At 43.8% G+C, this 288,358-nt stretch overlaps 4 protein-coding genes, 2 long non-coding RNA genes and 1 pseudogene across 13 annotated transcripts; 3 read left to right on the top strand and 4 right to left on the bottom strand.

The window, feature by feature from the left end:
* Positions 1 to 36,125: 36,125 nt before the first annotated feature.
* On the bottom strand, positions 36,126 to 41,514 carry LOC143270884 (uncharacterized; annotated as a pseudogene). The gene is made up of 4 exons (XR_013048101.1): positions 41,337 to 41,514; positions 40,735 to 41,161; positions 40,072 to 40,117; positions 36,126 to 38,876 (listed from the first exon to the last, which is right to left on the bottom strand). The product of XR_013048101.1 is annotated as an uncharacterized LOC143270884 (transcript).
* An 88,110-nt stretch (positions 41,515 to 129,624) lies between these two features.
* LOC102912887 (uncharacterized) lies at positions 129,625 to 231,942 on the top strand. Of its 5 annotated transcripts, none has more exons than XM_076561454.1 (4): positions 129,625 to 129,788; positions 129,967 to 130,417; positions 131,027 to 131,072; positions 132,251 to 132,498. In XM_076561454.1, exons 1-4 carry the CDS (start codon positions 129,707 to 129,709, stop codon positions 132,344 to 132,346), a joined length of 675 nt encoding a protein of 224 aa, XP_076417569.1. In that variant the 5' UTR covers positions 129,625 to 129,706; the 3' UTR covers positions 132,347 to 132,498. The 5 variants fall into 5 exon arrangements, with proteins under 5 accessions (XP_076417569.1, XP_076417573.1, XP_076417572.1 ...); XM_076561458.1 differs by having other exon boundaries at positions 129,967 to 130,412; positions 132,251 to 132,340; XM_076561457.1 differs by lacking the exons at positions 129,967 to 130,417; positions 131,027 to 131,072; positions 132,251 to 132,498 and adding exons at positions 229,376 to 229,805; positions 230,444 to 230,489; positions 231,694 to 231,942 and having other exon boundaries at positions 129,640 to 129,788.
* LOC143270664 (uncharacterized) lies at positions 176,281 to 177,351 on the bottom strand. The gene is made up of 3 exons (XR_013047905.1): positions 177,179 to 177,351; positions 176,930 to 177,007; positions 176,281 to 176,529 (listed from the first exon to the last, which is right to left on the bottom strand). It is a non-coding gene; the product is annotated as an uncharacterized LOC143270664 (long non-coding RNA).
* Positions 183,360 to 186,283, bottom strand: LOC143270663 (uncharacterized). 2 transcript variants are annotated; one of them, XM_076561459.1, is made up of 4 exons: positions 186,100 to 186,283; positions 185,495 to 185,927; positions 184,813 to 184,858; positions 183,360 to 183,608 (listed from the first exon to the last, which is right to left on the bottom strand). In XM_076561459.1, the coding sequence occupies exons 1-4, from the start codon at positions 186,179 to 186,181 to the stop codon at positions 183,513 to 183,515; spliced, it is 657 nt and encodes a 218-aa protein (XP_076417574.1). In that variant the 5' UTR covers positions 186,182 to 186,283; the 3' UTR covers positions 183,360 to 183,512. The 2 variants fall into 2 exon arrangements, with proteins under 2 accessions (XP_076417574.1, XP_076417575.1); XM_076561460.1 differs by having other exon boundaries at positions 185,495 to 185,924.
* Positions 231,943 to 254,741: 22,799 nt separating the features above from the next.
* LOC102910231 (uncharacterized) lies at positions 254,742 to 257,667 on the bottom strand. 2 transcript variants are annotated; one of them, XM_076561452.1, is made up of 4 exons: positions 257,481 to 257,665; positions 256,853 to 257,303; positions 256,198 to 256,243; positions 254,742 to 254,989 (listed from the first exon to the last, which is right to left on the bottom strand). In XM_076561452.1, the coding sequence occupies exons 1-4, from the start codon at positions 257,560 to 257,562 to the stop codon at positions 254,894 to 254,896; spliced, it is 675 nt and encodes a 224-aa protein (XP_076417567.1). In that variant the 5' UTR covers positions 257,563 to 257,665; the 3' UTR covers positions 254,742 to 254,893. The 2 variants fall into 2 exon arrangements, with proteins under 2 accessions (XP_076417567.1, XP_076417568.1); XM_076561453.1 differs by having other exon boundaries at positions 254,947 to 254,989; positions 256,858 to 257,303; positions 257,481 to 257,667.
* An 8,957-nt stretch (positions 257,668 to 266,624) lies between these two features.
* Positions 266,625 to 268,628, top strand: LOC143270787 (uncharacterized). The gene is made up of 2 exons (XR_013048025.1): positions 266,625 to 267,172; positions 268,381 to 268,628. It is a non-coding gene; the product is annotated as an uncharacterized LOC143270787 (long non-coding RNA).
* Positions 268,629 to 274,123: 5,495 nt separating this feature from the next.
* LOC102919884 (uncharacterized) lies at positions 274,124 to 287,929 on the top strand. Its single transcript, XM_076562921.1, has 7 exons — positions 274,124 to 274,184; positions 274,353 to 274,609; positions 274,665 to 274,808; positions 281,677 to 281,806; positions 281,950 to 282,295; positions 283,709 to 283,754; positions 287,711 to 287,929. The coding sequence occupies exons 1-7, from the start codon at positions 274,124 to 274,126 to the stop codon at positions 287,759 to 287,761; spliced, it is 1,035 nt and encodes a 344-aa protein (XP_076419036.1). The 3' UTR covers positions 287,762 to 287,929.
* The last annotated feature ends 429 nt before the right edge of the window (positions 287,930 to 288,358 follow it).

Genomic DNA, 288,358 nt, shown 5'->3' with positions numbered 1-288,358 from the left:
CAATGTGAGACACAGCTCCTCTTGTCCCCCCACACTCATTCCAAGACAAAATGAAACTTCAAAATGTAATCTGAACTTTTCAGTAAATGAAGACAAGAAGGACAGCTGCCAGGAGCCAGAGGCCTCTCTGTACCAGCTTGTTCCCTATGAAAGGACTTGAAGCCACACAAGGTGCTTACCCTTCTTCAGCACTGGATCGTGATTTCTCTGGAAAAGGTGTTCCAACTCCTGCAGCTGTAGCCCTGTCACAGAGGCAGTGACAGCACCCGAGCGCTGGCATAGGCTGCATTTTGGGCATGGTAACTGGAATGGACTCTGCACTGGGTGTCAGAACTGACACAGGCTGGACATGGGGTCCTGTAATGGCACAGGCTGTACATGCTCACAGTAACAGGCACAGGCTGTACCTGGGGCACAGTAACAGGCACAGGCTGTACATGCTCACAGTAACAGGCACAGGCTGTACCTGGGGCACAGTAACAGGCACAGGCTGTACCTGGGGCACTGGACCTGGCACAGGCTGTACACCAGGCACTGTTACTGACACACACTGTACTGGGGCACCAGATGTGACATATGCTGTACACAGATCACAAAGCTGCACAGCCTTGGTGCTCCCTATGCTCTCAGGAAATGGCTTCTGAGGTGGATGCTCGTTCTTCTGGCTACTGGGACTGGCACCCTGACTGTGGGTGGGAACAGCCATGAATAGAAGAAACACAGTGTCCTGTACCGGGGACTTGTCCCACCTGACATTAGAAATAATTGTTCCACAGAGGTGGAGTGAGTTGACAAGGCCATGATGAGTGGACAGAGAACCATGTGGAGTCAGCATGAAGCAGCATAGCACCTGAAAATCTTTCTCACTCAGCAAGGCATAGTGACCACAGATTACCAATGTCTCCTCCTGCCATAAATGCCATTTCTGTAATACGTTACTATGGTTCAAATACTTATACCCATATTTTAGTATCCTGAAAAAAATAGAACCAACATGCTTATAATCCACCTCTTTTTTGCCTAGATAATTGCAGGGAAGAAAAGGATGTCATGGCCAGCATGAGTGGCCAAGAAATTGGGGGCAGGGCCAGGTTCCAGGTCATCTGGCTCACAACAGAGGTGGCACTCATGCGCTGCTCCAAAATCTTCAGGGATCGTTGCTTTGTGGACCAGGTGGTGCATCGATCAGCACCACCATTCTATTGCTTCTTCTGAAAATGGCTCTCCTGGTCCTAACCAATCCTTCAAGCAGAAGAAATTGTTCCTTTTGTACACTGAACTGTACCACCACTGAAGAACACATGCTGTAACCATGTATACTGGCTCAATTTTACTAACATTTTAAAACATGTATGGATTCCATCCCTAGGCCAGAGTGTGCTAGGTATGTGCTCCAGGACAGAGCTACTCCCTTAGAAAAGCACCACATTTCTGATTTCCCAGGAACTGTTTATCTATCTAACCCCAAGAAAGACTGAAGACTTACCTCAAGTGTGTACTGATTGTTCAGAATGCTGGAAGCAACAGGTTTTTGTTCTCATGGAAACAGTCAAAACACCCCCATGAAGCCACTGAGGACATGCATCACCACACCCAGTCCTTCAACTATGGGACAGACGTAGTATATTGCCCCTTCTCTCCATCAATTGATATTTTTAATGCATTTGTTCAGAAGAGAATGCAGATATAGCTGGTGGGTTGTTCCTGGTCCCTGCTGTGTGTTGAAAAGTATCAAAAACCCCGGAGAACTATCTCAAGGCTCAAAGCTGTCTGTGAAAGGCTCCATGGTGATAGCCTTTTGTGAGTATTCAGAATGCACATTTTATGAGACAAAGGGCACTTCTTCCTGCTCTATGCTTCCTCCCTAGCCTCCAAGCATACTATCTATATGCCTTTTCCCTTGTGGGCATGTGGTCTGGAAAAGCCAGGGCTGATTGTAATGGTGAGCACAGTTCACATTCATAACCAACAAAAGACTGGTAAAAGGTCTGTGGGACATTTGAGCTTCCTGGTCCCAGTATTGATTGAGAACTAAGCCAAGCATGTGACATTTGCAGACTAGAACAAAAGAAGTCTGAGAAAAGGTTTTCTGTGACACGCAGAGTGAAAGAGTTGAAGGTCGACAAGAACATCTTCTCTTCACTTAAGTGAGGCATGCGGTCTGCACAGCCTTCAGAAGGTCATGGAGAACACACTATGTCTACCAAGGGACAGACAATGCACCTTGGCATCTGAGGTTTCAGGTGTCCAGGTTGGCATTTCCTGCCTGAGAAAATGGAGGTCTTTCATCATCTTGAGCCTAGCCCGGCTGTGGACTTGTCTGGCGTCCTTGGGATACAACTTCAGGGTCCCACTCTTCTGCTATAATTATCTTCTAGACAACAACATCACAAGATGTGGAGTCCTTCCAAAACATTATTTTTTTTAAATACTTGACTGTATTCTCACCTGCCAGAGAGAAAAACACAAAGATAAAAATCTGAGCATCTTGGCCATGGATCATTGGAAAGCCTGGAGAGGGGCCACCGGCAGAGCCTGGTAATCGAAGTGCATGGCCACTGGCCTTTCCAACAGGTTTGTCTCCCAGATTTTGCCCAAGTCCAGTCAGAACCATTTTACTGACCATGCTGTTTTTCCTGATGCTCATCAGCTCCTGGACTCAGCATCCTGTTGAAACACTGGCTGCAGTGCTGGCAAGTCTCTGTGCAGGAAATCCTTCAATCAGACCCGAGTTCCGAAGCTTTATAGCCATGTCCTCACTGTCTGGATCCACAGGTACAGCTGTGACTCTTGACCCGGAAAGCTTGTCTTCTGGACACTCAACGTAATTACAATGTGTCCAATCACATTCTGGCCTGCACAGACTCAGTAGCTGTCGGCTTGTCCTCTGAGGTGTCTAGCCTGAAGCACATTAGGGCTGAAAGAGCGGGAGTACTTTAAAAAACACAGTGAGTGTGTGTGGTGGGGGTGCCCAACCTGTGGCTCTGGTTTTCTCCTTAGCTGACACCTCTAGTTTTGGGTAAGGCTAGACTGTTCAAATTCAGTCACAGGGAGTAACACAAAGACCTTCTCAAACTCAGCAGGCCCTTGAGCTCAGCTAAATTATTTTATTAAATTATGCAAATGTCCTTCAAACAAAATGCCCAAATCTTGGCTGTGCTGTCTTGAAGAGCCCTGTATGATGGCAAATATGTGGGTAGGCCAGGGCAAGATCCTCCTGAGAGACTGTGCTCCCAACAGAGCTGAATTCCACTGGTATTCACAAGCTCAGTCTCATGGAGACCTTGCTCTACCTAGCTGTGCTTGACCAAGGTCCTAGGGTGACCCAGACACCTGAGGACATCAAAGATCAACCCTAGGTACTGGCTCCAAACCTGTCTCACAGCTGTGAAGGTGAAAGACAGGAGGAGTAAGCAATTCTGGATTCAGCTCTACAAAGAATCATTGGAGGAAGGGGCAGAACTGAGGAAAAGTTAGAGAGACTCCTCAGAGTAGGTGACATTCCCAAAATTAAAAAGAGCCACTGAGCTCTGTCATTTCGTGGTTTTTGTTTTTAATAGGATCATGGCAGAGTCTGGACAATGGCTGAGGTAATTGTTAGGAGATGGTTAGTTCTCTGGGATAGCATAGGCTGAGACACTGGAGGCCCACGGTCCAGATGGTCTAGCCACACCAAAGAGATGATCATGATCTGTTCAACTATTGCCCACCTAGTCAGGGATGGCTCAACCCCCTCCCACCACAGGCCCATTTATCCATCCCTCACTAGGGCTTTGTGAGTTGTGAGCTTTGACTGTCTGGTCGCAATTATACACTGGGTGCTCTTGCATCCTCTGACATTTCAGCTGTCCCAGGTGATTTTAAATATACTCAGCTCTCTTTCTTCTCAGTCACCAAGAAACAGCTGCAACTGTCCTTCCTCTTCTCCTTATCTCGTGTGTGGTTATGAAAGGCTCTCCCCCCAAAAAAATTATGAACCCCAAGAAGGAGGTTGGAGCTGGGGTTATCCAGCAGTGCCCAGGAGAGAGCCCACTGAGAAGTCAGAAGACTGTGCAGCAGGAAGAGAGATGCTGTGAGCATGACTGACTGTGCATCAGTACAGAAGTGAGGCAGGCTGCAGGACAGTGCTGGGGATTTCTCATGTAAGTCAGCCTGGTCAACCAGGATCCAGTGTACAGAAGGAAACCTGGGCCTTTGTAAAATCTCCAGGACCCTAAATGTGCCTTTGTGGGGCTCAAAGTCCAGTAAAAATGGTTCTGCTGTGTAGATAGTTGACCACATAAACTCCCCTGGTGCTGTCTGAGAGGGGCCTATTCATTTGCTTTTGGTTACTGCTTAGGAGACCTCCAATTTTAAATGGTTATTTTATGTTCAGGAAAGTTAGGTGTTATTGATGACTCTCTGGTCTCTTACAACCCCAAGCACAAATATGTATGTAGCCTACCTTCTAAATACTGGGTGAATTCATCTACATTTTCCATGTTATTATGGTGTTCATAATTCACTCTGAAGTTACTCATCGTCTCTATTACCACAAAATATTTCCATTCTCCATGCTTTTAGGTTTACTGCACTCTAAATGATTGTTCACACAGAATGTTAAACCCCAGCTACTTGTCAGAGAATTGAACATTGTTTTATGTGTAGTGTGTGCACGTGTATATGTGTGTGTATGTGCACATGCATATGTGTAAATGTAGAGGCAGAAGTAGGGGCCAGAGTTTGACCTAGGATGTCTACCTCGATTGCACTCCACCTCATTTGTGAGACAGAATCTGTCACTGGAGCTCACTGTTTCACTTAGGCTGGCTGGCTGCCTGGCCAGGGAGCTCCAGTATCTGACTGTCTGCACATCTCTTGTCCCAGCCCTGAGAACACAGATGTGTATGTCACCATCCCCAGATTTTACATAGGTAGGAATGTGAACTTCGATCCTCATGCTTGTGTAGAGCACTTCATTCATCACACCATTTCTATATCCCCTGTAGAAAATGTAAGACAAAAAAGTTGACAGGAATTCCCTGTATCAAATCCTCCAATTACTTTTTTTTGGTATTTTTTTATTTTATTTTATCTTACTTTATTATATTTTACATTACTATTCAGTTCTACATAACAGTCACAGATGTAATTTCCATAGACATTTTGGGACAGACAGAGAAGGCCTTTGATTCGCTTGAGAAGATGTGGAATGTGCAAGAAACCCTTGAGCAGATTAGCCAAGTCCCACAGTCTTGTGGTCACATGTGGAAGCCAAGGCCCACAGTCTTGTTGTCACATGTGGAAGTCAATTCCCACAGGCTTGTGGTCACATGTGGAACACTCCAGGGCCTTGTGGTCATATAAATAAGTGAGACTCACCTGAGGAGTACTTTAGCTATTGATGTTTCTTTGGGAGCAGGAGATGATACAAGGTCCCCTTTTGCATTATGGAGAAGGTTGAAACTGTCTTCCTCAGGGGAGATAATACTGACGCCGCTTGATTGGAAGGATCAACTCACAACCTCTTTTTGGTAGACATGAGATGTGCTTGGTCCACTTTATTAGAGGGAGAATATCTAATATTACCATCCTTAGAAGGGATATACTTGAAACCCTCTTGTGTGGATGCAGAAGATCGTAAAGCACCTTGGTTGGATATGGTAGATCCTAGGGCCCTTTGTGAGATGGGGAAGGAAGGGTCTATAGCCTCTTATTAGTTGTGACAGATTTCTAATTCTCTTGAAGGGATTGGAACATTCTCACAACCTCCTGTAAAGTGTGGGGAGGTCCTCTGGGTGCTCATGTACAGGTGGAATCAAAGGAATCCCCTTCTCTAGATGTGAAAGTTGCTACAGACTCTTGTGTACACCTGTCATATGCCATGGTCCCTTGATCACATAGGGATCCAGAACTCTGTGTACAGGTGGACTATGTCCTGGAACATCTTTTGTAGATGTGTTGAATCGGAGAATCATTTCTTAAGGTGGGGATGTGTTTGGAGCCCCTTTTGTAGATGTATCCCTTCCCAAAGTACCTTGATCAGATAAGGTGGAACCCTGAGAAAGCTGGGCAGGTGGGAAATGTTCCGATATCCCTGGGGTATATGAAGAAACTCCAAGAGCCTCTCCTACAGATGTTGAAAGTCTTAGGGACCCCTGGGAAAGTAGGGAAGGATGTGTTGTGTCAGCACCTTGGGCAGATGTGGAACTTGTGTATCACACTTGGAGTGTCTTGGAATATGTTTGGATATTTTGGGCCCCATGACAAGAAAGGAGGGCCATTTTGGCCAGCAGGGGCTATTTGAAGCCCAAAGACCAGTGACGAGACAGGAGGGACTTTTTGGCCAGCAGTGGATGTAAGAATCTCTCCCTCTCCTTTTGCCACAGTAGGAATATGCAGGGTCCTTTTTCTTGGCAGGAGAATGTTTGAAGCTCTTTTTGTGAGAGAGAATAGGTCTTTGACCTCTGCTCTAGATGTCGACAATCCTGGAGTCCCCATGACAGATATGGAAGCATTCATAACCCCTGGGGAAGATGGTGAAGGTGCTAGAGCCCTTGGTGTGTGTTCAGAAGGCCCAAGCGTCCACTTGGCAGACTTGGGAGTTCCTACCACCTCTTATGTATATGTGGAATTCTCTAGGGCACCTTCTGAAGAGGGAACAGGTCCTTGAGTCCTCGGTGTAAATGTGGATAGTTTTGTTTCTGCTTGGGCATGTATAAGTGGTATGATGCTCACTTTGGGCAACAAGGGAAGATCTGAGCCCATTTTTAATAGTGGAGGACATTTAAATCCCTCTTGGTTTAATGGGCAAGCAATGAAATTGTCTTGATCAGAGCAGGCACAACTCAAGGGCGCTTCAGCAGAAATAGATTGCTTAGGGTCCTTTGAGGAGAGGGGGAATATCCTTAACTGTCTGCATTAGAGGGAGTAGCTCTCCAGCTAACTTGAGCGGTTGTCAAAGGTGTTAAAGTCTCCTGAGGAGAGCTGGTGGGACTCAATCCATTTCAGGAAAATGAGAAATCAGAGTCACCCCTTTGGAGAAAGTTTGAAAACTTCTTTGTCTGAGAAGGTTTGTTGGAGACTCCTTTGATCAGAAGAGCCTTGTCTAAAACTCTTTGGGGGAGACCTCTAACAACTGGTGACCCTTGAGTAGAAGATAAACTTCTGTAACCCCTTCGGGAAAGGGAGATATGTTTGATTTTCTTTTCCACACAAGTGGCAGGTCTCTGAAATGCCTGGGCAAAACAGGAATTGCCCATAGCCTCTTGGTCACATTGGGGTCCTCCCAGAAACTCTTTTGTGGATAGAGATAGTTTCTGTGCATCTTGGGAAGAAGGGGAAGATCCCAGAGCTCCATGGGTAGGTGGGGAGGGTTGCAGGGCCCCTTGAATATGTGGGGATTTTTTTTACTTACAATTTTTTCTTTTATTTTATAATACTATTCAGTTCTACATAACAACCACAGATTCCCTTGTTCTCCTACTTCCTGCCCCCTCCCCTTCCCCCAGCCCACCCCCCATTCCCACCTCCTCCAGATCAAGGCCACCCTTGAGGACTGAGATCGAATTGATAGACTCAGTTCGGGCAGGTCCAGTCCCCTCCTCCCAGAATGAACCAAGCGTCCCTGCATAAGGTTTCAAACAGCTATCTCATGCAGCGAGCCCAGGACCTGGTAACACTGCCTAGATGCCTCCCAAACAGATCAAGTCAATCAACTGTCTCACCTATTCAGAGGGCCTGATCCAGTTGGGGACCTTCAGCCTTTGGTTCATAGTTCATGTGTTTCCATTAATTTGGCTATTTGTCCCTGTGCTTTATCCAACCTTGGTTTCAACAATTCTCGCTCATATACACCCTCCTCTTTCTCACTAATTAGACTCCTGGAGCTCCACCCAGGGCCTAGCCGTAGATGTCTGCATCCAGATCCCTCAGTCCTTGGATGGGTTTCTGGCACAACTATTAGCGTGTTTGGCCATCCCATCACCAGAGTAGGTCAGTCCCACCTGTCTCTCGGCCATTGCCAGCAGTCTTTTGTGGGGCATCTTTGTGGATTTCTGTGGGCCTCTTCAGTGAATATGTGGGGATATTACCGGTCCATGTTGGTCACTGGGAGAGTCAGCAGAAGATGGCACAGACACTTTGTTATCTTTGAATGTTTCACTAGCATCTCCAGCACAGTATCCTGAAGATGTTACACTTACTCTGGTGTCCAATTGGTCAATGTCCATAGGTTCTTCAAACACAGTAGACATAGCCAGGCTTCTTTTCACCTTCCCAGGTATGGGCCTGGTGACAGACTGTAAGGCAGATGGTCTGGGTTCCCTGCTCATGGGTAACTCCTGCACTCAGGAACCTCCTGCAAAAGTGTAACTTTTCCTCCCTTGTTCCTCTTTATAGGGTCCAGGGTCTTCTTACTGGATTTGCTCTTTATAGAAGCCCTAAGACTGTTGTCTATCTGTAGTACATGAGTGAGGGAGTTTGATTGTTTTGTCCTCAGAGGGATTCTCGCACCTGAACTTGGGCCCTGTCAGTCGAATCACCCCTGGATGTCTAATGTCTCTTGGGTCTTTGATGCTGGTCAAGTGTTTCCCCCATTTGAGTGAGGTGTCCTCATCCCTTTGGAGGACAATGAAGGGGGTGTCAGGTTGGCGAGCCTGGGAAAACTGTGGTCTATGGTCAGAGGGTAACGTCCATGCTGAAGCTCACTGGCCTCCCTCCACATATCTGGCCATTTAGCCAATAAGGTAGTTGAACAAGGAAAAGGGAAATGGGAAATTACCCCTCTCAATGGGCAGTGAATGTACTTGCCAATGGTGACTCATGGCAAGCGGCATCTAAGTAGTATCCTCTGAGAAAGGCTCTCCTTTCCGAAGAACTGCGGGCATGTCCAGAAGGAGAAGCACACAGAATCTTAGTGACAGTTAGTCTCAGGAATCCAGCAATGCTCCAGAGGTTCCCTTGGAATAGCTGTCCTTGGGCCTCTACTGGCCAGTCCCAAGCTGCCTCATTGCATGCATTAGCAGGGCAAACATCCAAGTTTTCTGAATGAGGAGGGACACTGAGTATCCTCTCCTCTCCCTTAGTAACAAGGACTGTTGAAGGGGCACCATGATTGGGAAAGGCAAGGGGTGCTTGGGAATCTGTACTCTCAGGTTCTTCTTGCACTAGGATGGTACACACTGTCAGGAGGCCATCAGTGTTGCAGTGAGGTCTGCTCAAACCTCCTAACTGAAGGAGAAAGTTTGTAGTTAGTGTTTTCTCCAGTCCTGCTAGGGTCTGCAGCTGCTCAGACCCATGTAAACACACAGAGATTTATATTACTTATAAACTGTATGGTGTAGATGTAACCAACCATCTTATTAAAATAAGAAACACAGAACCAATGTAAAAGAGAAAGCTGAGAGGTCAGAGCTCAGAGCTAAAATCTTACCTCCTGCAGTGCTCCTAGCTTCCCCAAAGAGTGCTACTTTCTGTGTGTCTGTCTTTAAATAGTCTTTTTGTTCTGCTTTCTCATTGGTTGTAAACCCAAACACATGACTGCCTCGTCACTGCCTGTAAGTACTGCCCTCCAGGTCTTAAAGGCGTATGTCTCCAATGCTAGCTGTATCCCTGAACACACAGAGATCTACCTAGCTATTCTACCAAGTGCTGGGATAAAAGGCGTGCACCACCACCATCATGCTCTTGCTGTGGCTCTAATAGCTCTGACATCCGGGCAATTTTATTTATTAACATACAATGAAAATCACATTTCAGAACAAATAAAATACCACTATTGTTTGGCTGTGGCAGGCTTTTTGCTATCTAGTTCTTATATTTTAAATTAACTGATTTCTATAAAACTATACTTTGCCACATGACTTATGGCTTACTGGTATCTTTACATTTTACTTCTCATGGCAGTGGCAGCAGCAGCTATAGGCATCTCCTGACTTAGCCTTCCACTTCCCATAATTCTCACTTCCTGCCTGGCTACTGGCCAATTAGCATTTTATTAACAATCAATCAGAGCAATACATTCACAGCATACAGAAAGATATCCCCAGAGATAGGGTGGTCCAGACCTGACCCTCCCTCCTCAGAGACTGTTCTGGCCAGCCAATCTCTGTTTATTGTGCTAGAAAAATATCAAATAATAGCGTTTGAATAGAACATAGGATGCCTGAGATTGATATTACAAATGGTATTCTTCATTTTACATCTGGCCTGTCCTGGGATTTTTAGGTAAATATATGACAACTTCTGTGAATGTTTTCCTGTATGCTGAAATACACCTCTAGATTGCTTAAAAATACTGTAATGTTATTATTATGGAGGTACCTATTATATATATATATATATATATATATATATATATATATATATATATACACACATATATATATATACATATGTGTGTATGTGTATAGTTAGACAAGAAGGACAAGAAAAATAATCTCCTTTGAGTAAAGTACAAGTTATTTTTCCAATACTCTTATCTTCTTTTGCTTAAGTTCACAGATTCCGAACACACACACACAGTTGGACTCCTGAATGCAGCCCCTGTGGCCTTAAACAATTTCTCTGTCTGTCACGGTTTACATGTTGGGTCCTATAAAATTTACATATTTGGGTTGCTTGTGGAAGGTCATACACTTCCCCTGAAGGCACAATATGGCCAATGGTTCATATTAGTAGCTCTCCATGTGCCATTCACTTTCTTTCCAATGACACAGCTGTGGCAGAGTTGAACAGAATGATTTTTTTGAAACCCTTAGTCAAGTTGATTCTTGGAAAGGTCATGTTTATATGGCTGCTGATATACTCAGAGAGTGTAAATTTAAGGATATAGATGAAGATGTTATCTTACTGATATTGAAACTTGGTTTGCTTGTTGCACCTTTTACCAGTTTTCCTTTGAGCAGTTTTTGTTATTGCTGGATGAAAGGCTTTTGTTTATTTATTTCAGTGTTGTATTTGTTTTTGTGAAGGATTTCTTTCCCTTTGCCTCCACAGACACTCAGGCTTGCATCATTCAGAGGCACTGGGGCACTTTCCTGTCCTCAAATTATCTTCGTGTGCCATTGCCTTAGTGATTTGGCACATGCTTTCTCCTTGGAATTTCTGAATACTTCACAAGGCTTTCCATTGTTTAGCCCCAATTTATGCCACTACTTTCAATTTTAAATGTATCTGTCTCCAGGAAACCCATTCCTTTCCTACAATCTGGGATAAATTGACTTCTTGTCTAATTTTATACCTCACTGTGTTTATCTGAATACTAGCATTTATCTTACCTCTTGTATACCTTTGCCTCACTTATCTGAATTTCCTGTTGTTCTTTTGATGTTCTTGAAAACATTGAATTTACATATCAACATAATGCCGCTGGGCATTAAAAATTTGGTAGGGTAAAATGGACAGAAAATATGAATATCAATCCAGATAACATACACTTTTGAGAATTAGCTTGGCAATTCTAATGTCAGCAAAAGTAGCTTTCTCAATTTAACTTACAATGACCATTTTTAGTTCAGATAATCAGTCAAAGATAAATAGAGCAGTTTATACATACATGAATGACTGTTCTAAAATGGTAATATTTAAAAGAAATTTCAAGTTTTCTCTTTGTAAAAGTTATTCAACTACAATAACTTCTATGCATAGTGCATTTAATAAAGAAAACAGCTGTTTGAATAGTATATTTTGTAGCATTTAACTCATTCATGGATATTTTTTCTAAAGAGTTTTCTGTTTTATTCATTTTGTCAGATCCAGCAAGGGAGAACCATCATTGAGGCTACTGTCTCAGTGGCTGCTGCCTCACATGCCTGCCCTGGCTGCTTTGATAACCAGGAATCCCTGTTACTGGATTCTGTTTTACAGGAATTTGGGTATCTTTTAGATATGGATAATACTGAAATATTGTTTTATGCTGTTCTGCTTTATTAAAAAGCTGACTCTGGAGTTGGAATATGGCTTTCCTTTCCCAAATCCAAGCATGTGTCTAAAACCAAACAACCTTTCCTCTCTGTCCTGAGTCAGAGAAGCTACCAGATTTTATGACAGGGGAAAGAGGGCAAAGCAAAACAGAGAAAAAAATAGACTACTGGTTTCATTGAACTCTCTAAGACTTTTGCAAAAATACAAACTTTATCTCAATAATATGTTAATAATACTTTCACCTTAATAGTTTGTAAAACTAGGTGACCAGTCCCCAGCTGCCATCTGTCCTGGAGCTCCCATCCAGACCAGAGATATCTGTCTGGACCATGAGTGATGATAAGACCAAGAACGAATCTACAAGGAGATGGGAAGAAATCCAGGCAGAAGAACATACAACAAAATAAAGAGCAATACAGCATCACCAGAACCTAGCCCTCCTACAACAGCAGGACCTGAGCATCACAAAATGGAAGAAACAGAAGAAAGCAACCTAAAAAATATGATAATGAAGATGCCAGAGGCCTTTAAAGAAGAAATCAAAAATGAAACTGAGGAAAAGACAAACAAATAATGGGAAGAATGCTATAAAAAACAAGGGGAAAAGACAAATAAATCAGAGGAAAACGATAAATTCCTGAAAGAAAACCATGAAAAAGCAATGAAACAAATAAAGGAAATAGTCCAAGACCTGAAAATGGAAATAGAAAAAAATGAAAAAGACATAAACAGAGGGAATACTGGAAATAGAAAATCTGAGTAAATGAACAGGAACTACAGATGCAAGTATAATCAACAGAATGTAAGAGATGGAAGAGAGAATCTCTGGCGTTGAAGACACAGTAGAAGAAATAGATTCATCAGTCAAAGAAAACACTAAAGCCAACAAAGTCATGACCCCAATTGTCCAGGAAATTTGGGACATCTTGAAAAGACCAAACCTATGAATAACAGGGATACAGGAAGGAGAAGAATACCAACTCAAAGGCACAGAAAATATATTCAACAAGATCATAGAAGAAAACTTTCCCAACTTAAAGATGGAAATGCATATGTAGATACAAGAAGCCTATAGAACACCAGACTAGACCCCCCCAAAAAAGTCCCCTCGCCACATTAAACAACTAAACACACAGAATAAAGATAGAATATAAAGAGCAGCAAAGAAAAAGGCCAAGTGACTTAAAAAGGCAAACCCATCAGAATAACACCCGATTTCCCAATGGAGACTTTGAAAGCCAGAAGGACCTATACAGATGTAATGCAGACACTAAGAGACCATGGATGCCAGCCTAGAGTAATATACCCAACAAAACTTTCCATCATCATACACGGAGTGAACAAGACATTCCAAGACAAAGCCAGGTTTAAATAATACTTATTCACAAACCCAGCCCTACAGAAAGCACTAGAAGGAAAATTCCAACCTAAGGAAGTCAGATACACCCTCGAAAACACAGGCAACAGATAACACCACAGCAGTAAATACTAAAGCAGAGAAGTACACACATACTACCACCAAAACAATAAACAACAACAAACAAACAAAAACCAATAACAGGAATGAACAATCACTGGTCATTAATATCCCTTAATATCAATGGAATTAATTCAACTATAAAAAGACACAGACTAACAGAATGGATACAAAAGCAGACTAATATATCCCAACTCTCTGCTGCATACAAGAAACACATCTCAAATTCAAAGACAGACACTGCCTAAGAATCAAAGTCTGGGAAAGAAACTTCCAATCAAATGGTCTTAAGAAGCAAGAGGGTGTAGCCATCCTAATATCCAGCAAAATAGACTTCAAACTAAAATCAATCAAAAGAGATCAAGAAGGGCATTACATACTCATCACAGGAAAGATCCACCAAGATGAAGTTTCAATTCTGAACATTTATGCCCCAAACACAAGGGCACCCATATATGTAAAAGAAACATTACTAAAGCTTAAATCACATATAAAACCCCACACATTAATAGTGGGAGTCTTCAACACCCCACTTTTACCACTGGACAGATCTGCCAAATCAAAACTTAACAGAGAAATAAAGGACTTAACTGATGTTATGACTTAAATGGACTTAATCCATATCTACAGAACATTCTATCCTAGCAAAAAAGAATATAACTTCTTCTCAGCACCCCATGGAACCTTCTCTAAAATCGACCACATACTTGGCCACAAAGCAAATCTCAACAGATTCAAAACAATTGGAATAACCTCCTGTGTTTTATCAGACCACCATTGTTTAAAGTTATATTTCAACAACAACAAAAACTACAGAAAACCTACAATCTCATGGAAACTGAATAATATTCAACTGAATCACCAATCGGTTAAAGAAGAAATAAAGAAAGAAATTAAAAACTTCCCAGAGTTCAATGAAAATGAATATACCACATAACCAAACTTATGGGACACTATGAAAGCAGTGCTAAGAGGGAAATTCATAGCAGTAAATGCCCACATAAAGAAGTTGGAGAAATCTCACACTAGTGACTTAACAGCACAATTGAAAGCTCTAGAACAAGAAGAAGCAAAGTCACCCAGGGAGAATAGATGCCAGGAAATAATCAAATTGAGAGCTGAAATCTATAAAATAGAAACAAAAAGAAGTATACAAAAAATTAATGAAACAAAGATTTGTTTTTTTGAGAAAGTCAACAAGATAGACAAGACCTAATCCAAATTAACCAAAAGACAGACAGAGGCCTTGATCTGGAGGTGGTGGGAATGAGGGCTGGGCTGGGGGGAAGGGGAGGGGGGCATGAAGGGGTATAACAAGGGAATCTGTGGTTGTTATGTAGAACTGAATAGAATTGTAAAATAAAAAAATGAAAAACAAAACAAAAAAATAAAGAAAACAAAATCAGAAATGAAAAGAGGGACATAACAACAGACAATGAGGAAATCCAGAGAATCATCAGGTCATACTTTCAAATACTCTACTCCATAAAACTGGAAAATCTAAAAGAAATGGATAAATTTCTGGATAGGTACCATATACCTATGTTAAATCAAGACCAGATAAACTATTTAAATAGTCCAGTAATCCTTAAGGAAATAGTATCAGTAATTAAAAGTCTGCCAACCAAAAAAAGTCCAGGACCACATTGTTTCAATGCAGAATTCTACCAGATCTTCAAAGAAGAGTTTATACTAATACTCCTTAAATGGTTCCACACAATAGAAACAGAAGAAACATTACCAAACTCCTTCTATGAGGCTACAATTACCCTGATTCCTAAACCAAACAAAGATACAACAAAAAAAGACAACTACAGACTAATCTCCCTCATGAACATTGAAGCAAAAATACTCAATAAAATTCTGGCAAACAGACTCCAAAAATACATCAAAACAATTATCCACTATGATCAAGTAGGCTTCATCCCAGGGATGCAAGTTTGGTTCAATATACAACAGTCTGTCAATGTAATACACCATATAAACAAACTGAAAGAAAAAAAAACACATGATCTTCTCACTAGATGCGGAAAAGGCGTTTGAAAAAATCCAACACTCCTTCATCATAAATGTATTGGAGAGATCAGGAATACAGGGAACATACCTAAACATAATAAAGGCAATTTACAGCAAGCCAACAGCCAACATCAAATTAAATGGAGAGAAACTCAAAGTGATTCCACTAAAATCAGGAATGAGGCAAGGCTGTCCATGCTCCCCATACTTATTCAATATAGTACTTGAAGTTCTAGCCAGAGCAATAAGACAACATAAGGAGATTAAGGGAATACAAATTGGAAAGGAAGTAGTCAAGCTTTTGCTGTTTGCAGACGACATGAGAGTATACATGAGTGACCCCAAAAATTCAGCCAAGAACTGATAGAGCTTATAAACACCTTCAGTTACACAGCAGGATACAAGATCAACTAAAAAAATCAGTAGCCCTCCTATATACAATTGACAAACAGGCTGAGAAGGAAATCAGAGATACATTACCCTTTACAATAGCCACAAATATTATAAAATGCCTTCGGTAATTCTAACTAAGCAAGTAAAGGACCTATATTACAAGAACTTTAAGTCCATGAAAAAAGAAATTGAAGATGTCAGAAAATGGAAAGATATCCTACGTTCATGGATAGGTAGAATTAACATAGTAAATATGGCAATTTTACCAAAAGCAATCTACAGATTCAATACAATCCCTTAAAAATACCAACACAATTCTTCACAGACCTGGAAAGAATAATACTCAACTTCAGATGGAAAAGCAAAAACCCCAGGATAGCCAAAAGAATCCTGTACATTAAAATAACTCTGGAGGCATCACGATCACTGACCTCAAGTTCTACTATAGAGCTACAGTAATAAAAACAGCTTGGTATTGGCATAAAAACTGACATGTGGACCAATGGAATTGAATTGAATACCCTGACATTAATCTGAACACCTATGAACATACACTTTTTTGACAAAGAAGCCACAACTGTACTATGGAAAAACGAAAGCATCTTCAACAAATAGTGCTGGCATGACTGGATGTCAACATGTAGAAGGCTACAAATAGATCCATGTGATCCACATCTGTCACCGTGCAAAAACTTAAGTCCAAGTGGATCAAAGACCTCAAAATAAATACAGTTACTCTCAACCTGATAGAAGTGAAAGTAGGAAGTATTCCTGAACACATTGGCATGGAGATCACTTCTTAAATAACACCAGTAACATAGACACTGAGAAAAAGAATCAATCAATGGGACCTCTTGAAACTGAGAAGTTTTTGTAGAGCAAAAGACATGGTCAACAAGACATCTTCTCCAATCCCACATCTGACAGAGGGCTGATATCCAGAATATATAAAGAACTCAAGAAATTAGACATCAAAATGCCCAACATTCCAATTAAGAAACGGGGTAGAGCTAAAAATAGAACTCTCAACATAGGAAGCTCAAATAGCTGAAAGACATATAAGGAATTGCTCAAATCCCTAATCATGAGGGAAATGCAAATCAAAATGACTCTGAGATACCACCTATCATCTGTCAGAATGGCTAAAATCAAAAACACGGAAGACAGCTTATGCTGGACAAGATATGGATCAAGGCGAACTGTCCTCCACTGCTGGTGGGAATGCAGCTTGTACAGCCACTTTGGAAAACAATATGGCGCTTTCTTAGAAAATTGGGAAGCAATCTCCCCCAAGACCCAGCTATACCACTCTTTGGCATATACCCAAGGAATGCTCAATCATACCACAAGGGCACATGCTCAGCTATGTTTATAGCAACATTGTTTGTAATATCCAGAATGTGGAAACAACCTAGATGCCCTTCAATGAAGAATGGATAAATAAAATGTGGTACATATACACAATGGAGTACTACTCAGCAGAGAAAAACAATGACATCATGAGGTTTGCAGGCAAATGGATGGATCTAGAAAAAAATCATCCTGAGTGAGGTAACCCAGACTCAGAAAAACAAACATTGTATGTACTAACTCATAGGAGGATACTAGATGTAAAACAAAGGACGACTAGAATGCTACTCACAACTCAAGGGAGGCTCCCTCTAAAACAGGACCCCAAGAAAGATACATGGGTCGCCCAATGACAGAGAAATGGATGAGATCTACATGAGCAAACTGAACGTGGGGGTGTAATGAAGGGCTAAGTTCAAGGGAAAGAGAGCTTATGGAGCGGGAGATCCCAGCTGTATCAAGTACAGAGAGGGGAGAACAAGGAAAAAGGGACCATGATAAATGAAAACCCCATGGGAATAGGAAGAAGCAAAGTGCTAGAGGGGTCCCCAGAAATCCACAAAGATATCTTCACAATAGACTACCGGCAATGGTTGAGAGAAAGCCTGAACGGACATACTCTGGTGATAGGATGGCCAAACACCCTAAGTGTCGTGCTAGAAATCTCATCCAATGACTGATGGAAGCAGATTCAGAGATCCACGCCCATACCCCAGGTGGAGGTCCAGGAATCCAATCAGAGAGAAAGAGGAGGGATTGTATGAGTGAGAATTGTTGAGACCAAGATTGGAAAAAGCACAGGGACAAAGAGCCAAATTAGTGGAAACACATGAACTATGAACCAATAGCTGAGGATCCCTCAACTGGATCAGGCCCTCTAGAAAAGTGAGACAGTTGTTTAGCTTGAACTCTTTGGGAGGTCCCCAGGCAGTGGGACTGGGACCTGTCCTCAGTGCATGAGCTGTCTGTTTGGAACCTGGGGCCTATGCAGGGACACTATGTATGTATGTATGTATGTATGTATGTATGTATGTATGTATGTATGTATATAAGCATGTATGTATTTATTTATTTTGAGTTTTTCAAGACAGGGTTTCTTTGTGTAGTCCTGGTGGTCTTGGAACTTACACTGTAGACCAGGCTGGCCTCGAACTCATAGAGATCTGCCTGCTTCTGCCTCTTGAGGGCTGGGATTAAAGGCATGTACCATAACAGCTTGGCCATTGTTTATTTTATTATTATTCCTTAAATGCCTGTATGTTTTCAACACACACACACACATACACACACACACACACACACACACACACACACACACACACACAATCTTTATTCTTTGTGAATTTCGAATCATGCACCCTAAATCTGTTCATTTCCTAGTCCTCCATATCCTCCCTTCACCCTTACATCATCCCTCCCCCATAATAAAATAAAAAAACCAAACTAAACCAACCACCCAACTAACCAACCATCCAAGCAAACACAAAAGCCCACTTCACTCCTCTGTCTCTCCCGCGTCTTCAACATCAATTTTCATTAAAAGAAAAAAGAAAGAATTGCTGTGACCCTTTCCCAAATAAAAAGTAATCATCACCATCAATAGTTTCTGTGCCCACCTTCTCCTTAGATTCCTTATTTGCAGGGTTACTATTGAATCCCTTGTTCAAAGATCAAGTGAGCCTGAATCAAGAAGGCTTAAGAGATCCACTGTTTCACAACTAACATGTGTAGGGAATAGTCATCTATGCAAGCAATACTAATGACTTAGAAATGTCACCCCCAAAAAACAGAAGTTGACATTTTGTTTAAATGGCCTTTCCGGAAGAGTGTACATCTATATACTACAAAAGACCAGAAAGCATATGAAATTAAATAACTTGGAAATTCATGATTTTATTGTTAACATGAGTGCTGAATTTTAGTGAAGCTGTACATTGAGTACATGCGTCTCCAGATTTCACTCTTGCTCCTCAACAAAGATTGCACTCTAGGGATAGGAGTCCCTATCCCTAAGGATAAGGACCTTTTCAATACAAGGAGGGATGCTCTGTAATACTACACTCTTCTCACTCTTCCTCTCTTCTGCTCTCCGATAGACAAACCATGTCTGAAATCAGAGGAAGACAGGATTGGATTTAGCATTGGCTTCCACCCCAGAGCCAAGAGATAAAAACCCACTTTAAGACACCTAACACTGACTTTCTATTCATATCATAAAAGCAAATATCAGCTGTGTGTCAACTTCTGCAATAGGCCATGATTTTGTCTTTTTCCAGCAGTATAGACACTTCAGTGGTTTCTTTTTTATTGAATGGAAAGCTTAGATTACAACTTGTTCCAGGTGCTTGATGTTAATTCAATATATGGTGACTGGGTAAAGGAAAGTCTTCATTCTGACATTTGACCATCAGCCGTAGAATACCCTCCTCACTAGTGACACATTCCTCTTGTTTGGGCGGAGATTGTAGATCACCAAATGTTAGCACATTTTAAATGCGTATGGAGGGGGAACAGCTTTCTGTTTGTAAAAGCAGTCTTCAGTATGAAGTAGTTAATCAACAGAAACAAGCATGGGAGATTGTTAGAAAGAAAATAGCATTCAAGGGTGTCAACGGGATTGTGGTGCTTGAAATTTCAGGAGAGCGAAAAGGTTGTAGGCAGAGAGGGCCTGGACAATGGTTTGACATTGAAGTCTCCAGTGTTTGTGAAAGTTGACTAACAACCTAAATGACCTACAGGACACTGAAACCTTTGCCATCTCCAGGAGTTCAGCAGAAAGGGTAACTTCCACCCATGGTAAATCTGAACAGTATATTCTTTCATGATATACAAAGTTCTTCAATATCAGGATGAACAATACTATCTCTGCTTCAGCTACATTTCCAGAATCCTGTCCAGCACAGAGGGCACACTAGGTCCTGCTGTGTCACCAGGACATCTAAACCACACCTTTCTTCAAAAGGTAAAGAGTAAGATGGTCCACAACAGTGTGGGGAAAGTAGTCATAAATCAGCTCTTCCTAAATATGGTCTAGCTATGGAAACACAGTCACAGTTACCTGTTAGATTTCACCATCCTCTCAGGCTCCTAGTGAATGAGAGTCCATTGTATTGGGAAGTTCTCAAACTGCACATTTGTGACTCCATATACTTTCCCTCCCTGCATATTATGTGGATTTATAATCTAAAGAAGACCAACCAAAGGACCAGAAGCCCTACTACCATCCTGATGCCTCCATGAACTCAAATAAAGCCCCAGTGGCTGACTCATGTGGGCTCACACTAAGTCAGAGTTCCCCCTGTTTGATTCCTAAAGCCTACTTATTACGTTTGTAAGAGGAAAGGGGAAATCAGAAGTGAGGGTTTTGGAGAGTCACACTCAAGAGTCTGCGAACAGGAGACCGTGGGTGTTTTCTCTTGTGTCTTGTGTCCACCTTCTCTCAGTAGCTGCAGTGCACCAGTCTCTAGAGCTGCAGTTCACCATCTCTAGAGCTGCAGTGTAACATCCTCTCTACAGCTGCAGTACACCAGTCTCTAGAGCTGAAGTGCATCATCCTCTCTACAGCTTCAGTGCACCATCTCTAGAGCTGAAGTGCATCATCCTCTCTACAGCTTCAGTGCACCATCTCTAGAGCTGCAGTGCACCAGACCCTAGAGCTGAAATGCATCATCCTCTCTAGAGCTGCAGTGCATCATCTTCTCTACAGCTGCAGTGCACCATCTCTAGAACTGCAGTGCATCATCCCCTCTAGAGCTGCAGTGTACCAGTCTCAAGCTTCAGTGCCTCATCCTCTCAAGAGCTGCAGTGCATCATCCTCTCTAGAGCTGCAGTGAACCAGTCTTTAGAGCTTCAGTGCATCATCTCTAGAGCAGCAGTGCATCCTCCTCTCTACAGCTGCAGTGCACCAGTCTCTAGAGCTGCAGTGCCTCATCCTCTCAAGAATTGCAGTACATCATCTTCTCTAGAGCTGCAGTGCATCATCCTCTCTAGAGCAGCAGTACACCATCTTCTCTAGAGCTGCAATGTATCAACATCTCTAGAGATGCAGTGCATCAACCTCTCTTGCAAAAAATAATGAGGCTACAATTGACAACCCAAGAGAAGTCAGGTAAAGAGGAGGTCCCAAAGAGGGACATGCATGGATCACCTCCGGAAGAGAAAACAAATATGATCTCTGTAAACTGGGTAGGGGTTAGAATGGAGGGGATGGGAGATAAGAGCATGAGGGATCTGGATGTCCAAGCTGGAGTAGGAATGGAAAGGGAGCACAATGAAAGAAATATCTTGAGAGAGACATTATGAGTTTAGGGAGAAACCTGGTGCTAGGGAAATCCCCCAAAACCCAATGCCTTGTTCAGCCTTGATGCATTGGGGAGGGGCTTGGTCCTGACCCAACTGAATGTGCCAGGTTTGTTGACTCACAATGGAGACCTTACCCACTATGAGGAGTGGATGTGGGAGTTTGGGGAGGAAGTGGGGATGAGAGCAGGAGATGGGGAAGGAGGGGGAACTGTGGTTGGTATGTAAAATAAAAAAACTCTTAAATTAAAAAATGCCTAGGACAAGGCTTCTGAAGACATGAGGAAGGCTGTAGATTGACTATTCAATGTCTTTGCTTGGATTTACTGACCTTCACTTTGACTTCAGGAATATTCAAAACTTGTGCAAGTTCCTTCCTGTGGAAAGAAAACCACAAATGTTTAGCATGCCATGGTTTGCATGAACTGCAAATTCGTAAATGATTTCTATGCTTTTAAAATATTGCTTTCCTCCCTCACACCCCCATTTAACTATCATTCTCAGAACTAGTCTTGCTTTTGCAATGATTTCACCTCTTAGAAAAGTTTCTAAACAATATAGATTTTAATTTTAACACACTATTAAAACTTAACTATAAATGCCAAAGTGTACGGTGAGCAAATTGTACTAGATTAAAAAACAGCACTAGGGGAAGGAAAGGGAAACCGAAAGGAGTTGATGGATAGGGACACAGTCCCTGAAAAGATGACCAGGCTACTGGTGAGGAGGTCACCCAACAAAGTGTAAATCCTTAACACTGGTGAACTTTACACTAGTGAGTATTTTGGCACACTGTACTCATGTTTCTATATTTTACAGAAATTAAAATATGACAGGAAACTCGTGGTGTTGACTATGTACACTTGTTTCAGGTCAACACTACACGCTAATACTGACTTTTACACCTACACAAGGCACCGTCCTGTACCCAACACCGAGGGAGAAGACAGCAGTGGCTTAGGGAGGGATGATAGGAAACCAGGGCCTAGAAGAACAAAAGGACATCTCAACCTGAGACAACAGGGAGGTTGGGGATAGCTCCTGGTGCCAGACACATACCTGGCAAGCGCATGTGGGTACTGGGTTTCTTTGAACATTTTTTCCATTTCCTCCACCTGCCACAATGTGAATTTGAATGTTGTTCGCCGCCGCCTTTGTGAGGAAAGGTGCCTGGGAATCCTAATCACAGGCTCTGTTGAGGGCCTTGGCTCCTCCTGGTGATGCTCTGAGGAAGAGGAGTTCGGGTCCCTACTGCTCTCCTCAGAGTTGTTTTGGCCCTCAAGGACCTGGCGACCCCCGTTATTTAGTTCAAATACGCAGCAGGCGTCACCTCCACTAGGGTTGCCACCCACCATCGCCAAGGCAGCCTCTAAGGTGGGGACCTGAGCTATTTCCTCACCATTCTCATTTCTAACAATGTATATATATCGCCAATGGAGCTTGCGGGCCATGACTAGTAGAGGGCCGAAGCCACAGAGAGAAGTGGGGCCCCAGGAATGCCCACACTCAAGGCCTATTGTTCGGTCAGTCTCTATTACTGACGGGGCATCAAGGGAAGGCCTGAGGAAAGGGTGACGTCAATGCATCCTTCTGCGCATGCTCCACACTTCTCCATGTTCCTCACGGTTGACGTCAACACGCTCCTCTCCAGATGGGCGCCATAGTTTTTTCCCTCCCTGACTGACTGCTCTGGGCTTTATGAACTCCTGCTGAGGTAGGTGGTATTTGCTTTGGTGCACAAATGGTGGTTTTGGCCCAAAGATGAGGAACTGAGGGAGCCACTGTGAACAGGCTTGTGAAAGGTTGTGTGAAGTTAAACCTTGCTTCCAGGGCATGCATGTAGAATGAGTTTTAGCCTGCAATGCACACTGCCTGTGCCTCCTAGGTTGTAAAGATGACACTGAAGGATGAATTGTGTACCATTGCAAGATAATTGGGGAATAGAGTATGGGAGAAAGGTGGGAACACACACAGACCACAGGACCCTTGCGTGAACATGTAGAAAATTTCTGTGGACCTCACCCTCCACCTACCACTGCTGTTCAGAGAATGGGCTTAGAACTAAGTGGACATGATCAGATTAGTGGCTAATAGTTCAAGAGTGCCTGTTAGTACACTGAATGCTGTTGGAGACCGACTCTGGACAGCTATGTCTTGAACCTTGTGTTACCTGCCACGATTTATCAAGCCTCCTGTAAATAAGAGGCTTTTAGTCTAACCTAGGAATGTAGGATTAAATAAACCTCTTTAAATCAGCTAGCTGCAGGGGCCTGGGACCAAAGCGACCTCCTGCTGACCCTCCTTAGGAATTTTCTTTGTCCTCTCCTCACTCCTGCTCCCCCTCCCTACCTGAAGCCCTGTTTATAAGCTCTAACACCAGTCAATAAAGTGAGGCCTTGACGCAACTCAGACTGCTTTGTCTTTCTTCACGCTCTTGGTCTCCTTTCCCTCTCGCCCCCCATTGATTCACAGGTGGTCCCTCCTCGAGACCCTCGAATAACCTGGCCTGCTGGACGGGTCAAGTGGCGCCCGAACGTGGGGCTCGAGGCACAGTGGCTCACTACTGGATGGCAAAGAGAAAACGTGGTCTGGCCAGACTCACTAGGGTAGAGGTGCCCCAACAGCATCACTCGTGCGCCGCGGGCAGCCTTGAGGTAAGTGCCGTTCACTAATCAATGGGTAAAGTACTCTCTAAAGAGGCTGTCTTCATTAAGGAAATGAAGATTTCAGGGAGAGGGAAATAAGAGTCAAAAAGAAAGAAAGAAAAAAAGATTTAATTAAGTTTTTCTATTTTGTGGAAGAAAAATGTCCCTGGCTGGTTATTTAATGGCCCAGGCATCCCCCCTTTGATGTGGAATAAAGTTGGAAAGGATATCAGTAACTTACTTAAGGACTGAGAGAACGTCCTCTATGCATTCTTTAGTTTCTATGGAGTAATCAGAGATGTTTTAAAGGATTCAAAAAAAAATAGTAGGGTGTCATATCTTCTGGCACTTGCTGAGGACCTATTAAACGATATGTCTGTCCCAGAAGATGGTAAGAGTGAGGTTGCCACAAATCACATTGAACAAAAGACCAAAAGACCCCACTGGGACCCTCAAGGGTCCAGAGGTTTATTGACATCTACTGGTAAGAGCGCTCTCTGTCTTGTCTCTGTCTCTGTCGTCTCCTTATGTTTTGTGCCGGTCCACTGATTTGTACTTTGCAGGCTCACTGGGACAGACGTGTCCGGACAGTGATCCTGGGAGGGAAAGAGAGACGTCTCATTCCCTGATTTGGGCAAGGGACCCCCTAGTCCCGAGCCATTTGGGGCCACCTCAGAGGTGACCGTTTGATTTTAGGAGTCTCCTCCAGGGAGTGCTCAGGAGAGGAGCATCTTTGGGTACCTTTCCCCATGGTGGGAGGAAGTGCCACTTTGCATTTTGTCCCGGGAAATTGTTAGAGACATTTTGTGGGGTTTTTTGTATGTTTTATTGTGGACATTGTTACTTTACACTCTGTTTCTCTTCCAATAAATAAGGTACATGTCTGACTGACAGGGATGTGAAAACCCCCTGATGTCTGTTTGATCTGGATTGTTTTTGGTGTGATTGAGCCTGGAGGGTCACTCTCCACAGAGCACATCAGGCTGTCATTGTTCTTGGAGCTTTGTTGGTTGTCTCGTTGGGGTAAAGTTTTTCTTTCGTGTGCCCTTGGTCTTGTGTGTAGTGTGTTAACTGTTCTCATTGTTGACTTGACTGACGGACGCTATGGGACAGTCCCCTTCTTCTACACTAAACCTTTGCCTAGCCCACCAGAAGGATGTGCAAGCCACAATCGAGGGGCTTGCTTGCTGTGAGTGAGGCCATCATCATCTCAGTGCTGATGTGCTGGTACTTGGATTTTCTGTGTAAATGTCATCTGTTTCTGCTACTCATCTCCGTTATTTTCCTGGGGGGAGGAGAGAGAGGCACAGCGAGGGCCACCTCCCTCCCTCCCTAGCTCTCTTGCTATCAGGACTGCAGGCAGCTGGCTGCTCTCACGAGGGTGGGGGTGCGTGCTCTCGGTACAGGAGGGCTAAGATTCTCATGTCCTGCTCTGGACAGGACAATGGCTGCCTACAACTGACAAAACTGTGTGAACACTGAACAGAGAATCTGACATTAGTCAGAGGAGTTAACAAAACTTTTTTTTCAGGAACACTGGCAGCCAAGGACATACTTTATGACCACTGCTCCCCCTCCCTTCCTTTACTGTGATAACTTCAAAGTCTCTTCTGCCAGCCAGGAATTTCTCTTGTTAACCCTTCTCTGTCCTGATTGTGAAACCTCAGTAACCACCCCCCCCCAACTTCATCCCCTACAGACAAAGAGAAGCTAAAACCAGGATTCTTAAATGTAGATAAGAACTTAGACGCCTTTTTCCAGGTGGCTTTATCAACTACAGAAACTTAAGAAAACACAGAGTTAGGATATATGACCATCTGACAGAGACTAAGTGGTCATAAAACATCCCAAACTCCCCAAACTCCCCAAACCCCGGGGACAGCTCTTAAAACCCCTAAACAAGGTTGCTAAACAAATGAGAAATAAAGATAATATAATAAACTACTGATATGAACCTAAAAGAGGGATGTGGGCGGTGGGAGATGAATTATGTGGTCTGTGCTAGCCTCACAAAGAAAGGTGCAAGCTCCTTCCAACCTCCCTGCTGTGTGTGAGAGGTTTGGAATGAGCTCCCCCTGCCTAGGCTTGTAAACTTCATTTGTATAAACCTTGCTTTTGCATTCTGTACCTGAGGTCTCCAGTGGCTTCTTTGGGGATGCTATCTGGGCATAACACTGATATTGCTTGATAAAGAAATGTTAAATTACCAGTTCAAGATACTAGGAAAATTATGCTTTTGTTTCTACAGGAAAAGTAAAAATTTACATGGGTTTTGGTCATTTGAGTTCAATGTGTTACAAATACTTGCCATCATTTAAGAAAATTGGTTTCAAATTATTGTTGGTTAAAATAAAAGTTTAAATAAATAATTTTTTGACTTGAGGAAACAGTTTAAGATGTAAAAATTTAAAGGCTTAAGCATGTCATGAGGGTTTAAAAAATATAATAAAACTTTAAGGTCTAACTTTAAAGTTTAAGTAAACATGTTTCAGATTTCTTTCTCTTGCTATTCTGCTGTTACATGGAGACTCCAAGGGGTCGTAGTTTTAAAAATGTCTGTCTATTCTGCAAGTATGAATGAAAATGTGGCCACATGTATGTTTGATTTTGAATGTCTGCATTTGCATGCATGTCCTTCTGTGTTAAAGAATACAAGTTAATACTAGTCATCTGGCTATCCAGATACTAGTTTAAAGCATAAACGGTTCTATTTAAAATAAAACAAACTGAAAGGTATATTTGACTAATATATCTATAGGAAAACAAATTAGCCTGGTCATTATTACCAAACTTAGAGATATTTTCAAGATTAGGCCTAGATTTGTTTGGCTCAGATACATTTAATAGATAATGGTCCTCAAACCTGTCAATGATCTGATGAATATGACATTTAAATTATTTGATTAAAAACTTACTATCGGAAACAGAGACTCCTAGCTCCCCAGCTCCTAGCAATGACTCCCAAGGTCTCCAAAGAAGATATGGAATGACAAGAAGATGCCACCTGAATAGCGAACGACACTGACCACAGGGCAAGATGCCCCAATGCAACACCTGCCTCCAGGACCCAGCCCAGATTGTGGACAAGTAGTAGGACACTGTCAGTCTTCCGTGTCCCTATTCCACAGAAAAGGTACTCTGCCTTATGGGCTTGATGGTGGTAGAAGATTGATGTTGTTCTGACTGGTACCTCCAACGCTATAGAGACCTTGGTAGGGATTGATCACTGTAATTTATAGGATTGGATGCTTCTTGGTCTGCACTCAGATATAGTTTATCCTTCTCAGATCTTTGATGGCTAGGCTAGCTCTAACTTTGTCAGCATGGCAGCATCAGACAACCAGATCCTTCTGCAAGGCCATAGCTAGCCTTTTAGCTCACTTTAAAAAAATGTTCTAAGATATAAAAATTTAAATAAATCATAAAGGTTCGGGTATGAGTCTAAAATAAGATATGTTTCAGATTACTCTCCTGTTCTATGGTTCAGAGCTTAACATTTAGGAGTCCTGATGAGCTGATAGAGCAATGACCACTTACTGTCCAGTCACAAGCTCAACATTTTGGATTTGTTTTAGATGTCATCTAGATATGTCTAAATGTAAACCTAAAAGTGCTTTTCACCAGGCTTAAAATCTCTGTCCAACTTACACCTGGCTTTCTGGACAGAAGTAAAATGCCCAAATCTGTAGTTCTTGTTGGGATTCAAAGGTATAAGTCTACATCTGCTGTTTTACAGATACCCCTTATCTGCTTTGTCTACAATATGGATTTCAGTACAGATTGGTAATACTAATGTATCTAAAACTTTTATGTCATTCTGCAAAAAGGCCTCAAAGGATTAAAAGAGCCATAAAAACATAGACCCACTCCACAGAGGTTGAAAGAACCCAGATAAGTATTCCTAAAGATGGTATTTTTCCTCTCTCATGGTCTTGGGATTAGTGCTTTTCCTATTACTAAGGGTATAAACCTAAGGGTTCCAAATAAATTCATTAATTTTAACCTCTGTTCCTAGTTTAAATCTGTCTCAACAGATTTCTACTTGGCTGGCAGACACCTCCAAGTTTCAGTTGCTGACTCCACCACTCCAGACGACTGTGGACTCCGGACGTGCTAAAGGCTAACGTGGACCAGCCCAGCTAACACGATTCTTCTCTGTCACTATGGTGTCAGGCAGCTACATGCTACTGACAAATGCCCCCTGCCCAGTCTTTGACCAGCTTTTCAGCCTTTGGGGGGAGGGGCCCTGATAACGACACCCCAATGCCAGCTTGAAGCAGTTCCAGAAAGAAAATACATCGTCCCATTTTCCTTGTTCAAAAAAGGCTGAAATGCTGGGTCAAAAGAAAACTCCCTGGCATAGAGATGGCTATGATGGCTAGTTATACATGAACTATGCGTGGCCATTACAGGCCATGAGTTACTAAAATAGGCCATGAGGTACCAAATGTAATGCCATAATTTTAAGATTAAAATTTGCCAAAAAAAGAAATGGGGGAGTGAAAGACCCTAGCCCTTCAGGCTTACACCCCCAAGCCTCAGGAAAAGAGAAAACTTCAAGCACCAGGAAATGAGAAACTAAAAATCTAGTTCCAAGAGCAACCTGACTTAGCCATTGTTCAATCTCCCCTGCAACCATATAACAATGTAAAGAGATTTCTGTTAAGAGATGTGCTCAACTGTGACTGGGATAGTTGCAGGTGTTTCAGGAAGGACCACTGTGACCTTTGTGTAAACTCCACTCCCGCCTTGATACCCCCCCCCCTTGAGGTTTCAGGAAAAATTTACCTGTTGATGCAAATTACCCGTCTGTGATCACTCTGTTCCCAGACCATGATCTTGTAAAAGAAAATTGTATGGAAATTGTAATCTTGTGGGTTTTTCCTTTATTAGCCATTATGGGGCTGCAGTAAGATGAGGCTCTTGCTCTTAGGAGCAGGGTTTGCCCTTCTATATAGAAGCTTTAAAGAAACCCCTTGGCTTTCTACCCTGATCCCCACCCTCCTGGCCCCCCTGATTATTTTCCTTCTCCTTCTCATTACCTTTGGTCCCTGGACCTTTCAGCGGTTGACTCGGTTTATCAAAAATCAGATTGATTTGGCCTTACCACAACATGTCTCGATACATTATCACAGAGTAGATTCCTAGGAGGCCAGCCAGGAGCCCCATCAAGGACTCAGATTCAGTGTCCTAAAGCCCTAACGTCCCCATGGTCTTGCTAGAGAGTACTCAATGACGGGAATAGTACAGGGCCCACGCAGGAGACAACAGCGTACAGAGGTCGTCAAGACTGTCAAGACCGGCTCAACATGGCACGCTGCCATGCGTGGGAGTCCCCCTGTATAGCCTAAGACAGAGGCTCTCTCGGACCTCTGCAATCCCGATCTTATGGACTTGGTCCATTTTTGAGAAAAGAGGGGGAACTGTTGGAGACCGACTCTGGACAGCTGTGTCTTGAACCTTGTGTTACCTGCCACGATTTATCAAGCCTCCTGTAAATAAGAGGCTTTTAGTCTAACCTAGGAATGTAGGATTAAATAAACCTCTTTAAATCAGCTAGCTGCAGGGGCCTGGGACCAAAGCGACCTCCTGCTGACCCTCCTTAGGAATTTTCTTTGTCCTCTCCTCACTCCTGCTCCCCCTCCCTACCTGAAGCCCTGTTTATAAGCTCTAACACCAGTCAATAAAGTGAGGCCTTGACACAACTCAGACTGCTTTGTCTTTCTTCACGGGCTTGGTCTCCTTTCCCTCTCGCCCCCCATTGATTCACAGGTGGTCCCTCCTCGAGACCCTCGAATAACCTGGCCTGCTGGACGGGTCAGAATGCTGGCTAGCCATTCTTCTTCATGCTCAACATCAAGATCTTGGAACTGGGTTTGAATATAATTCTAGTTAATGGCACTGTCGAAAACCAAACAAAAGACACTTTGTCCTCTCAAAAGACAAATGATCTGCTTAAGAAATAATTACCTCCGATTATAATAGCTTCACAATATCTGTTAAATTCCCCTTGTAATATTTGCCTCAGTTCTTATCACTGAGGATGTTGATGCAGTCCCTTAATCTGAGTCTCTAATATCCTTATCTTTGTCTTTTGATTAGTCTGCCTACTCATACTTTTCAAAGAACCAGCTTCTAGTTACATTGATTCTTTATTGTTATTTTTGTTTCCATTTAAATAATTCCTGCGTTGATCTTGATTTCTGTTCATCTCCTGATTTGGGGTTTGGCTTATCCTTCATTTTCCAGGGCTCTCCTATGTATCATTTATTTGCACTCTCTGGCTTTTTTGTTGTTGTGTTTTGGAACAGGGTTTCTCTGTGTAACAGTCCTGGCTGTCTGGGAAGTCACTTTGTAGACCTGGCTGACCACAAACTCACAGAGATCGCTCTGCCTCTGCCTCCTGGGCGTTGGGATTAAAAGGGTGCGCCACCACCTCCGTAGTTTCATTCCATTGTGATCAGGTAAAGAATTGTTTTTCTGTATTTGTTGAGACTTGCTTTGTCTCAGAATATGTGATCTATTTTGGAGAAGTTTCATGGGAAAAATGTGTATTCTGCAGAGTTTGGATGGAATAGTCTATAGATGTCTGTTAAGGCCATTTGATTTATAATATCTTTTAATTTGCATATTTCTGTTTATTTTTTGTTAGGGTGACATATCAATTGGTGAGAATTAGGTATTAAAGTCACCCACCAGTATTGGCCTATAGTTAATCTGGCTTGAATCTAATATTATTTGTTAGGAAATCAGGTGCACCTGCTTGAGGCATACTTTTAGAATCATAAAGTCCTCTTACATTCCCTTAGTCCATAAGTAGTGACTCTCTTTATATTTTCTCACTAGTTTTGGGTGGAAGTCTCTTTCTTTAGCTATTGGAACAGTGTCACCTGCCTGTTTCCTAGTCCCATTTACTTGGATTTTTTTCCATTCTTTCACCCTAGGGTGACATCTGCCTTTTATTGTGACCTCTGCTCCTTGGAGGTAGCAAGTAGATGTTTCCTGTCTTTTGATGCAATCTACTAGTCTGTGCTCGTTTTTCCAAAGATTAATTTTTATTTTCAATTGTGTGCACCCATGCCTATATGTAGGTCTGTGCATGTGATTGCAGGTGTTCAAAGAGCCCAGGGGTGTGGGAGCCCCTGTAGTTTGGTTGTGGAATTGAGACCATTAGTACTCAGTTATTGTTGAAATGTAGGTGTTAATTCCTGTGATTTGTTGATTTTGTAGGTTTTTTTTTTCTTTTCCCCTCTTGCTTAACTATGATCCTAGTGTGGTTTATTCTTTGCTGTGGATTTGTGGAGGAATTTGTTTTTCTCTTCATTCCAAAAGATTCCTGTAAGTATTTTCTATGGAGCTAGCTTACTGCTCATGCATTCCTTTAGCGTGTTTTTTTTTTAAACCATGGAGTGTGTTTATTTTCCTTTCAGTTACAACAGACAGCATTGCTAGCTATAGTCGTCTGGGTTGGCAACTGAGTCAGAATTGAAATGCATCTGCCCGGGCCTCCTGCCTGTAAAGTTGCAGCTGAATAATCGGCTGCCATTCTGCCAGTCTGCCCTATGGGACATGGCGTGTCTGGCTGCTGCTGAGATGCTGTCTTTGTTCTGTGTCTTTAGTGTTCTAATTGTGAGGAGAGCCAGTTGTTTCCTGGTCTGTCTCCTGGTGTTCTAAGCACTTCACATCTGGATTGACCTCTCTTTTTCCAGCTCTGAGAAGTTTTCTGTTATGATTTGTTTTAAAAACATATTTTGCTTCCAGGTTTTGGCTGTTACAAACAATGCTGATATGAACATAGCTGAACAAATGCTCTTGTTGTATGATTGAGCATTTCTTGGGTATATGCCCAGGAGTGGTATAGCTGGATCTTGGGGGAGATTGATTCCCAATTTTCTAAGAAAGTGCCATATTGATTTCCAAAGTGGTTGTACAAGCTTGCATTCCCACCAGCAGTGGAGGAGAGTTCCCCTAGTTCCACATCCTCTCCAGCATAAAGTGTCTTCAGTGTTTTTGATCTTAGCCACTCTGACAGGCGTAAGGTGGTATCTCAGAGTTGTTTTGATTTGCATTTCCCTGATGATTAGGGATGTTGAGCAATTCCTTAAATGTCTTTCAGCCATTTGGGTTTCCTCTGTTGAGAATTCTCTGTTTAATTCTAAAGCCCATTTCTCAACTGGACTGTTGGTCGTTTTGATGTCTAATTTCTTGAGTTCCTTATATATTCTGGATATCAGCCCTCTGTCACATGTGGGGTTGGTGAAGATCTTTTCCCTTCTGTAGGCTGTCGCTTTGCCTTGTTGACCGTATCCTTTGCTCTACAAAAGCTTCTCAGTTTCAAGAGGTCCCATTGATTGATTGTTTGTCTCAGTGTCTGCGCTACTGGTGTTATATTTAGGAAGTGATCTCCTATGCCAGTGCATTCAAGACTATTTCCTACTTTCTCTTCTAGCAGGTTCAGAGTAGCTGGATTTATGTTGAGGTCTTTGATCCACTTGGACTTAAGTTTGTAATAGCCAAAACCAGGAAACAACCTAGATGCCCTTCAACTGAAGAATGGATAAATAAATTGTGGCACATATACACAATGGAATACTACTCAGCAGAGAAAAACAATGACATCATACGGTTTGCAGGCAAATGGATGGATCTAGAAAAAATCATCCTGAGTGAGGTAACCCAGACTCAGAAAGACAAATATGGTATGTACTCACTCATAGTAAGATGCTAGATGTGGAACAAGGATGACTGGACTGCTACTCACATCACCAGTGAGGCTACCTGGAAAACGGTATCCCAAAAAAAGACAAGGAGAAATGGACGAGATCTACATGAACAGCCTGGTCATGAGTGGGAACAATGAAGGGCTACGTTCGAGGGAAAGAGAGTGGGAGATCCTAGCTGGATCAAGAAAAGAGAGGGAGAACAAGGAATAGGAGACCATGGTAAATGAAGACCACATGAGAAGGTGAGAAGGGGAGGAAGCAGAGAGCTAGGGAGGCTCATGGAGATTCACAAAGATACCCCCGCAAAAGACTGCTGGCAATGGTCGCGAGACGGCAGGAACTGACCTACTCTGGTGATGGAATGGCCAGACACCCTGATAGTTGTGCCATAAACCCCATCCAAGGACTGAGGAATCTGAATGCAGACATCCACAGCTGGGCCCCTGGTGGAGCACTGGGAGTCTAATTAGTGAGAAAGAAGAGGGTTTATATGAGCGAGAATTGTTGAAGCCAAGGTTGGATAAAGCACCGGGACAAATAACCAAATGAATGGTAGCACAGGATCTATGAACCAAAGGCTGAGGGGCCCCCAACTGGATCAGGCCCCCTGAATGCGTGAGACAGTCATTTGGCTTGATCTGTTTGGGAGGCAGCTGTGCATTGGTGCCGGGTCCTGGGCTCGTTGCATGAGTTGGCTGTTTGAATCCTGGGACTTATGCAGGGACACTTGGCTCGGTCTGGGAGGCGGGGAATGGACCTGCCTGGACTGAGTCTACCAGGTCGACCCCGGTCCTCGGGGGAGACCTTGATCTGGAGGAGGTGGGAATGGGGGGTGGGCTGGGGGGAGGGGGGCGGCGAGAGGGGGAGAACAGGGGAATCTGTGGCTATTATGTTGAACTGAATGGTGTTGTAAAATAATAATAAAAAAAGGAATTGAAAAAAAAAGAAAAGAAAACATAGGACATCAACCTCTGACTTCCACACCCATAAAAAAAAAAAAGAAAATCACATATTTCCAGGCTGCTGTCATTAATAAAATATAATTTTATTAAGGGAATTACAAAAGAGAGAGAAACTAGACAATTCAGCTACCATTGCTTAGTACTAAAATATTCTGACTAAGTAACTTCATATACTAACTTTTAATGTACTAACTCTGCTGCTTTGCAAGATCCCTACAATGTCTCCTCCCATGATTTTGCCTTTTAATTTATTATAAGAAAATTTATTATAAGAAATTTATTATAAGAAAATTGAAAGTGTTTGATGAGCTTTTGTAAAAAATATTATTGAACTTTATGGAATAAAATTCATTTAATTTAAAAAAATATTTTGCACCTTTAACTTGATTCTTCTCCTTCTATGCTGTTGTCAGGGATCTCTCAGGGTGTTGAGTGTCTTGGATTCCCACTGATGCATTCTTTGTCTTGTTTTGATTGTTCCAACAACTTAACTGTATTTAATTTCTCAACCATGTTTACATTTTCCCAGAAAGCAGTTTGTGATTAACTTTATTCTGTATGTCTTTTCCTTCTTGTTCTTTGCTTTTGATCTTTAACTATTTATTGCTGATTTAAGGTTGTATTTTCTCTGCCATTTTAGAATGGAAGCAGCATGATATAACACACTTTTTATTAATAGTTAGCTGGTTCATTCAAGTGGATTTCCTGCCCTCCCCTCCAGTGCCAGTAATACCCAACAACAGCTCCAGTTAGTACAACAACGACCAAATATCCAGAGAGGTGTCAGAAGAGACACTCGCAGGTTGGTGGTAACCAACAGGTGTCTATTTGGACTTTTAAGACCCACTCCACAGGAGGGAAATCATCCCTCATCCTAGAAAACTAGACAACGTCCCAGGGCTGGCTAGTGAGGTTATGTATCTTAGAAGAGAATTTACAATTGCCACGATGATAGACTGGAATAATTCAAACCGCATTATTAATCTTATCCTTATATAAGTGTGACTACCACCCCTAATCAGAGAACCCTCTGTCTACAGCAAAGGGAGACCATCAGAGAAGCCACACTTGGGCAGGATGCAGAGAACATTGGCTCATGGGGAGCACAGCCCAAGTGCCTACATCTACATCACAGTTCCTGCATCTATGACTCAGGAAACGCAGGGGAAGAGAGGGGCTGGAAGATTTTAATAGCCTCAATACCAGGATGTCTGCTGTGAAACAGTCACTCACAGAACTGGCTGCATAAATGAGATCTGAACATTTGCCCATATCACCAGACAAGATAATGGAGAGATGGTAAAGTGTCCATGGAAGGAGAGACACTATGTACTGGGATTTTCAGTCTGAGCTTTATTTTGTTCCTAGACAGAGAACTGTGGGCAAGTAGTGACTACAGAGAGAGGGGGAATTGACCTCTCCCAGGGATGAGCCCTCTAAGTGGTTAGTCAAGGCAAAGGAGCAACCCTGAAATCATATACACACAAACAACTAAAGCCGACTTAGCAGGCCGTATTCACACAGTTGTTCATACATATATGTCTATACGTAGAAGAGTAAGTGAAAAGAGGCAATTAATGTGAGAGTAGTGGGGGAAGGCATGGAAGGAGTTGGAAGGAGGGGACTTGGGAGAAATTGAGGGAGGAGAGATTCTATCAGTCCATTTCTTTTATTTAGTTGGCTTTAGTTGGCTTTCTGCTTCTGTAATAAAACATAGGAACTAAAGCAAACCGGGGAGGAAAGGGTTTATTTCCTCTCAGAGCTTACAGTCTATCATTGAGAGAAGTCAGGGTAGGAACTGGAGGCAGGAACTGAGGCAGAAGCTGTGTAGAGGTGTTGCTTAATGGCTTGCTCCTCTTGGCTTCTTCAGCCTGCTTTCCAATACACTCCAGGATGTCCTGAACTGGGGTGGCTCCACCCACAGTGGGAGGGACCCTTCCATGTCAATCATTAATCCAGAAAATGCTCCTCAGAATTGCTTACTGCATGGAGCCTATTTCCAATGGAGAATCCCTCTTTCTAGATGCGTCTAGCTTCTGGCTACTTGACAAAATCTTGTCACCACAACAGACACTTTGTCCACTGGAAAAAGAAAAGAAAAACCAAAACAATATAAAAAGAAAGAGACAAAAATGGTTCTCTCAGATTCTGTGGTTGGTATGAAATCCCAGGTATGGCCAGAACCAGCTCTGTCTGGATAAAGACCACCTCCCTAGAGATTTTCAATGTCCCTCTTGTGGTACAACATGGTCAGGGTGAGGATGAAAAAACTATAATGGAGGACAGGAGAAGTCATGGGTCAATGTAAACACCCCTTGACAAACTCCCTTGACATAAATGGCTACTGATGCTCACTCAGTGATGTCCCCCACAGAAGGAGACCTTGTCATTTTCTTTAAATGGCATTTCCTTGATAACTGTCATACATACCATACTAATGCAGAAGACACATGAAGAAAGACTATTTATTTCAAATACAGGTTCTTAGGGAAGAAAGATGTAACAACATGTGGGTGGAAGACAAAAATGCATCTGCAAGTGGATCCTGGTCAAGGCGGGCACTCTGGGGCTCCGGCAGAATCTTTAGATTAAGGTGGAGTGTGTCCCAGGAGGAGCAATGCTAAGTCCTGGCAGATTCTTCCCTCACCAGATCTGTTCTCTCCTCTTCCTGAACCATCTCTGCATTGAGAGGGAAGAGGGGTTTGTTCAGTAGGGTAATTAGGATATAATCAGAAAAGCCATCCTGAGACATTAGCTGCTCTCTATAATTTAGATTGCACAGAAGAACCTGCTGTCTCCCTATGCTAGTGCTGTGTGAGGCTGAGGGGCTGGGACAGAGTCCACTGCTTGCCTAGAATGTGGGAGGCTCTGGATTCCACCGCAGCAATGCAGAATAGACCCTGGACAAATGTCCAAACATTGCATGGCCTTCCCCCCTCCCTACAATAATACACCCTGTGGGAAGTCAGCAGGATTTTCAGGCAGATGCACCAGCGTGCTTCAGATAATAACAAAGCTGGGTGTCCTTATCTGTGTGGACTCTCCAGATGCTTCAAAACAGCAGAGGGACCAGGCATTTGGAATCTATGCTTTCCCATTCCCTTCAGTCTCTGTTTAACCAAGCTTACATCAACATTATCAGTGCTGGGTTCTGCCTGTCCACCATCCACACACCCAAATTACTCCTGTATGGATAGAATCCATGCTTACTTTTCAGTATTTCAAACATTTTAGGATCATGGAACCCATATTTACACTAATTTGAATCCTGTATTGGCCATAACCCCAAGACTGCTCCATAGAAAATCCAATGGATACCAGCATTGAGGGACTTGAATGTACTCGTACATATATATTGATTTAAATACTGAATGTAAAAATGACATAAAGAAGTAGGAACATGACTTGCACCTAGTTTGGTGGAAGAAAAGTCTATAATAGATTTGTGGGAGAGCCTAAACAGAGGCAGGGACATCTGGGGAGTCCAGAGTAGATGAGAACAGACTGAGCCATGAGAGGAGAGGAGGAGGAAGGGTGGATACAAATGTATCAACATTATAAACAAAGGCAGTGTGGTACCCTGAATTATCCCAACCAAAACTCAGGCTTCTCCAGCAAAACGTTTCTACTTGTTCCACCTAAAAACTACATGAGAACAGCTCCACTCCCAGTTTACAGAGCCCACACTCCTGTGGAACCCTAGGACAGCAAGGCAGGGGTCTTGCAGGCTGGAATGTGTGGGTGGCTTTAGTTCTGCAGGGCAAAATGGAGGCAGACAAAATGGCCAGCAGAAGGACATGCCTGCCAGCCAACCTGAGGTGATGATTTTGAGCCCAGGACCCACTTCCTGCAAGGAGAGAACCAAATCCTTTCAGCTGTCCTCTGACCTCCCAATGTGAGACACAGCTCCTCTTGTCCCCCCCACACTCATTCCAAGACAAAATAAAACTTCAAAATGTAATCTGAACTTTTCAGAGAATGAAGACAAGAAGGAGAGCTGCCAGGGAGCCAGAGGCCTCTCTGTACCAGCTTGTTCCCTATGAAAGGACTTGAAGCCACACAAGGTGTTTACCCTTCTTCAGCACTGGATCATGATTTCTCTGGAAAATTTGTTCCAACTCCTGCAGCTGTATCCCTGTCACAGAGGCAGTGGCAGGACCCCCATGCTGGCACAGGCTGCATTTTGGGCATGGTAACTGGAATGGACTCTGCACTGGGTGTCAGAACTGACACAGGCTGGACATGGGGTCCTGTAATGGCACAGGCTGTACCTGGGGCACAGTAACAGGCACAGGCTGTACCTGGGGCACAGTAACAGGCACAGGCTGTACCTGGGGCACAGTAACAGGCACAGGCTGTACCTGGGGCACTAGACCTGGCACAGGCTGTACACCAGGCATTGTTACTGACACACTGTACTCGGGGCACCAGATGTGACATATGCTGTACACAGATCACAAAGCTGCACAGCCTTGGTGCTCCCTATGCTCTCAGGAAATGGCTTCTGAGGTGGATGCTCGTTCTTCTGGCTATTGGGACTGGCACCCTGACTGTGGGTGGGAACAGCCATGAATAGAAGAAACACAGTGTCCTGTACCGGGGACTTGCCCCACCTGACATTAGAAATAATTGTTCCACAGAGCTGGAGTGAGTTGACGAGGCCATGATGAGGGGACAGAGAACCATGTGGAGTCAGCATGAAGCAGCATAGCACCTGGAAATCTTTCTCACTCAGCAAGGCATAGTGACCACAGATTACCAGTGTCTCCTCCTGCCATAAATGCCATTTCTGTAATACGTTACTATGGTTCAAATACTTATACCCATATTTTAGTATCCTGAAAAAAATAGAACCAACATGCTTATAATCCACCTCTTTTTTGCCTAGATAATTGCAGGGAAGAAAAGGATGTCATGGCCAGCATGAGTGGCCAAGAAATTGGGGGCAGGGCCAGGTTCCAGGTCATCTGGCTCACAACAGAGGTGGCACTCATGCGCTGCTCCAAAATCTTCAAGGATCGTTGCTCTGGGGACCAGGTGGTGCATTGATCAGCACCACCATTCTATTGCTTCTTCTGAAAATGGCTCTCCTGGTCCTAAACCAATCCTTCAAGCAGAAGAAAGGGTTGTTTAGTACACTGAACTGTACCACCACTGAAGAACACATGGTGTAACCATGTATACTGGCTCAATTTTACTAACATTTTAGATCATATATGGATTCCATCCCTGGGCCAGTGTGTGCTATGTATGTGCTCCAGGACAGAGCTACTCCCCTAGAAAAGCACCACATTTCTGATTTCCCAGGAACTGTTTATCTATCTAACCCCAAGAAAGATTGAAGACTTACCTCAAGTGTGTACTGATTGTTCAGAATGTTGGAATCAACAGGTTTCATTCTCATTGAAACATTCAAAACACCCCCATGAACCCCCTGAGGACATGTACCACCACACACAGTCCTTCAGCTATGGGATAGACGTAGAATATTGCCTCTTCTCTCCATCAATTGATATTTTTAATGCATTTGTTCAGAAGAGAATGCAGATCTAGCTAGTGGGTTGTTCCTGGTCCCTGCTGTGTGTTGAAAAGTATCAAAAACCCCGGAGAACTATCTTAAGGCCCAAAGTTGTCTGTGAAAGGCTCCATGGTGATAGCTTTTTGTGAGTATTCAGAATGCACATTTTATGAGACAAAGGGCACTTCTTCCTGCTCTATGCTTCCTCCCTACCCTCCAAGTATACAGTCTATAGGCCTTTTCCCTTGTGGGCATGTGGTCTGGAAATGCCAGGGCTGATTGTAATGGTGAGCACAGTTCACATACGTAACCAACAAAAGACAGGTAAAAGGCCTATGGGACATTTGAGGTTCCTGGTCCCAGTATTGATTGAGAACTAAGCCAGGCATGTGACATTTGCAGACTAGAACAAAAGAAGTCTGAGAAAAGGTTTTCTGACACACACAGAGTGAAAGAATTGAAAGTGGGCAAGAATATGGTCTCTTCACTTAAGTGAGGCATGCGGGCTGCACAGCCTTCAGAAGGTCATGGAGAACACACTATGTCCACCAAAGGGACAGACAAAGCACCTTGGCATCTGAGGTTTCAGGTGTCCAGGTTGGCATTTCCTGCCTGAGAAAATGGAGGTCTTTCATCATCTTGAGCCTAGCCCGGCTGTGGACTTGTCTGGCGTCCTTGGGATACAACTTCAGGGTCCCACTCTTCTGCTATAATTATCCTCTAGACAACAACATCACAAGATGTGGAGCCCTTCCAAAACATTATTTTTTTTTTAAATACTGACCTGCACATCTTCTTCTGTCACACCCATAGATCTTGCAAGAGCCTTCCTGAAGTGAAAAGATTCCAATATTTAGGCCTTGTGGTGGAAACAAACTATATAAGGACATATTCTGATTCCTTTTAAATGTGTGCGTGCTCACACACACAGACACACGCATACATACACACACACAAACACACACTCCAACTGCCCCACATACAGTATTCCTCACAACTATTTTGCGACTTATTTTGTAACATGTTTCTTTCAGATATCAAAATTAAGTGTACCCCCCAAACACAGGTATGTTGCCCATGTACTTAACATGTAAAGCTTCATTAAGAGATCCTCCACGACATAAACTGTTAGTCAAATTTTAATCTGAGCTGGAATCCCTCCTGCATTTTCCCAGCCACACCTCAGGCTTCTCACTCATTCTTACAGAGACTCGTTTAGAAAAAGCACTGTCTAAATTTCCCACTCAAGTGCCACTTAAAGAGGCAACAGAAGACAGTCTTTCCAGTTGGACAAGGGCACATCTTCCTACTCCAGAATCCAATTTCTGCTGGAGGGTCCAGACATGGTGGCTTTGTTTCTAGAGGAAATGAGGGGTTCAGGAAGCACCAAAGGACAGCCTGGATGCACTACCTGAAAACCAGGCACCTAGCAGGGCGTTCTGCTTACCTTACTTGAAAGCTGGGAAAGTGATTCTCTTCGAAAAGACGCTTCAGGTCCTGCAGCTGAGACTGGGTGAATCTGGTGTGGCTCTGGAAATCCCCAGCCTGGAGACTCTTGGTGCCCTCAGACATTGCCACCTCTTGCTGAGGTTACTGTTGAACACTGCTGCCATGGCCACCTTCTGCCTGGATCCCCTTGTCCATGGGGCCAGAACTACCATTGCCAGCATGTGCTCCTTCCATTTCTTCTTCCTTTTCTCCCTCCTCTACCACCCCTGTGGCTTCCTGAGCAAGATCGGACTGAGCAAGATCTTCTTGAGCAGGCTTGCTTGGAGCAAGTTTGCCCTGATCAAGCTGACCCTGAGCAAGCTCGCTCCGTACAAGCCCTCTCTTGCCTCCTTTCTCTCCAGCCTTTAGGACCACTGCATTCTCACCTGCTAGAGATAAAAACACAAAGATAAAGATCTGAGCATCTTGGCCATGGATCATTAGAAAGCCTAGAGAGGGGCCACGGGCAGAGCCGGGTAATCGAAGTGCATGGCCACTGGCCTTTCCAACAGATTTGCTTCCCGGATTTTGCCCTAGTCCAATCAGAACCATTTTACTGACCATGCTGTTGTTCCTGTTGCTCATCACCTCGTGGACTCAGCATCCTGTTGAAACACTGGCTGCAGCCCTGGCGAGTCTCTGTGCGGGGAATCTTTCAATCAGACCCGAGTTCCGAAGCTTTATAACCACGTCCTCACTGTCTGGAGCCACAGGTACAGCTCTGATTCTTGACCCAGAAAACTTGTCTTCTGGACACTCAACGTAATTACAATGTGTCCAATCACATTCTGGCCTGCACAGGCTCAGTGGCTGTGGGCTTGTCCTCTGAGGTGTCTAGCCTGAAGCACATTAGGGCTGAAAGAGCAGGGAGTACTTTAAAAAATGCAGTGAGTGTGTGTGGTGGGGGTGCGGAACCTGTGGCTCTGGTTTTCTCCTTAGCTGACACCTCTAGTTTTGGGTAAGGATGGACTGTTCAAATTCAGTCACAGGGAGTAACACAAAGACCTTCTCAAACTCAGCAGGCCCTTGAGCCCAGCTAAATCATTTTATTAAATTATGGAAAAGTCCTTCAAACAAAATGCCCAAATCTTGGATGTGCTGTCTTGAAGAGCCCAGTATGATGGCAAATATGTGGGTAGGCCAGGGCAAGATCCTGCTGAGAGACTGTGCTCCCAACAGGGCTGAATTCTGCTGGTATTCACAAGCTCATTCTGATGGTGGAGACCTTGCTCTACCTAGCTGTGCTTGACTAAGGTCCTAGGGTGACCCAGATACCTGAGGACATCAAAGATCGACCCTGGGTACTGCTCCAAACCTGTCTCACAGCTGTGAAGGTGAAAGACAGGAGGAGTAAGCAATTCTGGATTCAGCTCTACAAAGCATCATTGCAGGAAGGGGCAGAACTGAGGAAAAGTTAGAGAGACTCCCCAGAGTAGGTGATATTTCCAAAATTTAAAAGAGCCACTGAGCTCTGTCATTTCATGGTTTTTGTTTTTAATAGGATCATGGCAGAGTCTGGACAATGGCTGAGGTAATTGTTAGAAGATGAGTTATTTCTCTGGGATAGCATAGGCTGAGATACTGGAAGGCCCAGGGTCCACATGGTCTATCCCACACCAAGGAGATGATCATGCTCTGTTTACCTATTGCCCACCTAGTCAGGGGTGGCTCAACCACCCCCCTCCACCACAGGCCCCTTTGTCCATCCCTGACTAGGGCTTTGTGAGTTGTGGGCCTTGACTGTCTGGTCACCATTAGACATTGGGTGGTCTTGTGTCCTCTGATATTTCAGCTGTCCCAGGTGCTTTTAATTATCCTCAGGTCTCTTTCTTCTCAGTCACCAAGAAGCAGCTGCAACTGTCCTTCCTCTTCTCCTTATCTCCTGTGTGGTTATGAAAGGCTTCCCTGAAACACTGAAATGGGAGGCTTTCTTAGACACAGACTTTACTCACTCTCACAATTAGCTGCTGTAGAAGCCAGGCTATATAAGGAGACAATAGTGCCATGTGTGCTTTCCTGAAGGACTTGGTGGCCTGGTTGGACTGCCCACACTAGCTGGGAGCCCTGTCTTTATCAGTGTGAGACAGCTTGACTGTCCTACTGATCACAGAAACTCTTTGTGTCTCATGTTCAGTGTTCCTGGCTTGGCTGTTTCAAACCAACCCTCCTTTTAGCCCTCCCATCCCTGCAACATATGTGAGCAACTTAGAAATTTGAACTTGAGTGCTTTTTCTTACTAAGGACAGACACCTGACTTCTGCATCCATACCAACCCCAGTTTCTGAGATAAATTTCCCAATGTGCTGTTCACAGGGTTGGTGTGAAGCAGGTAAGCAATCATGCATTCAGGGTGCCCCAGAGACTCTTCATTTCCTCCCCTTTCTACAGAGCTCACAGGACACTGGGTGTGTTCTTTTATTTCTGGCAGTTTGCTCCCAGGACTTAGCAAAGAGTGATGCAGAGGGATATTCCTCTCTGATGGGTGACTCCGCATCCTTAAAGACGGATGCTTGCTGTGTGACCCAGAGGTGCTGTGGGGTGCACTATGGGAGTAGCTAACACAGGTAAACACCAAGGCCTGCAATGCTCCAATCTGTTATCTGTGTGAGTCTGGAAACCAGCACCCGTCTCTGCCTTTACCCTTGGTCCTCTTGACTCTGCTGTCCCCATCTTGAACCTGGGGAAGGGACTCCACTCTGTTGACTCCTTAGGATGTCTACTGCTTGCCTTCTGATATCTAGTTGCCCATTCCTACATATCTGGGCAATGACAGTGAACCTGTACCCATACGTAGCTTTTGCTGTGGAACAGCAGTGATTCATGAGCCCAATTGCAGCTCTGTGTGATTTTCTTATAAGTTATCTTTTGTGAGCGATTCTCCAGGATTGAAATGCATTAATGAAATCTTGTGGCTCCTTCATGTTTAGTTACATGCTCAATGCTTTAGGTCAGTAATTCTCAACCTTCCTAATGCTGTGGCCCTTTAGTATAGTTGCCCATGCTGTGGTGACCCCAACCATTTTCATTATTACTTCCTAATTGTAATTTTGCTACTGTTATGAGTCATAATACAATATCTTTGTTTAACAATGGTCTTTTAAAGGTCTGTGAACCCCAAAGTTAAAAGGGGCAGCAACCCACAAGTTGAGAACCACTGCTTCAGGTTAAAGAATGTGATTGTGGAGTTTCTACACCATTTTCCCATGGGACTTTGCTCATCATAGTTATTAGATGGGAAACCTACCTGCACACAGATTTTCCTGAGGGATTTCTTTGTCAGCATGTACATATCCACACACAGGTGCATCCACAGTCACAACATTCACAGGCAGAAACGTCTGTAGACAAAGCCCTCCCATCCAATTGTCCCATCCCCTAGAGAGAGTCTAATCTGCAGAATGTAAGAGTAGTTGTAGAAATATGGAAAACATAAAAGGAAAGTGGTCCAAAATGTTTCATAAAGCTAGTTACTGCCTGGAAAAAAAAAACAAAAATGAATTCTAAGTCTGTTTTATAGATGAGCACAATTTTAAAAAAAGCCTGTATCACTGCTTAACTGAAACCCAGGACAATATTAAGTTTACCTTGAAGAGTGTTGAGATAATTCAAATGAGCAATTTTAGAAGCAATTTATCAGCTGTAAGAAGAAACACAATTGTGGGATCAGTATCTATACCTGGTGCCTGTGCGGCTTTTTGGAGCTCATTACCTATGATGGGACACCTTGCACAGCCTTGGTACAGAGGGGAGGGTCTTGGACCTTCCTCAACTGAATGGACCAGGCTCTGCTGACTCCCCATGGGAGCCTTAACTTTTTGGGGGTGGGGATAGGGAGGTAGGTTGGGGGAATGCTGGGGGAAGCGTGAGGCGAGAAGAGACAGGGATCTGTGGTTGGTGTGTAAAATGAACAAAATTTCTTAAAGAAAAAAAGAAGAAACATAATTGACAGAATGAATTCTTTGATGACCTTATATCTGCATATGACATCATGTGACATACAGAAAGAATAATAAATGAGGAAGATTTCCTAGATTTGAGTCATCTTCCACACACCCGTGGTCAGCATTGTTAGGGAAACCTGAAAATCGGTGAGCCAGCCGTGCCCAGGCTGGCTCCCCCATGGGGCCTTTGTGGCTCACAGGACAGGAAACACTGACCCCTGCACTGCCCACTTAGTCACAGCTCACTATGTCTTTTCTCTGCTCAGCCTCCATGGCCTGAGCTTTCAACCCATCAAGTGAAAATCATGGCTTTGGCAGGAAAGTCAGAGGCTGCCACATAGCTCATCTGAACCACAACTGCTGTCTGTCTGTAATTCTGTCTCTCTCTCTCCCTCTCTCTTTTTTGTGTGTATACTGGTGTCTTGTGTAGAAATAATGAAGAGTGAGCCCCGCTCTGAACCAGGAAAGGAGTGGACAGGTCAGGGATCCTCCCCTTCAGTCTTTCAACCAGCCACATGACTTTGGAGTGTTCTTGCTTAACCCCTCTGGTATGCTGTATCCCAGCAACAGGACCTGGAGCATTCTTGCTGTATTCAGGCCTTAGGTCCTGTTTCTGGTTGCAGGTTTCTTCCTACAGGGACTCAGCAAGGACTCTTTCTGCTGTTTGTATGAGACACATGGTCGAGAGAGACAAGGGTTGATATAGACGGAGGCCAGGACTGAAAGCTGGGTGGGAAGACATCTAGAAGGATAGTATCCTGAGGAAGGAGAGGGTGGGAGGCTGAAGTGAGTTCCAGGGAAGTGTAGCTGTGAAAGAGATGGTAGAGGCATGGCCACGAGATGGTCTAGGGACAAGCTGGGCCACTTTTCCAGTACCATTTATGAGAATCCCCAGGCAGTGGTGGAACGGCCTTCAATCCCAGCACTCGAGAAGCAGAGAGAGGCAGATCTCTGTGAGTTTGAGGCCATCCTGGTCTACAGAACGAGATCCATGACAGGCTCCAAAACTACACAGAGGAACTTTGTAAAAACCCAAAAGAAAAATATGATACACAAGAAGGAGTTTGGAGCTGGAGGTCCCCAGCAGTGCCCAGGAGAGAGGCCACTGAGAAGTGAGAAGACTGTGCAGCAGGAAGATGACATCCTGTGAGCATGACTGACTGTGCATCAGTACAGAAGTGAGGCAGGCTGCAGGACAGTGGTGGGTATTTCTCATGTAAGTCAGCTTGGCCAACCAGGGTCCAGTGTACAGAAAGAACTCTGGGCCTTTGTAAAATCTCCAGGACCCTAAATGTGCCTTTGTGGGGCTCAAAGTCCAGTAAAAATGGTTCTGCTGTATGGACAGTTGACCACATAAACTACCCTGGTGACTCTGAGAGGATCCTGTTCTTCCTGGACTCAAGCTTAGGCTGGCATAACCAGCTCTCAGATATCCCCTGGTGGGGTGGTAAGAACGTTCTACTTCTTCAGTGACGCCCATGGAGAATGCAGAACACTTACTAATAGAAATTGTTTATAATGACTTAGTGTGTGTTGATTTGGCTTTGATACTCATATGTCTAAATAAAAGCTAGTAAGGGCCTTGATATCCTTCATTGGAGAATTTACTCCATAGACAAAAGTCTTACCTGAGGATAGATGATTTTACAGACCATGAACATCATGCTCTCACAAGTGCAGTCAGGGTGATCTTTCCAAAACGCCAACCTGACTCTGCTGCTTCTCTGCTCAGACACTGCCCACAGCTGACCTCTGCCCTTCTGACTTTGCCAGAGCCCAACACTGCCCTTCTCTGACCTCATGTTCCATTTGAAGTTGTCACCATCAGTGTTCCTTGGTCCACCTTTCTTCCTTCTGTTTTTATTTCTAATTTAACTCCGAGGCCCTGCCCTGTGCACACTTCCTGGCCTTTCCACCTGTGTGAGCAGGTCTGTACTGCCACTAGTACCTCCTATTACTGAGTTGGGATCCCTGAGGGCTCTGGGGATTGGCCTGTCTAGTTCTGGATGTGTTCCTGTGGCCTGTAGTCTCATGCTGGGAACAAGGAAGCAATTCAGCAGATAGCCTATTCCCATATAGGAGGGAATGCAGGCCACCAATGTACCTGTGCCAACTCCAGTGTACCTGGGGCTCTCCACAAGGCTGAGAGGGTGGGTACTCTGCTGGCTATTGGATAACAGCAGTGTGCCAATATTTTGCTAAGTGAGTGAATGACTGAGGGGTTGGACTTAGGGTTTCTGGCAGGAAAAAAGCACAGGTACACACAGGAACCTTAGCACAACCTTCTCACCAAGCTTCAAGTAGCTCCGTGCACTAACGATCTACGCTCTCCTCCCACAGCTTGCACTACTGGAGGAACCCTCTGGTGTCCACAGCTCTACAGCCTGCTTGACTCCCTTTCTGTTCCCATTTGACTGTCCTGAACCAGCAGTGGGTTCCACCAGTCCTTGCTGTGACCACCCCCAACATCGGTCAGCTGGATGATGATGTTTTACCACTCCATTTCCCTGAGGTGGTCTCTTCTTACCTTTATTCCTTGTTTTTCCCTCCCTCCAGGAATAAAGTGGACAGTCAGTGAAGGGTAAAAACAAAGCAAGACCCAAGAGTGGACACTTGACTAGGGAAGTAGAAAGAGGAAGGTAAGTGATGGAGAGATGTTGTTAGTGTTTCAGCACTAAGTTTTCAGCAGGCTTCAATGTGCCTAGCCAAACACCATCAACCAGTGTCTCAGTAGCAGGGGTCTCAGTATGCCAACTGGGAAGAGTCACTTGCAGAGGAAGTCTACAGGGAGCAGGCCACTGAGGAGCACAAGTGGAAGATCTCCCATGTCAGACATGTCTCAAAGGCTGAAACACCAAGTCTCCAAGGCTGTAGCCCAAACTGTGGATCTCAAAGCAAAAGCAATGACTCTAGGAACAGTAGTGGGACCTGGAAAAAACTCCCCTTATCTGAGGATGATCTCCAGTGAGTCTCTCTCCAACAAGCCTAGCAAGCCTGGGGAGCAATCTTCTCTAATGTCCTTCTAGTACCAAGACCCCTGTCAGAACCAAGAGCTGGTTGAGAACTCAATTCCAGTTGAGAGTTAGATTCTGAAGTCTCTCCAGACCAGAGCAGGAGCCAGCTGCCACTGAGAGTCCATCAAAGAACCTCTGTGGGGTTTTGTTTTGTTGTTGTTGTTGTTGGCTTGGTTTTTTTTTGTTGTTGTTGTTTGGTTGGTTGTTTGGATTTTGTTTTTTGTTTTGTTTTGTTTTGTTTTTGAAATCTGCTTTCTGTGCAGCCCTAGATGTCCTGGAACTCACTCTGTATACTAGGCTGGCCTCAAACTCACAGAGATCAGCCTGCCTCTGCCTCCAAGGGCTCGGAATAAAGGCATGCTCCACCACAGTGCAGTCTGTTTATTTTCTATAGGTGTGGGAATGGGCTCAGATTGGTCAGCAGGTACGCATCAAAGATATGTGTGTGGGTTGTCCCTTCTCCCTTTTGTTCCTTGCCCAGGTTAGGGTTATTATTTGTTTGTTTTGTGTGTTTCTGATTGCCACAATCTTCCCGTGGGCATTGCAATTGACTCACTCTGTGAGCTGTTAATTACAGCCTGCTACTGTTGGTAGGCTGATGCCTTGAAGTGTGGCTTCCTTCAATGGTGTCTAGCCTCAGCTGCTGCTGCTGCTGAATCCAGATCTCTGTTGAGGGTCCTCCTGCTACTGGAAAATAACCCTTGGGGGTCAGTTTTACTCTTAGCAACCCCTTCCAGGCAAGGCATCTGCCAGGGCCTGCTCTCTACCTGAGAGTTCTTCAGAGATCTCTGCCTGTTTTTGTCAGGATTTGGAGCAGGACTTCAGGCTCAAAGGCAATGAGAGGTTCCTGATGCTTCTTCACTGAAAGGAAAGGCAAATTCAGTCCTCATTCTACTCAAGTACCTCTCTTTAATCTGCAGGGCCTACACCAGTTGTGTGACTTTTCCTGAGGAGGGGTGATCAAACTGCTATTGACCACAGATTCACCCATGGTAAACCAAATACACGGCTCCACTCAGTAAACCAGTCAGTGTGTCGGGGTTTTCAAACAGAGGCATATGTGAGTGGTTACAAAAACATGGGTCACTCAAAGGTAGCTGTATCATTAGAAGTCCCTCCACAGCATGAGTGACAGACAGCTCATGATAGCTGTATCCATGGAGCTCCTTGTAAAATTTGCAGGTGCCCAGCCTGGAGGATTGCCTCTCCCCAGAATTCCATTTACTTCTTTGACAACCCTTGGGATGGCTCTTGTGAATGCTGCAACTCTCCTGAATTTTCTGTTTCCTAAGCCATATGAGCCTCTGAGTCCTATCTCTTCAGGAAAGAAAGTTTCAATTCAGAGGAAATAAATAGCTACAAAACTCTGGATATGTAAATGGACCAGACTCTCCATGGCTCCCTTGACAAAAAAGAAGCTCAGAGGACATGAACAAAGGCACTTCCACCATGCCAGCCCAGACAAATCTAACTCCCTCCATGCAGACTGTTTAGCTGGACACCTCCAGTCCCACAGTGGAGGCTTGTGTGGAGTTTCTCTGTCTTTGCCATCAAACTGTGCAGACTTGGCTTTCTTGGTGTCACTGTGTTGTGCCCTGGGTGCAAGAGTCCCAAAGAGACCACCAAAGACACGAATCACCAAAACGTAAAAGCCAGGTTTATAGGAGCAGTTTAAGCAGCACATTAGGGACCTCATCATGTACCCCCACGTAGTGGAGGCTAGAGGAGTTGTCCACCCCTCTGCAAGCTCAGTATTAAAGGCAAAAATCACAAGGTTACACCAGTTAGCGGTGCTACTAGAGATACAATTCTGATTAGCTCAAGTTTTAGGGACTTTCTAAAATTCTTTGTTATCCTAATTTGCAATTTTGACTGGTCGTTTGTCTAACCCTATGGACTACCTCTGGCTTTGGGGCATCCTGTGGTTAATCAATTGCTACCAGATAGTCCTTCAAACATCCTGACTTTGTTCTTTTGACTATCTCTGGTATTGGGACATTCTGTGGTTAATCAGTTGCTACCAGATAGTCCTTCAAACATCTTGACCTGTACTTTTGAGTTCCTGAGAACAATGTCAGCAGCTCTGAGAATTTCAAAACTCAGGCCTATTTCAAGCCATTGTGAGGGGAGTTTTGGTTCTTCAACTGGATTCCACACTGTGTTGTTTTCCTACCCTTGTGCACACCAAGGCAGAGAGGGTAGAGACTGCCAAACACACTAGTCAGCAGGCACCCTCATACTCAGTGTTCACCCACTGCAAGACACTTGGCTGAACAGGTACACCAGGGCATGTTTCTGGGCCTTCTTCTCAATGAAGCCTCCTTGGATATGAGCTGCTTGCATCTCATCATCCCGCCAGCCCGGGGAACCCCAAAAAACAAGCAGACCCCATTATCTTTCTCGATCATCCTCAAGAAGATGTCTCTTTAGGAAGGGACTTCCAAGACAATGGCACTCCCCATGACCAGATGGTATTGGAGTTTTAAGTCTGACCTGAAGGGCAGACTGGCATCACAGGCCTAAGGACAGCACAAAATAGTGTGAACTTTCATGATCTAGTTAAGGTGGCTTATCTCCCCATGGCACTGGACAGGTGTCTTACAGCACCTCTGGAGCAATATTACAATCCGTTGCACAATCACTACTAGTAGTAAGTGTAAGATCTTTAAATGTAGGTAATTTGTACTTGTCTAATGTTCGTTTTCTAGGAAGGAAGCAAAGATGCAGCAACTGCAGGATTCTCCCATACTGCCCAGGCAGCCTTGAACGAATGGACTGTCAGAAAGCCAGGAAGAGTTGCTTCATGCCATGCAGCAGCCTTGAATACTCAAAATACACTGAGAAAACTATGAAAGGAGTATAATGATCTGCCAATTTATTGCCTTCAGCTAGTGGACCAGGCAACTCTGTATGTCCTCTAAGATGCCCAACAAACACAGGATGCTTCCTTGCCCAGATTAATAGTTGAACTTGTTGAAGTTGGCTTTGTACAGTAGAGGGTCGGCCTATGTATGGGGCAGTTTCTATAACCATAATGGCCTTAGCTACATAACAGCTATCAGTATAGATAATAAGGTCTTCTGTAGGAAACATTTGAAGAGCTAGCTGTAAGGCAAATAACTCTGCTTGCTGAGCAGACATATTGGAAGTAGATACTCGTTCAGTAATGTTCTCACTAACCACCACTACATATCCATTCCCAGAGGCATCCATAAAGACATTCCTTGCATTATTAAGAGGGATTTGTGTTATTACCCTGGGAAAAATAAATGAGCAAACTTTAAAACTTTCAATAATTTTATGCTTAGGATAATGATTATCTATCTGGCCACAAAAGGTACAGAGAAACAAACACAAAGATTCATGTTCCTTTTGCAAAGTGTCTAACATTTCCTGTACATAAGGCAATACAAGATTATCAAACATCTTTCCAAAGGTGGCCAAACTGAGTTCCTTAGCTTTCCACAATAATTGAATAACCAATTCAAAGTAAGGATTCAATACCTTAGTAGGTGAAGCAGACAGATGAACCCAATAAATAGGCCCAGTCTGCCAAAACACTCCAGTGGGAGAAAATTTGGAAGGCAAGACTAATAATTGTAAAGGCCAACCATAATCTATCTGCTGAACATGTAAATCTAATAAAGCCTGTTCTACCTGAGCCAATGCCGCTTTTGCTTCTAGGGTTAATTCCCGTAATGATGTAGGTGAAGAATCTCCTTTAAGAATAGCATAAAGAGCCTTTAGATCTCCAGTAGGTATCTGAAATGTAGGTCTAAGCCATTGAATTTCTCCTAAAAAATGCTGCCATCGATGCAAGGTTTGCAATTCTGCAATTTTAAATGGTAACTTTTTGCAATATTTGTTAGCATTCTCATAAGCCAATTGCTTAATAACAGGCATAGCCTGATCAGAGTCCCCAAATATCTTTTCATCTAGTTGTAACAAGCATGAGACAAAGTCAGCATATGGCTCAGAAGGGCCCTGCAGCACTTTTGATATCTGTTCTCCTGCAGCTACAATAGGTAATGATTTCCAGGCTTGCACTGCGGCAGCAGCTATTTGAGCATAGGTACTGGGATCATATAAAATCTGTTGTTGAAGGTTAGCCTACTGTCCTGATCCTGTGAGCATGTCATAATTTCTCTGGGGTTGTCCAGCTCGAGCATTTATGTGAGCCAGTTCTAAGCATTTCTCGTGGTTTTCACTTTTCCATAGTAAATAATCACCCCCAGATAACACAGTTCGGCACAATTGCTGCCAATCACTTGGTGTCAGATGATTAGCAGAAAATGATTCAAACAGTGTCACAGTGAATGGAGCCTGTGGCCCATAACTGCTCACTGCCTCCTTCAACTGCTTCATCTCTTTGAAAGTTTAAGGAACATGCTCCCGGACCACCTGTCCAGCTTGATTCTGCGTTTCAATGACTGGATATGTTTCATGCCAAACCACCCCCTTTTTTGCCTATATCTGTCCTCTGATTCTTTTTCCTCCCCTATCCAATGAGGATTTCTTGGTGGGGGTCGAGACAATAGAGGAGCAGAAGGTGCTGACTGTGCTTTCACCTTTGCACGGCACAATTTCTGTTGTAGTTCTTCTATCTCTTTTTCTAGCTGCTCTTCCTCCTCTACTAAATCTGAGACAGGCAAGATCATCATCTTCTTCCTCATCCATTAAATCTTTCACAAATATCCTTATACGCTCTTTACAAGGGACCTCGACCTCTTCCTTTTCCCCTTTCAAAGATTCATTCATCTCTACCTCCTGAGCATTAGCAAATGCTTGCTCATACTCTGAAAGTTGCTCTTTCACTTTCACTTCATCAGTCAGAAGAGCATCTTTCACAAGTCTCCATAGAGAAAATGCAGCTGTAGGAAATTTATCTGTGCCTTTCTCTTGCAACATCTTTTGTAAATCTCTTTTTACTTTTTCCCAATCTGGAATATTCAAATCTCCTCGCGTCAGAAACCAAGGACTTGCTTCAGCTATGGTGTCCACAAATGTGAGTGTGGTGCTAGACTTAACTCCTCTTCCTTGCTTACTTAACTTAATTCCGGTTCCTTGCTTACTTAACTTAATTCCTGTTCCTCAGTGGCCAACTGAGCTTTTGCAGTAGAATTACCCATGGTATGTACCAATGTTTCAATCCTCCACCCCTTCTTTTAGGGTGAGCCTCTTTCACTTACCCCTCTTTCCAGGTCCCAGTGGAACCTCCACTTGCCATGACCTGAGCAGCTGGAGCACGAAATCTGGCGAAGGACGCCGAGGTTAAACAGCACTCTAGACACCCAATCTCAGTTCGTCAGGGAAGCAGCTCTCTTTATTCGTACCAACATATGCTTATATACCCCTCTAACAGCAGGGGTCAAGGAACAGCTACTCTGTATCCAGAGGCAAGCTGGACACTGCTTTCCAAACAGGAAAAACCACAGGGGAACTAATCTTCAGCACACTCCAGAAACCAACTGCACATTTTTCACACAAACAACTTAACTGGGACAGGACAAAAGAGGGCATTTAAAATTAAGGCAGCTAAGTTATTGCTGCCGACACTTGGAGAAAAATTTATGAATGAAAAAATTTTCTTAATGAAATGGAAAAAAATAGTTGCCATGGTCATGGCATGTACTCACATCAATGAAACCCCGACTAAGACAGATACATATACAGTTGGAAAAGGTAGACTTAGGCATCTAGTTTTCTGGCTTCAAAGTTTGGCTCAGTTATTGAATATTGGTGTTAGTGGGAATGGTTGTATTTCAGACTTCTAAGAGAAATGTAAGCTGAGCATCTAATTAAACTGGGAATTATAGTATTCACCATTAGTGATTATTCTGAGAATGATGATCACAGAGGTCTGAGCATGATGACGGACTAGTCTGAGCCACTCTGACCTATGTAATTGTAGGGATTTTAACAACTAAAGTATAACCAGTAACATACATGTTTCCTTTTCTTCTTGTTTCCTTTAATTCAACAAACAATGGGATTTTGAATTTTAAAGAATAATTAAAATATTTTTAACAATTAAAAAAAAAACATATCCTAACCCTGATTGAAAACCACCTCTCAAGGCAGTACACAACTCAAACAAATAGGAAATTCAAACTCTCACATTTATGTATGTGAGTCCATGAAATGTGGTCTTGGAAAAATAACTTCAGTGAAATATCTAGAAGCAGAACATTCAGGTACCACCAGCTCTTGGGGCAACCTGGCCTGCCGGGGCCCTTGTTGGAGAGATCAATTAACCAGCCGATCCTCTCCTGTCTGAGGAAATTCCTCCAGACCACTTCCCTCTGGCCACCTCCAAGACCCACCCTCCATGTTTGCTTGGTTTCTTCACTCTAAGGTAACCCCAGAACATCTTCTGCAGCAGCTGTCCCCAATGTGGGCACTGAAGAACGGGGAACCTTAAACTGCCACCTGCTTCCCGTTGATTGCAACTTTAAGGCCCATGCACCCTACTGCACCTATGCAGAAGTTCCAGGAGGGGTCCCATGAAGTGCCAAAGCCTAGAGAAATTCTGCAGGGAGACATGGGCCAGACAACTGACTGCATGGAAACCTCAGAAGCAGGCCTAGGAGACCAAACCAGCAGCATTTGTCTCCCTCTGGAGGACGAGAGGGGGTACAACAAGCCCGAACGGGACAAATCAAAAACAAGCCTCAGGAGGTTCCCTGTTGTAGTTAGGGCTCTTCCTCCCCAGTCATAGGGCACATTATCTGAGCCACACTGCAAACAGTGACCTCCTCCAGCTCATAATCCACCATCAGAGAACAGGTGCCTCTCTCCGTTACTCCTTCCTCAGCCCCCATTGAAGCCCGCCAGGGTGAGCATACTCACAGACCAGTGGAGTAAATGGAGATGCTCTACCAAGGCTGGGGTGGGTCCTGAGTGTCCAGTGTCTTTTCCCACTTCTTGTGACTGTGACGCTATGGATGGGAAGCCTGAGCAGGAAGAGAAGCTGCTAGTGTTGCCGAACTAGGAAACCTAGCTTTCCTGTCCTCCTGCTGCCTTTCTGGGGTGTGCCAATGGGAGGGTGTGGCCTCATCCTTTCCCACCTGTACCTCTTCTCTCAGTGTCCTTTAACATCTCCTCTGGGGAGAAGAAAATAGCACTGAGGGCCAGGAAGAAGGTGGAAAGGGTCTTAATTGTTCACGTCCTTTCTCATCTTGCTTTAGAAAAGGTTCCCCCATGTTCCAGGGCTTCAGACAGAAAAAGAAAACAAGGCAGAGGTCTTGAGATAGCTGAGCCAGAACTCCAGCAAATATGATGTGGCTACCCCATCATCATAGGTGGAACAGGAGCTTTGTGTACTAGTGCTGTACCCTAGTAAGTGAACCCTTATTTTATAAGAAGAAACAGCCTGGAGGTGATAGAGGGGACTGGGAGTACTGATTTACAAGTCCTCACTATAGCCTCAGTTAGGGGTCATGGTCATCGGCTAAGCTTCCTTTTGCCTTGTGTGTGTCACATGGCATTGGGCTTTCTGGGCAGCAGATCACGCTGCTGGGTCACCTGGATTGCCAGCGTCTTCTGCCCCTCACTGTGACGTTTGAAGGTTTTGAGGTGGCCTGGGATATGATTTATGGAATCTTGTTCTCTTTTCCTCCTGTATCCTATTGTTTCCAAAGTTTCCTTGTCATCTGTCTGTCCTTGCTTCTTTGCTGTTGATGAATAGAAATAAATCTGATCTTGTAAATCTCCGTTGAAGTTTCATGGCAAGAAGAGGGCCCAGCAGCAAATCTTCTTCCAGGAGAGTGTCCATCATGGAGATTGGGGAAGTATGAATTCAGTCCATCATAGATGGGAAGTAAAGACTCCAGGAGTCTGAAGCATCTGGTCACAGTGCATCCACATTCAGGAACACAATGAGACAAATCCAAGTTAGCACTCAGCTCACATTCTCCACCTTATATATATTCTGAGATGCTCTCCCCAGGAACTGGCACATCCCCTAATTAAGATGAGTCTTCCTATTACTTAGTCCCTTTAGGGAGAAAATTCTCACAACAGATGGTAAAGTTTTGTTACTGTATCTCATGGTATGAAAAATAAAATTAAAGGTAACCAGAAAGTAGGAAAAATAAATGTTTAAAGGATATAAGAATAAAAATATTTTGAGCAAAAAGGAGTTGTGTATAAAGATTAAGATAGCTGGATGTAAGATTGCCATTTTTACTATGTTAACCCTGCCTATCCATGAGCATGGAAGATCTTTCCATTTTTACTATGTTAACCCTGCCTATCCATGAGCATGGAAGATCTTTCCATTTTCTGAGATCTTCTTCAATTTCTTTTTTCAGGGACTTAAAGTTCTTGTCATATAGGTCCTTCACTTGCTTGGTTAGTGTTACCCCAAGGTATTTTATGTCATTTTTGGCTATTGTGAAGGGTGATGTATCTCTAATTGCCTTCTCAGCTTCTTTGTCCATTGTATATAGGAGGGCTACTGATTTTTTTGAGTTGATTTTGTATCCTGCTATGTTGCTGAAGGTGTTTATAAGCTTTATCAATTCCTGGGTGGAATCTTTGGGGTCACTCAAGTATACTATCATGTCGTCTGCAAATAGGGAAAGCTTGACTTCTTCCTTTCCAATTTGAATCCCCTTAATCTCCTTATGTTGTCTTATTGCTCTGGCTAGAACTTCAAGTACTATATTGAATAAGTATGGGGAGAGTGGACAGCCTTGTCTCGTTCCTGATTTTAGTGGAATTGCTTTGAGTTTCTCTCCATTTAATTTGATGTTGGCTGTTGGTTTGCTATATATTGCCTTTATTATGTTTAGGTATGTTCCCTGTATTCCTGATCGCTCCAAGACTTTTATCATGAAGGGGTGTTGGATTTTGTCAAATGCCTTTTCTGCATCTAGTGAGAAGATCATGTGGTTTTTTTCTTTGAGTTTGTTTATATGGTGTATTACATTAATGGACTTTCGTATGTTGAACCACCCTTGCATCCCTGGGATGAAGCCTACAGATTCAATGCAATCCCCATCAAAATACCAACACAATTCTTCACAGATCTGGAAAGAACAATACTCAACTTCATATGGAAAAACAAAAAACCCAGGATAGCTAAAAGAAACCTGTACAATAAAACAACTTCTGGAGGCATCACAATCCCCGACTTCAAGCTCTACTATAGAGCTACAGTAATAAAAACAGCCTGGTATTGGCATAAAAACCGACATGTGGACCAATGGAATCGAATTGAAGACCCTGACATTAACCCACACACCTATGGACATATAATTTTTGACAAAGAAGCCAAAAGTGTACAATGGAAAAAAGAAAGCATCTTCAACAAATGGTGCTGGCATAACTGGATATCAGCGTGTAGAAGGCTGCAAATAGATCCATATCTGTCACCGTGCACAAAACTTAAGTCCAAGTGGATCAAAGACCTCAACATAAATCCAGCTACTCTGAACCTGCTAGAAGAAAAAGTAGGAAATAGTCTTGAACGCCTTGGCATAGGAGATCACTTCCTAAATATAACACCAGTAGCGCAGACACTGAGACAAACAATCAATCAATGGGACCTCTTGAAACTGAGAAGCTTTTGTAGAGCAAAGGATACGGTCAACAAGGCAAAGCGACAGCCTACAGAATGGGAAAAGATCTTCACCAACCCCACATCTGACAGAGGACTGATATCCAGAATATATAAGGAACTCAAGAAATTAGACATCAAAAGGACCAACAGTCCAATTGAGAAATGGGCTTTAGAACTAAACAGAGAATTCTCAACAGAGGAATCCCAAATGGCTGAAAGACATTTAAGGAATTGCTCAACTTCCCTAATCATCAGGGAAATGCAAATCAAGACAACTCTGAGATACCACCTTACGCCTGTCAGAGTGGCTAAGATCAAAAACACTGAAGACACTTTATGCTGGAGAGGATGTGGAACTAGGGGAACTCTCCTCCACTGCTGGTGGGAATGCAAGCTTGTACAACCACTTTGGAAATCAATATGGCGCTTTCTTAGAAAATTGGGAATCAATTTCCCCCAAGATCCAGCTATACCACTCCTGGGCATATACCCAAGAAATGCTCAATCATACCACAAGTGCACTTGCTCAGCTATGTTCATATCAGCATTGTTTGTAATAGCCAAAACCTGGAAACAACCTAGATGCCCTTCAACTGAAGAATGGATAAATAAATTGTGGCACATATACACAATGGAATACTACTCAGCAGAGAAAAACAACGACATCACACGGTTTGCAGGCAAATGGATGGATCTAGAAAAAATCATCCTGAGTGAGGTAACCCAGACTCAGAAAGACAAATATGGTATGTACTCACTCATAGGAAGATGCTAGATGTGGAACAAGGATGACTAGACTGCTACTCACATCACCAGTGAGGCTACCTGGAAAACGGGACCCCAAAAAAGACACGGAGAAATGGACAAGATCTACATGAATAGCCTGGTCATGAGTGGGAACAATGAAGGGCGACAGTCGAGGGAAAGAGTGGGAGATCCTAGCTGGATCAAGAAAAGAGAGGGAGAACAAGGAATAGGAGACCATGGTAAATGAAGACCACATGGGAAGGTGAGAAGGGGAGGAAGCAGAGAGCTAGGGAGGCCCACGGAGATCCACAAAGATACCCCCTCAAAAGACTGCTGGCAATGGTCGCGAGACGGCAGGAACTGACCTACTCTGGTGATGGAATGGCCAGACACCCAAATAGTGATGCCATAAACCCCATCCAAGGACTGAGGAATCTGAAGGCAGACATCCACGGCTGGGCCCCTGGTGGAGCACTGGGAGTCTAATTAGTGAGTATGAAGAGGATTTATATGAGCGAGAATTGTTGAAGCCAAGGTTGGATAAAGCACCGGGATAAATAACCAAATGAATGGAAGCACAGGATCTATGAACCAAAGGCTGAGGGGCCCCCAACTGGATCAGGCCACCTGAACGGGTGAGACAGTCAGTTGGCTTGATCTGTTTGGGAGGCAGCTGTGCATTGGTGCCAGGTCCTGGGCTCGTTGCATGAGTTGGCTGTTTGAATCCTGGGACTTATGCAGGGACACTTGGCTCGGTCTGGGAGGGGGGAATGGACCTGCCTGGACTGAGTCTACCAGGTCAACCCCGGTCCTCGGGGGAGACCTTGATCTGGAGGAGGTGGGAATGGGGGGTGGGCTGGGGGGAGGGGTGGGCGAGAGGGGGAGAACAGGGGATTCTGTGGCTATTATGTTGAACTGAATGGTGTTGTAAAATAATAATAATAATAATAATAATAATAATAATAATAATAATAATAAAAACCAAAAAAAAAAAAAAAAAAAAAAAGATAGCTGGATGTTTCTTCCAGAATGGTGAAAAAAGCATGAAGGACTAAGAGAGTTACAAAGCTCTGAGTATGCTATATAACATACATAAAATGAGATTTAGAGATGATATGTATATGATATTAAATCTAATTCTAAGGACAAAGGTCAAGGCATTGTAATCAAATCTCTACTACTTATATCAATGGAGGAAATTAAGTAGTTTCTTTCTTGGCTAAAGACCATAATTTTCTTGGGCTTTGGGGCAGCCTTTTCCTTTTTGGAGGCCAGAAATGCCAGTAGTGTTTAGGAGATCTGATTACTTATCTGGTTCCTAAATCATTTTAAGGTTACCTCTTCAGAGTGGCGAATGTTAGAGATAAAGGGTCCTTCTGGCAAAGAGAATGGAATCTCTGGCCTGGGTGGATCTAAACTTCCAGCTGGACAGTATGGTTTTTTAAATGAGAATTGTCCCCTACAGGATCATGTATTTCAACAGTTGGTGGTACTCTTTGGAGAGGTTATGGAACTTTAAGAACATATAGCCTTGTGAGAAGAAATGCATCCCTGGAGACTGAGCACAGGCTTTGAGAGTTTACAGCCTTGCTCCACTTCCATTTAGTTCTTACTCTTTCTGAATGTGGACCATCATGTGATCTCTGAGCTTCCCAATCTGTCCATCTGTGAGTATGCTTTCTCAGCTACTATGGACTCTTTCTCTTGAACTTTAATCCAAAATGAACTCTTTCTTTTACAAGTCACTTTTGGTCATGGTATTTATCACAGCAAGCAAAAGTAACTGATACAGTGTCAATGACCTGAATACAGGACTACCCCTCTGGAAGGTGGGTTCTCATTGAGCAACACTACAGAGATAGGAGAATAATAACTCTTCTTTTTAAAGAGTACTGAATTGTTCCTAACCACAATTTCCACACAACTCCTATAACCCTAGAAGCCATGAGCTTTCACTGGGTCTGCTCAACTTTCTGAGTCTCTTAACTTTGCAACTTTTCCTTTTCCTTTATTCTGTCTTCTTTCAGATGCTGATTAAATATCAAAGTGTGCTTTTTCTGATATGTTGGGATCACAATCTTTCTCTGGAGCTTCTCTGTAAACTCTCCACCAGAAGGCTGCCCCATGGTCGACCTTCATGCCAGTAAGTCAAAGAACATGGCTGTTTTCTTCCCCACATCTATTATCTTCCTTTAGACTGATGTTGGTATTCACATCTTGGCAACCCAAGATTTTTCTTTTAAGATATAATAAAACTTTCCTTGAGCGTCAAAAATGTCTCTCTCTACATCAATTAATGAAATCAAAATCAACTGTTACACATGTATACACAGAAGCCCATCTCCAGGATGATTTTAGATCTTGTCAAGTGAAACTCAGTTTCAATCAATTTTAAGTGTATTTCCATATTGTATGTGGTTTAATATTCTTATTAAAGCAGTTTGTTTTCTCTTCACTGGATAGTACTGGATATCAAACCTTCAAGAATAGACTGTGCTAGAAAAATATTTCCCTCTAATTGAATACAAAATAATAAAGAAATTCAAATCAACAGGTGAATAAATCATAACATGGAAACACAAGAAACATGAGAATACAAGTTAACATGACTCTCTCAAACAGTATTAACTCCTCTACTACTGAACCCATACTTACTGAAGTGGATGAAATTCCAGATATACTTTTCAAAAATGTTCTGATGAAAATGGAAAATGGCCTAAAAGAAGATCCATCCAGCCACAGAGACTAAAAATTAAGCAGCATGGATGAGAAGACCAATAATATTCACTATCTTCCCCAGGTGATACAGTACCTTTCCCACCTAACCAGCAAACTCAAGGATCTTTTTTTTTTTTGCTTCACCAGAGGATGTATAACATTCACCATCTGCACCATGTGCTGAGGAACATACTGTAACTATTCTAGGGTCTCTAAGACATTTGCTCTCTTCTAAGGGGCCTATGGAACTCTCCACAGCTGCAGAGGGAACTTTACCCATGCAAAGTTCTTTCAAATCTTTTCAAAGGACTCTAGAACCATTAGTACGTTTCTCTCCGTGTGTCTCAGGTCCTAGAGAGCTTTCCTGTTTTAACAAAGTGCCTAGGGGACTTTCATCAAATGCCCCACATGATCCAGCACCTCTGATCTCTGCTCATTTGCCTCTAGAATTTAGTATGTAGGGTTCTCTGAGTACTTCAGCCTCTTTCAAAAGTGCCTTTTATCTTTCAAGAACTCTAGAGTCTTTGTCTTCTTCTGAAGACATTCTAGGAACACTTCAATCTACACAGAGGTGAAATGGGCAATTGTCACATGTAGGAGAGACTTTGGAGACTTCATCTTCTCCAGGGACTTCTGTGTAGCTACCTTGTGCTTCAAAGCCCCTGGGACTTTCCTCTTTAAAACAAGGGAGTCACACACCTTCTCATTGTGCTCAAGGAGCTATGGGTTCCTGCCTAACTACACAAGGGACTACGGGACTGTCTTCATCTACTCAAAGGACTGCAGGACATCTTCCATTTGCCCAAGGCCTTTCAATCACTTCCTCACACAAACAAGGTACAGCCCCACAGTCCACTTTTGCAGAGCATAGTAGCACATTTACCATCCACCACAGTGTCTCAGGAATATACCCACCATGGTCAAAAGATGGTAGGAACTTTCAAATGTGCCCAAGAGTCTCTGAGAATTTCTATAACTGCACAAGGGTCTCTAGAATCTTTTCCATCTCCCCAGGAGACTCTGATATATTCACCATCTGGAGTAGGCACATGGAAAACTTCTACAACAACCCTAGGACATGTGATATATAATGAAGAGACTCTGGAACTTTCCATATCTACCCAAGCAAACGTGAGTCTTTTCATTTCTTCCCAAAGCCTTTGGGAACCTTCCCTGCCTGTAAAAGGGATTTTGGATCTCTGCACACATGCACAAGGTAGTCTAAGACCTTCTGTTTCTTCCCAGCAACCTGTTGAGTCTTTACAGTCTGCCCAAAGGGTTCAAAAAACAGATCATTCTGCTTCAGACTCTTCAATATCTATGCCTTCTTCAAAAGGTTACATGGTAATTTCTTCACCTGGACAAGGGACATACAGCATTTTCCTTTGCGCCTTTGGTAATTTCCTTATCTGGTCAAGTGAGTGCAGGACTTTTCTTATCTTTCCAAGAAAGCTAGAGGACCTTGCCTGTCTTCACAGGGAACTCTGAAAGTTTCTACAAGTACACATGGTGATCTTAGGATATCCCATACTTCAATAGGGGATTTGGAATCTTCACCATCTACTCCAGTGAATCTAGAATCTTCTCCATCTGTCCAGGGTGTTCTAGGAACATCAACATCTGACCAATTGGCTATGAAACTTTCACCAGCTGGCCAGGGGAATAAAGAACCTTTGCCATATGCCCAAGACAATCTAAGACTCAGATCTCCTTCCCTGGGAACTTGGGAACCTTTCCAATTTTCCCAGGGGAAAGAGTCTCTAGGACATTTATCATTTATTCAAGGGAATCCAGAAACCTCCACATCTTCCCACAAAGTGCTAGGCCCTACTTATGATCAAGGGGATGTAGCACAGTTCCCATCTATCCCATGAGGTGGACTTTCTCCCTCTGCCCAGGGGATGTTGTGAACTTTGCCATCTTCCCACATTAGTCTAGAAACATCACCTTCTGTCGAGAGAAATGTAGATGCTTCTTTAGATGTGCAAGGTACTCTAGCACTTCAGCCTCATTCCTGAGGGTATCTGGGACCTTCCCAATGTATTCCAAAGACATCACAAACTTTACCATCCCCCAAAAATGGTTTCTAAATTTTCTGAAACTTCATCAGGGACTCTAGGAACCTTGCTACCTCTTCCACGTTCTCTGGGACATTTTATATCTGCCCAAAGTGTTGTGTGCCCTTGTGATTCTGACCAGTCAATATAGGGATCATCAAAATCTCTCCAGGAAACTCTTCAATTTTCTCCATTTTCTAAAGGTTCAGTGGAACCTATTCCATCTGTACCAGGGACCTTGGAATCTTTATTATCAGCCCAATTGTGTCCAGAATTGCCTAGATCTACCCAAGGGTCTCTAGGTCCTTCACCATCACAGAACGGGTGTTTAAGAGATTCATTATCTTCGCAAGGGGCTCTGTGCACTTCCATATCAACTCAAGAGTATGTAGGACATTCAAAACCTCATCAATGGTCTCCAGAAATTTTCACATTCTCCTAAAAGGATTATGGCCCTTCTTTAGCCCAAGGGGCTTTAGCATATTCAATCTGCTCCAGGAGATTATAAACTTTCCCAGTCTCCAGAAGGTACTCTAGGAACATCATCATCTACCCAAGGTGCTAGAGAAACACCATCATCTGCCCAAGGGTCTGTAGAGTCTGCATCATCTGCTCAAAGAGTTATAGGAATCTAGGCTCCATTGGACAGGACTCTTAGTCCTTCACAATTTAAACTAGAGACATCAGAACATTTGCCATCTCTCCAAGAGGTTCATAGAACTTTAAAATTGATCTCAAGGTCTCTAGAAACTTTGGCATCTGTCCTAGAGGCACTGAAACTTTCAACAGCTGCCTAAGGTGCTGTGGACCTTTCTATATCTAACCAAGTGATACTGGTATCACCAACATTTTCCCAGGACACTCTGAACCATTCTCCATCTGACCAAGAGTCTGTGAAATCTGCCTTATGTAAAACTGGGCCTATAAGATCTTTGCTAACAGATAAAGGTTAACAGGAAGTGTCTTTGGATGAAAAAGTAACTCCAGAAGATTCACCACCTCAGAAAATCTATTTAGCAAATTTATTGTCTACACAAGGAGCTCTGGTACTATCCTCATCAGTACAAGAATCTCTTGGACATTCATCATCTGCTCCAGGGTCTCCAGATACTTCCTTGTCATCCCAAGAGGCTTCAGGCACTTGTTTGGATCAAGGGCCTTTACAACAGTCATTATCTGACCCAAGAGATCTTGGACTTTCTCAATCTTCCCAGGGGACACTAGGAACATTACCATGTACCCAAAGTACTCCAGAAATACCATCTTCTACCCATGGGACTACAGAAATTTCACCACCTTCCCAAGATTCTCTAGGACTTCCACTTCTTTCTGTGCAGACTCTGAAACTTTGCCCACTTTCTTCAGAGACAATAGAAACTATGTCATCTACCAAAGAGGTTTGTAAAATTTCAGAATCAATGTCAGGCACTCTAGAATCTTTTCTATCTGTGCTAGGGGCTCTGAGACTTTTGAAATGTAACCAAGGTGCTCTCGGTCCTTCAGTATCAGATCAAGGAAATCTAGGACCATTGGCATCTGTCCATGATACTCTGGAAAACCCCAAAGCAGCCCAAGGGCCTCTAGAACCTATGCCATCTACCCAAGAATCTGTGGGACCTTGCTTTTCAACACAGTTTCTGGGACTGTTCATTTGTTTACCTGGGGAGTTCATTCCTATTCTTTCTCATGAAGACTGCCCAAGGCATTCCCCTTATCCAAAAATAAGCCCCAGACTTTCCAATTCTACCAATAGTGTAATGAGACATGTCCCATTTTCTGAAGGGGATATCAGATATTCTCTTTCAGAACTTGATGGGTTAAGATCTATCCTTTCTGCCAAAGGCAGGTTCACATCTACAGTTTATGCTCCAAAGGACTTAAGTCCTACATCCACTCCTCAGAGGAGGGTTCCACTGCCATCATCAGAATTGAGTTTCAGATCTAGTTCCCTTCCTAAAGATCTCAGATGTTCTACCTCTCCCAAGGTGGCTCCAGGCATTCTAAAGGGAAGGAATCAAAATTGTGACATGTTTCTAAAGAAGCAGGCCTCAAATCTGTCCCATCAGAAGATGAAGGCTTGAAACTTTATCATTCTTACAAAGAGGGGGGAAAAGCTTCCATTTCTGGCCAAGAGGGTAGAAAGCTTCAAACTCAGCCCAAAGAGAGCCTCACCATGTCTCCTTCTGCCAAGGGAGATTGCAGATCCTCATAATCTCGTGAGTAGGACTGCAGAAGTGCTCCAGCTCCCCAAGGCTGATTTCATTCAAATCTACAAAAACCAATTTGGAAAAGGCCCCCTCTGACAAAGAAGATGTCCATACTTCCCATTTAGAACACAAGGGCTGTAAACAATCCTCTTTGTCAAAAAGTCAGCTCAGACATTCTTCTTCTGCCAAAAGGGAACAGAAACCAAAGCCTACTCCACAAGAGAACATAGATGCTTTCATCTGTACAGAAGGGAGCTTGGGAACTACTCCCTCTCATGAAGAGAATCTCAGACATTCCACCTCTCCCCATGGGACTTCCAGCCATACTACTTCTACTACTACCAGGACAAAATCCAGAGGTGCCCCTTATACTCAAGAAGTCATCAAAACTTCCCCTGCAGCCCAAGAAAACTTCAACTCATCTACAGATGGTGACAGTCACAATGGGAGTGTCACACCTTCCTCATCACCCAAAAGTGATGATGTCAGATACCCTGTTTCTACCAAGGAAGGCTTTAGACATACTCTTTCTGTGCAAGAGGGACAGAAACGTTCCACCAGTGCCAGAGAGGGGCTCTGGGCTTTGTGTCCTGTCCAATGGGGACTCATATATTCACCAGTTCCTAAAGAGAGTGCTACATCATTCCCTGTTGTCCCAGGGAAATTCAGACATACCCTATCTCAACTAGGGGACCTGAGATCTTCCCTCTCTTACCAAGGGGCAGGCACAGCCTTCCAATATGAATATGGAGCCCCCGTATGTGACCCTTCTGTCCTAGGAGGCCACAGATATTTACATTCAATCTCACACAGTCTTCAAAGAATCCCACTACCAAAACAGAGCTGGAGTTCTAGCCTCTAGCCCCAAGCAAGTATCAGACCTTCTCAATGGGACCAAAGGGACCTCAGGATTTCTGATGGTCACCATGTTCAAGGAAGTCTTAGAATGTTTCAATCTGAAAGAGAGAGCCTCAGGCATGCCCCATCTAACAAGGTGAGCCTCAAACGTGCTCCTTATGACCAAAGGGAATTCAAAGATGTGTCCCCTAAACAAGAGTGGGTAAGAACTTCAACTTTTGCCCTAGGAAGCCCCAGACATCCTGCTTCTGCCCATGGAGGCTTCAGACCTTACATGCCTGCCAAATTGAAGTTCTAAAGATATTCATCTCAATAAGGGAAAGTGGGCCATACTCTCTCTTACCATGACATATTCAGATCTACTCATCCACACGCTGGCCTCATATTTTTTCACTCTGTGCCCCATGTGAACAATGGAAGTTTAGAATGTTTCCTTGTCATCAATCATCTGTCAAACCTTTGACTTCAATTCCTGGCTATGTTAGATGCACATCAAGGCATCAGATAGGCATGTCTGACTATAAACAAGGCAGGTGTTTCCCTTCTGATTAAGAAAAGATCACGGTTTCTATCCAGAACATGCTATACAATCTATTAGCCATTGAGACTAGCATGTGCTCCTTCTGACTAATGTGGTCCTAGACTGACTTCATCTGACCCAGCGGAAGACAGATCAACTCTCTCTGCCTAAGAGGCTCTGAGTGTTTCTTATTCTAATCATCTGACTTCATAACCTCTGTGCAAAAATTAAAGGACCTGATGCCTGAAGTCCCAGAACGTAAGAGTGTGCAGCAGCACCCTAAACCTAGGATATATGCCTTTATCTTGGTCAGCAGAAATAAAGAAGCCATGCCCTTCATGTTCAGAAGTAGGTAGCTGAATTGGTCAGGAGACCTAGCTGGGAACTGCCTCCTAGCATGTTGGAGATTGATCACACTGCTGCCTGCCCTGCATGACATGGATGTCTAGATTCCCATGAAGATTGGATAAGGAAATGTTAAGGCCTTCCTCAATCCCCAAATTTACTCTTGATGCGCCCCTGCTCCCCATCAGACTCTGACATTTCTACTTTCCCCAACATAAAATGAGACTTTGTGCCTCTGAAGAATGGTGTCCTCAAAATTCCCTGTTAGTCTGTGGGTGCCTCAAATGTTCTCACTCTGTCCAAGGGTTCTCCAAATTGTGTTTCTGACAAAGGGGCCTCAGACTTCTTACTCCTTTATAACCAGAAGCAATTAGTGAATGTCTGAGGCCCCTGCATCCTTAAAGGAAAGGTGTGACAATGTCCCCTGAATACTGGGGAATGATTGAAGCTTTTGATGTTGAGGGGGTAGATCCAAATCCCCTTGAGTTACTGGTGAATGTTGTGAGTTATCTTCGTTCTAGACAGATAAGGTTGAGGCAACCTGGGCCATTGTGGAAGATCTGAGAACCCTTGGTTCTGAAGGACAGTTCAGAAGCCCCCTCCGTCCATAGAGCAGTTTGGAAGAACTACGGTTCTGAAGTGCTAGGTCTGAAGCCTTGAGAATTAGTGGAGTGCATTTGGCTTCCTGGTTCATACTTTTCCCAATGTCTGAAGTGGAGTTCAAATTGTTTCATGGGCTCACAGTGTGGTCAGGCACATCTCTCAATCATGAAGCAAAATGCACTCCACTAATTCTGAAACAGGCTTCACAGCAACCACTGCAGAACCATGGGTCTTCAAACTGCAGTATGTACTGAGGGGGCTTCTGATTTGTCCTTCAGAACCAGGGGAATCCCAGATCTTCCCCAACAGCTCAGGTGGCCTCAATCTTATCTGTCTAAAAACAAGGTAACTCACAACTTTCACTAATAACTCAAGGTTTTGGATTTACCTCCTCAACATTAAAAGCTTCAGCCATTCCCCAGTGTTCAGAGGACATTGACACATTGTTTCTTTGAGAAACAGGCAACCTCAGACATTCACTAATTGACAAATGGGCCTCATACTTACCACTTCAGAACAAGAGTGTCACACACATTTTTAATGCCTGAAGTGTGCCTTAGATATGTAACTTGAGAAGCAGGTGGCCCCAGACCTCTTCAATGTCTCAAGAAGGCCACAAATACAACCCCTATAAAAATCAATGCACCACAGAATTTCTGCAAAGTCTCAATGGGGCTTCAGAACTATTCTTCCAGAACCAGGATAATTCATGCCCTCAGCTAATAACTCCATCATGTTGTAGCTGGAGAATTTCTCTCCAGCTCCTGCCAAGTCTTGCCAGTCCCAGAGCCCACTTATAAAATAAACACACATGCTGGGCAGTGGTGGTGCACACCTTTAATCCAAGCACTCGGGAGGCAGAGCCAGGCGGATCTCTGTGAGTTCGAGGCCAGCCTGGGCTACCAAGTGAGTTCCAGGAAAGGCACAAAGCTACACAAGAGAAACCCTGTCTCAAAAAACCAAAAAATAAATAAATAAATAAATAAATAAAATAAAATAAACACACACACTCTTACATTATTTAAACTACTTGGCCATTAGCTCAGGCCTATCATTGTCTAGCTCTTACTCTTATATTTAGCCCATTTCTATTAATCTATACTTTGCCACGTGACTTGTGGCTTACCGGTATCTTACATCTTCCTTGTCCTAGCCATGGCTCCAGGCAGTCTCCCCCTCTGTCTTTCTGTTCCCTCAATTCTCCTCTCTGTTAGTCCCACCTATACTTCCTGTCTGGCTACTGGCCAATCAGTATTTATTTATACAGAGTGATATCCACAGCACATGTCTTAGATATGCCCCCTCAGATGACACCATCCACTAATTCAGGATCTTACAGGTCACTGGAATATCTTCTGAAGAAGGCCTTAGACTTATTTCCTCCAACCATAGTAGCCCCCGACTACGGTGGTATTTTATTTGTACTGAAATGTGATTTTAATTGTATGTTAATAAATAAAGTTGCCCAGGAGGTCAGAGCTATTAGAGCCATAGCAAGAGCGTGGTGGTGGTGGTGGTGCACAACTTTAATTCCAGCACTTGGTAGGCAGAGCTTGGTAAATCTCTGTGTGTTCAAGGATACAGCCAACATTGGAGACACATGCCTTTAATCTTAATACCATAAAAGAACTGGAGGGCTGTACATACAGGCAGTGATGAGGCAGTCGTGTGTTTGGGTTTACAACCAATGAGAAGGCAGAAAAAAAAGTCTATATAAAGATGAGCAGACAGGAAGTAGCTCTCTTTTAGAGAGGTCTCTTGGCTGAAGAGACTAGCTGCAGGCTAAGGCTTCTTAGCTCTGATCTCTTGGCTTTCTTCTTTGCATTGGTTCTGTGTTTCTTATTTAATAAGATGGTTGGTTACATCTACACCTGACTTTCAAGATATGCAAAAGCAGGGCTGCTGTAACACCCTTCTTTGAACAAGAAAATTGTAGTCTTTTTCTGTCTGTACTGGAGGGGTCTGAGACATACCCCTTTGATGAAGAAAGCTACAGAGCTGGCCCTGTGACTGAAGAGTGTGTCTCAAATATTCACAGTGCTGACAGGTACTTGAGACTGAGACCCTAAAACCAAGAAAACACAGGAGCTTCTCCTTGTGTTTATGGCTGACTCTGGTCTATCAAACAACTAAGAGAGACTAAAACTTCTCTCTCAGACCTGAGTGGCTAGGAAATACACATTTGACCACCAAAGAAACCTCATTTAACTCTAGATTGAAGTCACACTGCAGAAGAATAAATACCTGACCTTGAATCCAAGGACATGTTTTTTCAAGCTGTTCACCAGAAAAAGTGACTGTCCTCCATATCCATACCTGTGTAGCTTATCATGTGTTTAAGTAGGGAAACAGACCCAGGGACTGTGACCCACTTGTCAGAAGAACCCTCTGATTGCTGTCAATCCTCAATGAGCCCTGAGATATATAGATTTTCTAGAGTTCACTGAAGATTTGGAAACTAACTAGGGAGTGTCTGGGCCTTCCTTCTCTAGAGAAGGTAAGCAGTGTTGTTCCCCTCTGCCCAACAAGGTCTGGGACTGGTCTCCTTTCCCAAACCTTATTATATTTTGATCTGATAACTTAGGCCTAAAAATTCCCCCTTTGACCCTAATGGCCCTCAGAACATTCCCCTCTGAGCAAGGGCACATGTGATATTTTACCTCTGACCAAGGGGCATTGGTCACTCTGGTTAAAGTTGACAGAAGAAGAGCAAGGAAATCTGGAACCCATGTCACTTCCTTGAGTAAAATCACCTGTCATGGTGTGGAATCATCAGTTCCACCCAATTCTGGTTAGCTGGACACAATTCTTAGGGTCAACCACACTGGGGTTCCTACCCAAGCTGCTAATGTATCCTGGTACTGAAGTTGGTCTCTTGCAGATTCAGTTCCAGATATGGACATCCTAAATGGTGAAGGAGAGTTAGAAGGTGAGGCAATGTTAGCACCTTATGAGGTATGGTAGGCAATTTAAGTTTTGTTCAGAGTTGTATGGGATTTTCATACTCTGACTACATCTCCCCTGTCACATGAGCCTCAGAAACACCTCTATCCCCTAGGGTACTCATCTTTCTCCCTTTAATTAAGGACCCATCTGATCTTCCTCCTGAAACAAAGGGAGACCCACTTTTTCTAGTTTGTTCAAAGGAAACCTAGGCATTCATTTTGTGTGAGGGGGCACATATTTCCTGATATTATGGAGTCGGCCTCAGCAATTCTTGATAAATGGGTCCCAAATTAGTCTTTCAGTCCAAGGTAAACTGAAGGCCCAATACTGATACAGTGGAGAACCTCTGACATGACACCTTTTCAAGGAAGTTGGTTACATTCTTCTTTCCTTGAACAAGAGGACTTTAGACATCACTTCATTTCAAGGGGATGATACAAACTCATATGATTAAGTGAATACAGGCTGGGCCAGTGACATGGAAACTCTCTCAGATGTTCATCTTTTTCTGAAATACACTTCAAATCAACACTCCCTGACAATGGCTTCTTCAGAGAAACCACTTCTATCCACAGAAAACTCAGGTGTATTTCCTCTAACTGAGGTCTCAGTCTATCCCTACTGACATGGGTGGTCAGGCATTCCCAAATGACCAAAGGGATGTCAGATCACTCTGAACTGATACTCTGGGACATGACTGTAAAAATCTGATTCCCAATTAAACATCTTCTACTTTTAAGATTCTCACCAGAATTGGAGCTGTCCCATCTTTTTTGCCCATGCCTGTACTGTAGTTGAAAGGCTGTGGTGGACACAGAGCCAGGGGTTACTGACCAACCTGTAAGAAAAAAATGCTCTGATTGCTGGCAAGCAAGGCTCAGAGTCCAGAACACATGAGTATTCTGTAGTGTGAGGACATTTGGACCTGATAAGAAATTGCCTGCACCTTCACCCAACTCCCAAGGGAACCTGGGAGCTTCATCTTCTGCATGAAGTATTCTAGGACCTTTCTGCTCATTCCTACTAACCTTACCAATCTAAAACTTTCTTCTGTTCATGAATAGGGTCTGACATCTCCCCACATATGGACAAAGGGGTCTCACATTGAACTGATCAGGCATAGGTCTATGAGAGACTCTCTATAAACAAGGGGCACCAGTCCACTTAGTTTGGAGGTCCCATAGAACAAGTTTAGCAATGACAGCAAAGGAACCCATGCCTTTATTCCAGTCAGTAGAAATGGAATGACTTCAAAATCTCTGCCTAGATCTGGACGGCTGAACACAAACTAGAGGAACCACCCTAGCCAGGGACAGTCATTCAGGCCTTTGGAAGAAGACATGAGTTGTTGTGGCCTTGTCTCTTCCAGAATGAACACAAACTATGAAGATACAAAACTCTGAATAAGAGCTGGAAGCTCATGATCAATGCTGGCAACTTTATTCACTGTGTAAGGTACCAGGGATATTCACCTTCAACAGAAGTGTGTATGGTACCTTCACTTTCTGCCCAACGGAGATTCTGTCTTCCTTTTTCAATGGGCCTCAGAGGATTGCTCCTCAGAGGATTGCTCTCTTACATAGGTCTCAGAGCTTCCACTTTTCCAATTATTATTATTATTATTATTATTATTATTATTATTATTATTATTATTAGCTTATGCTTTCTCAATATATGGAATAGGATGCCAGGACTCTCTTAAGAATAAGGTTAGTCTAAACCCCATTTTCCTAATGGGGCCTAAAACATTTATTTTGGGTTACACGGTCCTTATATATTTCCATTCCTACCAAGTGGCTCTGAGCCTTCTTTTCTCATTAAAGGGGTGTCAGACCAAGATTGCACTATACCACTCTGCACAAACAAGAGGCAGAACTTCCTGATCTTCCCAATAGGTTGTGGGCCAATTATATACCTCCATCCAGCAAGAGGATTTCAAACATCCAGTTTCTGTAAAAGGAGATCTGGGAAATCAAACTCTATTGAAAGGGCTCTCAAAACTGTCCCTGTATCCAAGGGATGTCTCAGACCTCTACCCTCTGCTCTTTGGCGTTTCAGGTCAATCCTTATGTCTAATGAACCATCAGAGCTTCCCTTCTTTCCATGATGATGTCACACATTCCCTTATTAACTAAGATTGCTGTAGAGCTGACCCCTCTGATGGAGATAGACATACAAACACATGTGTGACCAATGAGACCTCACAACTTTCTGCTTTTAGATCATAGGCAGCAGATAGAAAGATGAAATCTGTTTTCAAGCCATCTGCCTCAAAAATTCGTGATCAAAAATGCACTATTCCTGTCTTTTATTCACATATATGATCAGCTTAACACAACCTTGAGGAAATATCAGTGTTTGCATAACCACTTATCCTGTTGGATAACTGTTATGAGATTTACCTTAGACTTTCAAAGATTTCACACATGTTATATATGTTTGTATTTGGGAAAAGTAGTTGGAAACTAGTGAAGTGAAGCCAGGATTTTTTTCCACTACTCAGAACAGCCTGGGACCTTCCCCTTCTGACCATGGGTGAGCTGCATATTCCTATTCTATCAAATATGGCTGAGGGCTTCCTCCCTGTGAACAAAGATGTTCAGGATTTCTCCTTTGCAGAAGGTGGTCTCATGACTTCCCATTCCCTAGAAGAGGTTCTCAGAACTCCACTGTTCCCACAGGACCTCATACACTCCTTGTTTATTAAAGTTGTCATGAGATCTACCCTGCGTCATACTGAGCCTCCATCCTTCCCCCCATCCCCATTAACAATGTGGTCTTAGACCTTAGCCACCAGTTCAAGGGGGATAGGAACCACTGTCTTTGACCCAAGGAAACTTATGCATTCCTTTTATTCCCAAGGAGGCATTAAACATGCTCTTTTGAATAATACTGCATCATAGCTTGTATTATTATTTTACAAATCCTCAAGCATCCCCGTAAGTCTCTTAAGTACCTCCAACATATACTACTACAAATAAGAGATTTAAACCTTTCACTTTTGACCTTGGTGCCTAGGGAAATGCATTGCTCCACGCTGGTTTGAGGGTCCAGTTCCTAAGTGTATATTTAGAGACTGGATCCTATGCTATGCTCTTCAATCCATCACTAGAAATCAAGTGGCTCCATCATTGCTGCTGAGATATGGACTATGAAGACAAACTGAAAGAAGAGGCAACCAAGCCAGGGACAGCCATCCAGGCTCTTTGAAGAAGGTGCTGGTTGCTGCCTGAACTCTCTGAGACTCAACAGAAGATTTGGAAATTCTAAAGTAGAGCTGGAAGCTGAAGTACAGTGATGGGACCTTCCTTCATCGAATAAGTTATCAGGGACATTCACCTTCAACAGAACTGTGCATGGGTTTTCCCCTCTCTCTCCAAGCATTTTCCAGTTCATACCTTTGCCCAACCAGGTGTCAAAGTTTTCTCTCTCTGACAAGGGGTCCAGTGCTTCCTCTCTTCTCAAGTTACCTCATTCCTTTTACTTAGTTGAAGAGAATGTCAAACCTCCTTCCTAGGACAAAGCCTACTGTAGAGCTTCCCCCATTTGCCCAAGGTGGTCTCACGTACTCATTTTGTGGAAAAGAGCCTCAAACTTTCAGTTTTTTTGCAAGTAGGCCTAAGTCATTTCCCTCTGACTAAAGAGGGCTCAGACCAAGTATTTCTTACATCACTCCCTCTGTACAAGTGAGAATAAGATCTGCCCACATGCAGTTCAGTGTAGTACAAAAGAGGACTGTGATTATCTCCTTTCAACCACAAAGACTACAGAGATCCCATTTTTGCCTATGAGTGTCTGGCCTAAGCACAATGATGAATGAGACCTCAGAATTGACTCCCATGGCCAAGGGGCTCTCATTCCTTCACTCTATACTCAGTGGAGCTTCAGATCTAGCCACTGACCTTTGGAAGCCCTAGACAATTCCCTGCCTTCAAAATACACCCTACATGCGACCGTTGAACTCATATTAACTTAGTGCCAATCCCTGTAACCAAGATTGCTAGTCAAACATATTTGTCACCAATGGGACCTCACAAGATTCTAGGTTTAGATCAGAGGGCAAAATATATAAAGCTGAAATTAATAGTCATTCCATCTGTCCAGAAGATGGTTGTTAGAAATGTAGTATTCCCATCTTTCATTGATGGATAAGCACAGATCAATGCAACCTCAAGGAAGCATCAAAGTCCAGACAATCATGCATCCTGTTGGACGAGAGTTGTAATTGCTTCTTGTACTCTTCCCAACAGTCAATGTATTATATGGATCATGGAATCTGGGAAGAACAGTTGGAAGCACATGATGCAGAACCACACCATTGTCCCACCACCCAAGGTGAACTAGTCCTTTCCATTCTGCACAATGGAGTGATTGGATCTTGCTATTTGGTTAAACATGGCCAAATATTTTCTGTCTAAGCAAGAAAATTCAGAATAACCTCAGAAGTTTCCCCTCTAAATATGGACTCCTCAAACTGTCCTTATTCTCAAGGCATCACACATCATACCCTTTTGATGAAGGGTTATCAGAACTTTCCTTTGGACAAAGTGGTTGTCAGGCCTTTCTGCTATTACAAGTAATACTTCAGAACTTCCCTCTCTGTCCAAGGAAAGTCATAACAATGGTTGTCTTTTATTATAGCAATTTCTAAATTTCCATTTTGCTTCATGGGACCAGGATCAAAGGGTCCTCAGAGCATCACCCAAGTGCATATGTGCCTCCAAATTATCCTTGTAATGGAGGGCCTTAGATCTTTTCCCTCTAACCATGGCCACTAGGGAAATACATGTGTGACCCAAGGGAATTCACTTTGCTCTGCTTTGAGTTGACAGAGCCTGAAACTTAGGTCATCTGTCCTTCATTCTAGTCACTGAAGTGAAGAGGTTTCATCTTTCATGTACACACAAATGTAATTGATGATAAGAGGACTTAGAGACTGAGGTTGCCAATCATGACCAATAAATAATGCTCAGATTGCTACCAGGCCTTCCAAAGTGTACCTGAAGATGTGAATCTTCTAAAATGTGATGGAGTCCTTCCTCCATTGCACAAGGTAGGCTGGGACACTCCCTACTCCCACCATGGTTTGTGACTTTGCTACTCTACCAACATCTGCTAATCTTCCACTCCTAAACACCACCAATTTCTGCACATTAGACATCAAATGTACACTCTGTAACCAAGAGGGCCTGATATCTAACCTGCATGCCTGAGGGGGCCAGAGAGCACATCTACAATCCCAAGGCCCCAAGGCTTTCCACTTCCAGGGAAAAAAGGCCCTCAAAATTTTCTCTCTCTGACCAAGGATTCAATCATTCCCTCTGAGAAGAAGAAGGGCTTAAACCTTCCACTTCTACTTAAATGTCTCACCTCTAACACCTCATCTGAAAGGGACATTAGAACTAGTCCTTTTGTTTCAGTGGCCCCAAAGTTCTCACCCTCTTTCCAAGAAGTCTGAAAATGTCTTTCTTTCATAGAGGGGATTCATATCCTCTCCCTCCCACAGACACCCCACTTCTACTCATAAAGACTTAGTCTTTCCCCCTGTGTCTAGGGGGAAAAGAAATTTCCTCCCAATCTGCAAATTGGCTTGAGAATGTCCTCATTTTCCAATGGAGGATTCAGGCTCACCACCTCTTGTAAGAGGTCCATAGATCTTGTTCTATTGACTGTGTATGCCTGCTATATTCCCAGCCATCTAGGATTACATCCAGCTTTCTCCCTGCTATGTACAATCTAAGACATGACCACTTTGAACAAAGGAGCCTTGGGCTTATCTCATCTGACCAAAGGCTTCTTAGACTGAGGATAACCATCCAACCTGCTGGAATACAATACAATGATTGTTTCCTGGCATTCCACACAGCCCACAAAAGATACGGACAGTCTAAATACTGAAGAGTTGGAAGCTGACAAGGCAGTTCTGGACATTCATCTGCTCAACAGGGTATTTACATTATGCCCAATGGGAAATGTTCTTTCCTATTTCATTGACGTAGCCAGAGATTTTACTCCTTTGAAAAATAGCAATAGACCTTCACCTTTGCACAAAATGTCTCAGAAGTTCCACTTATGACTAGGGTGCACCTACATTTCCCTTTATTCCCATGGAGTCTGCCATGCTGCTTCTTTGATGGAGGACATAATAGTCCTTCTATTTCTGTCCAAAGTGCCAATGTCCTTCTCCACTCTTACATACAGATATTTAGACATTCCCTTCAATAAAGAGTGCCTCAGTTTTGGCTTCTTTGTCGAAAACCATATGTTCATAAATGTGTGGATTAATATCAGGGTCTTTAATTCAATTCCATTGGTCCACATGTCAGTTTTTATGCCAGTACCAAGTTGTTTTTATTACTATAGCTCTATAGTAGAGCTTGAGGTCAGGGATCATGATGCCTCCAGGATTCTTTTAGCTATTCTAGTTGTTTTTGTTTTTCCATATAAAGTTAAGTATTGTTCTTTCCAAGTCTGTGAAGAACTGTGTTGGGGGCACCCAGGTAGAGGGATCGGGGTCTGTCCCTGGTGCATGGGTAGGCTTCCGGGAATCCGGTGCCTGTGGTGTGATGCCTTGCACAGCCTTGGTGCAGGGAGAAGGGGCTTAGACCTGCCTAGGCTCAGTGTATGAGGCTCTGATGACTCCCCATGGGAGACCTTGATTTGGGAGATGTGAGGATGCGGGGTGACTTGGGAGAGAGGGCTTGAGGGAAGGTGGAGGGAGGAGGGGGGATCTGTGAGTGGTATGTGGAGTGAGTAGAAAATTTCTTAATAAAGAAAAATGAAAAAATGATCTGCTTGAAATCAAGGAAATCTTACATATTCTCCATCTGCCCAGTGGATTTCATACCTACAACTTCTAAGTTGCATTGCCTGGAAAGTACTGTTCTGACCAAAGTGACCTCAGAGCACTCTGGACTGAGGTCCCAGAACACAAAAGCAGCAAGATGATGGTAACTCAGACTACTGTCTTCATTCTGGTCCTTAGAGAAGTCCTGTCCTACATGCAGAGGAATGTGTGGATGGACATAAACTAGACGAAGACACAGAGTCAGAAACTACTGCCATGCAGCCTCTTGGAAGACTTCTAAGAGTGCTGACATTCCTGACATGGACATTGAGAAGATGTGTAATCTAGAGTGTGATTTCAAATTTGGTGCTGATGAAGGAATGAGTGCGTAGAACTTCTTATAATTCTCAAGGTATCATTCAACCAGAAAGTATAGGCAGGGCTGGCAGGCAGAAAGAATAAATAGAAGGAGAAATCTAGAAGAGAGAAAGAAGTAGCCATAGAAGGAGGAGGATTCCAGGGGCCAGGCACCCAGCTACACAGCAAGCCATGGAGTATGAGGAAGATTTACAGAAGTAAGAGAACAGGAAAAACCCAGAGACAAAAGTAGATGGGATAATTTAAGAAAAGCTGACAAGAAACAAGACAAGCTAAGATTGGGCATTCATAATTAAGGATATACCTCTGTGTGTGATTTATTTGGGAGTTGGATGATAATCCCTCTCAAAAGAGCAAAAACAAACAACAGAAGAGTTTCCAGAAATAAGTACCTGAAAATAGCCAGAAACAAAGGAAATCGCAGTTACTAATCAAATGGACATTGAACAAAAAATTCAGTGTTTTGTATATGTTTCTGTAGTTTGAATATCCAGTCTTTATGCCTTTTTTTTAGTTAAACTGTTCTTTTTTAAATTTATTTTTATTAATTAATTTTTCCAGCCTGATTAGTTTCACCTCCTTCCCTCCTCTCCTCCCAGTCACTCACCCCAACCTTCCCTCTTTCCCCCATCCACTCCTCCTTTATCTTCAGAAAAGGGCAGGCCTCCCAAATTGTGGCACAAAACTATGCTCAGTGTGAGTATAAGATGTAAGGACACCATGATTTAGTGTTTATAATTACATCTATCTGTCTCTGCCATCTATCATGTATGTATGTGTGTATGTATATGTGTGTATATGTGTATGCTTCTAATCTATCTATCTATCTATCTGTCTGTCTGTCTGTCTGTCTGTCTGTCCGTCCATCCTTCCATGTGTCCACGTGTCTGTCTGTTTATCTATCTGTCTATCTATCTATCTATCTATCTATCTATCTATCTATCTATCTATCTATCTTCTAGTGTGTTGGTGCAGTGTGCATGTGCCATGACATACATGGAAGTGACAAGTACATGTTGTATAGTCTTGTTATTCTTCTACTATGTGAATCTTGGGGTTCTAACACAGTTTATCTGGAACAGCTGCAATTACCACTGAGCCAAATCACCAATCCTAATGCTGTGTTTAAAAGGTTACTTAAAGGATTATTTAAACTCTTATTGTCAAGTGTACATGACATCAGCACTATTGCCCCTGTTACTCATTGAATGGAATGCTTAAATTCATATTAAGAAATTTGATCCAGGCCGGGCGGTGGTGGCGCACGCCTTTAATCCCAGCACTCGGGAGGCAGAGCCAGGCGGATCTCTGTGAGTTCGAGGCCAGCCTGGACTACCAAGTGAGTCCCAGGAGAGGCGCAAAGCTACACAGAGAAACCCTGTCTTGAAAAACCAAAAAAAAAAAAAAAAAAAAAAAAAAAAAAAAGAAATTTGATCCAGAATGGGGAGTAGGGCTTAATTGGAAGGGAGAGAGTTATGAAGACTCACTTTCAGGAGTGAATTATCACTCTCATCAATGGAGTGGGTTCTGTTGCAGTGCAGTCCCCTCTGGATTTCTGTCTCACTCTTTTGCCTTTGTGGTTTCTGCAACAGCTTTTTTCCAGGATACTGGCTTCTAGCTCTGGTTTTGAATAATTTCATGAAGTTTGTTTCCAGATAGTTTTACAGCTGTTAACAATACATACTGGCCACTCTCACCCTCTAGCTCCTTAAGACACCCTATCCACCCAGCCTTGCCATGATCTTATAACACATTCATGATTATCATTGTTTTGGGACTCACTGAAATTAAGCAGGGTTTTCTGTGTGACCACAGGTTTACAGATATCTGTCAGAGTCTAGTGGGCTCAGCAATGGGCACACAACTGAAGATAGTGGTTCCTCTTACCCAGAATCCACCAGAATCCAGTATTTCAGAGGTAAAATGTGGGGTCCCAGGAGCCACTCTGCCATGGTTAAGTTAATATTGGTGCTGCTTTTCTATGATGTCAGTGCAGTCAATGGAGTTGTGAGTAAATTCAATACTTATATTGAAACTATAAAATGGTTTTTTCATAGCAGTTCACCATATCTTCTGTCCCTTACATGCATCTGGCCCCTTATTCCATAATATTCCCTGAGATTAGAAGGGTGTTGTAAATTCCTTGTTCAGAAATAAGCCCAATATCTTAGCTTTTCCTCTACAACTTGGGCAGCATTTTCTGATTAAGAAAGCCTTTCTGATTAACATCAGCCCTTTGTGGTGAAAGCTGGGAGCAGCTTTCCTTTCTGGGTACAAGTGTGGATATGTATGAGACAATTTGCTTTAGGGTGGAACTGGCTTAAGCCTTCATGGACTGGATGAGCTTTGGGGCATTGAGACCAAGTGGAACAATAATGACGTAGACGCTCTGAACAGAACCAGAGGAGAGAGGTTTGGCAGGTGGAGCTCTAGGTGGGGTGGAAAACTCTTGGATGGTAGAAAGAACAGATCTGGACAGGGTCTCAGAAGGGATCACTGGGGTAAAGATACTGTGTGCAGCTATCATGAGGAAGAATCAGAGGTATGATTTGATAGCCAAGGTCTTGGCAGGAGAAGGGTAAGTTAACTCTACAGGGTTGAGGGACCACTGGATGCTGTGCAGAATCCCTCTTGTGGAGCAGAGTCCAAATGATCCAAATCTCTGTGTGGCTTGGGCTGTCATGAGGGCATAGGGAACTCAGTGCTCATGATAGGGGCATTTTATGCTATGGAAATTTTTGATTTTGCACACCATAGTCAGGGAGTTTTCACTCTTATTAAGGGGAATGAGACCCAAACCTTTGCCCACATACCTCATGGTTTCACCTTGTGACAGAGAGGCCTCAAGGCTTTTAATTTTTACTAAGGGGCCTCTAATATTTCCTCTTTGAAGAAAATGTGTTATATTTTCTTTCTTGGCCTCAGCAATCTCTGAACTGGCCCTTCTACTCAGGATGTGCTCAGAAAATCCTCTTACTTGACATGGCCTTCTTACATCCCCCATCTTCCTAAAAGGCCATCAGACACCCCCCACTTCTGACTGGAAAGTGAAGCTCCTCTGCTTACCTGTGCATAAGGGTTAGGTCTGAGTCATCCTTGGTATGAGGAAGAAGAGAGATGAGTAACCCCCAACACACTGGGGCCTCAAATCTTTCTTTCTGGCCCAAAGAAACTAAAGCTTCCTTTAGTGTGAAGGGATGTCAATGACTTTACCCTTTAAAAAAGTTGGACACAGACTGGGTTCTCTGTCCAGTGAGCTTTGTATAGGCCATGAATCCATGGCCCTATAAACTGTCCTTTGTCCCTAACGCTCTCTGATGAAGGAGTCTATTGAAGTAGACTTCTTTTAAGAAGTAGACCAAACATCTTGTATCTCTGATAAAGGTGGGCTTTAGAGCCAATGGAACCTCAAGATTTCCCATGTTACTAAAGAGTGATGCAGAAATTCCACCTCTGTACAATACGGCCTCTGTAATTATCTCTGTGGATATAAAGGCCCCATGGATCCTCCCAGGCCATGAAGGTCCTCAGGCATTTTGCTTCTGTCCTAGGAAGCTTCTTTTTTGCTAAAGGAATTTCGTAAATAACTCTGATGGCCAGGAATCCACAGATATTTCCCAGCTATATATAAAGTTTCATATACAATCCATATAGACAAGGATGTCTAAAATTTTCTTCCTGTGACCACAGAGACGTAGAATCTTCTCTTCTGACAAACAAATCTTGAGCCACACTAGTTAGAGGTCTTTGGTGCCAAGTTTACTTTCTATGAATAATGAGAAATATAATCACATTATGCAGTGTTCAAGAGTCTCCTTATCTCTGATGAATCCATTCCATGACCCACAGCAGGTGACTGACACCCCATGGCTCTGAGCCCTATTAGACATCATTCTCCAATACTTGCATCCTGATGATAAACTTTAACTAGTTATGTTGGTGCAATGGATGATTATCAGACAGTATCAATCAATAGAACAATTATATTGTAAAAAAAAAAAAAACAGCTAGGATCTCCCACTCTCTTTCCCTCAACCCTCGTCCTTCATTGCTCCCACTCATGTCCAGGCTCAAGAAAAGAGAGGGAGAACAAGGAATAGGAGACCATGGTAAATGAAGACCACATGAGAAAAGGAAGAAACAAAGAGCTAAAAAGGCCCACAGAAATCCACAAAGATACCCCCACAAAAGACTGCTGGCAATGGTCAAGAGACAGCCGGGACTGACCTAATCTGGTGATGGGATGGCCAAACACCCTAATAGTTGTGCCATAAACCCCATCCAAGGACTGAGGAATCTGGATGCAGACATTCATGGCTAGGCCCCGGGTGGAGTGCTGGGAGTCTAATTAGTGAGAAAGAGGAGGGTTTATATGAGCGAGAATTGTTGAAACCAAGGTTGGATAAAGCACAGGGACAAATAACCAAATGAATGGAAACACATGAACTATGAACCAAAGGCTGAGGGACCCCCAACTGGATCAGGCCCTCTAAATAGGTGAGACAGTCGATTGGCTTGATCTGTTTGGGAGGCATCTAGGCAGTGGAACCAGGTCCTGGGCTCATTGCATGAGTTAGCTGTTTGAAACCTGGGACTTATGCAGGGACGCTTGGCTCAACTTGGGAGGAGGGGACTGGACCTGCTTGGACTGAGTCTATCAGGTTGATCCCAGTCCTCGGGGGAGACCTTGATCTGGAGGAGGTGGGAATGGGGGGTTGGCTGGGGGGAAGAGGAGGGGGGCAAGAAGGGAAAGAACAAGGGAATCTGTTGCTATTATGTAGAACTGAATAGTATTGTAAAATAAAAAAAATAAAATAAAAACAAAAGAAAACAAAAAAAATTAAAAAAATTAAAAATAAAAACAGATCTATGTCATATATCAAGTATTTCAAATGAATTGAAACATGAAATATTTTTTTCCACGGCCCATAGGAACACATCAAACACTAGACAGGCCAATCCCCAGAGGCCCTCAGGTATCCCAACTCAGTAATAGGAGATACTAGTGGCAATATAGAACTGCTCACACAGACAGGAAGGCCAGGAAGTATGCACAGGACAGGGCCTTGGAGTTAAATTAGAAAGTAGGACATGACAGAAATAAAAACAGAAGGAAGAAAGGTGGACCAAGGAACACTGATGGTGACAACTTCAAATGGAACATGAGGTCAGAGAAGGGCAGTGTTGGACTCTGGCAGAGTCAGAAGGGCAGAGGTCAGCTGTGGGCAGTGTCTGAGCACAGAAGCAGCAGAGTCAGGTTGGTGTTTTGGAAAGATCACCCTGACTGCACTTGTGAGAGCATGATGTTCATGGTCTGTAAAATCATCTATCATCAGGTCAGACTTTTTGCCTATGGAGTAAATTCTCCAATGAAGGATATCAAGGCCCTTCCCAGCTTTTTGTTTAGACATAATTCTGCAGTGAGTATCACAGCCAAATCAACATACACTAAGTCATTTATAACCAATTTCTACTAGTAAGGATTCTTCATTCTTGATGGGGGTCACTGAAGAAGTTGAATGTTCTTACCACCCCATGAGAGGACTATGTGAGAGCTGGTTATGCCAGCCTAAGCTTGCATCCAGGAAGAACAGGCCCCTCTCAGAGAGCACCAGGGGAGGTTATGTGGTCAACTATCTACACAGTAGAACCATTTTTACTGGTCTTTGAGCCCCACAAAGGCACATTTAGGGTCCTGGAGATTTTACAAGGGCCCAGGTTTCCTTGTGTACAGTGGACCCTGGTTGGCCAGGCTGACTTACATGAGAAATCCCCACCACTGTGCTGCAGCCTGCCTCACTTCTGTACTGATGCACAATCAGTCATGCTCACAGTATCTATCATCCTGCTGTACAGTCTTCTGACTTCTCAGTGGGGTCTCTCCTGGGCAATGCTCGGTACCCCAGCTCCAACCTCCTTCTTGGGACTCATAATTTTTTTTTTGGTTATTGTGTAATTTTGGTGCCTGTCCTGGATCTTGCTCTGTAGAACAGGCAGCCTTGAACTCACAATGATCTGCATGGCTCTGCCCCCAAATGCTAGGATTAAAGGCATGTGCCACCACTGCATACTGAGGCTAATAACTGGTAAATCTTTCTCCCCAACCTTGACGCCTTTCCACTAGAAAATTGCCCCAGCCCAGTTTGTCTCCAGACCATTTCCCAGACATTCCTCTACCATCTCTTTCAGAGCTACCCTTCTCTGGAATTCACTTCAGCCACCCCACCCTATCCTTCCTCAGGATACTATCCTTCTAGATGTCTGCCCACGCAGCTCCCAGTCCTTGCCTCCCTCTATATCAACCCTTGTCTCTCTCGACCATGTGTCTCTTACAAACAGCAGGAAGAGTCCTTACTGAGTCCATGTAGGGAGAGGCCTCTAAGCAGTTACAGGACCCATGGCCTGGATACAGCAAGAATGCAGTAGGGCCTGTTGCTGGGATACAGCATACCAGAGGGGTTCAGCAAGAACACTCCAAAGTGATGTGGCTGGTTGAAAGACTGAAGGGGAGGATCCCTGACCTGTCCACTCCTTTCCTGGTTCAGTGAGGGGCTCACTCTTCATTATTTCTACACAAGACACCAGTATACACACAAAAAGAGAGAGGGAGAGAGGGGAAAGATAGAGAGAGGGAGAGAGAGACAGAGAGAGCTGTTGTGGCTCAGATGAGCTAGGTGGCAGCCTCTGCCTTTCCTGCCAAAGTCATGATTATCACTTGATGGCTTGAAAGCTCAGACCATGGAGTGCTGAGCAGAGAAAGGACATAGTGAGCTGTGACTAAGTGGGCAGTGCAGGGGTCAGTGTTTCCTGTCCTGTGAGCCACAAAGGCCTCATGGGAGAGTGAACCTGGGCACAGCTGGCTCACCGATTGTCAGGTGTCCCTAACAATGCTGACCACGGGTGTGGGGAAGATGACTCAAATCTAGGAAAGCTTCCCCATATATTATTCTCAATGTATGTGACAAGATGTTTCTTCTTTTTTTCTTTAATTTTTTTTATTCTTTTTACATAGCAACAACAGATCCCCATCTCATCCCTCCTCACGCTTCCCCCAGCATTCTCCCCGAACCTACTTCCCAAACCCATTTCCAAAAGGTAAGGCTCCCATGGGGAGTCAGCAGAGCCTGGTACATTCAGTTGAGGAAGGTCCAAGACCCTCCCCTCTGTACCAAGGCTGTGCAAGGTGTCCCATCATAGGTAATGAGCTCCCAAAAGCCTGCTCAGGCACCAGGTATAGATCCTGATCCCATCTAGAAAGATTGTGTTTTGTTGCCTCTTTAAGTGGCATGTGAGTGGGAAATTTAGGTAATGCTTGTTTTAAATACATCTCTGTTAAGTATGATTGAGAAGCTTGAGGTGTGGCTTGAAAAATGGGGGAGGGATTCCAACTCAGATTAAAATTTGACTAACACTTTTCATCATGGAGGCTCTCTTAATGAAACTTCACATGATAAGTGCATCGATGACATATCTGTGTTTGGGGGATTACCCTTAATTTTGGTCCCTGAAAGAAACCTGTTAGTAAAGTAAGACTCAAAGTAGTTGTGAGGAATAGTGTGTGTGTGTTTGTGTGTGAGTGTGTTGTGTGTGTGTGTGTACATGTGTGTACACATAAGCGTGGACATAAACATTTAAAAGCAAACAAGACATGTCCTTATACAGTTTATTTACACCATAAGGCCTAAATGTTGGAATCTTTTCACTTCAGGAAGGATCTTGCAAGATCTATGGGTGTGCAGGAAGTAGATGTGCAGGTGAGTATTTTTTTAAAAAATTAATGTTTTGCAAGGGCTTTACATCTTGTGATATTGCTGTCTAGAAGATTCTTGTAGCAGCAAATTGGGACCCTGAAGTTGCACCCCAAGGACTCCAGACTAGTCCACAGCCAGGCTGGCTCAATATGAAGAAAGACCTCCATTTTCTCTGGCAGGAAATTCCAACCTGGATACCTGAAACCTAAGATGCCAAGATGCTTTGTCTGTCCCTTGGTGGACATAGTGTGTTCTCCATGACCTTCTGAAGGCTGTGCAGCCTGCATGCCTCACTTAAGTGAAGAGACCATGATCTTGCCCACCTTCAACTCGTTCATTCTGTGTGTCTCAGAAAACCTTTTCTCAGACTTCATTTGTTCTAGTCTGTAAATGTCACATGCCTGGCATAGTTCTGAACCAATACTGGGACCAGAGACCTCAAACCGCCCATAGCCCTTTTAGCTGTCTTTTGTTGGTTATGAATGTGAACTCTGCTCAGCATTACAATCAGCCCTGGCTTTTCCAGACCATGTGCACACAAGGGAAAAGGCCTATAGACAGTATCCTTGGAGGCTAGGGAGGAAGCATAGAACAGAAAGAAGTGCCCTTTGTCTCATAAAATGTGCACTCTGGATACTCACAAAAGGCTATCACCATGGATCCTTTCACAGACAGTTTGCACGTTGAGATAGTTCTCTGGTATTCCAAGAGAACAGTTTTTTTATACTTTTCAACACAGAGAAAGGACCAGGAACAACCCAGGAGCTAGATCTGCATCCTTTTCTGAAAGAATGCATTAAAAATATCAATTGATGGAGAGAACAATCAGTACACACTTCAGGTATGTCTTCAACCTTTCTTGGGGTTAGATGGATAAACAAACAGTTTCTGGGCAATCGGAAATTTGGTACTATGTTAGGGGAATAGATCAGGCCTGGAGTAGATTCCTAGAATACACTGGCCCAGGGATGGTTTCCATATACATTCAAAAATGTTAGTAAAACTGAGCTAGTATGCATGGTTACAGCATGTGTTCTTCAGTGGTGGTACAGTTCAGTGTACTAAAGCAACCCTTTCTTCTGCTTGTAGGATTGGTTTAGGACCAGGAGAGCCAGTTTCAGAAGAAGCAATAGAATGGTGATGCTGATCGAAGCACAACCTGGTCCCCAGAACAACGATCCCTGAAGATTTTGGAGCAACACATGAGTGCCACCTCTGTCCATAGCCAGATGACCTGGAACTTGGCCCTACCCCCAAGGTCTCGGCGACCCATGCTGGCCATGACATCCCTTTCTTCCCTGAGATTATATCAGCAATAAAGAGGTGTATTCTAAATATGTTGGTTCCATTGTTTTCAGGTTACTAAAATGTGGGTGTAAGTATTTGAACCACAGTAGCCTATAGATGTAACCAACCGTCTTATTAAATAAGAAACACAGAAACAATGCAAAAGAGAAAGCCGAGAGGTCAGAGCTCAGAGCTAAAATCTCACCCTTCCGCCTGCGGTGTCCCAGCTTCCCGAATGAGGGTTCTATTTCCTGTCTGTTCGTCTATTTAAAGTATTTTGTTCTGCCTTCTCATTGGTTGTAAACCCAAACACGTGACTGCCTCGTCACTGTCTGAATGTACAGCCCCCTAGGTCTTAAAGGCATATGTCTCCAATGCTGGCTATATCCCTGAACACACAGATAACTATGGGATTAAAGGCGTGTGCCACCACCGCCACACTCTTGCTATGGCTCTAATAGCTCTGACCCCCGGGCAACTTTATTTATTAACATACAATCAAAATCACATTTCAGTACAATTAGATTACCACCACATTTCCCCTTTTCTATTTTAATAAAAAGAAAAAAAAGCAAAAGGTTATAACTAACAAAAGAAAAACTATATACAAAAGTACAATAACTATATACAATATATACAAATAATAAATACCTAAACAGGTATTGGACAAATCAGAGAAAATAATTTCATTATCTATCCTATTTTGGTAAATCCAAGATGTATCTAATGCACTTTCTATCCTAATTAATTTTTCAACTTTAAGTAACTAATCTTCAACCATAACTAACTAATCTTCAACTCCCTCAGAGACCCAAGAAGGAAATAATATTAGCTAACAAAAATAAAAAACAGGAAGTGCATGCAATCAACTTCCAAAAATTTTGTGAGTTGACAGAAACAGCCAGCTGCCTGGGCAGTCACCTGAGGTTTCTCCGCAGTGTTGGGGCATCATCTTCAGCCTATAGGCTTAGTGTATCTGACAGACTCATTTGTGAAGTAGGATGTACACAAGGTCAACAGTTCAATCTCACATTGGGTGAGAGCAGTACATGTACCAGAAACACCTGAATTCCACTAGTGTTCTGTCATGATTCAGGATTTTAAATTCTGGAAATTGTTGACAGTTTTTTAATTCAGCTGTCCATTCTTCTTGGCTGTGTATATATGGCTTCATCTCAGCATCCCCTTCTTCTCCACATCCCTCTATTAAATGCCAGTCTACTTTCGAGAGGCATGAACTTTCAGCTGCTGTTCCATTGCACAACAGAAGCCATCGGCCCTCTGCCTGTTAAGATGCCTTCGAAGAAAAGGGCACCGTACCTTTTCCGGATGCGAAGGCCACTTCAGGGATGGGGCCATATTGTCCTGGCCTCAGAAGATGCCTTTTGATAAAGCCATAACCACACTTGTTTTGGCAAGAATCAGTAGTCCCTTGTTTCGTGTTCTGTCTGTCCATTTTGTCCTGTTGATTTGAGGATACTTTGTTGTCCAGTGGCTAACTTTTGCCAGAATGAAAGTTGACTCCATATGCAGTTTCTTCAATGCCCATATTTTCTCTGAAGTAGATTAGTACTGCCAGGAGCTGACATGTCTCAAAAAAGAAAAATTTTCTAAGTTATTAAAACATTTTAAATGCCATATTCTGTAGATCTCTGAAGGGTTTGAAGATGACCTGTCTAAAACATCTCTGCTCAATTTTTAAAACATATCTAATATGACTACAAGTTCTATTGTAATGTCTAACTACTAACTTTCATTTCTTTATATCCTAGTAGTTGGTAATAATAACATTCAAGGATCAGAAATTTGTATTACATTGTTAAATGAATGGTATAAATACAATTAGAAATATACATATAACATTTTCTAACAATATCAGTTTCAAATTTGTATACAATATAAAACAATTCAATCCAATGTAAAGTATTAGTAATTGTCTTTTTCTTTTCTTTCTTTCTTTCTCTCTTTTTTTTTAAACAAGAACCTTAAATCTAATCTCCTTTGCTTAGCCTTTTTCTTAACCCTTGACAATAACTTGTAACCAACCCCCCTAAATACTGAAAATTATCCCAGACCCAAAACCCATTAAAAAGACCAAAAAACCACCCACCCCACTCCACCTCTTTGGGAATGTGGGCGACGTAGTCTTAAAATTGCTCCCTGCTGGGTATGGGCGAAGTTTTCTTTATCCTGAAAGAATGCTCTGAGCACCTTGTAGTTCAAAGCTGATCTGTGGATGATGTTTGTCAACTTAATGATATCATTATTGTCCACGTGGAATTGTTGTTGTTGTGGGGCCCCATCTTCTTTCTGGAGACTTCAGTTGATGTTAGGCCTGGCCATGATTTCCTGCAGAAAACTGATAAGAGACTCGAACACAAAAACATATATATGCAGCTAGCCTTTTTTCTAGAATTAGTTAGTACTCTATATGACCATTCATATCTTAACAAAGTTTAATGGCGTCCAACGTGTTGGCAAGAGTTTCCACCTAAAACCTGAGAAAAAAGATTCTAAAACAGAGCTAAAAACAGCTTCCTAATTGTCTCTCTCAAATGAGCGGCAGCTGCCGGTTTGAGTTACTGGCGGGTTCCTGGCCTGTGCGCTCGATCTGCAGTATGGTGGGAATGAGGCCTCTGCAGGTGGCACATTAAGCTGCATGGTGGATTTAGCCTTTGCTAGTACAAAACAAAAAGAGGTTTCTGGGCTACACGCTGCTTTGATAAGAAGCATAGACCCACTATTTCTGAGAGTTGATGGCTCCCAGAGCTGGCGGAAAACGTACCACCGCCATGTTGGGAAGCTGAAGTGGGCGGAGCCAGCAGCCACAGTGCTAAAAAGGCTGCAGTTTAAAGCAACAGGCTCAAGGTAATATAAAACATAAGCCGCATAAAGATGGCTGCCACACAGAGAATCTGGATTATGTTCTCTTTGATATTCGTAACTGAAGAGAAACATTTGATTGCAAAAGCTGTTGAGTTATGCCAAAATGTGTATTTTAAAGGTACCTTAACTTCAAAATTTGGATGTAAGGATATGTTGCTTTGGAAAGGAGGCTCTGCTTTTGTTTCCACAGAAAGCCAGAGGCTATGGATTTGTTCCAGATTAAGATACATCAGGTTTGACCAGCCAAGACCACCTGAAAGGTCTCCGATGACACCATGGCCCAGATGATCCAACATCCAGAATTGTTTCAAGGCAACTGGCTCAGACGATACGGTCTCAGGGACTACTCCATGATCCTAAAATTTTCTTTGTGTCCCCATAAGATACAGTGCCCCCCTCCAGCAGGAAGTAGTAAGAGAAGCTACGCCCAAATTCCCAAATATACCAAGCTGACTTTGGAGATGTGTAAAAGTTAAAACCTTCCTTTTAAAAAAAAGAAAGGGGAAGTGCTGTGGGATGGTCAGTATGTCAAATTGCTCTGATTGGTCAATAAATAAAACACTGGTTGGCCAGTGGCCAGGCAGGAAGTAGGTGGGACAAGGAGAGAGGCGAATTCTGGGAAGCGGAAGGCTGAGGAGAGACACTGCAGCCACCGCCAGAACAAGCAGCATGTGAAGACGCTGGTAAGCCACCAGCCACGTGGCAAGGTATAGATTCATGGAAATGGATTAATTTAAGCTATAAGAACAGTTAGCAAGAAGCCTGCCACGGCCATACAGTTTGTATGCAATATAAGTCTCTGTGTTTACTTGGTTGGGTCTGAGCGGCTGTGGGACTGGCGGGTGACAAAGATTTGTCCTGACTGTGGGCAAGGCCGGAAAACTCTAGCTACAGTAGCCTATCCCAGAAATGGCATTGATGGCAGGAGGTGACACTGGCAAGCTGTGGTCACTGTGCCTTGACAAGTGAGGAAGATTTCCAGATGTTATGCTGCTTCATACTGACCCCACATGATTCTCTGCCCCCTCATCATGGCCTTGTCAAATCACTCCACCTCTGTGGAACAATTATTTATAATGTCAGGTGGGGCAAGTCCCCAGCACAGGACACTGTGTTTCTAGTCATGGCTGTTCCCACCCACACTCCAGTAAGTCCCACCATAGACCCAGCTGGAAACTTTGAGAGTGGGAGGAAGGGGTACATGATGTGTGGTTTGCACCCTCTCTATGGACATCCAGGGCACTAGGAGACACACTGGCCAGAGTCCTGATGCTTGAGAGGGAGAGGAGAATCCATCCATCCAGGCCACAGGGAGGTTTCTGACTCATTTCTTCCATTCCAGTTCAGGGAGCATATGGTCTCACCCTGGCCTACTCAGAGATCTTGACTAATATGTCTTCTCTCTGCATTTTGTCACCTGCCTTAGAGAACCCTCAGTCGTCAAGATTTTTGGGACCTTTGCTTCATTGCAGCTCTAATTTATCAACAAGTTTGAGCTTCTAGCAATGTTCTGAAACAGTCAGTGCATAGAAAAGTTGTACCGCTTCTTTCCCTAGGTGAAGCTGCAGGTCCAAATACAGAAAGTCCATTTTGGTGAGATGGAGAGCTATGGAGTAGCTGTACAGGCCCAAACTTGCTGCATGGTGTTGTCCCAATACCCTGCCCTTGCAATCCGTAGTCTATTTTCAGTCTCTTTTTCATCTGTAGTCTATTTTCAGCCCTCCCCCCACTTCTGCAGCTGCCACTAGCAACAGGGCCTCTATTCCTAACTGACTTGTGGATGGTATTTTGCAATCACCTTTATCTTAGGATAATCTTGAAGGGCTCTCATTGGGGACCATACGTGGAGCAGCAGCAGCAATAGCCGCAGCAGCAGCAGGAGAGAGAGAGAGAGAGAGAGAGAGAGAGAGAGAGAGAGAGAGAGAGAGAGAGAGAGAGAGAGAGAGATGTGTTCACTGGGGACCTGGAGGCATCAGGAGGAAGAGTCCTGAGGCTCCACATTGGATGTTGCAGCAAGAGATGTCTTCTTTGAGTTCTATTCAGGCCCTTTCCATCAATCTTCCAGGTACAGAGTGTTATCTGCTGACCTGCTCTAGTACTTGGCTGCCACATTCGGTGGCTTCAGTCTTTTCACTGGGTCTGATGCTCCATGAACTGAACCCGCAGATGGCATCTTGTGTCTCAGCTGACTGCAGAATCTCATCCTGTGCTCTTTGCTTGTGTGGAACTGAGATGTGCTGTTGATACTCTTCCTGGGGACACAGGAAGAATTGGGAACAAACATCTACTAAGCCCAGTTAGAGATATAAGGCATTTTATATCCTGTGTCTTAACATCTCTCCCATACTATGAAATGTTTCACCTCCATTTGGAAAGTCTTATGTCTTCAGGAGCTTTCCTTCAAATAGAATGTCTTATCTTAGAGGAAACTGCTACACAAAATGTGTGTCCAGATGCAGGGCCAGATTCTGTTGAGGCATTCTCTAGGTGACCACATGTCTGGCTCAGGTTCTGAGTGGCCTTCCTATCAATTAGATGAGGCTTTCCTTTTCTGTAGCTTTCATTCCTGTGCAAGGGACCAGTTGTGTGTCTGTGAGAGGGCACCTTCATAAAACATGTACAGAGACTGTGGGGAGACCAGGTAAATATGCGTGAAAAAGCATCTGTGTTTCTGATCAGCTGACTACACATGACTGGCTAGGATCTGTGTCTAAGGGAAAGAGCTTTAATTGACACTTTAAAGACTTTCTGCTCTTCATTGAGGACATTTTGTAAACACCCCTTCCCTCAGATATCCCAAATCCATACACAACTTCTTCCTGAAATCACAAGGCTTGGATTCTATGACTTCCCTTGGGTATTTGGACTTACTAAAGTCAGAGAACCCACTACAGGGACTCTGAAATCCTTGTCTTACTGCTGGGTTTACCATGCTCTTAAAGAACTTTCCACCCACAGAGAACACTCTGAGCATAACCACCATGGAGGGTCAATCATTACCTTCCAGATCTTTTTCTCAATCCCTTTCAGTAAAAAGTAGCAATGATCTATGTTTCCTCCTTCAGTGAAAGGCTGGATATTTCCTCCAAAACAATGACCTGTTTGATTTAGCTAATATCCAGCATAATTTGACAAGGTTTTCTTATTTCTAGGCATGGTGTTCACATTTATAGGTTTAGATGTTTGCCCTACAATAAAATTAGAATTCCTGGGGGCTGTCCAGCCATGCTGCAGCTCTATATACAGCTAAGCCTCCAGTTCTAATACCTCTTTTTTATAATTAGTTAATTAACCAAAAGCCAGACATTTCTATGCACAGCAGTGACCAGTGGGAGGATATAACACAAGGAAGTACAGCACTGGTTCAGGCTAGACTGGGTTACAGAAACAAACCAAAGGAAAATACTGTATTTTCTCTCTCAGGTCCTATTAACAGCCCACTGTAGCTAGAGTTTTCTCTCAGGGTCCTACCAAGACCCAGCAGCCCGGCAGACCACTTATAAAATAAACACACAGAGACTTATATTATTTAAACTTTTTGGCCTAATAGCTCAGGATTCTTGTTATCTAGTACTAGTATCTTAAATTAACACATATCTATTAGTCTATAAGTTGCCACATGGCTCATGGCTTACAAATATCTTACATATCGCTCACCATGGCAGCAGCTGTCAGCATCTCCCTGTCTCAGCCTTCTTGTTCCCAGAAATCTTCTCTCTTTTTGTCCCCCCTATACTTCCTGCCTGGTTACTGGCCAATCAGTGTTTTATTTATTAACCAATCAGAGCAACACATTTAACATACAGAACATCCCACAGCACCTCACCCCAACCCCAGCACTCTGAAACACCATCAATGAGAGCAGTCTCTCTACCACAAGAACTGCACACACCCTCTCCTTTGTTTATGGCCTTCGAGAGTCTGTGGCCCTTACTCTGTCCAGGTTTTTGTGCAAATGCACCCTCAGCCCTCAGCAGTTTGTACTGCAACACAAAGGGTGCAGTTGGTGCAGTGTCTGAACTTGCAGAGCTGAGAAGCACTGGACAGGACCTTCTATAAGCATTCTAATGCAGACTCTTAACCCACTGTCTGGAATCTGTTAACTTTCCAAGGGTTGCACTGGCTTTTTTGCAGTGCTGCACAACACACTGTAAACATAGGACCAAAATGCCACTGCTGAAGGTGGAGGTCAGAGACTGGCCTGTGCTTTCAGAGTCCTTGAAGACTCTTGAACAGACATGAACAGAGTTGACCCTGTCCACTCAATGTTCATTTCATGTGTCATAGAGACTCTGAAATGTGGGGTCGGGGATGATGAGAAATTCTTCTGTCTTCACCCAAGCCTCATGTGCTCATTGTGAGTTTTTCCCCTTTCCCCATTCTCCATGCTAAAATCAGCCTGCAATGTCCCATAGCCCCATTCCTAAGGTGTTCTTTCAGGTCCAAGAGCATGGACCAGAGCAGTCAGTTAGATCTGAGCTGGTCTCCTAAAGGTAAAATTCAGTGTCCTTCCCCCATCCCATGCTTGGGACACACCCTAGCCCATGCTCACTTCTGAGATGCATCCACTAATGTAGGAGGCACACAGAAAGCCAATAGCAATCTTGAAAGAGGAGCACCTGGTTCTTTGTGGCAGCAAACTTCTGAAAGCCCCCAGGCCAAGGCTCCTGCCAAAGACCACAGTGAGGGTGCCAGTCACTAGGCTTCTGAGGAGCAGTAGCCATGCAGCACCTCCACAATTACAAAAACAACTTCTACTATCATCTGGAGGACTATGAGGACAACAGTGGGCCCCCACCCTAAACAGGAGGGAGCAGTCGAAGCAGGTGGCAGGGTCTATGAAGGAGCTTTAAGCATGGATGGCAGTGAGAACCAACAAGGCAACTTCAACCAGGGAGGCCACATGAGCAAAGAGGAGGTGCAGGAAATGTCCATGTGCAGATTCATTGGTGAGGGAGTAACCAGAACTGTAAGGCAAGTCTTTTGATTCAAGGAAAACTCCTACTAACGCACCAGGGCTCCCAAATATTCCCACACAAAAAGAGGAACTGCCTGGTCATATGCTACTTGTTTAGTGCCCTTCTAGTCTCAGAAGGACCAGAACAATTTTGAAAAAAGTGACTGCCATGGGCTCAGTCTGGCCACATGACAGTGAAGGGGCTGCTTGCCTGCTATTTTGAGGTGAAGACCAGGGCTTAAAAGCCTGCTCTTGAATCTTGAACTATTCTAAGAAATTGGAAGTGTGTGTGTGAGTGTGTGTTTGTATATGTGTGTGCTTGTGTGTGTGTGTGTGTTTGTGTGTTCGAGAGAAAGGTTGGGAACCTCAGCACAAGTATGACAATTCTCACAGCTTTTGCCAGCACTCATGAAGGCTGAACAGTACTACTAAACTCCTCCCCAGTAGCCCTGGTGAAGATGAGTCTCACGAATTGATAGGTCTCCCTAACAAAAAATAAACAGAAATATGCAAATTAAAAGATATTATAGATCAAATGGACTTAACAGACATCTATAGACTATTCCATCCAAACTCTGCAGAATACACATTATTCCCATGGAAATTTCTTCAAAATAGATCACATATTCTGAGACAAAGCAAGTCTCAACAAATACAGGAAAACAATTCCTTGTAGTTTACCTGATCACAATGGAATGAAACTACGGAGGTGGTGGCGCACCCTTTTAATCCCAACACCCAAGAGGCAGAGGCAGAGGGATCTCTGTGAGTTTGTGATCAGCCTGGTCTACAAAGTGATTTCCCAGACAGCCAGGACTGTTACACAGAGAAATCCCATCCCAAAACACAACAACAAAAAGCCAGAGAGTGCAAATAAATGATACATAAGAGAGCCCTCAAAAATGAAGGATAAGTCAAACCCCAAATCAGGAGATGAAAAGAAATCAAGATCAATGCAGGAATTATTTAAACGGAAACAAAAATAACAATAAAGAATCCATGTAACTTGAAGTTGGTTCTTTGAAAAGTATGATTAGGCAGACTATCAAAAGACAAAGATAAGAATATTAGAGACTCAGATTAATAAAATTAAAGATAAAAGGAGAGCCACTGCAACAGATTCCAACAAAATTCAGAAAATCATTACGTTTTATCTTGTAAATAGGAATCATAAATTTAAAAAAATACAAATAAAAAATAACCCCAAATTTGCCAGTTAATTTTTTTGAGACATTGTCTCTCTATGCATTCTGGAGCATATTGACCAGGCTGGCCTTGAACTCATAGAGATCTACCTGCCTCTGCCTCCCAAGTGCTGGGATTCAAGATATGTGCCACTGCTGCCACCACCACCTGGCAGTTAGCTTTAAAAACAAAACAAAACAACAACAAAACTCACAGTGTCAACCTGGAACAACAGCCTAAGAAAGATCACACACTTGGACCCTTCTTTCTCTCCTCCAACTATGAGAAAATTCACCTCCAAGTGGCTGTGAGCATCACTCCCACAGTGCAGCACTTAGAGCCTCAGCTGACTGGTACTCCCGACTAACCCCACCCTCCCTCTCTCCTTTATGCCTGAGGACTACAGAGGCTTACATAGGGCCTTTAGCCCTCCAAGTACAAATACTGACTCTACCACAGTGCAGATAAACTTCTGTTCTTGGAGTCTGAGGGGAAGAGCAGATATAAATAGCTCATAAACTCAGGGTTGCCCCAATGTTCTCCAAAGCAGAGGACATGACTTGGGCACCAGTTTACTGAAATACTCTTTTCCTCCTTGTGCTTCTTGGAGAGAAAACCCGGGACTTGGAAATGATTTAACAATTTCTGACCGAACTGAGAACAGAACCTTGGGAACCTCCTATGTTGCAGATGACGGCTCTCAAGCTACAGCCCCAGTCCTTCAAAAAATGTCTTCATTTCTTTGTATTAAAACAAAAACTAGGGACTGGAGAGATGGCTCAGTGTTAAGAGCACTGGCTGGTCTTCCAGAGGACCCGGGTTCAATTCCTAGCACCCATATGGTAGCTCACAGTTGTCTGTAATCTAGCTCAAAGTGATCTACATTCACACAGACAGACATGCAGGCAAAGCACCAATGCACATAAAATAAAAATAAATGTATCATTTAAAAACAAAAACAAAACCTAAGAGTTGGGCAGAGGTGGTGCCTGTCTTTAATCTAATCGATTGCTCAAGAAGTAGAGGCAACCAGATCTCTGTGAGTTCAAGGACAGCCTGGTCTAGAGTGACTTCCAGGGCAGCCAGGGTTACAGAGAAAAAAAAAACCTTTCTAGAAAAACAAACAAACAAAAACTTGGAACCAGTGAGATAACTCAGCTAGCTGGTAAAGACTCAAGCCTGATAGCCTCAGTGTGACAGAGGGACACATATAGACGTAAAGAAAGAACCCAGTACACAAAGTTATTCCATGATTGTCACGTGGTGCTAGAGTTTACATGCATCCATACCCGCACAAAATAATATTGACAATGCATTTTTCTTAAATTACATTTTAAAATTAAATCCAGGCATGACAGTGCAAATCTGTAATCACAGAACCCAGGGGGCAAAGAGAGGGGAATCAGGAACTCAAAGTCTGGCTCTACTACATAGTTAATTCAAAGCCAGTCTGAGCTATAGGAGACCCTGTCTCAAACAAACAAACAAAAAAAAACGAACAACAACATTAAAAAAAATGAATACACCAAAATCTGAAATCTAATTGTTTACTAAGTTTAACAACAAGCTATGCTGACTAGGTCTTGTGGTTATATGTGTCTAGAAGACCTAACCCAAACACTGCTATTTCTGAATCTTCAAACAGCTATGCATTTCAAGGCCTAAATATATGGGAACGAGAATATATATAACACTAGCAAATGCCCATTAACAAACAATCTGCCTAAATAGGTACTGTCAGTGCCAGCAAGATGACTCTGATGGTAAAGGTACTTGCTGCTAATGTCTGTCAGCCTGGGTTCAAACCCCGGATGCAGTGGAAGGAGAGAAACAACTCCTCCACGTTATCTTCTGACCCTCACACATGGCTCATGCACTGACATACACAATTAGGAACTTAAAGGAAATTTTAAAAAATCTCAACTAAAAACTGTCTCAGTCACTCCCCCCATAGTCATTTCTTTCATCAATCACTCCCCCATCAGTCACTCCCCATCAGTCATTTCTTCTATCAATCACTCCCCTATCAGTTACTCCCCATCAATCACTCCCCCATAGTCATTTCTTTTATCAATCACTCCCCCGTCAGTCACTCCCCTATCAGTCATTTCTTCTATGAATCACTCCATCAGTCACTCCCCATCAGTCACTCCCCCCATAGTCATTTCTTCTATCAATCACTCCCCCATCAGTCACTCCCCATCAATCACTCCCCCATCAGTCATTTCTTCTATCAATCACTTCCCCATCAGTCACTCCCCATCAATCACTCCCCCATCAGTCATTTCTTCTATCAATCACTCCCCCATCAGTCACTCCCCATCAGTCACTCCCCTATCAGTCATTTCTTCTGTCAATCACTCCCCCATCAGTCACTCCCCATCAGTCACTCCCCTATCAGTCATTTCTTCTATCAATCACTCCCCCATCAGTCACTCCCCATCAATCACTCCCCCATCAGTCATTTCTTCTATCAATCACTTCCCCATCAGTCACTCCCCCATCAGTCACTCCCCTATCAGTCATTTCTTCTATCAATCACTCCCCCATCAGTCACTCCCCCATCAGTCATTTCTTCTATCAATCACTCCCCCATCAGTCACTCCCCATCAGTCACTCCCCCATCAGTCATTTCTTCTATCAATCACTCCCCCATCAGTCACTCCCCATCAGTCACTCCCCTATCAGTCATTTCTTCTATCAATCACTCCCCCATCAGTCACTCCCCATCAGTCACTCCCCTATCAGTCATTTCTTCTATCAATCACTCCCCCATCAGTCACTCCCCCATCAGTCACTCCCCTATCAGTCATTTCTTCTATCAATCACTCCCCCATCAGTCACTCCCCTATCAGTCATTTCTTCTATCAATCACTCCCCCATCAGTCACTCCCCATCAGTCACTCCCCTATCAGTCATTTCTTCTATCAATCACTCCCCCATCAGTCACTCCCCATCAGTCACTCCCCCATCAGTCATTTCTTCTATCAATCACTCCCCCATCAGTCACTCCCCATCAGTCATTCCCCTATCAGTCATTTCTTCTATCAATCACTCCCCCATCAGTCACTCCCCATCAATCACTCCCCCATCAGTCATTTCTTCTATCAATCACTCCCCATCAGTTACTCCCCCATGAGTTACTCCCCACCAGTCACTCGCCCATCAACCATTCCCCATCAGTCAGTCACCCCCATCAATCACTTCCTCCATCAATCAGTCCTCATCAGTCACTCCCCCCCCCAGTCACTCCACCCCTCAGTTGCTCTCTTATGCTGTGATAAAATACTTTGAAAAAGCAACTTAGGGGAGAAAAGAGTGTGTTCTGTCTCAGAGTTCAAATGTGCATCTATATCTCATGGTGGGAAGCAGGTGGTGGCACCACATCCACACTCAGAGAGAAATCAATGAATGTGTCTTTAGGTTCCTTTTCTCCATTCATTACAGTACATCCCTCATCTCACTAAGCCTCGCCTCAGACTTTTAACACTGCTAACAAATTTTAGCTATATTTAGAACAAAGGAAAAAAGACCTTCACCTGAACTTCCTACCAGTTTTTTTTAATTTTCTTTGCTATCATCGTGCATTTCCAATTAGAGGACACGCACATGCTTCAGCACATGTGGAAGTCAGAGCACAACACTATGCAGTAATCTATTTCTGGGGTGTTTTGTTACCCCTTTCTATTTATTTCGCATATCCGTTAGAGTTTGATTTGAACTTTTTACTACTGCTTTCTCTGAAGGATTATGTGGTATACCTGTAATATGCTTTATATTGTCATAAACAAAACAATGTTACATTTTATCAGCTGGAGCATTGCCAGTTTTAATTTGTGCTGGTACATCCATGGTGTTGATAACTTCTAGCAAATTCATGATCACAGAATCAGCTTTTTCAAAACTCAGAGCAGTTGCCATTGAAATCCTGAATAAAGATCAATGGTGTGATTTACATATTTCAATTATCCAAATTCTGCAAAGTAAAACACGTCCATCTGCCAGATTTAATTCCTCTGAGTAACTTTTGGGTTATATCCTGCTGGTAATAGAGTCTGATTATAAAAAGAACAAGTAGGACATTTCCTTATAATTTCCTTGGCTTCTTGGCAGGTTATGGAAAAAACTTTTGTTAGACCTTACTATCGACATGATGTTTTTTATGAAATTCTGAGGCCTCCAGCACATTTCCTATCAATAATTTATCAATCTCATCATTACCTTGTGCTAGAGAGCCTGGTAGACACATATGAGATCGGATGTGAGGTATATATAAGGGATGCTTTGTATTCCTGATTATATCTTGTAACTGAATAAATAGTGAAGTTAATTCTGACTCATCAGGGATAAATTCTGCAGTCTCAATATGTAATACCACACTTTCAGCATACTGAGAGTCAGTAACTATGTTGAGAGGTTCCAAAAAAAATCCATTAATACCAACAAAATAGCATACAATTCCTATTTTTGAACTGAATTATAAGGACTTTGAACCACTTTACTTAAATTTCGTGATTTGTGACCTTCCTTTCCTTGTTTGTTTGCATCTGTATAAAATGTACAAGGTAGAGATATGGGTGTTTCCCATACAATATGAGGCAGAATCCAATCAGCTCTCTTTATAAGTTGAACTGGATCACTTTTGGATTGTTAGTGTTAATCTCTCATAAAAATTACTGCAGACTCTTTGCCAAGGTTCACTTTCTGCCCATAATTTGTCAATGCCATTCTTAGTTGAAGGTACTACAATTTCTGCTGGGTCGATTCCTGCTAATTGAAAAAGTCTCAATTTTCCTTTTAAAATCAACTCAGAGATCTTCTCCACCAATAAAGATTGGGTATGTGTGTTTGTATATTTGTGTGTGTGTGTATGTGTGTGTGTGTGTGTGTGTGTGTGTGAAAACATAGAGGCTTCTAAGGAATAATAATAAAATAGCTTTAGCCAAGCTGTTGTGGTACATGCCTTTAACCCCGCCCTCGGGAGGCAGAGGCAGGCAGATCTGTGTGAGGTTAAGGCCAGCCTGGTCTACAGTGTGAGTTCCAAGACCACCAGGGCTCCACAAAGAAATCCTGTCTTGAAAAATCTAAAATACATACATACATACATACATACATTCATACATACATACATACATACATACATACATACGTAAAACAAAAAACTAACATGTTAGAATAGAACAAAATGTAGTGTGTCTGGGGTCACTCAGAGATTCATTATGATCATGAATAAATTTAAATTAGCACAGGCTATATTAAATAAGAACTTGTGCCAGACGCTCATGACACCAAGACTGCAACTGAGATCACTCCCAAGTTGCAGCCCCTGGTCATATTAATCCAAGGCTTATAAAGTCAAAACCACAAGATTACAAGTATTCTGTCTACACGTAAGCATGGTCTAATTTTAACATATATGTCTTGCAGTTGTCCCGGTCATTGAGCAGAGTAAGCAAGTTGGATTACAAAAACAGAAACAGTAGTTAGTCCTATGAGCTATTGTCTTGCTAGATCAGCAGATTTTACAGGATCAGTCAATTTAAGAACAGTCTTCAATGTCTTGGACAAACGGGGGGAGGATGAGCTGCTAGGGCACAACTTGTACAAGCTAGGAGCTTGCATGTTGGAGGCATTTTTGTTTTGGGTCTCTCAAGCATAGTAAGTCTAAACTTTCAATGTAATAATAACTATTACATTCCCCCCTGAGTAGTTTCATGAGTCAACTATCAGACTCTGTGAAGGATACCTGTTATTTCTAAAGCTTTTTGGTAGAGGGAAACCAGTTTCCTTTAGACCAGTATTCCAGCCTTTGGTTGAGGATAAAGGGTGAGGAACTCTCTTCTGTAACTGCTTCTCAGCTGATATTAGGATGTTCTTGTCAGAACCTGTGAAGGCTGGAATGCAAATCAAAGGCCAATGTTAGGTGTTCAGGAAGTGGGGCGCATTCATCAGAAGCATCTGGTTTGCTGTGGAGACAGGGAGAAATCACATTGGCTGGACTGGTTCACATAAGCTTTCAGCAAGTCCAGGGCTCATGGCCTTTGAAGCAGTTTGTTGTCTGCAGCCCACTCCTGATGTCTGTTGGCTGAGTGGAAATCTGGTGGTACAGATGTAGACTGGGGACAGAAGTTAAAGTTTAGGAATTTAAGGAGAATCTTAGATGTGAACTTTCCCCTCAGTAATAAAAAGCAGGTAGGGAAGCTTAGGCTATTGATTGACAGGAGTACCTATCTGGAGTCCATTTGATGTGTGACATGTGGATCCAAGTTGTGTCTTTTTATAGCTTATATGGATTATTAAAATTTACAACAGAAAATTTTAGATACATTACTATTAATGTTGTTTCTAATATGTACAGAAATCCAAAATGTAAAAAATGTAGTAGACTCATGCCTTTGACTCATAGTAAAAGCTTGAGGACTCAAAAGATACAAAATTAAACATATGAACACCTTTTCCCAGAGGGCTGAAATTTTGTATATATAAAAAAAGAGATGTTTTAGCACAAAAAAGCATCTTTAAGTCTATTCTTAGAAGAAATCTTGACCAAGATGATGGTAAAATTACATGGCTGTTATCTTTTTTTAATCCTTTTGTTTTAACAAGTGTTGAATATATTGTAGTAAATTAAGGATACTCACACACATATTTTTAATTATTAAGCCTTTTTGTAATAAATTTTTAAGTTAACCCTTTTTGTTGTAGATTTTATAGATCTTTAACCATAATCAATAAACTTAAAAATGTTAAAATACAGAAAATGTACTGAATAGTTTTACAAACTGTTTTTTTAAAAATTGACATGTTTATTTATTTTTTAATTTTATAATTTGATTTAATTTTACATATCAGACACGTATTCCCCTGTCCTCCCCAGCCACCCCCCGTTGTAAGCCAAGCCCACACCCCATTCCCATCTCCTCCAGGGCAAGGACACCTCTCTGGATTCAGCTCCACCTGGTAGATTCAGTCCAGGCAGGTCTAGTTCCCTCCTACCAGACTGAGCATAGTGTTCCTGCATAGGCCCCAGGTTCCAAACAGCCAGCTCATGCACTGAGGACAGGTCCCAGTCCCACTGCCTGGGGGCCTCCCAAAGAGTTCAAGCTAAACAACTGTCTCACTTTTCCAGAGGGCCTGAACCAGTTGGGGGATCCTCAGCTATTGGTTCATAGTTCATGTGTTTCCACTTAGTTTGGCTCTTTGTCCCTGTGCTTTTTCCAATCTTGGTCTCAACAATTCTCACTCATACAATCCCTCCTCTTTCTCTCTGATTGGATTCCTGGGGGATGGGCGTGGATCTCTGAATCTGCTTCCATCAGTCATTGGATGAGATTTCTAGCATGACACTTAGGGTGTTTGGCCATCCTATCACCAGAGTAGGTCCATTCGGGCTTTCTCTAAACCATTGCCGGTAGTCTATTGTGAAGATATCTTTGTGGATTTCTGGGGACCCCTCTAGCACTTTGCTTCTTCCTATTCCCATGGGTTTTCATTTATCATGGTCTCTTTTTCCTTGTTCTCCAAACTCTGTTCTTGATCCAGCTGGGATCTCCTGCTCCCCTAAGCTCTCTTTCCCTTGAACTTTGCCCTTCATTACACCCCCATGTTCAGTTTGCTCATGTAGATCTCATCCATTTCTCTGTCATTGGGCGACCCATGTATCTTTCTTGGGGTCCTGTTTTCAAGGGAGCCTCCCTTGAGTTGTGAGTAGCAGTCTAGTCGTTCTTTGTTTTACATCTAGTATCCTCCTATGAGTGAGTACATACAATGTTTGTCTTTCTGAGTCTGGGTTACCTCACTCAGGATGATTTTTTTCTAGATCCATCCATTTGCCTGCAAAACTCATGATGTCATTGTTTTTCTCTGCTGAGTAGTACACCATTGTGTATATGTACCACATTTTATTTATCCATTTTTCAGTTGAAGGGCATCTAGTTTGTTTCCACATTCTGGCTATTACAAACAATGCTGCTATAAACATAGTTGAGCATGTTTTCTTGTGGTATGATTGAGCATTCCTTGGGTATATGCCCAAGAGTGGTATAGCTGGGTCTTGGGGGCGATTAATTCCCAATTTTCTAAGAAAGCGCCATATTGATTTCCAAAGTGGATGTACAAGCTTGCAATTCCCACCAACAGTGGAGGACAGTTCCCCTTGTTCCACATCTTCTCCAGCATAAGCTGTCTTCCGTGTTTTTGATCTTAGCCATTCTGACAGCTGATAGGTGGTATCTCAGAGTCATTTTGATTTGCATTTCCCTGATGATTAGGGATTTGAGCAATTCCTTATATATCTTTCAGCTATTTGAGCTTCCTATGTTGAGAGTTCTATTTTTAGCTCTAGCCCATTTCGTAATTGGAATGTTGGGCATTTTGATGTCTAATTTCTTGAGTTCTTTATATATTCTGCATATCAGCCCTCTGTCAGATGCAGGATTGGAGAAGATGTTTTCCCACTCTCTAGGCTGTCGCTTTGTCTTGTTGTCCATGTCCTTTGCTCTACAAAAACTTCTCAGTTTCAAGAGGTCCCATTGATTGATTTTTTTCTCAGTGTCTATGTTACTGGTGTTATTTAAGAAGTGATCTCCCATGCCAATGTGTTCTGGACTACTTCCTACTTTCTCTTCTATCAGGTTGAGAGTAACTGTATTTATTTAGAGGTCTTTGATCCACTTGGACTTAAGTTTTGTGCACGATGACAGATATGGCTCATATGAATCTATTTGTAGCCTTCTACATGTTGACATCCAGTTATGCCAGCACCATTTGTTGAAGATGCTTTTCTTTTTCCATAGTATAGTTTTGGCTTCTTTGTCAGAAAGTGTATGTTCATAGGTGTGCAGATTAATGTCAGGGTATTCAATTCGATTCCATTTTTCCACATGTCTGTTTTTATGCCAGGACCAAGCTGTTTTTATTACTGTAGCTCTATAGTAGAGCTTGAGGTCAGTGATCGTGATGCCTCCAGAGTTATTTTATTGTACAGGATTCTTTTAGCTATCCTGGGGTTTTTGCTTTTCCATATGAAGTTGAGTATTATTCTTTCCAGGTCTGTGAAGAATTGTGTTGGTATTTTTAAGGGATTGTATTGAATCTGTAGATTGCTTTTGGTAAGATTGCCATATTTACTATGTTAATTCTGCCTATCCATGAACATAGGATATCTTTCAATTTTCTGACATCTTCAATTTCTTTTTTCATAGCCTTAAAGTTCTTGTAATATAGGTCCTTTACTTGCTTAGTTAGAATTACCGAAGGTATTTTATAATATTTGTGGCTATTGCAAAGGGTAATGTATCCCTGGTTTCCTTCTCAGCCTGTTTGTCAATTGTATATAGGAGGTCTACTGATTTTTTTAGTTGATCTTGTGTCCTGCTATGTTACTGAAGGTGTTTATAAGCTCTATCAGTTCTTGGTTGAATTTTTGGGGTCACTCATGTATACTCTCATGTCGTCTGCAAGTAGCAAAAGCTTGACTACTTCCTTTCCAATTTGTATCCCCTTAATCTCCTTATGTTGTCTTATTGCTCTGGCTAGAACTTCAAGTACTATATTGAATAAGTATGGGGCGCACAGATAGCCTTGCCTCATTCCTGATTTTAGTGGAATCACATTGTGTTTCTCTCCATTTAATTTAATGTTGGCTGTTGGCTTGCTGTAAATTGTCTTTATTATGTTTAGGTGTGTTCCCAGTATTCCTGACCTCTCCAAGACATTTATCATGAAGGGGTGTTGGATTTTGTCAAATGCCTTTTCTACATCTAGTGAGAAGATCATGTTTTTTTTTTCTTTCAAATTGTTTATATGGTGTATTACATTGATGGACTTTCGTATGTTGTACCACCCTTGCATTTCTGGGATGAAGCCTACTTGATCATGTTGGATAAATGTTTTGATGTATTTTTGGAGTCTGTTTGCCAGTATTTTATTGAGTATTTTTGCTTCAATGTTCATGAGGGAGATTGGTCTGTAGTTCTCATTCTTTGTTGTATCTTTGATTGTTTTAGAAATCAGGGAAATTGTAGCCTCATAGAAGGAGTTTGATAATGTTACTTCTGTCTCTACTGTGCGGAACAATTTAAAGAGTATTATTAGTATTAACTCTTCTTTGAATTTCTGGTAGAATTATGCATTGAAACCATCTGGTCCTGGACTTTTTTTTTGGTTGGGAGACTTTTAATTACTGATTCTATTTCCTTAGGGATTATTGGACTATTTAAATAGTTGATTTGGCCTTGATTTAACTTAGGTATATGGTACCTATCCAGAAAATTATCCATTTCTTTTAGATTTTCCAGTTTTATGGAGTAGAGGTTTTTGAAGTATGACCTGATGATTCTCTGGATTTCCTCATTGTCTGTTGTCATGCCCCCTTTTCCTTTCTGATTTTGTTGATTTGGATTCTATCTCTCTGTCTTTTGATTAGTTTGGATAAGGGCTTGTCTATCTTGTTAACTTTCTCAAAGAACCAAATCTTTGTTTCATTAATTTTTTGAACTGTTCAATTTGTTTCTATTTTATTGATTTCAGCTTTCAATTTGATTATTTCCTGGCATCTATTCTTCCTGAGTGACTTTGCTTCTTCTTGTTCTACAGCTTTCAAGTGTGCTGTTAAGTCACTAGTGTGAGATTTCTCCAACTTCTTTATGTGGGCATTTAGTGCTATGGATTTCTCTCTTAGCACTGCTTTCATAGTGTCCCATAAGTTTGGTTATGTGGTATATTCATTTTCATTGATCTCTAGGAAGTCTTTAATTTCTTTCTTTATTTCTTCCTTAACCAATTGGTGAGTCAGTTGAATATTATTCAGTTTCCATGACATTGTAGGCTTTCTGTAGTTTTTGTTGTTGTTGAAATCTAACTTTAAGCCATGGTGGTCTGATAGAATGCAGGAGGTTATTCCAATTGTTTTGTATCTGCTGAGATTTGCTTTGTGGCCAAGTATGTGGTCGATTTTAGAGAAGGTTCCATGGGGTGCTGAGAAGAAGTTATATTCTTTTTTGTTAGGATGGAATGTTCTTTAGATATTAAGACCATTTAAGTCATAACATCAGTTAAGTCCTTTATTTCTCTGCTAAGTTTCGATTTGGCAGATCTGTCCAGTGGTGAAAGTGGGGTGTTGAAGTCTCCCACTATTAATGTGTGGGGTTTTATATGTGAGTTAAGCTTTAGTAATGTTTCTTTTACATATGTGGATGCTCTTGTGTTTGGGGGCATAAATGTTCAGAATTGAAACTTCATCTTGTTGGATCTTTCCTGTGATGGGTATGTAATGCCCTTCTTCATCTATTTTGATTGATTTTAGTTTGAAGTCTATTTTCCTGTATATGAGGATGGCTACACCCTCTTGCTTCTTAAGACCATTTGATTGGAAAGTTTTTTCCGAGCCTTTGATTCTAAGGTAGTGTCTGTCTTTGAGTTTGAGTTGTGTTTCTTGTATGCAGCAGAGAGATGGGTCCTGCTTTCATATCCATTCTGTTTGCCTGTATCTTTTTTTGTTTGTTTTGGGTTTTTTTAATGTATTTTTTTTTATTTTATTTTATTTTATTTTATTTTATTTTATTTTATTTTACAATACCATTCAGTTCTACATATCAGCCATGGGTTCCCCTATTCTCCCCCTCCCATCCCCTCACCTTACCCCCAACCTACCCCCCATTCACACCTCCTCCATGGCAAATCCTCCCCCGAGGACTGCATTCAAACTGGTAGACTCAGTCCAGGCAGGTCCAGTCCCTTCCTCCCAGACTGAGCCAAGTGTCCCTGCATAAGCTCCAGGTTTCAAACAGCCAATTCATGCAATGAGCACAGGCCTTGGTCCCACTGCCTAGTTGCCTCCCAAACTGATCAAGCCATTCAACTGTCTCATCTATTCAGAGGGCCTGATCCAGCTGGGGGCCCCTCAGCCTTTTTTTGATAGTTCATGTGTTTCCCTTCATTTGCCTATTTTTATCAATAATTGAGTAAAACGGAAATTTATTATAAGCCACAGTCATCCTAGGGACCTCCATGCTCTCTCTCTCTCTCTCTCTCTCTATATATATATATATATATATATATCCTCCATGGTTCTATGGGTAGTGGTCTGATTGTTCTTTATTTTATATCTAGAATCCACTTATGAGTGAGTACATACCATGACTGTCTTTCTGGGTTTGGGTTACCTCACTCAGGATGATTTTTTTCTAGTTCCATCAATTTCCCTGCTAATTTCATGCTTTCATTGTTTTTCTCTGCTGAGTAGTACTCCATTGTGTATATGTACCACATTTTTTTTCATCCATTCTTCCGTTGACGGGCATCTAGGTTGTTTTCAGGTTCTGGCTATTACAAATAGTGCTGCTATGAACATAGCTGAGCATGTATTCTTTATGGTATGAATCAGCATTCCTTGGGTATATGCCCAAGAGTGGGATGGCTGTGTCTTGAGGTAGTTTGATTCCTAATTTTCTGAGAAACCACCATACTGATTTCCACAGTGGTTGTACAAGTTTACATTCCCACCAACAATGGAGGAGTGTTCCCTTTGCTCCACATCCTCTCCAACATTGACTATCATTGGTGTTTTTGATCATAGCCATTCTGATAGGTGTAAGGTGGTATCTCAGAGTCATTTTGATTTGCATTTCTCTGATGATTAAGGATGTTGAGAATTTCTATAAATGTCTTTCAGCCATTTGTGATTCTTGTTTTGTGAATTCTCTGTTTAGCTCTTTAGCCCATTTTTTAATTGGACTGTTCAGTATTTTGATGTCTAGTTTCTTGAGTTCTTTATTACTGTGGAGATCAATCCTCTGTCAGATGTGGGGTTGGTAAAGATCTTTTCCCATTCTGTTGGCTGTCTTTTTGTCTTATTGTCTTTTTGTCTTATTGACTGTGTCTTTTGCCCTGCAAAAGCTTCTCAACTTCGAGAGGTCCCATTTGTTAATTGTTGTGCTCAGCGTCTGTGCTGTTGGTGTTTTATTTAGGAAATGGTCTCCGGTGCCAATGCGTTCAAGAGTGCTTCCTACTTTCTTTTCTATTAAGTTTAATGTAACTGGATTTATGTTCAGGTCTTTGATCCACTTGGACTTGAGTTTTGTGCATGGTGACAGATATGGATCTATTTGTAATATTTTACATATTGACATCCAGTTATGCCAACACCATTTGTTGAAGATACTTTCTTTTTTCCATTGTATAGTTTTGGCTCCTTTGTCAAAAACCAGGTGTTCATATGTGCATGAATTAATGTCAGGGTCTTCAATTCGATTCCATTGTTCCATATGTCGGTTTTTATACCAGTGCCAAGCTGTTTTTATTACTATAGCTCTATAGTAGAATTTGAGGTCAGGGATGGTGATGCCTCCAAAGATTGCTTTATCGTATAGGATTCTTTTAGCTATCCTGGGTCTTTTGTTTTTCCATATGAAGTTGAGTATTTTTCTTTCCAAGTCTGTGAAGAATTGTGTTGGGATTTTGATGGGGATTGCACTGAATCTGTAGATTGCTTTTGGTAAGATTGCCATTTTTACTATATTAATCCTACCTATCCATGAGCATGGGAGATCCTTCCATTTTCTGATATCTTCTTCAATTTCTTTCTCTAGAGATTTAAAGTTCTTATCAAAAAGTTCCTTCACTTGTTTAGTTAGTGTTATCCCAAGGTATTTTATATTATTTGTGGCTATTGTAAAGGGTGATGTTTCTCTGACTGCTTTCTCAGCCCTCTTATCATTTGTGCATAGGAGGGCTACTGATTTTTTGAGTTGATCTTGTATTCTGCCACTTTACTGAAGGAGTTTATCAGCTGTAGGAGTTCCCTGGTAGAGTTTTTGGGTACTTATGTATACTATCATATCATCTGCAAATAGTGAAAGTTTGGCTTCTTCCTTGCCAATTTGTATCCCTTTGATCTCCTTTTGTTGTCTTATTGCTCTAGCTAGAACTTCTAGTTCTATATTGAATAAAAATGGGGAGAGTGGTCAGCCTTGTCTTGTTCCTGAGTTCAGTGTTATCGCTTTGAGTTTCTCTCCATTTAATTTGATGTTTGCTGTTGGCTTGCTATAAATTGCTTTTATTATGTTTAGAAATGTTCCTTGTATTCCTGATCTTTCTAAGACATTTATCATGAAGGGGTGTTGGATTTTGTCCAATGATATTAAGGTATAATAATGACCAGTGATTGTTCATTCCCGGTATTGGTTTTTGATTTTTGTTTTTTGTTTTTTGTTTTTTTGGTGGAAGTGTATGTGTATTTCTCTTCTTTGGGGTTTACTGCTATGGTGTTATCTGTTGCCTGTGGTTTTGAGGGTGTATCTGACTTCCTTAGGTTGGAATTTTCCTTCTAGTGCTTTCTGTTGGGCTGGGTTTGTGGATAACAATTATTTAAATCTGACTTTGTCTTGGAATGTCTTGTTCACTCCGTCTATGATGATGGAAAGTTTTGCTGAGTATATTACTCTAGGCTGGCATCCATGGTCTCTTAGAGTCTGTATTATGTCTGTCCAGGTCCTTCTGGCTTTCAAAGTCTCCATTGAGAAATCGTGGATTATTCTGAAGGTTTTGCCTTTATAAGTCACTTGGCCTTTTTTCTTTGCTGTTCTTAATATTCTATCTTTATTCTGTACGTTTAGTTGTTTAATGTGGCGAGGGGGCTTTTTTGGGGGGGTCTAGTCTGGTGTTCTATAGGTTTCTTGTATCTTCATAGGCATTTCCTTCTTTAAGTTGGGAAAGTTTTCTTCTATGATCTTGTTGAATATATTTTCTGTGTCTTTGAGTTGATATCCTTCTCCTTCCTCTATCCCTGTTATTCATAGGTTTGGTCTTTACAAGGTGTCCCAAATTTCCTGGACATTTTTTTTTGTCATGACTTTGTGTTTTCTTTGACTGATGAGTCTATTTCTTCTACCTTATCTTCAACACCAGAGATTCTCTCTTCCATCTCTTGCATTCTGTTGGTTATACTTGCATCTGTAGTTCCTGTTCGTTTACTCAGATTTTCTATTTCCAGCATTCCCTCTGTTTGTGTCTTCTTCATTTTTTTTCAATTCCCTTTTCAGGTCTTGCACTGTTTCCCTCATCTGTTTCGCTGCTTTTTCATGCTTTACTTTCAGGGATTTATTGTTTTCTTCTGCTTTATTTGTCTTTTCCTCTAGTTTTTTTTATAGCATTCTTCTCATTTTTTGTTTGTCTTTTCCACAGTTTCATTTCATTCATTCCTTCTTTAAAGGTCTCTAGCATCTTCCTGATGTTATTCTTAAGGTTGCTTTCTTCTGTTTCTTCCATTTTCTGATACTCAGGTCTTTCTGTTGGAGGAGGGGCCTTGTAAGCTTCTGCACTTACCCATGGAGCTCTGAATCTTCCCCAAGATGCTCAGCAACTATCTCTATCCACCCAAGAGTTTCTGGGAGGACCCCAATATGACCAAGAGCCTATGGGCCATTCCATGTTTGCCCAGGCATTCCAGAGACCTGCCACTTGTATTGAAAAAAAAATCAAACATGTCTCCTCTACCAGAAGGGGTTTCAGAAGTTTGTACTCTACCCAAGGTATCACCAATTGTTACAGGTCTCCCCCAAAAAGTTTTAGACAAGCCCCTTCTCATAAAATGGTCCTCCAACAAAGCTCATGAGACAAAGAGGGTTTCAAACTTTCTCCAAAAGAGGGACTCAGTGATTTCTCATTTTCTTGAAATGGATTGAGTCCCACCAGCTCTCCTCAGGGGACTTTAGCACCTTTGACAGCCTCTCAAGGTGGCTGGAGAGCTACTTCCTCTAATGAAGACAGTTGAGGACATCCCCCTCTCCTCAAAAGTACCTAAGCACTCTACTTCTGCTCTTGAGTCGTGCCTGCTCTGATCAAGGCAATTTCATTGCTTGCCTATTAAACTAAGAGGGCTTTAAATGTCCTCCACTATTAAACAATGGGCTCAGATATTCCCTTACTGCCCAAAGGGGCCTAAGCCAGACCACTAATTCCCAAATGAGCCTCATAACACCCATACATGACCAAGAAGATATGATATTATCCACATCGATACCAGGGGCTCAAGGACCTTTTCTCTCTTCAGAAGGGCCCCTAGAGAAATCCATATATACACAAGAGGTGGTAGGAACTCCCAAGACTGCCCAGTGCACTCTTGGGCCTTCTCAACACACACCAAGGGCTCAAGCACCTTCACCAACTTTCCCAGGGGTTATGAATGCTTCCATATCTGTCATGGAAACTCCAATATTGTCCACTTCTAGATCAGAGGGTCAAAGACCTAGTCTCTCTCACAGAGCTTCAAACATTCTCCTGCTATGAAAAGGGACCCTGCATATTCCCACTGTGGCAAAACGAGATGGAGAGATCCTCCCTCTGAACAAGGGGATTTCACGATGTGCCTATCAGATGCAGTGGGCTTCACATATCCACTGCTGGCCAAAATGGCCCTCCTGTCTTGTCATGGGGCCCAAAATAAACAAACATATTCCGAGACACTTCAAGTGTGACACACAAGTTCCAAATCTGCCCAAGGTCCTGACACAAGACAACCTTCCCTACTTTCCCAGGGGTCTGTAAAACTTTCAACATCTGTAGGAGAGGCTCTTGGAATTTCTCCATATACACCAGGGATATCAGGACATTCCCCACCTGCCCAGCTTTCTCAGGTTTCTACATTATCTGATCAAGGTACTTTGGGAAGGGATACATCTACAAAAGGGGCTCCAGCCACATCCCCACCTTAAGAAATGGTTCTCTGATTCAACACATCTATAAAAGATATTTCAGGACATAGTCAACCTGTACACAGAGTTCTGGATCCAACCCCTATGTGATCAAGGTGCCATGGCATATGACTGGTGTACACAAGAGTCTGTAGCAACTTTCACATCTAGAGAAGGGAATTCCTTTGATTCCATCTGTACATGAGCACCCAGAGGACCTCCCCACAATTTACAGGAGGTTCTGAGAATGTTCCAATCCCTTCAAGAGTATCAGAAATCTGCCACAACTATGTAAGAGGCTATAGACCCTTCCTTCCCCATCTCACAAAGGGCCCTAGGATCTACCATATCCAACCAAGGTGCTTTAGGATCTTCTGCATCCACACAAGAAGGTTTCAAGTATACCCCTTCTAAGGATGGAAATATTAGATATTCTCCCTCTAACAAAGTTGACCCAGTGCATCTCATGCCTATCAAAAAGAGGTTGAGAGTTGATCCTTCTGATCAAGGGGACGTCAGTATTTCCTTGTTTGTTGAAGACAGTTTCAACCTTCTTCCTAATACAAAAGGGGGACCTTGTATCGTCTCCTGCTCTCAAAGAAACTTCAATAGCTACAAGTACTTCTCAGGTGAGTCTCACATCTTCTTTATCTGACCAAAAGGCCCTGGAGTGTTCCACATGTGACCACAAGACTGTGGGACTTGGCTAATCTGCTCAAGGGTCTCTTGCAAATTCCACATCTTCTCAAGAGACTCAAAGCCCTTCTCTGTCTGTCCAAAGGATCTATGGAGATCATATCTGCTCCAGGGCTTCAGGGACAGTCTCAATCTCTTTTAAGGGCTCCACCAAATTTTCCCTATGCCCAACGGGCTTTGTTGCTTTCAAAATCTAAACTAGGAACTGTGAAAACATTCCTCTCTGCCCAAGAGTGTGAGGGAAAGTCCACATATGTACAAAGAACTCTAGGACTTGCACCATTAGCCCAAGAGGAACTGACACCTTCCATGTCTTCCAAAGCATCTAAAGATCCTTCTACTTCCTGCCTTCTTTCTGCAGAACACTTGCCTTCCCCTCCAGGTTCCCTGGTACCATCACCATCTAAGAAGGGGTAACTAGGAACATCACCACCTGGCAAAGGATCTCTAGTACATTCACCATCTGCCCCAGGAGCTCTGTGTTGTTTCCAGTCTGCCCAGGGAACAGTAGAACTTTTGCCATTTGCCCAATGGACTGGGGAAAGTTTTCTATCTTCAACACGTTATTCAAGCACCATTCTCCACCACATCATTGTGCAGGCTTTGGCTTCTCAGTCTAATGAAACAATACTTATTGTTTTACTTTTTAATGGTGATTAAGTACAACCACTGTGGAAATCAGTATGGCGGTTTCTCAGAAAATTAGGAATCAAACTACCTCAAGACACAGCCATCCCACTCTTGGGCATATACCCAAAGAATGCTGATACATACCATAAAGATACATGCTCAGCTATGTTCATAGCAGCACTATTTGTAATAGCCAGAACCTGGAAACAACCTAGATGCCCATCAACGGAAGAATGGATGAAAAAAATGTGGTACATATACACAATGGAGTACTACTCAGCAGAGAAAAACAATGAAAGCATGAAATTTGCAGGCAAATGGATGGAACTAGAAAAAATCATCCTGAGTGAGGTAACCCAAACCCAGAAAGACAGTTATGGTATGTACTCATTCATTGGTGGATTCTAGATATAAAATGAACAATCAGACCACAACCCATAGAACCATAGAGGCTATATATATAGCATGGAGGTCCCTAGGATGACTGTGGCATATAATCAATTTCAGTTTTACTCAATTATTGAAAAAAAAATAGCCAAATGAATGGAAACACATGAACTATGAACCAAAGGATGAGGGGCTCCCAGCTGGATCAGGCCCTCTGAATAGGTGAGACAGTTGATTGGCTTGATCAGTTTGGGAGGCATCTAGGCAGTGGGACCAAGTCCTGTGCTCATTCCATGAGTTGGCTGTTTGAAACCAGGAACTTATGCAGGGACACTTGGCTCAGTCTGGGAGGAAGGGACTGGACCTCCCTGGACTGAGTCTACCAAGTCGATCACAGTCCTCGGGGGAGGACTTGTCCTGGAGGAGGTGGGAATGGAGGGTGGGCTGGGGGTAAGGGGAGGGCGTGGGAGGGGGGAGAATAGGGGAACCCATGGCTGATATGTAGAACTGAATGGTATTGTAAAATAAAAAATATATATCACAAAAAAAAGATTTATATTTCCTTTCTTCTTCTAATTTGTTTGCCCTTTCCTCTAGTTGTTTATAGCGTTCTTCCCATTTTTTGTCTTTTCCTCTAAACAAGCCTCTATCTTCTTCATGATGTTATTCATATGGCTGTTTTCTTCTGCTTCTTCCAATTATTGATATTCAGGTCTAGATGTTGGAGGCGGGCTAGGTTCTGGTGATGCTGTATTGCTCTTCATTTTGTTGTATGTACTTCTGCCTTGAAGTCTGCCCATCTCCTTGTGGTTCATTCTTGGTCTTATCAGTGTACTTTGTTCAGACAGAGCTGACAGATTCAGGAAGTCTCTCTCTCTTGTCCAGATGGGAGCTCTCTTGTCCAAATGGAAACTCCAGAGCAGGATGGGCGCTCTTGTCCAGAAGGGAAGTCCAGGGCAGGATGGGAGCTCTTGTCCAGAAGGGAAGACCAGGGCAGAATGGGAGCTCTCTCTGGTCCAGAAGGGAAGTTCGGGGCAGGATGGGAGCTCTTGTTCAGAAGTGAAGTCCGGGGCAGGATGGGAGCCCTCTCTGGTCCAGAAGGGAAGTCCAGGGCTGGATGGGAACGCTTTCTCTCTGTTCCAGAAGGGAAGTCTGGGGCAGGATGGGAGCTGGCAGCCGGTCTCTAAGTCTCAGGAAGTGGCTGGGGTCTCGGGCAGATGGGCTTGGGGGATAAAAAATTATGGCACATATACACAATGGAATACTACTCAGCAGAGAAAAACAATGACATCATGAGGTTTGCAGGCAAATGGATGGATCTAGAAAAAAATCATCCTGAGTGAGGTAACCCAGACTCAGAAAGACAAATATGGTATGTCCTCACTCATGGGAGGATGCTAGATGTGGAACAAGGATGACTAGACTGCTACTCACATCACCAGGGAGGCTACCTGGAAAACAGGACCCCAAGAAAGACACAGGGATTGCCCAATGATGGAGAAATGGCTGAGATCTACATGAACAACCTGGACATGAGTGGGAGTAATGAAGGGCAAGGGTCGAGGGAAAGAGAACCTGTGGGAGCGGGAGATCCCAGCTGGATCAAGAACAGAGAGGGAGAACAAGGAATAGAAGACCATGGTAAATGAAAAACACATGAGAAAAGGAAGAAACAAAGTGCTAGAGAGGCCCACAGAAAGCCACAAAGATACCCCCCCCCCAAATAGAATGCTGGCAATGGTTGAGAGACAGCCGTGACTGACCTACTCTGGTGATGGGATGGCCAAACACCCTAATAGTCATGCCAGAAACCCCATCCAAAGGCTAAGGAATCTGGATGCAGAGATCCACCTTCAGACCACAGGTGGAGCTCCAGGAGTCCAATAGGTGAGAAAGTGGAGTATTTGTATGAGTGAGAATTGTTGAGACCAAGGTTGGAAAATGCACAGGGACAAATATACAAACAAAAGGAAACACATGAACTATGAATCAATAGCTGAGGAGCCCCCAACTGGATCAGACCCTCCAGATAAATAAGACATTTGATTAGCTTGATCTGCTTGGGATGCATCCAGACAGTGGGATCTGGTCCTGTCCTCAGTGCATGTACTAGCAGTTTGGAACCTGGGGCTTATACAGGCATACTTGGCTCAGCCTGGGAGGAGGGGACTACACCTGCTGGACTGAATCTAACAGGTTGAATTCAATCCTCAGGGGAGTCTTTTCCCTGGAGGAGATGGGAATAGGGGGTGGGCTGGGGGGAAGGCGGGTGTGTGGCGTGTGGGAAGAAGGTGGAGAACAAGGGAATCCGTGGCTGATATGTAAAATTAAATATAATAAATAAATTTAAGGAATGAAAAAAATCATGAAAAAAATTTATATTTGCTATTATTATCATCATAATGACCAGTGGGATGGATGTTCTTGGTTTTCAACTTAACTACATCCTGAATTAACTAAAACTGAAGTGGTTGGGTAAATTGGTGAGGGATTTTTCTTTATTAAATCATTTGAAGTGTGAAGACCTACCGTAATTTCAGATCTTTTGGGATAGGAATATTCACCTTAAATCTGGACCACACCTTCTGGTGGCAGTCTCTATGAAGGACATGGAATAAGGTAGCTCTTGTTCCTTCTCTGCTTGCCCTCTTTCTCACTAGCAAGTTCATTCTTTCACTGGCATTAGAGCCTGCTTCTTCGGGATTCCAGTGTATACTGAAGACCAGCTGAGTCATCCAGCCTCATGGATGAACAAGAACAAGAATCCAGTAGATTCCCGGACTTTCCAACAGGATAAATCCATTGTTGGAATTGTTGGACCACAACCTGTAAGCCACTCTAATAAATGGCATATAAATATATCATATATTTGTGTGTATGTGTATATATAGCCATTCTGTCAGTTATGTTTCTCTGATGAACCCTGACTAATACATTCAATGTAGGCATTTTTTAAATGTCTATATTACTATAGTATAAAATAAAAATACAACCCAAGAGATAAAGTAAATGAGGTAATTCATCTTATTTTTTTAATTCATCTTAATTTTTAATACAAATTAACTTGTACAACTATAATTCATAATGTATAATAACTAGAAAACTGCTAAATGCTGATGATATGAGGCCTTGGAAATGCAGAAATGAGTAGGACACCAAGGGCATCTTCTTTTCTTTAAGGAATTTGCCTGAGTGTTAAGAAGTAATTGGAGGATTTGATACAGGGAATTCCTGTCAATTTTTTTGTCTTACATTTTGTACAAGGGCTAAAGAGATGGTGTGATGAATGAAATGCTCTACACAAGCATGAGGATCGAAGTTCAGATCCCTACCTATGTAAAATCTAGGGAATGTGACATACACGTCTGTGTTCTCAGGGCTGGGACAAGAGATGTGCAGACAGTCAGATCCTGGAGCTCCCTAGCCAGGCAGCCAGCCAGCCTAAGTGGAACAGTGAGCTCCAGTGAGAGATTCTGTGCTGTGGATATCACTCTATATAAATAAAACACTGATGGCCAGTGACCAGACAGGAAGTATATGCAAGACAAGGAGAGAGGAGAATTGGGAAACAGGAAGAAGGAGGGGGAGACACTGCAGCCACAGCCAGGACAAGCAACATGTAAAGACGCCGGTGAGCCATCAGCCACGTGGCAAGGTATAGATTTATAGAAATAGGTTTAATTTAAGATATAAGAATAGTTAGCAAGAAGCCTGCCATGGCCATACAGTTTATAAGTAATATAAGCATTTGAGTGATTATTTTATAAGTGGATTGTGTCTGACTCATTATTTTATACTTGGATTGTTGGACTGGGGGGCTTGGTGGAACCTGGGGAGAAGCTCTCCAGCAACAAATGGCGCCCAACGTGGAAGTTTGTGGCACACCCCTCTGACAGTGACTGAGGTAGTTGTTCCTACTGTTGGGAAGCTCAAGTTGGCAGAGCTAGCAGCCACAGCACCATTTCAGTCTTAGAATGCTGCAGTTTAAAGCAATAGGCTCACAATAAGACTGATTCAGATAAAATAGTTTACAATGTGTGTAAAATACACGTAGGCTTGAAAGAGACAAAAAAAGATAAATTAATATAAAAAAGCCACATAAAGATGAATATTACACAGAAAATCTGGATTGTGTTGTCTTTGGGATTTTTAACTGCAAAAAAACATTTGATCGAAAAACATGTTGAATTAAACCAATATGTATATTTTAAAGGTAACTTGCCTTCAAAATTTGGATGCAAGGATATGTTGCTTTGGAAAAGATGTTCTGCTTTTGTTTCCACAGGAAGTCAGAGGCTATGGATTTGTTCCAGATTAAGATACATCAGGTTTCACCAGCCAAGACCCCCTGAAAGGTCTCCCATGACACCCTGGCCCAGATAATCTAACATCCAGAAAGGTTTCAAGGCAACTGGCTCACACAATACAGCCTCACGGACTACCCCATAAGCCTAAAATTATCTTTGCATCCCCATAAGATACAGCACTCCCCCTCCAGCAGGAAGTAGTAGGAGATGCTATGCCCAATTTCCCAAATATACCAAGCTGGCTTTAGAGGTGGAATTGGCTCAATCCCCTTCTAAACACCGACATATTGCTTTAAAAAAATGGTTAAGAGATTCTTGTGTCCCAAATAGGAAGAGCCCTCTGTTGTGGGACAGAGAAAAATCAATATTATTATTTGAAACAGGTTGATTATAAATGCAATCTCTTTCTAAAAAAGAAAAGGGGAAGCCGGGGGGGGGGTGCACGCCTTTAATCCCAGCACTCAGGAGGCAGAGCCAGGCAGATCTCTGTGAGTTCAAGGCCAGCCTGGGCTACCAAGTGAGTTCCAGGAAAGGCGCAAAGCTACACAGAGAAACCCTGTCTCGAAAAACCAAAAAAAAAAAAAAAGAAAGAAAAGGAGATATGATATAGATATATAGGATATAGAGATGATAAGAAAAAAGCGTAGATTAATGAACCTACTTTTAAAGAACAACTTGTTTAAAAGGTTTTACATTGGTATAGATTTTTAGTTTATGCTTAAAATGTTTTACATTGGTATAAATTTTAGTTTATTGATACAAACTTGAAGTTAATTTTGTTATATTGTATATATATATTTCTATTCTTATTTGAGGTATTATGTTTAGGTAACTCATTTATAATTGTAATGGATAATTAAGAAATATATTAATAATTAGTCATCTATGATAATCATATTCATAGCCATGTTATTTAAGTCTTCTGGGTATACATAGATATATTTCAGATAGATAGGTAGTCTTTAAACACTTCAAAGACCTACAGAATATGGCATTTAAAATGTTTTAAAAATTTAGACATTCTGGACAGTGAGACATGTCTGCTCCTGACAGTACTAGATTTACTTCAAAGAGGAGGATGGGCATTGAAGACACTCCATATGGAGTTTATCTTCACCTTGGCAAAGATAGCCTTTCGGGCAAGAAACTGTTCTTGCCTGGACTGCTTGATTGACTGGACATGCAAAACCCATGGAAGGATGATCACTGAACTTTGCTTGACAAGATGGTCCTTCAGGTTCTTGCTTTGCAGAGAAAACTGCCAGACATTCTACAGGACACTGAAAAAAATGACGGAGAGACTCTAGCCCTGTGAGCTAAAGACAGATGCCCCAACTTTACAAAGGAACATTAGGTGACTGTCCAGGCTGCCATCTCTCTCTCTCTACCCTGCAAGACTCCTGAAAGTTACGTACATCCTTCTCCCATTTCTCAGGTAATATTATATACTTCTGAGGGCTTTGATGTGGTTAAAGACTAGATAGCTGTAATTTCCTCAGTTATGATAAAAGATAAGTTAGATATAAAACCTTAAACTCACAAATATATGACAGACAGGACATCTTCTTTAATATTGTAACTGTAATTATTGCTTGATAATTGTTTTGTTATATGTAATTTTACCATGTTAAAGTTAAAATCTTCCTTTTTAAAAAAAGAAGAAAAGGGGAAGTGCTTTGGATATCACTCTATATAAATAAAACACTGATGGCCAGTGACCAGACAGGAAGTATAGGCGGGACAAGGCGAGAGGAGAATTGGGAAACAGGAAGAAGGAGGGGGAGACACTGCAGCCAAGGCCAGGACAAGCAACATGTAAAGATGCTGGTGAGCCACGTAGCAAGGTATAGATTTATAGAAATGGGTTAATTTAAGATATAGGAATAGTTAGCAAGAAGCCTGCCACAGCCATACAGTTTATAAGTAATATAAGTGTCTGAATGATTATTTTATACTTGGACTGTGGGATTGCGGGGCTTGGTGGAACCTGGAGAGAAGCTCACCAGCAACAATTCTGTCTCACAAATGAGGTGGAGTGCAATCGAGGTAGACATCCTATGTCAACCTCTGGCCCCTAATTCTGCCTCTACAGTTACACATGTGCACGTGCACATGCACACACATATACACGTACACACACTACACATAGAACAATGTTTAATTCTCTGACAAGTAGCTGGGGTTTAACATTCTCTGTGAAGGATCATTTGGAGTGCAGTAAACCCAGAAGCAGGGAGAATGAAAATATTTTGCAGAAATAGAGACGATGAGTAATGTCAGAGCGAATTATGAACACCACAATAACATAGAAAAAGTAGATGAATTCACCCAGTATTTAGAAGGTAGGCTACATACATATTTGTGCTTGGGGTTGTAAGAGACAAGAGAGTCATGAATAACACCTAACTTTCCTGAACATAAAATAACCATTTAAAATTGCAGGTCCCCTAAGCAGTTACCAAAAGCAAATGAATTAGATTTGCAATCTTCTGTATGTTGACATCCAGTTAGGCCAGCTCTATTTGTTGAAGATGCTTTCCTTTTTCCATGGTACAGTTTTAGCTTTATTGTAGAAAATCATATGTTCATAGGTGTGCGGATTAATGTCAGGTCTTCAATTCGATTCCATTGGTCTGCATGTCGGGTTTTTTTTGTTTGTTTGTTTTGTTTTGTTTTGTTTTTGTTTTGCCAGTACCAAGTTGTTTGTATTACTGTAGCCCTGTAGTAGAGCTTGAAGTCAGGGGTAGTGATGTTTCAAGAGGTTGCTTTATTGTACAGGATTCGTTTAGCTATCCTGGGTTTTTTGTTTTTCCATTTGAAGTTGAGTATTGTTCTTTACAAGTCTGTGAAGAATTGTGATTGGATTTGTTGGGGATTGCATTGAATCTGTAGATTGCTTTTGGTAAGATTGCCATTTTTACTATGTTAATTCTACCATCCATGAGTATGGGTGATCTTTCAGTTTTCTGATATCTTCTTCAATTTCTTTCTTCAGAGATTTAAAGTTCTTATCACACAGGTCTTTCACTTGCTCAGGTAGAGTTACCCCAAGGTATTTTATATCATTTGTGGCTATTGTAAAGGGTGATGTTTCTCTGATTTCTTTCTCAGTCCATTTATCATTTGTATATAGGAGGGCTACTGATTTTTGAGTTAATCTTCTATCCTATGACCTTACTGAAGTAGTTTATCAGCTGTAGGAGTCCTGGGGTGAATTTTTGAGGTCATGTATAGTGGCTCTACATGAGCTAACTTTTAAGAGAGGGAGGTCCTAACACCTCATACTTTCATCATCTTTTCACTCCATAATTTGCTCATCAATATGTCTCAGTGTAGGGCAGACTTGTATGCCACATAATTGTCTGAGTGAACTTTGGGAAGAGGTTTGTAATCTGAACTGCAGACAATTCCTCTAGCCCATCAAATCTTGTTGATATATTTAATTTTATTATGTTTTGAATATCTTGTTCCTGTGTAAGTACAGGGACAGATGTTTCAAGAATGTCTCATAGCCTCATGAAGAGACCTCTGGCAGACTGCTATTATCTGGTAGCCAGTAGAGTGTCCACCCTCTCAGCCTTGTGGAGAGGCCCAGGTACACTGGAGTTGGCCCAGGTACATTGGTGGGCTGTATTCCCTCCTACATGGGAGCAGGCTATCTGCCTAATTGCTTCCTTGTTCCCAGCGTGAGTCCAGGGCCCACAGGAACAAATCTAACACTAGACAGGCCAATCCACAGAGGCCCTCAGGCATAACAACTCAGTAATAGTGGGAGACTTCAACACCCCACTTTTACCACTGGACAGATCTGCCAAATAGAAACTTAACAGAGAAATAAAGGACTTAACTGATGTCATGACCCAAATGGACCTAATAGATATCTACAGAACATTCCATCCTAACAAGAAAGTATATACCTTCTTCTCAGCACCCCATGGAACTTTCTCTAAAATTAACCACATACTTGGCCACAAAGCAAATCTCAACAGATACAAAACAATTGGAATAACCTCCTGTGTTCTATCAGACCACCGTGGTTTAAAGTTAGATTTCAACAACAAAAAAAACTACAGAAAGCCTTCAATCTCATAGAAACTAAAAATGCTCAACTGAATCACCAATGGGTTAAGGAAGAAATAATGAAAGAAATTAAAGACTTCCAAGAGATCAATGAAAATGAAGACACCACATACCCAAACTAATGGGACACTATGAAAGCAGTGCTAAGAGGGAAATTCATAGCAACAAATGCACACATAAAGAAGGTGGATAAATTTCACACTAGCGACTTAACAGCACACCTGAAAGCTCTAGAACAAGAAGAAGCAAAGTCTCCCAGGAAGAATAGATGCCAGGAAATTCTCAAAGTGAGAGGTGAAATTAATAAAATAGAAACTAAGAGAACTATACAAAAAATTAATGAAACAAAGAGTTGGTTCTTTGAGAAAATCAACAAGATAGACAAGCCCTTACCCAAACACACAGAGAGAATCCAAATCAACAAAATCAGAGATAAAAAGGGGGACATAACAACAGACATTGAGGAAATCCAGAGAATTATCAGGTTACATTTCAAAAACCTCTACTGAACAAAACTGGAAAACCTAAAAGAAATGGACAATTTTCTGGATAGGTACCACATACCTAAGTTAAATCAAGACCAGATAAACTATTTAAATTGTCCAATAACCGCTAAGGAAATAGAAACAGTCACTAAAAGTCTCCCAACCAAAAAAAAAGCCCAGGACCAGATGGTTTCAGCGCAGAATTCTACCAGATCTTCAAAGAAGCGTTAATATCAATACTCTCTAAATGGTTCCATACAATAGAAACAGAAGGAACATTACCAAACTCCTTCTATGAGGCTACTATTACCCTGATTCCTAAACCAAACAGAGCAACAAAATTTCATTAATACATTTCAATCCTGGAGAGTCCCTCACAGAAGATAACTTATAAGAAAATCACAGAGAGAAGTTATTGGGCTCAGGAATCACTGCAGTTCTGTAGAAAAGGTCCTTAGGGTACAGGTTTCCTGTCATTGCAGGGATATGTAGAATTGTGCTACTAGATAGCAGCAGGCAAGCAGCAGACATCCTAAGAAGTCAGCAGAGTGGAGTCCCTTCCCCAGGTCCAAGATGGGACACCAGAGTCAAGATGGTCAAGGGTAAAGGCAGAGATGGGTGCTGGTTTCCAGACTCACACAGATAACAGAATGGAATATAGCAGGCCTTGGTGTTTACCTGTGTTATCTACTCCCATAGTGCACCCCACAGCTCCTCTGGGTTACACAGCAAGCATCCATCTTTTAGGGTGCTGAGTCACCCATCAGAGAAGGATATTCCTCTGCATCACTCTCTGCTAGGTCCTGGGAGCAAACTGCCAGAAATAAAAGAATACACCCAGTATACTGTGAGCTCTATAGAAAGGGGAGGAAATGAAGAGTCTCTGGGGCACCCTGAATGCATGATTGCTTACCTGCTTCAAACCAACCCTGTGAACAGCATCTTGGGAAATTTATCTCAGAATCTGGGCTTAGTATGGATGCAGAAGTTAGGTCTCTGTCCTTAGAAAGGAAAAAGCACCCACGTTCAAATTTGTAAGTTGCTCACATATGTTGCAGGGATGGGAGGGCTAAAAGGAGGGTTGGTTTGAAACAGCCAAGCCAGGAACACTGAAGATGAGACACAAAGAGGTTCTGCGATCAGTAGGACAGTCAAGCTGTCTCAAACTGATAAAGACAGGGCTCCTGACTAGTGTGGACCGTCCAACCAGGCCACCAAGTCCTTCAGGAAAGCACACCTGGCACTATTGTCTCCTTATATAGCCTGGCTTCTCCAGCAGCTAATTGTGAGTGTGAGCAAAGTCTGTGTCTAAGAAAGCCTCCCATTTCAGTGTTTCAGGGAAGCCTTTCACAACCACACAGGAGATAAGGAGAAGAGGAAGGACAGTTGCAGCTGCTTCTTGGTGATTCTGAGAAGAAAGAGAGCTGAGGATAATTAAAAGCACCTGGGACAGCTGAAATGTCAGCGGACTCAAGACCACCCAGTGGCTAATGGTGTCCAGATAGTCAAGGCTCACAGGAACACATCCAGCACAAGACAGGCCAATCCCCAGAGGGGCTCAGGGATGCCAATTCAGTAATAGGAGGTACTAGTGGCAGTACAGACCCATTCACACAGGTGTGAAGGGAAGGAAATGTGCACAGGACAGGGCATTGGAGTAAAAATAGAAAGTACGGTATGTCAGAAATAAAACCACAAGGAAAAAGGTGGACCAAGGAACAATGATGGTGACAACTTCAAATGGAACATGAGGTCAGAGAAGGGCAGTGTTGGGATCTGGCAGAGTCAGAAGGGCAGTGGGCAGCTGTGGGCAGTGTCTGAGCAGAGAAGCAGCAGAGTCAGGTTGGTGTTTTGGAAAGATCACCCTGACTGCACTTGTGAGAGCATGATGTTCATGGTCTGTAAAATCATCTATCCTCAGGTGAGATTTTGTCTATGGAGTAAATTCTCCAATGAAGGATACCAAGGCCCTTCCCAGCTTTTTGTTGAAACATAATTCTGCAGTGAGTATCACAGCCAAATAAAAACACACTAAGTCATTATAACCAATGTCTACTAGTAAGTGTTCACTCTTCATGGGTGTCACTGAAGAAGTTGAATGTTCTTACCACACCACCCGGGGACTATCTGAGAGCTGGTTATGCCAGCCTAAGCTTGCATCCAGGAAGAATAGGCCCCTCTCAGAAAGCACCAGGGGAGTTTATGTAGTAAGCTATCTACACAGCAGAACCATTTTTACTGGTCTTTGAGCCTCACAAAGGCACATTTAGGGTCCTGGAGATTTTACAAGGGTCTAGGTTTCCTTCTGTACACTGGACCCTGGTTGGTCAGGCTAATTTACCTGAGAAATCCCCACCACTGTCCTGCAGCCTGCCTCACTTCTGTACTGATGCACAGTCAATCATGCTCACAGCATGCTCTCATCCTGCTGCATAGTCTTCTGACTTCTCAGTGGCCACTCTCCTAGGCACTGCTGGATAACCCCAGCTCCAACTTCCTTCTTTGGGCTCATAATTATTGTTTGGTTTTTACCAACAGGGTTTCATTGTATAGTTTTGGATTCTGTCCTGGATCTCACTCTGTAGATTAGGATGGCCTCAAACTCACAGTATCTGCCTCGCTCTTCTTCTGAAGTGCTGGGATTAAAGGCATGTGCTACCACTGCCAGGCAAGGCTCATAACTGGTACATCTTTCTCCCCAACCTTGACTACTTTCCACTGGAAAACTGGCCCAGTTTGTCTCCAGACCATCTCCTGGCCATAACTCTACCATCTCTATCAGAGCTTCCCTTCCCTAGAGTTCATTTCAGCCACCCCACCCTCTCCTTCATCAGGATACTATCCTTCTAGATGTCTTCCCACCCAGCTCCCAGTCATGGCCTCCCTCTAAATCAACCCTTGTCTCTCTCGATCATGTGTCTCTAACAAAGAGCAGGAAGAGTCCTTACTGAGTCCTTGTAGGGTGAGTCCTGTAACCATGGATAGGACCTAAGGCCTGGATACAGCAAGAATGTTCCAGGACCTGTTGCTGAGATACAGCATACCCGAGGAGTTAAGCAAGAACTTTCTAAAGTCATGTGGCTGGTTGAAAGACTGAAGGGAGGATCCCTGACCTGTCCACTCCTTTCCTGGTTCAGAGAGGGGCTCACTCTTCATTATTTCTACACAAGACACCAGTATAACACACAAAAAAGAGAGGGCCATAGGGGAGAGAGAGATGGAGAATCAGAGAGGGGGGGAGTGAGGGAGGGCAGATCCAGTTCAGATGAGTTAGGTAGAAGCCTCTGACTTTCCTGACAAAGACATGATTATCACTTGATGACTTGAAAGCTCAGGCCATGGAGTGCTGAGCAGAGAAAGGGCATAGTGAGCTATGACTGAGTGGGCAGTGCAGGGGTCAGTGTATCCTATCCTGTGAGCCACAAAGGCCTCATGAGAGAGACAACCTGGGCACAGCTGGCTCACAGATTGTCAGTGTCCCTAACAATGCTGACCACGGGTGTGTGGAAGATGATTCAAATCTAGGAAAGCTTCCCCATTTATTATTCTTTCTGTATGTGATGTCATATGCAGATAAAATCTAGTCAAAGAATTCATTCTGTCAATTATGTTTCTTCTTTTTTTCTTTAAGAAATTTTTATTCATTTTACAAACCAACCAAAGATCCCATTCTCATGACTCCTCATGCTTCAGCCAGCATTCCACCCCAACCTACATCCCTATCCCTACCTCCAAAAAGGTACGTCTACCATGGGGATTCAGCAGAGCCTGATACATTCAGTTGAAGCAGGTCCAAGACCCTCCCTTCTGTACCAAGGCTGTGCAAGGTGTCCCATCATAGGTAATGAGCTCCAAAAAGCTGCACAGGCACCAGGTATAGATCCTGATCCCACAATTATGTTTCTTCTTAGAGCTGATAAATTTCTTCTAAAATTGCTCATTTGAATTATCTCAACACTCATCAAGGTTCACATAATATTTTCTTGGGTTATAGTTAAACAGTGATCCAATTTTTTTTATTTGTGCTCATCAATAAAACAAACTTTGAATTCATTTTTGTTTCCTTTCCTGGCAGTAACTAGGTTTATGAAACATTTTGGACCACTTTCCTTTTATGCTTTCCATATTTCTAGAACTACTCTTACATTCTGCAGATTAGCCTTCCTCTAAGGGATGGGTCAATGTGATGGGAGGGCTTTTTCTACAGATGTTTCTTTATGTGAATATTGTGACTGTGAATGCACCTGTGGGTGGACATGTGCATGATGACCAAGAAATCCGTCAGGAAAATCTGTGTGCAGGTAAGTTTCCCATCTAATAACTATGATGAGCAAAGTCCCATGGGAAAATGGTGTAGAAACTCCACAATCATATTCTTTAACCTAAATCCGTGGTTCTCAACCTATGGGTTGCAGCCCCTTTTACCTTTTGGGTCTGCAGACCTTTAAAAGAACATTGAAAAACAAAGATATTATATTATGACTCATAAGAGTAGCAAAATTACAATTAGGAAGCAACAACAAAAATGGTTGGTGTCACCACAGCAGGGGAAACAATATTAAAGGGCCACAGCATTAGGAAGGTTGAGAATCACTGACCTAAAACATTGAGCATGTAACTAAACATGAAGGATTCACAAGATTTCATTAAAGCATTTCAATCCTGAAGAGTACCTCACAGAAGGTAACTTATAAGAAAATCATACAGAGCAGTAATTGGGTTCATGAATCACTGCTGTTCTACAGCAAAAGTTGCTTATGGATACAGGTTTCCTGTCATTGCAGGGATATGTAAGATTGTGCTACTATATAGCAGCAAGCAAGCAGTAGATATCCTGAGGAGTCAGCAGAGGAGAGTCCCTTCCCCAGGTAAAATAGGGGACAGCAGAGTCAAGAGGATCAAGGGTAAAGGCAGAGACGGGTGCTGGTTTCCAGACTCACACAGATAACAGATTGGAGCATTGCAGGCCTTGGTGTTTACCTGTGTTATCTACTCCCATAGTGCACCCCACAGCTCCTCTGGGTTACACAGCAAGCATCCATCTTTTAGGGTGTGGTGTCACCCATCAGAGAGGGATAACCCTCTGCAACACTCTCTGCTAAGTCCTGGGAGCAAACTGCCAGAAATAAAAGAATACATCGAGTGTCCTGTGAGCTCTGTAGAAAAGGGAGGAAATGAAGAGTCTCTGGGGCACCCTGAATGCATGATTGCTTACCTCCTTCACACCAACCCTGTGAACAGCACATTGGGAAATTTATCTCAGAATCCGGGGTTGGTATGGATGCAGGAGCTAGGTATTTGTCCTTAGTGAGGAAAAAGCACTCACGTTCAAATTTCTAATTGCTCGCCTATGTTGCAGGGATGCTAGGGCTAAAAGGAGGGTTGGTTTGAAACAGCCAAGCCAGGAACACTGAAGATGAGACACAAAGGGTTTCTGCGATCAGTAGAACAGTCAAGCTGTCTCACACTGATAAAGACAGGGCTCCCAGCTAGTGTGGGCAGTCCAACCAGGCCACCAAGTCCTTCAGGAAAGCACACATGACACTATTGTCTCCTTATATAGCCTGGCTTCTACAGCAGCTAATTGTGAGAGGGAGTAAAGTCTGTGTCTAAGAGAGCCTCCCATTTCAGTGTTTCAGGGAAGCCTTTCATAACCACACAGGAGATAAGGAGAGGAGGAAGGACAGTTGCAGCTGCTTCTTGGTGACTGAGAAGAAAGAGAGCTGAGGATAATTAAAAGCACCTGGGACAGCTGAACTATCACAGGATGCAAGAGTACCCAGTGTCTAATGGAGACATGAAAGTCAAAACCCACAACTTCCAAAGCCCTCCTCAGGGATGGCCAAAGGGGTCTGTGGTTTGAGGGGGTCGAGCCACCACTCACTAGGTTGGCAATAGGTGAGCAGACCATGATCATCTCCTTGGTGTGGGCTAGACCATGTGGACCATGGGACCTCCAGTGTTTCTGCCTATGCTAACCCAGAGAACTAACCCATCTTCTAACAATTACCTCAGCCATTGTCCAGACTCTGCCATGATCCTATTAAAAACAAAAACCATGAAATGACAGAGCTCAGTGGCTCTTCTAAATTTTGGGAATGTCACCTACTCTAGGGAGTCTCTCTAACTTTTCCTCAATTCTGCCCCTTCCTGCAATAAGTATTTGTAGAGCTTGCATCCAGATTGGCTTACTCCTCCTGTCTTTCACCTTCACAGCTGTGAGACAGGTTTGGAGCCATTACCCCGGGTAGATATTTGATATCCTCGGGTATCTGCATCACCCTAGGACCTTGGTCAATCACAGCTAGGTAGAGCAAGGTCTCCATCAGAATGAGCTTGTGAATACCAGTGGAATTCAGCCCTGTTGGGAGCACAGTCTCTCAGCAGGATCTTGCCCTGGCCTACCCACATATTTGCCATCATACTGGGCTCTTCAAGACAGCACATCCAAGATTGGGGCATTTTGTTTGAAGGACTTTTCCTTAATTTAATAAAATGATTTACCTGGGCTCAAGGGCCTGCTGAGTTTGAGGTCTTTGTGTTACTCCCTGTGACTGAAATTGAACAGTCCAGCCTTACCCAAAACGAGAGGTGTCAGCTAAGGAGCAAACCAGAGCCACAGGTTTCGCACCCCCAGCCCATACACACTCACTGCCTTTCTTTTTTAAAGAACTCCTTGCCCTTTGCAGGCCTAAAGTGCTTCAGGCTAGATACCTCAGCGGACAAGCCCACAGCCAGTGAGTCTGTGCAGTCCAGCAGGTGTGATTGGACACATTGTAATTACGTTGAGTGTCCAGAAGACAAGCCTTCCAGGTCAAGAGTCAGAGCTGTACCTGTGGCTCCAGACAGTGAGGACGTGGCTTTAAAGCTTCGGAACTAGTTACTGATTGAACGATTTCTGGCATGGAGAATCACAAGGGCTGCTGCCACAGATTCAGAAGGATGCTGTGTCTAGGAGCTAATGAGGACCAGGAACAACAGCATGGTCAGTAAAATTTTTCTGACTGGACTTGGGCGAAGTCCTGGAAGCAAATTGGGTGGAACGGCCAATGGCCAGGAACTTCGATTACCCCAAATCTGCCAGTGGCCCTTCTCTAGGCTTTCCCAATGATCCACGGGCCACGATGCTCAGATCTTTATCTTTGTGTTTTTCTCTCTTGCAGATGAGAATGCAGTAGTCCTGGAGGCTGGAGAGGAAGGAGGTAAGAGACGGCTTGTACAAAGCGTGCTTGCTCAGGGTGAGCTTGATCAGGGCGAACTTGCTCTGAGCGAACTTGCCCCAAGCAAGCCTGCTCAAGAAGAGCTTGCTCAGTCCGATCTTGCTCAAGAATCCACAGGAATGGTCGAGGGAGAAAACAAAGAAGAAGAAATGGAAGGAGCACATGCTGGCGATGGTAGTTCTGGCCCCATGGACAAGGGGATCCAGGCAGAAGGTGGTCATGGCAGTAGTGTACAACAGCAGCCTCAGCAAGAGGCGGCAATGCCTGAGGGCACCAAGAGTCTCCAGGCTGGGGACAGGCAGCCTTTACGGCGCTACACCAGATTTACCCAGTCTCAGCTGCAGGAACTGGAGCGTCTTTTTGAAGAGACTCGCTACCCCAGCTTTCAAGTAAGGTAAACAGAAGGCCCTGCTAGGCACCTGGCTTTCAGGCAGTGCATCCAGGCTGTCCTTTGGTGCTCCCTGGATCCCCGATTTCCTCTAGAAACAAAGCCACCATGTCTGGACAGTCCAGCAGAAATTGGCTTCTAGAGTAAGGGGATGTGCCCTAGTCTAACTGGAAAAATTGTGTTTTGTTGCCTGTTTAAGTGGCACATTAGTGGGAAATTTAGACAGTGCTTGTTCTAAATAAGTCCCTGTACATATCAGTTAGAAGCCTGACGTATAGCTGGGAAAATGCAGGAGGGATTCCACCTCAGATTGAAATCTGGCTAATACTTTTCATCGTGGAGGTTCGCTTAATGAAGCTTTATATGTTAAGTACATGGAAGACATACCTGTGTTTGGGGGATTTCCCTTAATTTTGGTCCCTGAAAGAAACTTCTTAGTAAAGTAAGTTGCAAAGTAAATGTGAGGAATAGTGTATGTGTGTGTTTCTGTGTGTGTGTATGTGTACGTGTGCACACAGATAAGTGTGGACACAACCATTTAAAAGCAGACAGGACATGTTCTTATACAGTTTATTTCCACCACAAGGCTTAAATGTTGTAATCTTTTCACTTCAGGAAGGAACTTGCAATATCTATGGGTGTGCCAGAAGCAGATGTGCAGGTCAGTGTTTTTAAAAAAAATTAATGTTTTGGAAGGGTTCCACATCTTGTGATATTGCTGTCTAGAAGAGAGGTGTAGCAGCAAATTGGGATCTTGAAGTTGCATCCCAAAGATGCCAGACCACTCCACACCCAGGCTAGGCTCAAGATGACGAAAGACCTCCATTTCCTCTGGCAGGAAATGCAAACCTGGACACCTGAAACCTAAGATGCCAAGGTGCTTTGTCTAACCCTCTGGGAACATAGTGTGTTCTCCATGACCTTCTGAAGGCTGTGTAGCCCGCATGCCTCACTTAAGTGAAGAGACCATGTTATTGCCCACCTTCAATTCTTTCATGCTTCGGGTCTCAGAAAACCTTTTATCAGACTTCCCTTGTTCTAGTCTGTAAATGTCAAATGCCTGGCATAGTTCTCAATCAATACTGTGACCAGGAAGCTCAAATGGTCCTGAGCCCTTTTAACTGTATTTGTTGGTTATGTACGTGAACTCTGCTCAGCATTACAATCATCCTTGGCTTTTCTAGACCACATGCCCACAAAGGAAAAGGCCTATAGATAGTATGCTTGGAGGCTAGGGATGAAGCATAGAGCAGGAAAAAGTGTCCTTTGTCTCATAAAATGTGCATTCTGGATACTAACAAAAGGCTATCACCATGGAGCCTTTCACAGACAGCTTTGGGCCTTGAGATAGTTCTCCCGGGTTCCAAAATAACTCTTTTTGATACTTTTCAACATGTAGCAATGATCAGAAAATCATTTACTGAAAGAAAGCATTAAAAATATCAATTGATGGAGAGAACAGGCAATATTCTGGGTCTGTCAAATAGCTAAATGCCTGGGTGTGGTGGTACATGTCCTCAGGGGCTTAATGGGCGTGTTTTGACTGTTTCAATGAGAATGAAATCTGTTGCTTCCAGCATTCTGAACAATCAGTACACACTTGAGGAACTTTCTTATGGTTAGATCGATAAATATTTTCTGGGTAATCAGAAATATGGTATTTTGCTAGGGGAGTAGCTCAGGCCTGGAGCACATACCTAGCACACACTGGCCCAGGGATGGAATCCATATATGTTCTAAAATGTTAGTAAAAATTGAGCTAGTATACATGGTTACAGCATGTGTTCTTCCGTGGTGGTACAGTTCAGTGTACTAAACAACCCTTTCTTCTGCTTGAAGGATTGGTTTAGGACCAGGAGAGCCATTTTCAGGAGAAGCAATAGAATGGTGGTGCTGATTGATGCACAACCTGTTCCCAAGAACAACGATCCTTGAAGATTTTGGAGCAGCACATGAGTGCCACCTCTGTTGTGAGCCAGATGACCTGGAACCTGGTCCTGCCCCCAGAATCTCAGCCACCCATGCTGGCCATGACATTTTTTTCTTCCCTGCAATTATATCAGCAATAAAGATGTATATTCAATGTATGTTGGTTCTATTGTTTTCAGGTTACTAAAATATGGGAATCAGTATTTGAACCATAGTAGCCTATTCCAGAAATGGCATTTATGGCAGGAGGAGACACTGGCAAGCTGTGGTCACTGTGATTTTCCAAGTGAAGATGGTTTCCAGTTTCTTTGCTGATTCATGCTGACCCCACATGACTCTCTGCCCCCTCATTGTGGCCTTGTCAACACAATTCACCTCTGGGGAACAATTATTTGTAAAGTCAGCTGCGGCAAGTCCCCAGCAGAGGACACTGTTTTTCTATTCATGGCTGTTCCCACCTGCACTCCTGTAAGTCCCCCCCTGGGCCCAGCTGGTTAAGACACAGGAAGTAAAAGGCTGGATAGCTCCAACTGGGCTTAGTATATATTTGTTTCCGTTTCCTCCTTTGTCCCTAGGAAGAGTATCAACAGCACATATCAGTTCCACACAACTGAGGAGAACAGGATGTGAATCCACAGTCCACTGAGACACAAGATGCCATCCTCAGGTTTGGTTCATGGAGCATCAGGCCCAGTGAGAAGACTGAAGCCACAGGATGTGGCAGCCAGTTACTTGAGCAGGTCAGCTGATAACACTTTGTACCTGGAAGATTGGTGGCAAGGGCCTGAATGGAACTCAAGAAAGTCATCTCTTGCTTGAACATCCAATGTGGAGCCTCAGGACCCTTCCTCCTGATGCCTCCAGGGCCCCAGTTGATCCCATCTCTCTATCTCGCTGGTTCTCCAAGTGTGGTCCCCACCATGAGCCATTGGGATTTATCCTATGATAAAAATGATTGCAAAATATCATCCAGAAGTCAGTTAGGAGCAGGGGTTTTGGTGGTTGTGACAGCTGCAGCAGTGTGTGTGTGTGTGTGTGTGTGTGTGTGTGTGTGTGTGTGTGTGTGTGTGTGTGTGGTCAGACTGGGGGGGTCAGGAAGGAAGAGGGGGCCCATGGGTGTGGGAACTCTTCTTCCTACAGAGAAACAGAGGAAGCCAGAAGCAGCCAGGAACTCAGGCTCCCTAGAGACAATCTGAGGCCCCTGGAAACCACTGCTTTCACTCCACCTTTACAAGACAGAGAACAGTTTTCAAACTATTCCAAACCCCATGGGACTGTAGAATAAGCACTGAGCTCCATGGGGTCTACACAGCCTGGGACCAGAGGCTGTGCTCAGACTTCATTCCTCCTTCTAGAGTCCCTTCCTGCTCTTCCTGACCAAAGACAAACAGGGGATCCATAGCTGCTGGGCCTGTCAGCTTGCACATCACCATGTACATCATATCTCCTGGAGAGCTCAGCGTGGATTTTCTTTGCAGAAGGTGATGGTTAGTACAGAGACCCACAGTTGGTCCATGTGCAACAACACACAAGAGAAGGTGGAACACTCAGGTCTAATGGGACATCTCTGTCATACCCCTTGTTCACAAGCATAGGGGCTATGAGGATGACTGGTGGAAGATTCTTAAAGCCAGGGGAACTAGTTATTTGTACTGAAATATTATTTGCTAGACCTGAAAAGGGGAGACCTCAGGTTCATAGCCATAGATGCTGCCCTAGTGAAATTCTGATACCTGTTACTACAGCAAGGGCTCTCAAATCAGCGTGCTGGGAGACATCATAAAGACTCAAAAGCAAACTCGCAAGTACCTGCAGCAGGCAAGGTCCCTGGAGCACTCACATTCCCAGAGACTGAAAATAGACTAAGGATTGCAATGGCAGGAGAGCACGGTATTGGGACAACACCATGCAGTAAGTTTGAGGCTGTACACCTAGGTCACAGCTCTCCATCTCACTAAGATGGACTTTGTTTATTTGGACCTGCAGCTTCACATATGCAAAGAAGCAGTACTGCTCTATTCACAGACTGACTGTTTCAGAACAATACCAGGGTCTCAACAATGCTTACAGCAGCTATGAAGCAAAGGTCTCCGAAATCTTGATTACTGAGGTTCTCCAAGGCAGGTGACAAAAAGCAGAGAGAAGACATATTAGTCAAGATCTCTGAGCAGACAAGGGTGAGACCATATGCTCCCTGAGCTGGAATAAAATAAATGAGTCAGAAACCCCCCTTGTGGCCTGGATGGATGGATTCTCCTCTCCCTCTCAAGCATCAGGACTCTGGCCAGTGTAGCTCCTAGTGCCCTGGACATCCACAGAGAGGGTGCAAACCACACATCATGTACCCCTTCCTCCCCCTGTCAAACCTGGGACAAGTATCTGGGAATTTCCCAGCTGGGCCCAGGGGGGGGACTTAAGGGAGTGTGGGTGGGAACAGCCATGAATAGAAATACAGTGTCCTCTGCTGGTGACTTGCCCCAGCTGATAGTATAAATAATTGTTCCCCAGAGGTGGAGTGTGTTGACAAGGCCATGATGAGGGGGCGGAGAGTCATGTGGGGTCAGCATGAATCAGCATAGCACCTGGAAATCTTCCTCACTTGGAAAGGCACAGTGACCACAGCGTGCCAGTGTCTCCTCCTGCCATAAATGCCATTTCTGGAATAGACTACTATGGTTCAAATACTTATACCCATATTTTAGTAACCTGAAAACAATGGAACCAACATACATTGAATACACATCTTTATTGCTGATATAATTGTAAGGAAGAAAAGGATGTCATGGCCAGCATGGGTTGCCGAGACACTGGGGGCAGGGCCAGGTTCCAGGTCATCTGGCTCACAACAGAGGTGGCACTCATGTGCTGCTCCAAAATCTTCAGGGATCGTTGTTCTTGGGACCAGGTTGTGCATCAATCAGCACCACCATTCTATTGCTTCTCCTGAAAATGGCTCTCCTGGTCCTAAACCAATCCTTCAAGCAGAAGAAGCATTCCTTTAGTACAATGAACTGTACCACCACTGAAGAACACATGCTGTAACCATGTATACTAGCTCATTTTTTTTTCCTCTTTTTTTATTTTATTTTATTTTACAATACCATTCAGTTCTACATATCAGCCATGGGTTGCCCTGTTCTCCCCCTCCCACACCCTCCCCTTCTTCCCAGCTTACCCCCCATTCCCACCTCCTCCAGGGCAAATCCTCCCCCGAGGACTGCAATCAACCTGGTAGACTCAGTCCAGGCAGGTCCAGTCCCTTCCTCCCAGACTGAGCCAAGTGTCCCTGCATAAGCTCCAGGTTTCAAACAGCCAACTCATGCAATGAACACAGGACTTGGTCCCACTGCCTAGTTGCCTCCCAAACTGATCAAGCCAATCAACTGTCTCATCTATTCAGAGGGACTGATCCAGCTAGGGGCCCCTCAGCCTTTGGTTCATAATTCACGTGTTTCCATTCATTTGGCTATTTTTTTTTTTCAATAAAATACTAGCTCAATTTTACTCACATTTTAGAACATATGGAACCCCTCATGGGCCAGTGTGTGTTAGGTATGTGCTCCAGTTACTCCCCTAGCAAAGTACCACATTTCTGATTGCAGAAACTGTTTATTGATCCAACCCTAAGAAAGATTGAAGACTTACCTCAAGTGTGTAGTGATTGTTCAGAATGCTGGAAGCAACAGGTTTCATTCTCATGGAAACAGTCAAAACACCCCCACGAAGCCCCTGAGGACATGGACCACCACACCCAATCCTTCAGATATGGGACAGACGTAGAATATTGCCCTTCTCTGCATCAATTGATATTTTTAATGCATTTGTTCAGGAGAGAATGCAGATCTAGCTGGTGGGTTGTTCCTGGTCCCTGCTGTGTGCTGAAAAGTATCAAAAACCCTGGAGAACTATCTCAAGGCCCAAAGCTGTCTGTGAAAGGCTCCATGGTGATAGCCTTTTGTGAGTATCCAGAATGCACATTTTATGAGACAAAGGGCACTTCTTCCTGCTCTATGCTTCCTCCCTAGCCTCCAAGCATACAGTCTATAGGCCTTTTCCCTTGTGGGCATGTGGTCTGGAAAAGCCAGGGCTGATTGTATTGCTGAGCACAGTTCACATTCATAACCAACAAAAGACTGGTAAAAGGGCTCTGGGACGTTTGAGGTTCCAGGTCCCAGTATTGATTGAGAACTAAGACAGGCATGTGCCATTTACAGACTAGAACAAAACAAGTCTGAGAAAAGGTTTTCTGTGACACGCAGAGTGAACGAGTTGAAGGTGGACAGAATGAATTCTTTGATGAGCTTTTATCTGCGTAAGACATCATGTCACATACAGAGAGAATAATAAATGGGGAAGCTTTCATCGATTTGAGACATCTTCCAAACACCCGTGGTCAGCATTGTTAGGGACACCTGACAATCGGTGAGCCAGCTGTGCCCAGGTTGGCTCTCCCATGGGGCCTCTGTTGCTCACTGGACAGGATACACTGACCCCTGCACTGCCCACTTAGTCAGAGCTCACTATGTCCTTTCTCTGCTCAGCACTCCATGGCCTGAGCTTTCAAGCCATCAAGTGATAATCATGACTTTGGCAGGAAAATCAGAGGCTGCCACCTAGTTCATCTGAACCACAACTGCTCTCTCTGTCTGTCTCTCCCTCTCTCTATCTTTCCCCTCTTCCTCTCTTTTATTGTGTGTATACTGGTGTCTTGTGTAGAAATAATGAAGAGTGAGCCCCTCTCTGAACCAGGAAAGGAGTGGACAGGTCAGGGATCCTCCCTTCAGTCTTTCAACCAGCCACATGACTTTGGAGGGTTCTTGCTGAACCCCTCTGGTATGCTGTATCCCAGCAACAGGCGCTGGAGCATTCTTGTTGTATCCAGGCCTTAGGTCCTGTTTCTGGTTGCAGGTCTCTTCCTACAGGGACTCAGTAAGGACTCTTTCTGCTGTTTGTTAGAGACACATGGTCGAGAGAGACAAGTGTTGATTTAGAGGGAGGCCAGGACTGAAAGCTGTTTTGGAAGACATCTAGAAGAATTGTATCCTGAGGAAGAAGAGGGTGGGAGGCTGAAGTGAGCTCCAGGGAAGGGTAGCTCTGAAAGAGATGGTAGAGGCATGGCCAGGAGATGGTCTAGGGACAAGCTGGGCTAGTTTTCCAGTACCAATTATGAGCCTCGCCAGGCAGTGGTGGCACATGACTTCAATACCAGCACTAGAGAAGCAAAGAGAGGCAGATCTCTGTGAGTTTGAGGCCATCCTGGTCTATAGAACAAGATCCATGACAGGCTCCAAAACTACACAGAGAAACTTTGTAAAAAACCCAAAAGAAAAATATGATCCCAAAGAAGGAGGTTGGAGCTGGGGTACCCAGCAGTGCCCAGGAGAGAGGCCACTGAGAAGTGAGAAGACTGTGCAGCAGGAAGATGACATGCTGTGAGCATGACTGACTGTGCATCAGTACAGAAGTGAGGCAGGCTGCAGGACAGTGGTGGGTATTTCTCATGTAAGTCAGCCTGGCCAACCAGGGTCCAGTGTACAGAAAGAACTCTGGGCCTTTGTAAAATCTCCATGACCCTATATGTGCCTTTGTGGGGCTCAAATTCCAGTAAAAATGGTTCTGCTGTATGGACAGTTGACCACATAAATTACCCTGGTGACTCTGAGAGGGTCCTGTTCTTCCTGGATGCAAGCTAAGGCTGGCATAACAAGCTCTCAGATAGTCCCCTGGTGGGGTGGTAAGAATGTTCAACTTCTTCAGTGACCCCCATGGAGAATGAAGAAACATACTAGTAGAAATTGTTTATAATGACTTAGTATATGTTGATTTGGCTGTGATACTCATATGTCTAAATAAAAAGCTAGGAAGGGCCTTGATATCCTTCATTGGAGAATTTACTCCATAGGCAAAAGTCTTACCTAAGGATAGATGATTTTACAGACCATGAACATCATGCTCTCACAAGTGCAGTCAGGGTGATCTTTCCAAAACGCCAACCTGACTCTGCTGCTTCTCTGCTCAGACACTGCCCACAGCTGACCTCTGCCCTTCTGACTTTGCCAGAGCCCAACATTGTCCTTCTCTGACCTCATGTTCCATTTGAATTTGTCACCATCAGTGTTCCTTGGTCCACCTTTGTGCCTTCTGGTTTTATTTCTGACTTGTCCTACTTTCTAATTCAACTGCGAGGCCGTGTCCTGTGCTCACTTCCTGCCCTTCACACCTGTGTGAGCAGGTCTGTACTGCCACTAGTACCTCCTATTGCTGAGTTGGGATCCCTGAGGGCTCTGGGGATTGGCCTGTCTAGTACTGAATGTGTTCCTGTGGGCCCTGGACTCATGCTGGGAACAAGGAAGCAATTAGGCAGGTAGCCTATTCCCATATAGGAGGGAATGCAGCCCACCAATGTCCCTGTGCCAACTCCAGTGTACCTGGGCCTCTCCACAAGGCTGAGAGGGTGGGCACTCTGCTGGCTACCGGATAACAGCAGTGTGCCAATATTTTGCTAAGTGAGTGAATGACTTAGGGGTTGGACTTAGGGTTTCTGGCAGGAAAAAAGCACAGGTACCCACATGAACCCTAGCACAACCTTCTCACCAAGCTTCAAGGAGGTCAGTGCACTAAGGATCTACGCTCTCCTCCCACAGCTTGCACTACTGGAGGAACCCTCTGGTGTCCATAGCTCTACAGCCTGCTTGACTCCCTTCCTGTTCCCATTTGTCTGTCCTGAAGCAGCAGTGGGATCCACCAGTCCTTGCTGTGACCATCCCCAACATCGGTCAGCTGGATCATGATGCTTCACCACTCCATTTCCATGAGGTGGTCTATTCTTACCTTTATTTCTTGTTTATACCTCCCTCCAGGAATAAAGTGGGCAGTCAGTGAAGAATAAAAACAAAGCAAGACCCAAGAGTGGACACTTGACTAGGGAAGAAGAAAGGATGCTAAGTGATGGAGAGATGTTGGTAGTGTTTCAGCACTAAGTTTTCAGCAGGCTTCAGGGTGCCTAGCCAAGCACCATCAACCAGTGTCCCAGTAGCAGGGATCTCGGTATGCCAACTGGGAAGAGGCCCTTGCAGAGCAAGTCTGCAGAGAGCAGGTCACTGAGGAGCACAAGTGGAAGATCTCCCATGTCAGGCATGTCTCAAAGGCCGGGGGAGTTTCCCTGCCTGTGTCTGAAACACCAAGTCTCCAAAGCTATGGCCCAAACTGGATCAAAGCAAAAGCAATTACTCTGGGAGCAGTATTGGGAACTGGTAAAACTCCCCTTATCTGAGGATGATCTCCAGTGAGTCTGTCTCCAACAGGCCTAGCAGGCCTGGGGAGCAATCTTCTCTAATGAACTTCTAGGAGCCAAGACCCCTGTCAGGGCCTTCCTTCCAGGCTTCCTGGTATGATTGACAGTTGCTATGGACTGAGCCCCTGAGGTCCAAAACCAACAGCAGTTTGGAGCTTCAGTGAGCAGGTTGTGTTTACAGGGAAGGTGTGGCCCTTGGGAAAGTAGAGTGTAGAAGGAGCCTTCCAAGTTGCGTCTCAGCTGAGACCCTGGCCTTGGTGAATGATCTTCCTAGGAAAGTTGTGGGGTCAACTATAGGAACCAATTTGCTGCAAGTAAGAAAAATGCTTCCATGCTCTGCCTTTCCAGGAGCTTGGTCAGGGTTGCAGGGCCTGCTGGTCCTTCAGCAGGCAGATCAGAGGGCTCATCTTCACCAGGGCTACTGGGGAGGAGATTAGTAGTACTGTTCAGCCTTCATGAGTGCTGGCAAAAGCTGTGAGAATGTTCATACCTGTGCTCAGGTTCCTCACCTTCCTCTTGTTACCCCCACACACACACACACTTCTAGTGTCTTCTCTGAATGGTCAAAGTGTCAAGAGCAGGCCTTTACACCCTGGTCTCCATCCCAGAACTGTCAGTCAAGCAGCCCCTTCGCTGGCATGTGGTCAGACTGGTTCTAAGGCAGCCAACTATTCCCAACATGTTCTGGTCACTCTTAGAATAGAAGGGGCCCTGGAGTACTAGCATGTGTCCAGGAAGTTCCTGTTTTGGGGTGGAAATATTCTGGAGTCCTGGTGCTGGATTTCTTCTCCCAGAAAAGACTTACTTCACAGTTCTAATTACCACCTCACCACTGTCTGTACTTGTATGTTTCCTGTTCTTTATCTTTGCTGTATATCATCTGAATCTGCTGTTGATGAATGTTGGAGACCGACTCTGGACAGCAGTGTCTTGAACCTGTGTTACCTGCCACGATTTATCAAGCCTCGTGTAAATAAGAGGCTTTTAGTCTAACCTAGGAATGTAGGATTAAATAAACCTCTTTAAATCAGCTAGCTGCAGGGGCCTGGGACCAAAGCGACCTCCTGCTGACCCTCCTTAGGAATTTTCTTTGTCCTCTCCTCACTCCTGCTCCCCCTCCCTACCTGAAGCCCTGTTTATAAGCTCTAACACCCAGTCAATAAACGAGGCCTTGACGCAACTCAGACTGCTTTGTCTTTCTTCACGCGCTTGGTCTCCTTTCCCTCTCGCCCCCCATTGATTCACAGGTGGTCCCTCCTCGAGACCCTCGAATAACCTGGCCTGCTGGACGGGTCAAGTGGCGCCCGAACGTGGGGCTCGAGGCATGGCGGCTCACTACTGGACGGCAAAGAGAAATCGTGGTCTGGCCAGACTCACTAGGGTAGAGGTGCCCCAACAGCATCACTCATTCGCCGCGGGCAGCCTTGAGGTAAGTGCCGTTCACTAATCAATGGGTAAAGTGCTCTCTAAAGAGGCTGTCTTCATTAAAGAAATGAAGATTTCAGGGAGAGGGGAATAAGAGTCAAAAAGAAAGAAAGAAAAAAAGATTTAATTAAGTTTTTCTATTTTGTGGAAGAAAAATATCCCTGGCTGGTTATTAATGGCCCAGGCATCCACCCTTTGACGTGGAATAAAGTTGGAAAGGATATCAGTAACTTACTTAAGGACTGAGAGAACGTCCTCGATGCATTCTTTAGTTTCTATGGAGTAATCAGAGATGTTTTAAAGGATTCAAAAAAAAATAGTAGGGTGTCATATCTTCTGGCACTTGCTGAGGACCTATTAAATGATGTGTCTGTCCCAGAAGATGGTAAGAGTGACGTTGCCACAAATCACATTGAACAAAAGACCAAAAGACCCCACCGGGACCCTCAAGGGTCCAGAGGTTTATTGACATCTACCGGTAAGAGCGCTCTCTGTCTTGTCTCTGTCTCTGTCTTGTCTCGCTACGTTTTGTGCCAGTCGACTGATTTGTGCTTTGCAGGCTCACTGGGACAGACATGTCCGGACAGTGATCCTGGGAGGGAAAGAGAGACGTCTCATTCCCTGATTTGGGCAAGGGACCCCCTAGTCCCGAGCCATTTGGGGCCACCTCAGAGGTGATCATTCGATTTTAGGAGTCTCCTCCAGGGAGTGCTCAGGAGAGGAGCATCTTTGGGTACCTTTCCCCATGGTGGGAGGAAGTGCCACTTTGTATTTTGTCCCGGGAAATTGTTAGAGACATTTTGTGGGGTTTTTTGTATGTTTTATTGTGGTCATTGTTACTTTACACTCTGTTTCTCTTCCAAGAAATAAGGTACAAGTCTGACTGACAGGGATGTGAAAGCCCCCTGATGTCTGTTTGATCAAGGACAGAGATCCTCGAGTCTCGATTGTTTTTGGTGTGATTGAGCCTGGAGGGTAAACTCTCCACAGAGCACATCAGGCTGTCATTGTTCTTGGAGCTTTGTTGGTTGTCTCGTTGGGGCAAAGTTTTTCTTTCGTGTGCCCTTGGTCTTGTGTGTAGTGTGTTAACTGTTCTCATTGTTGACTTGACTGTGACGGACACTATGGGACAGTCCCCTTCTTCTCCACTAGATCTTTGCCTAGCCCACCAGAAGGATGTGCGAGCCACAGTCGAGGGGCTTGCTTGCTGTGAGTGAGGCCATCATCGTCTCAGTGCTGATGTGCTGGTACTTGGATTGTCTGTGTAAATGTCATCTGTTTCTGCTACTCATCTCCCTTATTTTCCTGGGGGGAGGAGAGAGAGGCACAGCGAGGGCCACCTCCCTCCCTCCCTAGCTCTCTTGCTATCAGGACTGCAGGCAGCTGGCTGCTCTCACGAAGGTGGGGGTGCGTGCTCTGGGTACAGGCGGGCTAAGATTCTCATGTCCTGCTCTGAACAGGGCAATGGCTGCCTGCAACTGACAAAACTGTGTGAACACTGAACAGAGAATCTGACTTTAGTCAGAGGAGTTAACAAAAACTTTTTTTTCAGGAACACTGGCAGCCAAGGACATACTTTATGACCACTGCTCTCCCTCCCTTCCTTTACTGTGATAACTTCAAAGTCTCTTCTGCCAGCCAGGAATTTCTCTTGTTAACCCTTCTCTGTCCTGATTGTGAAACCTCAGTAACCACCCCCGCAACTTCATCCCCTACAGACAAAGAGAAGCTAAAACCAGGATTCTTAAATGTAGATAAGAACTTAGACGCCTTTTTCCAGGTGGCTTTATCAACTACAGAAACTTAAGAAAACACAGAGTTAGGATATATGACCATCTGACAGAGACTAAGTGGTCATAAAACATCCCAAACTCCCCAAACTCCCCAAACTCCCCAAACCCGGGAGACAGCTCATAAAACTCCTAAACACGGTTGGTGGACAAATGAGAAATAAAGATAACATAAAAAACTACTGATATGAACCTAAAGAGGGATGCGGTGGTGGGAGATGAATTATGTGGTCTGTATTAGCCTCACAAAGAAAGGCATGTGCTCCTTCCAACCTCCCTGCTGTGTGTGAGAGGTTTGGAACTAGCCCCCCTGCCGAGGCTTGTAAACTTCATTTGTATAAACCTTGCTTTTGCATTCTGTACCTGAGGTCTCCAGTGGCTTCTTTGGGGATGCGATCTGGACATAACACTGATATTGCTTGATAAAGAAATGTTAAATTACCAGTTCAAGATACTAGGAAAATTATGCTTTTGTTTCCACAGGAAAAGTAAAAATTTACATGGGTTTTGGTCATTTGAGTTCAATGTGTTACAAATACTTGCCATCATTTAAGAAAATTGGTTTCAAATTATTGTTGGTTAAAATAAAAGTTTAAATAAATGATTTTTTGACTTGAGGAAACAGTTTAAGATGTAAAAATTTAAAGGCTTAAGCATGTCATGAGGGTTTAAAAAATATAATAAAACTTTAAGGTCTAACTTTAAAGTTTAAGTAAACATGTTTCAGATTTTTTTCTCTTGCTTTTCTGCTGTTACATGGAGACTCCAAAGGGTCATAGTTTTAAAAATGTCTGTCTATTCTGCAGGTATGAATGAAAATGTGGCCACATGTATGTTTGGTTTTGAATGTCTGAGTTTGCATGCATGTCCTTCTGTGTTAAGGAATACAAATTAATACTAGTTATCTGGCTATCCAGATACTAGTTTAAAGCATAAAACGGTTCTATTTAAATAAAAACAAACTGAGAGGTATACTTGACTAATATATCTATAGGAGAACAAATTAGCCTGGTCATTATTACCAAACTTAGAGATATTTTCAAGATTAGGCCTAGATTTGTTTGGCTCAGATACATTTAATAGATAATGGTCCTCAAACCTGTCAATGATCTGATGAATATGACATTTAAATTATTTGATTAAAAACTTACTATCGGAAACAGAGACTCCCAGCTCCCCAGCTCCTAGCAATGACTCCCAAGGTCTCCAAAGAAGATATGGAATGACAAGAAGATGCCACCTGAATTGCGAACGACACTGACCACAGGGCAAGATGCCCCAATGCAACGCCTGCCTCCAGGACCCAGCCCAGACTGTGGACAAGTAGTAGGACACTGTCAGTCTTCCATGTCCCTATTCCACAGAAAAGGTACTCTGCCTTATGGGCTTGATGGTGATAGAAGATTGATGTTGTTCTGACTGGTACCTCCAATGCTATAGAGACCTGGGTAGGGATTGATCACTGTAATTTATAGGATTGGAAGCTTCTTGGTCTGCACTCAGATATAGTTTATCCTTCTCAGATTTCTGATAGTACTGATGGCTAGGCTAGCTCTAACTTTGTCAGCATGGCAGCATCAACCAGATCTTTCTGCAAGGCCATAGCTAGCTTGTAAGCTCACTTAAAAAAATGTTCTAAGATGTAAAAATTTAAATAAATCATAAAGGTTCGGATATGAGTCTAAAATAAGATATGTTTCAGATTACTCTCCTGTTCTATGGTTCAGAGCTTAACATTTAGGAGTCCTGATGAGCTGGTAGAGCAATGACCACTTACTGTTCAGTCACAAGCTCAACATTTTGGATTTGTTTTAGATGTCATATAGATATGTCTAATGTAAGCCTAAAAGTGCTTTTCACCAGGCTTAAAATCTCTGTCCAACTTACACCTGGCTTTCTGGACAGAAGTAAAATGCCCAAATCTGTAGTTCTTGTTGGGACTCAAAGGTATAAGTCTACTTCTGCTGTTTTACAGATACCCTTTATCTGCTTTGTCTACAATATGGATTTCAGTACAGATTGGTAATACTAATGTATCTAAAACTTTTATGTCATTCTGCAAAAAGGCCTCAAAGGATCAAAAGAGTCATAAAAACATAGACCCACTCCACAGAGGTCGAAAGAACCCAGATAAGTATTCCTAAAGATGGTATTTTTCCTCTCTCATGGTCTTGGGATTAGTGCTTTTCCTATTACTAAGGGTATAAACCTAAGGGTTCCAAATAAATTCATAAATTTTAACCTCTGTTCCTAGTTCAAATCTGTCTCAACAGATTTCTACTTGGCTGGCAGATACCTCCAAGTTTCAGTTGCTGACTCCACCACTCCAGACAACTGTGGACTCCAGACGTGCTATAGGCTAACGTGGACCAGCCCAGCTAACATGATTCTTCTCTGTCCCTATGGGGTCAGGCAGCTACATGCTACTGACAAATGCCCCCTGCCCAGTTTTTGACCAGCTTTTCAGCCTTTTGGGGGAGGGGCCCTGATAACGACGCCCCAATGCCAGCTTGAAGCAGTTCCAGAAAGAGAATACATCGTCCCATTTTCCTTGTTCAAAAAAGGCTGAAATGCTGGGTCAAAAGAAAACTCCCTGGCATAGAGACCAGATGGCTAATTGTACATGAACCATGCATGGCCATTACAGGCCATGAGTTACTAAAATAGGCCATGAGGTACCAAATGTAATGCCATAATTTTAAGATTAAAATTTGCCAAAAAGAAAACGGGGGAGTGAAAGACCCTAGCCCTTCAGGCTTACACCCCCAAGCCTCAGTAATAGAGAAAACTTCAAGCACCAGGAAATGAGAAACTAAAAATCTAGTTCCAAGAACAACCTGACTTAGCCGTTGTTCAATCTCCCCTGCAACCATATAACAATGTAAAGGGATTTCTGTTAAGAGATGTGCTCAACTGTGACTGGGATAGTTGCAGGTGTTCCAGGAAGGACCACTGTGACCTTTGTCTAAACTCCACTCCTGCCCTACTACCCCCCCCCGCCTTGGGGTTTCAGGAAGAATGTACCTGTCAACGTAACTGTACCCCCTCTGTGATCACTCTGTACCCAGACCTCCCCAAACCCTACACCAAGCACCGTGACTACCACCATAGACTCCAGTAACAGCACTCTCCTTATTCCTTTTGGGGAAAAAAGAGATAGATTGTTTGATTTGGTCCAGGGAGCCTATCTGGCCCTAAACGCCACAAATCCAGACCAAACTTGCGGTTGCTGGCTCTGCCTTACCTCCGGTCCTCCCTATTATGAAGGAATCGCCTTTCAGTCTGCTGCCAGTAACCTCACTTCCCCGAGCAGTAGGTGTCAGACTAGGCCACATAAATTGACACTCCCTGAGGTCTCTGGACAAGGTTTCTGTTTGGGTAGGGTCCCACTGACCCATCGCCACCTCTGTACCCAAACACTGACACCCTATAAAGGAAGCTCTTATCTCAAGGCACCCAATGGGTCCTACTGGGCCTGCAACACAGGATTGACCCCTTGCGTGTCTGCTCAGATATTTAATGATTCTCATGAATTTTGTGTGATGGTCCAGCTATGGCCTCATGTCACCTATCATGAAGAGAGCTCAGTGATGGAATTCTTTGAGCAGAGAGGCAGATACACTCAAGAACCTGTGTCTATGGCTATAGCCTTCTTGCTAGGTATTGGGGGCATTGCTGCAGGAATTGGTACAGGAACTACTGCCCTCATACAAAGCAACCACCTTATGCAGTTACAAATGGCTATGACTACTGACTTAGAGGCCATAGAGAGACCCATTTCTGCTCTTGAGAAATCTTTAACCTTGCTGTCAGAGGTTGTGTTACAAAACAGAAGAGGTCTGGATTTGCTATTTTTAAAGGAAGGAGGCTTGTGCAAAGCCTTAAAGGAGGAATACTGCTTTTACGCAGATCATACTGGGATAGTCAGAGAATCAATGGATAAACTAAGAGAAAGATTGGCACAAAAAATGTGATTTTGAAAATCAGCACAATTGGTTTGAGGGCTGTCTAAAAGAATCCCCATGGCTTTCTACCCTGATCCCCACCCTCCTGGCCCCCCTGATTATTTTCCTTCTCCTCCTCACCTTTGGTCCTTGGGCTTTTCAACGGCTAACACAATTCATAAAAAATCAGATTGAATTGGCTCTATCAAAAACTGTCTCAGTACTTTACCATCATTTAGAATCTCAAGATCAAACTATCGAAACAGGTGAAAGGCTCAGGTTCAGCATCCTACGACCCTAAAAACCCCCTACAACTAAAGGCTAGAGGGTACTCAATGACGGGACTAGTATGGGGCCTGTGGTGGGGGCACAATATACAGAGGTCATCAGAGACCGGCTCAACATGGCACGTTGCCAGACATGGGACGCCCCCCATATGGCCTAAGACAGGGGCCCTCTAGAGTTATGACCAAAGCCCACTTTGGTCATTTTAAAGACAGAAGGGGAAATTGTTGGGAGCCTAAATTTGGATGACTGCACTCTGACCTTTTTGCTTGGGTGATCTGACATAACTACACCCTTGACAACCGTTACTAAGTTACAAAAAACAGTAACTCCCGGAAAAAAAAACACAAAATGTACCTTTATATTAATATACTTTTAGATTAACTTCCTGGAGTATGTTTGGTTGGTCAGTTGCATAAGCAGTGGACCAAAGAGACCTCACCCTGACTCTTTGTCTTCAAAGAGACCTCACCCTGATCCTATTCTTCTATTCTTCAAACTTTCATCCCCCCCTTTTCCCCTATTCATTTCTCCTATCTACCAGCATATATAAACCTGCTTCCCCTTGCAATAAATGAGACCTTGACACAACACAGACTCACTCTGTTCTTTTACAGGCTTGGTCTCCTTTCTCTCTTGCCCACATTGGTCTTTCAGGAGGTGCTTCCTCAAGTCACACCTAATAACCTGGCCTGCTGGACGGGTCAGGAAATTACTCCTCTCAAGGGGCAGTGAATGTACTTGCCAATGATGACTCATGGCAAGCAGCATCTAATTAGTAACCTCTGAGAAAGGCTCTCCTTTCCCAAGAGTTTTGGACATGTCCAGAAGGAGAAGCACACAGAATCTGAGTGACAGTTAGTCTCAGGAATCCAGCAATGCTCCAGAGGGGCCTTTGGAATGGCTGTCCTCGGGCCTGCACTGGCCAGTCCCAAGATGCCTCACTGGGCCATTCTGCTTGCATTAGCAGGGCAAACATCCAAGTTTTCTGAATGAGGAGGGACAATGAGTACCCTCTCTTCTCCCTTAGTAACAAAGACTGTTGAAGGGGCACCATGATTGGGAAAGGCAAGGGGTGCTTGGGAATCTGTGCTCTCGGGTTCTTCTTGCACTAGGATGGTACACACTGTCAGGAGGCCATCAGTGTTGCAGTGAGGTCTGCTCAAACCTCCTAAGTGAATGAGAAAGAGTGTAGTTGGAGTTTTTTCCAGTCCTGCTAGGGCCCGCAGCTGCTCAGACCCATGTAAACACACAGAGACTTATATTACTTATAAACTGTATGGCTGTGGCATGCTTTTTGCTATCTAGTTCTTATATTTCAAATTAACCCATTTCTATAAATCTATACTTTGCCACATGGCTCATGGCTTACCAGTATCTTTACATTTTACTTCTCATGGCAGTGGCAGCAGCAGCTGCAGGCATCTCCTGACTCAGCCTTCCACTTCCCATAATTCTCCTCTCTCTTTATCCCAGCTACACTTCCTGCCTGGGTACTGGCCAATCAGCATTTTATTTATCAATCAATCAGAGCAACACATTCACAGCATACAGAAAGACATCCCCAGCAATAGGGTGATCCAGACCTGACCCTCCCTCCTCAGAGACTGTGCCAGCCTGCCAATCTCTGCTTATTGTGCTAGAAAAATAACAAATAATAGCATTTGAATAGAATAGAGGATGCCTGAAATTGATTTTACAAATGGTATTCTGCATTTTAAACATGGTCTGTCCTGGGATTTTTTAGGTAAATATATGACAACTGCTGTGAACATCTTCCTGTAATGTTATTATTATGGAAGTACATATATATATATATATATATATATATATATATATATATATATATATATATATATATATATATTATATATATGTGTGTGTGTGTGTGTATAGTTAGACAAGAAGGACAAGAAAAATAATCCTTTGAGTACAGATGCAAGTTATGTTTCCAATACTCTTATATGCTTTGCTAAAGTTCACAGATTCAGAACATACACACACACACACACACACACACACACACACACACACACACACATAGTTGGACTCCTGAATGCAGCCCTTTTGGCTTTAAACAATTGCTCTGTCTGTCACATTTTATATGTTGGTTCCTATAACATTTACGTATTTGGATTGCTTTGAGAAGGTAATACACTTCCCCTGAAGGCACAATATGGCCAATGGTTCATATTAGTGGATCTCCATGTGTCATTCACTTTCCTTCCAATGACACAGCTGTGACAGAGTTGAACAGAATGATTTTTTGAAACCCTTAGTCAAGTTGATTATTGGAAAGTTCATGTTTATACGGCCGCTGACATACTCAGAGAGTGTAAATTTAAGGATATAGATGAAGAAGTTATCTTACTGATAGAGAAACTTGGTTTGCTTGTTGCACCTTTTACCAGTTATCCTTTGAGCAGTTTTTGTTGTTGCTGGATGAAAGGCTTTTGTTTATTTATTTCAGTGCTGTATTTGTTTTGTGAAGGGCTTCTGTTTCCCTGTGCCTCCACAGACACTCAGGCTTGCATCATTCAGAAGCACTGGGGCACTTTCCTGTCCTCAAATTATCTCCCTCTGCCATTGCCTTCGTGATTTGGCACATGCTTTCTCCTTGGAATTTCTGAATACTTCACAATTCTTTCCATTGTTTATCCCCAATTTATGCAACTACTTTCAATTTTAAATGTATCTGTCTCCAGGAAACCCATTCCTTTCCTACAATCTGGGATAAATTGACTACTTGTCTAATTTTATACATCATTGTGTTTATCTGAATACTAGCATATATCTTACCGTTTGTATACCTTTGACTCATCTGAATTTCCTGTTGTTCTTTTGATGTCCTTCAAAACATTGAATTTACGTATCAACATAATGCTACTAGGCATTATAAACTTGGTGTAGGGTAAAATGGACAGAAAATATGAATTTCAATTCAGATAAGATACACTTTTTGAGAATTAGCTTGGAATTCTAATGTCAGCACAAAGTAGCTTTCTCAATTTAACTTACAATGACCATTTTTAGTTCAGATAATCAGTCAAAGATGAATAAAGTAGTTTATAAATACATGAATGACTGTTCTAAAATGGTAATATTTAAAAGAAATTTCAAGTTTTCACTTTGTTAAAGTTGTTCAACTACAATAACTTCTATGCATAGTGCATTTAATAAAGAAAACAGCTGTTTGAATAGTATATTTTGTAGCATTTAACTCATTCACTAATATTTTTTCTAAAGAGTTTTATATTTTATTCATTTTATCAGATCCAACAAGGGAGAACCATCATTGAGGCTACTGTCTCATTGGCTGCTGCCTCACATGCCTGCCCTGGCTGCTTTGATAACCAGGAATCCCCCTGTTACTGGATTCTGTTTTACAGGAATTTGGGTATCTTTTAGATATGGGTAATACTGAAATATTGTTTTATGCTGTTCTGCTTTATTAAAAAGCTGGCTCTGGAGTTGGATTATGGCTCTCCTTTCCCAAATCCAAGCATGTGTCTAAAACCAAACAACATTTCCTCTCTGTCCTGAGTCAGAGAAGCTACCAGATTTTATGACAGGGGAAAGAGGGCAAAGCAAAACAGACAAAAAAACAGACTACTGGTTTCATTGAACTCTCTAAGACTTTTGCAAAAATATAAACTTTATCTCAATAATACCTAAATAATACCTTCAATTTAATAGTTTCTAAAACTAGGTGACCAGTCCCCAGCTACAATCTGGCCTGGAGCTCCCATCCAGACCAGATAGCTCTGTCTGGACCAAGAGTGCTGATAAGACCAAAAGCAAATCTACAAGGAGATGGGAAGACGTCCAGGTGGAAGCACATACAACAAAATAAAGAGCAATACAGCATCAACAGAACCTAGCCCTCCTCCAACAGCAAGACCTGAACATCACAAAATGGAAGAAACAGAAGAAAGCAACCTTAAGAATAACATCAGGAAGATGTTAGAGACCTCTAAAGAAGAAATCAAAAATGAAACTGAGGAAAAGACAAACAAAAAATGGGAAGAACACTATAAAAAACTAGAAGAAAAGACAAACAAAGCAGAAGAAAACAATAAATCTCTGAAAGTAAAGCATGAAAAAGCAGCAAAGCACATGAGGGAAACAGTCCTAGACCTGAAAAGGGAAATGAAAAAAATGAAGTAGACACAAATAGAGAGAAAGCTGGAAATACATTATCTGAGTAAACAAACAGGAACTACAGATGCAAGTATAACCAACAGAATACAAGAGATGGAAGAGAGAATCTCTGGCATTGAAGATACGGTAGAAGAAATAGATTCATCAGTCAAAGAAAACACTAAAGCAAACAAAGTCATGACCCAAATTGTCCAGGAAATTTGGGACACCTTGAAAAGACCAAACCTATGAATAACAGGGATACAGGAAGGAGAAGAATACCAACTCAAAGGCACAGAAAATATATTCAACAAGGTCATAGAAGAAAACTTTCCCAACTTAAAGAAGAAAATGCCTATGAAGATACAAGAAGCCTATAGAACACCAGACTAGACCCCCCCCCCAAAAAAAAGTCCCCTTGCCACATTAAACAACTAAACGTACAGAATAAAGATAGAATATTAAGAGCAGCAAAGGGAAAAGGCCAAGTGACTTATAAAGGCAAACCCATCAGAATAACAACGATTTCTCAATGGAGACTTTGAAAGCCAGAAGGACTTGGACAGACGTAATGCAGACTCTGAGACCATGGATACTAGCCTAGACTAATATATCCAGCAAAACTTTCAATCATCATAGATGGAGTGAACAAGACATTCCAAGACAAAGCCAGATTTAAATAATACTTATCCACAAACGCAGCCCTACAGAAAGAACTAGAAGGAAAATTCCAACATAAGGAAGTCAGATACATCCTCAAAAACACAGGCAACAGAAAACACCATAGCAGTAAACCCCAAAGAAGAGAAGTACACACACACTACCACCAAAAAAAAAATAAAACCAAAACAATTACAGGAATGAACAATCACTGGTCATTATTATACCTTAATATCAATGGACTTAATTCAACTATAAAAAGATACAGGCAAACAGAATGGATATGAAAGCAGGACCCATCTCTCTGCTGCATACAAGAAACACACCTCAAACTTAAAGACAGGCACTACCTAAGATCAAAGGCTGGGAAAAAAACTTTCCCATCAAATGGTCTTAAGAAGCAAGAGGGTGTAGCCATCCTAATATCCAGCAAAATAGACTTCAAACTAAAATCAATCAAAATAGATCAAGAAGGGCATTACATACTCATCACAGCAAAGATCCAACAAGATGAAGTTTCAATTCTGAACATTTATGCCCCAAACACAAGGGCACAGACATATGTAAAAGAAACATTACTAAACCTTAACTCACATATAAAACCCCACACATTAATAGTGGGAGACTTCAACACCCCACTTTCACCACTGGACAGATCTGACAAATCAAATCTTAACAGAGAAATAAATGACTTAACTGATGTTATGACTCAAATGGACTTAATATCTAAGGAATATTCCATCCTAACAAAAAAAAGAATATAACTTCTTCTCAGCACCCCATGGAACCTTCTCTAAAATCGACCACATACTTGGCCACAAAGCAAATCTCAACAGATACAAAACAATTGGAATAACCTCCTGCGTTCTATCAGACCACCACAGCTTAAAGTTAGATTTCAACAACAACAAAAACTACAGAAAGCCTACAATCTCATGGAAACTGAATAATATTGAGCTGAATAACCAATGGGTTAAGGAAGAAATAAAGAAAGAAATTAGAAAGTTCCTAGAGTTCAATGAAAATGAATATACCACATAACCAAACTTATGGGACACTATGAAAGCAGCGATAAGAGGGGAATTCATAGGACTAAATGCCTACATAAAGAAGTTGGAGAAATCTCTCACTAGTGACTTAACAGCACACCTGAAAGCTCTAGAACAGGAAGAAGCAAAGTCACCCAGGAAGAATATATGCCAGGAAATAATCAAATTGAGAGCTAAAATCAATAAAATAGAAACAAATTGAACAGTACAAAAAATTAATAAAACAAAGAGTTGGTTCTTTGAGAAAGTCAACAAGATAGAAAAGCCCTTATCCAAACTAACCAAAAGACAGACAGAGAGCATCCAAATCAACAAAATCAGAAATGAAAAGGGGGGCATGACAACAGACAATGAGGAAATCCAGAGAATCATCAGGTCATACTTCAAAAACCTCTACTCCATAAAACTGGAAAATCTAAAAGAAATGGATAATTTTCTGGATGGGTAAGATATACCTAAGTTAAATCAAGACCAAATAAACTATTTAAATAGTCCAATAACCCTTAAGGAAATAGAATCAGTAATTAAAATCTCCCAACCAAAAAACGTCCAGGACCAGAATGTTTCAATGCAGAATTCTACCAGATCTTCAAAGAAGAGTTAATACTAATAATACTCTTTAAATTGTTCCGCACTGTAGAAACAGAAGGAACATTACCAAACTCCTTCTATGAGGCTACAATTACCCTGATTCCTAAACCAAACAAAGATACAACAAAGAATGAGAACTACAGACCGATCTCCCTCATGAACTTTGATGCAAAAATACTCAATAACATACTGGCAAACTTACTCCAAGAACACATCAAAACAAATATCCACCATGATCAAGTAGGCTTCATCCTAGGGATCCAAGGGGGGTTCAACATACAAAAGTCCATCAATGTAATGCACCATATAAACAAACTGAAAGAAAAAAAGAAACACATGATCTTCTCAGTAGATGCAGAAAAGGCATTTTACAAAATCCAACACCCCTTCATGATAAAGGTCTTGGAAAGATCAGGAATACAGGGAACACACCTAAACATAATAAAGGCAATTTACAGCAAGCCAACAGCCAACATCAAATTAAATGGAGAGAAACTCAAAGCTATTACACTGAAATCAGGAATGAGGCAAGGCTGTCCACTCTCCCCATATTTATTCAATATAGTACTTGATGTTCTAGCTAGAGCAATAAGACAACATAAGGAGATTAAGGGGATACAAATTGGAAAGGAAGTAGTCAAGCTTTTGCTATTTGCAGATGACATGATAGTATACATGAGTGACCCCAAAATTTCAACCAAGCACTGATACAGCTTATAAACACCATCAGCAATATAACAGGATACAAGATCAACTGAAAAAAATCAGTAGTCGTCCTATATACAATTGACAAACAGGCTGAGAATGAAATCAGAGATACATTACCTTTTACAATAGCCACAAATGTTATAAAATACCTTGGGGTAACTCTAACTAAGCAAGTGAAGGACCTATATGACAAGAACTTTAAGTCCCTGAAAAAAGAAATTGAAGAAGATGTCAGAAAATGGAAAGATCTCCCATGTTCATGGATAGGCAGGATTAACATAGTAAAAATGACAATCTTACCAAAAACAATCTACAGATTCAATACAATCCCCATCAACATACCAACACAATTTTTCACAGACCTAGAAAGAATAATACCCAACCTCAGATGGAAAAACAAAAAACCCAGGAAAGCCAAAAAAATCCTGTACAATAAAATAACTCTGGAGGCATCACGATCACTGACCTCAAACTCTACTATAGAGCTACAGTAATAAAAACAGCTTGGTCCTGGCATAAAAACAGACATGTGGACCAATGGAATTGAATTGAAAACCCTGACATTAGTCTGAACAGCTATGAACATATAACTTTGACAAAGAAGACAAAACTCTACAATGGAAAAAAAGAAAGCATCTTCAACAAATGGTGCTGGCATAACTGGATGTCAACATGTCAAAGGCTACAAATAGAATCATATGATCCATATCTGTCACCGTGCATAAAACTTACATCCAAGTGGATCAAAGAACTCAACATAAATCCAGTTACTCTCAACTTGATAGAAGAGAAATTAGGAAGTAGTCCTAAACACATTGGCATGGGAGATCACTTCTTAAATAACACCAGTAGCATAGACACTGAGAAAAAGAATCAATCAATGGGACCTCTTGAAACTGAGAAGTTTTTGTAGAGCAAAGGACATCGTCAACAAGACAAAGCGACAGCCTAGAGAGCAGGAAAAGGTCTTCTCCAACCCCACATCTGACAGAGGGCTGATATCTAGAATATATAAAGAACTCAAGAAATTGGACATCAAAATGCCCAACATTCCAATTACGAAATGGGCTAGAGCTTAAAATAGAACTCTCAACAGAGGAAGCTCAAATGGCTGAAAGACATTTAAGGAATTGCTCAACATCCCTAATCATCAGGGAAATGCAAATCAAAATGGCTCTGAGACACAACCTTAGGCCTGTCAGAATGACTAAGATCAAAAACATGGAAGACAGCTTATGCTGGAGAGGATGTGGAGTAAGGGGAACTGTCCTCCGTGTTGGTGGGAATGCAAGCTTGTACATCCACTTTGGAAAACAATATGGCGCTTTCTTAGAAAATTGGGAATCAATCTCTCCCAAGACCCAGCTATACCACTCTTGGGCATATACCCAAGGAATGCTCAATCATAACACAAGGGCACATGCTCAGCTATGTTTATAACAGCATTGTTTGTAATAGCCAGAATGTGGAAACAACCTAGATGCCCTTCAACTGAAGAATGGATAAATAAAATGTGGTATATATATACAATGGCGTACTACTCAGCAGAGAAAAACAATGACATTATGAGGTTTGCAGTCAAATGGATGGATCTCGAAAAAAATCATTCTGAGTGAGGTAACCCAGACTCAGAAAGACAAACATTGTATGTACTCACTCATAGAGGATACTAGATGTAAAACAATGGAAGACTAGACTGCTACTCACAACTCAAGGGAGGCTCCCTAGAAATCAGGACCCCAAGAAAGACACATGGGTCACCGAATGACAGAGAAATGGATGAGATCTACATGAGCAAACTGGATGTGTGTGTGTGTGTGGGGGGGGTAATGAAGGGCAAAGTTCACGGGAAAGAGAGCTTACGGGAGCAGGAGATCCCAGCTCGATCAAGAACAGAGAGGGAGAACAAGGAAAAAAGAGACCATGATAAATGAAAACCCAATGGGAATAGGAAGAAGCAAAGTGCTAGAGAGGTCCCCAGAAATCCACAAATATATCTTCACAATAGACTACTGGCAATGGTTGAGAGAAAGCCCGAACTGACCTACTCTGGTGATAGGATGGCCAAACAACCTAATGTCCTGCTGGAAATCTCAGCCAATGACTGAGGGAAGCAGATTTAGAGATCAAAGGACATGCCCCAGGAGGAGTTCCAGGAATCCAATTGGAGAGAGAGAAGGGATTGTATGTGTGAGAATAGTTGAGACCAAGATTGGAAAAAGCACAGGGACAAAGAGCCAAACTAGTGGAAACACATGAACTTTGAACCAATAGCTGAGGAGCCCCCAAGTGGATCAAGCCCTCTGGATAAGTGAGACAGTTGTTTAGTTTGAACTGTTTGGGAGGATCCCAGGCAGTATGACCGGGACCAGTCCTCAGTGCATGAGCTGGCTGTTTGGAACCTGGGGCCTATGCAGGGACACTTCGCTCAGTCTGGGAGGAGGGGGCTGGACCTGCCTGGACTGAATCTATCAGGTAGAGCTGAATCCAGAGAGGAATCCTTGCCCTGGAGGAGATGGGAATGGGGTGTGGGTTGGGGTATGGCAGGGTTGGGGAGAGGCGGGACAGGGGAATCCGTGGCTGATATATAAAATAAATCAAATTATAAAATTGAAAAAATAAATAAACATGTCAATTTCTAAAAAAACAGCTAGTAAAACTATTCAGTACATTTTCTGTATTTTAAGATTTTTAATTTTATTGAGTGTGGTTAAAGATCTACAATGAAATCTACAATAAAATGGTCAACTTAAAAATTTATGACAAAAAGACTTAATAATTAAAAATATGTGTGTGAGTATCCTTAATTTAGTACAATATATTCAATACTTGTTAGAAAAAAAGGATTAAGAAACGCTAACAGCCATGTAATATTACCATCATCTTGGTCAAGTTGTCTTCTAACAATAGACTTAAAGATGCATTTTATTGTGCTAAAAACATCTCTTTCTTTTATATATACAAAATTTCAGCCCTCTGGGAAAAGGTGTTCATATGTTTGATTTTGTATCTTTCGAGTCCTCAAGCTTTTACTATGAGTCAAAGGCATGAGTCTACTACTTTTTTTACAGTTCAGATTTCTGTACATATTAGAAACAACATTAATAGTAATGTATCTAAAATTTCATCTGTTGTAAATTATAAAAATCCATATAAGCTATAAAAAGACATAACTTGTATCCACATGTAACACATCAAATGGACTCCAGATAGGTACTCCTGTCAATCAATAGCCTAAGCTTTCCTACCTGCTGCTTATTACTGAGGGGAAAGTTCACATCTAAGATTCTCCTTCAATTCCTAAACTTTAACTTCTGTCCCCAGTCTACATCTGTACCACCAGATTTCCACTCAGCCAACAGACATCAGGAATCGGCTGCAGACAACAAACTGCTTCAAAGGCCATGAGCCCTGGACTTGCTGAAAGCTTATGTGAACCAGTCCAGCCAATGTGATTTCTCCCTGTCTCCACAGCAAACCAGATGCTTCTGATGAATGCTGCCCACTTCCTGAATGCCTCATATTGGTCTTTGATTTGCTTTACAGCCTTCAGGGTTCCTGAACAGAACATCCTAATATCAACTGAGAAGCAGTTACAGAAGAGAATTTAGTTCCTCACCCTTTGTCCTCAACCAAAGGCTGGAATACTTGTCTAAAGGAAACTGGTTTCCCTCTATCAAAATCTTTAGAAATAACAGGTATCCATCACAGAGTCAGATATTTGACTCATGAAACTACTCAAGGGGGGAATGTAATGGTTATCATTACATTGAAAGTTTAGACTTACTATGCTTGAGAGACCCAAAACAAAAATGCCTCCAACATGCAAGCTCCTAGCTTGTACAAGCTGTGTCCTAGCAGCTCCTTCTTCCCCCGTTTGTCCAAGACACTTAAACTGACTGATCCTGTAAAATCTGCTGTTCTAGCAAGCCAATAGATCATAGGAATAACTACTATTTCTGTTTTTGTAATCCAACGTGCTTACTCTGCTCAATGACCGGGACAACTGCAAGACATATATGTTAAAATTAGACCATGCTTACATGTAGACAGAATACATGTAATCTTGTGGTTTTGATTTTATAAGCCTTGGATTAATATGACCAGGGGCTACAACTTGGGAGGGATCTCAGTTTCAGTCTTGGTGTCATGAGCATCTGGCACAAGTTCTTATTTAATACAGCCTGTGCTAATTTAAATTTATTCATGGTCACAGTGAATCTCTGAGTGACCCCTGACCCACAACATTTTGTTCTATTCTAACATGTCAGTTTTTTGTTTTACATATGTATCTATGTATGTATGTATCTATGTATGTGTGTATTTATTTATTTATTTTGGGTTTTTCAAGACAGGGTTAGTTTGTGTAGCCCTGGCATTCTTGGAACTCACACTGTAGACCAGGCTGGCCTCGAACTCACAGAGATCTGCCTGACTCTGCCTCCCGAGGGCTAGGATTAAAGACATGTACCATAACAGCTTGGCTATAGCTATTTTATTATCATTCCTTAGATGCCTGTATGTATACACACACACACACACACACACACACACACACACACACGCACGCACGCACGCACTCACGCATGCACGCACACACCCACAAACACACTCTTTATTCTTTGTGAATTTCACATCATGCGCCCCCAATCTGCTCATTTCCCAGTCCTTCCATATCTTCCCTTCACACTTGCAGCATACCTCCCCCATAATAAAGTTAAAAAATATACCAAACTAAACCAACCAACCAACTAACCAACCAAACAAACAAACAAAAAAGCCTACTTCACTCCTCTGTCTCTCCTGCCTCAACATCTCTTCATTCATTTGAGTGGAACTGGGATCCTCAGTTTGTCCTGCAGTGTACCCTTTTGTTCAATCAGCCCCACCCAAAAATAAAAATTGCAATGAGTCATTGGTCTGGATCAAGGCCTCTGGTTTCTGGTCCACCGTCATCACTTGACCCTCACTGAAACTCCTCTCTGTTATCCCTCGGCTGCCCCTAGTCATGGAGATCTGCAGAACCAGTCCCTTCACATGCTCCAGCAGGTCCGAGATTGGGTAGATGTTAGGGTGGGCCAATCCAAGCACCGGGATATGGACCTGGGTGGTAGTTGAGCTGGTCAGTCCTGGATAGTAGAGCTGCACCCCTCGGGTGAGCGGTGGAATCAGCTCTCTTATGCTCATGGCATCAGGGCCAGCTCTCTCATGCCTATGTTGAGGGGTGGGGCCAACTCTCCTAAGTATAGGGGGCCAGCTCTCCATGCCCGAGCCATTGGGACCAGCTCTCCTGTGAGGGTCAGGGTCAGCACTCTTGCTGCAGTGCCTAGTGGGGAACAGGGCCAGCTTTGCTAGGGCCCACACAGGGCAGGGCTGGCTCAGCTCTGCCCTTGGATTTCATCATGCATGCCCCCTATGGTTACATGGGCCATAGATGTCAACACAGACCCCAGTGGCAGCAGGACCACAGATCCAGAGGTGGCCATCCAGAGCATCTCGGGCCCAGATGTTACCATGTCCCCTGTGGCAGCTCAGGTCACTCAGAGCAGTTCGGCCCCAGTAGCAAGTAGCATGGCTCTCAGACACCAACATGGTCTGAGGTGGCTAACCAGACCCTGGGCATCTGCATGGCCCATGGTGACAACAGATGCCACGGACATCAACTCAGACCCTCGTGCTGTGGTGCCATGGACCCAGAGATGGCCCTAGACGGCAGCTTGGGCCCTGACATACCATGGCCCCAGGTGGTGGCACAGGCCAACCAGATCAGTAGCATGGCTGAGGGACACCAACATGGTCTCAGGTGGCAAACCAGACCTAGGACATCTTCTTGTCCCTTGGTGGTAACAGGAGGCATGGATATCAACTCTGACCATGGCTGCTATAGGGACATGGACCTAGAAATGGCCCTCAGCATCTACTTGGGACCGGATAACACCTAGGCCCTAGGTGATAGCATAGGCTATTCAGATCAGCAAGGCTCTGGAGATTTGGACAACAACAAGTCCACAGGTTGTGCCACAGACCCTGGGCATCCATGTGGTTTTGGTGACAACACAGGACACAGACTTTAACACAGTCACTGGATGCAGTAGGACATGGACCCAGACATTGTCCTAGGCAGCAACATGGTCTGGATGTCACCAAGGCCCTGGGTAGCAGCACAGGCACTCAGATTGTCATGGCCCCAGAGGCAGCATGATCCAGGGACACCAACACAGTCCCAGGTGACAGCCCAGACCCCAGACATATGCATCGCTTTCAATGGTAGCAGGAGCCATGGACATCAACATATAGACCCCAGCTGCAGTAAGGCCATGGACCCAGACATGACGCCTCCCGCAACCCAGGCATGTGAATCATCACTTCCATGGGTGACAAGCAGGCCATCTACCTCAGCGGATCCTCACTACCTTTGCTTCTTCTGTTCCACATCTTTCTACAGCACATGAACCATTCTGCCTCTCTTTTTCTCCCATTTCTCCACCACACATTTCCTCATTATAATGGCACCCCCACTCCCGTTAACTTCTTTAGGCAGTCAGATCTTGAGGACTCAGGATGGGCTGTGAGTGGATTCCACCCACCTGAGCTGTTTTCTAATGACAGACAGAAAGGTAGATATGTCCAGATGGAAGGGTAAATGAGAAAGAATTGGGAGGAGTAGGGGGAAGGGAAACTATAATCGGGATATATTATTGACAAAAAAGTCTATTTTCATTAAAGGATAAAAGAAAGAATTGTTGTGACCCCTCCCCAAGTAAAAAGTAATCATCACCATCAATACTTTCTGTGCCCACCTTCTCCTTAGATTCCTTATTTGCAGGGTTACTATTGCTCAAAGGATCAAGTGAGCCTGAATCAAGAAGGCTTAAGTGATCCACTGTTTCACAACTAACATGTAAAGGGAATAGTGATCTGTGCAAGCAATACTCATGACTTAGAAATGCCACCCCCCAAAACCCAGAACTTGTCATTTTGTTTAAATGGCATTTCCTGAAGAGTGTACATCCATATCCTACAAAACCCCAGAAAGCATATGAAATTAAATAACTTGGAAATTCATGATTTTATTGTTAACATGAGTGCTGAATTTTAGTTAAGCTGTACATTTAGTACACGTGTCTCCAAATTCCCCTCTTGCTCCTGAACATAGATTGCACTCTAGCAATTTTCATCCCTTTCCCTAAGGAGAAGGACCTTTTCAATACGAGGAGGTATGCTCTGTAATACTACAGGCCTCTCTCTCTTCCTCTCTTCTGCACTCCGATGGATGAACCATGTCTGAAATCAGAGGAAGACAGGATTGGATTTAGCATAGATGACGAGACTACTGGTGAGGAGGTTACCCAACAAAGTGTAAATCCTTAACACTGGTGAACTTTACACTAGTGAGTATTTTGGCACACTACACGCATGTCTCTATATTTTACAGAAATTAAAATATGACAGGAAACTCGTGGTGTTGACTATGTACACTTGTTTCGGGTCAACACTACACACTAATACTGACTTTTACACCTACACAAGGCACCCTCCTGTACCCACCACCGAGGGAGAAGACAGCAGTGGCTTAGGGAGGGATGATAGGAAACCAGGGCCTGGAAGAACAAAAGGACACCTCAATCTGTGACAACAGGGAGGTTGGGGATAGCTCCTGGTGCCAGACACATACCTGGCCAGCGCATCTGTGTACTGGGTTTCTTGAACATTTTTTCCATTTCCTCGACCTGCCCCAGTGCCAACTGCAATGTGGTCCGCAGCTGCCTTCGTGAGGAATGGCGCCTTGGATCTGAATCACAGGCTCGACTGAGGGCCTTGGCTCCTCCTGGTGAAGCTTCAAGGAAGAGGAGTTCGGGTCCCTACTGTTCTCCTCAGAGTCGTTTTGGCCCTCACAGACCTGGCAGCTCCCGTTATTTAGTGCCATTACGCAGCCCAGGTCACCTCCACTAGGGTTGCCACCCACCATCGCCAAGGCAGCCTCTAAGGTGGGGACCTTAGCTATCTCCTCACCATTCTCATTCCTTACAACGTACATATATTGCCAATAGAGCTTGCAGGCCATAACTAGTAGTGGGCCGAAGCCACAGAGAGAAGTGGGGCCCCAGGAATGCCCACACTCAAGGCCTATTGTTCGGTCAGTCTCTGCTACTGACGGGGCGTCAAGAGAAGGCCTGAGGAAAGGGTGACGTCAATGTGTCCTTCTGCGCATGCTCCACACTTCTCCATGTTCCTCACGGTTGACGTCAACACGCTCCTCTCCAGATGGGCGCCATAGGCTTTTCCCTCCCTGACTGACTGCTCTGGGCTTTATGACCTCTTGCTGAGGTAAGTGGTATTTGTTTTGATGCACAAATGGTGGGTGTGGCCCAAAGATCAGGAACTGAGGGAGCCACTGTGAACAGGCATGTGAAAGGTCGTGTGAAGTTAAACCTTGCTTCCAGGGCATGTAGAATGAGTTTTAGCTTGCATTTGCATGCATGTGCATGCTGCCTGTTCCTCCTAGGTTGTAGAGTTGACACTGAAGGATGAATTGTGTAGCATTGCAAGATAATTGGGGGAGAGAGTATGGGAGAACGGTGGGAACAGACACTGACCACAGGACCCTTGCGTGAACATGTAGAAAGTTTCTGTGGACCTCACCCTCCACCTACCACTGCTGCTCAGAGAATGGCATTAGAACTAAGCTGACAAGATCAGATTAGTGGCTAATAGTTCAAGAGTGTCTGTTAGTACACTGAATGCTAGCTAGCCATTCTTCTTCATGCTCAACATCAAGATCTTGGAACTGGGTTTGAATATAATTCTAGTTAATGGCACTGTTGACAACCAAACAGAGGTCCCTCCCTCCCCTAAAAAGAGAAATGATCTGCTAAGAAATATTTACCCCCGATTATACAAGCTTCATAATATCTGTTAAATTCCCCATGTAATATTTGCCTCAGTTCTTATCACTGAGGATGTTGATGCAGTCCCTTAATCTGAGTTTCTAATTTTCTTATCTTTGTCGTTTGATTAGTCTGCCTACTCATACTATTCAAAGAACCAACTTCTGGTTACATTGATTCTTTATTGTTATTTTTGTTTCCATTTAAACAATCCCTGTGTTGATCTTGATTTCTTTTCATCTCCTGATTTGGGGTTGGGCTTATCCTTCATTTTCGAGGGCTCTCATGTGTATCATTTATTTGCACTCTCTGGCTATTTGGTTGTTGTGTTTTGGGACAGGGTTTCTCTGTGTAATAGTCCTGGCTGTCTGGGAAGTCACTTTGTAGACAAGGCTGACCACAAACTCACAGAGATTGCTCTGCCTCTGTCTCCTGGGTGTTGGGAATAAAAGGGTGCGCCACCACCTCTGTAGTTTCATTCCATTGTGATCAGGTAAACTACAAGGAATTGCTTTCCTGTAGTTGTTGAGACTTGCTTTGTCTCAGAATATGTCATCTATTTTGGAGAAAGTTCCATGGGAAAAATGTGTATTCTGCAGAGTTTGGATGGAATAGTCTATAGATGTCTGTTAAGTCCATTTGATTTATAATATCTTTTAATTTGCATATTTCTGTTTATTTTTCGTTAGGGAGACATATCAATTGGTGAGAGTTAGGTATTAAAGTCACCCACTAGTATTGGGCTAGAGTTAATCTGGCTTGAATCTAATATTATTTGTTAGGAAATCAGGTGCACCTACTTGAGGCATACTTTTAGTATCATTTTAAAGTCCTCTTACATTCCGTTAGTCCATATGTAGTGACTCTCTTTATATTTTCTCACTAGTTTTGGAGGGAAGTGTCTTTCTTTAGCTATTGGAACAGTGTCACCTGCCTGTTTCCTAGTCCCATTTACTTGGATTTTTTCCATTCTTTCACCCTAAGGTGACATCTGTCTTTTATTGTGACATCTGCTTCTTGGAGGCAGCAAGTAGATGTTTCCTGTCACTTGATGCAATCTACTAGTTTGTGCTCATTTTCCTGATGATTTATTTTTATTTTCAATTGTGTGTGCCCATGCCTATATGTAGGTCTGTGCATGTGATTGCAGGTGTTCAAAGAGCCCTGTAGTTTGGTTGTGGAATTGAGACCATTAGTACTCAGTTATTGTTGAAAAGTAGGTGTTAATTCCTGTGATTTGTTGATTTTGTAGGTTTTTTTCTTTTCCCCTCTTGCTTAACTATTATCCTAGTGTGGTTTATTCTTTGCTGTGGATTTGTGGAGCAATTTGGTTTCCTCTTCAGTCCAAAAGATTCCTGTAAGTATTTTCTATGGAGCTAGCTTAGTGCTCATGCATTCCTTTAGCCTGTTTTTTAAAACCATGGAGTGTGTTTATTTTCCTTTCAGTTACAACAGACAGGATTGCTAGCTATAGTCGTCTGGGTTAACATTTGTGTCAGAATTGAAATTCATCTGCCCGCGCCTCCTGCCTGTAAAGTTGCAGCTGAATAATCGGCTGCCATTCTGCCAGTCTGCTCTATGGGGCATGGTATGTCTGGCTGCTGCTGAGATGCTGTCTTTGTTCTGTGTCTTTAATGTTCTAATTGTGAGGAGAGCCAATTCTTCCCTGGTCTGTCTCTTGGTGTTCTAAGCACTTCACATCTGGATTGACCTTGCTTTTTCCAGCTCTGAGAAGTTTTCTGTTATGAGTTTTTTTAAAACATATTTTGCACCTTTAGAACTTGATTCTTCTCCTTCTTCTATGCTGTCGTCATGGATCTCTCAGGATGTTTTGTGTTCTTGCAGCCAAGAAGAGTTGTACAGGTTACACTATGAAATCAGGAATCCAACTGATGCCTTCTTTGTCTTGTTTTGATTGTTCCAGCAACTTAACTGTATGTAATTTCTCAACCATGTTTACATTTTCCCAGAAATCATTTTGTGATTAACTTTATTCTGTATGTCTTTTCCTTCTTGTTCTTTGCTTCTGATTCTTAACTATTTATGGCTGATTTAAGTTTGTATTTTCACTCCGTTTTAGAATGGAAGCAGCATGATATAACACACTTTTTATTTATAGTGAGCTGGTTCATTCATGTAGATTTCCTGGTCTTCCCTCCAGTGCCAGAAATCACACCCAGGCCCTTGTGTGTGCTGGGCAAAGGCATTCCCACTGGACCCCAACCTCAGCCTATGGATTCTGAACCCTAGTGAGGTACTGTGTGTCCTGTGTGGATAATGCAGCCTGGGAGGGATTCTGATTATTTTCTTTATTTTTTCTTCTGTATAGTGCTTGGAATTGGACCCACAAGCTCAAGTTTATATAACATTTAGTTTATAAATGACCAATATTCCCACTCTAGCCTAGAAAATCTGAGCATTTGTGTTTATATGCAGGGATTGTTTGGGTACTGGGGTGATAATTGCTTAATCAATGTGCTCCAGGAGTGACTATGAAGAGAAAGAAAAATGGTTCTTATAACGCATTTTTATTTTTATTTATGTGTCTATGTGTATTTTTATGAATGTGTGCCATGTGTGTGAAGGTACCTGCAGAGACAAGAGAGCATGGATTCTGTGGAGCATAGGTAGTTGTGTGCTGGCAGCTGAACTTGCAGCCTTTGGAAGAGCAGCATGCACTCTTAACTGCTGAGCCATCTCTCCAGTTGTTATTTTTTTATTTTTTTTTGCTTGTTGTCTTTTTTGAGATGGGGTTTCTCTGTGTAGTTCTGTAGATCTCACTGCAGCCCAAGCTAGCCATGAACTCACAGATTTCTGCCTGCATTTGCCTCCCAAGTTATGGGATTAAAGTTGCACACCACCACCTCCGGCCAGTGCTGACTTTTAAATGTATTTCCACTTTTGCATTTATTCTTTTGGTGGAGGACTCTGCAGTGCTTGTATGGGAGTGAGAGGACAGCATGCAGGTGTTCTCTTTCTCTTGGAGCTGGGGCTGGAAGTGCCTTAACCACTGACCCAGCAGTCTCACCAGCCAAGAAGAGTTTCTAAGGTTACAGTATGAAATAATGCTAAGTTTTCAGGTTAGGAAAAGCACCAACAGCATTTAGAAGAGGATGGACTTTCTTTGTTAATTCAGATTTTAGTCTTTGGCTTGTATACTTTCTTTGTCCTGAAAAATATAAGAAGTAGCTATGGTGTTCCTAAAGTGAGGATGAACTTGATGTTTTAAGCTGGGATATATAGACAGCTTGCTTGCTTCAGCAAGAATTTCTGAGCAAGAAGTTCCTGAAGTTCCCAGGGACAGTACACTGAAGAATTGTATTACAGAGTGGTAGCCTGCCTGCGGTCTCTTGCCCGTCCTTTGTTGGTCGTGGAAGAGCTAGGAATTCATCAGTCTTGTAGTCACTAGGATCTTGATGCTCCTCTACCTCAGCTTCTGTGAGCTGGTTCACCCTGACTGTTGGCTGTTGTCCAAATATCCAGAGAGGTTTCAGGAGAGACACTCCCATGTTGGTGGTAACCAACAGCTGTCTATTTGGACTTTTAAGATCCACTCCACAGGAGGGAAATCATCCCTCATCCTAGAAACCTGGACAACATCCCAGGACTAGTGAGGTTATGTATCTTAGAAGAGAATTTACAATTGCCATGATGATAGACTGGAATAATTCAAACCGCATTATTAATCTTATCCTTATATAAGTGTGACTACCACCCCTAATCAGAGAACCCTCTGTTTTCAGCAAATGGAGACCATCAGAGAAGCCACAACTGGACAGGATGCAGAGAACAATGGCTCATGGGGAGGACAGCCCCACTGCAAACATCTACATCACAGTTCATGCATCTATGACTCAGGAAATGAAGGGTAAGAGGTGAGCTGAAAGATTTTAAGAGCCTCAATACCAGGATGTCTGCTGTGAAACAGTCACTCACAAAACTGGCTGCGTAAATGCGATGTGAACACTGGCCATATCACCAGACAAGATAATGGAGAGATGGTAAAGTCTGAATGGAAGAAGAAACGCTATGTACTGGGATTTTAGGCCAGGACTATATTTTGTTCCTAGACAGAGAACAATGGGCAGCTAGTGATTACAGAGAGAGGGGGAATTGACACACTGAGGCTCCCAATAGCACCAGGGTGAATAAAGTGATGTTGCAGAGCTGTGAAAATTAGAGCAACAAAGATGACCCATTTGATTTGTATATTTTGTTTTTGTTTTTGTTTTTTTTTTTCATTTGTTTTCTTGTATTGTTTTGTTGGTTTGATGATTAGAAATTTCCTTTTGGGTGGCACTGCAGGGGTGAGGGAAAGATGTGGAGAGACTGTCAGGTGAGCTTAATTAGGGTACAAGTTGTCAAATTTACAAATATTCAATAAATAAATTATGTTAAATGAAATAAGTAAAAGAAAGAAAGAAAAACGTTTGCATGGATTCTATCGATCCATTTCCTTAATTGAGTTGGCTTTAGTTGGCTTTCTGCTTCTGTAATAAAACACAGAGCTAAAGCAAACCAGGGAGGAAAGGGTTTATTTCCTCTCTGAGCTTACAGTTTATCATTGAGAGAAGTCAGGTTAGGAACTGAAGGCAGGAACTGAGGCAGAGGCTCTGTAGAGATGTTGCTTACTGGCTTGCTCCTCTTGGCTTCTTCAGCCTGCTTTCTAATACACTCCAGGAAGACCTGTTCTGGGGTGGTTCCACCCACAGTGGGAGTCATTACTGAGTCATTAATCAAGAAAACGCTCCTCAGAATGGCTTACAGGATGGAGCCATTTTCCATTCCAGGTGTGTCTAGCTTCTATCTACTTGACAAAACCTTGTCACCACAACAGACACTTTGTCCAATGGAAAAAAAAAACAAAACCAAAACATTTTAAAAGAAACAGACAAAAATGGTTCTTTGAGATACTATGGTTGATATGAAATCCAAGGTATGGCCAGAACCAGCTCTATCTCGATAAACACCAACTCCCTAGAGATTTTCAATGTCCCTCTTGCCCATGTGTGGTACAACATGGTCAGGGTGAGGATGAAAACACTATGATGGAGGACAGGAGAAGTCATGGTTCAATTTAAACACCCCTTGACAAATCCCTTGACATAAAAGGCTACTGATGCTCACTCAGTGATGTCCCCCACAGAAGGAGACCTTGTCATTTTCTTTAAATGGCATTTCCTTGATAATTGTCATACATACCATACTAATGCAGAAGACACATGAAGAAACACTATTTATTTCAAATACAAGTTCTTAGGGAAGAAAGATGTATCTACATGTGGGTGGAAGACAAAAATGTATCTGCAGGTGGATCCTGGTCAAGGGCGGCACAGTGGGGTACCTGCACAATCTTTAGATTGAGGTGGAGCATGTCCCAGGAGGAGCACTGCTAAGTCCTGGCAGATTCTTCCCTCACCAGATCTGTTCTCTCCTCTTCCTGAACCATCTCTGCAATGACAGGGAGAGGGATTTGTTCAGTAGGGTAATCAGGATATAATCAGAAAAGACATCCTGTGACATTAGCTGCTCTCTATAATTTAGATTGCACAGAGGTACCTGCTCTCTCCCTACTCTAACGCTGTGTGAGGCTGAGGGGCTGGAACAGAGTCCACTGCTTGCCTAGAATGTGGGAGGCTCTGGTTTCCACCCCAGTACTGCAGAACAGTCCCTGGACAAATGTCCAAACGTTGCATGCCCTTCCCCCCTCCCAACAGTAATTCACTCTTGGGGAAGTCAGCAGGATTTTCAGACAGATGCACCAGCTTACTTCAGATAATTATAAAGCTGGGTGTCCTTATGTGTGTGGCCTCACCAGATGCTTCAAAACAGCAAAGGGACCAAGCATTTGGACTCTATGCTTTCCCATTCCCTTCAGTCTCTCTTTAACCAAGTTTACTTCAGAATTATCAGTGCTGGGTTCTTGCTGTCCACTATCCACACACCCAAATTACTCCTGTAAGATTAGAATCTCTGCTTACTTTTCAGTATTTCACACATTTAGGATCATAGAACACCTAGATACACTAATTTCAATCCTTTATTGGTTATAACCCCAGGACTACTCCACAGAGAAAACCTACCCAAAGGATACCAGCATTAAAGAACATGAATATACGTGTGTGTGTGTGTGTGTGTGTGTGTGTGTGTGTGTGTGTGTGTGTGTACAATTCTTTAAATACTGAATGTAAAAATGACATAAAGAATTAGGAACATTACTTGCACCTAGTATGGTGGAAGAAAAGTCTATAATTGATTTGTGGGAGAGCATAGCCAGAGGCAGGAATATCTGGGAGAGTCCAGAGTAGATGAGACCAGACTGATCCATGTGAGGACGGGGGAGGAAGGGGGATACAAATGTATCGACATTATAAACAAAGGCAGTGTGGTACCCTGAATTATCCCAACCACACCTCAGGCTTCTCCAGCAAAACATTTCTACTTGTTCCACCTAAAAACTACATGAGAACAGCTCCACTCCCAGTTTACAGGGCTCCCACTCCTGTGTGGAACCCTAGGACAGCAAGGCAGGGGTCTTGCAGGCTGGAATGTGTGGGTGGCTTTAGTTCTGGAAGGCAAAATGGAGGCAGACAAAATGGCCATTAGATGAACATGCCTGCCAGCCAGCCTGAGGAGATGATTTTGAGCCCAGGACCCACATCCTGCAAGGAGAGAACCAAGTCCTTCCAGCTGTCCTCTGACCTCCCAATGTGAGACACAGCTCCTCTTGTCCCCCCACACTCATTCCAAGACAAAATAAAACTTCAAAATGTAATCTGAACTTTTCAGTGAATGAAGACAAGAAGGACAGCTGCCAGGGAGCCAGAGTCCTCTCTGTACCAGCCTGTTCCACATGAAAGGACTTGAATCCACAGAAGGTGCTTACCCTTCTTCAGCACTGGATCGTGATTTCTCTGGAAAAGGTGTTCCAACTCCTGCAGCTGTAGCCCTGTCACAGAGGCAGCAGCAGGACCCCAGCGCTGGCACAGGCTGCATTTTGTGCACAGTAACTGGAATGGATTGTGCACTGGGCATCAGAACTGACTCAGGCTGGACATGCGATCATGTAATGGCACAGGCTGCTCATTGGGGGACACTGTACTTGGCATAGACTGCACAGTGGGTACTGTAATTGGTATGGCTGTACACAACCCACCTGGAGTGGCGTAGGGTGTGCAATAGGAACTGCCATAGGTGGTGTGCTAGATACCTTAACTGGCATATGCTGTACATTGGACATAGAAACTGGGATAGACTATACATGAGGAACAGAAACAGGCATTGGCAGTATCTGGGCCTCAGTGATTGACACAGGCTGTACCTGGGGCAAAGGAACAGGCACAGGTTGTACATGGGCCACATTAACTGGCACAGGCTGTACCTGGGGTACAGTAACAGGCACAGGCTGTACCTGGGGCACAGGAACAGACACAGGCTGTACACCAGGCACTGTTACTGATACACACTGTACTCGGGACACCAGATGTGACATATGCTGTACACAGGTTACAAAGCTGCACAGCCTCGTTGCCCCCTTTGCTCTCAGGAACTGGCTTCTGAGATGGACGCTCGTTCTCCTGGCTCTTGGGACTGGCACCCTGTAGGTCATCCATGAGGCCTGAAGGTAGAGCAGCAGAGGGACCTTCTCCACTCTGCCCTGTTTTTCTGTTCTCCTCCTCTCCTTTCTGCTGTTGGGGCTCCTGACCCAGGGTGGTCCCTTCCACTGTCTTCCTCGTTTTTCCCCTCTTTACATGGTCAGAGAATGGGTGTCTCAGCACCTGCAAGTGGGAAACAGAAAGAAGAGACGACAGGGCCCGGCGTGGTGCAAAGTTGCTATGACATCACAGCAGGTGAAGCCCTCAGTGTCCCACGCCTCTCCAGTCACCTCTGAGGAACAGCATCCCCTCATGGACATGGCCAACCCACCACTCCTAGCATGCACTGACCTTTCCATTTTTCCTGGTCAGGTCCCTCAAGAGGCAGGTGGTTGATGTTTCCATGATCCATGACAGGAATGCTGTCAAAGTCGCTTGAGGTTTGTCTTCCTCTGAGTCTCTTCACATACGGAGGGGGAGCCCCCTATAGTTCTGGCAGGAGAACTACTCCACCAGGAAGGCTTCTTTCTCTTCTGGACCTAAGGACCTGACATCCAGGTTATCTTAACCAATCAGAAGCCTTCCTTCCTGGCTTCCTGGTATGATTGACAGTTGCTATGGACTGAGACCCTGAGGTCCAAAACCAACAACAATTTGGAGCTTCAGTGAGCAGGATGTGTTTACAGGGAAGGTGTGCCCCTTGGGCAAGTAGAGTGTAGAAGGAGCCTTCCAAGTTGTGTCTCAGCTGAGATCCTGTCCTTAGTGAATTATCTTCCTAGGAAATTTGTGGGGTCACCTATGGGATGAAATCTGCAGTGAGTAAGAAAAAACAATAATTCTGAGGCCTTGTGGAAATGTGTGGACCACATCTGTTGGTCTAGTACTCCACACTGGGCCCCTGGTATTTGGCAGAGAACGGTTATTAAGCTAATGTGTTTATCTGGGAGGTTCTTCTTTAGGATTTCACACAAAGTGAAGTTAGAGGCTGTCATGCTTCCATGCTCGGCCTTTCCAGGAGCTTGGGCGGGGTGGAAAGGCCTGCTGGTCCTTCAGCAGGCAGAGCAGAGGGCTCATCTTCACCAGGGATACTGGGGAGGAGTTTAGTAGTACTGTTCAGCCTTCATGAGTGCTGGCAAAAGCTGTGAGAATTGTCATACCTGTGCTCAGGTTCCTCACCTTTCTCTTGAACACACTCACAAACACACACACACACACACACACACACACACACACACACACACACACACATACTTGCAATTTCCAGGCTTTTAATCCCTGGTCTCCACCCCAAAATAGTCAGTCAAGTAGCCCCTTCCCTGGCATGTGGCCACACTGAGCCCATGCCTGTCACTTTTTTCCAAATTGTTCTGGTCACTCTGAGACAAGAAAGACAAAAAAGAAGTATCATATGACCAGGTAGTTCCTCTTTTTGTGTAGGAATATTTGGGAGCCCTGGTGCCTGAGTAGGAGTTTTCCTTCTATCAAAAGACTTGCCTCACAGTTCTGGTTACTCACTCACCAATAAACCATGGCTGGCTCCTCTAGGTCATCCTCCATGGAAACCTGATTGCTGTGGTCACCTTCAGGACCCAGGCTGTTGTAAGGGCTCATGTGGCCTCCCTGGTTGAGGTTTTCATGTTGGTAATGCCCTGTGGTCTTTCAGCAGGTTGCTGCCACAAAGGTTCAGGCCCTCCTCTGCTATTGACTTTCTGTGTGCCTCCTACATAGTGGATGAGTCTCTGAAGTGTGAATGAGCTAGGTTGTGGCCCCAGCATGGGATGGGGGAAGGACACTGATTCTTACCTTTAGGAGACCTGCTTAGACCGGGCTGCCTGCCCTGGCCCATGGTCTTGGACCTCACACAACACCTTAGGAATGGTTTTATGGGAGATTGCAGGCTGATTTTAGCATGGAGAGTGGGGAAGGGGGGGGACTCACAATGAGCACATGAGGCTTGGGTGTAGCCTGGATAATTTCTGAACGTCCCAGACCCCATATTTCCTAGTCTCTATGACACATGAGATGAACATTGAGTGGACAGCATCAGCTCTGTGCGTGTCTGCTTCAAGAGTCTTCAGGAACTCTGAAAGCACAGGCCAGTCTCTGACCTCTACCTTCAGCAGTGACATTTTGGTCCTATGTTTACAGTGTGCTGTGCAGCTCTGCAAAAATGCCATTGCAACCCTTGGAAAGTTAACAGACTCCAGACAACCTGTGAAGAGTCTGCATTAGAATGTTTATAGAAGGCCCTGTCCAGTGCTTCTCAGCTCTGCAAGTTCAGACACTGCACCAACTGCACCCTTTGTGTTGCAGTACAAACTACTGAGTGTTGACGGTGCATTCGCACAAAAACCTGGACAGAGTAAGGGCCACAGATTCTGGAAGGCCATAAACAGAGGAGAGGTTGTGTGCAGTTCCTGTGGTAGAGAGATTGCTCTCATTGACGGTGTTTCAGAGTGCTGGGGTTGGGGTGGGGTGTTAATAGGACCTAAGGGAAAAAAATGCAGTGGTTTGTTTCTTCACTTTGTGTTTGTGTCAGTCTCTCACGTGTCCCAGGAAAACCTGAAACCAACCTGTCCCATACCGTGTACATCAGGATGACCACTGCTGTACTTCCTCACGTTACACCCACCCAACGGTCAGAGGTGTGCATAGAAATGTCTAGCTTTTGGTTTATTAAGTAATTATTTATAAAGTGGTACTAGAACTGGAGGCCTAGCTGTGTATAGAACTACAACATATCTGGACAGACTCCAGTAATTCTAATTATATTGTAGGGCAAACACCTAAACCTATAAACGTGAATACCATACCTAGAAATAAGAAAGCCTCGTCAAATAATACTGGTCAATAGCTAAAAAAAACAGGTCATTGTTTTTGATGAAATATCCAGCCTTTTCCTGGATGCGGGGCAGGGGGGGGGGGACATAGAGCATTGCTTCTTTTGTTTGAAAGGCCTTGAGAGAAAGATGCGGAAGGTTAGGATTGATGCTGCATGGTGGTTATGCTCAGAGTGTTCTCTGTGAGTAGAAAGATCTTTAAGAACATGGTAAAACCAGCAGTAATACAGGAACCTCAGAGTCCCTAACAGTGGGGGTTCTGATTTTAGTAAGTTCAAATACCCAAGGGAAGTCATAGAAACTGAGCCCCATGAATTTAGGAAGAAGCTGTGTATGGATATGGGATTTCTGAGGGAAGGAGGGAAGGGATGTTTACAAAATGTCCTCAATGAACAGCACAGTCTTTTCTTCTAAAGTGTCAGTGCACACTCTTTCCCTTAGACACAGATCTCAGCCAGTTATGTGTAGTCAGCCAATCAGAAACACAGATCCCTTTTCACACATTTTCCTGGTCTCCCCACAGTCACTGTCCATGTTTTATGAAGGTGCCCTCTCACAAACACACAACTGGTCCCTTGCACAGCAGTGTAAGCTACAGAAAAGGAAAGCCTCATCTAATTGATAGGAAGGCCAGTCAGATCCTGAGCCTGGCATGTGGTCACCTAGAGGATGCCTCAAAAAGATCTGGCCCTGCAGCTGTATACACATTTTGTGTAGCAGTTTTCCTCCAAGATAAGACATTCCATCTGGAGGAAAGCTCCTGAAGACATAAGACATTCCAAATGGAGTTGAAACATTTCGTAACATGGAGGAGATGGTTAAGAAACAGGGAAGTAAAAGGCTGGATATCTCCAACTGGGCTTAGTAGATATTTGTTCCCAGTTTCTCCCGTCTCACCAGGAAGACTGTCAACAGCACATCTCAGTTCCCCATAACCGATGAGCAAAGTATGAGAATCCACAGTCAGCTGAGATACCGGATGCCATCAGATGGTTCAGGTCATGGAGCATCAGCCCCAGTGTGGAGACTGAGGCCACTGGATGTGGCAGCCAGGTACTGGAGCAGGTCAGCAGATAACATTCTGTATCTGATAGATTGGTGGCAAGGGCCTGAACGGAACTCAAGAAAGTTATCTCTTGCTGGAACATCCAATGTGGAGCCACAGGATGTCCTGATGCCTCCAGCGCCCCAGTGAACCCATCTCTCTCTCTCTCTCTCTCTCTCTCTCTCTCTCTCTCTCTCTCTCTCTCTCTCTCTCTCTCTCCTTCTCCAAGTGTGGTCTCCCATGAGCCTTTGGGGATTATCCTAAGATAAAGCTGATTGCAAATATCATCCAGAAGTCAATTAGGAGCAGAGGCCATGGTGGTAGTGGCAGCTGCAGCAGTGTGTATGTATGGAGGCCTGGGGGTGGTCAGGAAGGAAGATTGGGCCTCACTAGTGTAGAAAATCTTCTTCCATCATAGAAACAGTGGAAGCCAGAAGCAGCCAGTAACTCAGGCTCCCTGGAGGCAATCTGAGGTGATGGTTAGTACAGAGACCCACAGTTGGTCCATGTGCACCAGCACACAAGAGAAGGTGGAGCACTCAGGTCTAAATGGGACATCTCTGTCATACCCGTTGCTCACAGGCATAGGGACCATGACTGGTGGAAGATTCTTAAAGCCAGGGGAACTGGTTATCGGTACTGGTATACTATTTGCTAGACCTGAAAAGGGGAGACCTCCGGTTCAGGGCCATAGATGCTGCCCTAGTGAAATTCTAATACAGCAAGGGCTTGAAATCATCATTCTGGGAGATATCATAGGGACTCACAAGCAAACTCGCAAGTACCTGCAGCAGGCAAGGTCCCTGGAGCACTCACATTCCCAGAGACTGAAAATAGACTATGGATTGCAAGGGTAGGAGAGCCTGGTATTGAGACAACACCATGCAGTAAGTTTGGGTCTGTACACCTAGGTCACACCTCTCCATCTCACAAAGATGGACTTTGTTTATTTGGACTTGCAGCTTCACATATGCAAAGAAGCAATATTACTCTCTGCATTGACTGACTGTTTCAGAACATTTCTAGGGACTCAATCTTTTTTACAAATTATAGCTGCTATGAAGTAAAGGTCCCCGAAATCTTGATTACTGAGGGTTCTCCAAGGCAGGTGACAAAATGCAGGGAGAAGGCATATTATTCAAGATCTCTGAGCAGGTGAGGGTGAGACCATATGCTCCCTGACCTGGAATGTAAGAAATGAGGCAGAAACCCCCTTGTGGCCTGGATGGATGGATTCTCCTCTCCCTCTCAAGCATCAGGACTCTGGCCAGTGTGGCTCCTAGTGCCCTGGATGTCCACAGAGAGGGTGCAAACCACACATCATGTACCCCTTCCTCCCACTGTCAAAGTTTCCAGCTGGGTCTATGGCGAGGCTTACTGGAGTGTGGGTGTGAACAGCCATGACTAGAAACACAGTGTCCTGTACTGGGGACTTGCTCCACCTGACATTACAAATAATTGTTCCACATAGATGGGGTGAGTACAAGGCCATGATAAGGGGGCAGAGAGTCATGTGGGGTCAGCATGAAGCAGCATAGCATCTGGAAATCTTCCTCACTTGTCAAGGCACAGTGACCACAGCTTGCCAGGGTCACCTCCTGCCATAAGTGCCATTCCTGGAATAGGCTGCTATGATTCAAATACTGATACCCATATTTTAGTAACCTGAAAACAATGGAACCAACATACTTAGAATCCAGCACTTTATTACTGAGATAATTGCAGGGAAGAAAAGGATGTCATGGCCAGCATGTCTGGCTGAGACACTGGGGGCAGGGCCAGGTTCCATGACATCTGGTTCTTGGACAGAGTTGGCAGTAAAGTGCTGCTCTAAAATCTTCAGGGATCGTTGTTCTGAGGACCAGGTGGTGCATCAATCAGCACCACCATTCTATTGCTTCTCCTGAAAATGGCTCTCCTGGTCCTAAACCAATCCTACAAGCAGAAGAAAGGGTTGCTTTAGTACACTGAACTGTACCACCACCGAAGAACACATGCTGTAACCATGTATATTGGCTCAATTTTACTAACATTTTAGAAGACATATGGAACCCATCTCTGGGCCAGTGTGTGTTAGGTGTGTGCTCCAGACCTGAGCTACTCCCCTAGCAAAATACCATATTTCTGATTGCCCAGGAACTGTTTATCGATCTAACCCTAAGAAAGATTGAAGACATACCTCAAGTGTGTACTGATTGTTCAGAATGCTGGAAGCAACAGATTTCATTCTCATTGAAACCGTGAAAACCCCAACATTAAGCCCCTGAGGAAATGTACCACCAAACCCAGGCCTTTATCTATGGGACAGACCCAAGTTTTCCCTGATCAAGCTCACCCTGAGCAAGCTCGATCTGTACAAGCCCTCTCGTGCCTCCTTTCTCTTCAGCCTTCAGGAACACTGCATTCTCATCTGCTAGAGAGAAAAACACAAAGAAAAGATCTGAACATCGTGGCCATGGATTATTGGAAAGCCTGGAGAGGGGCCATGGGCAGAGCCGGGTAATCGAAGTGCATGGCCACTGGCCTTTCCAACAGATTTGCTTCCCGGACTTTGCCCAACTCCAGTCAGAATCATTTTACTGACCATGCTGTTGTTCCTGGTCCTCATCAGCTCTGGGACACAGCATCCTGTTGAAACTGTGGCTTTCGTCCTGGCAAGGCTCCATGTGGGGAATCTTTTGATCAAACCCGAGTTCTGAAGCTTAAAGCCCTGTCCACACTGTTGGGGCCAGAGGTTCAGCTCTGACTCTTGATCTGGAAGGCTTGTCTTCTGGAGACTCAACGTAATTACAATGTGTCCAATCACAGATTCTGGCCTGCACAGACTCAGTGGCTGTGGGCTTGTCCTCGGAGGTATCTAGCCTGAAGCACTTTAGGGCTGCAAAGAGCAGGGAATACTTTAAAAAACGCAGTGAGTGTGTGTGGTGGGGGTGCAGAACCTGTGGCTCTGGTTTTCTCCTTATCTGACACCTCTAGTTTTGGGTAAGGATGGACTGTTCAAATTTAGTCACAGGGAGTAACAAAAAGACCTTCTCAAACTCAGCAGGCCCTTGAGACCAGATAAATCACTTTTTTAAATTATGGAAATGTCCTTCAAACAAAATAACCCAATTTTGGTTGTGATGCACTGAAGAGCCATGTATGATGACAAATATGTAGGTAAGCCAGGGCAAGATCCTCCTGAGAGACTGTACTCCCAACAGAGCTGAATTCCACTGGTATTCACAAGCTCATTCTGATGGAGAGCTTTCTCAACGTAACTGTGCTTGACCAAGGTCCTAGGGTGACCCAGATACCTGAGGACATCAAAGATCAACCCTGGGTACTGGCTCCAAACCTGTCTCACAGCTGTGAAGGTGAAAGACAGGAGGAGTAAGCAATTCTGGATTCAGCTCTACAAAGAATCATTGCAGGAAAGGGCAGGATGAGGAAAAGTTAGAGAGACTCCCCACAGTATGTGACATTCCCCAAATTTAAAAGAGCCACTGAGCTCTGTCATTTCGTGGTTTTTGTTTTTAATAGGATCATGGCAGAGTCTTGACAATGGCTGAGGTAATTGTTAGGAGATGGGTTATTTATCTGGTATAGCATAGGCTGAGACTCTGGAGGCCCAGGGTCCACATGGTCTAGCACACACCAAGGAGATGATCATGCTCTGTTCAACTATTGCCCACCTTGTCAGGGGTGGCTCAACCCCCTCCCACCACAGGACCATTTATCCATCTCTGACCAGGGCTTTGTGAGTTGTGGGCCTTGACTGTCCTGTCACCATTAGACACTGGGTGGTCTTCTGTCCTCTGACATTTCAGCTGTCCCAGGTGATTTTATCTATACTCAGCTCTCTTTCTTCTCAGTCACCAAGAAGCAGCTGCAACTGTCCTTCCTCCTCTCCTTATCTCCTGTGTGGTTATGAAAGGCTTCCCTGAAACACTGAAATGGGAGGCTTTTTTAGACACAGACTTTGCTCACTCTCACAATTAGCTGCTGGAGAAGCTAGGCTATATAAGGAGACAATAGTGCCATGTGTGCTTTCCTGAGGGACTTGGTGGCCTGGTTGGACTGCCCACACTAGTCGGGAGCCCTGTCTTTATCAGTGTGAGACAGCTTGACTGTCCTACTGATGGCAAAAAACCTTTGTGTCTCATCTTTAGTGTTCCTGGTTTGGCTGTTTCAAACCAACCCTCCTTTTAGCCCTAGCATCCCTGCAATAATTGCGAGCAACTTACAAATTTGAACGTGAGTGCTTTTTCAACTGAACATACCAGGCTCTGCTGACTCCCCATGGGAGCCTTATCTTTTTGGAGGTGGGGACAGGGAGGTAGGTCTGGGGGTGGGGGAAATGCTGGCTGAAGCATGAGGAGAGATGAGAATGGGATCTGTGGTTGGTGTATAAAATGAATAAAAATTTATTAAAGAAAAAAATAAGAAACATAATTGACAGAATGAATTCTTTGATGAGCTTTTATCTGTGTATGAATCACATACAGAAAGAATAATAAATGGGGAAGCTTTCCTAGATTTGAGACATCTTCCAAACACCCGTGGTCAGCATTGTTAGGGACACCTGATAATCGGTGATCCAGCTGTGCCCAGGTTGGCTCTGCCATGGGGCCTTTGTGGCTCACAGGACAGGATACACTGACCCCTGCACTGCCCACTTAGTCACAGCTCACTATGTCTTTTCTCTGCTCAGCCTCCATGGCCTAAGCTTTCAAGCCATCAAGTGAAAATCATGGCTTTGTCAGGAAAGTCAGAGGCTGCCACATAGCTCATCTGAACCACAACTGCTGTCTGTCTGTCATTCTGTCTCTCTCTCTCCCTCTCTCTTTTTTGTGTGTATACTGGTGTCTTGTGTAGAAATAATGAAGAGTGAGCCCCGCTCTGAACCAGGAAAGGAGTGGACAGGTCAGGGATCCTCCCCTTCAGTCTTTCAACCAGCCACATGACTTTGGAGTGTTCTTGCTTAACCCTTCTGGTATGCTGTATCCCAGCAACAGGACCTGCAGCATTCTTGCTGTATTCAGGCTTTAGGTCCTGTTTCTGGTTGCAGGTCTCTTCCTACAGGGACTCAGTAAGGACTCTTCCTGCAGTTTGTATGAGACACATGGTCGAGAGAGACAAGTGTTGATTTAGAGAGAGGCCAAGATTGTGAGCTGGGTGGGAAGACATCTAGAAGGATAGTTTCCTGAGGAAGGAGAGGGTGGGAGGCTGAAGTGAGCTCCATGGAAGTGTAGCTCTGAAAGAGATGTTAGAAGCATGGCTAGGAGATGGTCTGGAGACAAGCTGGGCCAGTTTTCCCGGGGAAAGGAATCAAGGTTGGAGAGAATGATGTACCAATTATGAGCCTTGCCAGGCAGTGTTGGCACATGCCTTTAATCCCAGCACTGAGAAGCAGAGTGAGGCAGATCTCTGTAAGTTTGAGGCCATCCTGATCAACAGAGCAGGATACAGGATGGGCACCCAAAGTACACAATAAACAAAAAAATAAGTATGAGCCCCAAGAAAGAGGTTGGACCTGGGGATCTCCAGCAGTGCCTAGGAAAGAGGCCATTGAGAAGTCAGAAAACTGTACAGCAGGATGACAGCATGCTGTGAGCATGACTGACTGTGCATCAGTACATAAATGAGGCAGGCTGCAGGACAGTGGTGGGGATTTCTCATGTAAGTCAGCCTGGACAACCAGGGTCCAGTGTACAGAAGGAAACCTGGGCCCTTGTAAAATCTCCCGGACCTTCAATGTGCCTTTGTGGGGCTCAAAGTCCAGTAAATACTGTTCTGCTGTGTAGACAGTTGACCACATAAAATCCACTGGTGCTCTCTGAGAGGGTCCTCTTCTTCCTGGATACAAGCTTAGGCTGGCATAACAAGCTCTCAGATAATCCCCTGGTGGGGTGCTGAGAACATTCAACTTCTTCAGTGACCCCCCCATGTAGAATGAAGAAGACTTACTAGTAGAAATTGGTTATAATGACTTAGTGTGTGTTGATTTGGCTGTGATACTCACTGCAGAATTATGTCTAAACAAAAAGCTGGGAAGGGCCTTGATATCCTTCATTGGAGAATTTACTCCATAGACAAAAGTCTTACCTGAGGATAGATGATTTTACAGACCATAAACATCATGCTCTCACAAGTGCAGTCAGGGTGATCTTTCCAAAACACCAACCTGACTCTGCTGCTTCTCTGCTCAGACACTGCCCACAGCTGCCCACTGCCCTTCTGACTTTGCCAGAGCCCAACATTGTCCTTCTCTGACCTCATGTTCCATTTGAAGTTGTCACCATCAGTGTTCCTTGGTCCACCTTTGTGCCTTCTGGTTTTATTTCTGGCATGTACTACTTTCTAATTTAACTATGAGGCCCTGTCCTGTGCACACTTCCTTGCCTTCCTGTCTGTGTGAGCAGGTCTGTACTGCCACTAGTACCTCTTTTTACTGAGTTGGGATCCCTGAGGGCCTCTGGGGATTGGCCTGTCTAGTGCTGGATGTGCTCCTGTGAGCCGTGAACATATGCTGGGAACAAGGAATGAAGGAATGTATGAGGGAATGCAGGCCACCAATGTCCCTGTGCCAACTCCAGTGTTCCTGGGCCTCTCCACAAGGCTGAGAGAGTGGGCACTCTGCTGGCTACCGGATAACAGCAGTGTGCCAATATTTTGCTAAGTGAGTGAATGACTGAGGGGTTGGATCGAGGGTTTCTGGCAGGAAAAAAGCACAGGGAACCCACAGGAACCCAAGCAAAACTTTCTCACCAAGCTTCAAGGAGGTCAGTGCACTAAGGATCCACGCTCTCCTCCCACAGCTTGTACTACTGGTGGAACCCTCAGGTCAGCAGATAACATTCTGTATCTGGAAGGTTGGTGGCAATGGCCCAAATGGAACTCAGGAAAGACATGTCTTGCTGGAACATCCAATGTGGAGCCTTAGGACCTTTCCTCCTGATTCCTCCATGGCCCCAGTGAACCCATCTCTCTCTCTCTCTCTCTCTCTCTCTCTCTCTCTCTCTCTCTCTCTCTCTCTCTCTCTCTCTCTCCTTTTCTAAGTGTGGTCCCACCTGAGCCCTTGGGGATTATCCTAAGATAAAGTTGATTGCAAATATCATCCGGAAGTCAATTAGGAGTCAATTAGGAGCAGAGGCCATGGTGGTAGTGGCAGATGCAGCAGTTTGTGTGTGTGTAGGACTGGGGGTGTGGTAAGGAAGGATGAATGGGGCTCACTGGTGTAGGAACTCTTCTTCCTACAGAGAAACAGTGGAAGCCAGAAGCAGCCAGGAACTCAGGCTCCCTGGAGACAATCTGAGGCCCATGGAAACCACTGCTTTCACTCCACCCTTACAAGACAGGGAACAGTTTTCAGACTATTCCAAACCCCATGGGACTGTAGAATAAGAACTGAGCTCAATGCAGCCTACACAGCCTGGGGCCAGGGCCTGTGCTCAGATTCGTTCTTCCTTCTAGAGACTCTTCATACTCTTCCTGACCAAAGACAAACTGGGGATCCAAGGCTCCCAACTCTGGAGAGCTCAGAGTTGATTTTCTTTGCAGTAGGTGATGGTTATTACAGAGACCCACAGTTGGTCCATGTGCACCAGCACACAAGAGAAGGTGGAGCCCTCAGGTCTAATGGGACATCTCTGTCAGACCCCTTGCTCACAGGCATAGGGACCATGAGGATGACTGGTGGAAGATTCTTAAAGCCAGGGGAACTGGTTATTTGTACTGAATTATTAATTGCTACACCTGAAAAGGGGAGACCTCCGGTTCAGGGCCATAGATGCTGCCCTAGTGAAATTCTACTACAGCAAGGGCTTGAAATCATGATTCTGGAAGACATCATAGGGACTCAAAAACAAACTAGCATGTACTGGCAGGAGGCAAGGTCCCTGGAGTACTCACATTCCCAGAGACTGAAAATAGACTATGGATTGCAATGGCAGGAGAGCATGGTATTGGGACAACACCATGCAGTAAGTTTGGGGCTGTACACCTAGGCCATAGCTCTCCATCTCAATAAGATGGACTTTCTTATTTGGACCTGTAGCTTTGCATATGCAAAGAAGCAGTACAACTTTTCTATGCACTGACTGACTGTTCCAGAACATTTCTAGGGACTCAATCTTGTTTACAAATTAGAGCTGCTATGAAGCAAAGGTCCCCTAAATCTTGAGTACTGAGGGTTCTCCAAGGCAGGTGACAAAATGCAGGGAGAAGGCATATTAGTCAAGATCTCTGAGCAGGTGAGGGTGAGACCATATGCTCCCTGACCTGGAATGGAAGAAAGGAGGCAGAAACCCTGTTGTGGCCAGGATAGATGGATTCTCCTCTCCCTCTCAAGCATCAGGACTCTGGCCAGTGTGGTTCCTAGTGCCCTGGACATCCACAGAGAGGGTGCAAACCACACATCATGTACCCCTTCCTCCCACTGTCAAAGTTTCCTCCTGGATCTAGGGTGGGACTTACTGGAGTGTGGGTGGGAACAGCCATGACTAGAAACACAATGTCCTTTGCTGGGGACTTGCCCCACCTGACATTATAAATAATTGTTCCACCGAGGTGGAGTGAGTTGACAAGGCCATGATGAGGGGACAGAACAATGTGGGGTCAGCATGAAGCAGGATAGCACCGGGAAATCTTCCTTACTCAGCAAGGCACAGTGACCACAGTTTGCCAGTGTCTCCTCCTGCCATAAATTCCATTTCTGGAATAGACTACTATGGTTCAAATACTTACACCCACATTTTAGTAACCTGAAAACAATGGAACCAACATACTTAGAATCCAGCACTTTATTACTGATAAAATTGCAGGGAAGAAAATGATGTCATGGCCAGCATGTCTGGCTGAGACATTGGGGGCATGGCCAGGTTCCATGACATCTGGTTCTTGGACAGAGTTGGCAGTAAAGTGCTGCTCTAAAATCTTCAGGGATCGTTGTTCTGAGGACCAGGTGGTGCATCAATCAGCACCACCATTCTATTGCTTCTCCTGAAAATGGCTCTCCTGGTCCTAAACCATTCCTACAAGCAGAAGAAAGGGTTGCGTTAGTACACTGGACTGTACCACCACTGATGAACACATGCTGAATCCATGTATACTGGCTCAATTTTACTAACATTTTAGAACATATATGGATTCCATCCCTGGGTCAGTGTGTGCTAGGTATGTGCTCCAGGACAGAGCTACTCCCCTAGAAAAGCACTACATTTCTGATTGCCCAGGAACTGTTTATCTATCTAACCCTAAGAAAGATTGAAGACTTACCTCAAGTGTGTACTGATTGTTCAGAATGCTGGAAGCAACAGGGTTCATTCTCATTGAAATAGTCAAAACACCCCCATGAAGAACCTTAGGACATGTACCAGCACAACCAGTCCTTCAGCTATGGGACAGACGTAGAATATTGCTCCTTCTCTGCATCAATTGATATTTTTAATGCATTTGTTCAGGAAAGGATGCGGATCTAGCTCGTGTGTTGTTCCTGGTTACTGCTGTGTTTTGAAGTATCAAATGAGTTCTCTTGGAACCCCAGAGAACTATCTCAAGGCTCAAAGCTATCTGTGAAAGGATCCATGGTGATAGCCTTTTGTGAGTACCCAGAATGCACATTGTATGAGACAAAGGGCACTTCTTCCTGTTCTATGCTTCCTCCCTAGCCTCCAAGCATACTATCTATAGGCCTTTTCCCTTGTGGGCATGTGGTCTGGAAAAGCCAAGGATGATTGTAATGCTGAGCAGAGTTCACATTCATAATCAATAAAAAAGGTAAAAGGGCTCTGGGCATTTGAGGTTCCTGGTCCCAGTATTGATTCAGAACTAAGCCAGGCATGTGACATTTGCAGACTAGATCAAAACAAGTCTGAGAAAAGTTTTTCTGACACACACAGAGTGAAAGTATTGGAAGTGGGCAAGAACATGGTCTCTTCACTTAAGTGAGGCATGCAGGCTGCACAGCCTTCAGAAGGTCATGGAGAACACACTATGTTCACCGAGGGTCAGACAAAACACCTTGGCATCTTATGTTTTCAGGTGTCCAAGTTGGCATTTCTTGCCTGAGGAAATGGAGGTCTTTCATCATATTGAGCATTGCCTGGGTGTGGACTGGTCTGGCATCCTTGGGATGCAACTTCAGGGTTCCAAATTGCTCCTACACCTCTCTTCTAGCCAGCAACAACCCAAGATGTGGAACCCGTCCAAAACATTAATTTTTTTTAAAATACTGACCTGCACATCTTCTTCTGCCACACCCATAGATCTTGCAAGAGCCTTCCTGAAGTGAAAAGTTTTCGACAATTAGACCTTGTGCTGTAAACAAACTGTATAAGGACATGTCCTGTTTCCTTTTCAATGTTTGTGTCCACACTTGTGCACGCGCGTGCGCACACACACACACACACACTCACAGAGAGATTGAGAGAGAGACTTGTACAGCCACACAAACAGTATTCCTCACACCTATTTTGGGACTTACTTTAGTAACACGTTTCTTTCAGGGATTAAAATTAAGGGTACCCCCCAAACACAGGTATGTTGTCCATGTACTTAACATGTAAACCTTCATTAAGAGAGCCTCCACGATATAAAATGTTAGTCAAATTTTCATCTGAGGTGGAATCCCTCCTGCATTTTCCCAGCCACACCTCAGGCTTCTCACTCATACTTACAGAGACTCATTTAGAACAAGCACTGTCTAAATGTCCCACTCAAGTACCACTTAAACAGGCAACAGAACACATTCTTTCCAGTTGGACTAGGGCACAAGTCCCTACTCCAGAATCCAATTTCTAATGGAGGGTCCAGACATGGTGGCTTTGTTTCTAGAGGAAATGAGGGGTTCAGGAAGCACCAAAGGACAGCCTGATTGCAATGCCAGAAAACCAGGAGCCTAGCAGGGCATTCTGCTTACCTTACTTGAAAGCTGGGGAAGTGATTATCTTCGAAAAGACGCTCCAGTTCCTGCAGCTGAGACTGGGTGAATCTGGTGTGGCTCTGGAATTCCCCAGCCTGGAGATTCTTGGTGCCCTCAGGCATTGCCGCCTCTTGCTGAGGTTGCTGTTGAATACTGCCGCCATGGCCACCTTCTGCCTGGATCCCCTTGTCCATGGGGCCAGAACTACCATCGCCAGCATGTGCTCCTTCCATTTCTTCTTCTTCCTTTTCTCCCTCCTCTACCACTCCTGTGGCTTCCTGAGCAAGACCGGACTGATCTAGCTCTTCTTGAGCATGCTTGCTTGGAGCAAGTTTGCCCTGAGCAAGCTCACCCTGAGCAAGCTCGCTCTGTACAAGCCCTCTCTTGCCTCCTTTCTCTCCAGCCTTCAGGACCACTGCATTCTCACCTGCTAGAGAGAAAAACACAAAGATAAAGAACTGCGCATCTTGGCCATGGATCATTGGAAAGCCTAGAGAGGGGCCACGGGCAGAGCCGGGTAATCGAAGTGCATGGCCACTGGCCTTTCCAACAGATTTGCTTCCCGGACTTTGCCCAACTCCAGTCAGAATCATTTTACTGACCATGCTGTTGTTCCTGGTCCTCATCAGCTCTGGGACACAGCATCCTGTTGAAACTGTGGCTTTCGTCCTGGCAAGGCTCCATGTGGGGAATCTTTTGATCAAACCTGAGTTCCGAAGCTTTAAAGCCACGTCCTCACTTTCTGGAGCCAGAGGTACAGCTCTGACTCTTGGCCTGGAAGGCTTGTCTTCTGGAGACTCAACGTAATTACAATGTGACCAATCACAGATTCTGGCCTGCACAGACTCAGTAGCTGTGGGCTTGTCCTCTCAGGTGTCTTGCCTGAAGCATGTTAGAGCTGAAAGAGCAGGGAGTACTTTAAAAAATGCAGTGAGTGTGTGTGGTGGGCTTGCAGAACCTGTGTCTCTGGTTTGCTCCTTAGCAGACACCTCTAGTTTTGGGTAAGGCTGGACTGTTCAAATTCAGTCACAGGGAGTAACACAAAGACCTTCTCAAACTCAGCAGGCCCTTGAAACCAACTAAATCACAGGACTTGGTGGTCTGCTTGGACTGCCCACACTAGCTGGGAGCCCTGTCTTTATCAGTGTGAGACAGCTTGACTGTCCTACTGATCACAGAAACTCTTTGTGTCTCATCTTCAGTGTTCCTGGCTTGGCTGTTTCAAACCAACCCTCCTTTTAGCCCTAGCATCCCTGCAACATATGCGAGCAACTTAGAAATTTGAACACAAGTGCTTTTTCCTCACTAAGGACAGAGACCTAGCTCCTGCATCCATACCAACCCCAGATTCTGAGATATGTTTCCCAAGATGCTGTTCACAGGGTTGGAGTGAAGCAGATAATCAATCATGCAATCAGGGTGCCCCAGAGACTGTTCATTTCCTCCACTTTCTAAAGAGATCACAGGACACTGGGTGTATTCTTTTATTTCTGGCAGTTCGCTCCCAGGGCTTAGCAAAGAATGATGCAGTGGAATATTGCTATCTGATGGGTGACTCAGCACCCATAAAGATGAATGCTTGCTGTGTAACCAAGAGGAGATGTAGGGTGCACTCTGGGAGTAGCTAACACAGGTAAACACCAAGGCCTGCTATGTTCCAATCTGTTATCTATGTGAGTCTGGAAACCAGCACCTGTCTCTGCCTTTACCCTTGATCCTCTTGACTCTGCTGTCCCCATCTTGGACGTGGGGAAGGGACTCCACTCTGCTGATTCCTGAGGATGTCTACTGCTAGCTTGCTGCTATCTAGTTGCCGAATCCAATATAACCAGGCAATGACAGAAAATTTGTACCCATAAGCAGCTTTTGCTGTGGAACAGCAGTGATTCATAAGCCCTGCTCTGAATGATTTTTTACTGCTCTGTGTGATTTTTTCATAAATTATCTTCTGTGAGGTACTCTCCAGGATTGAAATGCATTAAAGAAATCTTGTGGGGCCAGGCGGTGGTGGCGCACGCCCTTAATCCCAGCACTCGGGAGGCAGAGGCAGGCGGATCTTTGTGAGTTCGAGGCCAGCCTAGGCTACCAAGTGAGTTCCAGGAAAGGCGCGAAGCTACACAGAGAAACCCTGTCTCGAAAAACCAAAAAAAAAAAAAAAAAAAAAAAAAAAAAAAAAAAGAAATCTTGTGGCTCCTTCTTGTTTAGTTACATGCTCAATGCTTTAGGTCAGTGATTCTCACCCTTCCTAATGCTTTGGCCCTTTAATATTGTTATGCTGTGGTGACCCCAACCATTTTTGTTGTTGCTTCATAATTATAATTTTGCTACTGTTATGTGTCATAATATAATATCATTGTTTTCTAATGCTTTTAGTAAAGTTCTGTAGACCCCAAAGGTAAAAGGGGCAGCAACCCACACCTTGAGAACCACTGCTTCAGGTTAATGCTTGTGATTGTGGAGTTTCTACACCATTTTGCCATGGGACTCTGCTCATCATAGTTATTAGATAGGAAACCTACCTGCACACAGATTGTACTGAGGGATTCACAGTCACAACATTCACAGGCAGAATCATCTGTAGCCAAACCCTCCCATCTCATTGTCCCATACCCTAGAGAGTGTCTAATCTTCAGAATGTAAGAGTAGTTCCAGAAATATGGAAAGAAAAAAAGAAAAGTGGTTGAAAACCTTTCATTATGCTAGTTAAGGCTGGGAAAGGAAACACAAATGAGTTCTAAGTCTGTTTTATTCGTGCACAATTAAAAAAAAAACCCTGGATCACTGCTTAACGGAAACCCAGGACAATATTAAGTTTACCTTGAAGAGTGTTGATATAATTCAAATGAGCAATTTTAGAAGCAATTTATCAGCTTGTGGGATCAGGATATATACCTGGTGCCTGTGCGGCTTTTTGGAGCTCATTATCTATGATGCCACACCTTGCACAGCCGTGGTACAGAGGGGAGGGTCTTGGACCTTCCTCAACTGAATGTACCAGGCTCTGCTGACTCCTCATGGGAGCCTTAACTTTTTGGGGGTGGGGATAGGGAGGTAGGTCCGGGCGGGAATGCTGGCTGAAGCGTGAGGAGAGATGAGACGGGGATCTGTTGTTGGTGTATAAAATGAATAAAAATTTCTTAAAGAAAAATAGAAGAAACACAATTGACAGAATGAATTCTTTGATGAGTTTTTATCTGCATATGACATCATGCAACATACAGAAAGAATAATAATTGGGGAAGCTTTTCTAGATTAGAGACATCTTCCACACACCCTTCTTCAGCATTGTTAGGGACACCTGACAATCAATGAGCCAGCTGTGCCCAGGTTGGCTCTCCCATGGGGCCTTTGTGGCTCACAGGACAGGATACACTGACCCCTGCACTGCCCACTTAGTCAGAGCTCACTATGTCCTTTCTCTGCTCAGCACTCCATGGCCTGAGCTTTCAAGCCATCAAGTGATAATCATGTCTTTGTCAGGAATGTCAGAGGCTGCCACTTAGTTCATCTGAGCCACAACTGCTCTCTCTCTCTCTCTCTGTCTTCCTCTCTCTATCTTTCCCCTCTCTCCCTCTCCCTTTTTTGGTGTATACTGGTGTCTTGTGTAGAAATAATGAAGAGTGAGCCCCTCTCTGAACCAGGAAAGGAATGGACAGGTCAGGGATCCTCCCTTCAGTCTTTCAACCAGCCACATGACTTTGGAGGGTTCTTGCTTAACCCCTCTGGTATGCTGTATCCCAGCAACAGGCCCTGGAGCATTCTTGCTGTATCCAGGCCTTAGGTCCTGTTTCTGGTTGCAGGTTTCTTCATATAGGGACTCAGTAAGGACTCTTCCTGCTTTTTGTAAGAGACACATGGTCAAGAGAGAGAAGAGATGATTTAGAGAGAGGCCAAGATTGTGAGCTGGGTGGGAAGACATCTAGAAGGATAGTTTCCTGAGGAAGGAGAGGGTGGGAGGCTGAAGTGAGCTCCATGGAAGAGTAGTTCTGAAAGAGATGGTAGAAGCATGGCCAGGAGATGGTGGGGAGACAATCTACGCCAATTTTCCCATGAAAAGGAGTCAAGGTAGGGGAGAATGATGTACCAATTATGAGCCTCGCCAGGCAGTGTTGGCACATGCCTTTAATCCCAGCACTGAGAAACAGAGTGAGGCAGAACTTTGTGAGTTTGAGGCCATCCTGATCAACAGAGCAGGATCTAGGACGGGCACACAAAATACACAATAACCAAAAAAATAAGTATGATGCCCAAGAAAGAGTTTGGAGCTGGGGTTCTTCAGCAGTGCCCAGGAGAGAGGCCACTGAGAAGTCAGAAGACTGAGCAGCAGGATGAGAGCATGCTGTCAGCATGCCTGACTGTGCATCAGTACAGAATTGAGGCAGGCTGCAGGACAGTGGTGGGGGATTTCTCATGTAAGTCAGCATGGCCAACCAGGTTCCACTGTACACAAGGAAACCTGATCACTTGTAAAATCTCCAGGACCCTAAATGTGCCTTTGTGGGGCTCAAAGTCCAGTAAAAATTGTTCTGCTTTATGGACAGTTGACCACATAAACTTCCCTGGTGCTCTCTGAGAGGGGCCTGTTCTTCCTGGGTGCAAGCTTAGGCTGGCATAACAAGCTCTCATATAGTCCCCTGGTGGGGAGGTAAGAACATTCAACTTCTTCAGTGACACCCATGTAGAATGAAGAACACTTACTAGTAGACATTATTTATAATGACTTAGTGTGTGTTGATTTGGCTGTGATACTCACTGCAGAATTATGTCGAAACAAAAAGCTGGGAAGGGCCTTGATATCCTTCACGGGAGAATTTACTCCAAAGGCAAAAATCTGACCCGAGGATAGATGATTTTACAGACCATGAGCATCATGCAATCATAAGTGCAGTCAGGGTGATCTTTCCAAAACGCCAACCTGACTCTGCTGCTTCTCTGCTCAGACACTGCCCACAGCTGCCCACTGCCCTTCTGACTTTGCCAGAGCCCAACACTGCCCTTCTCTGACCTCATGTTCCATTTGAAGTTGTCACCATCAGTGTTCCTTGGTCCACCTTTGTGCCTTCTGCTTTTATTTCTGGCATGTCCTACTTTCTAATTTAACTCTGAGGCCCTGTCCTGTGCACACTTCCTGGCCTTCCTGTCTGTGTGAGCAGGTCTGTACTGCCACTAGTACCTCTTATTACTGAGTTGGGATCCCTGAGGGCCTCTGGGGATTGGCCTGTCTAGTGCTAGATGTGCTCCTATGAGCCGTGAACATATGCTGGGAACAAGGAATGAAGGAATGTATGAGGGAATGCAGGCCACCAATATCCCTGTACCAACTCCAGTGTACCCGGGCCTCTCCACAAGGCTGAGAGAGTGGGCACTCTGCTGGCTACCGGATAACAGCAGTGTGCCAATATTTTGCTAAGTAAGTGAATGACTTAGGGGTTGGACTTAGGGTTTCGGGCAGGAAAAAAAGCACAGGTACACACAGGAACCCTAGCACAACCTTCTCACCAAGCTTCAAGGAGGTCAGTGCACTAAGGATCTACGCTCTCCTCCCACAGCTTGCACTACTGGAGGAACTCTCTGGTGTCCACAGGTCTACAGCCTGCTTGACTCCCTTCCTGTTCCCATTTGACTGTCCTGAAGCAGCAGTAGGATCCACCAGTCCCTGCTGTGACCATCCCCAACATCGGTCAGCTGGATCATGATGTTTCACCACTCCATTTCCATGAGGTGGTCTATTCTTACCTTTATTTCTTATTTATACCTCCCTACAGGAATGAAGTGGGCAGTCAGTGAAGAATAAAAACAAAGCCAGACCCAAGAGTGGACACTTGACTAGGGAAGTAGAAAGAGGAAGGTAAGTGATGGAGAGATGTTGGTAGTGTTTCAGCACTAAGTTTTCAGCAGGCTTCAGGGTGCCTAGCCAAACACCATCAACCAGTGTCCCAGTAGCAGGGATCTCGGTATGCCAACTGGGAAGAGGCCCTTGCAGAGCAAGTCTGCAGAGAGCAGGCCACTGAGGAGCTCAAGTGGAAGATCTCCCATGTCGGGCATGTCTCAAAGGCTGGAGGAGTTTCCCTGCCTGTGTCTGAAGCACCAAGTCTCCAAGGCTGTGACCCTAACTGGATCTCAAAGCAAAAGCAATGACTCTGGGAGCAGTAGTGGGAACTGGAAAAACTCCCCTTATCTGAGGATGATCTCCAGTGAGTATGTCTCCAGAAGGCTGAGCAGGCCTGGGGAGCAATCTTCTCTAATGGCCTTCTAGGAGCCAAGAACCCTGTCAGGGCCTTCCGTCCTGGCTTCCTGGTATGATTGACAGTTGCTATGGACTGAGCCCCTGAGGTCCAAAACCAACAGCAGTTTGGAGCTTCAGTGAGCAGGATGTGTTTACAGGGAAGGTGTGGCCCTTGGGAAAGTCGAGTGTAGAAGGAGCCTTCCAAGTTGTGTCTCAGCTGAGACCCTGGCCTTGGTGAATTATCTTCCTAGGAAATGGGTGGGGATCAACTATGGGATGAAATCTGCAGTGAGTAAGAAAAAACAGAGGCCTTGTGGAAATGTGTGGACCACATCTGTTGGTCTAGTACTCTACACTGGGCCCCTGGTATTTGGCAGAGCACGGTTATTAAGCTAATGTGTTTATCTGGGAGGTTCTTCTTTAGGATTTCACACAAAGTGAAGTTAGAGGCTGTCATGCTTCCATGCTCGGCCTTTCCAGGAGCTTGGGCGGGGTGGAAAGGCCTGCTGGTCCTTCAGCAGGCAGAGCAGAGGGCTCATCTTCACCAGGGCTACTGGGGAGGATTTTAGTAGTACTGTTCAGCCTTCTCTTGTCCCTACCCCCGACTTCTAGTGTCTCCTCTGAATGGTCAAAGTGTCAAGAGCAGGCCTTTACACCCTGGTCTCCATCCCAGAACTGTCAGTCAAGCAGCCCCTTCGCTGGCATGTGGTCAGACTGGTTCCAAGGCAGCCAGCTATTCCCAACATGTTCTGGCCACTCTTAGAATAGAAGGGGCCCTGGAGTACTAGCATGTGTCCAGGAAGTTCCTGTTTTGTAATGGGAATATTCTGGAGTCCTGGTGCTGGATTTCTTCTCCCAGAAAAGACCTACTTCACAGTTCTAATAACCACCTCACCACTGTCTTTACGTGCATGTTTCCTGCTCTTTGTCTTTGCTGTATAATCTGAATCTGATGTTGGTGAAGTGTCCGGGGCCTTTAGAATTATTTTCTCTGTGTCTTGTTGTGATTATAAAGACACTCATTTCTGGGATGGGGCTGTAGCTCATTGTGCCAAGTCTTTGTGTAGCATGCATAAAAACCTGGAATAGAGTCCCCCAAATTCCATAAGTGGCAGGGTATCCCAGTCTGACATACTTGTGACACAGGAATATCATAACTTCAAAGTCATTCTTGGTGAGCTCTGTCTGGGGCATTTTTTTTCAAAAAAAAAATAAATATATAAAAGGAAGGAAGGAAGGAAATAAAGATATATATATATATATATATATATATATATATATATATATATTGATTTCATATTTATCTTATCAATTTCATGTCTCACTCCTCATTTTCCTGTCGAGCAGTGAGCAATAAGCAGGAATTTGGTTTTTAAAATTTACTCATGTTTGTTTAAAAAAACTGTGTGAATGTACAGTTTTGTCCTAAAAGCCTCCTTGGGATCCAGGTGTTTGCATCCCATCTCTAGTGGCATTGTGTTTTAGGTCCTTAGGGGGGAACTCCACTCCAAGTCCCCCTCTGCTCCCCTGAGCTGCTGGTGCCCCTCTTGCAGGTCTCCTGTTCCATGTGAGGGGTCAGAACATAGCAATAGTTCAGAGGGCTTGGGGAGCCTTTCTGATCAGTAACCTCCTGAGGAATTCCAGCCCTATGGAGGAGAACATGGCCACTTCTATATCTATAGAAAGCATGGGGGGCTAAGACCTTTGGAAGTATTGAAATCCAACTTCTATTCAGTGTCCCTCTGTACCATGTGTGATCCTGGAAGATCCCAGGCAGTCTCATGAATGCCACAAATAGCTAAAATGGTAGATACACCAAGTGTTTCTTGAATTTTTAATGTCATCTCTAGTTTTTTATTAATATTGTATATTATGTTTTTAACTTTTTTCTTGATTCTTTTAGAATTTCACATCATGCATCCTAATCTCAATCATCTCCCTGTGTCCTCAATTCTGCCCTGTGCCCTTGCAACCTGCCCCCCAAAACAAAATTTAAAAGTAAATCTAAAAAACCAAAACCAAAAAAAAAAACACACAAAGAAATCAATCAACCCCAGCTCCCCAAATCTCCATGTGGAAGCTATAGTGTATCACAATATACCCTTTAGTCCATCCATCTTTACTTGCAAGTGTTTATTGCAAGTAGTCATTGGTCTGGTTGAGTCCCTTGGCTTCTGCTGCACTCTCGATGCTGGGCCCTCACTGGAGCTCCTCTTAGATATCTTGATGTTGCCTTGTGTCATGGAGATCCTGCAGTTTTGGGTCTGCAGGACCGGCCCCCTCACATGCTCCAGAAGTTCATAGATGAGGTGGATGTGGCGGTGGACTACCTTGTTATCCTGGGACTGGGTGGTAGCTGGGTTGGTTCAGCCTGCCAGCTTTACCTCCATTTCACCACCCAGGCAAAGCTCTCCATGTCTGGGTCTGTGGCCCTACTGCACCCTGAGTCTGTGCTGATGTCCATGGCCCATGTCGCCACCAAATAGCACACTGATGCCCAGGCTCTGGGCTTCCACTGGTGGCCTTCTTGGTGCCTGAGGTCTGTGCTGCTGCCAGGCCCATACAGACCTGAGTGACATGTGCTGCCACCCAGGGTCAGGGCATCATACAGGCCAAGCTGCAGGAAAGGCCAAGTCTGGCTCAGTGGCCCTGCCACAGCCAGGGTCTGCACTGATGTCTGAGACTCCTGTGTAGATGTCCAGGATCTGGGCTTACACCTGGGCCCATGTGGGTGTTCAAGGGCCATGCTGCCAATGGCTCCATGCATATCAGAGGGACCTGCATTGCCAACTAGTTCCATGGTGACATCAGGCATAAGCTTCTGCAAAGGACTGTGTCTAGGTCCATTGTCCAACCACAGCTGGGGTCTGAAATTGATATCCGTGGCCCATATTGCCACTAAAGGCCACTCAGATGTCAGGGGTCTGGGCCACCACTTAGGGCCATATTAGTGTCCAAGGGTTGACCCTCTGTTGGAGCCATGTAGATCTGAGTGGCCTGTCCTGGCACCAAGAGCAAGGGTTTCATTGGGGCCTGGACTGTGGCCAGAAGCCATGTCTGGGTCTGTGACCCTGCTGCAGCTGTAGGCTGTGATGATGTCCCTGGTTCCTGTTACCCCTGAAAACAGTGAGGATAGGCCTGCACAGAGTTGGTCCTGCCCCTCACTGTCTGCAGCACTAGGGACAACTGGCCCTGCCCCCCACCAACTGCAGCAATCAGAAGAGTGGGCCCTACACTTTGGGCAGCACAGTAGAGTTTTCCCTGCTGGTGGAGGTGGGATGAGCCAGCCCTGAAGAGTGAGAGTGGGAGAGCTAGCCCCATGGTCTGTCACATGGTAGCATGATCAAAGGAGAGATGCCCCTTTTCCCCTCAACCCTCTTCCCTTGCCCACAGCCCTCCCTTACCTACTTCAGGCAAGAAAAGCAGGTCCCGGGTTCACAAGAGTGGAAGACGTGATCCTGCCCCTCACAGACTGCAGCACTCAGGAGAGTGGGCCCTCCCAGGCAGCACAGTAGAGCTGACCCCCCATGATGGGGGTGCAAGTGATGAGGCCATGTGAATGCAGGGGGAGATTAGGCCCCACCACTCATCTGCCATGTGGTGGAGTGGGCAAGACAGAGATGACCTCCTCCTTCTCTCACGCCTTGTCACCTGTGGTGGGTTAGTGAGCTAGCCCTGAGGCCAAGGCAGTTGGAGAACAGGCACTGCCCCCAACTGGCAGTGCTGGGAATCAAACCAGAGTCTTAACCCTTAATATCAACCAGTGGTCTTAACCCCTGAGCTATTTCTCTGGCTTTCTGGTTTCACCTCTTAAAAAAATCATTTACACATTAAAAATGAGATGGGATTCCTTCTTTTTAAAAATATTTCAAAAGATAATAAAAATTTATATCATAGTTAATAAAAATACTTCTCTAAATTGTGTAAGAAGTATGGCTTGGACCTCTGATAGACACGGTGTATGTTTAATCCCACTTGATTTCCTTTCTAACAAAAGTATTGCAATTTTATTTTAAATTTCACAATTACTTATTTCATATACTTGAGCCAATAAAAATCTCATATATATTCATATATATATATATATATATATGAATACAAAGATTAATAAAGTAATCTAGGTACTGTATACAATGAAAGATCCTGTAACAGTATATATTTTCAAGGCAAATTTATTTTTCACAACACAGGGAAAAATGTAACTCCATGTCAACATACAAAGGAAAATATATAGTATTTAAGGACTTCAATTTTCTCTTTATGTGTTCACTTAACGTTAAAAATCCAGATCCAATGCAGCAAACATATTTCATTTATAAATCCCACCATTCACAGAAGTTCTGTGCAGGATCTTCATGGTACTGGCTGATAGCACTTGGGAGGCAATGATAGTCAGAACTCTGTGAGTGTGAGGGCAGCTTGGTCTACAGAGCTAGTTTCAGGACAGCCAAGGCTGTTATACAGAGAAACCATGTCTTGGAAACAAAAGAAAACAACAAAACAAACAACAACAACAACAACAACAAAAAGGCAGCTGGTGGTGGTACACACCTTTAATCCCGGCACTCTGGAGTCATAGGCAGATGGATCCCTGTGAGTTCAAGGCCAGGCTGCTCTCCAGAACGATATCCAGGAAAGCAGGTGGTACACAGAGTAACTCTGTCTCAACACCCCCAATTCCCCCAAAAAGTCACCTGGAAAGAGGAATTGCCTCCTTCAGATTGGCCCGTGGACATGTCAATGGGGCATTTTCTCATCAATGATTGCTGTGGGAGGGCCCAGCCCAATTGTATGTCAGTGGGGGTGCCCAGCCAAATGTTCCCAGAGAAACCGTGTCTTGAAAGAAAAGTAGAATGAGAAAACCATGGGGAACAAGGCAGTAAGCAGCACTCACCCAGGGCCTCTGCATCAACTCCTGCCTCCAGCTTCCTGCCTTAGATTCCCCAGAGGACGGATGGACTGTAACCCGTAAGCCAAGTAAGTCAACCCTTTCCTTCTCCAAGTTGCTTTTGATTTGTGTTTTATCACAGCATCAGAAAGCAGACCGGGTTGATCACTTAAGACATTTTCCAGGTTAGGATCACTACAAAATTTGAATATTTGGTTAAAGACATGGGAAGGCCAGGCAGTATACAGTGAGTATATATGCATACTCCACAAGGTGGCACCCTTTGTATTAAGAGAAAAGTAGCTAAGCTCCACCATAAGGCAGAGCCATACTCTGGCTTGCTGTGGGCCCTGGTTTTCTGCAGTTGGAAGACACAAGCCCAGTAGGGTTGGGTCTCTTACAAGATTCCCTTCCCAATTCATTAGCAGTTTCATTGTCTTCTTTAACTTCTATTTGAAGCCTTGATTCAGCAGTTTGCCTGGGTGATCAGGAGGTGGCCGCTTCTTTCACATAAGGCTTCAGTGTGGGCAGGAAAATATTTACAAACTCTACACATTGCTTTTCTTTCTTTGGCATTGTATCCATGAACAGATTTTTTTCCAGTCAGGGTTTCTCAGTAACAGCCTTGGCTATACTGCAACTCACTTTGTAGACTTTGCTGGCCCCGAACTCACAGAGATCCACCTGCCTGGTATAAAAGGCATGCACTACCATTGCCCAGCTACCAGGGATGGATTCTTATGAAGGGAGAGACTGGCCAGGAGTGTATCTGAAGCAATTGATTGTTCCCACTGCAGTTCTTTTCTTTTAAAAAATTAAGAAAAGTTTGTCTCTCCCCCTTTCTGAGGTGGGAGTCTAACATTTCTTTGGCACCAGCAGTCAGCACACATTTCTGAGGAGGTTTAGGTATGGTTAAATCCACCAGCAGCACCTCCCACCTCTTATTGAGTACAAGTACTTCAATTTTATTCTCACTTTCATACTTCAGCATGACATAGTTTTGTTCCACATTTTAATTTGTGAGTGTGTGTGTGTGTGTGTGTGTGTGTGTGTGTGTGTGTGTGTGTGCATGTGAGCTCACTCATGTGGAGGGCAACTTGCAGAAGGTTCTGTCCTTTCACCATATGGTTCCTGGGGATGAAACTCAGATCCTCAGCTTTGGCACAAGTACCTTCTCCCAATGACTGAGGCATGGTGCCTGCCCTGGGGTGCTTTCATTTTTTTTTGTTTGAGTTGAATTCATGAAACATCAGCACAAATAAATCTGTATAATAGCTGTTATCTTCGGAACACAAGAGAGAGTTGGATGGAGTGGAGGCTTAAACTTCACACTATCAGGACCTGAGAGATGGCTCACTGCTTAAGAGAACTGGCTGCTCTTCCAGAAGACTGGGGCTTGATTCCCAAAATCCACATGGTGACTGACAGTGGTCTATAACTCCCATTCCAGAGGATCTGATCTCCTCTTCTGCCTTCCATGGGCAATGCATGCACATGGTACACAGACATACATGTAGGCAAAACACACATGCACAGAAAATAAAGATAATAAATAAATCTTTAAAAAATCTTCCATGTTTTTCATCAAAAATCTTAAAATTTCCCAGATCGCTAACATTTTGCTGGGATGATGAAATATGTCACCATTCTTCTGTTCAAACACACAAACCATTTCTGCTGCTCAAATTCAGTTGGAGATCTTTTCATCCTTAGCAATGTAACTTCATAACTTCTCCCCATGCCTTCACTGTTATATGCATTTTGCTTCTTTAGTGCCTGGTACTCTACCTTTCTACTGTTAAATTGTTGTTGTGTCATTGCCCTTCCACCTTCTACCTCTTTCTACTATTCACTCTTTCCAGATGCTGTTGCTGAGGGCCCATCCAGGAAACACAGCATGTCCAGAACCATTACACTATACATACCCTGCCAGAGAACCACCTCACTATTCCTTCTGCTAGACTGCCAGTAAACAACAGAGCTCTTTGAATGAAGCTCCTGTTAAGACTCATACTCCAAATGTGTGGTTCTCTCTTTTCTCCTTCATCAGAGGCCAGACCTTCCTCATTTTCAACACTTTTAGGGTCCTGACCAAATATGGAAGAAATTATTTATGAGGCTACAAAAGTTAATTAAATAAAATACCTACATCTGTTTCTGAAACTACTAGAAACATATACTTAAAGAAAAATCTAAAGTGAGCTTCTGAGCCGGGGAAGGTGGGCAATATCTTGCATGCTCTGGGCTGGGTGGCAGGAGAGAAGCCTAAGCCTCCCTCCAACCTGGAATGTTCGGAGTCTCCTGTTTCTTTTGAAGCAGCAGGACCTCTGTCTACTGTGGCTCCTAGGGCCATGCTTGCTGCACAGAAGACAGGTCAGGTGAGCAGAGACCTGTATTCCCACAGTGAAGACGAGTGCTGCCCGATCCAGTGAGTCCTGTGACTGGCCTTTGGAAGATTCAGGTGTGTACTGAACTCATGAGTGTGGGCAGGAGGCTGTGCTGTCTGAAAACGCACTGACCACCTACTGGGGACAATGAGAATCCTTGAACATGTTTCTACTCCTACGCATTCAGAATGGGGGTCAGGAGTGAGAGACAGAGAACAAGCCACTTTCTGTGCAAATCCAGAGAGACCAGAGAAACAACTGTGAATCTCAGGGGCTACTGAAGGTGACACAGGCTTGTCACCTCATGAAAGAAGACCTCTTTGCCAATCTGTTTGAATCTTGTGTACAGAGACCTTTTTGCATCTACATTCTACAAAGCAGAAGAAAATATTGTGAAAATCTGTCTTTATTGGTACTGTTATTCCAATGCCAACGATATAGAGACACATAATTTTCAACAGCCCATCTCCATGTGGCTCCTGGACAAGGATGGCATCCTAGGGCTCCTCCACGTCCTTCATGGAAATGTGGTCTTGGATCCCAGGTGGTGCACTCCTGAGCATCGCTTTCTTCTCACTGGCCCTCTGTTTGGCTCTCCTGTTGTTAAACCAAGTCTGAAAGCAGAGGAGAACAGGAAATGTCTCAGCATGCTGGGCACTTTGATGCAAAGAGGCACATCATTGGGACACTGGCATTCTGAACTGCCCATCAGCAGCTGTTTTCCAAATGCTCAGCCACCCAGGGCAGAAGCAGGCAGGGTGTGTTCAGTGTTGGAGGCCATGGATAGACTCCAGTTAACCCTGCCTTCTTCACAGGAAACTGAAAACAGTACCAGCAATCACTATTTCTGAAAAGTCATAGTATGCCTGCTCCTTCTGATCACACAATAAGAGCAGCAGCCCTGTGCTAAGCTCTGGAAGAGACTCAGTGCAAGACAAGTGCACATTTAATGTGATTTCCAAGGTGCAGGTTTATGGGTGTCTTATTCACCAATGCTGGGTCATCTCTAATGAATTAACTGGTTTTGACTGTTTCATCCCTTAGACAAGGTTTCAATAGCATTAATCCCCCCCAAGCCCAGCTTCCTCCGCCCTTGGGACAGTTTGGAAATTGTGTTAGGATGGAGGCAACATCTGAATTGAAAACAATCCCCCAGATTAAAATTGAGTGCTGCTATCTTATGCACATTCATAGAGGATGAGGAGCAACCACTTGGACTATGAAGCTCTCTTCCCACATCAGTCTCATCATACCATTCATGAGTTGGTCCATGTGGATTCCATGGGCAGATTGGTAACTTGCCCCGATAGCTACTAGATTATCCTTTAGCTAAGTGTGCACAACTAATTTTGTGTAATTTAATGCAACTGAATCCTTTGATAGCCCTGTTTGATCCTGCATCAACTTGAGTCTCTACAGCAGCATCCTCAGCCCCGAATGACTCCACATTCGTTTCCTGTAAAGGACAATGGTGGTGAAGGAATTAAACATGAGTACTGGGTAAATAACCATGCACTAACAGGTATGTGTTCTACATGTATATAATTATAGAGCCCTTGCTGTGTAAAGACCTTGGCTTTGCACACAGAACATGGGCAGCAAGTGGCTGCTTTAGATTTCTGTTTCCACCAGGAAGTCACTTTACTTCCAGGAATAGGCAAGAAGCACTAGCTGAAGTATAGTTCTTCCACCTTCCAATGAAGAAGCCAGTGAGTGCCATCATAGGAAAACAGAAATCATACACCTACTTAAAAAGACCCAGGACACTGGTCCAAGACCTGAAGTGCTCCAGATGGCCTGCCCCACCCCATGATTTCTCAGATTTACTGTCCTGCACTTTGGCTTCGGGCACATTCATGTTTCTGGCAAGCACCGTCTGTGTAGAGAAAGCCACAGAGGTCAGTAGTCAAGGTTATGAGAAACATCACAGGCTGGAAACAGTGTGTACTTGTGAAAATCTTTGTCTTCCTGCTAAACTCCTCAAGGACTTGTCATTGATAAAGAGACATGTTTTTCAAAGGTTTCATATCATCACAACATTTAAAGTGTTGTGTTGTAGATTGATGGTCAAGATGACTCTAATTAGCTTTCACAAATAATTTCAATGCAGTATTTTATAAATGAGTACAAAAGCAGAAGTCTATGATAGAGATATTATGTAAAATTTAAGCATAGGAATAGGTAGGAAACATGTGAAAGGCTGCATGATGACAGGATCTTATTCTCCTGACTCCATTTCCTGTAAATTTTGTTTAGTATCTAATGCAAAGACCAGGAAGGAGTCAGGTGGGGGGTAGAGGGGTGGGTGGGGAGAAAATGAGATAAAATAGAGCACATCAAAAATATAAGCTTCCGTGTATCATAGGACACAACCAATAGTGTGTAGCCAGAACTGATAGTGGACATCTGTAAGTCCAGCTACTTGGGAATCTAAGGCAGAAGGGTCACAATATAAGGCCTGTGTGGGCTCTAGTTTAAGTTCAAGGTCAACCTAGGGAATGTAGAAAGACCCTATCTCAATCAGAAAGAGGAGGCTCGTAGCCCAGGCAGGGAGTGTACCCTTTAGTCCATCCATTTTTACTTGCAAGTGTTCTCAGTCGGTTTGTCATTACTATATAGGTGGGCTACTGACTTTTTGTGTTATCTTGTATGCTACCACATTACTGAGGGTGTTTATCAGCTATAAGAATTCTTAGTTCAAATTTTTGGGGTCACTTAAATATACTATCATATCATCAGCAAAATGTGAAAGTTTGACTTCTTCCTTTCCAATTTCTATTCCTTTGATTTTCCTTTTGTTGTCATATTGCTCTAGCTAGAACTTCAAGTACTATTTTAAATAAATATGGGGAGAGTGGACAGCCTTGTCTTGTTCCTGACTTTAGTGGGATCGCTTTGAGTTTCTCTCCGTTTAATTTGATGTTGGCTGTTGGCTTGCTGTAAACTGTGTTTATTATGTTTACGTATGTTCCCTGCATTCCTGATCTCTCCAAGAACTTTATCATGAAGGGGTGTTGTATTTTGTCAAAGGCCTTTTCAGCATCTAATGAAATAATCATGTGTTTTTGTTTCAGTTTGTTTATATGGTGTATTACATTGACAGATTTTCGTATGTTGAACCAAACTCGCATCTCTGGGATGAAGCCCACTTTATCCTGGGGGATAATTGTTTTGATGTGTTCTTGGAGTCTGTTTGCCAATATTTTATTGAGTATATTTGCATCAATGTTCATGAGGGGGATCAGTATGTAGTTCTCTTTCTTTGTTGTATCTTTGTGTGGTTTGAATACTAGGGTAACTGTAACCTCATAAAAGGAGTTTGGTAATGTTCTTTCTGTTTCTATTGTGTGGACCAATTTAAAGAGTATTGGTATTATCTCTTCTTTGAAGATCTGTTAGAATTCTGCACTGCATCCATCTGGTCCTGGGCTTTTTTTGTTGGGAGACTTTTAATGACTGTTTCTATTTCCTTAGGGGTTACTGGTCTTTTTAAATAGTTTATCTGATTTAATTTAGGTATGTGGTACCTATCCAGTACATTGTCCATTTCTTTTAGATTTTCCAATTTTGTGGAGTACAGGTTTTTGAAGTGTGATCTGATGATTCTCTGGTTTTTCTCATTGTCAGTTATGTCTCCCATTTCATTTATGATTTTCTTGATTTGGATGCTCTCTCTGCCTTTAAGTTAGCCTGGATAAGGGCTTGCCTATCTTGTTGATTTTCTCAGAGAACCAAGTCTTTGTTTCAATGATTCTTTGAATTGTTCTTTGTTTCTATTGTATTGATTTCAGCTCTCAATTTGATTATTTCCTGGCATCTATTCCTCCTGGGTGACTTTGCTTCTTCTTGTTCTACAGCTTTCAGTTGTGCTGTTAAGTCACTAGTGTGAGATTTCTCCAACTTCTTTATGTGGACATTTAGTGCTATGAATTTTCCTCATAGCACTGCTTTCATTGTGTCCCATAAGTTTGGGTATGTAGTACATTCATTTTCATTGATCTCTAGGAAATCTTTAATTTCTTTCTTTATTTCTTGCTTGACCCATTGGTGATTCAGTTGGGCATTATTCAGTTTCCAGGAAATTGTAAGCTTTCTGTAATTTTTGTTGTTGTTGAAATCTAACTTTAAACCATGGTGGTCTGATAGAGTACAGGAGGTTATTCCAATTTTTTTTGTATCTGTTGAGGTTTGTTTTGTGACCAAGTATGTGGTCAATTTTAGAGAAGGTTCCATGGGGTGCCGAGAAGAAGGTATATTCTTTTTTGTTAGTGTGGAATGTTCTGTAGATATCAATGAAGTCCATTTTAGTCATAACATCAGTTAAGTCCCTTATTTCTCTGTTACGTTTTCATCTGGCAGATCTCTCCAGTGGTGAGAGTGGGGTGTTGAAGTCTTCCACTATTTAATGTGTGGGGTTTTATGTGTGATTTAAGCTTGAGTAATGTTTCTTCCACATATGTGGGTGACCTTGTATTTGGGGCATAAATGTTCAAAATGTTCAGATGAAACTTCATCTTGCTGTATCTTTCCTGTGATGAGTATGTAATGTCCTTTTTTTAAATTTAATTTAATTTTATTTTACAATACCATTCAAGTCTACATAACAGCCACAGATTCCCTTGTTCTCCCCCTTCCTGCTCCCCCTTCCCCCCAGCCCACCCCCCATACCCACCTCCTCCAGGGCAAATCCTCCCCCGAGGAATTTTTTGATCCCTTTTGATTGATTCTAGTTTGATGTCTACTTTGTTGGATATTAGGATAGCTACACCTGCTTGCTAAAGACCATTTGATTGGAAAGCCATTTCCCAGCCTTTTATTCTGAGGTAGTGTCTATCTTTTAACTTGAAGTGTGTATATTGTATGTAACAGAAAGATGGGTCCTGCTTTCGTATCCATTCTGTAAGCCTGTGTCTTTTTATAGGTGAATTAAGTCCACTGATATTAAGAGACATTAATGACCAGTGATCATTAATTCCTGTTATCTTTTGGTGGTAGTTTGTGTGTATTTCTCTTCTTTGGGATTTATTGCTGTGGGGTTATCTATTGCCTGTGTTTTCGTGGGTGTATCTGACTTCCTTAGGTTGGAATTTTCCTTCTAGTGCTTTCTGTAGGGCTGGATTTGTGGATAGGTAATATTTAAATCTGGTTTTGTCTTGGAATGTCTTGTTCTCTCCATTTATGGTGATTGATAGTTTTGCTGGGTATATTAGTCTAGGCTGGCATCCATGGTCTCTTAGTGTATGCATTATATCTGTCCAGGTCCTTCTGGGTTTCAGTGTCTTCATTGCGAATTCGGGTGCTATTCTGATGGGTTTGCCTTTATAAGTCACTTGGTCTTTTTCCTTTGCTGCTCTTAATATTCTTTCTTTATTCTGTATGTTTAGTTGTTTAATTATTATGTGATGAGGGGAATTTCCGGGGGGTCTCGTCTGTTTGGTGTTCTATAGGCTTCTTGTATCTTCATAGGTATTTCCTTCTTTAAGTTGGGAAAGTTTTCTTCTATGATCTTGTTGAATATATTTTCCGTGCCTTTGAGTTTGTGTTCTCCTTTTTCTATCCCTATTATTCTTAGGTTTGGCCTTTTCGTGGTTTCCCAGATTTCCTAGACATTTTGTGTCATGACATTTTTGGCTTTGGTATTTTCTTTGACTGATGAAACTGTTCCCTCTATTGTATCCTCTACACCAGAGATTCTCTCTTCCATCTCTTGTATTCTGTTGGTTATGCTTGCATCTGTGTTTCCTGTTCGTTTTCTCAGATTTTCTATTTCCAGCATTCCCTCTGTTTGTGTCTTCTTCATTGTTTCTATATCAATAGGATGATCATTGATGGCACATGTTTGTGGAGAGCTTTTTTGTTTTTGTTTTTTCAAGACAGGGTTTCTCTGTGTAGCCCTGGCTGTCCTGGAACTCATTCTGTAGACCAGGCTTGCCTGGAACTCAGAGATTTGCCTGCCTCTGCCTCTGGAATGCTGGGATTAAAGGCATGCGCCACCACTGCCCATCTATGGAGAGTTTTTAAAACACCCTAGAATGATTATCCATTCACCTCTGCTGTTAACCTTCGTGCACTCATCCCCATACACAGACATATTATTCATAGTTCCACCTTCTGTTTTGTTTCTGTCTTCCTTACATTCAAGTGAATGAAATCATACAGTAAACATTCATCTTTGTCATGTATCTTTAGCTCGGTGTTTTTTAAGAAATGCATACATCTACTGTTGAATATCAGTTCTTTGTGTAATAATATTATTATGCATAGCAATAGGATGTTACAAGCTTGCTCCCCATGGCTTACTCAGCCTGCTTTCTTACACACCTCAGGACCACCTGCCCAAGAGTGGCACCACCCACAATGGGTAGGGCCTGCACATATCAATCATTAAAAAGTGCTCTATGCATTTTGATTTACATTTAAAATAATTCTTGATAGGAAAGTTCATACTATTGCCAATTGGTTGTATGTATCCTGTCTTGTGGTCCCTATTGTTTGTTAACAATCTTCCTGTTTCTCTGATTTTTTGTAGTGATATTTTAAATCTTAAAAAAAATTCTTTTGAATATTCTCCATAGATATTTTTTGGTGATCACTATGAAATCCACAACACTGGGTCACTTCAACTGTGTAAAGAGATAACAACTTAGTTAATCACAACTTACTTAAAACTTTTTTAAGAAATCTTTTTTTATTTTTGAAATTACAATTACATAATCCCCCTTCCTTTTTTTTCTTCCATCCCCTATGTACCCTCTTCCTTCTCTCTCAGATGCATGGCCCCTTTTACTTTGTTGTGTGTGTATTCCTAAATATACAAATACAACATGCTCAGTCCGTGTAATGTTACTTGTATGTATACATTTTCAGGCTGACCATTTGGGACTGGATAGCAAACTGAGGTCTATTCCTTGAAGAACACTCTTGGCTCTCAGCATTACTTAGTTCCCTGTAGTTCTTTGTCTAGGGATGAGGCCTCATGAGCTCCCTGCTTCCATGTTAGTATATCTACTGGCATCAAATTTATTTTCTCTCTCTCTCTCTCTCTCTCTCTCTTCACTTAAATGAGTATGCATGTGCAGACCAGAGGACAAAGATGAGTCTCCCTCCACCTCCCTCTGCCTTATAGTTTTATTTAATCATATATTTATTATTAATTTATTTGTATGTGTTTGGTGCACATGCACATGTACATGTGTCTGTGGTGGATGCATTAGCCCATGCAAACACTGTGCAGAGGCCGGAGTTTGACACTGTAACTGTCTCCCCTAACCACTCTCCCCCTTAGTTTTTCAGACAGGCTCTATTACTGAACACAGTGTATGGATTGGATGGTACTGGCTAGTCTCCGGGCTCCAAGGACTGCCTTGCTATTGGGAGCCAGAAAATGGATGACTATGCTCTGGCCTTTCTTGCTGGGATGATCTGACATAACTACACCCTTGACAACCGTTACTGAGTTACAAAAAACAATAACTCCCGGAAAAAAAACACAAAATGTACCTTTTGATTAATATACTTTTAGAATAACTTCCTTGAACATGTTCAAGTTGGTTGGTTGCACAAGCTTTGGACCAAGGAGACCTTGCTCCGTCTCTTTGTCTTCAAAGAGACCTCACCTGGACCCCATTCTTCAAACTTTCATTCCCCCCTTTTTTCCCTATTCACTTCTCCTATACATCAGTGTATATAAGCCTACTTCCCCTTGCAATAAACGAGACCTTGACGCAACTCAGACTGTTTTCTTTACGTGCTTGGTCTCCTCACCCACATTGGTCTTTCAGGAGGTGCCTCCTTGAGTCACACCTAATAACCTGGCCTGCTGGATGGGTCACCTTGCCTCCCTTAGCACTGTGGTATTGGCAGGTACTACTGTGTCTGCTGGCTCTTTCATGGGCTGCTGAGCATCTGAACTTATGCTTTCGCGGCAGGCATTTTACTGACTGGAAACATCTCTCTGGGCTCTCTCATCTCTTCATTTTTAAAGAATGTTTTGCCAGTTATATTGTTCTTGTTTTGCTTCTTTCCCCTTTACAAGACTTTCAGCATTTCATCCCAATTCCTTTTAGCAGGTGGTAACCTTGTGGAGGTGCTATCATACACCACAAGTAACTTTGGCTCTTTTTAAATTTATCTCTCTCTCTCTGGTTTTTGAAAATTTGATAACATGTGTGTCATACGCAGATGTTTATACATGATGCAATGCAGGTGAAGGTTGAAGCTCTTGGCGTGAAGAGTTAAACATCCTGCCTCCATAGTCACTCACAACCATCACTTCCATTTCCCTCTGTAGAGTCTGTGGTATGATGCCTGCCTCAGTGATGAATGTCAATTCTATCTACCTCCTGGTGACCTTTATCTCTGAAAGCAATGGTACAGGATTTGATATCAAGTCCTGTACCAGGCCAGTGGATGTAAGAGCTGTGTTCATGAAGAATCCTTCTATAACTAGCTCATCTGCCTGCTGTCTGACTCAGTATGTGAGAGTTTTGCTAACTACAATGTTGGCAGTGATGAGAGCATCTTCAGTGCCAAGTTCTTAGAGTGGTCTTCCTTTCTCCAGAGGGCACTGTCTACTTCCAGCTGCTACATCAGTCCCCTGCCATATCCAAGTTTTGCACCTGCCATATCCAAGTGCCTGCCAGATAGGATACAGAAATATTGTCTCACAGCTTCTGCTTAGAAGCTCAAGAAGATAAATGTAAAAAGAAAAGGGACATGTCTATCACAAACCCTCTCTCCCAAGGCTCAGGGTTCATTAAGATGTTGGGGTAAGAAGAAGAGACGGAGATAGTGGGTGACTACAAGAACACTGTGTTTCCTCACAGCTGGACACTTGCACATATAAATCCACAGCAGTTGGGACAGCATAGCAAATGTCCGCACAAGCTCAAGTCAAAATCATTTAAATTAGGCATGAAGTCACTTCCAGCTGATGAGTTCCTTGTGATCGACATCTGCCGGGAGAGGCAGAGTCAGTTTCTTTTAAGGTGCAGTCCCTGCCAGGTTGACCATGTTCCAGTGGATAGCTTCACAAACAAGAGTGCAAGGCAGCACAAATAAGACTTGATGAGTTGTTTCTTTAAAGGTCACAAAGTAGGGTGTGTAGAGAGCTGTGAGTGGTTCTCAGAAGTGTTGGTAAAGGGTGGGGGGTGGGTGAACATGATCAAAATACCTTACCACAATTATCAAGGAACTAACAATGACCCCAATACCAGGCCCAGTAGTCCAAGTGACTCCCAAAATGCAGACAATTGCTGCTGCCCTAGGATGCCTCTCAGCAGAAGGACATGAGCCTCTATTGGCAAAGATACTGTAAAGCAGAGGGATGTAGCCAGAAAGCCACCTTCCTGTGTTTCTGGCTTCCATGCTACAAGAAATTGCTATGCAAGCTGCCAAGGGAGGGAAGCAATTAACAGTAATACCCAACAACAGCTCCCAGTTAGTACAACAACGACCAAATATCCAGAGAGGTGTCAGAAGAGACACTCCCATATTGGTGGTAACCAACAGCTGTCTATTTGGACTTTTAAGATCCACTCCACAGGAGGGAAATCATCCCTCAGCCTAGAAACCTAGACAACATCCCAGGGCTGGCTAGTGAGGTTATGTATCTTAGAAGAGAATTTACAATTGCCACAATGATAGACTGGAATGATTCAAACCGCATTACTAATCTTATCCTTATATAAGTGTGACTACCACCCTTAATCAGAGAACCCTCTGTGTTCAGCAAAGGGAGACCATCAGAGATGCCACAACTGGACAGGATGCAGAGAACAATAGCTCATGGGGAGGACAGCCCCAGTGCATACATCTACATCACAGTTCCTGCATCCATGACTCAGGAAACGCAGGGGAAGAGAGGGGCTGAAAGATTTTAATAGCCTCAATACCAGGATGTCTGCTGTGAAACAGTCACTCACAGAACTGGCTGCATAAATGAGATCTGAACACTGGCCATATCACCAGACAAGATAATGGAGAGATGGTAAACTGTCCATGGAAGTAGAGACACTTTGTACTGGGATTTTAGGCATGGGCTTTATTTTGTTCCTAGACAGAGAACTGTGGGCAGCTAGTGACTACAGTGGGCAGCTAGTGACTACAGAGAGAGGGGGAATTGACCTCTCCCAGGGATGAGCCCTCTAAGTGGTTAGTCAAGGCAAAGGAGCAGCCCAGAAATCACATACATGGAAACAACAGAAGCAGACTCAGCAGGCCATATTCACACATTTATTGATACATATATGTCCATATGTAGAAGAGTAATTGAAAAGAGGCAATTAATGTGAGAGTAGTGGGGAAGACATGGGAGGAGTTGGAAGGAGGGGACTTGGGAGAAATTTAGGGAGGAGGGAAGGGGAAAAGTGATATAATTATATGTTAATTAAGATGCATAAAATAAGAAAACTAATAATAATATAGACAATTCTTACTTAAAATGTCCCTAATGGAACTGATTTTTCTGAATGCACACATTCAAACACAATAAATGTAAATGTATTTTGTTTGCATTTAAATATATGTGTAAAAACAAGCTGGTTATAGTGGTGCCCATCTGAAATCACAGTCCTTGGGAAATGGAGGAAGGTAGATCAGAAATCCAAAGTCATGCTCAGCCTTGTCTTCATGAGCCCCTTTGTACTGTGATTTCTAGTTGTTTATACAGTATTCAATCCCTCTGCCAAGGCCAGTGGGATTTGCACAGAGGTCTTTGACTCAGCCTACCTCATGGTAGGAATTCAGGACTGTACAGCCAGCATTGTGACATTAAAAAATAAGCACCTTTACTTTGTGCCTGGTGTGGTTTTATATCTCGTTTCCTGGGATGGAGAGATGCACAGTAGACGACGTACCTTGCCACCAAGACTGATGGCCCATATGACTGCCAATATACACACAGTGGAAGGAGAGAATCAATTATATAAGCTATCCTCTGCCATCCACATATGCACACCCTATCACTATATATATATATATGTATGTATATATATACGTATATATACATATATAATATATATATAATATATATATGGATATTATGTACACATATACATAATATAGATTGTTAGGTCTCAAACAGGGGACAAAAGGATGAGGTGGCAACATGTGAAAGTGGAGAATGGCTGCAAGGTTCTCCCTGCATCTCTCAGTCCCTACCTGTTACAGGGCCCTCTGACTGGCATACCGCTCTCCTACCCTAACCTTCTCTGGCCCAGAGCCTGGGCTGCTCTGATCCCAGCTGCCCTTCCCTTTATAAAAACTCATTTGTTCATCTGGTCTTTATTTTGTCTATTCTCTTGGCCCTTCTCTTGGCCCAGGCAGCTGCTCTCTCCTCACCCCTCCCTTCCTTTCCTCACATGGCTCAGGCTCATGTCCACTCTGGACTCTCTGAGATGTCCCTGCCCCACAGCTCTGCTATGCTTTATCTACAATAAACTTCCTCCCCTACCATACCTAGGAGCAGTCATGTCCTTACTTTTTTATTTCTTTTTTTTCCATTCTACTGCTGCTGAAACCTGGGACCAGTCATGTACTTTCCTTTTTGTGTCTTTTTCAATCAGAAAGAAAATAAATAAGAATAAAAATAAATAAATATTTAATTTACCTAATGATCAGTAAGTTGGACATCCTTACTTGCTAACTGAACATTAGAAATCCTTGGATGAGCTGCTGCCAAAAACTATTTCTGGGTCCTACTGCAGCTGGGGTCTGTGTTGAAGTCTATGGCCCATGTCATCACAGAGGGCCACAGGAACCAGGCATGATGAAATCTGAGGTAATGTTTAGAGGGCCCTGCCATTCTCTGGTCCTACCCTTCAATGGAACTGCAGTAAGAGAGCTGGCCTCCACACTCATGGGAGAGATGCAATAGCACTTGGGAGAGATGGCTCCAGCCCTGAGCACAGCCAAGGGAGAACTACCCTGCTGTCATGGGCATAGGAAAGCAGGCTCTGCCCTTTGCCCAAAGCAGGCAGCCACACTGGCCAGAACTGACCCCTTCAAATACCACTCAGGCCCAAAACCAGGCCTGGTGTTGGCCCACACTCCCATCTGTAACATCTAGGACCTGCTAGAGAAGGTGAAGGCACTGGTCATGGAAAAACGATACCCACAGAATCTGCATGACTTTGGGTGGTAACAAGATATCCCAGAGGAGTTTCAGTGAGGGTCCAGTGATGATGGTGTACCAGAAATTGAGTCCTTGAACCAGACCAATGACACACTGCAAAAGAACATTTGCAAGTAAAACTGATTGGAGAAAAAGTTCACTGTGTGACACACTGAGGCTCCTTATGCCACCAGGGTAAATAAAGAGATGTTGCAGAACTGAGAAAATTAGATCTACAAAGATGACTCATTTAATTCGTATATTTTGTTTTTGTTTTTTTTTCATTTGTTTTCTTGTATTGTTTTGTTGGTTTGATGATTTGACATTTCCTTTTGGGTGGCACTGCAGGGGTGAGGGAAGGATATGGAGAGACTGTCAGGTGAGCTTAATTAGGGTACAAGTTGTCAAATTCACAAATATTCAATAAAGAAATTATGTTAAATAAAATACGTAAAAGAAAGAAAGAAAAACGTTTGCATGGATTCTATCAGTCCATTTCTTTAAATGAGTTGGCTTTAGTTGGCTTTCTGCTTCTGTAATAAAACACAGGAACTAAAGCAAACCGGGGAGGAAAGGGTTTATTTCCTCTCAGAGGTTACAGTCTATCATTGAGAGAAGTCAGGTTAGGAACTGGAGGCAGGAACTGAGGCAGCGGCTGTGTAGAGATGTTGCTTACTGGCTTTCTCCTCTTGGCTTCTTCAGCCAGCTTTCTAATACACTCCAGGAAGACCTGTTCTGGGGTGGCTCCACCCACAGTGGGAGGGACCCTTCCATATGACTCATTAATCAGAAAATGCTCCTCAGAATGGCTTACAGGATGGAGCCATTTTCCAAAGGAGATTCCACCGTTCTAGGTGTGTCTAGCTTTTGTCTACTTGAGAAAAAACCTTGTCACCACAACAGACAACTTGTCCACTGGAAAAAGAAAACAAAAACGAAAAAAATTTAAAAGGAAACAAACAAAAATGGTTCTTTCAGATTCTATGGTTGATTTCAAATCCCAGGTATGGCCAGAACCATCTCTGTCTGGATAAACACCATCTCCCTAGAGATTTTCAATGTCCTTCTTGCCCATGTGTGGTACAACATGGTCAGGGTGAGGATGAAAACACTATGATGGAGGACAGGAGAACTCATGGGCCAATGTATACACCCCTTGACAAACTCCCATAACATAAAAGGCTACTGATGCTCACTCAGTGATGTCCCCCACAGAAGGAGACCTTGTCATTTTCTTTAAATGACATTTCCTTGATAACTGTCATACATACCAAACTAGTGCAGAAGACACATGAAGAAAGCAAAATGAGAATCCATTTATTTCAAATACAGGTTCTTAGGGAAGAAAAATGTAACAACATGTGGGTGGAAGGCAAAAATGCATCTGCAAGTGGATCCTGGTCAAGGCTGGGCCTCCTGCACAATCTTTAGATTGAGGTGAAACATGTCCACACACCCAAATTACTCCTGTAAAGATAGAAACTATGTGTACTTTTCAGTATTTCAAACATTTTAGGATCATGGAACACCTAGATACACTAATTTCAATACTTTATTGGTCATATCCCAGGACTACTCCACAGAGAAAACCTACCCAAAGAATACCAGCATTACAGGACATGAATATACTCGTGTGTGTGTGTGTGTGTGTGTGTGTGTGTGTGTGTGTGTGTATGTGTGTGTATATATATATATTGCTTTAAATACTGAATGTAAAAAGGACATAAAGAATTAGGAACATGACTTGCAGCTAGTATGGTGGAAGAAAAGTCTATAATGGATTTGTGGGAGAGCATAGCCAGAGGCAGAGACATCTGGGAGAGTCCAGAGTGGATGAGACCAGACTGATCCATGTGAGGACGGGGGTGGAAGGGTGGATACAAATGTATCGACATTATAAACAAAGGCAGTGTGGTACCCTGAATTATCCCAACCACACCTCAGGCTTCTCCAGCAAAACATTTCTACTTGTTCCACCTAAAAACTACATGAGAACAGCTCCACTCCCAGTTTACATGGCTCCCACTCCTGTGTGGAACCCTAGGGCAGCAAGCCAGGAGTCTTGCAGGCTGGAATGTGTGGGTGGCTTTAGTTCTGGAAGGCAAAATGGAGGCAGACAAAATGGCCAGCAGATGAACATGCCTGCCAGCCAACCTGAGGAGATGATTTTGAGACCAGGACCCACATCCTGCAAGGAGAGAACCAAGTCCTTCCAGCTGTCCTCTGATCTCCAAATGTGAGACACAGATCCTCTTGTCCCCCCACACACTCATGCCAAGACAAAATAAAACTTTAAAATGTGATCTGAACTTTTCAGTGAATGAAGACAAGAAGGACAGCTGCCAGGGAGCCAGAGTCCTCTCTGTACCAGCTTGTTCCCTATGAAAGGACTTGAAGCCACACAAAGTGCTAACCCTTCTTCAGCACTGGATCGTGATTTCTCTGGAAAAGGTGTTCTAACTCCTGCAGCTGTAGCCCTGTCACAGAGGCAGCAGCAGGACCCGAGCGCTGGCACAGGCTGCATTTTGGTACGGTAACTGGATTGGACTGTGCACTGGGCGTCAGAACTGACACAGGCTGGACATGCGGTCCTGTAATGGCACAGGCTGTACATGCTCACAGTAACAGGCACAGGCTGTACCTGGGGCACAGTAACAGGCACAGGCTGTACCTGGGGCACAGGAACAGACACAGGCTGTACACCAGGCACTGTTACTGACACACACTGTATGCGGGACACCAGATGTGACATATGCTGTACACAGGTCACAAAGCTGCACAGCCTCGGTGCCCCCTTTGCTCTCAGGAACTGGCTTCTGAGATGGACGCTCGTTCTCCTCACTATTGGGACTGGCACCCTGTAGGTCATCCATGAGGCCTGAAGGTACAGCAGCAGAGGGACCTTCTCCACTCTGCCCTGTTTTTCTGTTCTCCTCCTCGCCATTCTGCTGTTGGGGCTCCCGACCCAGGGTGGTCCCTTCCACTGTCTTCCTCGTTTTTCCCTCTTCATGTGGTGATAGCATGGGTGTCTCAGCACCTGAAAGTGGGAAACAGAAAGAAGAGATGACAGGACCCAGTGTGGTGCAAAGTCGCAATGAGATCACAGCAGGTGAAGCCCTCAGTGTCCCACGCCTCTCCAGTCACCTCTGAGGAACAGATTCCCCTCACGGACATGGCCAACCCACCACTCTTAGCATGCACTGACCTTTCCATTTTTCCTGGTCAGGTCCCTCAAGAGGCAGGTGGTTGATGTTTCCATGATCCATGACAGGAATGCTGTCAAAGTCGCTTGAGGTTTGTCTTCCTCTGAGTCTCTTCACATTCTGAGGGGGAGCCCCCTATAGTTCTGGAACTACTCTACCAGGAAGACTTCTTTCTCTTCTGGACCTAAGGACCTGACATCCAGGTTCTCTTAACCAATGAGAATCCTTCTTTCCTGGCTTCCTGGTATGATTGACAGTTGCTATGGACTGAGCCCCTGAGGTCCAAAACCAACAGCAGTTTGGAGCTTCAGTGAGCAGGATGTGTTTAAAGGGAAGGTGTGCCCCTTGGGCAAGTAGAGTGTAGAAGGAGCCTTCCAAGTTGTGTCTTAGCTGAGATCCTGTTCTTAGTGAATTATCTTCCTAGGAAATGGGTGGGGTCACCTATGGGAAGAAATCTGCAGTGAGTAAGAAAAATGCTTCCATGCTCTGCCTTTCCAGGAGCTTGGTCAGGGTTGCAGGGCCTGCTGGTCCTTCAGCAGGCAGATCAGAGGGCTCATCTTCACCAGGGCTACTGGGGAGGAGTTTAGTAGTACTGTTCAACCTTCATGAGTGCTGGCAAAAGCTGTGAGAATTGTCATACCTGTGCTCAGATTCCTCACATTTCTCTTGTACACACACACACACACAGACACACACACACACACACACAAACACACACACTTCCAATTTGTTAGAATATTTAAAGGTTCAAGAGCAGGCTTTTAAGCCCTGGTCTCCACCCCAAAATAGTCAGCCAAGCAAACCCTTGGCATGTGGCCTGACTGAGCCCATGGCAGTCACTTTTTTCCAACTTGTTCTGGTCACTCTGAGACTAGAAGGGCACTAAGGAAGTATCATATGACCAGGCAGTTCCTCTTTTCATGTGGGAATATTTGGGAGCCCTGGTGCCTGAGTAGGAGTTTTCCTTCTATCAACAGAGTTGCCTCACAGTTCTGATTACTCCCTCACCAATAAACCATGGCTGGCTCTCTAGGTCATCCTCCATGGAACCCTGGTTGCTGTGGTCACCTTCAGGATCCAGGCTGTTGTACGGGCTCATGTGGCCTCCCTGGTTGAGGTTTTCGTGTTGGTAATGCCCTGGTGGCTTTCAGCGGGTTGCTGCCACAAAGGTTCAGGCCCTTCTCTGCTATTGGCATTCTGTGTGCCTCCTACATAGTGGATGAGTCTCTGCAGTGAGAATGGGCTAGGCTGTGGCCCCAGCATGGGATGGGGGAAGGACACTGATTCTTACCTTTAGGAGACCTGCTCAGACCTGGCTGCCTACCCTGGCCAGTGGTCTTGGACCTCACAGAACACCTTAGGAATGGTTCTATGGGAGATTGCAGGCTGATTTTAGCATGGAGAGTGGGGAATGGGGGAATCACAATAAGTACATGAGGCTTGGGTGAAGACTGGAGAATTTCTCATCATCCCAGACCCCACATTTCCTAGTCTCTATGACACATGAGATGAACATTGAGTGGACAGGGTCAGCTCTGTGCTTGTCTGCTTCAATAGTCTTCAAGGACTCTGAAAGCACAGGCCAGTCTCTGACCTCTACCTTCAGCAGTGGCATTTTGGTCCTATGTTTACAGTGTGTTGTGCAGCACTGCAAAAAAGCCAGTGCAACCCTTGGAAAGTTAACAGACTCCAGACAGTGGGTGAAGAGTCTGCATTAGAATGCTTATAGAAGGTCCTGTCCAGTGCTTCTCAGCTCTGCAAGTTCAGACACTGCATCAACTGCACCCTTTGTGTTGCAGTACAAACTGCTGAGGGCTGAGGGTGCATTCCTATAATAACCTGGACAGAGTAAGGGCCACAGACTCTGGAAGGCCATAAACAGAGGAGAGGTTGTGTGCAGTTCCTGTGGTAGAGAGATTGCTCTCATTGACGGTGTTTCAGAGTGCTGGGGTTGGGGTGGGCTGTTCATAGGACCTAAGGGAAAAAAATGCAGTGGTTTGTTTCTTCACTTGGTGTTTGTGTCAGTCTCTCATGTGTCCCAGGGAAGCCTGAAACCAACCTGTCCCATACCGTGTACATCAGGATGACCACTGCTGTACTTCTTCATATTACACCCTCCCAACCGTCAGAGGTGTGCATAGAAATGTCTAGCTTTTTGTTTATTAAGTAATTATTTATAAAGTGGTACTAGAACTGGAGGCCTAGCTGTGTATAAAGCTGCAGCGTGTCTGGACAGACTCCAGAAATTCTAAATTTATATTAGGGCAAACACCTAAACCAATAAACATGAATACCATGCCTAGAAATAAGAAAACCTCGTCAAATAATGCTGGACAGTAGCTAAATAAAACAGGTCATTGTTTTTGATGAGATATCCAGCCTTTCTTGGAAGGTGGGGGGGACGACGACGACGACGACATAGAGCACTGCTTCTTTTGTTAGAAAGGCCTTGAGAGAAAGATCTGGAAGGTAAAAATTGATGCTGCATGGTGGTTATGCTCAGAGTGTTCTCTGTGAGTAGAAAGATCTTTAAGAACATGGTAAAACCAGCAGTAAGACAGGAATCCCAGAGTCCCTAAAAATGGGGGTTCTGTCTTTAGTAAGTTCAAATACACAAGGGAAGTCATAGAAACTGAGCCCCATGATTTCAGGAAGAAGCTGTGTATGGATATGGGATATCTGAGGGAAGGGATGTTTACAAAATGTCCTCAATGAACAGCAGAATGTCTTTAAAGTGTCAATGAAAGCTCTTTCTCTTAGACAGATCCCAGCCAGTCATGTGTAGTCAGCCAATCAGGAACACAGATTCCTTTTCACACATTTTCCTGGTCTCCCCACAGTCACTGTCCATGTTTTATGAAGGTGCCCTCTCACAGACACACAACTAGTCCCTTGCACAGCAGTGTAAGCTACAGAAAAGTGGAGCCTCATCTAATTGATAGGAAGGCCAGTCAGAACCTGAGCCAGGCATGTGGTCACCTAGAGGATGCCTCAAAATGATCTGGCCCTGCAGCTGTATACACATTTTGTGTAGCAGTTTCCTCCAAGAAAAGACATTCCAAATGGAGGTGAAACATTTCATAATATGGAATAGATGTTTAAGAAACAGGGAAGTAAAAGCTGGGTAGCTCCAACTGGTCTTAGTAGATATTTGTTTCTGATTCCTCCTGTGTCCCCAGGAAGACTGTCAGCAGCACATCTCACTTCCCCATAACCGAGGAGCACAGGATGAGAATCCACAGTCAGCTGATTCCACAGAGAATCCACAGTCAGTATGCCATCCGCTGATTCAGGTAATGGAGCATCAGCCCCAGTGTGGAGACTGAAGCCACTGGATGTGGCAGCCAGGTACTGGAGCAGGTCAGCAGATAACACTCTGTACCTGGAAGATTGCTGACAAGTGCCGGAATGGAACACAACTAGGTCATCTCTTGCTGGAACATCCAATGTGGAGTCTCAGGACCCTTCTTCCTGTTGCCTCCAGGGCCCCAGTTAACCCATCTCTCTCTCTCTCTCTCTCTCTCTCTCTCTCTCTCTCTCTCTCTCTCTCTCTCTCTCTCTCTCTCTCTCTCTCTCTCTCTCTCTCTCTCTCTCTCTCTCTCTCTCTCTCTCTCTCTCTCTCTCTCTCTCTCTCTCTCTCTCTCTCTCTCTCTCTCTCTCTCTCTCTCTCTCTCTCTCTCTGCTTCTCCAAGTGTGGTCCCCCATGAGCCCTTAGGATTATCCTAAGAAAACGCTGATTGCAATATACCACCCAAAAGTCAGTTAGGAGCAGAGGCCATGGTGGTAGTGTGTGTGTGTGTGTATGTGTGTGTGTGTGTGTGTGTGTGTGTGTGTGTGTGTGTGTGTGTGTGTGTGTGTGTGTAGGCCTCGGGGTGGTCAGGAAGGAGGGGGGGGGCTCACTGGTGTAGGAACTCTTCTTCCTACAGAGAAACAGTGGAAGCCAGAAGCAGCCAGGAAATCAGGCTCCCTGGAGACAATCTGAGCCTCCTGAAAACCACTGCTTTCACTCCACCCTTACAAGACAGAGAACAGTTTTCAGACTATTCCAAAACCCCTTGGGACTGTAGAATAAGAACTGAGCTCAATGAGATCTGCATAGCCTGTGGCCAGGGCTGTGCTCAGATTCATTCCTCCTTCTAGAGTCTCTTCCTCCTCTTCCTGACGAAAGAAAAACAGGAGATCCAAGGCTGCTGGGCCTGTCAGCTTGCACATCACCATGTACATCATATCTCCTGGAGAGCTCAGGGTGGAATTTCTTTGCAGAAGGTGATGGTTAGTACAGAGACCCACAGTTGGTCCATGTGCAACAGCACACAAGAGAAGGTGGAGCACTCAGGTCTAATGGAACATCTCTGTCATACCCCTTGCTCTCAGTCATAGGGGCCATGAGGTTGACTGGTGGAAGATTCTTAAAGCCAGGGGAACTGGTTATCTGTACTGACATATTATTTGCTAGACCTGAAAAGGGGTTACCTCAGTTTCAGGGCCATAGACACACCCTAGTGAAATTCTGATACCTGTTACTACAGCAAGGGCTCTCAAATCAGCATGCTGGGAGACATCATAAAGACTCAAATGCAAACCAGCATGTACCTGCAGCAGGCAACATTCCTGGAGCACTCCCATTTCCAGAGACTGAAAATAGACTATGGATTGCAATGGCAGGAGAGCACGGTATTGAGACAACACCATGGAGTAAGTTTGGGTCTGTACACCTAGGCCATAGCTCTCCATCTCACTAAGATGGACTTTGTTTATTTGGACCTGCAGCTTCACATATGCAAAGAAGAAGCACAATTTCTCTATGCACTGACTGTTCCAGGACATTGCCAGGGACTCAAACTTGTTTAAATTTAGAGCTGCTGTGAAGCAAAGGTCCCTGAAATCTTGTGTACTGAGGGCCTTGAAAATATATACTATTACAGGATCTTTCATTGTTTACAACTCGTAAATTACTCTATTAATCTTTGTGTTCATATATATATATATATATGAATAAATATGAGCTTTTTATTGGCTCAAGTATATGAAATAAGTAGTTATGAAATTTAAAATAAAATTGCAATACTTTTGTTAGAAAGGAAATCAAGTGGGATTAGCCATACACCGTGTCTATCAGAGGTCCAAGCCATACTTCTTGTACAATTCAGAGAAGTATTTTTATTAACTATGATATAAATTTTTATTATCTTTTGAAATATTTTTAAAAAGAAGGAATCCCATCTCATTTTTAAAGTGTAAAGGATTTTTTTAAGAGGTGAAACCAGAAAGCCAGAGAAATAGCTCAGGGGTTAAGACCCCTGGTTGATCTTCCAGGTGACTCTGGTTTGATTCCCAGCACTGCCAGTTGGGGGCAGTGCCTGTTCTCCAACTGCCTTGGCCTCAGGGCTAGCTCACTCACCCACCACAGGTGACAAGGGGTGAGAGAAGGAGGAAGTCATCTCTGTCTTGCCCACTCCACCACATGGCAGATGCGGGGTGGGGCCTAATCTCCCCCTGCATTCACATGGCCTGATCACTTGCATTCCATCATGGGGATTAGCTCTACTGTGCTGCCTGGGAGGACCCACACTCCTGAGTGCTGCAGTCTGTGAGGGGCAGGATCAGGTCTTCCACTCTTGTAAACCTGGGACCTGCTTTTCTTGCCTGAAGTAGGTAAGGGAGGGCTGTGGGCAAGGGACGAGTGTTGAGGGGAAAAGGGGCGTCTCTCCCTTGATCATGCTACCATGTGACAGATCATGGGGCTAGCTCTCCCACTCTCACTCTTCAGGGCCGGCTCATCCCACCTCCACCAGCAGGGAAAACTCTACTGTACCGCCCAGACAAAGTACAGGGCCCTTTCTTCTGAGTGCTCTAGTTGGTGGGGGGCAGAGCCAGTTGTCCCTAGTGCTGCAGACAGTGAGGGGCAGGACCAACTCTGTGCAGGCCTATCCTCACTGTTTTCAGGGGTAACAGGAACCAGGGACATCATCACAGCCTACAGCTGCAGCAGGGTCACAGACCCAGACATGGCCCCTGGCAACAGCCCAGGCTCCAATGAAACCCTCGCCCTTGGTGGAGGCACAGTCTACTTAGATCTGCATGGCCCCAACAGAGGGTCAACCCTTGGACACTAATACGAACCTAAGTGGTGGCCCAGACACCTGACATCTGAGTGGCTTTTAATGGCAATATGGGCCACAGATATCAATACAGACCCCAGCTGTAGTTGGACCATGGACCCAGGCACGGTCCTTCGCAGCAGCTTAGGCCTGATGTCACCATGGCCCTAGTTGGCAATGCAGGTCCATCTGATCAGCATGGAGCCATTGGCAGCATGGCCCTTGAACACCCACATGGGCCCAGGTGTAAGCCCAGATCCTGGGCATTCACACAGGTGTATCAGACATCAGTGCAGACCCTGGCTGTGGCAGAGCCACTGACCCAGACATGGCCTCTGCTGCAGCTTGGCCTGTATGATGCCCTGACCCTGGGTGGCAGCACATGTCACTCAGATCTGTATGGGCCTGGCAGCAGCACAGACCTCAGGCACCAAGAAGGCCACTGGTGGAAACCCAGACCCTGGGAATCAGTGTGCTTCTTGGTGGCTACATGGGACATGGACATCAGCACAGACTCAGGGTGCAGTAGGGCCACAGACCCAGACATGGAGAGCTTTGCCTGGATGGTGAAATGGAGGTAAAGCTGGCAGGCTGAACCAACCCAGCTACCACCCAGTCCCAGAACCAGGATAACAAGGTAGTCCACCGCCACATCCACCTCATCTATGAACTTCTGGAGCATGTGAGGGGGCCGGTCCTGCAGACCCAAAGCTGCAGGACCTCCATGACACAAGGCAACATCAAGATATCCAAGAGGAGCTCCAGTGAGGGCCCAGCATCGAGAGTGCAGCAGAAGCCAAGGGACTCAACCAGACCAATGACTACTTGCAATAAACATTTGCAAGTAAAGATAAATGGACTAAAGGGTATACTGTGATACACTGTAGCTTCCACATGGAGATTTGGGGAGCTGGGGTTGTTGTTTGATTTTTTTGTGTGTGTGTGTGTTTTGGTTTTTTTTTTTAGTTTTACTTTTAAATATTGTTTAGGGGACAGGTTGCAAGGGCACAAGGCAGAATTGAGAACAGCGAGATGAGTGAGATTAGGATGCTTGATGTGAAATTCACAAAGAATCAGGAAAAAAAGTTAAAAAATAAAACACAATAGTAATAAAAGACTAGAGATGACATTAAAAATTCAAGAAACACTCAGTGTTTTCCAGTGTTGTATCTACCCTTTTAGCTCTTTGTGGCATTCATGAGACTGCCTGGGATCTTCCAGGATCACACATGGTACAGAGGGACACTGAATAGTAGCTGGATTTCCATACTTCCATAGGCCTTACCCCCAGTGCTTTCTATAGATATAGAAGTGGCCATGTTCTCCTCCATAGGGCTGGAATTCCTCAGGAGGTTACTGATTGGAAAGGCTCCCCAAGCCCTCTGAACTACTGCTATGTTCTGACCCCTCACCTGGAACAGGAGACATGCAAGAGGGGCACCAGCAGCTCAGGGGAGCAGAGGGGGAGCTGGAGTGGAGTTCCCCCCTAAGGACCTAAAACACAATGCCACTATAGATGGGATGCAAACACCTGGATCCCAAGGAGGCTTTTAGGTCAAAACTGTACATTCACACAGGTTTTTAAACAAACATGAGTAAATTTTAAAAACCAAATTCCTGCTTATTGCTCACTGCTCGACAGGAAAATGAGGAGTGAGACATGAAATTGATAAGATAAATATGAAATCAATATATATATATATATATATATATATATATATATATATATATATCTTTATTTCCTTCCTTCCTTCCTTCCTTTTATATATTTATTTATTTTTTCTTTTTTTGGTTTTTCGAGACAGGGTTTGTCTGTGTAGCTTTGCGCCTTTCCTGGAACTCATTTGGTAGCCCAGTCTGGCCTCGAACTCCCAGAGATCCTCCTGCCTCTGCCTCCCGAGTGCTGGTATTAAAGGCGTGCGCCACCACCACCCGGCTTATATATTTATTGTTTTTTAAAAAAATGCCCCAGACAGAGCTCACCAAGAATGACTTTGAAGTTATGATATTCCTGTGTCACAAGTATGTCAGACTGGGACACCCTGCCACTTTATGGAATTTGGGGGACTCTATTCCAGGTTTTTATGCATGTTACACAAAGACTTGGCACAATGAGCTACATCCCCATCCCAGAAATGAGTGTCTTTATAATCACAACAAGACACAGAGAAAATAATTCTAAGGGCCCTGGACAATTCACCAACATCAGATTCAGATTATACAGCAAAGACAAAGAGCAGGAAACATGCACGTAAAGACAGTGGTGAGGTGGTTATTAGAACTGTGAAGTAGGTCTTTTCTGGGAGAAGAAATCCAGCACCAGGACTCCAGAATATTCCCATTACAAAACAGGAACTTCCTGGACACATGCTAGTACTCCAGGGCCCCTTCTATTCTAAGAGTGGCCAGAACATGTTGGGAATAGCTGGCTGCCTTGGAACCAGTCTGACCACATGCCAGCGAAGGGGCTGCTTGACTGACAGTTCTGGGATGGAGACCAGGGTGTAAAGGCCTGCTCTTGACACTTTGACCATTCAGAGGAGACACTAGAAGTCGGGGGTAGGGACAAGAGAAGGCTGAACAGTACTACTAAAATCCTCCCCAGTAGCCCTGGTGAAGATGAGCCCTCTGCTCTGCCTGCTGAAGGACCAGCAGGCCTTTCCACCCCGCCCAAGCTCCTGGAAAGGCCGAGCATGGAAGCATGACAGCCTCTAACTTCACTTTGTGTGAAATCCTAAAGAAGAACCTCCCAGATAAACACATTAGCTTAATAACCGTGCTCTGCCAAATACCAGGGGCCCAGTGTAGAGTACTAGACCAACAGATGTGGTCCACACATTTCCACAAGGCCTCAGAATTATTGTTTTTTCTTACTCACTGCAGATTTCATCCCATAGTTGATCCCCACCCATTTCCTAGGAAGATAATTCACCAAGGCCAGGGTCTCAGCTGAGACACAACTTGGAAGGCTCCTTCTACACTCGACTTTCCCAAGGGCCACACCTTCCCTGTAAACACATCCTGCTCACTGAAGCTCCAAACTGCTGTTGGTTTTGGACCTCAGGGGCTCAGTCCATAGCAACTGTCAATCATACCAGGAAGCCAGGACGGAAGGCCCTGACAGGGTTCTTGGCTCCTAGAAGGCCATTAGAGAAGATTGCTCCCCAGGCCTGCTCAGCCTTCTGGAGACATACTCACTGGAGATCATCCTCAGATAAGGGGAGTTTTTCCAGTTCCCACTACTGCTCCCAGAGTCATTGCTTTTGCTTTGAGATCCAGTTAGGGTCACAGCCTTGGAGACTTGGTGCTTCAGACACAGGCAGGGAAACTCCTCCAGCCTTTGAGACATGCCCGACATGGGAGATCTTCCACTTGAGCTCCTCAGTGGCCTGCTCTCTGCAGACTTGCTCTGCAAGGGCCTCTTCCCAGTTGGCATACCGAGATCCCTGCTACTGGGACACTGGTTGATGGTGTTTGGCTAGGCACCCTGAAGCCTGCTGAAAACTTAGTGCTGAAACACTACCAACATCTCTCCATCACTTACCTTCCTCTTTCTACTTCCCTAGTCAAGTGTCCACTCTTGGGTCTGGCTTTGTTTTTATTCTTCACTGACTGCCCACTTCATTCCTGTAGGGAGGTATAAATAAGAAATAAAGGTAAGAATAGACCACCTCATGGAAATGGAGTGGTGAAACATCATGATCCAGCTGACCGATGTTGGGGATGGTCACAGCAGGGACTGGTGGATCCTACTGCTGCTTCAGGACAGTCAAATGGGAACAGGAAGGGAGTCAAGCAGGCTGTAGACCTGTGGACACCAGAGAGTTCCTCCAGTAGTGCAAGCTGTGGGAGGAGAGCGTAGATCCTTAGTGCACTGACCTCCTTGAAGCTTGGTGAGAAGGTTGTGCTAGGGTTCCTGTGTGTACCTGTGCTTTTTTTCCTGCCCGAAACCCTAAGTCCAACCCCTAAGTCATTCACTTACTTAGCAAAATATTGGCACACTGCTGTTATCCGGTAGCCAGCAGAGTGCCCACTCTCTCAGCCTTGTGGAGAGGCCCGGGTACACTGGAGTTGGTACAGGGATATTGGTGGCCTGCATTCCCTCATACATTCCTTCATTCCTTGTTCCCAGCATATGTTCACGGCTCATAGGAGCACATCTAGCACTAGACAGGCCAATCCCCAGAGGCCCTCAGGGATCCCAACTCAGTAATAAGAGGTACTAGTGGCAGTACAGACCTGCTCACACAGACAGGAAGGCCAGGAAGTGTGCACAGGACAGGGCCTCAGAGTTAAATTAGAAAGTAGGACATGCCAGAAATAAAAGCAGAAGGCACAAAGGTGGACCAAGGAACACTGATGGTGACAACTTCAAATGGAACATGAGGTCAGAGAAGGGCAGTGTTGGGCTCTGGCAAAGTCAGAAGGGCAGTGGGCAGCTGTGGGCAGTGTCTGAGCAGAGAAGCAGCAGAGTCAGGTTGGCGTTTTGGAAAGATCACCCTGACTGCACTTATGATTGCATGATGCTCATGGTCTGTAAAATCATCTATCCTCGGGTCAGATTTTTGCCTTTGGAGTAAATTCTCCCGTGAAGGATATCAAGGCCCTTCCCAGCTTTTTGTTTCGACATAATTCTGCAGTGAGTATCACAGCCAAATCAACACACACTAAGTCATTATAAATAATGTCTACTAGTAAGTGTTCTTCATTCTACATGGGTGTCACTGAAGAAGTTGAATGTTCTTACCTCCCCACCAGGGGACTATCTGAGAGCTTGTTATGCCAGCCTAAGCTTGCACCCAGGAAGAACAGGCCCCTCTCAGAGAGCACCAGGGAAGTTTATGTGGTCAACTGTCCATAAAGCAGAACAATTTTTACTGGACTTTGAGCCCCACAAAGGCACATTTAGGGTCCTGGAGATTTTACAAGTGATCAGGTTTCCTTGTGTACAGTGGAACCTGGTTGGCCATGCTGACTTACATGAGAAATCCCCCACCACTGTCCTGCAGCCTGCCTCAATTCTGTACTGATGCACAGTCAGGCATGCTGACAGCATGCTCTCATCCTGCTGCTCAGTCTTCTGACTTCTCAGTGGCCTCTCTCCTGGGCACTGCTGAAGAACCCCAGCTCCAAACTCTTTCTTGGGCATCATACTTATTTTTTTGGTTATTGTGTATTTTGTGTGCCCGTCCTAGATCCTGCTCTGTTGATCAGGATGGCCTCAAACTCACAAAGTTCTGCCTCACTCTGTTTCTCAGTGCTGGGATTAAAGGCATGTGCCAACACTGCCTGGCGAGGCTCATAATTGGTACATCATTCTCCCCTACCTTGACTCCTTTTCATGGGAAAATTGGCGTAGATTGTCTCCCCACCATCTCCTGGCCATGCTTCTACCATCTCTTTCAGAACTACTCTTCCATGGAGCTCACTTCAGCCTCCCACCCTCTCCTTCCTCAGGAAACTATCCTTCTAGATGTCTTCCCACCCAGCTCACAATCTTGGCCTCTCTCTAAATCATCTCTTCTCTCTCTTGACCATGTGTCTCTTACAAAAAGCAGGAAGAGTCCTTACTGAGTCCCTATATGAAGAAACCTGCAACCAGAAACAGGACCTAAGGCCTGGATACAGCAAGAATGCTCCAGGGCCTGTTGCTGGGATACAGCATACCAGAGGGGTTAAGCAAGAACCCTCCAAAGTCATGTGGCTGGTTGAAGGACTGAAGGGAGGATCCCTGACCTGTCCATTCCTTTCCTGGTTCAGAGCGGGGCTCACCCTTCATTATTTCTACACAAGACACCAGTATACACCAAAAAAGGGAGAGGGAGAGAGGGGAAAGATAGAGAGAGGAAGACAGAGAGAGAGAGAGAGCAGTTGTGGCTCAGATGAACTAAGTGGCAGCCTCTGACATTCCTGACAAAGACATGATTATCACTTGATGGCTTGAAAGCTCAGGCCATGGAGTGCTGAGCAGAGAAAGGACATAGTGAGCTCTGACTAAGTGGGCAGTGCAGGGGTCAGTGTATCCTGTCCTGTGAGCCACAAAGGCCCCATGGGAGAGCCAACCTGGGCACAGCTGGCTCATTGATTGTCAGGTGTCCCTAACAATGCTGAAGAAGGGTGTGTGGAAGATGTCTCTAATCTAGAAAAGCTTCCCCAATTATTATTCTTTCTGTATGTTGCATGATGTCATATGCAGATAAAAACTCATCAAAGAATTCATTCTGTCAATTGTGTTTCTTCTATTTTTCTTTAAGAAATTTTTATTCATTTTATACACCAACAACAGATCCCCGTCTCATCTCTCCTCACGCTTCAGCCAGCATTCCCGCCCGGACCTACCTCCCTATCCCCACCCCCAAAAAGTTAAGGCTCCCATGAGGAGTCAGCAGAGCCTGGTACATTCAGTTGAGGAAGGTCCAAGACCCTCCCCTCTGTACCACGGCTGTGCAAGGTGTGGCATCATAGATAATGAGCTCCAAAAAGCCGCACAGGCACCAGGTATATATCCTGATCCCACAAGCTGATAAATTGCTTCTAAAATTGCTCATTTGAATTATATCAACACTCTTCAAGGTAAACTTAATATTGTCCTGGGTTTCCGTTAAGCAGTGATCCAGGGTTTTTTTTTTAATTGTGCACGAATAAAACAGACTTAGAACTCATTTGTGTTTCCTTTCCCAGCCTTAACTAGCATAATGAAAGGTTTTCAACCACTTTTCTTTTTTTCTTTCCATATTTCTGGAACTACTCTTACATTCTGAAGATTAGACACTCTCTAGGGTATGGGACAATGAGATGGGAGGGTTTGGCTACAGATGATTCTGCCTGTGAATGTTGTGACTGTGAATCCCTCAGTACAATCTGTGTGCAGGTAGGTTTCCTATCTAATAACTATGATGAGCAGAGTCCCATGGCAAAATGGTGTAGAAACTCCACAATCACAAGCATTAACCTGAAGCAGTGGTTCTCAAGGTGTGGGTTGCTGCCCCTTTTACCTTTGGGGTCTACAGAACTTTACTAAAAGCATTAGAAAACAATGATATTATATTATGACACATAACAGTAGCAAAATTATAATTATGAAGCAACAACAAAAATGGTTGGGGTCACCACAGCATAACAATATTAAAGGGCCAAAGCATTAGGAAGGGTGAGAATCACTGACCTAAAGCATTGAGCATGTAACTAAACAAGAAGGAGCCACAAGATTTCTTTTTTTTTTTTTTTTTTTTTTTTTTTTTTTTTTGGTTTTTCGAGACAGGGTTTCTCTGTGTAGCTTCGCGCCTTTCCTGGAACTCACTTGGTAGCCTAGGCTGGCCTCGAACTCACAAAGATCCGCCTGCCTCTGCCTCCCGAGTGCTGGGATTAAGGGCGTGCGCCACCACCGCCTGGCCCCACAAGATTTCTTTAATGCATTTCAATCCTGGAGAGTACCTCACAGAAGATAATTTATGAAAAAATCACACAGAGCAGTAAAAAATCATTCAGAGCAGGGCTTATGAATCACTGCTGTTCCACAGCAAAAGCTGCTTATGGGTACAAATTTTCTGTCATTGCCTGGTTATATTGGATTCGGCAACTAGATAGCAGCAAGCTAGCAGTAGACATCCTCAGGAATCAGCAGAGTGGAGTCCCTTCCCCATGTCCAAGATGGGGACAGCAGAGTCAAGAGGATCAAGGGTAAAGGCAGAGACAGGTGCTGGTTTCCAGACTCACATAGATAACAGATTGGAACATAGCAGGCCTTGGTGTTTACCTGTGTTAGCTACTCCCAGAGTGCACCCTACATCTCCTCTTGGTTACACAGCAAGCATTCATCTTTATGGGTGCTGAGTCACCCATCAGATAGCAATATTCCACTGCATCATTCTTTGCTAAGCCCTGGGAGCGAACTGCCAGAAATAAAAGAATACACCCAGTGTCCTGTGATCTCTTTAGAAAGGGGAGGAAATGAACAGTCTCTGGGGCACCCTGATTGCATGATTGATTATCTGCTTCACTCCAACCCTGTGAACAGCATCTTGGGAAATTTATCTCAGAATCTGGGGTTGGTATGGATGCAGGAGCTAGGTCTCTGTCCTTAGTGAGGAAAAAGCACTTGTGTTCAAATTTCTAATTGCTCACATATGTTGCAGGGATGCTAGGGCTAAAAGGAGGGTTGGTTTGAAACAGCCAAGCCAGGAATACTGAAGATGAGACACAAAGAGTTTCTGCGATCAGTAGGACAGTCAAGCTGTCTCACACTGATAAAGACAGGGCTCCCAGCTAGTGTGGGCAGTCCAACCAGACCACCAAGTCCTGTGATTTAGTTGGTTTCAAGGGCCTGCTGAGTTTGAGAAGGTCTTTGTGTTACTCCCTGTGACTGAATTTGAACAGTCCAGCCTTACCCAAAACTAGAGGTGTCTGCTAAGGAGCAAACCAGAGACACAGGTTCTGCAAGCCCACCACACACACTCACTGCATTTTTTAAAGTACTCCCTGCTCTTTCAGCTCTAACATGCTTCAGGCAAGACACCTGAGAGGACAAGCCCACAGCTACTGAGTCTGTGCAGGCCAGAATCTGTGATTGGTCACATTGTAATTACGTTGAGTCTCCAGAAGACAAGCCTTCCAGGCCAAGAGTCAGAGCTGTACCTCTGGCTCCAGACAGTGAGGACGTGGCTTTAAAGCTTCGGAACTCAGGTTTGATCAAAGGATTCCCCACATGGAGCCTTGCCAGGACGAAAGCCACAGTTTCAACAGGATGCTGTGTCCCAGAGCTGATGAGGACCAGGAACAACAGCATGGTCAATAAAATGATTCTGACTGGAGTTGGGCAAAGTCCGGGAAGCAAATCTGTTGGAAAGGCCAGTGGCCATGCACTTCGATTACCCGGCTCTGCCCGTGGCCCCTCTCTAGGCTTTCCAATGATCCATGGCCAAGATGCGCAGTTCTTTATCTTTGTGTTTTTCTCTCTAGCAGGTGAGAATGCAGTGGTCCTGAAGGCTGGAGAGAAAGGAGGCAAGAGAGGGCTTGTACAGAGCGAGCTTGCTCAGGGTGAGCTTGCTCAGGGCAAACTTGCTCCAAGCAAGCATGCTCAAGAAGAGCTTGATCAGTCCGGTCTTGCTCAGGAAGCCACAGGAGTGGTAGAGGAGGGAGAAAAGGAAGAAGAAGAAATGGAAGGAGCACATGCTGGCGATGGTAGTTCTGGCCCCATGGACAAGGGGATCCAGGCAGAAGGTGGCCATGGCGGCAGTATTCAACAGCAACCTCAGCAAGAGGCGGCAATGCCTGAGGGCACCAAGAATCTCCAGGCTGGGGAATTCCAGAGCCACACCAGATTCACCCAGTCTCAGCTGCAGGAACTGGAGCGTCTTTTCGAAGACAATCACTTCCCCAGCTTTCAAGTAAGGTAAGCAGAATGCCCTGCTAGGCTCCTGGTTTTCTGGCATTGCAATCAGGCTGTCCTTTGGTGCTTCCTGAACCCCTCATTTCCTCTAGAAACAAAGCCACCATGTCTGGACCCTCCAATAGAAATTGGATTCTGGAGTAGGGACTTGTGCCCTAGTCCAACTGGAAAGAATGTGTTCTGTTGCCTGTTTAAGTGGTACTTGAGTGGGACATTTAGACAGTGCTTGTTCTAAATGAGTCTCTGTAAGTATGAGTGAGAAGCCTGAGGTGTGGCTGGGAAAATGCAGGAGGGATTCCACCTCAGATGAAAATTTGACTAACATTTTATATCGTGGAGGCTCTCTTAATGAAGGTTTACATGTTAAGTACATGGACAACATACCTGTGTTTGGGGTGTACCCTTAATTTTGATCCCTGAAAGAAACGTGTTACTAAAGTAAGTCCCAAAATAGGTGTGAGGAATACTGTTTGTGTGGCTGTACAAGTCTCTCTCTCAATCTCTCTGTGAGTGTGTGTGTGTGTGTGTGCGCGCACGCGCGTGCACAAGTGTGGACACAAACATTGAAAAGGAAACAGGACATGTCCTTATACAGTTTGTTTACAGCACAAGGTCTAATTGTCGAAAACTTTTCACTTCAGGAAGGCTCTTGCAAGATCTATGGGTGTGGCAGAAGAAGATGTGCAGGTCAGTATTTTAAAAAAAATTAATGTTTTGGACGGGTTCCACATCTTGGGTTGTTGCTGGCTAGAAGAGAGGTGTAGGAGCAATTTGGAACCCTGAAGTTGCATCCCAAGGATGCCAGACCAGTCCACACCCAGGCAATGCTCAATATGATGAAAGACCTCCATTTCCTCAGGCAAGAAATGCCAACTTGGACACCTGAAAACATAAGATGCCAAGGTGTTTTGTCTGACCCTCGGTGAACATAGTGTGTTCTCCATGACCTTCTGAAGGCTGTGCAGCCTGCATGCCTCACTTAAGTGAAGAGACCATGTTCTTGCCCACTTTCAATACTTTCACTCTGTGTGTGTCAGAAAAACTTTTCTCAGACTTGTTTTGATCTAGTCTGCAAATGTCACATGCCTGGCTTAGTTCTGAATCAATACTGGGACCAGGAACCTCAAATGCCCAGAGCCCTTTTACCTTTTTTATTGATTATGAATGTGAACTCTGCTCAGCATTACAATCATCCTTGGCTTTTCCAGACCACATGCCCACAAGGGAAAAGGCCTATAGATAGTATGCTTGGAGGCTAGGGAGGAAGCATAGAACAGGAAGAAGTGCCCTTTGTCTCATACAATGTGCATTCTGGGTACTCACAAAAGGCTATCACCATGGATCCTTTCACAGATAGCTTTGAGCCTTGAGATAGTTCTCTGGGGTTCCAAGAGAACTCATTTGATACTTCAAAACACAGCAGTAACCAGGAACAACACACGAGCTAGATCCGCATCCTTTCCTGAACAAATGCATTAAAAATATCAATTGATGCAGAGAAGGAGCAATATTCTACGTCTGTCCCATAGCTGAAGGACTGGTTGTGCTGGTACATGTCCTAAGGTTCTTCATGGGGGTGTTTTGACTATTTCAATGAGAATGAACCCTGTTGCTTCCAGCATTCTGAACAATCAGTACACACTTGAGGTAAGTCTTCAATCTTTCTTAGGGTTAGATAGATAAACAGTTCCTGGGCAATCAGAAATGTAGTGCTTTTCTAGGGGAGTAGCTCTGTCCTGGAGCACATACCTAGCACACACTGACCCAGGGATGGAATCCATATATGTTCTAAAATGTTAGTAAAATTGAGCCAGTATACATGGATTCAGCATGTGTTCATCAGTGGTGGTACAGTCCAGTGTACTAACGCAACCCTTTCTTCTGCTTGTAGGAATGGTTTAGGACCAGGAGAGCCATTTTCAGGAGAAGCAATAGAATGGTGGTGCTGATTGATGCACCACCTGGTCCTCAGAACAACGATCCCTGAAGATTTTAGAGCAGCACTTTACTGCCAACTCTGTCCAAGAACCAGATGTCATGGAACCTGGCCATGCCCCCAATGTCTCAGCCAGACATGCTGGCCATGACATCATTTTCTTCCCTGCAATTTTATCAGTAATAAAGTGCTGGATTCTAAGTATGTTGGTTCCATTGTTTTCAGGTTACTAAAATGTGGGTGTAAGTATTTGAACCATAGTAGTCTATTCCAGAAATGGAATTTATGGCAGGAGGAGACACTGGCAAACTGTGGTCACTGTGCCTTGCTGAGTAAGGAAGATTTCCCGGTGCTATCCTGCTTCATGCTGACCCCACATTGTTCTGTCCCCTCATCATGGCCTTGTCAACTCACTCCACCTCGGTGGAACAATTATTTATAATGTCAGGTGGGGCAAGTCCCCAGCAAAGGACATTGTGTTTCTAGTCATGGCTGTTCCCACCCACACTCCAGTAAGTCCCACCCTAGATCCAGGAGGAAACTTTGACAGTGGGAGGAAGGGGTACATGATGTGTGGTTTGCACCCTCTCTGTGGATGTCCAGGGCACTAGGAACCACACTGGCCAGAGTCCTGATGCTTGAGAGGGAGAGGAGAATCCATCTATCCTGGCCACAACAGGGTTTCTGCCTCCTTTCTTCCATTCCAGGTCAGGGAGCATATGGTCTCACCCTCACCTGCTCAGAGATCTTGACTAATATGCCTTCTCCCTGCATTTTGTCACCTGCCTTGGAGAACCCTCAGTACTCAAGATTTAGGGGACCTTTGCTTCATAGCAGCTCTAATTTGTAAACAAGATTGAGTCCCTAGAAATGTTCTGGAACAGTCAGTCAGTGCATAGAAAAGTTGTACTGCTTCTTTGCATATGCAAAGCTACAGGTCCAAATAAGAAAGTCCATCTTATTGAGATGGAGAGCTATGGCCTAGGTGTACAGCCCCAAACTTACTGCATGGTGTTGTCCCAATACCATGCTCTCCTGCCATTGCAATCCATAGTCTATTTTCAGTCTCTGGGAATGTGAGTACTCCAGGGACCTTGCCTGCTGCCAGTACATGCTAGTTTGTTTTTGAGTCCCTATGATGTCTTCCAGAATCATGATTTCAAGCCCTTGCTGTAGTAGAATTTCACTAGGGCAGCATCTATGGCCCTGAACCGGAGGTCTCCCCTTTTCAGGTGTAGCAATTAATAATTCAGTACAAATAACCAGTTCCCCTGGCTTTAAGAATCTTCCACCAGTCATCCTCATGGTCCCTATGCCTGTGAGCAAGGGGTCTGACAGAGATGTCCCATTAGACCTGAGGGCTCCACCTTCTCTTGTGTGCTGGTGCACATGGACCAACTGTGGGTCTCTGTAATAACCATCACCTACTGCAAAGAAAATCAACTCTGAGCTCTCCAGAGTTGGGAGCCTTGGATCCCCAGTTTGTCTTTGGTCAGGAAGAGTATGAAGAGTCTCTAGAAGGAAGAACGAATCTGAGCACAGGCCCTGGCCCCAGGCTGTGTAGGCTGCATTGAGCTCAGTTCTTATTCTACAGTCCCATGGGGTTTGGAATAGTCTGAAAACTGTTCCCTGTCTTGTAAGGGTGGAGTGAAAGCAGTGGTTTCCATGGGCCTCAGATTGTCTCCAGGGAGCCTGAGTTCCTGGCTGCTTCTGGCTTCCACTGTTTCTCTGTAGGAAGAAGAGTTCCTACACCAGTGAGCCCCATTCATCCTTCCTTACCACACCCCCAGTCCTACACACACACAAACTGCTGCATCTGCCACTACCACCATGGCCTCTGCTCCTAATTGACTCCTAATTGACTTCCGGATGATATTTGCAATCAACTTTATCTTAGGATAATCCCCAAGGGCTCAGGTGGGACCACACTTAGAAAAGGAGAGAGAGAGAGAGAGAGAGAGAGAGAGAGAGAGAGAGAGAGAGAGAGAGAGAGAGATGGGTTCACTGGGGCCATGGAGGAATCAGGAGGAAAGGTCCTAAGGCTCCACATTGGATGTTCCAGCAAGACATGTCTTTCCTGAGTTCCATTTGGGCCATTGCCACCAACCTTCCAGATACAGAATGTTATCTGCTGACCTGAGGGTTCCACCAGTAGTACAAGCTGTGGGAGGAGAGCGTGGATCCTTAGTGCACTGACCTCCTTGAAGCTTGGTGAGAAAGTTTTGCTTGGGTTCCTGTGGGTTCCCTGTGCTTTTTTCCTGCCAGAAACCCTCGATCCAACCCCTCAGTCATTCACTCACTTAGCAAAATATTGGCACACTGCTGTTATCCGGTAGCCAGCAGAGTGCCCACTCTCTCAGCCTTGTGGAGAGGCCCAGGAACACTGGAGTTGGCACAGGGACATTGGTGGCCTGCATTCCCTCATACATTCCTTCATTCCTTGTTCCCAGCATATGTTCACGGCTCACAGGAGCACATCCAGCACTAGACAGGCCAATCCCCAGAGGCCCTCAGGGATCCCAACTCAGTAATAAGAGGTACTAGTGGCAGTACAGACCTGCTCACACAGACAGGAAGGCAAGGAAGTGTGCACAGGACAGGGCCTCATAGTTAAATTAGAAAGTAGTACATGCCAGAAATAAAACCAGAAGGCACAAAGGTGGACCAAGGAACACTGATGGTGACAACTTCAAATGGAACATGAGGTCAGAGAAGGACAATGTTGGGCTCTGGCAAAGTCAGAAGGGCAGTGGGCAGCTGTGGGCAGTGTCTGAGCAGAGAAGCAGCAGAGTCAGGTTGGTGTTTTGGAAAGATCACCCTGACTGCACTTGTGAGAGCATGATGTTTATGGTCTGTAAAATCATCTATCCTCAGGTAAGACTTTTGTCTATGGAGTAAATTCTCCAATGAAGGATATCAAGGCCCTTCCCAGCTTTTTGTTTAGACATAATTCTGCAGTGAGTATCACAGCCAAATCAACACACACTAAGTCATTATAACCAATTTCTACTAGTAAGTCTTCTTCATTCTACATGGGGGGGTCACTGAAGAAGTTGAATGTTCTCAGCACCCCACCAGGGGATTATCTGAGAGCTTGTTATGCCAGCCTAAGCTTGTATCCAGGAAGAAGAGGACCCTCTCAGAGAGCACCAGTGGATTTTATGTGGTCAACTGTCTACACAGCAGAACAGTATTTACTGGACTTTGAGCCCCACAAAGGCACATTGAAGGTCCGGGAGATTTTACAAGGGCCCAGGTTTCCTTCTGTACACTGGACCCTGGTTGTCCAGGCTGACTTACATGAGAAATCCCCACCACTGTCCTGCAGCCTGCCTCATTTATGTACTGATGCACAGTCAGTCATGCTCACAGCATGCTGTCATCCTGCTGTACAGTTTTCTGACTTCTCAATGGCCTCTTTCCTAGGCACTGCTGGAGATCCCCAGGTCCAACCTCTTTCTTGGGGCTCATACTTATTTTTTTGTTTATTGTGTACTTTGGGTGCCCATCCTGTATCCTGCTCTGTTGATCAGGATGGCCTCAAACTTACAGAGATCTGCCTCACTCTGCTTCTCAGTGCTGGGATTAAAGGCATGTGCCAACACTGCCTGGCAAGGCTCATAATTGGTACATCATTCTCTCCAACCTTGATTCCTTTCCCCGGGAAAACTGGCCCAGCTTGTCTCCAGACCATCTCCTAGCCATGCTTCTAACATCTCTTTCAGAGCTACACTTCCATGGAGCTCACTTCAGCCTCCCACCCTCTCCTTCCTCAGGAAACTATCCTTCTAGATGTCTTCCCACCCAGCTCACCCTTTCCTCAGGCTCTCTCTTGATGGCCCGTCAGTAGTAGAGACTGACCGAACAATAGGCCTTGAGGTTGGTCATTCCTGGAGCCTCACTTCTCTAGGTGGCTTCGGCCCACTACTAGTCATGGCTTGCAAGCTCTATTGGCTATATATATATACGTTGTAAGGAATGAGAATGGTGAGGAGATATCTGAGGTCCCCACCTTAGAGGCTGCCTTGGAGATGGTGGGTAGGAACCCTAGTGGAGGTGACGCCTGCTGCGTAATGGCACTAAATAATGGTGGCCACCAGGTTGGTGAGAGCCAAAACAACTCTGAGTAGAGCAGTAGGAACCTGAACTCCTCTTCCTGGGAGCCTCACCAGGAGGAGCCAAGCCCTCAGCGGAGCCTGTGATTTGGACTCTGAGGCGCTGTTCCTCAAGAAGGCTGGGGTGAACCACATTCCAGTTCACACTGGGGCAGGTCGAGGAAATGGAAAAAATGTTCAAAGAAACCCAGTATCCAGATGCGCTTGCCAGGTATGTGTCTCGCCCAAGGAGCTATCCCCAACCTCCCTGTTGTCTCAGGTTGAGATGTCCTTTTGTTCTTCCAGGCCCTGGTTTCCTATCATCCCACCCAAAGCCACTGCTGTCTTATCCCTCGGTGGTGGGTACAGGAGGGTGCTTTGTGTAGGTGTAAAAGTCAGTATTAGCTTGTAGTGTTCACCCGAAACAAGTGTACATAGTCAACACCACTCATTTTGAGTCATATTTTAATTTCTGTAAAATATAGAGACATGTGTGTAGTGTGCCAAAATACTCACTAGTGTAAAGTTCACCAGTGTTAAGGATTTACACTTTGTTGGGTGACCTCCTCACCAGTAGCCTGGTCATCTTTTCAGGGACTGTGTACCTATCCATCAACTCCTTTTGGTTTCCATTTCCCTTCCCCTGGTGCTGTTTTTTAATTTAGTACAATTTGCTCTGTGTACACTTTGGCATTTATTTTTAAGTTTTAATAGTGTGTTCAAAATAAAATCTTTATTGTTTAGAAACTTTTGTAAGAGGTGAAACCATTGCAAAAGCTAGACTAGTTCTGAGAATGAAAGTTAAATGGGGGTGTGAGGGAGGATAGCCATATTTAAAAAGCATAGAAATCATTTATGATTTTGCAGTTCATGCAAACCATGGCAGGCTAAACATTTGTGGTTTTCTTTCCACAGGAAGGAACTTGCACAAGTTTTGAATATTCCTGATGTCAAAGTGATGGTCAGTAAATCCATGCAAAGACATTGAACAGACAATCTACAGCCTTCCTCATGTCTTGGGAAGCCTTGTCCTAGGCATTTTTTTTATTTAAGTTTTTTTTTCATTTTACATACCAACCACAGTTTCCCCCTCCTTCCCCATCTCCTGCTCTCATCCCCACTTCCTCCCCAAACTCCCACATCCACTCCTCATAGGGGGTAAGGTCTCCATTGTGAGTCAACAAACCTGGCACATTCAGTTGGGGCAGGACCAAGCCCCTCCTCAATGCATCAAGGCTGAACAAGGCATTGGGTTCTTGGGGATTTCCCTAGCACCAGGTTTCTCCCTAAACCCATAATGGCTCTCTCAAGATATCTCTTTCATTGTGCTCCCTTTCCATTCCTACTCCAACTTGTCCATCCAGATCCCTCATGCTCTTATCTCCCATCCTCTCCATTCTAAGCCCTACCCAGTTTACAGAGATCATATTCTTTTTCTCTTCCTGAGGTGATCCATGCATGTCCCTCTTTGGGACCTCCTCTTTACCTGACTAAGGGTTTCAAAAAAATCATTCTGTTCAACTCTGTCTGCCACAGCTGGGTCACTGGAATGAAAGTGAGTGGCACATGCAGAGCCACTAACATGAACTCAAGATGGCCTGTGAGTGGCTTCCACCTACCTGAGCTGTTTTCTAATGACAGACAGAAAGGTAATTATGTCCAGATGGAAGGGTAAGTGAGAGGGAATTGGGAGTAGGAGTTTGGGGAAGGGTAACCATCATCAGGATATATTATGTGACAAAAATTCTATTTTCATTAAAAGAAAAAAGAAAGAATTGGTATGACCCCTCACCAAATAAAAAGTAATCATCACCATCAATACTTTCTGTGCCCACCTTCTCCTTAGATTCCTTATTTGCAGGGTTACTATTGAATTCCTTGCTCAAAGGATCAAGTGAGCCTGAATCAAGAAGGCTTAAGTGATCCACTGTTTCAAAACTATCATGTAAAGGGAATAGTGATCTGTGCAAGCAATACTCATGACTTAGAAATGCCACCCCTTAAAATAATAACTTGTCATTTTGTTTAAATGGAATTTCGTGAAGAGTGTACATCCATACACTACAAAACCCCAAAAAGCATATGGAATTAAATAACTTGGAAATTCATGTGTGTATAGTTAGACAAGAAGGACAAGAAAAATAATCTCCTTTGAGTAAAATCAAGTTATTTTTCCAATACTCTTATCTGCTTTTGCTTAACTTCACAGATTCAGAACACATACACACATAGTTGGACTCCTGAATGCACCCCTATGGCCTTAAACATTTGCTCTGTCATGGTTTACATGTTGGGTCCTATAACATTTACATACTTGGATTGCTTTTGGAAGGTCATACACTTCCCCTGAAGGCACAATATGGCCAATGGTTCATATTAGTGGCTCTCCATGTGCCACTGACTTTCATTCCAATGACCCAGCTGTGGCAGACAGAGTTGAACAGAATGATTTTTTTGAAACCCTTAGTCAAGTTGATTCGTGGAAAGGTCATGTTTATATGGCCGCTGACATACTCAGAGAGTGTATATTTAAGGATATAGATGAAGATGTTATCTTATTGATAGAGAAACTTGGTTTGCTTGTTGCACCTTTTACCAGTTATCCTTTGAGCTGTTTTGGTTGTTGCTGGATGAAAGGCTTTTGTTTATTTATTTCAGTGCTGTATTTGTTTTTGTGAAGGCTTTCTGTTTCCCTTTGGCTCCACAGACACTCAGGCTTGCATCATTCAGAAGCACTGGGGCACTTTCCTATCCTCAAATTATCTCCCTCTGCCATTGCCTTAGTGATTTGGCACATGCTTTCTCCTTGGAATTTCTGAATACTTCACAATTCTTTCCATTGTTTAGCCCCAATTTATGCCACTACTTTCAATTTTAAATGTATCTGTCTCCAGGAAACCCATTCCTTTCCTACAATCTGGGATAAATTGACTACTTGTCTAATTTTATACCTCATTGTGTTTATCTGAATACTAGCATATATCTTACCTCTTGTATACCTTTGACTCACTTATCTGAATTTCCTGTTGTTCTTTTGATGTCCTTCAAAACATTGAATTTACATATCAACATAATGCCGCTAGGCATTAAAAACTTGGTGTAGGTTAAAATGGACAGAAAATATGAATATCAATTCAGATAACATACACTTTTGAGAATTAGCTTGGCAATTCTAATGTCAGCACAAAGTATCTTTCTCAATTTAACTTACAATGACCATTTTTAGTTCAGATAATCAGTCAAAGATGAATAAAGTAGTTTATACATACATGAATGAATGTTCTAAAATGGTAATATTTAAAAGAAATTTCAAGTTTTCACTTTGTTAAAGATGTTCAACTACAATAACTTCTATGCATAGTGCATTTAATAAAGAAAACAGCTGTTTGAATAGTATGTTTTGTAGCATTTAACTCATTCACTAATATTTTTTCTAAAGAGTTTTCTGTTTTATTCATTTTGTCAGATTCAGCAAGGGAGGACCATCATTGAGGCTACTGTCTCAGTGGCTGCTGCCTCACTTGCCTGCCCTGGCTGCTTTGATAACCAGGAATCCCCCTGTTACTGGATTCTGTTTTACAGGATTTTGGGTACCTTTTAGATATGGATAATACTGAAATATTGTTTTATGCCGTTCTGCTTCATTAAAAAGCTGGCTCTGGAGTTGGATTATGGCTCTCATTTCCCAAATCCAAGCATGTGTCTAAAACCAAACAACCTTTCCTCTCTGTCCTGAGTCAGAGAAGCTACCAGATTCTATGACAGGGGAAAGAGAGCAAAGCAAAACAGAGGAAAAAATAGACTACTGGTTTTATTGAACTCTCTAAGGCCCTTTGCAAAAATATAAACTTTATCACAAAAATACCTAAATTATATCTTCAATTTAATAGTTTGTAAAACTAGGTGACCAGCCCCCAGCTGCAATCTGGCCTGGAGCTCCCATCCAGACCAGATAGCTCTGTCTGGACCAAGAGTACTGATAAGTCAAGAATGAATCTACAAGGAGATGGGCAGACGTACAGGTGGAAGTACATACAACAAAATAAAGAGCAATACAGCATCACCAGAACCTAGCCCTCCTTAAAAAGCAAGACCTGAACATCACAAAATGGAAGAAACAGAAGAAAGCAACCTTAAGAATAACATCAGGAAGATGATAGAGACCTTTAAAGAAGAAATCAAAAATGAAACTGAGGAAAAGACAAACAAAAAATGGGAAGAACACTATAAAAAAAACTAGGGGAAAAGACAAATAAAGCAGAAGAAAACAATAAATCTCTGAAAGTAAACCATGAAAAAGCAGTGAAACAGATGAGGGAAACAGTACAAGACCTGAAAAGGGAAATGGAAAAAAATGAAGAAGACACAAACAGATGGAATGCTGGAAATAGAATATCTGAATAAATGAACAGGAACTACAGATGCAAGAATAACCAACATAATGCAAGAGATGGAAGAGACAGTCTCTGGCATTGAAGATACAGTAGAAGAAATAGATTCATCAGTCAAAGAAAACACTAAAGCCAACAAAGTCATGACACAAAATGTCCAGGAAATTTGGGATGCTATTCAAACATATGAATAACAGGGATACAGGAAGGAGAAAAATACAAACTCAAAGGCACAGAAAATATATTCAACAAGATCATAGAAGAAAACTTTCCAAACTTAAGGAAGGAAATGCCTATGAAGATACAAGAAGCCTATAGAACACCAGACTAGATCCCCCAAAATAGTCCCCTCGCCACATTAAACAACTAAACCTACAGAATAAAGATAGAATATTAAGAGCAGCAAAGGAAAAAGCCCAAGTGACCTATAAAGGCAAACCCATCAGAATAACACCCCATTTCCCAATGGGACGTTGAAAGCCAGGAGTACCTGGACAGACATAATGCAGATTCTAAGAAACCATGGATGCCAGCCTAGGCTAATATATCCAGCAAAATTTTCAATCATCATAGACAGAGTGAACAAGACATTCCAAGACAAAGCCAGATTTAAATAATACTTATCCACAAACCCAGCCATACAGAAAGCACTAGAAGGAAAATTCCAACCTAAGGAATTCAGATACACCCTCAAAAACACAGGCAACAGATAACACCATGGCAGTAAACCCCAAAGAACAGAGGTACATACACACTACCACCACCAAAAAAAACAACAACAGGAACAATCACTGGTCATTAATATACCTTAATATCAATGGATTTAATTCAACTATAAAAAGACACAGGCAAACAGAATGGATATGAAAGCAGGACCCATCTCTCTGCTGCATACAAGAAACACACCTCAAACTCAAAGACAGACACTACCTAAGAATCACAGGCTGGGAAAAAACTTTCCAATCAAATGGTCTTAAGAAGCAAGAGGGTGTAGCCATTCTGATATCCAGCAAAATAGACATCAAACTAAAATCAATCAAATGAGATCAAGAAGGGCATTACACACTCATCACAGGAAAGATCCACCAAGATGAAGTTTCAATTCTGAACATTTATGCCCCAAACACAAGGGGACCCACATATGTAAAAGAAACATTACTAAACCTTAACTCACATATAAAACCCCACACATTAATAGTGGGAGACTTCAACACCTCACTTTCACCACTGGACAGATCTGCCAAATCGAAACTTAACAGAGAAATAAAGGACTTAACTAATGTTATGACTCAAATGGACTTAATATTTAAGGAACATTCCATCCTAAGAAAAAAGAATATAACTTCTCAGCACCCCATGGAACCTTCTGAAAATCGACTACATGCTTGGCCACAAAGCAAATCTCAACAGATTCAAAACAATTGGGATAACCTCCTGCATTCTATCTGACCACCAAGGCTTAAAGTAAAATTCCAACAACAACAAATACTACAGAAAGCCTACAATCTCATGGAAACTGAATAATATTGAGCTGAATCACCAATGGGTTAAGGAAGAAATAAAGGAAGAAATTAAAAACTTCTTAGAGTTCAATGAAAATGAATATACCACATAACCAAACTTATGGGACACTATGAAAGCAGTGCTAAAAGGGAAATTCATAGCACTAAAAGCCCACATAAAGAAGTTGGAGAAATCTCACACTAGTGACTTAAAAGCACACCTGAAAGCTCTAGAACAAGAAGGAGCAATGACACCCATGAAGAATAGATGCCAGGAAATAATCAAATTGAGAGCTGAAATCAATAAAATAGAAACAGAGAGAACAATACAAAAAATTACTGAAACAAAGAGTTGGTTCTTTGAGAAAGTCAACAAGATAGACAAGTCCTTATCCAAACTAACCAAAAGACAGAGAGCATCCAAATTAACAAAATCAGATATGAAAAGGGGGACACAACAACAGACAATGAGGAAATCGAGAGAATCATCAGGTCATATTTCAAAAACCTCTACTCCATAAAACTGGAAAATCTATAAGAAATGGATAATTTTCTGGATAGGTACCATATACCTAAGTTAAATCAAGACCAGATAAACTATTCAAATATTCCAATAACCCCTAAGGAAATAGAATCAGTAATTAAACATCTCCTAACTAAAAAAAGTCCAGGACCAGATGGTTTCAATGCAGATTTCTACCAGATCTTCAAAGAAGAGTTAATACTAATAATACTCTTTAAATTTTTCCCCACAGTAGAAACAGAAGGAACATTACCAAACTCCTTCTATGAGGCTACAATTACCCTGATTCCTAAACCAATCAAAGATACCACAAAGAATGAGAACTACAGACCGATCTCCCTCATAATATTTGATGCAAACATACTCAATAAAATACTGGCAAACAGACTCCAAGAACACATCAAAACAAGTATCCACCAAGATCAAGTAGGCTTCATCCCAGGCATGCAAGGATGGTTCAACATACAAAAGTCTGTCAATGTAGTATACCATATAAACAAACTGAAAGAAAAAAAAACACATGATTGTCTCACTAGATGCTGAAAAGGCATTTGACAAACTCCAAGACCCTTTCATGATAAAGCTCTTAGAGAGATAATGAATACAGGCAACACACCAAACATAATAAAGGCAATTTACAGCAAGCCAAAAGCCAACATCAAATTAAATGGAGAGAAACTCAAAGTGATTCCACCAAAATCAGGAATGAGGCAAGGCTATCTGTGTGCCCCATACTTATTCAATATCGTACTTGAAGTTCTAGCCAGAGCACTAAGACAACATAAGGAGATTAAGGGGATACAAATTTGAAAGGAAGTATTCAAGCTTTTGCTATTTGAAGATGACATGATAGTGTACATGAATGACCCCAAAAATTCAACCAAGACCTAATACAGTTTATAAACACCTTCAGCAACATAGCAGGATACAAGATCAGCTCAAAAAAATCGATAGCCCTCCAATATACAATTGACAAACAGGCTTAGAAGGATATCAGAGATAAATTACCCTTTACAATAGCCACAAATGTTATAAAATACCTTGGGGTAACTCTAACTAAGCAAGTGAAGGACCTATATGACAAGAACTTTAAGTCCCTGAAAAAAGAAATTGAAGAGATGTCAGAAAAAGGAAAGATCTCCCATGTTCATGGATAGGCAGAATAATATAGTAAAAATGGCAATCTTACCAAAAGCAATCTACAGATTCAATACAATCTCCTAAAAACACCAACACAATTCTTCACAGACCTGGAAAGAATAATTCTCAACTTCAGATGGAAAAAACAAAAACCCCAGGATAGCCAAAAGAATCCTGTACAATAAAATAACTCTGGAGGCATCACGATCACTGACCTCAAGCTGTACTATAGAGCTACAGTAATAACAACAGCTTGGTCCTGGCATAAAAACTGACATGTGGAACAATGGAATCGAATTAAATACCCTGACATTAATATGCACACTTATAAACATATTTTTTTTTAACAATGAAGCCAAAACTGTACAATGGAAAAAAAGCATCTTCAACAAATGGTGCTGGCATAACTGGATGTCAACATATAGAAGGCTACAAATAGATCCATATGATCCATATCTGTCACTGTGCACATAACTTAAATCCAAGTGGATCAAATAACTCAACATAAATACAGTTACTCTCAACCTGATAGAAGAGAAAGTAGGAAGTAGTCCTGAACACATTGGCATGGGAGATCACTTCTTAAATAACACCAGTAGCACAGACACTGAGAAAAACAATCAATCAATGGGAACTCTTGAAACTGAGAAGTTTTGTAGAGCAAAGGACATGGTCAACAAGACAAAGCGACAGCCTAGAGAGTGGGAAAACATCTTCTCCAATCCCACATCTGACAGAGGGCTGATATCCAGAATATATAAAGAACTCAAGAAATTAGACATCAAAATGCTCAACATTCCAATTACGAAACGGGCTAGAGCTGAAAAGAGAATTCTCAACATAGGAAGCTCAAATAGCTGAAAGACATATAAGGAATTGCTCAAATCCCTAATCATCAGGGAAATGCAAATCAAAATGACTCTGAGATACCACCTATCAGCTGTCAGAATGGCTAAGATCAAAAACACGGAAGACAGCTTATGATGGAGAATATATGGAGTAAGGGGAACTGTCCTCCACTGTTGGTGGGAATGCAAGCTTGTACAGCCACTTTGGAAAACAATATGGCGCTTTCTTAGAAAATTGGGAATCAATCTCCCCCAAGACCCAGCTATACCACTCTTGGGCATATACCCACGAAATGCTCAATCATACCACAACGGCACATGCTCAACTATGTTTATAGCAGCATTGTTTGTAATAGCCAGAATGTGGAAACAACCTAGATGCCCTTCAACTGAATAATGGATAAATAAAATGTGGTACATATACACAATGGAATACTACTCAGCAGAGGAAAAAAAATGACATCATGACGTTTGTGGGCAAATGGATGGATCTAGAAAAAAATCACCCCGAATGAGGTAACCCAGACTCAGAAAGACAAACATTGTATGTACTCACTCATAGGAGGATACTAGATGTAAAACAACGGAAGACTAGACTGCTACTCACAACTCAATGGAGGCTCCCTAGAAAACAAGACCCTAAGAAAGACACATGGGTCGCCCAATGACAGAGAAATGGATGAGATCTACATGAGCAAACTGGATGTGGGGGTGTAATGAAGGGCAAAGTTCAAGGGAAAGAGAGCTTAGGGGAGCGGGAGATCTCAGCTGGATCAAGAACAGAGAGGGAGAACAAGGTAAATGAGACTATCATAAATGAAGACACCATGGGAATAGGAAGAAGCAAAGTACTAGAGAGGTCTCCAGAAATCCACAAAGATGTCTTCACAATAGACTACTGGCAATGGTTGAGAGAAAGCCAGAACTGACCTACTCTGGTGATAGGATGGCCAAACAACCTAACTTTCCTACTAGAAATCTCAGCCAATGACTGATGGAAGCAGATTCAGAGATTCATGGCCATGCCCCAGGTGGAGGTCCAGGAATCCAATCAGAGAGAAAAAGGAGGGATTGTATTAGTGAGAATTTTTGAGACCAAGATTGGAAAAAGCACAGGGACAAAGAGCCAAACAAGTGGAAACACGTGAATTATGAACCAATACCTAAGGAGCCCCCAAGTGGATCAGGCCCTCTGGATAAGTGAGACAGTTGTTTAGCTTGAACTGCTTGGGAGGCTCCCAGGCAGTGTGACCGGGACCTGTCCTCAGTGCATGAGCTGGCTGTTTGGAACCTGGGGCCTATGCAGGGACACTTTGCTCAGTCTGGGAGGAGAGGACTGGAACTGCCTGGACTGAATTTACCAGGTAAAGCTGAATCCAGAGAGGAGTCCTTGCCCTCCTGGAGAAGATGGGAATGGGGTGTGGGCTGGGGGTACGGCCGGGGGGCGCAAAGAGGGAGGTTATGGGAATCCAAGGCTGATATGTAAAATTAAATCAAATTATAAAATTAAAAAAATAAATAAGCATGTCAATTTCTAAAAAAAGAGTTTGTAAAACTATTCAGTACATTTTCTGTATTTTAAGATTTTTAAGTTATTAAGTGTGGTTAAAGATCTATAAAATCTACAATAAAATGATTAATTTAAAAATTTATGACAAAAAGGCTTAATAATTAAAAATATATGTGTGAGTATCCTTAATGTAGTAAAATATATTCAACACTTGTTAGAAAAAAAGGATTAAAAATAGATAATAGCCATGTAATTTCACCATCATCTTTGTCAAGATGTCTTCTAACAATAGACTTAAAGATGCATTTTATTGTGCTAAAAACATCTCTTTCTTTTATATATACAAAATTTCAGCCCTCTGGGAAAAGGTGTTCATATGTTTGATTTTGTATCTTTCGAGTCCTCAAGCTTTTACTATGAGTCAAAGGCATGAGTTTACTGTATTTTTTGAATTTCAGATTTCTGTACATATTAGAAACAACGTTAAAATTAATGTATCTAAAATTTTATCTGTTGTAAATTTTAAAAATCCATATAAGCTATAAAAAGACACAACTTGGATCCACGTGTCACACGTCAAATGGACTCCAGATAGGTACTCCTGTCAATCAATAGCCTAAGCTTTCCTACCTACTGCTTATTACTGAGGAGAAAGTTCAATACTAAGATTCTCCTTTAAGTTCCTAAACTTTAACTTCTGTCCCCAGTCTACATCTGTACCACCAGATTTCCACTCAGCTGACAGAGATCAGGTGTCAGCTGCAGACAACAAACTGCTTCAAAAGGCCATAAGCCCTGGACTTGCTGAAAGCTTATGTGCACCAGTCCAGCCAATGTGATTTCTCCCTGTCTCCACAGAAAACCAGATGCTTCTGATGAATGCTGTCCACTTCCTGAATGTCTCATATTGGCCTTTGATTTGCATTCCAGCCTTCAGGGGTCCTAACAAGAACATCCTAATCTCAGCTGAGAAGCAGTTACAGAAGAGTGTTCCTCACCCTTTATCCACAACCAAAGGCTGGAATACTGGTCTAAAGGAAACTGGTTTCCCTCTACCAAAAAGCTTTAGAAATAACAGGTATCCTTCACAGAGTCTGATAGTTGACTCATGAAACTACTCAAGGGGGGAATGTAATGGTTTTCATTACATTGAAAGTTTAGACTTACTATGCTTGAGAGACCCAAAACAAAAATGCCTCCAACAGGCAAGCCCCTAGCTTGTACAAGCTGTGCCCTAGCAGCTCCTTCTTCCCCCGTTTGTCCAAGACATTGAAGACTGTTCTTAAATTGACTGATCCTGTAAAATCTGCTGTTTTAGCAAGACAATAGCTCATAGGACTAACTACTGTTTCTGTTTTTGTAATCCAACTTGCTTACTCTGCTCAATGACTGGGACAACTGCAAGACATATATGTTAAAATTAGACCATGCTTATGTGTAGACAGAATACTTGTAATCTTGTGGTTTTGACTTTATAAGCCTTGGATTAATATGCTCAGGGGCTGCAACTTGGGAGGGATCTCAGTTGCAATCTTGGTGTCATGAGCCTCTGGCACAAGTTCTTATTTAATACAGCCTGTGCTAATTTAAACTTATTTGTGCTCACAGTGAATCTCTGAGTGACCCCTGACACACAACATTTTGTTCTATTCTAACATGTTAGTTTTTGTTTTAAGTATGTGTGTGTGTGTGTGTGTGTGTGTGTGTGTGTGTGTGTGTGTGTATTTATTCATTTATTTTGAGATTTTCAAGACAGGGTTTTATTGTGTAGCCCTGGCTGTCTTGGAACTCACACTGTACACCAGGCTGGCCTTGAACTCACAGAGATCTGCCTGCCTCTGCCTCCCAAAGACTGGGCTAAAGGCATGTACCATAACAGCTTGGCTATAGCTATTTTATTATTATTCCTTAGAAGCCTCTATGTTTTCACACACACACACACACACACACACACACACACACACACACACACACGTGGTGGCATCATCTTCAGCCTATAGGCTTAGTGTATCTGACAGACTCATTTGTGAAGTAGGATGTACACAAGGTCAACAGTTCAATCTCACATTGGGTGAGAGCAGTCCATGTACCAGAAACACCTGAATTCCACTAGTGTCCTGTCATGATTTAGGATTTTAATTACTGGAAATTGTTGACAGTTTTTTATAGTATTTTGTTCTGCCTTCTCATTGGTTGTAAACCCAAACACGTGACTGCCTCATCACTGTCTGTATGGACAGCCCCCCAGGTCTTAAAGGCATATGTCTCCAATGCTGCCTGTATCCCTGAACACACAGAGATCTATAGGATTAAAGGCGTGTTCCACCACTGCCACACGCTTGCTATGGCTCTAATAGCTCTGACCCCCGGGTAACTTTATTTATTAACATACAATCAAAATACTATAAAAAGACGGACAGACAGGCTATAGCTCTCTTTCGGGAAGCTGGGACACCACAGGAGGAAGGGTGAGATTTTAACTCTGAGCTCTGACCTCTCGGCTTTCTCTTTAATAAAATAAATAAATAAATAAATAAATAAAATTTAAAAAAAGTCTGCATGGAACCATGACCACACCTAGCAGCAACTTTGAAATCTTCAAAAGTACTATGGTAAAGCCATTAAGCTGATTAACACCTCGGAAAGATCTGCTTTGGACTACAAACTGCTTAGGACAATTTTGAGATGGCTAGCTGAGATGATCCAGCCTGACAGACTACTTGAACAAGGACTTGAAACAAGCCCTGAACTTTCCTTTTATGCAGAGACTGGACAAATGATACAGGACTTGACAATTAACTCAAAATTTTCTTTTCAGGATTCCCTAAAGATATCTTCACCCCTAGAAAGCAAAAAGAAAAAGAGAATAAGATATGAGATAGATCATTGAATCTACTCTGAGAAAAAAGATAAAGAAATAATAGGATAAATAGGTATATCATTGAATCTACACTGAAGAAAAAGGGGAAGATATAAAAATGACAAAAGGTAGACTACTGAATGTATTATGAAAAGAAAAAAGAGAGAATATGGATATAATAAAATTAAAAAGGGAGATTATGGAATCTACTTTTAAAAAGGAACTACTTGTTTTAAATAAGATAAGTAATAAAAATTTTTTGGTCTGAGTTTATCATGTTACTGGACTGGACATTGTTAATATATATAATGGAGTTTTTATCTGAATCTGTCAAATGTTAATGGACTAGACATCATTAATGTAATTTCGGCTGTATATATTGTATATACTTATTGGATAGTTTTTCTTGTATTAGTTATAAGTTTTCTTTAATTATAGACAAAAAGAGAGGAAATGTGGTATTGTGTTCCCCAAAATATTGTGTACCTTAATAAACCTATCTGGGGTCAGAGAACAGAAAAGCCACTAGTTAGGCAGTGATAGCACATGCCTTTAATCCTTGCATTCCAGAGACAGAAATCCATGTGGATCTCTGTGAGTTCAAGGCCACATTGGAAAGAGCCAGGCATGGTGACTCACTCCTTTAATCCCAGGAAGTAAGGCTTTAATCCTAGGGAGTGATGGTAGAAAGCAGAAATGTATATAAGGCGTGAGGACCAGAAACTAGTAGCATTTTGACTGGTTCAGCATTTGGCTGGTTAAGCATTCAGGCTTTTAAGCAGCAGTTCAGGTGAGAGCCATTGGGATGAGGACACAGAAGCTTCCAGTCTGAAGAAACAGGACCAGCTAAGGAATTGGCAAGGTGAGATAGCTGTGGCTTGTTCTGTCTCTCTGATCTACCAGCATTGACCCCAATAACTGGCCTCGGATTTGATTTTATTAATAAGAACTTTGAAGATTCATGCAACACTCTTTATATTTTCTCACTAGTTTTGGTTGGAAGTCTCTTTCATTAGATATTGGAACAGTGTCACCTGCCTGTTTCCTAGGCCCATTTACTTGGATCTTTTTCCATTTTTTCACCCTAGGGTGACATCTGTGATATCTGTTTCTTGGAGGCAGCAAGTAGATGTTTCCTGTCATTTGAATCAATCTTCTAGTCTGTGCTCTTTTTTCCAAAGATTTATTTTTATTTTCAATTGTGTGTACCCATGTCTATATGTAGGTCTGTGTGTATGATTGCAGGTGTTCAAAGAGCCCAGTGGTGTGGGAGCCCCTGTAGTTTGGTTGTGGAATTGAGACCATTAGTACTCAGTTATTGTTGAATAGTGGGTGTTAATTCCTGCCATTTGATGATTTTGTAGGGTTTTTTTTTTTTCTTTTCCCCTCTTGCTTTACCATTATCGTAGTGTGGTTTATTCTTTGCTGTGGATTTGTGGAGGAATTTGTTTTTCTCTTCATTCCAAAAGTTTCCTGTAAGCATTTTCTATGGAGCTAGCTTAGTGCTCATGCAACAGACAGTATTGCTAGCTATAGTCGTCTGGGTTGGCAATTGAGTCAGAATTGAAATTCATCTGCCCGGGCCTCCAGCCTGTAAAGTTGCAGCTGAATAATCGGCTGCCATTCTGCCAGTCTGCCCTATGGGACATGGTAAGTCTGGCTGCTGCTGAGATGCTGTCTTTGTTCTGTGTCTTTAGTGTTCTAATTGTGAGGAGGGCCAATTCTTCCCTGGTCTGTCTCTTGGTGTTCTAAGCACTTCACATCTGGATTGACCTTGCTTTTTCCAGCCCTGAGAAGTTTTCTGTTATGAGTTTTTTAAAAAAAAAACATATTTTGCACTTTTACAACTTGATTCTTCTCCTTCTATGCTGTTGTCATGGATCTCTCAGGGTGTTGAGTGTCTTGGATTCCCACTGATGCATTCTTTGTCTTGTTTTGATTGTTCCAGCAACTTAACTGTATGTAATTTCTCAACCATGTTTACATTTTCCCAGAAAGCTATTTGTGATTAACTTTATTCTGTATGTCTTTTCCTTCTTTTTCTTTGCTTCTGATTCTTAACTATTTATGGCTGATTTAAGTTTGTGTTTTCCCTCCGTTTTAGAATGGAAGCAGCATGATATAACACACTTTTTATTAATAGTGAGCTGGTTCATTCATGTAGATTTCCTGGCCTTCCCTCCAGTGCCAGAAATCACACCCAGGCCCTTGTGTGTGCTGGGCAAAGGCTCTCCCACTGGAACCCAGCCTCAGACTCAGCCTATGGATTCTGAAACCTAGTGAGGTACTGAGTGTCCTGTGTGGATAATGTAGCCTGGGAGGGATTCTGATTATTATCTTTATTTTTCCTTCTCTATAGTATTTGGAATTGGACCCAGGCGCTCAAGTTTATATAACATTTAGTTTTTTACCTGACCTATATTCCCACACAAGCTTAGGAAATCTGAGTATTTGTGTTTATATGCAGGGATTGTGTTGGGGACTGGGGTGATAATGGCTGAATCATTGAGCTCCAGGAATGACTATGAAGAGAAAGAAAAATGGTTCTTTTAAAAGCATTTTTATTTTTATTTATGTGTCTATGTGTGTTTTTATGAGTGTGTGCCATGTGTGTGCAGGTACGTGCAGAGACAAGAGAGCATGGATTCTGTGGAGCATAGGCAGTTGTGTGCTGGCAGCTGAACTTGCAGCCTTTGGAAGAGCAGCATGTACTCTTAACTGCTCAGCCATCTCTCCAGTTGTTATTTTTTTTATTATTTTTTTTGTTTGTTGTCTTTTTTGAGATGGGGTTTCTCTGTGTAGTTCTGTAGATCTCACTGTAGACCAGGCTGGCCATGAACTCACAGATTTCTGCCTGCATTTGCCTCCCAAGTTATGGGATTAAAGGTGCACACCACCACCTCCGGCCAGTGCTGACTTTTAAATGTATTTCCACTTTTGCATTTATTCTTTTGGTGGAGGACTCTGCAGTGCTTGTATGGGAGTGAGAGGACAGCATGCAGGTGTTCTCTTTCTCTTGGAGCTGGGGCTGGAAGTGCCTTAACCACTGACCCAGCAGTCTCACCAGCCAAGAAGAGTTTCTAAGGTTACAGTATGAAATAATGCTAAGTTTTCAGGTTAGGAAAAGCACCAACAGCATTTAGAAGAGGATGGACTTTCTTTGTTAATTCAGATTTTAGTCTTTGGCTTGTATACTTTCTTTGTCCTGAAAAATATAAGAAGTAGCTATGGTGTTCCTAAAGTGAGGATGAACTTGATGTTTTAAGCTGGGATATATAGACAGCTTGCTTGCTTCAGCAAGAATTTCTGAGCAAGAAGTTCCTGAAGTTCCCAGGGACAGTACACTGAAGAATTGTATTACAGAGTGGTAGCCTGCCTGCGGTCTCTTGCCCGTCCTTTGTTGGTCGTGGAAGAGCTAGGAATTCATCAGTCTTGTAGTCACTAGGATCTTGATGCTCCTCTACCTCAGCTTCTGTGAGCTGGTTCACCCTGACTGTTGGCTGTTGTCCAAATATCCAGAGAGGTTTCAGGAGAGACACTCCCATGTTGGTGGTAACCAACAGCTGTCTATTTGGACTTTTAAGATCCACTCCACAGGAGGGAAATCATCCCTCATCCTAGAAACCTAGACAACATCCCAGGACTAGTGAGGTTATGTATCTTAGAAGAGAATTTACAATTGCCATGATGATAGACTGGAATAATTCAAACCGCATTATTAATCTTATCCTTATATAAGTGTGACTACCACCCCTAATCAGAGAACCCTCTGTTTTCAGCAAATGGAGACCATCAGAGAAGCCACAACTGGACAGGATGCAGAGAACAATGGCTCATGGGGAGCACAGCCCCAGTGCCTACATCTACATCACAGTCCATTCATCTATGACTCAGGAAACGCAGGGGAAGAGGTGAGCTGAAAGATTTTAAGAGCCTCAATACCAGGAGCACAGGATGAGAATCTACAGTCAGCTGAGGCACAGGATGCCATCCACAGGTTCCGTTCATGGAGTATCTGCCCGACAGAGAAGTCTAAAGGCACTGGATGTGGCAGCCAGGTGCTGGAGTAGGTCAGCAGATAACATTCTGTATCTGGAAGATTGGTGGCAATGGCACAAATGGAACTCAAGAAAGACATCTGTTGCTGGAACATCCAATGTGGAGCCTCAGGACCCTTCCTCATGATGCCTCCATGGCCCCAGTGAACTCATCTCTCTCTCTCTCTCTCTCTCTCTCTCTCTCTCTCTCTCTCTCTCTCTCCCTCTCCCTCTCCCTCTCCCTCTCCCTCTCCCTCTCCCTCTCCCTCTCCCTCTCCCTCTCCCTCTCCCTCTCCCTCTCCCTCTCCCTCTCTCTCTCTCTCTCTCTCTCTCTCTCTCTCTCTCTCTCTCTCTCTCTGTCTTTCTCTAAGTGGGGTTCCCCATGAGCCCTTGGGGATTGTCCTAAGATAAAGCTGATTGCAAATATCATCCAGAAGTCAATTAAGAGCAGAAGCCGTGGTGGTAGTGGCAGCTGCAGCAGTTTGTGTGTGTGGAGGACTGGGGGGGGTCAGGAAGGATGAGTGGGCCACACTGGTGTAGGAACTCTTCTTCCTACAGAGAAACAGTGGAAGCCAGAAGCAGCCAGGAACTCAGGCTCCCTGGCGACCATCTGAGACCACTGGAAACCACTGCTTTCACTCCACCCTTACAAGACAGAGAACAGTTTTCAGACTATTCTAAAGCCCCATGGGACTGTAGAATAAGCACTGAGCTCAATGCAGCCTACACAGCCTGGGGCCAGGGCCTGTGCTCAGATTCATTCCCCCTTCTAGAGTCCCTTCCTGCTCTTCCTGACCAAAGACAAATTGGGGATCCAAGGCTGCCTGGCCTGTCAGCTTGCATATCACCTTGTACATCATATCTCCTGGAGAGCTCAGGGAGGATTTTCTTTGCAGTAGATGATGCTTATTACAGAGACACACTGTTGGTCCATGTGCACCAGCACACAAGAGAAGGTGAAACACTCAGGTCTAATGTCATATCCCTTGCTCTCCATCATAGGGACCATGAGGATGACTGGTGGAAGATTCTTAAAGCCAGGGGAACTGGTTATCCGTACTGAAATAATATTTCCTAGACCTGAAATGGGGAGACCTCAGGTTCAGTGCCTTAGATGCTGCCCTATTGAAATTCTACTACAGCAAGGGCTTGAAATCATCTTTCTGGGAGACATCATAGAGACTCAAAAGCAAAGTGGCAGGAGGCAAGGTCCCTGGCACACTCACATTCTCAGAAATTGAAAATAGACTATGGATTGCAATGGCAGGAGAGCACGGTATTGGGACAACACCTTGCAGTAAATTTGAGGCTGTACACCTAGGTCACAGCTCTCCATCTCAATAAGATGGACTTTTTTTATTTGGATCTTCAGTTTCACATATGCAAAGAAGAAGTCCAACTTTTCTATGCACTGACTGACTGTTCCAGAACAATGCTAGAGGCTCAATCTTGCTTACAAATTAGAGCTGCTATGAAGCAAAGGTCCCCTAAATCTTGATTACTGAGGGTTCTCCAAGGCAGATGACAAAATGCAGGGATAAGACACATTAGTCAAGATCTCTGAGTAGGCAATGATGAGACCATATGCTTCCTGACCTGGAATGGAAGAACTGAGGCAGAAACCCCCTTGTGGCCTGGATGGATGGATTCTCCTCTCCCCCTCACGCATCAGGACTCTGGCCAGTGTGGCTCCTAGTGCCCTAGACATCCACAGAGAGGGTGCAAACTACACATCATGTACCCCTTCCTCCCACTGTCAAAGTTTCCTCCTGGATCTAGGGTGGGACTTACTGGATGTGGGTGTGAACAGCCATGACTAGAAACACAATGTCCAGTGCTGGGGACTTGCCCTAACTGACATTATCAATAATTGTTCCACAGAGTTGGAGTGATTGGACAAGGCCATGATGAGGGGACAGAACAAAGTGGGGTCAGCATGAAGCAGCATAGCACCTGGAAATCTTCCTCACTCAGCAAGGCACAGTGACCACAGCTTGCCAGTGTCTCCTCCCACCATCAATTCTATTTCTGGAATAGACTACTATGGTTCAAATACTTATACCCATATTTTAGTAACCTGAAAACAATGGAACCAACATACTAAGAATACACCTCTTTATTGCTGATATTATTACAGGGAAGGAAAGGATGTCATGGCCAGCATGGGTGGCCAAGACACTGGGGGCAGGAGCAGGTTCCAGGTCATCTGGCTCACAACAGAGTTGGCACTCATGTGCTGCTCCAACATCTTCAGAGATCGTTGTTCTGAGGACCAGGTTGTGCATCAATCAACACTACCATTCTATTGTTTCTCCTGAAAATGGCTCTCCTGGTCCTAAACCAATCCTACAAGCAGAAGAAGGGGTTGCTTTAGTACACTGAACTGTATCACCACTGAAGAACATATGCTGTAACCATGTATACTTGCTCAATATTACTAACATTTTAGAACATATATGGATTCCATCCCTGGGCCAATGTGTGCTAGGTATGTGCTCCAGGCCTGATCCATTCCCCTAGCAAAATACCATATTTATGATTGCCCAGAAACTGTTTATCGGTCTAATCCTAAGAAAGATTGAAGACTTACCTCAAGTGTGTACTGATTGTTCAGAATGTTGGAAGCAACAAATTTCATTCTCATTGAAACAGTCAAAACACTCCCATTAAGCCCCTGAGGACATGTACCACCACACCCAGGCATTTAGCTATGGGACAGACCCAGATATTGCCTCTTCTCTCCATCAATTGATATTTTTAATGCTTTCTTTCAGTAAATGATGCAGATGTAGTTCGTTGGTGGTTCCTGGTCATTGATACATGTTGAAAAGTATCAAAAAGAGTTCTCTTGGAACCCAGGAGAACTATCTCAAGGCCCAAAGCTGTCTGTGAAAGGATCCATGGTGATAGCCGTTTATGAGTATACAGAATGCATATTTTATGAGACAAAGGACACTTCTTCCTGCTCTATGCTTCCTCCCTAGCCTCCAAGCATACTATCTATAGTCCTTTTACCTTGTGGGCATGTGGTCTGGAAAAGTCAGGGCTGATTGTAATGGTGAGCACAGTTCACATAGGTAACCAACAAAAGACAGGTAAAAGGTCTATGGGACGTTTGAACTTCCTGGTCCCAGTATTGATTGAGAACTAAGCCAGGCATGTGACATTTACAGACTAGAACAAAAGAAGTCTGAGAAAAGGTTTTCTTAGACATGCAGAGTGAAGGAGTTGAAGGTGGGCAATAACATGGTCTCTTCACTTAAGTGAGGCTTGCGAGTTGCACAGCCTTCAGAAGGTCATGGAGAACACACTATCTTCACTGAGGGTTAGACAAAGCACATTGGCATCTTAGGTTTTAGGTGTCCAGGTTTGCATTTCCTGACAGAGGAAATGGAAGTCTTTCGTCATCTTGAGCCTAGCCTGGGTGTGGACTTGTCTGGCGTCCTTGGGATACAACTTCAAAGTCCCAATTTGCTGCTAGACCTCTCTTTTAGACAGCAATATCACAAGATGTGGAGCCCTTCCAAAACACTATTTTTTTTAAAAACACTGACCTGCACATCTGCTTCCGGCACACCCATAGATATTGCAAGTTCCTTCCTGAAGTGAAAAGATTACAACATTTAAGCCTTGTGGTGGAAATAAACTGTATAAGAACATGTCCTGTCTGCTTTTAAATGGTTGTGTCCACACTTATCTGTGTGCACACGTACACATACACACACACAGAAACACACACATACACTATTCCTCACAGCTACTTTGCAACTTACTTTACTAACAGGTTTCTTTCAGGGACCAAAATTAAGGGTAATCCCCCAAACACAGGTATGTCTTCCATGTACTTAACATGTAAAGCTTCATTAAGCGAACCTCCACAAAAAAAAGTGTTAGCCAGATTTCAATCTGAGGTGGAATCCCTCCTGCATTTTCCCAGCTATACCTCAGGCTTCTAACTGATATGTACAGGGACTTATTTAGAACAAGCATTGTCTAAATTTCCCACTAACGTGCCACTTAAACAGGCAACAAAACACAATCTTTCCAGTTAGACTAGGGCACATCCCCTTACTCTAGAAGCCAATTTCTACTGGATGGTCCAGACATGGTGGCTTTGTTTCTTGAGGAAATCACGGGTTCAGGGAGCACCAAAGGACAGCCTGGGTGCACTGCCTGAAAGCCAGGTGCCTTGCAGGGCGTTCCGTTTACCTTACTTGAAAGCTGGGGAAGCGAGTCTCTTCAAAAAGACGCTCCAGTTCCTGCAGCTGAGACTGGGTGAATCTGGTGCGTCTCTGGAAAGGCAGCCTGTCCCCAGCCTGGAGACTCTTGGTGCCCTCAGGCATTGCCGCCTCTTGCTGAGGCTGCTTTTGAACACTGCTGCCATGGCCACCTTCTGCCTGGATCCCCTTGTCCATGGGGCCAGAACTACCATCGCCAGCATGTGCTCCTTCCATTTCTTCTTCTTTGTTTTCTTCCTCGACCATTCCTGTGGATTCTTGAGCAAGATCGGACTCAGCAAGCTCTTCTTGAACAGGCTTGCTTGGGGGAAGTTCGCTCAGAGCAAGTTCGCCCTGATCAAGCTCACCCTGCGCAAGCTCGCTCTGTACAAGCCCTTTCTTGCCTCCTTCCTCTCCAGCCTTCAGGACCACTGCATTCTCATCTGCAAGAGAGAAAAACACAAAGATAAGGATCTGAGCATCGTGGCCTGTGGATCATTGGAAAGCCTAGAGAAGGGCTACTGGCAGATTTGGGGTAATCGAAGTTCCTGGCCATTGGCCTTTCCACCAAATTTACTTCCCGGATTTCGCCCAAGTCCAGTGAGAACAATTTTACTGACCACACTGTTGTTCCTGGTCCTCATTAGCTCCTAGACACAGCATCCTCCTGAATCTGTGGCAGCAGCCCTTGCGAGTCTCCATGCCAGGAATCTTTCAATCAGTCCCTAGTTCTGAAGTTTTAAAGCCACGTCCTCACTGTCTGGAGCCAGAGGTACAGCTCTGACTCTTGACCTGGAAGGCTTGTCTTCTGGACACTCAACGTAATTACAATGTGTCCAATCACACCTGCTGGACTGCACAGACTCAGTGGCTGTGGGCTTGTCCTCTGAGGTATTTAGCCAGAAGCACTTTAGGGCTGCAAAGGGCATGGAGTTCTTTAAAAAAAAAAAAGGCAGTGAGTGTGTTTGAAGTGGGAGTGAGGAACCTGTGGCTCTGGGTTGCTCCTTAGCTGACACCTCTAGTTTTGGGTAAGGATGGACTGTTTAATTTTAGTCACAGTGAATAACACAAAGACTATCTCAAACTCAGCAGGCCCTTGAGACCAACTAAGACATTTTATTAAATTATGCAAATGTCCATCAAACAAAATGCCCCAATCTTGGATGTGCTGTCTTGAAGAGCTCTGTGTGATGGCAAATATGTGGGTAGGCCAGGGCAAGATCCTCCTGAGAGACTGTGCTCCCAAAAGGGCTGAATTCCACTGGTATTCACAAGCTCATTCTCATGGAGACATTTCTCTACCTGGCTGTGCTTGAACAAGGGTCTAGGGTGATTCAGATACCTGAGGCCATCAAAGATCGACCCTGGGTACTGGCTCCAAACCTGTCTCACAGCTATGAAGGTGAAAGACAGGAGGAGTAAGCAATTCTGGATTCAGCTCTACAAAGAATCATTGCAGAAAGGGGCAGAACTGAGGAAAAGTTAGAGAGACTCCCCAGAGTAGGTGACATTCCCAAAATTTAAAAGAGCCACTGAGCTCTGTCATTTCGTGGTTTTTGTTTTTCATAGGATCATGGCAGAGTCTGGACAATGGCTGAGGTAATTGTTAGGAGATGGTTAGTTCTCTGGGATAGCATAGGCTGAGACTCTGGAGGGCCCACGGTCCACATGGTCTAGCCCACACCAAGGAGATGATCATGCTCTGGTCACCTATTTCCCATCTAGTCAGGGGTGGCTCAACCCCCTCCCACCACAGGCCCCTTTGTCCATAACTGACCAGGGCTTTGGGAGTTGTGAGGCTTGACTTTCTTGTCTCCATTAGACACTGGGTGCTCTTGCGTCCTGTGATATTTCAGCTGTCCCACGTGGTTTTATTTATCCCCAGCTCTCTTTCTTCTCAGTCACCAAGAAGCAGCTGCAACTGTCCTTCCTCCTCTCCTTATCTCCTGTGTGGTTATGAAAGGCTTCCCTGAAACACTGAAATGGGAGGCTCTCTTAGACACAGACTTTACTCCCTCTCACAATTAGCTGCTGGAGAAGCCAGGCTATATAAGGAGACAATAGTGCCATGTCTGCTTTCCTGAAGGACTTGGTGGCCTGGTTGGACTGCCCACACTAGCTGGGAGCCCTGTCTTTATCAGTGTGAGACAGCTTGACTGTCCTACTGATCGCAGAAACTCTTTGTGTCTCATCTTCAGTGTTCCTGGCTTGGCTGTTTCAAACCAACCCTCCTTTTAGCCCTAGCATCCCTGCAACATATGTGAGCAACTTAGAAATTTGAACACAAGTGCTTTTTCCTCACTAAGGACAGAGACCTAGCTCCTGCATTCATACCAACCCCAGATTCTGAGATAAATTTTCCAAGATGCTGTTCACAGGGTTGGTTTGAAGCAGGTAAGCAATCATGCATTCAGGGTGCTTCAGAAACTGTTCATTTCCTCCCTTTTCTACAGAGCTCACAGGACACTAGGTGTATTCTTTTATTTCTGGCAGTTTGCTCCCAGGACTTAGCAAAGAGTGATGCAAAGGGATATTCCTCTCTGATGGGTGACTCAGCACACTAAAAGATGGATGCTTGATGTGTAACCCAGAGGAGCTGTGGGGTGCACTATGGGAGTAGCTAACACAGGTAAACACCAAGGCCTGCAATGTTCCAATCTGTTGTCTATGTGAGTCTGGAAACCAGCACCTGTCTCTGCCTTTTTCTTTGATCCTCTTGACTCTGCTGTCCCCATCTTGGACCTGGGGAAGGGACTCCACTCTGCTAACTCCTTAGGATGTCTGTGTTCACCCGCAGCTATCTAGTAGCCCAATCCTACATATCCCTGCAATGACACGAAACCTGTACCCATAAGCAGCTTTGCTGTCGAAAGCAGTGATTCATGAACCCAATTACTGCTTTGTGTGATTTTCTTATAAGTTATCTTCTGTGAGTGACTCTCCAGGATTGAAATACTTTAATGATATCTTGTGGCTCCTTCATGTTTAGTTACATGCTTAATTCTTTAGGTCAGTAATTCTCAACCTTCCCAATGCTGTGGCCCTTTAATATAGTTGCCCATGCTGTGGTGACCCCAATCATTTTCCTTGTTGTTTCCTAATTGTGATTTTGCTACTATTATGAGTCATAATATAATATGTTTGTTTTCCAGTGGTCTTAGTAAATGTCTGCAGTCCCCAAAGTAAAGGGGGCTGCAACCCACAAGTTGAGAACCACTGCTTTAGGTAAGGCTTGTGATTGTGGAGTTTCTACACAATTTTCCCATGGGACTCTGCTCATCATAGTTATTAGATGGGAAACCTACCTGTACACAGATTTTCCTGAGGGATTTCTTGGTCAGCATGAACACGTCCACACACAGGTGCATTCACAGTCACAACAGTCACATGCAGAAACGTCTATAGCCAAAGCCCTCTCATCCCATTGTTCCATCCCCTAGAGAGAAGCTAATCTGCAGAATGTAAGAGTAGTTTTAGAAATATGGAAAGCAAAAAAGGAAAGTGGTCCAAAATGTTTCATAAACCTAGTGACTGCCAGAAAAGGAAACACAAATGAATTCTAAGTCTGTTTTTTACGTGCACAATTAAAAAAAAACCAACCCTGGATCACTGCTTAACTAAAACCCAACACAATATTAAGTATACCTTAAGAATGATAAGATAATCAAATTAGCAATTTTAGAAGCAATTTATCAGCTCTAAAAAGAAAAATAATTGTGGGATCAGTATCTATACCTGGTGACTGTGCGCCATTTTGGAGCTCATTACCTATGGTGGGACACCTTGCACAGCCTTGGTACACGGGGGAGGGTCTTGGTCCTTCCTCAACTGAATTTACCAGGCTCTGCTGATTCCCCATGGGAGCCTTACCTTTTTGGAGGTGGGGATAGGGAGGTAGGTTGGGGGAAATGCTGGCTGAAGCGTTAGGAGAGATGAGACTGGGATCTGTGGTTGGTGTGTAAAATGAATGAAAATTTCTTAAAGAACAAAAGAAGAAACACAATTGACAGAATGAATTCTTTGATGAGCATTTATCTGCGTATGACATCACATACAGAAAGAATAATAAATGGGGAAGCTTTCCTAGATTTGAGTCATCTTCCACACACCCGTCTTCAGCATTGTTAGGGACACCTGAAAATCGGTGAGCCAGCTGTGCCCAGGTTGGCTCTCCCAGGAGGCCTTTGTGGCTCAGAAGACAGGATACATAGACCCCTGCACTGCCCACTTAGTCACAGCTCACTATGTCCTTTCTCTGCTCAGCACTCCATGGCCTGAGCTTTCAAGCCATCAAGTGATAATCATGTCTTTGTCAGGAAAGTCAGAGGCTGCCACTTAGCTCATCTGAACCGGAGATGCTTGCCCTCCCTCCCTCCTTCTCTCTCTCTGCCTCTCTCTGTCTGTCTCTCTGTCTCTGTCTCTGTCTCTGTCTCTGTCTCTGTCTCTGTCTCTCTCTCTCTCTCTCTCTCTCTCTGATTCTCCCCTATCTCCCTCTCTTTTTAGTGTGTATACTGGTGTCTTGTGTAGAAATAATGAAGAGTGAGCCCCTCTCTGAACCAGGAAAGGATTGGACAGCTCAGGTGTCATACTTTCAGTCTTTCAACCAGCCACATGACTTTGGAGTGTTCTTACTTAACCCCTCTGGTATGCTGTATCCCAGCAACAAGTCCTGGAGCATTCTTGCTTTATCCAGGCCGTAGGTCCTATCCCTGGTTACAGGATTCACTCTACAAGGACTCAGTAAGGACTCTTCCTGCTCTTTGTTAGAGACACATGATCGAGAGAGACAAGGGTTGATTTAGAGGGAGGCCATGACTGGGAGCTGTGTGGGAAGACATCTAGAAGGATAGTATCCTAATGAAGGAGAGGGTGGGGTAGCTGAAATGAAGTCCAGGGAAGGGTAGCTCTGATAGAGATGGTAGAGGTATGGCCAGTAGATGGTCTGGAGACAAGATGGGCTACTTTTCCAGTGGAAAGGTGTCAAGGTTGGGGAGAAAGATGCACCAATTATGAGCCTTGACTGGCAGTGGTAGCACATGCCTTTAATCCCAGCACTTGAGAAGAAGAGCGAGGCAGATCTCTCTGAGTTTGAGGCCATCCTGATCTACAGAGTGAGATCCAGGACAGGCTCCAAAACTACACAATGAAACCCTGTAGGGAAAAACCAAACAATAATTATGAGCTCCAAGAAGAAGGTTGGAGCTGGGGATCTTCAGCAGTGCCCAGGAGAGAGGCCACTGAGAAGTCAGAAGACTGTGAAGCAGGAAGAGAGATGATGTGAGCATGACTGACTGTGCATCAGTACAGAAGTGAGGCAGGCTGAGGACAGTGGTGGGGATTTCTCATGTAAGTCAGCCTGGCCAACCAGGGTCCACTGTACACAAGGAAACCTGGGCCCTTGTAAAATCTCCAGGACTCTAAATGTGCCTTTGTGGGGCTCAAAGACCAGTAAAAATGGTTCTGCTGTGTAGATAGCTTACCACATAAACTCCCCTGGTGCTCTCTGAGAGGGGCCTGTTCTTCCTGGACTCAAGCTTAGGCTGGCATAACAAGCTCTCAGATATCCCCTGGTGGGGAGGTAAGAACATTCAACTTCTTCAGTGACACCCATGGAGAGTGAAGAACACTTACTAGTAGAAATTGTTTATAATGACTTAGTGTGTGTTGATTTGGCTGTGATACTTACTGCAGAATTATGTGTAAACAAAAAGCTGGGAAGGGCCTTGATATCATTCATTGGAGAATTTACTCCGTAGCCAAAATTCTGACCTGAGGATAGATGATTTTACAGACCATGAACATCATGCTCTCACAAGTGCAGTCAGGGTGATCTTTCCAAAACACCAACCTGACTCTGCTGCTTCTCTGCTCAGACACTGCCCACACCTGACCTATGCCCTTCTGACTTTGCCAGAGCCCAACATTGTCCTTCTCTGACCTCATGTTCCATTTGAAGTTGTCACCATCAGTGTTCCTTGGTCCACCTTTGTGCCTTCTGTTTTTATTTCTGGCATGTCCTACTTTCTAATTTAACTCCAAAGCCCTGTCCTGTGCATATTTCCTTCCCTTCACGCCTGTGTGAAAGGGTCTATACTGCCACTAGTACCTCCTATTACTGAGTTGGCATCCCTGAACGCCTCTGGGGATTGGCCTGTCTTGTGCTGGAGGTGTTCCTGTGGGCCTTGACTGTCTGGTCAACATTAGCCACTGGGTGGTCCTGAGTCCTTTTTCATTTCAGCTGTTCCAAGGTGCTTTTAATTATTCTCAGCTCTCTTTCTTCTCAGTCACCAAGAAGCAGCTGCAACTGTCCTTCCTCTTCTCCTTATCTCCTGGGTCGTTGTGAAAGGCTTCCCTGAAACACTGAAATGGGAGGCTTTCTTAGACACAGACATTACTCACACTCACAATTAGCTGCTGGAGAAGCCAGACTATATTAGCAGGCAATTGTGCCATGTCTGCTTTCCTGAAGGACTTGGTGGCCTGGTTGGACTGCCCACACTAGCTGGGAGCCCTGTCTTTATCATTGTGAGACAGCTTGACTGTCCTACTGATCGCAGAAACTCTTTGTGTCTCATCTTCAGTGTTCCTGGCTTGGCTGTTTCAAACCAACCCTCCTTTTAGCCCTCCCATCCCTGTAACATATGCGAGCAACTTAGAAATTTGAACGTGAGTGCTTTTTCCTCACTAAGGACAGAGACCTAGCTCTTGCATCCATACCAACCCCAGATTCTGAGATAAATTTCCCATATACTGTTCCCAGGGTTGGTTTGAAGCAGGTAAGCAATCATGCATTCAGGGTGCCCCAGAGACTGTTCATTTCCTCCCCTTTCTACAGAGCTCACAGGACACTCAATGTATTCTTTTATTTCTGGGAGTTTACTCACAGAGCTTAGCAGAGAGTGATGCAGAGGGATATCCCTCTGATGAGTGACTCAGCACTCTAAAAGATGGATGCTTGCTGTGTAACCCAGAGGAGCTGTGGGGTGCACTATGGGAGTAGCTAACACAGGTAAACACAAAGGCCTGCAATGTTCCAATCTGTTATCTATGTGAGTCTGGAAACCAGCACCCATCTCTGCCTTTACCCTTGACCATCTTGACTCTGCTGTCCCCATCTTGGACCTGGGGAAGGGACTCCACTCTGCCGACTCCTTAGGATGTCTACTGCTTGCCTGCTGATATCTAGTAGCCCAATCCTACATATCCAGGCAGTGACAGGAAACCTCTACCCATAAGCAGCTTTTTCTGTGGAACAGCAGTGATTCATGAGCCCAATTACTGCTCTGTGTGATTTTCTTATAAGTTATCTTCTGTGAGCGACTCTTCAGGATTGAAATGCATTAATGAAATCTTGTTGCGCATTCTTGTTTATTTACATGCTCAATGCTTTAGGTCAGTAATTCTCAACATTCCTAATGCTGTGGCCATTTAATATAGTTGCCCATGCTGTGGTGACCACAACCATTTTTATTGTTGCTTCCTAATTGTGATTTTGCTACTGTTATGAGTCATAATATAATATCATTGTTTTCTAATGGTCTTAGTAAAGGTCTGTAGTCCCCAAAATTAAAAGAGCCTGCAACTCCCAAGTAGAGAGCCACTGCTTTAGGTGGAGTTTCTACACCATTTTGCCATGGAACTCTGCTCATCATAGTTATTAGATGGGAAACCTACCTGTACACAGATTTTCCTGAGGGATTTCTTTGTCAGCATGCACATGTCCACACACAGGTGCATTCACAGTCACAACATTCACATGCAGAAACATCTGTAGCCAAACCCCTCCCATCCCATTGGTCCATCCCCTAGAGAGTGTCTAATCTGCAGAACGTAAGATTAGTTGTAGAAATATGGAAAGCATAAAAGGAAAGTGGTCCAAAACTTTTCATAAAGTAGTTACTGCCAGGAAAGGAAACACAAATGAATTCTAAGTCTATTTTATTGATGAGCACAATTAAAAAAAAAAACCCTGGATCACTGCTTATCTGAAATCCAAGACAATATTAAGTTTACCTAGAAGAGTTTTGAGATAATTCAAATGAGCAATTTCAGAAGCAATTTTTCAGCTCTAAAAAGAAACATAATTGTGGGATCAGGATCTATACCTGGTGCCTGTGCGGCTTTTTGGAGCTCATTACCTATGATGCCACACCTTGCACAGCCTTGGTACAGAGGGGAGGGTCTTGGACCTTCCTCAACTGAATGTACCAGGCTCTGCTGACTCCCCATGGGAGCCTTACCTTTTTGGAGATGGGGATAGGGAGGTAGGTCCGGGCGGGAATGCTGGCTGAAGCGTGAGGAGAGATGAGAATGGGATCTGTGGTTGGTGTGTAAAATGAATAAAAAATTTCTTAAAGAAAAAAGATGAACCATAGTAGCTTCTTCCAGGAATGGAATTTATGGCAGGAGGTGACATTGGCAAGCTGTGGTCACTGTGCCTTGCTGTGTGAGGAAGATTTCCAGGTACTATGCTGCTTCATGCTGACCCCACTTTTTTCTGTCCCCTCATCATGGCCTTGTCACCATAGTCCACTACTGTGGAACAATTATTTATAATGTCAGGTTGGTTAAGTCCCCGGTACAGGACACTGTGTTTCTAGTAATGGCTGTTCCCACCCACACTCCAGTAAGTCCCACCCTAGATCCAGGAGGAAACTTTGACAGTGGGAGGAAGGGGTACATGATGTGTGGATTGCACCCTCTTGGTCAACATCCAGGGCACTAGGGGCCACACTGGCCAGAGTCCTGATGCTTGAGAGGGAGAGGAGAATCCATCCATCCAGGCCACAAGGGGGTTTCTGCCTCATTTCTTCCATTCCAGCTCAGGGAGCATATGGTCTCACCATTGCCTACTCAGAGATCTTGACTAATGTGTCTTATCCCTGCATTTTGTCACCTGCCTTGGAGAACTCTCCGTACTCAAGATTTCAGGGACCTTTCCTTCATAGCAGCTCTAATTTGTAAGCAAGATTGAGCCTCTAGCAATGTTCTGAAACAGTCAGTGCATAGAAAAGTTGTACTGCTTCTCTTCATATGCGAAGCTGCAGGTCCAAATAAAAAAGTCCATCTTATTGAGATGGAGAACTGTGACCTAGGTGTACAGCCCCAAACTTACTGCATGGTGTTGTCTCAATACCGTGCTCTCCTGCCCTTGCAATCCATAGTCTATTTTCAGTCTCTGGGAATGTGAGTGCTCCAGGGACCTTACCTCCTGCCAGTACATGCTAGTTTGTTTTTGAGTCCCTATGATGTCTCCCAGAATGATGATTTCAAGCCCTTGCTGTAGTAGAATTTCACTAGGGCAGCATCTATGGCCCTGAACCTGAGGTCTCCCCTTTTCAGGTGTAGCAATTAATAATTCAGTACAAATAACTAGTTCCCCTGGCTTTAAGAATCTTCCACCAGTCATCCTCATGGTCCCTATGCCTGTGAGCAAGGGGTCTAACAGAGATGTCCCATTAGACCTGAGGGCTCCACCTTCTCTTGTGTGCTGGTGCACATGGACCAACTGTGGGTCTCTGTAATAACCATCACCTACTGCAAAGAAAATCCACCCTGAGCTCTCCAGAAGATAGGATGTACATGGTGATGTGCAAGCTGACAGGCCCAGCAGCCTTGGAGCCACAGTTTGTCTTTGGTCAGGAAGAGTATGAAGAGACTCTAGAAGGAAGAATGAATCTGAGACAGGCCCTGGCCCCAGGCTATGTAGACCTCATAGAGCTTAGTTCTTATTCTACAGTCCCAAGAAACAAAGCCACCATGTCTGGACCATCCAGTAGAAATTGGCTTCTAGAGTAAGGGGATGTGCCCTAGTCTAACTGGAAAGATTGTGTTTTGTTGCCTGTTTAAGTGGCACGTTAGTGGGAAATTTAGACAATGCTTGTTCTAAATAAGTCCCTGTACATATCAGTTAGAAGCCTGAGGTATAGCTGGGAAAATGCAGGAGGGATTCCACCTCAGATTGAAATCTGGCTAACACTTTTTTTTGTGGAGGTTCGCTTAATGAAGCTTTACATGTTAAGTACATGGAAGACATACCTGTGTTTGGGGGATTACCCTTAATTTTGGTCCCTGAAAGAAACCTGTTAGTAAAGTAAGTTGCAAAGTAGCTGTGAGGAATAGTGTATGTGTGTGTTTCTGTGTGTGTGTATGTGTACGTGTGCACACAGATAAGTGTGGACACAACCATTTAAAAGCAGACAGGACATGTTCTTATACAGTTTATTTCCACCACAAGGCTTAAATGTTGTAATCTTTTCACTTCAGGAAGGAACTTGCAATATCTATGGGTGTGCCGGAAGCAGATGTGCAGGTCAGTGTTTTTAAAAAAAATAGTGTTTTGGAAGGGCTCCACATCTTGTGATATTGCTGTCTAAAAGAGAGGTCTAGCAGCAAATTGGGACTTTGAAGTTGTATCCCAAGGACGCCAGACAAGTCCACACCCAGGCTAGGCTCAAGATGACGAAAGACTTCCATTTCCTCTGTCAGGAAATGCAAACCTGGACACCTAAAACCTAAGATGCCAATGTGCTTTGTCTAACCCTCAGTGAAGATAGTGTGTTCTCCATGACCTTCTGAAGGCTGTGCAACTCGCAAGCCTCACTTAAGTGAAGAGACCATGTTATTGCCCACCTTCAACTCCTTCACTCTGCATGTCTAAGAAAACCTTTTCTCAGACTTCTTTTGTTCTAGTCTGTAAATGTCACATGCCTGGCTTAGTTCTCAATCAATACTGGGACCAGGAAGTTCAAACGTCCCATAGACCTTTTACCTGTCTTTTGTTGGTTACCTATGTGAACTGTGCTCACCATTACAATCAGCCCTGACTTTTCCAGACCACATGCCCACAAGGTAAAAGGACTATAGATAGTATGCTTGGAGGCTAGGGAGGAAGCATAGAGCAGGAAGAAGTGTCCTTTGTCTCATAAAATATGCATTCTGTATACTCATAAACGGCTATCACCATGGATCCTTTCACAGACAGCTTTGGGCCTTGAGATAGTTCTCCTGGGTTCCAAGAGAACTCTTTTTGATACTTTTCAACATGTATCAATGACCAGGAACCACCAACGAACTACATCTGCATCATTTACTGAAAGAAAGCATTAAAAATATCAATTGATGGAGAGAAGAGGCAATATCTGGGTCTGTCCCATAGCTAAATGCCTGGGTGTGGTGGTACATGTCCTCAGGGGCTTAATGGGAGTGTTTTGACTGTTTCAATGAGAATGAAATTTGTTGCTTCCAACATTCTGAACAATCAGTACACACTTGAGGTAAGTCTTCAATCTTTCTTAGGATTAGACCGATAAACAGTTTCTGGGCAATCATAAATATGGTATTTTGCTAGGGGAATGGATCAGGCCTGGAGCACATACCTAGCACACATTGGCCCAGGGATGGAATCCATATATGTTCTAAAATGTTAGTAATATTGAGCAAGTATACATGGTTACAGCATATGTTCTTCAGTGGTGATACAGTTCAGTGTACTAAAGCAACCCCTTCTTCTGCTTGTAGGATTGGTTTAGGACCAGGAGAGCCATTTTCAGGAGAAACAATAGAATGGTAGTGTTGATTGATGCACAACCTGGTCCTCAGAACAACGATCTCTGAAGATGTTGGAGCAGCACATGAGTGCCAACTCTGTTGTGAGCCAGATGACCTGGAACCTGCTCCTGCCCCCAGTGTCTTGGCCACCCATGCTGGCCATGACATCCTTTCCTTCCCTGTAATAATATCAGCAATAAAGAGGTGTATTCTTAGTATGTTGGTTCCATTGTTTTCAGGTTACTAAAATATGGGTATAAGTATTTGAACCATAGTAGTCTATTCCAGAAATAGAATTGATGGTGGGAGGAGACACTGGCAAGCTGTGGTCACTGTGCCTTGCTGAGTGAGGAAGATTTCCAGGTGCTATGCTGCTTCATGCTGACCCCACTTTGTTCTGTCCCCTCATCATGGCCTTGTCCAATCACTCCAACTCTGTGGAACAATTATTGATAATGTCAGTTAGGGCAAGTCCCCAGCACTGGACATTGTGTTTCTAGTCATGGCTGTTCACACCCACATCCAGTAAGTCCCACCCTAGATCCAGGAGGAAACTTTGACAGTGGGAGGAAGGGGTACATGATGTGTAGTTTGCACCCTCTCTGTGGATGTCTAGGGCACTAGGAGCCACACTGGCCAGAGTCCTGATGCGTGAGGGGGAGAGGAGAATCCATCCATCCAGGCCACAAGGGGGTTTCTGCCTCAGTTCTTCCATTCCAGGTCAGGAAGCATATGGTCTCATCATTGCCTACTCAGAGATCTTGACTAATGTGTCTTATCCCTGCATTTTGTCATCTGCCTTGGAGAACCCTCAGTAATCAAGATTTAGGGGACCTTTGCTTCATAGCAGCTCTAATTTGTAAGCAAGATTGAGCCTCTAGCATTGTTCTGGAACAGTCAGTCAGTGCATAGAAAAGTTGGACTTCTTCTTTGCATATGTGAAACTGAAGATCCAAATAAAAAAAGTCCATCTTATTGAGATGGAGAGCTGTGACCTAGGTGTACAGCCTCAAATTTACTGCAAGGTGTTGTCCCAATACCGTGCTCTCCTGCCATTGCAATCCATAGTCTATTTTCAATTTCTGAGAATGTGAGTGTGCCAGGGACCTTGCCTCCTGCCACTTTGCTTTTGAGTCTCTATGATGTCTCCCAGAAAGATGATTTCAAGCCCTTGCTGTAGTAGAATTTCAATAGGGCAGCATCTAAGGCACTGAACCTGAGGTCTCCCCATTTCAGGTCTAGGAAATATTATTTCAGTACGGATAACCAGTTCCCCTGGCTTTAAGAATCTTCCACCAGTCATCCTCATGGTCCCTATGATGGAGAGCAAGGGATATGACATTAGACCTGAGTGTTTCACCTTCTCTTGTGTGCTGGTGCACATGGACCAACAGTGTGTCTCTGTAATAAGCATCATCTACTGCAAAGAAAATCCTCCCTGAGCTCTCCAGGAGATATGATGTACAAGGTGATATGCAAGCTGACAGGCCAGGCAGCCTTGGATCCCCAATTTGTCTTTGGTCAGGAAGAGCAGGAAGGGACTCTAGAAGGGGGAATGAATCTGAGCACAGGCCCTGGCCCCAGGCTGTGTAGGCTGCATTGAGCTCAGTTCTTATTCTACAGTCCCATGGGGTTTTAGAATAGTCTGAAAACTGTTCTCGGTCTTGTAAGGGTGGAGTGAAAGCAGTGGTTTCCATGGGTCTCAGATTGTCTCCAGGGAGCCTGAGTTCCTGGCTGCTTCTGGCTTCCTCTGTTTCTCTGTAGGAAGAAGAGTTCCTACACCAGTGAGGCCCCCTCCTCCTTCCTCACTAGCCTCCCATGCCTCCACACACACAAACTGCTGCAGCTGCCACTACCACCACGGCCTCTGCCCCTAACTGACTTCTGGATGATATTTGCAATTGGCTTTATCTTAAAGTAATCCCCAAGGGCTCATGGTGGGGATCACACATGGAGAAGGAGAGAGAGAGATGGGTTCACTGGGGCCCTGGAGGCATCAGGAGGAAAGGTCCTGAGGCTCCACATTGGATGTTCCAGCAAGAGATGTCTTTCCTGAATTCCATTTGGTCCGTTGCCACCAATCGCCCAGATACAGAGTGTTATCTGCTGACCTGTTCCAGCACCTGGCTTCCACATCCAGTGGCTTCAGTCTTCTCACGAGGCCAATGCTCCATGAACTGAACCTGTATCTCAGCTGACTGTGGATTCTCATCCTTTGCTCCTCGGTTATGGGGAACTGAGATGTGCTGTTGACAGTCTTCCTGGGGAGACAGGAGAAACTGGGAACAAACATCTACTAAGCCCAGTTGGAGCTACCCAGCCTTTTACTTCCCTGATTCTTAACCATCTCCTCCATATTATGAAAGGTTTCACCTCCATTTGGAACGTCTTATGTCTTCATGAGCTTTCCTCCAAATGGAATGTCTTATCTTGGAGGAAACTGCTACACAAAATGTGTATCCAGCTGCAAGGCCAGATCATTTTGAGGCATCCTCTAGGTGACCACATGCCTGGCTCAGGTTCTGACTGGCCTTCCTATCAATTAGTTGAGGCTCTGCATTTCTGTAGCTTGCATTGCTGTACAAGGGACGAGTTATTAGCCGGGCGGTGGTGGCGCACGCCTTTAATCCCAGCACTTGGGAGGCAGAGCCAGGCGGATTTCTGTGAGTTCGAGGCCAGGCTGGGCTACCAAGTGAGTGCCAGGAAAGGCGCAAAGCTACACAGAGAAACCCTGTCTCGAAAAACCAAAAAAAAAAAAAAAAAACAAGGGACGAGTTATGTGTCTGTGAGAGGGCACCTTCATAAAACATGGACAGTGACTGTGGGGAGACCAGGTAAATGTGTGAAAGGGATCTGTGTTTCTGATTGGCTGACTACACATGACTGGCTGAGATCTGTGTCTAAGGGAAAGAGTGTGCATTGACACTTTAGAAGAAAAGACTGTGCTGTTCATTGAGGACATTTTGTAAACATCCCTTCCCTCCTTCCCTCAGAAATCCCATATCCATACACAGCTTCTTCCTAAATTCATGGGGCTCAGTTTCTATGACTTCCCTTGGGTATTTGAACTTACTAAAGTCAGAACCCCCACTGTTAGGGACTCTGAGGTTCCTGTATTACTGCTGGGTTTACCATGTTCTTAAAGATCTTTCTACTCACAGAGAACACTCTGAGCATAACCACCATGCAGCATCAATCCTAACCTTCCGGATCTTTCTCTCAAGGCCTTTCAAACAAAAGAAGCAATGCTCTATGTCCCCCCCCCTGCCCCGCATTCAGTGAAAGGCTGGATATTTCCTCAAAAACAATGACCTGTTTTTTTTAGCTATTGTCCAGCATTATTTGACGAGGTTTTCTTATTTCTAGGCATGGTATTCATGTTTATTGGTTTAGGTGTTTGCCCTACAATAAATTTAGAATTTCTGGAGTCTGTCCAGACACGCTGCAGCTCTATACACAGCTAGGCCTCCAGTTCTAGTACCACTTTATAAATAATTACTTAATAAACCAAAAGCTAGACATTTCTATGCACACCTCTGACCGTTGGGAGGGTGTAACACGAAGAAGTACAGCAGTGGTCATCCTGATGTACACGGTATGGGACAGGTTGGTTTCAGGCTTCCCTGGGACACATGAGAGACTGACACAAACACCAAGTGAAGAAACAAACCACTGCATTTTTTCCCTTAGGTCCTATGAACAGCCCACCCCAACCCCAGCACTCTGAAACACTATCAATGAGAGCAGTCTCTCTACCACAAGAACTGCACACACCCTCTCCTTTGTTTATGGCCTTCGAGAGGCTGTGGCCCTTACTCTGTCCAGGTTTTTGTGCAAATGCACCCTCAGCCCTCAGCAGTTTGTACTGCAACACAAAGGGTGCAGTTGGTGCAGTGTCTGAACTTGCAGAGCTGAGAAGCACTGGACAGGACCTTCTATAAGCATTCTAATGCAGACTCTTCACCCACTGTCTGGAGTCTGTTAACTTTCCAAGGGTTGCACTGGCTTTTTTGCAGTGCTGCACAACACACTGTAAACATAGGACCAAAATGTCACTGCTGAAGGTGGAGGTCAGAGACTGGCCTGTGCTTTCAGAGTCCTTGAAGACTCTTGAACAGACACGCACAGAGCTGACCCTGTCCACTTAATGCTCATCTCATGTGTCATAGAGACTAGGAAATGTGGGGTCTGGGATGATGAGAAATTCTTCTGTCTTCACCCAAGCCTCATGTACTTATTGTGATTCCCCACTTCCCAACTCTCCTTGCTAAAATCAGCCTGCAATCTCCCATAGAACCATTCCTAAGGTGTTCTGTGAGGTCCAAGACCACAGGCCAGGGCAGGCAGCCAGGTCTGAACAGGTCTCCTAAAGGTAAGAATCAGTGTCCTTCCCCCATCTCATGCTGGGGCCACACCCTAGCCCATTCTCACTGCAGAGACTCATCCACTATGTAGGAGGCACACAGAAAGTCAATAGCAGAGGAGGGCCTAAACCTTTGTGGCAGCAAACTGCCGAAAGCCGCCAGGGCATTACCAACACGACAATCACAACCAGTGAGGCCACATGAGCCCTTACAACAGCCTGGGTCCTGAAGGTGACCACAGCAATCAGGTTTCCATGGAGGCTGATCCAGAGGAGCCGGCCATGGTTTATTGGTGAGTGAGTAACCAGAACTGTGAGGCAAGTCTTTTGATAGAAGGAAAACTCCTATTCAGGCACCAGGGCTCCCAAATATTCCCACATGAAAAGAGGAACTGCCTGGTCATATGCTTCTTCTTTAGTGCCATTCTAGTCTCAGAGTGACCAGAACAAGTTGGAAAAAAGTAAAATGTGACTGCCATGTGCTCAGTCTGGCCATGTGCCAGTGAAGGGGCTGCTTGGCTGACTATTTTGGTGTGGAGTGTTTGTGTGTGTGGTTGTGTGTGTGTGTGTGTTCAAGAGAAAGGTTAGGAACCTGAGCACAGGTATGACAATTCTCACAGCTTTTGCCAGCACTCATGAAGGCTGAACAGTACTACTAATCTCCTCCCCAGTAGCCCTGGTGAAGATGAACCCTCTGCTCTGCCTGCTGTAGGACTAGCAGGCCCTGCAACCCTGACCAAGCTCCTGGAAAGGCCGAGCATGGAAGCATGACAGGCTCTAAATTCACTTTGTGTGAAATCCTAAAAAAGAACCTCCCAGATAAACACATTAGCTTAATAACCATTTTCTGCCAAGTACCAGGAACACAGTATGGAGTATTATACCAACAGATGTGGTCCACACATTTCCACAAGGCCTCAGAATTATTATTTTTTTCTTACTCACTGCAGATTTCTTCCCATAGTTGATCCCCACTCATTTCCTAGGAAGATAATTCACCAAAGCCAGGGAACTCAGTTGAGACGCCACTTGGATGGTTCCTTCTACACTCTAATTGCCAAAGGGCCACACCTTCCCTTTAAACACATCCTGCACACTGATGCTCCAAATTGTTGTTGGTTTTTGACCTCAGGGTCTCAGTCCATAGCAACTGTCAATCATCCCAGGAAGCCAGGAAGGAAGGCTTCTGATTGGTTAAGATAACCTGGATGTCAGGTCCTTAGGTCCAGAAGAGAAAGAAGCCTTCCTGGTGGAGTAGTTCTCCTGCCAGAACTATAGGGGGCTCCCCCTCAGAATGTGAAGAGACTCAGAGGAAGACAAACCTCAAGCGACTTTGACAGCATTCCTGTCATGGATCATGGAAACATCAACCACCTGCCTCTTGAGGGTCCTGACCAGGAAAAATGGAAAGGTTAGTGCATGCTAGGAGTGGTGGGTTGGCCATGTCCATGAGGGGATGCTGTCCCTCAGAGGTGACTGGAGAGGCCTGGGGCACTGAGGGCTTCACCTGCTGTGATCTCATAGCGACTTTGCACCACGCCGGGCCCTGTTGTCTCTTCTTTCTGTTTCCCACTTTCAGGTGCTGAGACACCCATGCTATCACCATATGAAGAGGGAAAAACGAGGAAGACAGTGGAAGGGACCACCCTGGGTCGGGAGCCCCAACAGCAGAATGGCGAGGAGGAGAACAGAAAAACAGGGCAGAGTGGAGAAGGTCCCTCTGCTGCTGTACCTTCAGGCCTCATGGATGACCCACAGGGTACCAGTCCCAAGAGCCAGGAGAATGAGCGTCCATCTCAGAAGCCAGTTCCTGAGAGCAAAGGGGGCACCGAGGCTGTGCAGCTTTGTGACCTGTGTACAGCATATGTCACATCTGGTGTCCCGCGTACAGTGTGTGTCAGTAACAGTGCCTGGTGTACAGCCTGTGCCTGTTACTGTGCCCCAGGTACAGCCTGTGCCTGTTACTGTGCCCCAGGTACAGCCTGTGTCAATCACTGAGGCCCAGAAAGAGCCAATGCCTGTTTCTGTTCCTCATGTATAGTCTATGCCAGTTTCTATGTCCAATGTACAGCATATGCCAGTTAAGGTATCTAGCACACCACCTATGGCAGTTCCTATTGCACACCCTATGCCATTCCAGGTGGGTTGTGTACAACCATACCAATTACAGTACCCAGTGTGCAGTCTATGCCAAGTACAGTGTCCCCCAATGAGCAGCCTGTGCCATTACAGGACCCCATGTCCAGCCTGAGTCAGTTCTGACGCCCAGTGCACAGACCATTCCAGTTACCGTGCCCAAAATGCAGCCTGTGCCAGCGCTGGGGTCCTGCCGCTGCCTCTGTGACAGGGCTACAGCTGCAGGAGTTGGAACACCTTTTCCAGAGAAATCACGATCCAGTGCTGAAGAAGGGTTAGCACCTTGTGTGGCTTCAAGTCCTTTCATAGGGAACAAGCTGGTACAGAGAGGCCTCTGGCTCCTGGCAGCTGTCCTTCTTGTCTTCATTCACTGAAAAGTTCAGATCACATTTTAAAGTTTTGTTTTGTCTTGCATGAGTGTGTGGGGGGACAAGAGGATCTGTGTCTCACATTGGGAGATCAGAGGACAGCTGGAAGGACTTGGTTCTCTCCTTCCAGGATGTGGGTCCTGGGCTCAAAATCATCACCTCAGGTTGGCTGGCAGGCATGTTCATCTGCTGGCCATTTTGTCTGCCTCCATTTTGCCTTCCAGAACTAAAGCCACCCACACATTCCAGCCTGCAAGACCCCTGCCTTGCTGTCCTAGGGTTCCAAAAGGGAATGGTAACTCTGTAAACTGGGAGTGGAGCTCCTCTCATGTACTATTTAGGTGGAACAAGTAGAAATGTTTGTCCAGTGCCTGTTGATCTAAGTAAGGTCCTGTTAGGACAGGCCTGAGAACCCTGAGGTGTGTTGGGATAATTCAGGGTACCACACTGCCTTTGTTTATAATATTGATACATTTGTTTCCCCCCTCCCTCCTCCTCTCCTCACATGGATCAGTCTCCTCTCATCCACTCTGGACTCTCCCAGATGTCCCTGCCTCTGGCTATGCTCTCCCACAAATCTATTATAGACTTTTCTTCCACCACACTAGGTGCAAGTCATGTTCCTTTTTGTCTTTTTTACATTCAGTATTCATTATATATATATGTGTGTGTGTGTGTGTGTGTGTGTGTGTGTGTGTGTGTGTGTGTGTGTGTGTGTGTATGTGTATGTACAGGTACATTCAAGTCCTTTAATGTTGGTATTCTTTAGGTAGGGCTTCTCTGTAGAGTAGTCCTAGGGTCATAGTATATAAAGGATTCAAATTAGTGTAGCTAAGGGTTCCATGATCCTAAACAATTAGAAATACTGAAAACTAAGTATAGATTCTATCCTTACAGGGCAATTTGGGTGTGTGGGTAGTTGACAGGCCGAACCCAGCACTGATAATGCTAATGTAAGCTTGGTTAAAGAGAGTGTGATAAGAATGGGAAAGCATAGAGTCCAAATGCCTGGTCCTTCTGTTGTTTTGAGGCATCTGGTGATGCCAAACAGATAAGGATACCCAGCCTTATAATTATCCGAAGCACGCTGGCGCATCTGCCTTAAAAATGCTGCTGACTTCCCCAAGAGTGAATTACTGTAGGGAGGGGGCAGTAATTCAGGCAAAATGCAATGTTTGGACATTTGACTTGTGACTGTTCTGCAGTACTGGGGTGGAAACCAGGGCCTCCCACATTCTAGGCAAACACTGGACTCTGTCCCAGCCCCTCAGCCTCACACAGCATTAGAGTAGGGAGACAGCAGGTTCTTCTGTGAAATCTAAATTATAGAGAGCAGCTAATGTCACAGGATGTCTTTTCTGATTATATCCTGATTACCCTACTGAACAAATCCCTCTCCCTCTCATTGCAGAGAAGGTTCAGGAAGAGGAGAGAATAGATCTGCACTTAATCTTAGCCAAAAGGCCGAGAAGCGATGAGAGAACAGATCTGGTGAGGGAAGAATCTCTCAGGACTTAGCAGTGCTCCTCCTGGGACACGCTCCTCCTCAATCTAAAGATTGTGCAGGCGCCCCAGTGTGCCAGCCTTGACCAGGTTCCACTTGTAGATACATTTGTCTTCCACCCACATGTTGATACATCTTTCTTCCCTAAGAACCTGTATTTAAAATAGTCTTTCTTCATGTGTCTTCTGCATTAGTATGGTATGTATGACAGTTATTAAGGAAATGACATTTAAAGAAAATGACAAGGTCTCCTTCTATGGGGGGACATCACTGAGTGAGCATCAGTAGCCTTTTATATAATGGGAATTTGTCAAGTAGGGTAGTGTGTTTACATTTGCCCATAAATTATCCTGTCCTCCATCATGGTGTTTTAATCCTCATCCTGAACATGTACCATTGAATGGAACATTGAAAATCTCTAGGAAGATGGTGTTTATCCAGACAGAGCTGGTTCTGGCCATTCCTGGGATTTCATGCCCAACATGGACTCCAAGAGAACCTTTCAAAAAAGGTTTCTTTTTAAATTGTTTTGGTTTTTCTTTCCTTTTTCCAGTGTCTGTTGTGGTGACAAGTTTTTTTGTCAAGTAGACAGAAGCTAGACACATCTGTAAAGAGGTAATATCCATTGGAAAATGGCTCCATCCTGTAAGCCATTCTGAGGAGCGTTTTCTTGATTAATGATTCATATGTAAGGGTCCCTTCCACTGTGGATGGAGCCACCTCAGAGCAGGTCATCCTGGAGTGTATTAGAAAGCTGGCTGAAGAAGCCAAGAGGAGCAAGCCAGTAAGCAACATCTCTACACAGCTTCTGCCTCAGTTCCTGCCTCCAGTTCCTACCCTGACTTCTCTCAATGATAGACTGTAAGCTCTGAGAGGAAATAAACCCTTTCCTCCCCAGTTTGCTTTAGTTCTTGTGTTTTATTACAGAAGCAGAAAGCCAACTAAAGCCAACTCAAATAACGAAATGGACTGATAGAATCTCTCCTGCCTCAAATTCTCCCAAGTCCCCTCCTTCCAACTCCTCCATGTCTTCCCCCACTACTCTCACATTAATTGCCTCTTTTCACTTACTCTTCTACATATAGACATATAAGTACGAACAACTGTGTGAATACGGACTGCTGAGTCTGCTTCTGTTGTTTATGTGTATGTGATTTCTGGGCTGCTCCTTTGCCTTGACTAACCACTTAGAGGGCTCATTCCTGGGAGACGTCAATTCCTCCTCTCTCTGTAGTCACTAGCTGCCCATAGTTCTCTGTCTAGGAACAAAATAAAGCCCTGGCCTAAAATCCCAGTACATAGTGTCTCTCCTTCCATGGAGACTTTACCATCTCTCCATTATCTTGTCTGTTGATATGGCCAGTGTTCAGATCTCATTTATGCAGCCAGTTCTGTGAGTGACTGTTTCACAGCAGACATCCTCGAATTGAAGCTCCCCATGAGCCATTGTTCTCTGCATCCTGTCCATTTGTGGCTTCTCTGATGGTCTCCCTTTGCTGTAGACAGAGGGTTCTCTGATTAGGGGTGGTAGTCACACTGATATAAGGATGAATCCGGTTTGAATTATTCCAGTCTATCATCATCCACAATTATAATTTCTCTTCTAAGATGCATAACCTCACTAGTCCTGAGATGTTGTCTAGGTTTCTAGGATGAGGGATGATTTCCCTCCTGTGGATTGGATCTTAAAAGTTCAAATAGACAGCTGTTGGTTACCACCAACATGGGAGTGTCTCTCTGACACCTCTCTGGATATTTGGACATTATTGTGCTTCATGGGTGTTGTTGCTGGGTAGTACTGTTAATTGCTTCCCTCCCTTGGCAGCTTGCATAGCAATTTCTTGTCAGATGGAAGCAAAACACACAGGAAGGTGGCTTTCAGGCTACATCCCTCTGCTGTACAGTGTCTTAGCCAACAGAGGCTCATGTCCATCTGCTGAGAGGCATCCTGGGGCAGCAGCAATTGTCTGTATTTTGGGAGTCACTTGGATTACTGGGCCTGATACTGGGGTCATTGTTAGTTCCTTGATAATTGTGGATAATGTATTTTGATCTTTTTCACCCCCCACCTTCTGAGAACCACTCACAGCTCTCTACCCACCCTACTTTGTACCCTTTAAAGAAACAACCCATCAAGTCTATTTGTGCTGCCTTGCACTCTTGTTTGTGAAGCTATCCACTGGAACATGGTCGACCTATCAGGGACTGCACCTTAAAAGAAAACTGACTCTGCCTGTCCCGGCAGCTGTCAATCATGAGGAACTCATCAGGTGGAAGTGACTTCATGCCTAACTTAAAGGATTTTGACTTGAGCTTGTGCAGACCTTTGCTAAGCTGTCCCAACTGCTGTGGATTTATATGTCCAGCTGTGTGAGAAAACACTGTTTTCTTGTAGTCACCCACCATCTCCATCTCTTCTTCTCACCCCAAAATCTCAATGAACCCTGAGCCTTGGGAGGGAGGGTTTGTGGTAGATATGTCCCATTTATGGCCTAGTGTTCCACAGTCTGTTACCTTGATCAGTTAAGTGTCAAAGACATTGGAAAGACAATACCTACATATGCTCAAACCAGAACACAATCCCAGCAGGGGCAGGGGAGGTGGGCCAGAAGTCCCACCTCTAGCTGAGGAGCTAGTGACAAATGATAGCTGCTGGGAGAGGGAGGTTCGTTTTTTTTTTTTCAAGAGTATATCCCTTGCCAGATTGACCACTCTCTAGAGGATGGCCTCATACCCAAATCTACTTGGGCAGCACATATGGAACTAGGTGGACTTCATAAACAAAGAGGACATGAAGTTCAAGTTGAGTGACTAGGATGTGGGAGAGGTGTAGAGGGGGATGAGCTTGTGGATGCGATGTGTTTGTGGGAATATGGTCAAAACACATTTGATGAAATATTCAATGAAGTATTATGAAAACACAGATTAATGTATACAATCCTTCTTTACCAGTTACCTTGTAAGCATTCCTGAGACCACTGAACACACCTTTGAAAATTCACTTACCTCCCATTAAACTACTTTGTCATGTCCACCCTTTTTCTCGCTCTAGCTAGCAGTTGTATGCCAGCCCTTGGTCTGGAGATAGCTCATTTGGTAAAGTGCTCAACCTTGAGGACCTGAGCTAGATACCCATACCCAAGTAGAAATTGCAGGGATGCTTGCTCTCATTTGTAATCTCCGCACTGATGGGGTCGAGGCAGGTAAGTTCCCAGGACTTGCTGACTAGTACAATTCTAGCCTAATTTGTGACCTCTAGGCAATTGAGAAACTATGTCAAAGGAGATGGTCAGAGTTCCCAAAGATGCGCCTGCATTTGCACATGTGTACACACATACATAGTCACACTTTTAAAAGACTATGTAGATAAAAGGCATATCTTAACACATTCACTTAGTCCTATAAAGTCTTATCAAGGATTTTACATCAAGGACTTAAGGGAATTTCAGCAGACAACAGATAATTGTATTCGGTTGTAACCAATCTTTTTTTTTAATCATATTTTTTTTATTTATTTTACAATACTATTCAGTTCTACATAATAGCCACAGATTCCCTTGTTCTCTCCCTTCCTGCCCCCCTCCCCTTCCCCCCAGCACACCCCCCATTCCCTCCTCCTCCAGATCAAGGTCTCCCCCGAGGACTGGGATCGACCTGATAGACTCAGTCCAGGCAGATCCATTCCCCTCCTTCCAGATTGAGCCAAGCGTCCCTGCATAAGTCCCAGGTTTCAAACAGCTAACTCATGCAACGAGCCCAGGACCTGGTACCACTGCCTAGATGCCTCCCAAACAAATCAAGCCAATCGACTGTCTCACCTATTCAGAGGACCTGGTCCAGTTGGGGGTCCCTCAGCCTTTGGTTCATAGTTCATGTGTTTCCATTCATTTGGTTATTTGTCCCTGTGCTTTATCCAACTTTGGTTTCAACAATTCTCACTCATATAAACCCTCCTCTTTCTCACTAATTAGACTCCCATAGTAAATGAAGACCACATGAGAAAAGGAAGAAACAAAGAGCTAAAGAGGCCCACAGAAATCCACAAAGATACCCCCACAAAAGACTGCTGGTAATGGTCGAGAGACAGCCGGGACTGACCTACTCTGGTGATGGGATGGCCAAGCACCCTAATAGTTGTGCCAGAAACCCCATCCAAGGACTGAGGAATATGGATGCAGACATCCATGGCTAGGCCCCTGGTGGAGCGCTGGTTGTAACCAATCTTAACAGTATTAATCAATGCTAAACAGTGTAAATTGCCCCAGTGCTCCAGGGAGATGTGGGTCACTGTGATAGGTCTCCTGAGCCTTCAGCACCCTCTGTATACACTTTTCAATATCCTACAGCTAGAGACCCTGGAAGCATGCCAGGCTCTAGCTTCTGTCTTTGTGAACGTTCAGAGGCAGAGATCTTCTATATGATCATATTTGCTTTATTTATGTCAAGTCCCAGCTCTCAGATGTAGAATTCTAGGCCAAGAGGTGTTCACTGACATTTCTCAACCAGACTCCAGAGCTACTGGGAGAACTGTGTCTTATTCCCTTCAAATCTGTCAGCACAGTTGAGCATGTCCTCTTCCCTGGGATGATACCTCATCACCAAGGCCACACTAATCAGCAGGATTGTGTCTTAGAAGCCCAAATGTACACCCCCGCATTCCCATGGGTTGTGCCATTCTGTTCTCACAAGCACATTCTGCTCATTGCAACCCTAAACTGCTGTCACTGGTTGAATCTGAAGAGGCTCAACCCACAGTAAATGACATTGAGAAAGCAGGCAGAACAGGATGCCTGTGACTGACCAGATACATTGTAATCTGGACCAGTCCAGAAGAGAACACTTTCTTTCAGGTCATGGGTCAATGCTTTTGTTCCCTTCCAAGCGCTTGGACTTAGACACTCTGCAGGAGCATGAGTACCATCAACAGCATTCAGGGAATGGAACCTCAAGACATCACCCATTTGCTTCATCTGGGAATTGATGAGGTTGAAGAAGAAAGAAATGATCAGTATATGGTTGGGCCAGGTGCTCTAATTATCTCTGTTTCTTTGCAGATGAAAGTGGACAGATGCTTGCCAGCTCAGTCTGCAGCCCTTCCCTTTGCTTACCCATTCACCCTGGATTCTGATTCCCTCTCTGATCATTCTCTTTTTGTTTCCTCCGTCCAGGAGCAAGTGAATGGACAACATTGCAGAATGTGAAAGGATGTCAGGAGAAAGAGGGTGATCAGGGTGGCCTTGTGTTGGGGGCTGCAGCAGCAGGAAAAGGTGCAAAAGAAGAGGTCAGAGATGAAGTTCCTGTTGGCAGTGCAGCTCTCGTGGATGGCAAGCCCAGCAGCAATAGCCAAGATAAGGGCCAACGAGAGGAGCAGATCCCTGGGAGGACAAAAGGCCATCAGCTTCTACCAGGTCCACCAGGCCGGCTGCACCGCCTCCGCCACAGGTTCACTGAGTTCCAGCTGCAGAAGCTGGAGCGTGTTTTTGAACGCAATCACTACCCCAGTGCTGAAGCAAGGTAAGAACAGTGTCTGGCTTGTACTGGGAACAGAAAGTACTCAAGGGAGGCCTCTGATCTTTCCCAGGTCCTTCTCTAACCGCTCTTAAAATAAAATCGGCCTACAGACTCCAGGCTACGAGACCCCAGTCTTCTGCACTTGGGTTCTGGGGTAAAGGGGAGTGGGAAAGCAGGAACAAAGATATTTTCATGAAGTATTTAAATGACTTGAAACAAGGTTAGAGCAGGAGTGAGAAGTCTGAGGGTGGCTGAGGAAATGCATGTTGGTGTTTGCTTAAAATTTCACTAAATTGTGCATCATGCAGTTTCTGCATTAAGTTATATTTTTATAAGTGCTTTGGGACATTTGTCTTAAATCACTGATTTCATTATTACTGTTGAGTATTTTGCAGGGTGGGAGAGGGAGTATTCTTCCCCTTAAAATTTCTACTCAAGAAAAAAAAAACTGTCCCTAAAAGCAAGATAAAGTGCTGAGTATAGTGACTTGCGGCCCGAGCAACACAGCTCAGGCAAAAGGCTCCCTGCAAATTCCAGGACATCTTGGGCTATAGCCTGAAACGTGATCTCAATCAATCAATCAAATCCGTGCTGCTAGTCCTGGTTTGCAATCTCTCCACTTGGGCACTTGGCAGGTGGCAGCATGAGGGTAAGAAGTTCAAGGTCATCCTCAGCTCCTTGGCTCCAGGAGGCCTGTGCCAGGAGAACAACAAAAGCAAACCCCAGAAGAGCCAAGAGCGCAACACCACAGTCTGGCTTTTCCTCTCTCCTCCCTCAAACCCTTCTCCTTTCTCCCCCCTCCCTTCCCCTTCCACTTACCTATCTCCTCTCCTTCCCCACCCCTCCTTTTCTCCTGATTCTCTTACTGATACAGAAACTCACTTTCCAGCCCAGGCTGGCCTGCAACTTCCAGAGAGCTTGGTTCAGATCCCTCATTCTGGTAGTACAAGCTTGTGCTGCTAGCATTGTGAGACTTTTAAACAGTGTTTTTGTACCTGTTGTGGCTTTAGTATTTTCTTTCCCTGATAATCAGCAGGTTGAACATTTTCGCATGGTAATTGAACATTAGGAATTCCATTTTAATTAATCCATTTTCTTTTATTTGAATTTCTCTTTCCAGTCTGACAAAGTTCCCAAAACCTTTCCTCCGTGTGATTATGTTCACAGCTCTGTTGTATCAACACGTGTTGATGTCAGTAACATTTTGTATCATGTTTTGTTTTCTGTTTTAGTGATTTTCAAATTGTATCTGAGTGTCTTAGGGACTTATTCAGTTTTTTTCACATATCTATCACTAGCACATAGAAAATAAAATATCGTTGGTAGAAATACATTTTAAAAGCCTCAAAGTCCTCAAAGTGAATGTCACAAAACAGATGATGCCAAATACCGAACATTTGCAACTTTTGCCCACAGAAAGGAACTTGCAAGATGGATAGGTGTGACAGAATCCAGAGTGCAGGTCAGTAACTAGAAAAAAAAACAGCCATTCTAGAACTTGTGTCAGGTCCTGGATACCTTTGTCCTATGGGTGAAGTTGTTGTGAAGATTTTACTTCTCTCTACTTGGTAAATGAGGGTTTTTGTTTTGAGGCAAGGGTCTCTCTACATGGCCCTGGATCTTGTGGAACTCACTTTGTAGACCAGGATGGCTTCCCTCACAGAGATCTGATTGCCTCTACCTCCAGAGTGCTGAGATTAAAGGCATGTGCCACCACCATGCCCAGCTGGGAAATGAGTTTTGAACTTTGTCGGTTTTATACATGGGAAACGGAATAAGCAAGTTCCACAATACCATAATGTCTCATTTTCAGAGAGAACATGACTTCCTAAATAAAAAAAAAATACTATTGAACAGTTATAGAGCTCATGACCCCCCGGGGAGGGGGAACACAGGCTCAGTTTGGATTATAATTAGCTAAATGTTTTAAAGCTGCTAGCAAGACAATAATCTCTGAGCTAAATTTGAGTTTGCCATGTGAAGGAGAGTGAGGGGAGGATTTTTAAGGGTGAAAAGCACAAGAAGACTCTGAACACAAGTAAGCCAGGAGCTGTTCTGCTCTGCCAGGACTAGGTAGTCAAGTCAACCTCATACTAGTCCTTGGATGTGTGCATAAGCAGGCTAGAAAAGCTGAAGTGCAGTTAGTCACCTGATAGCAAGCAGATAGTCACGGCTGTACATTTTTGTGGGGGAGGGTCACTAAGTCAGGGTTACTCATCTTCCAGTGTCTGGAGTCAGCAACAAATGGCTAGTGGGTACCAAGATGGATGCCGAACACAAAATGGAGTTTCTTTAGCCTTCACAGAACCAGTTTTATTCCTTAAACATAAGGAGACTCTGTGTTATTTATTTTTATGAATAAATTATTAATACATATTCTGAGTTACAAAAATGCACATTCATTCAGTCTATGTGCAAATAATTGTACAAATTATGTAGAAATGTATAGGTTATAGATGCATATAAAGTTATATTTAATTCTGGAGTCCTTTTAGGTAGCATTTGTGTGTAGAGTCATATTAAGCTTAAGGTTAACATATAAGTCACTCAAATTAGTGCAGTGTAGGGATTCAGGACAATGAATTGTTTTAAAAATAAACTATATTAACACTCTATACTTATGGAGGGAATTTATAAACATTCAGGTATTAGAGTGCAAAATCATTTAATTAAACAGAGACTGGTCAGAATGAGGGATGCCTCAAGTCCTGATGCTTAGTTTTCCTGGAAAAACCATTCATGAGCTTTAATTTTCTGAACCACACTGATGTGCTCTGAATACACCACTAACAAACTAGATTGTACATTGTAGTAGAGATAGATGAAGGTGAGCAGTCTTTGGAAATTTGTCCAAAAAGCTAAGCAACCTAAAAGAAACAAATTTGGATGGTTTTCAGCTGATCTGAGGAAATGTTAGGAAAGAATGATGTACAAACTTGCACCATGCTCACCCTACACACTGGGGCTGTTGGAAACCACTGCATGCATCCGTGACTATTTCCTGGAAGAAAAAAAAATGTAAGAATGTATTTCTGGCTTGGCGGTGGTGGCACATACCTTTAATCGCAGCAGCTGGGAGGCAGAGTCAGGATCTCTGTGAGTTCGAGGCCAGCCTAGTCTGCAGAGTGAGATCCAAGACAGGCACCAAAACTACACAGAGAAACCCTGTCTCGAAAAAACAAAACAAAAAGAATGTATTCTGTTTCATTTGTTGAGAGTAAAGAAGAGTTGTCATATGTGGGAACATGAAGCCCTTCATTTGCTCAGGCAGTGTAATTACTTACTAGTTGTAATAAGTTGACAATATGACTGCCTAGGTGAACACAAGCTGTAAAATGTGTGCCGGCAAAAGGCAGCGAGAAAGACAGGAAACATAAACACGAACTTTAGCTTTGGTGCTCAGAGCCTCCCCCCTCCCCCCGGATGGTGCAGTGATGGCCTACAGATCAAATTAAGATCTTTCTAGAATGCCAGAGCAATACAGGAGGCCTCTGAAGCTGTACCACAAGGTGATAGGCCAGGATCACAACCCGATCTGGCTCAGGTAAAGTTTCAGAACTTCACTTTGTCAAGTGAAGTCCCAGTTGGCCAACTAAGAAACTGACACTTGCTCAGTTGCTTTGTTCCTCCCTCAATTTACATAGCATACTCTCAATGGCATTCTGAGGGCAAAGTGACCTGACCACCATGAGTAAGGGGGAAGATAATGTTCCCATTTACTATCACACCTTTTTTTTTTGTTTTGTTTTGTTTTTGTTTGTTTGTTTGTTTTTTCAAGATGGAGTTTCTCTGTGTAGCTTTGCGCCTTTCCTGGAACTCACTTTGTAGACCAGGCTGGCCTCGAACTCACAGAGATCCACCTGCCTCTGCCTCCCGAGTGCTGGGATTAAAGGCACGCGCCACCACTGAATGGTATTGTAAAATAAAAAATATATATCACACAAAAAAGGAAAAAAAAAACATAGCCAACATCACAAGGGAGGTAAATATAGTACTTTTTGTCTGGTTCTCTCTCTCTCTCTCTCTCTCTCTCTCTCTCTCTCTCTCTCTCTCTCTCTCTCTCTCTGTGTGTGTGTGTGTGTGTGTGTGTGTGTGTGTGTGTGTGTATTGGGAATCAAACATGAGGACTTGTGTTTGCTAGCTAAGCACTCTGCCACGGAGGTAAATGCCCTGCCCTTACACAATTCTTAATTCTCAGACCATGAACAAAAGGTTCGTGTTGCTGCCCACCAGAGGAGTTGGTAGGCCAGAAATAAGCTATTTTCCTTTCTCTTGCATCTTCTAGCAGACACTCAAAAGTCAAGAAAAGGAACCCGGAGTCAACTTGCTCAAGCCCCTCTTTCCTGTGTATATCAGCTGTTCTCAACATGTGAGCCCTTCCACAGGGGTTGCATATCAGATATCCTATAAATCAGATATTTACATTAGGATTAACAACAGTAGTAAAATTATAGTTATAAAGTAACAACAAAATAATTTTATGGTAGGATGTCACCTCAACATGAGGAACTGTGTTAGAGGATCACAGCATTGGGGAGGTTGAGAACCACTGCTGTAACTCCTCAGCACATTGCTCTGGACTTTGTAGACTGTACTGACTGAGGGAAAAGGACTTCCAATAATATGATGGGTGACCAGGAAAGATGCCGCAAACAGGGAATAGAGTTTTTGACTCACAGTTCAAAGCTTGGGAGCATTCAAAAGGTTAATGCAATGGAGCCCTCATAAAGGAAGGTAGTGAGAAGACAGGGGAACTTAATGCCTTTTGCCTTTTCATAGTTCACTGGAATTTAGAGATTACCCTTTCTTTGACATCTCATCACAGAAATGCCCAACAGTAACTCATAAGCTGTATCTGTGTCTTCTTCTTGAAGAAGGCATTGAAATATAATTGGAGCTCAGCATGGTTGTGAACATCTTAATACCAGCACTTGGAGGAAAGGGCAGGTGGTTCTCTGAGTTCAAGGCCAGCCTGGTCTACAAAGTGAGTTCCAGGATAGCCAGGGCTGCACAGAGAATCCATTTCTCAAAAATATATATATGTAATTGGAGAGGAGAGTCAAAGTCTCCAAAACTTTGCCACAGGGCTGGGGCTAGGGAGAATTTGCTGAAGGATGATGGGCTATGATGTCATCTGTTCTATGGGATTCCTCAGGGTTCCTTTTTGCAGTACTGAGGATAGATCCCAGGGCCTCACACATTCTAGCAAACACTGTTCCCTGTGCAACACCCTCAGTCCCTCATGGAATTAGAATTTGAATTAGAACTGGGATTGGAGTTGGAGGAGTTGAAATTGGAGTTAGAGCAATAAGAAAGGTTCTCTCATGGAATGTAAAATCTCACTGGTATATAAACTTACATGATGTGCTCTGCAGTTATGATCCTGACTAAGACAGTCTTTTTCTCTTTTCCTTGTAGAACTGGCTTAAGAGCAGGAGAATCAAATACAGGAAAAGACTGAGGTTGTAAGTGCTCTGAAGTGTTCTCCATGGTGCCCTTGCACCATTCCCTGAAGACTGTGGAGGAGTCCCAGGGAACCACCCTTGCTCAGGAGACAGAAACAGATGTTTCTGCTGCTACCTATGCATTATTTTATTCTCCTCCTCTTTTTATCTCACCCTATTTTTATTTGCAATAAAGCAGTGAAATTGCAATATATTTGCTTCATGAGTCTCTGGGGATTGGTAGGATATGTGTGTAAATTATCAATAAAATGATCTTTAAACAGAAAGGAAAAATCCTTTTCCACTCAGTGTGATAGTGGGTTTACTCTGACCACGTACCCTCTTTTACCACCATCCCCTGGACCAGAGTAATAGATCTGTTTGCTTCAGAATAGAAGACAATGTTTCTTTTCTCCCAGTATTCTGTTTTAGTGTGTGTATGTGATAATTTTATTTTTAGGTATTATGCACACAAAAAATTATGAAAATTAAGCCAACATTCTTTGAAGCCACACTGAAGAAGAGAAAAAAAACATTATCTACTGAATGCTTTCTAATTGTTTTGATTGTGAGGTCTCAACATAAAAGTTTCCTTGTTGGTGTGGTGGTGGGGATGAGGGAA

This window comes from Peromyscus maniculatus, chromosome X (genome assembly GCF_049852395.1).
Source record: "Peromyscus maniculatus bairdii isolate BWxNUB_F1_BW_parent chromosome X, HU_Pman_BW_mat_3.1, whole genome shotgun sequence".
NCBI lineage: Eukaryota > Metazoa > Chordata > Mammalia > Rodentia > Cricetidae > Peromyscus > Peromyscus maniculatus.
This window is presented reverse-complemented; position numbering and strand designations above follow the sequence as displayed.

What these genes read in the sequence shown, in the direction of transcription:
- LOC102910231 (XM_076561452.1), bottom strand. Translation starts at nt 257,562, where the DNA reads ATGGAGACTCGCAAGGGCTGCTGCCACAGATTCAGGAGGATGCTGTGT. An exon ending in GGACCAGGAACAACAGTGTG is followed by an intron (nt 257,304 to 257,480) that starts GTCAGTAAAATT and finishes TCTCTCTTGCAG; the next exon opens with ATGAGAATGCAGTGGTCCTG. An exon ending in TGCCGGAAGCAGATGTGCAG is followed by an intron (nt 254,990 to 256,197) that starts GTCAGTGTTTTT and finishes TTCTGCTTGTAG; the next exon opens with GATTGGTTTAGGACCAGGAG.
- LOC143270663 (XM_076561459.1), bottom strand. Translation starts at nt 186,181, where the DNA reads ATGGAGCCTTGCCAGGACGAAAGCCACAGTTTCAACAGGATGCTGTGT. An exon ending in TTCCCCAGCTTTCAAGTAAG is followed by an intron (nt 184,859 to 185,494) that starts GTAAGCAGAATG and finishes TTTTCACTTCAG; the next exon opens with GAAGGCTCTTGCAAGATCTA. An exon ending in TGGCAGAAGAAGATGTGCAG is followed by an intron (nt 183,609 to 184,812) that starts GTCAGTATTTTA and finishes TTCTGCTTGTAG; the next exon opens with GAATGGTTTAGGACCAGGAG.
- LOC102919884 (XM_076562921.1), top strand. Translation starts at nt 274,124, where the DNA reads ATGGATCATGGAAACATCAACCACCTGCCTCTTGAGGGTCCTGACCAG. An exon ending in GCAAAGGGGGCACCGAGGCT is followed by an intron (nt 274,610 to 274,664) that starts GTGCAGCTTTGT and finishes TCCCGCGTACAG; the next exon opens with TGTGTGTCAGTAACAGTGCC. An exon ending in TGACAGAATCCAGAGTGCAG is followed by an intron (nt 283,755 to 287,710) that starts GTCAGTAACTAG and finishes TTTTCCTTGTAG; the next exon opens with AACTGGCTTAAGAGCAGGAG.
- LOC102912887 (XM_076561454.1), top strand. Translation starts at nt 129,707, where the DNA reads ATGGAGAATCACAAGGGCTGCTGCCACAGATTCAGAAGGATGCTGTGT. An exon ending in GGACCAGGAACAACAGCATG is followed by an intron (nt 129,789 to 129,966) that starts GTCAGTAAAATT and finishes TCTCTCTTGCAG; the next exon opens with ATGAGAATGCAGTAGTCCTG. An exon ending in TGCCAGAAGCAGATGTGCAG is followed by an intron (nt 131,073 to 132,250) that starts GTCAGTGTTTTT and finishes TTCTGCTTGAAG; the next exon opens with GATTGGTTTAGGACCAGGAG.